General features: G+C 42.3%; 7 protein-coding genes across 14 annotated transcripts in view; 3 read left to right on the top strand and 4 right to left on the bottom strand.

The window, feature by feature from the left end:
• The first annotated feature begins 47971 nt into the window (after positions 1-47971).
• On the top strand, positions 47972-53229 carry rnft1 (ring finger protein, transmembrane 1). The gene is made up of 9 exons (XM_087847029.1): positions 47972-48147; positions 48600-49039; positions 49121-49197; positions 49282-49382; positions 49495-49648; positions 49743-49901; positions 50005-50070; positions 50153-50254; positions 52388-53229. The coding sequence occupies exons 1-9, from the start codon at positions 48122-48124 to the stop codon at positions 52520-52522; spliced, it is 1260 nt and encodes a 419-aa protein (XP_087703155.1). The 5' UTR covers positions 47972-48121; the 3' UTR covers positions 52523-53229.
• A 1142-nt stretch (positions 53230-54371) lies between these two features.
• On the bottom strand, positions 54372-69754 carry rps6kb1a (ribosomal protein S6 kinase B1a). The gene is made up of 15 exons (XM_087847028.1): positions 69544-69754; positions 68511-68554; positions 67666-67786; positions 65186-65254; positions 64516-64663; positions 64366-64423; positions 62487-62587; positions 61047-61137; positions 60866-60956; positions 60643-60750; positions 60476-60538; positions 60318-60395; positions 60125-60232; positions 58146-58258; positions 54372-56869 (listed from the first exon to the last, which is right to left on the bottom strand). Exons 1-15 carry the CDS (start codon positions 69613-69615, stop codon positions 56605-56607), a joined length of 1530 nt encoding a protein of 509 aa, XP_087703154.1. The 5' UTR covers positions 69616-69754; the 3' UTR covers positions 54372-56604.
• Positions 69755-77997: 8243 nt separating this feature from the next.
• LOC102799116 (vacuole membrane protein 1-like) lies at positions 77998-127835 on the bottom strand. Of its 3 annotated transcripts, none has more exons than XM_087847025.1 (12): positions 127135-127835; positions 125590-125689; positions 125354-125495; positions 121782-121872; positions 120679-120789; positions 108767-108991; positions 105209-105340; positions 97320-97400; positions 97072-97188; positions 94148-94209; positions 81607-81709; positions 77998-80626 (listed from the first exon to the last, which is right to left on the bottom strand). In XM_087847025.1, the coding sequence occupies exons 2-12, from the start codon at positions 125666-125668 to the stop codon at positions 80483-80485; spliced, it is 1287 nt and encodes a 428-aa protein (XP_087703151.1). In that variant the 5' UTR covers positions 125669-125689; positions 127135-127835; the 3' UTR covers positions 77998-80482. The 3 variants fall into 3 exon arrangements, with proteins under 3 accessions (XP_087703151.1, XP_087703152.1, XP_087703150.1); XM_087847026.1 differs by having other exon boundaries at positions 125590-125692; positions 127135-127152; XM_087847024.1 differs by lacking the exon at positions 127135-127835 and having other exon boundaries at positions 125590-127111.
• A 6243-nt stretch (positions 127836-134078) lies between these two features.
• On the top strand, positions 134079-135288 carry ptrh2 (peptidyl-tRNA hydrolase 2). 2 transcript variants are annotated; one of them, XM_006788684.3, is made up of 2 exons: positions 134079-134128; positions 134473-135288. In XM_006788684.3, the coding sequence occupies exon 2, from the start codon at positions 134482-134484 to the stop codon at positions 134989-134991; it is 510 nt and encodes a 169-aa protein (XP_006788747.1). In that variant the 5' UTR covers positions 134079-134128; positions 134473-134481; the 3' UTR covers positions 134992-135288. The 2 variants fall into 2 exon arrangements, with proteins under 2 accessions (XP_006788747.1, XP_006788748.1); XM_006788685.3 differs by having other exon boundaries at positions 134082-134124.
• A 1633-nt stretch (positions 135289-136921) lies between these two features.
• Positions 136922-172857, bottom strand: cltca (clathrin, heavy chain a (Hc)). Of its 2 annotated transcripts, XM_087847022.1 has the most exons (31): positions 172541-172857; positions 160343-160550; positions 157113-157381; positions 156794-156955; positions 156599-156712; positions 155910-156083; positions 154148-154345; positions 153851-154051; positions 153079-153231; positions 152807-152929; positions 150007-150144; positions 149756-149920; positions 149461-149641; positions 148193-148356; positions 147028-147153; positions 146801-146943; positions 145188-145422; positions 144962-145084; positions 144734-144879; positions 143501-143684; positions 143218-143410; positions 142866-143023; positions 142505-142777; positions 142055-142372; positions 140769-140900; positions 140559-140669; positions 140306-140476; positions 139998-140219; positions 139798-139818; positions 138445-138520; positions 136922-138186 (listed from the first exon to the last, which is right to left on the bottom strand). In XM_087847022.1, exons 1-31 carry the CDS (start codon positions 172580-172582, stop codon positions 138053-138055), a joined length of 5058 nt encoding a protein of 1685 aa, XP_087703148.1. In that variant the 5' UTR covers positions 172583-172857; the 3' UTR covers positions 136922-138052. The 2 variants fall into 2 exon arrangements, with proteins under 2 accessions (XP_087703148.1, XP_087703149.1); XM_087847023.1 differs by lacking the exon at positions 139798-139818.
• Positions 172858-182980: 10123 nt separating this feature from the next.
• Positions 182981-194192, top strand: nherf4b (NHERF family PDZ scaffold protein 4b). Of its 4 annotated transcripts, none has more exons than XR_015719705.1 (11): positions 182981-183026; positions 184901-184928; positions 189398-189462; positions 189544-189755; positions 189850-190048; positions 190150-190286; positions 190390-190594; positions 190677-190873; positions 191008-191122; positions 191318-191417; positions 191706-194192. XR_015719705.1 is itself a non-coding variant. In XM_087847021.1 (11 exons), the coding sequence occupies exons 1-11, from the start codon at positions 182990-182992 to the stop codon at positions 191717-191719; spliced, it is 1404 nt and encodes a 467-aa protein (XP_087703147.1). In that variant the 5' UTR covers positions 182981-182989; the 3' UTR covers positions 191720-194192. The 4 variants fall into 4 exon arrangements, 2 of the variants coding, with proteins under 2 accessions (XP_087703147.1, XP_087703146.1); XR_015719704.1 differs by having other exon boundaries at positions 191703-194192; XM_087847021.1 differs by having other exon boundaries at positions 191008-191217.
• Positions 194193-203432: 9240 nt separating this feature from the next.
• The window catches only part of c1qbp (complement C1q binding protein), a 3203-nt gene continuing 267 nt past the window's right edge, over positions 203433-206368 (bottom strand). Inside the window, exons 1-6 of the mRNA XM_087847019.1 lie at positions 206244-206368; positions 205678-205828; positions 205518-205608; positions 204345-204440; positions 204142-204267; positions 203433-204051 (exon numbers count right to left, since the gene is read on the bottom strand). The exon at positions 206244-206368 is cut by the window's right edge and continues 267 nt beyond it. Coding sequence (XP_087703145.1) covers positions 203902-204051; positions 204142-204267; positions 204345-204440; positions 205518-205608; positions 205678-205828; positions 206244-206368 — 739 coding nt within the window. The 3' untranslated portion in view covers positions 203433-203901. The remainder of the gene's footprint in view (positions 204052-204141; positions 204268-204344; positions 204441-205517; positions 205609-205677; positions 205829-206243) is intronic.

Here is a 206368-nt window from a genome sequence, read left to right as displayed (position 1 = left end):
GGTGCTGGGCCAAATTAAAAGGATTTCAATTAGTGCTGCAAACAGTATGCAAAATAAACCCAGTTAACTCATTTGTCCCTGTGTTCTGTGTATTGTAGCGTGCATCAAGCTTAAGGTTATCTGTTTTTAGAGAGCCTTTGTTTCTGCATCACTATGTATATTTGTCATCTGCATCTCTACATAATGTTTTTTAACAGTCAATTTTTAATAAATGTATTTAAACCCATATGACTGGTCACCTTAAAAAAATTAAACTCTGCCAGAGTTTGTTTCCTTTTTAATCCTTAAGTCGTCTACTCCTAAGCAGTGTGGGTTCATGGAATACTAATACTGTTTTTTGCAGTTGGCTGTTCCTAATTAGATTACAGTGTAAGCTGTCTTTAGTCATAATTTCTGTAAAGAAATGAATGGCCGATGGTTGGGTAGCCAGCCCCTTTTGTTTCTGTTATACAGAGATTCATCCACAGGGATTTGCAGTTCCTAAGTGCACATTTTGGAATAATCATATATCTCATCATATCACGTATTGTTTCCTTTGATCCCAACATAAGAACATGTCTCTGTTTTTCCAAAATTCCTATGTTTATGACATTATAACAGCATTTGTGGACTTTTGTATAAGCCTGCAATAATGCGCTTACATAATTCAGACCTGAAAGCTGCCTGCAGCAGTTCATTTCCTGTGTGCCCCGGATAAGTATAAGTGACATCTGCTGTTCACGAGACTTACAGTGAGAACAGGGAAACAGAAAAGCGGCGATGATCCTGAGAGCAGAAGCAGCCGGCTGCTGCTGAAACACTGATGGAGTCACAGTGTGGTCGTCTGAAGAGAACATGTGAAGAAAGCGATTTGTTCCCAGACCTTATGAGGAGAAATGTTCACTAAGATCACCTGCAGAACATGAAAACTGTGCACACTCGAAGCAAGTGACATTCTCTTTGATCATTTCTTCTGTTTCCATCTTTCACACTTTGCTCACGTCTGTTTGATTTGTGCCTGAACCAAAATTATATTTGTTCACTGTTTAGACAGAGAGCATTTAACAAAGCTATGTTAATTGTTCATGTTCTTAAATGCATTACAGATGCAACATATATAACAAGAGTTTTAGCTCGCTCTGTGCACTCCCCAAAGCTCTGCAAAATCAGCTTCGTCTTTCATCTGATCCTAAAGGACTGCGTAGCTTCTTAAACCTTAAATCTTCCCATAGGAATGGATGTTAATCTCACTTCCAGAGCTTCCCACACTTTATCATCAGTCCTTGATACGAAAAACAATTGTGGCATGATACCATCTGTATAAGACTGTTTAACAGAAATGGAAAAAAAAAACATCTAATAGTGAAGTCGATGAGCACAGTTGTCATACCAGAGAAACTAATGTGGGTAACAGATTGCGATCATATCTGCCGATAGTTTTCTCTTACTTATCTCCAGCTCCCTCTTATCTGAGCCCCACAGAGACTTTCTGTCACATATATTCTATCCCAGCAGCGCGAAAGCATATTGGGGAAAGGAGAGTTTAGGATAGTCTGAATTTGGCCGACTGCTTCTTTGACATTTGATTTGACATGCTCTGTGGTCCCTGCCAGTCTGCTGTAGGAGCGTTTGTCAAAGTTCCCCTGTGTCTCTAAATCCTGCGTGAAAAAGTGAACATAAAATCTGTTCAATTTAGCCAGAAGAAAAACATTGGCTGGATTTAATGAGGGCCTGCGGTCAGATAAGACAGTAAAATATTACAGTACTGGATGGAAAAATAGCCTGATTATCATTAAACATGCTGAAACGATAAATCATGAAACACAGAGTGCAGAAATGCAACACAAACCTTTGGTATGTTTTCTGCTTTGTGTGTGTTTGCTCTTGTTCTCGAGTATGTCCTGTGGCCTTAGGCATGAGACAAGAAACAAGACAAACAATGCTGCTACTGAAAGATCGTAACAGTCATGTGAAGTATTTGAAAAGCTTTCTGCAAATCAATGAAAGTGACCACCCAGGCAGGAAGAGGTTTTCCCCTCCACGGGCAGACGAGGCACCCGGCAGCTAAGAGCACGACTCCGAGGTCCAGAGTTCAACAGTGTAACTTGTGTTTACGGAGGCTAAGTGGTAATATCCCACTCTTAGCCTCTGCAGAGGTTAGTTATGAAGAGGGTCAACAACTGTGCCACGTTCAAATAAAGCCACCCCCCTCCCAGCCGCCATGTTAATGCACATGGAGATATATGTTGTCTTTGCTCCCCCTGCTTCCTTCCTTCCTTGGCTCCTTCCCTAAGTGCTCATAATTAGCCACCACAAATAGTGAGAATAGCCGCTTACTCTGTTCATTCACTCAAACGATGACATATGGCATCGACTGCAAAGTTATTGACACAGAAGAAGAAAAACGTCAGGCGTGCCGAGGTTGTGTGTGAAATGTAATATTCTGAGACGGTAATCACCCTCTTCATAATCCACACTGAGGGAGAACATAACATCGAGGTGGCTTAAAACATTTGCATGTGTTACTTCATTCATCTGAAAGAATTAGTCATATAAGGAGGAAACAGACAAGTAAATGCATGTAAACTAAAACACTACAACTGTGTGTTGATGAGGCTGACTCACAGACAGAGGGGGATAAATCTAACACGAACATAAAACATAATGATGCAGGCAATGAAAATAAAGACACAAAGCCTGACCTGTGAGGTGGAGGACTCATCATGCACTGCAGCATTTAATTGGCCCTTGTTTGGTTTGTGTCCAGACGTATTTAGAATTCATTATTAAAATTAGTTTTGTTGAACAAGTTTCTGTCAACGGTGAACAGAGTGTGCAGTGTGCAGTCTTTATAAAGGGCTTCACTGTGCGTTTGCTCTTTTAGATCTCTGCAAAGATGCAGAATAAGCCGTGCACCTTTTCAGTGGGGTGAAAGATCCCATAAGGAAAGTGAAAGAATGAAACGAAATACGTGAGACTAATGGTTGGCGGAGAGCTCGAGGCCTGCAGATCAGGTACGTGTGGAACGAGAAAGTACAGCGTGTAACGCACGAGCTGACTGATGGGTGTTCAAGGAAGATTTTCACCCAAATCAGCAAGTTCTGCTTTACTCCACCATCCTGCTGCTACTCAGCTCGACTTAAACTTGGCCTGAGCTTGAATGGGAACTTCCCAGCAGCCCCTCCCACTAACAGAAGAACATAAAGCAAAGCCAATTGAAAGCTTTTTTTGTTTTTTTAATGATAACACGAGCCTTCTTGTTATTAGCTTGAAAGGGCTGCAGAGTGCTGAGGACGCAGAGCAGTTGGCTGCGTGCCCTCAAAGCGGGCAGTAGTGTGTAAAGGCTTGCTGAGTGAGGGCATCATGAATAGCTGATCGTGAACTACAAGTGTTGTAGCTGAGAAAAGTGCATGCTTTTAGACTGTTTGCACAAGAGATGGATAAACTTGTTTTCTGTCAGCTGACACCTGCTCACTTCCAGCTCTGCGCTTTGTAACAGGACCGTGTGATCAACACAGAGTCTCTTCAGAAACAGCGCGACGTCAAACGGCGTTACTCAGAGACAGTTAGGCAGAGAGCTGCCCTTTGTTGAGTCACTTCTGGAGCTAAATAGTGTGAAGTGCTTGTCAGCTCGGTCGCTGCGACAATGCTTGGCTTCTCTATCTGGGGTGAGGTCTGGCTGAGGTTAGCGCCGCGCTCCCTCCCTTGATGGAGCCGAGGGTTAGTTGTTCGGGTGCTGCCCCTGAGCACACAGGAACATTCCAGGCGCACAAATAAAGCCGTGGCTGTGCCTTTGTTGCAGTGCTGACTAGACAAGAGCCTTTCTGCAGGGCTGCTGCCTTTAAAAAGGCGAAGTCGTGCATCCCTGCTGGTAAATGATCTGACACACTTTTTGCCGCTGCAGTCTTTTCACGAGTCCTTGTTGTGAGGCTGTCGTTGTTATTCTGCCTCTCCATTCCCGCCTTCCTTGGCTCCTTTACCCCCCACACCCCTCTTTCATACAGTTTTGTGCACACATTGCAAGCAGATGGAGGAAAAGGTGTCTATATCGAAGATATCCCCCTCCTTTAAGCAGCCTTCGAGCCTGCAGAACCAGCATGGGATTAATAAATTCAATATGAATTGAAAGCTAATGAAATGTGAACCCCCACCTCTCCCTCCTGACTGCCAGCCGCTGGGAAACACAGAGCTCCTCGAGATCAGGCGGAGAGAGGGAGAGAATGAGATCATTGTCACAATTACACCATTAAAAGCAGCAGTCAGCAAAGCCATAAAACTGGCCCGCTGTCAGGAGGCTGACCTGTGCGACTGGCTACAACATGCCCAGCATTCTTCTGTGACACGGCACTTTGTCATCTTTCTCCACAGTGACACTGAGGGACGGGCCGCATCCAGGGAAGAAGCGTTCACGCTACTGTCGTGATTATTCCAGTTTACAAAAGCCACTCCTATAAACAAGCAATAAAAACCTTCAGAAGGACACATGCAAATGATTGCACCCAGATCCGGCTGCAGTGCAATCCTGAACTCCTAGTCTCAGATTATGGAAGGTTATGTGTTAAATAAAGGACACAGCAGCCACAGGAAATACAGTCCATACAGGCTTGCAGACACTGCAGTTTTCCCAACGTCCATCTGGACTACTGCAATTAAAACTGAAAACAGAAGCAGACAGAAAGAGAGAACAGGAGGGTGACAGCAAGACAGAGCGGAGAGTTCAACTCAAGGGCATGCTGAGAGGCGTGGAGTAGGGCGTCTGAAGGACCGTTGATGCAGTGGAGGCTCTTGTGCAGCCATGTTTCCAATTAGAGCAGCCTCATCCCATAATTGTTTAATTGGACGCTGTGTGTGGGATGGAGGAGGCTCCAGAGCCCGTGTGTTTCCTCCTTCTAGTCAGCTGATTGATATAGAGCGCCGTTTACCACCCAGCAGGCTTTTGAGTGCTCGTGATAGGATCCGATCACCCTATCAGCCCCAACACCACCCTCACCACCCCTCACCTTCCCGCACTGAGCTCATTACGTTAGTTGATTGTGCTGGAAAAATGCAACACTGGCAGAAATGGTTAAATTAAAGTGGTGCTGTGATCGATGAGTATCACCGTCCTCCATTTCTAAGAAAAAAAAAAAGCAACCCGTACTTGTTCGAATCACTTGATGTGCTCGTTCCAAGTCTCGATTCATTTTCCAGCTCGTAAATGTCAACGTCTGACAAGTCTGTCAAGTCTCCTCACAAGTAGATTATAAAACAAACGGGATCAAATCCAGTATAAACATGTAGGAATGCCTGTCATTTACACTAGTAACACATTTATGAATACTTTTAAAGTTGTTATTTTTGGTGTCTAATTTGTTATAATGTAACAGATTTTCAGATTTAACAATTAAAAATTAGGATACATAGAAACCTTCCACCAGCAGTTTAACTGAATGTTTAAGAAAGGCAACAACATATCAGTAAACATGATGTTTAAAAACAACCGAGAAGCTTTGGAATCCACATGGTCATAAATAAAGGAAGAAATGATAAATACAATAATTCTGAAAGACTGACGTTCCTCTCCAGATTTGACAGGAAATGACACAACCAAGGTTTTGTCATGCACAAAATTATAGCTACAATTACTGTTATTTTTAAAAACAAATATTTAGGACTTTTTACAGACAACTGTGGCATTCACACAAGTACGTTTCAAACAATTCCACTCCTGCGTGCATCTCCTGTGTCACATGCAACAGTACACAACCTATCCAGCATGTCGGCAACATCTTATAGATGTTCAGGAGCCTGGTTTATGTGAACATACTAGTTACTGATCAATAAGTTTACCAAAAGCAGAAGCCATGGTCTCTGTAAACAGTCTCTGCTGTTCAGTAATCAATAGATGGAGTACACTAAACCTGTTGTAGTTGTTAACAACAGCATAACAATAGTAACAAAAAACCAGCAGCTTATTGTGAGCCCCCTTTTAATACGCTAATAACACTATGTGTGTTTTTGCTTGCTCAGTGGAACCTAAGTGAGTAGTTAGCTGCCAAGAGACAGCTATCTGTGTGTGTGTGTGTGTGTGTGTGTGTGTGTGTGGATGCAAATATGTGCACACATATGTGCGTCTAGGAACATTATTCACGTCGCAATATGTCATAAATACTTTCAACATGGTGCACTCACATTGCAAGTGAGCACTTGCGCGCTCATACATTATGCATGTTTGCATCTGCGTCTTACATTTACTGTGTAGACTGTCTTGTTCTGAGGGGCAATATGCTTGGCATAATGTGTGTGATGAGCTTGCACCACGTCCTGCACTCAGTTTCTCAGCAGAAGCTCTGAATCTCAGCTTGGAATCATTTCTTCATGTTTCTGTTTTACTGGCGACACAGTTTAACGTATTGTTTCAACGCACGGATAAGTCAGTTGTGAAAATTCCATCATGTTTACAGTAATGACACTCTCTGAGGGTTTGCATGTCAAATCACGCATAACTTAGCTTTCTGTCAGTTTATCTGCAGCGTGTAGCTGTAAAAAGTCTGTATACATGATTGTAAGTGACATAAATGCTTTTTAATACACTCTACTTACAAACAACTGAAAGTGGCTGTTTGGCTAAGGCTATTTGCTTTGCAAATCAGATATGCCCTTACATGTTTGAATGCTTTCATGATACCACTTACAAAACTTGGGAAGGGCGCAGCTGGTTGACTTCGATTCATTATCATGACTGCAGCTTTGACTGAACCACGGCCACGCAAAACTGCTCTGCTGCTCCAACGTTGCAAGTTAAAGGTGGAGCAGTCAACAGCAGCATATTTACTGCAGTTTCCATGTAGATGGCAGATGATAAGGTTGCTGTATTCACTTTGTGTCCTTATTAATTAGAAACAGCTGCAGGGACTGTGTGTTGATGTTCTAAAGACAGCTAATAGCCACTGCGCATGTGCACAAGGTACACACCTTCACTTTGGCCTTTTTTCTTGGATCCAAGGTGCCGTGTGACCTGGTGAGCTGGCTCCAGTGACACATGAATGGGAGGTGTGAGTTCAGATACATCACAGGACCTTTACCTTCCTTTGTGAGAGGACGATGCACAGAAGGGTTTCCCCAGGAACTTTGATTGTAAGTCATATCCTGTATGTTTTTATCAAAGCACTGCAAGAAACAAAAGAGCTTCTTCATCTTATGTTTTAGATAAAAGAGCATCCATGCAGCGTGTCACTCAGACCATCCTCTGTTAGGTATTTATGTGGCACGCGGCTCGAAAGACAAGAGTGTCCTCTGCTGACATTAGTTTTAATGTCAGCCAAAGAAACAAAGAAAACATGCTTGCATTGTGTCATGGTTGTGCGGTTGTTGGGGCTTTGTGTATTCATCTTTGAGTTTTGTTTTCTGCCTTGGTTTCATTTTCTTTCAGAGCTGGTTTCTGTGCACGGTTCTTGCTTTTAGTTTTGATTCATGTTTGTAATTTGTTACGTTCAGTTCAGCTAATCTGAAATTTCAGGATCCTTCACAAACAAACACATCTAAATATTGTTGTAACTGCAACAATGTGCCACATTAAAGCACCAACGACCTGCTTTAAGTATCATCTAATTACACTGTTATTACGTATATTTGAAAAGCTTGTGGGATCAGACAAAAGATGCTCTGTGCATTTGTAAAATAATTTTTTATGTTTCTCTCAGCCGTCAGTCACAGAAGCAGCTCGGTGGACGGCCTGAGCTCCCTCTGAGAGTCAGACAGGACCCGACCATGAGACCACACCTCTGTGGCCCCTTTTTGAGATACTGGCAGATTTATTGTAAGTTGCTGTATTTCGCCAAATTCTTCAGAAAAAATATAATTAGATGAAACATATACAACACATCATGTACTAAACAGACCAGACAAGTGCACAGACCATTCCCATATATCCAGGCTTTAAATTAAGACAGGGAAAAGTGAGGAACACTACAGGAGTGTGCGGCTGTAAGCAGAATCAGAAGTGAGAGCCGAGAGCTTTAAATATTTTACAACATGTGTTCCTGGAGCTCTACGAAGGCTTTTCTTTCTTTCTTTCTTTTTTTAGGTCAAGTGGACATTATTCAATTATTTTGCATGTAATCACTTTTAAATGGGTTACACTCAAAATCAATGCAGCACAAAATCAGCTTGCACTTGCAATTTTGTAGCTTAAGAACAATCATTTGGAAATGACACTGCAGCGGCCCCTAAACTGTTAATAACAAACATTTAGTCGGTCAAAGTTTCACCAGGTTGGCCGACTACACACCCTGTAACGCTCTGCACAGATATGAACGTATTAAAGTCAGATTTTGTCAGTTCAATTGATGTCAAACAGCCAGAAAAGCAGAAAAATCTATTATTGTTTTATTATCTATGTACGATTTCTGTACAACAGAAACAACATACAAACAGCTGTACACAAATATAGTGCAGTGGGAAAGATTCTTTTATTTCGAATGATTCCTAATAATAATAATAATCTCATTATTTTTGCATTAATTCATAGTTCAGTAGACGCTGGCATTGCTGTGATGAGGAAAACTTGGCAGTTTTTCTCCCTGTGTCTGCGTGGCTTAAATTGGCTGTAGATGTCATGTTAATCACCGTGTCCTTCTCTCTCTCTGTTAGCCCTCTGATAGGCCAGCTGCCGGGTGAACCCCGCCTCTTGCCCTGTGACAGCTGGGAGAGCCTCCAGTTGCCCCACAGTTTAAACTGTATAAGCAGTTAAGAAAAAAATATGATGATTCTGGTAAGAGAAAAACTCAGTGGGTTCACTTTGAGCACGCATCAGTGATTAAAAACAAGAAGGGTGCAAACCTCCACCAATCAGCTGAGAGGGAGCCTGTGTATGATCTCACTGAAACCTGTGAAGACATAAAACCACGCTCAGATACCTTGCAGCTGTTTATTAAAGTTACTTAAAGAAAAGCAACACGTTTACTGGTTCGATGAAGCAATGTGTCGAAACCTGGTTTTCATAGTTGTGCACTTCTCATTGATGCTGAAATACCCGAGAAGAGACAGATATTAGGAGGAGATTCCCTTTTGCTACTATGAGTTTAAGAAATGAATCGTGAATCATCTTTGCTGTTCTCCAGTCCTCTAACTGTTGTGTTAGTAATTTGTTGTTATTGGCACTGAATGGCACCCGGTGCTTTCCCACTACTTAATGCTGAGTCTCATCGCTCTGACAAAAACCCGTCTGCTCTCTTTGTGCTAGCTTTAGCCTTAAGCAGCAGCACTGACACTCTTCACATGAGATAAGACAGAGATTAGATGTGTCAGTGGCTGGGATTGATTCCTCAGTCTTCTTCCACCTCTCTCCTCACGAGGACCTGAAAGTGAAGATTATTTGCAAACAGGGCGCAGTCAGTAAGGACTGATCGGGGTTAATCATGTGGTATGTAGCATGATTAACCCTTTAAAGCCGGTCAGAGCAGCACGCTCTGTTTTGCATAACTATTTTTAAATCCCTGTAGCTCTGCAACCACGTGAGCTAGCACAATAATGTTTTTTGCATATGAAACCGGAGGAGTTGTACTTACATCTTATGCCATCAGCTTGTCCTCGGTCACAGTTTCCTTCCACATACAGCTTTGCAAAAACTGCATAAAAAGCACTTGCAGCAACAAAAACATAATATTCCAGAAACACGCTTTGCCGATCTATATCGCATGTCCGCCATTAACTGCCCGAAACTGGAAGTGACGTCATTTTCACGGAAATGTAGTTTTTTACCATCAGGGCCTCATGAGCCTATACTGGTGTTTTTAAAAGTTATCTTTGACTTTATGACTTTCTGTGTGGTTTCTGGGATGCTTAGGACTCATATTGCACTGCTGGAAATAGTTTATTTTGATGCATATGCTGCTTTTTTGCAAATTTGCATTATAATATTTATTTTTGTTTTTCCTGCAGTATATAAAAATTGGTGTATTTCAAAAATAAAACTATGAAGACATTCAAAATAAATTTCCTGTGGTGGGAAACTATTTTGTGCAACTTTTTTGTATTTACAGTTTTGAGGGATAAGCCTCTTAAATTTCTCTAACTAGAAATATATGTTAAAAAAACAAAAACGATTTTACATTTTTTTGTAGTTTATTGCACTTTTTTGCAATTTATGTAATTACTATGCACTTAATGCAGACATATTATTAAAATTTAGACTGTAATGGTTGTATTGATGTATAGCAACTTGAAATGCTCCCAAAAATGGCTCCACAGCATGTAAAAATATAATATAAATTCTGGCGGACTTGGTTCTATGGTAGGTCTTAAAGGGTTAAATAAAACAGTTTGTGTGTGATGCCGTTTCTTGATGAGCAGGGATCTCCAGACTCCAACAACTCCCTTTTAACTCGCTCAGTGCGCCCACAAACAGCAGCAGGTAGGAACCCAAGTTACTCTCAGGCAAAGAGTAAAAAGCAACTTAAATGTCACACGCATGCTGCAAAGTGACTTTACTAAACATCGTCTTACTCAGAATGTTGCACACGTGACCACTATCGATCCAGCCTCTTAAATTTCTCTAACTAGAAATATATGTTAAAAAAACAAAAACGATTTTCAATTTTTTTGTAGTTTATTGCACTTTCTTGCAATTTATGTAATTTCAATGCACTTAATGCAGACATATTATTAAAATTTGGGCTGTAAAGGTTGTATTGATGTATAGCAACTTGAAATGCTCCCAAAAATGGCTCCACAGCATGTAAAAATATAATATAAGCTCTGACGGACTTGGTTCTATGGTAGGTCTTAAAGGGTTAAACATCTTTTCTTTTCTTTATGAACCCTTCTGGGTCCAGCTGACCATTCTAGCACTTGTTGGCAAATAAATGTTCCCCTAAAATGAAATATATTTATTTTATGAACAAAAGAAAACAAACTTTTGTATTTTGTAATTCCCCAAAAAGCTGATTTCAACCTGTTGCTGTTTGGTGCAGTTTGAGAGAGCAGCAGAACGAGGATAACAGAGTCGTGCATCTCTTCTAGTTTCTTCCCTCAGGCTTGTGAGAGTGATGCTGGAGGAGATCTTTTTCTCTCTGCATTTTCTCAGGTGTGCTTCGTGTACGTGGTTCTTGAAAACGATGACTCCTGAAAGAGGTTTGAGTTTCTATGGCCTCAGAAATACTGCTGTCAAAATACATAAAAGAACGTCTGTTTGTCAAGACGTGGAGAGCACTTTATTAAAGAACGAAATGACATATTCTGACTGGACCTCAGAGGGTAAATGAACCCACTAAGAGCCTCTAATACACTGACTTTTGAGCACGGCTTTAATTTGAACACTATAATTAGACTCGTGTTTTAATGACAGCGAGCTTTGTGGGCAGTCTCAGCAGTCACCTGTGCTTCACTTACTGAAACAGCACTTTCAGTTTTGCTGTCATGGAAAAGCCGACTGTGTGTGGTTAACAATGCTCTCATTCATATTTCGGGTTTTCAATCGTTTTTTACTTTTTGAATATTTAACATTAACACATCGAATTAGAGCTCCGTTATTGGGATTGTCAGAGTTTCCCCCTCTGGACGGCTTTTTCAAAGCCTCTGCTGCTTATTCCCGTGAAACATGCACTCCCATCTCTTCTTCCCCGTCTGCATGTGTCTAGTGTCTAGCAGCTTGGAGGATTGCAGCTAAATGTCACTTCAGGGAGTGTGTTTAGATGGACTTTCACTAAAGGAAATGCATATTTAATGACAGACCAGCAAATGTGTCTCTCTCAGGCTCGCCGGCTCAGGCAGCCTCATTCGTGCTTCCTTCCCTTCACTGGTGTTTCTTCCTCCACGTCTCTCCAACCTCCAACCAAAGAGATTCATAACAAAAAAATTCAGGGACTTTTCTGTTTCGCAACTAAGCTCTTAGTAGCGGTCAGACGTCAGACATGTGCCTTTATTGATTTATTGATTTATTTACCTTTCAACTAGGGATGCACCGATACCGATACTGGTATTGGGTATCAGGGCCGATACTGTAAAATGTGTGTGTACTCATACTCGTAAAAGTTAACCGATACCATGAACCGATACCAACTTATTTCATTATCAGAGGGTGGCTTGTCATTTCTGTTGTAGTTTTTTAGATTGGCCACTAGGGGGACATCCCCTAGAGACAGTGCCAATAGTTCAGTGATATTTTGTTAAATTACAATGTGGAGACTCTGCAATAATTTAACAGAAGTGCTTATTTTTCACTTGAAATTTTTTTGTGGTCATTTTTATTAAGATTTTATTTATTATCGGCAGAGAATAAAATAAAACCTGTCTTCCAATTCATTGCATGTGTGTGTGTGTGTGTGTGGTAGAAGTATCGGATTTGTACTCTGTATCGGCAAGTACTCAGATCCAAGTATCGGTATCGTATCGGTTTGAAAAAATTGGTATCGTTGCATCCCTACTTTCAACAACTGATTAGTCTCCCATGGCCCCAGAGTTTCATGCTAGACTTGGCATTTTAAATCCACGTACATCGAGATTCATCCTGGAGCCAAATCGGTGTCTGTCTCCGGTGGGAGTTTCAGCCCACAAGAGCGCAACCACTTCTGTGAGCACTAGAGGGGTGGAAGCAAGGAGTGAAGCAAGGATTTGGCGCAGGAAACCCACTGCATGCTCACTCGCAGAGATGAGAAATAAGAATGAGTGATTGCCGTGCAGGGAGCAAGATCTTCTGGTGTAGACGGTAATGCAATTACAGCAGGAAAACTGGACATAATAGCCTTCTCTTCTTTGTGAGCAACGCGCAGCTGGAGAGCCAGCAAGACTCTTCTGTTCTTCTTCCTCCACAGCACGGCCCACGGCAGCAGCAAAGTGACTGAGGAGGGGGTATTTGTAACAGGAAAACACCTTACCAGTACATCTTAATGACAGCTGACAAATGAGCCTCAAGTTTGGTCGGGTTATTCCCTGTTCATAAATCAAGACAAACTGCAGACAGGGGTGTATGTAAGAAGATTGGTTTACTCACTGCTCCAGAACAAACCTAAATGACACCAATGAAGCAAGCAATCTAGATCACAGATGTAGGGAGCGAGGACATCAAATCCTGCCTCTGAGCACTTTGTCACGCCAACAGCAGCTCACCTTTTATAACCCGCAGCGCGCAGGCCCGAGGAACTTACAATACATAAATGTTCCAATCGCAGCGGTAAATGGATCGCTGCCACTGCGATTTCAGGCTTCTATTCAAACTTGTGAAGCGTGACCGCGGGAACTTGTTGGAAAGAAAATGTATTTTCAACCTAAAAGGAATCCCTTCTGAGTCACATTGGAATTCACCTCTTTAATCTCCATGTTTGACACTGTGTCTCGGGTTGTGGGTCAGGAACATCTGGAACACACACCTCTCTAATACACCCAAACTAAAAGGCCTTAAAAAAGAAAAGGGAAAAAGCCCTTCCTCGTGATTTAAAGCCTTTTCGTTTGGTCATCTATCCTCCCAGACTCCCATTTTTACTCTTCCCTTGTCCTCTTCCTGCAGGCGGCGCTGGGAGAGACGGATGCTTTTTTTTGTCAGACTTTTCATTTGCCAGTGAGCCTGGCACAGGAATAATTACCTGTCTCTATGATCAATTACCTGATTACTCACCAGAGATGCACAAGATGTCTGAAGAACAGAGCCGGGGCCGCGCTGTGGTGGAGGACAGGCTTGCTGCACTGACTGCACACAAAAACAGACCTGTGGGTACACTATGCATGCATACACGCTTCCTATAGGCTGTCCTTTGTATTTGTTGTTAAGACCTCACATGACAGACTCACACAGGCGCACACACCAGCGATCCCATTCTCTTTATGTGCTCCAGGCAACTAAGCAGCTGACAAAGTCAAGGACACACTGACTGGCGGGCCATTGAAAACACAAGGAAGTCATTAAGAACAATCCTGACACACATCACGGCTAGAAAGCGTCCCCGTGTGAGGCAAAATAATCCCCCATAAACTGCCTTGTTAGGATGAGAGATGTTCACCCAAGGGAGCTGCACGAGCACAGAATAGCTGTAAAAAAGCCAGCGCTGGACGTTGTTATGTGATATTTACGTATTATCCCCACAGTCTGAATAAACACTTGAGTCAGATTATAATCGTGCCATGCAAGGCCCCCGCGGCACCGCTGCTGATGTGCAGTTTGACCTCTAAATAACGCTTACGTATGAGCTCCGCAGCCTCCTGATCTACAGCGATCTGCAACACGACGCAGACGGAAGCGCCGCAGCATCAGCTCCACGCAGTCCCGCACGCTGAACACGGCAATCGCTCGGTTGCGAAGCAATGTTCGGTGAAGGAGAATATTTGTTCATGCTCTGTGCACATGTTTGTCTCCGAGCGCAGCATGTGACGCACCACGCAGTCTGCTTCTCTTAATCAATGCTACATTCAATCCACCCTGCAGTGCAGAGCACACCAGACTCCACACAGAGACGGGCCAATGTGATGCTGACATTTCCAGGGCTTTAACCTGTAATGTGCGTCTATAGAGGATCAACAAAACACGGTGTTCTTGTAGACTTTATGCAGATTTTTACTATAGCAACAGGTTTTGTATTGTAAGAGGCAGGTTTGCACAGACTCTGTGTGCATATGTTCCTCCTTTATCAAGTTAAAAAATGTCTTTGGAGGAGCACAAATATGTCTCAAAAGTAATCAGCAGGGTTTTAATAGTTTTGCAATTTTCATTAGTTTTTATTTTTATTTAGTTTTGACTTCAGATTTTCAATTTTATATCAGTTTTAATTAGTTTTTACCAATTGTTTGCTAGTTTAGTTTAGTTTTTATTTTTTGAAAATCCTTAGTTTCAGTTTAGTTTTGATTAGTTTCAGTTATAGTTTTAGTCGTGTTTGCAATAATTAAGTGTAACAAAATCCCAGTTTCATCATATCAGTCATTCTGCTCATCCTTGGGTGTGTTGCTATTCCAGCTACCATACTGCACCCTGCACAGGTCGCCTGTCTGTCGCAGGGCTAACACGCAGAGACAGACAACTCACATTCCCACCTATGGGTTCTTTAAATAAATAAATAAAGGCAGATGAACAACCATTGATACCAGGCAACTATAAAATGTATATCTTGGCCCCAATGAGACTATTAACTCTCGCAGCACCGGGTGTTCGTAATTTTGGTTCAAGTGAATTGATAAACTTTTTGAAGGTAATTGACTCACACAGTTGTGTAGATATCCCCGTCCTGTTGTCTCGGGATGCATCACGCTGCCTTGCCTGGGGTTAGCTTCTGTTTTCTGGGGATGAGGGTTGAGTGTGCTCCCTTACCTTCTCAAGCTAAGCTAGGTTAGCCTTCTTGTGTGAGCTTTTCAAGTGCACTTTAAGGTTTGTGGGATTTTTTTCCCTTTAGAAATGTCCCTCATAATTTGTCTGTTTCCACTACAAGACACTTGCTTAATCCAAAACACAGTCATATTCAAAGTAATCCCAAATTGGACTCTGGCTCCCGACTTTTCCTGACATGATTCTGCGCGTGGACGGAGCAGCGACACAGACGACTCGACTAACGTGCTGCCACCTGCTGGCATAATGAGACACAGCAAGAAAAAAATCTGGAAACTAAACTTCATTTTCACCCTTGACTCTTGTATGACACGCACACATCAATGAAAACTAAACACATTTTTGTTATAAATTCAGTTAATTTTAGTTAGTTTTGTGAACACTCATAGTTTTAGTTAGTTTTCCTTTTTTTGTTTTTATTTTTATTTCCGTTAACGAAAATGTTTTTTCACTTCTAGTTTTCGTTATTTCGTTAGTTTTCATTAACGATAATAACCTTGGTAATCAGTAACTAATTACTGATTACTTCCCCAAAAAGTAATCCCGTTACTTTACTGATTACTTATTTTCAAAAGTAATTAATTACTTAGTTACTTAGTTACTTTATAAAAACACGATTTACAACCTGAATAGGTGATAAAGCGATAGATCTTTCAGCCCAATTCTACTTTTTCTGCATAATCATCATACAAAATGTAATCAAATGGAAAAGTCTCTTTTTAAAACTTGTTTTATTAGTTTTAATCTTTTAACTTTATGCATCAAGCAAAAATTAATTATCTGCAACATTCTCTGACTGGAAGAAATTAGTTTAACATTTAAACCTATTTTCTGCACATTCCAGCACATAAAATAAAATATTTTGTGTTTACACTCAGTCTTTCAAATAGATGCAAGTAAAACACAGCAGAAAATAAATAAAGTCAAAGACTAGCGGTCCTGTTGCTCTATTTTCACCTGTAAAGCAGGAGTGGGGTAGGCGGAGGGTTACCCTGGTGCAGGTGTGCAGCGGTCAGTGGAAGAATCCGTGAGTTTCTCTGTGAGTTTCCCATTACGTCGTAGCTACTCGGTGCTTGCTCGGAAGTTTAGGGGTTTTTTTCGCTGTAAAAAGAAGTTTTCTTCCCACGCACAACGGACACTAATGTTTTTGTCACTTTTTATGGAATCAAACTCAAAGTAAGGTCAGTACTTCCACGCTTTAAACGCTGCACGCTCATACTCTCTCTGCACTCGATATATGATCCATTGTTGATCTGCACACAGCTGTTGTCACGAACGTCGCACTCGCTTACGTCACTGTCATGAGACATTCTCGCAGAAAAATCACGGTTTTAGTAACGCAGTAACGCAGCGTTCCTATGGGAAAGTAACAGTAATCTAATTACCGTTTTTGCAATAGTAATCCCTTACTTTACTCGTTACTAGAAAAAAGTAATCGGATTACAGTAACGCGTTGCTCTGGTCCTCACAGGGCTACCAGGGTTATTCAAACAAGGCTACACTGGTTGGTGTCTGCACAAAAAGTCCAGATTATTTTCTTCTGATATGAACCCCGTGGAGGTTTTTATATCCTTCCACCAACAAACATGTGGCTTTTTTACTGTTGCTGTCTCTACGCCTAAAGCTAAACGGTGTAGCAACTGGTTTTATTTCAGAGCTGCTTTATTGCATTGGCCTTTATTCTCAATTGGTCTTATTATTTTATCCACTCTCTGCACATGTGCATGCACAATTACACAATATATACTATATAGACTGAGATCAGTTCCAAGGGAGTAAGCTCTTTCACTCGGAGAAAAATAACAAAATCTTTCCAATCAATTTACTCCATTTCAGCCGGTAATGAAGACTGGCAGGCTCGAAGACAGCTGCTGCCTTCCAGCCGTTGCTGAAAGAACAAAAATTCTGAGGTCTGAGCGGGGAAGGTAGGGCAGCATTCACAAAGAGAGCCTGACTCAGTGGAGCCTGCTGCTTTAAAGGGGCCCTGTTCTGCACAGACTCATCAGCTTAATAGAAAGCTCCCTCTGTCCTGCAGAGTCGCACAAACGTGACTGCAGAAATGCAAAAAATGAAAGAATTAAGATTCTTTAAAAAACCTCAAACGCAGTCAGTCCAACGACGTGGTGCTTGTGGAGTCTGCTAATCAGTCACACAGACAAAGCTGTGCTCAGAGGCGATCAAAGCTGTGGACGGTTCTCGTTAGTGCACGCACAGAAACCCTGAAGCTCACTGCTTTCATACAACGCTGCAGGAAAACACAAATACTACTCAACAGTCTTTTCTTCTGCCTCTCTCCCACCGCATTAACACATTACAGCCAGCTTGGATTCCTTCATCTCCACACAATTACGACACCCCATTTAGACTCGTAAGCTAGTCAATAAATCCACAGAAGCGACTCGCCGCCGCTCTCTATAGCTCATAGATATGCAGGAGTTATGATCCAGAGGTTCGCTTGTTTCTCTCTACGGGAGAAGACGTTGACCTTTTCCAGTCCCGCATGTGTCAACACAAACAACGAAAAAGCACTAGCTTGGCAGCGAGGCAGTGTGACCCAGGAGCCCATCATCATTCAGGTTACATGCTGAAGGAGATCATGGAGGAATTCACTGCACAAGGACAGCAGCACCTTTTAGTAATGTCAAAAGAAGCAGTGAGGTCAAAGTTGTTATTAAAGCATCAGGAAGGCTCAGATAGATGTTCTCTACTGCAGCCTGGGGTTGAGAGAAGAAGCTTCATACAGCAAACAGTCTGCTGATTCAGTTCTGAGGAGCTGCTGTGGTGCATGAATAACGACTCACAGGAAAGGTGCATGAAAGCAGGCCCCCCTCGTGGGGCTGTGACAGAGACTTCCAGGTGAGTCTGATAAACAAAGGCAGCCATGTTACTGACAAATACTGAGCTTGTGAAGCATAACAGGTAGTGTTAGATTTATTTTGTGAAACAAAATCTGCCACTGACCCAAAGCAGGTTTAATTTTCACTTTAGATTCATTCTTTTTTTCCTACTCATGAACTCCTAGTTCATACAAATACTAACGTTAATTTGATGATTAATCATTTTAAGTTTATTGAGCATTTTCTAACTTATACATTAAGTCACTAAAATACTATTTAAAGAGCCTATCTTGCCTGCATGTGTATAGTGATATTAAAAAGAAACAGCGAACTGGCAACATGTCAGTAACATGTGGGCATAAAAAGAGCATCTTTCTCAGATTCACCAATCTGCCAAAAACTGTGTCTACACATTGAGGAATAATGTCAGAATAATGTTTCTCAGTGTAAAGATGTTGAATATCTCATCTTATCTCATATTTTTCCTAAAATGCTACATTTTCTCTTTTTAAACATTTGGTATGTTTCATATCCTCTCCTGTAAATAGAATATGGATAAGAGTGAATATGGATTTCAAATCATTTTATTCTGTGTTTTATTTACATTTTAGTGTCCCAACCTTTTTCAATTCAATTCAATTCAATTCAGTTTTATTTATATAGCACCAAATCACAACAAAGGTCGCCTCAAGGCGCTTCATGATACAGAGAAAAACCCAACAATCATATGACCCCCTATGAGCAGCACTTTGGCGACTGTGGGAAGGAAAAACTCCCTTTTAACAGGAAGAAACCTCCAGCAGAACCAGGCTCAGGGAGGGGCGGGGCCATCTGCTGTGATTGGTTGGGGTGAGAGAAGGAAGACAGGATAAAGACATGCTGTGGAACTTTCAAGTAACGAGTAAAGTAAGGGATTACTATTGCAAAAACGGTAATTAGATTACCGTTACTTTCCCGTAGGAACGCTGCGTTACTGCGTTACTAAAACCGTGATTTTTTGCGAGAATGTCTCATGACAGTGACGTAAGCGAGCGCGACGTTCGTGACAACAGCTGTGTGCAGATCAACAATGGATCATATATCGAGTGCAGAGAGAGTATGAGCGTGCAGCGTTTAAAGCGTGGAAGTACTGACCTTACTTTGAGTTTGATTCCATAAAAAGTGACAAAAACATTAGTGTCCGTTGTGCGTGGGAAGAAAACTTCTTTTTACAGCGAAAAACCCCTAAACTTCCAAACAAGCACCGAGTAGCTACGACGTAATGGGAAACTCACAGAGAAACTCGCGGATTCTTCCACTGACCGCTGCACACCTGCACCAGGGTAACCCTCCGCCTACCCCACTCCTGCTTTACAGGTGAAAATAGAGCAACAGGACCGCTAGTCTTTGACTTTATTTATTTTCTGCTGTGTTTTACTTGCATCTATTTGAAAGACTGAGTGTAAACACACAAAAATATTTTATTTTATGTGCTGGAATGTGCAGAAAATAGGTTTAAATGTTAAACTAATTTCTTCCAGTCAGAGAATGTTGCAGATAATTTAATTTTTGCTTGATGCATAAAGTTAAAAGATTAAAACTAATAAAACAAGTTTTAAAAAGAGACTTTTCCATTTGATTACATTTTGTATGATGATTATGCAGAAAAAGTAGAATTGGGCTGAAAGATCTATCACTTTATCACCTATTCAGGTTGTAAATCGTGTTTTTAAAAAGTAACTAAGTAACTAAGTAATTAATTACTTTTGAAAATAAGTAATCAGTAAAGTAACGGGATTACTTTTTGGGGGAAGTAATCAGTAATTAGTTACTGATTACTTTTTTCAAGTAACTTGACCAACACTGACTGTATGTAACAAGTATACAGAGCTGTAACTGAAGCCATATGCTAGTGCTAGCCACCTCAAGTCTGACTTCACTCTAACACTGAGTTTAAAATGACACAGTTTCTTTCATCTTCAATAAAATGTGTAGCTGCTCTTCCAGGTGTTACAATAAAGTTTAACATCCAGGCAACCGTGATAAACTTTAATGGAGTCTGAAGTCAGCAGGAAGTTAGCTTGCTAGTTTCTATTAAAAGGTGATTTACCATGCTCGACTGAGAGAGTTCCCCCCAAAAAACTGAAGAGTACAGCTCTGCTGTCACTTCATAAATGAAGACAGAACAAATAGACAATATTTGAAGGGTTATAGGCTGGCGGGAACATACCTGGCAGCCATGTACAGACCTGTGATTAGGATAATCTAAACAGAGCGATGATTGAGGATGAACATTAACATTTTTCCCCTTAATGAAAGTTCATGTGAGGGTCCTCGATGTGGCACAGACAAATGCTATCATACGGGAGGAAAAAGATGCTGAAAACAGGGGAAACTTCAGTCGGTGAACCACCTGAGATGACCCTCCACAACATGAGGTTTGTCATTAAAATGCTGCTGCATGGTTTGGATTACTCACTATTAAAAATGTCTGATCCTCATCTTGATGTACCCGTTCAAACCTTAGTTAGCCTCAGAGTAATTCGTTTATGAAGCATTCATTTGGTGTCTGGAAAACTGTGAGCTTGGACTGTCGTTACATTTTAAGGCTTTAAGAACTAAGCATAAAGATGTGATGCACATGAATGTGTTAATAAAAAGTTAAACAAGCTTCTGGCTGTGAAAATATCTGTGGGTCCATGGAAGTCTACAGGAAAACAGCCTTTGGCTCTCTTGATCTAAGACCTCAAGTCTCGAGCTCCTGTTTGAAGTCTCTTGTATTCAACATGATGATCATTTTGTAAATTATAGTCTTCACTGATCAAAAAAGGCTAAAGCAGGGTATAATGTAGAGTGGCCACACTATGTGTCCCTACAGTGTTTCTTGGTTTCCCATGAGGCACTGCTTCCTTGTTATATCCAATTTCAAAACACTAAGATATCAAAAACTCTGAAGGTTAGTGAAGTCCTGCTATGAAGCTTGGTGCTTCATAGCAGGACTTCACTAACCAATCACAGCCATCATGGGCTTCCTTTAAGTTTTATATAGAGTTTATGGTTAAATGTTTCAGCAGGGGTAAAGCAGCAGCCAAAGACACTGCTCATGCATGGTAATCTTTTTTAAAAAAATTATATCAATTATAGTCAATATTCCAGTGGCTGACTGCTGGTTTTCTCAGGCACAATGAAGAGGCATCCCCACGCCACGCTTTTCCAGTGTTCAGCCCACCGATTGTAATTCTTGATTGGGCCGTGCACACGATATCTCACAGCCTATATAGAGCTTGAATCAGAGCGCTATGTTATATAAAGAAATCCGTGTTGCCCAGCTGTCAAAGCCTGGAGAGTGGGCGGTTACCACGACTCTTCACTACACCGTAATTACAGATCTTTCATTACAAAGGCTTACTATATTGCTGTAGGTGTACAGTTCCAGATGACTCTTTTGATCACACAATGCAGACACACTCTTACGGTGTAATTTCTGCATGCGGGCTATGGTATCATTTTAATTCCTGTCCTGTAGCACTGCCTGTTTTCTAAATGTGAGCTGTTCTCTGTAGTTTTGAAGTGGTTGGGGATTTCGCTTTCATGTCAAACTACACTGCACTGTATCTTAGCCAACCCCTCCCATCACTACCACACACACACACACACACCTTCCTGTCTCCACATGCACTTCAATAACATACCTCACTGTGAGAGTAAAGTGTGTGTCTAATAATCATCAGGTGGGTGTTATTCTAATGGATGCTGTATCCTATGAGCTGTGTGAGTCACTGGAGTTCCAGTGAGTAAAGGTGGTGATGCTCAATTAAACTAGAATCCAGGAATGGGTGGTGGTTAGGGAAGTGGAAGCTTGGCGCCTGTTTCACAGCATGCCGTATACCTTCCTGAGGTATACGGCAGCGCCTGCTTTGATTCCTGACGCTGGGAGATGCTGGTGAAAAACCTGCCATCAGAGAGCAGAAAGAGAGGAGGGGTCAGGTGAGAGAAGAGGGGCGGTGGTGGAGAAAATAGGAACACAGAAGTCAGAAGGGATGCAGACAGGGAGAGAAGACACAGAGACAAAAAAGAAATGGAAAAAGCCCATGTCCATGTGTGCCACTAATGAAAGTGATCTAATTATCACAGGTTCATTTGAAACATGACAAACGCCTGTGTTAGTGCTCTAGTCTGAAGGAAAATTCAATCTAATCTAATCCCACTTTCATTTCTGAAGACATTTGATGTTGAACACAGATTCCATCCTTTGCTCATATTTAGCAGTGCTGGTTATATGGCTTAAGGGAGGACAGTGTTGGTTGTTTGGCCCAAGAGAGTCTTAAATGGTTTGCAATAAACTGACTTAACCAGCAGCGCCTTTTTTTTTAGCCATTTTCAAGTCAAGTGGCTTTTTTGTCATTTCAGCCACGTGCAGTGGTAGAGCACAGCGTTGCTCCAAGACAAAGAGCAAAAAACAAAAAGGCAGTGCAGACACACAAGGCAGCGCAGACACACAAGGCAGCGCAGACACACAAGGCAGCGCAGACACACAAGGCAGTGCAGACACACAAGGCAGCGCAGACACACAAGGCAGCGCAGACACACAAGGCGGTGCAGACACACAAGGCGGTGCAGACACAAGGCAGTGCAGACACACAAGGCGGTGCAGACACACAAGGCGGCGCAGACACACAAGGCGGCGCAGACACACAAGGCGGTGCAGACACAAGGCAGTGCAGACACACAAGGCGGTGCAGACACACAAGGCAGTGCAGACACACAAGGCGGTGCAGACACACAAGGCGGTGCAGACACACAAGGCAGCGCAGACACACAAGGCAGCGCAGACACACAAGGCGGTGCAGACACACAAGGCGGTGCAGACACAAGGCAGTGGAGACACACAAGGCGGTGCAGACACACAAGGCAGTGCAGACACACAAGGCGGCGCAGACACACAAGGCAGCGCAGACACAAGGCGGTGCAGACACAAGGCAGTGCAGACACACAAGGCAGTGCAGACACACAAGGCGGTGCAGACACACAAGGAGGTGCAGACACACAAGGCAGTGCAGACACACAAGGCGGTGCAGACACACAAGGCGGCGCAGACACACAAGGCAGTGCAGACACAAGGCGGTGCAGACACACAAGGTGGTGCAGACACACAAGGCGGCGCAGACACACAAGGCAGTGCAGACACAAGGCAGTGCAGACACACAAGGCGGCGCAGACACACAAGGCAGTGCAGACACAAGGCAGTGCAGACACACAAGGCAGTGCAGACACACAAGGTGGTGCAGACACAAAATGCGCAAAATGCGAGAATTTCTGCTTCGATACAGGAATTCTGATGATCTGTGGCTGAGCGCATTTAATTAGCAGCATGTAGCCTCAGTTTTTCACGTTTCTTGCACAGAACATTTCTCTTAGCGTCTCTTAGTGTTGTCAAGCTCAACCTAGACTCTGTCACGGTCATGTGGTGTAGAACAAAACAGAAGGAGGAGGATCCAAATCCAGAGTTTAACCAGATACAAATAGTCGGAAATGGCTGGAAAAAACCAATAGCTTACCACAGCAGGGTGACAACAAAGGCAGCAGACAGTTATGTAAGCAGGGTGTGACACACGGGTGAGTTGGATGCAAAGGAAAAGAAAGTGTAGACATGTAGAGGCTAAATCGAGGAAACACATTACATAAAACAGTGCTCAGAGTAAGCCACGCCCACCTTCAACCCTGAGAACCAATGAAAGCTGGTGTTCAGCTCATTAAAGGCACTTTTAGCAATCTTGTATTGGACGAGTCTAGAACAGGATGTGCCTCAGAGGTGAGCAAACAATCTTGGTTTTGGGGGGGGTGGAGTGGGGGGAAGGAGTAAGTTGAGAACTGATTACACAAGTCAGCGATACAGGCAGCTGCATGTGCATATTTCCCCCTGGCACTTTTGGTTCTGCCTGATTATTTAACAGGAGCAACTGGAAGTGGTTGACATGGTTTCATGGGCTTTGTGCAGTGCACAGTCCTCAATTATGGATGGGAAAAGTGACACTGTGACAGCTGTAGCTCTCAGGGGGTCGGAGAGGGAGGCAAAGTGAGAGACGGAGAGAGAGAGCCAGTGATTCTTTCCTCCTTGAGCAGGAAGATATGAGGGAATCTTCAGCAGATGTGGCACACGCACAAATACACACACACACACAAAACCACATGAGTGCAAACCGCCCTCTTCTTGTTAAATTAAATATGCCCTGAAAATGACGGGAGGGGTGGGGGTAATGAGGAAATTATTCACAATCCTTGACATGCTTTAAATCAGATTATACTCTCCGCCTGCCTCACCAGGGCCCAGTCTAAAGACACAGACCAATCCATTTCTTGCTTAAGGCGCACCGCCTCCTGCACACGCGTGCACACACACACCGAGAGGTACAGAAAGGCTCATCTGCATCCATCTCAGTTAGAGGCAGGGGAGTGAGGAGAGGTGAATTATCCGTAGCTTTTCCAGTGGCCTGATACAAAGAGGAAAGTGGGGCTGGACCTGCTGCTATCACTATGTCCAATCCTGCAGGGAGCCGTGCTGAGAGTGACGACAGAAGCCAAAGGAACATGGAACATGCATATGAACCACTTCAGAGAGAGGGGGGGATAAGGAAAGGAGAGAGGTAGATGAGAGAGACATCACTGGGTCCAGCCCACTCTCACGAGCACTCACCAGCACACATGCCATTACATACGTCCACAGAGGAAACAGAAGGCCTATTGTTTAGCATCAAGGGCTCTTGTGCAAAAAGAAACGTCCTCGCTGCTGTGCCCTGCAATTATATGATAATGAGGTCTATGCACGTCACGTGTCTTGAGCGTTTACAGCAGGCAGCGGGGACAGCGCAGGGATAGTAGCATATAGCGCAGTGCAGTGTCAAATCTCGTTACAGCTCCTGAGATAAACCGGTGATATACTGTTGCAGCTATCAGACATGGGATCATCCGTTCACACAGGGGAGCTTTGCAGCAGTGACCTTGCAAGAAGCCTCAACATGTATGATCCTCGGTAATGTATGTAAATCGAGAGATTGCATAAATTAAAGCTGAGGATGTGTGTGTGCTGCATTTGATGTGTTGGGTCACACAGCTCACAGCAACTTGGGTTAAAGCCCATAGCTGCAGGCGCTGGATGGGCCAGGTCTCAGAGGCAACAACATTCAGTTATACAAACCCAGCCGGGCAAGAAGAATCCTCCACACACATGCATACAAATACACACACGCAGGTGCAGAGACAAATGTGCAGGCACAAGTTCACTGGAATACACACATACCACACACACACACTTAATTTGCTCGATTTTTGCTGTGCGGGCTCATTTGCAAACATATGCACGACCTCGGACTATTTATAAAGCAGTGCAGGAGTGCTGTAGGTGCCTGCATCCTTTTGCACAACAAGTTAATCTGCATGGAGGCATTATCCTCAGTCTTTGGGATGCTTTCCAAATCCATTCCAGTGCATGTGATTCATCTTACAATATAAATACACTAAGTAGTGCTTATCTGAAACAGAGGTAAGCTACACTAACAGGAATGTTAACTATCCTGGTAGCCACTGTTCTCCAGGGCCGGGCTCATCGGTCTGTGTTCGTCCCCGAGGACTGTGGAGGAGAGAGAAAGCTGTTATCTCTGATATCTACCACCACAGCTGAGGCCAAGGGCAATAACAAGCATTCTTACAGAAGTAACGCTATAGCCACAGAGCAGTGGACAGATGTATGATGTGTGGTGCATGTATAATGTTTGATATGTCTGTAAGTGTGCTGAAATAACCACAGACACACAAAAAGATGCTGAGTGTTTTACACAGAAAGATGGATCCAGAGTCCACATAAGGCATCCACGATCCAGAATTTTGTAAACATATTACACACTAGAGGTGGGAATCACCATACATCCCACGATACGATATTATTGCAATTTTTTAAAATATTTTGCGATATTCAGATTCTGTACATAAAGGTAAACTTTATCAATATTCATTTTCTCTAATATCAAAGTCTCACACTCAGTCCTTCTCTCATTTCAGTTTGATTGTTGACAAACTGAACGGTTTGTATTACAGTCTAGTCCAACTTAACTGAATCAACCATCTGGTACAATTATAGCTATTCTGAACTATGCAGTTTATGAAAACTATGCAGCCCCTTCAGCAACTGAAGAATTTGAAAGTAAATTAAAACAAAATATAATTTTACATTAAATAAAAAAGTTTTAAACTTAATTAAAATAAAACATGTCTTAAATTAAAATAAGTAAACTGTCATGTTTATTGCTGCCATAAACAAGTTAAACACATTTGCACAGTGAAGGAATGTCAGGATTCTTGCTCAGAAAAAGGATCAACATGCTCTGAAGTCAGAGCACAAAAACCTTTTTGTAACAAAATATCGATTTCTGCTGTCCCTGTATCCATACATTATTAGCAAACAAAATATCACCATGCTACACAGTATCCATTTTTTCCCCACCCCTATTACACACACAAACACAAAGTGCTCATATGGACTAAAAATGTGTTAATGACCTGTTTTCATTGGGGGGTTTTTTTCACTTTCAAGTTACATTTTGTTGTCCTTAATCCTGAAATCCTTTCTGGGTAAACATGTTTGTTGCCACTACAGTAAGGGTCCAGTGTTATATATGAAATATGTATCAATCAGGATTCAATGCAAATATTTTTTGGAAAGTTTCATAAATACGTGACGTAATAATGTAACCACTGGGTGTTAATGTGTTTGAATGTTTCAGGCTAATCTCATAGACCCGATGTAAAGGCGCTGTGACGTCGCTATGACGACACAGGAGACACGTCACAGCTGATTCTGACTGAAAATGATTTCACCGCGAGATAAATGATTTCCCTCGATGTCACCGATTCTCTCTTTGAAGGATTCACTCTGAGGTGTGTAACTTGAGCACAAAGAACTCATTATTTTCAGTAAGCTGGAAAACCACTAGAAACCTAGCACGATAACAAATTAACTATTCAATCTGAGCAAACGAGTGGAGCGATGGAGAGACGACAGCGAGCGGTGAGTGAGCAGCTATCAAACGATGGATACACTCATAAAGGGATGGTCAGCAAAACGGTCACTGGACCAAGTCAAAGCGCTGAGGACGTGCTGCTCTGCTGTCTGGCATCAACGAGGCATTTTACCCACTCAGATCTCTGTGAACCCCAGAGATGGTTGTGTGGGGAAATTCTAGAAGATCAGCCTGTCAGGCACTGACAACCACGCCACATCCTTTAAATCGCCGTTCCCCCTTCTGATGCTCGGGTCCATCTTTAGGAGGTTGTCTTGACCACGTGCTGAGACGATGCTGTGCGATGTGTGTTAAGCAGCTGGGCAGGTGCACCTAATAAAGTAGCTGCTGTGTGTGCATTGAAAAACCTGTATTTTGACACTGTTATCATGCAGTCCTCAGCTCTACAACACGCAGTTATTTCTAGAGTTTACAACCTCACTGACCTGAATGCTGCTTCACAACCGTTCTTTTTATTCCGTCTCCGTTTCATTTGCAAATGCGAAAGGTCTGCAGAAGCAGCTGCAGGTATGACTGCAGGTCACTCTTAATACTATCATTTTGCAGGCCTGTGAGAACAGTGTGGAGGAACACACTCGGTGCAAGGACAGGATCAGATTTTAAAGCTGACTCGACTTCTTGGGAAGCACAGCGGATCTTTTCCTTTACTGAAGGGTTCAAATCACTCGGCTTTCAGAGTTAAGAGCTGGCAGACGTTTAGAGTGACACAGACGTACTGTACATGTTCAAATCCACATTTAATATATTCAGAGGAATGTGCGCAGCCTCAGTGAAAACGCTGCTTCTGTACTTTATGATGTATGCTTTCAGGAACCAGCAGCTCAGGGTTTTTTCATCTGCACCGCTGTTTTCTTGTATTTCAGGGTCTGTGCGGCACATAAATAGTTGATAATACTGTTGCGTCTGTTTCTTTTTGAAATCTTTCCAGACACGCTGGTCTGCTGGGGTCAGCTCATACATTAGGATGCAAGGTCAGTCGTGTCACCAGTGCTGAGGAGCCGTGAATAAAAGATGCTGTATGATTCCCGCTCTTGCTGGAAACATTAAGTCACCTTTATGAACAATGCCAGAAATATGGAGAGGCAGACAGCTCAGCCTCTTCAGACGTACCTGTGCAGCTGCTTTGTTCAAGACTGCGCGGACGCCTCCAGCATTGGCGAGCGTAATTAGCGTGGGGCAATCAACAGAAGATTATTTGCTTAATGACTTGGGGAAAAAACAAATGGCATCCATCAGGAGCTCGAGCACAATCAAACACGAAGCACCATTAAGAAGTTTGCTTCATACTTCAAATTAGCATGAAACAAATCAAACATAATTAAGCTGAGGTTGAGGTTAGTCCTACTGGAGATTTTGACAAATAATTACACTCTGTTATTAATGAAGCATAAATAAACTGATGTATTTTCCACAACGACAGGATATTGGTGCTTGAGACTCTCTCAGCTAATCGGAGCATTTAAATTCAGATCCAATCAAAGACTCATTTGAAGGTAAGGAGGCGTGGTGTGGTGGTAATGGTCTGTTATCTGTAAGCGGACCCTCCAGCCCTTGAACCAGAAGCACCCCTTGTATCTAATAATCAATAGTGATAAGAACAAAAGGTGCTCTGCATGCTGGGATCCCTGCTTTAAAGAGTCACCTGCAACAAAAACCACAAACTTGATCTTTTAGCAATCAGCATGCTGCAGTGTAACAAAGCCACCGTGAACTGGATGCACGTGTGTGACAGCTGAGTGCATGTTGTTATCGTGATTTAAACAAAGGTGGAGGACGCCGTGCGAGGACCTTGAGATAGACGGGACAAGAAATGGGGAGGGAGAGGGTGATGGTGAGAGTTCGAGTTAGCATCTGGGAGTACACAGAGAGTTTATCAGAGGGAGCGGTCTCATTTGCATTCACTACAGACTGACAGCGGCGGCACACAACAAACCGAGCCCACCGCCGCCCCCGCCGTGCCCCAGGGGAGCCGCCGCCACTGCTGTTGCCCAGAAAGAAGAGATGTCTGGCCTCCTCTGCTGATGAGCAAGCATGATTATATTAAAACATAAACACAGAGATGGGGAGACGAATGAGAGGCAGAGGGAGGGTGACAAGGGTGTTTATTTGTTTTTGCTTTAATCTCTATAATGTTATCATGTGCCCACTGTTGTGTTATAAAGAGAGGCTCCTAACACAACCATCCTAATATAAAAATAAACTCAACGGAGCTTTCAGATTATAAACTGGACCTACAGCACATTTCCAGTTAAAATGTAGCAGAATACAAGTATTAACTGGGTAGTATGGGATCCATTTCACGTCCTTTCTCTTCCTTTTCATTTATAACCAGAGAAGCTGTGTACAGTAGAGCCAACAGAACAAACCCAGCCACAAACATTAGCCCTCGCTAGAGCTGTGAAATGCAGTGATTGGCTATGACACACTGAGGTTGATCCACATGCTGCTTCCTCCCGGCTTGTGTTTCAAAAACACGGATGATAAAACTTGGCGTTGAGAGGTCTTACTCTGAAGAACACTTGTCTTCACCTCAAATTTCGCGTCTGTTCGCATGTCTCTGAACGAGACGCTGGGATGTAAAACAGAGACGAGCAAATGTAGAGCACAGACTCTACAGCTGGAGTCCACAAACAGACCCACGCCGTTTTTACAACATAGTGCAGGAGGTGGCGCTCTCAGTTTCTTTCTAGATCCCGGACAGTGTTGGTCAAGTTACTTTAAAAAAGTAATCAGTAACTAATTACTGATTACTTCCCCAAAAAAGTAATTAGTTTAACATTTAAACCTATTTTCTGCACATTCCAGCACATAAAATAAAATATTTTTTTGTGTTTACACTCAGTCTTTCAAATAGATGCAAGTAAAACACAGCAGAAAATAAATAAAGTCAAAGACTAGCGGTCCTGTTGCTCTATTTTCACCTGTAAAGCAGGAGTGGGGTAGGCGGAGGGTTACCCTGGTGCAGGTGTGCAGCGGTCAGTGGAAGAATCGGCGAGTTTCTCTGTGAGTTTCCCATTACGTCGTAGCTACTCGGTGCTTGTTTGGAAGTTTAGGGGTTTTTTTCGCTGTAAAAAGAAGTTTTCTTCCCACGCACAACGGACACTAATGTTTTTGTCACTTTTTATGGAATCAAACTCAAAGTAAGGTCAGTACTTCCACGCTTTAAACGCTGCACGCTCATACTCTCTCTGCACTCGATATATGATCCATTGTTGATCTGCACACAGCTGTTGTCACGAACGTCGCACTCGCTTACGTCACTGTCATGAGACATTCTCGCAAAAAATCACGGTTTTAGTAACGCAGTAACGCAGCGTTCCTATGGGAAAGTAACAGTAATCTAATTACCGTTTTTGCAATAGTAATCCCTTACTTTACTCGTTACTTGAAAAAAGTAATCGGATTACAGTAACGCGTTACTGCCCATCTCTGATCCCGGACGACAGTTTCTGAAACACATGCACTCCACCAAACATAGGAAGGAAAAGCTTGCATTACGACAAACACAGAGGCAAGCACACTTTACTCCACTATACTTTCACATACCAAAAACGTTTGCTGCAGGATTAATGTTCAAAGGGAACAGCGAACACTTAAAGTAGTAGAGTAGTACCTCGAAATACTCGGTACTTTTTCTCTTTCCCTTTTACTCTGATAAACATGTTACAGATCTTTGGATGCCTGTGAAGTATTGATAGTTTGATCCCTGGCTGCTCGAATCACCAAAGTATCTTCAGGTAAGACACTGAATCCTGAGTTTCAAGATTTAACGCACTTCATTCACCCATAAATGAACGGCTGAACGAGTCTTGTGGAAAAGCTCTTTATCTATCGATCGTTGCCTGCTAAACCAAAATTGCTTGTTTTCAGTCGGTCATGTAGAATTTTCTTATCCCCGAGTTCCTCTGAAAAATCTTTGTTCCTGGATTTTTCAGAGCTCGGTTGACAAGGTCAAACACAGGGATTCGTGGCGCTAATGAAAAGACCTGGCTTCCTCCATCAGACTGGAAGGCATGAAGAGCTGGCACCGATGCGATGTGGGCTGAGGTGTCAGTGGATGCCAACACAGTTGTGGATCTTTCCATTCCTGCAGGATCCTGCTGGGCCACACAGCATCCATCCACTGCAGTAATTAAACACAACCTACAAGTATACACACTCACACACTCACACACATATACTCATGCATTAATTGCAGGCAGGAGGCCTCCCACTCATTATAGGCCAAATTAAAGCAATCAATTGAAACTAGAGACCAGCAGAGAGGAATTCATTCACGGGGCCTGTTCTCCTCTATAAAGGCTGCACGGCTGTGTCAGCTTTCCAAACCTTGCATTGACCAGGTCTGTCGCACAATCAGTCTGTTGATCGCCTTCTCAGCAAGGATGCGCTTAAAGACGTGCAAATACGTTTCACGAATTGCGTGTTTTATTCAAAACCTTCCAAACTCACTCACGGCACAGAGTTACGATCTCCTGGCTGACACAAGCGGCTCCGTTGCTGCACACATCTGCAAGGCATTTTGTAGTCCAATGCCTCTCCTTTTCCCCGTCATCTCTTTCCTTCTTCTGCTTTCTCCAACACAAACAGACACCAGGACGGGGTCAAAGTGTCACGCATCATGGAAAAAAAGGAAAGTGTGGCAGGTAGGCTGATGCGCTCTGTTTGTCTCTGTGTTTGGGACGGCAAATGAACACATCTGCCAAAAATAAGCCTCTGCATCTCTCCAGGCCCACTTAGGGGAGAGTCTGAACATATCCAATTCCAACATTCCCAGTGTTTCACAAACACATCACGCTCTCGTCACCAGGGAGCCCCCTCCTCTCCTCCACTCTCCTCTTCTATCCCTTTCCCTCTATCCCCGCCAGGCAGGCCAACTGTTGCTCCAACACTCCAGGGTAGATTAGGGGAAGTGCTAGCTCCTGAAGAATGCAGGCCTGCTGCTGCCGCCGCCGCTGCTGCTGCTGCTGCCGCCGCCACTCTCAGCTGAGGATTTATTGGGACTGGCGGCTCAGGCTTTTGCCCCCGAGAAAACAGAGAAAGGAGGAGGAGGAGGACCTCTGCTGAGACATTACATGCCATTGATAGAAAACACCACGGTGCCTCTTAAAGGACTGCAGCAGCTTGAGTCTGCGTTGAGCTCGTTGTGATGCCTGCTTCAGGTCACTTTCTTAACTCTGACAGTTTATAAATAGCTGATAAATGTTAGGCCGAAGATAGATGTTAGACAGGGTGTTTACAAAAGCTTAATAAACCCTTTCAGTAAGTACAGCTAAAGACTTTGTAGGAGGATGTTCCAGGATGACATTGAAGAAATGTACCAGGTCGTGAGCGCTAGGCTGTCGGGTGCTATTCGAACATTTAAATGGACAGCGTGCTATAGCCAGTCTGAGCCGCAATAACAAAACAATTACAACACAACGGCAACAAGATGTGAGCAGCGATGTGCATCCGCGGCGAGCGGCCAGGAGCCTCTGCAACTAATGCAGTGGCCTAGATCCGAGCACATCGATCAGATTGACAATTGAGGAGCCGCGTCGCGGCCGATAAGGGCGTTTTATTTATTTATTTATTTTCCTGTAGTCGCTGGGCAGAAGCTCGTCTATTAAGATGAAAGAGGTGCAGAACAGAAAGTGTGCAGCTGTGCCCACAGGGACAAAGCTGTGCCAGTGCCTACCAGACCTAAAGAGGAGGAGGTGGAGGACAGGTGGATGTTCTGATGAAGCAGTGACGCAGAGGTCAGTGTGGAATGACTCTTTAACCTTAGTGGCTGCCAGCGTGGGCTGGAGATGTACTGGGAGCACAGGACTCACTCCAGGTGCTCCGCAAACCAGTAAATCACTCCAAGATGCTTGTTCGAGACAGCTCATCATAATAAGAATCTGCTGTCCTCGCATCAGAAACATGCTCATATTGACCAAACAGCATTACTGTAGTTAATGTTGAGTTTCAATAAGCATGTATGGGATTCATAAACACACACGCTCTCTGAGTATCTACTGTGTGTCTTTGCCTCGTGTTGCATTGTGTTGCAAAAACAGTCATACATCAGCGCTGGGCCCAGGCTTCCTTTCATCGCTTATCATACAGCGCCACCTGCTGGACGTTAAAGAAAACAGTAACGAAACAAACAGAAGCTGTTGTAAGGTAGGAGGGTAGGTCTGTCCTGCAGTGTCTTTGAATGCTCTGCATTTAATATAATATTCACTTTTATGTCCACATGGAAGGATGTAAACGATTACAACTCTCTGGGTAAAGGAATGCACCACTCAGTACTCAGACCCTCGAACTGAAGAAGCTTCTCGGATGAGATGAATCGTCGTCAAGCAACTTAAAGAAGTCCAGACGCCTTTCTTTCCAAGCTCCTACTAGAATAAGTAGTTACAATTTGGTCAGTCACGTTTTATTAAAATGTAGTCTATGTAAGGTGTGTGGCGTAGCAACTACTTTAAAAAAAAAAAAAGAATTTTCCAGTAGTTTAAGGGTAAACTCTATTCACCTTTAAGCTCCACATTTTTATCTTTAGAATAGTTTAACCTCCTAGGACCTGCGTCCACATATGTGGACGTCACATTTTGGGTTATTTAGACCAAAATACTCAATTTTGCTCTACGGGGGCCTGATATCCACTTACGAGGACGTTATACTGCAACTGTTCTATCAAAATTTTAAACGAATATCCTCACATATGGCTTTTTTTTTTTTTCATTTTTCTTAGAAACAAAAATCAGGTAAAAAAAAAAAAAGGTAATTCTTTGTTTTTACATTCATCGGGCCCCAATCAGCCAAATATCAAAGAGAAATTAAAAATGCTGCTGTGGAAGAGTTCGGGTCTTAGGAGGTTAAAGACACCAAAACACAAACAGGTGGGAAACAGTTGGCCACAACAACATGACAGGATTTTAGCAGAGCTTCCTCAATGATTATAATAATAATAATTATTATTATTATTGTTATAATAATAATAATAATAATAATAATAATAATAATAATAATAATAATAATAATAATAATGATTATAATAATAATAATAATAATAATAATAATAAATGGTAAATGGCCTGTATTTGTATAGTGCTTTTACTAGTCCCCCCCTAGGGACCCCAAAGCGCTTTACACACCCAGTCATCCACCCATTCACACACTGGTGGAGGCAGCTACAGTTGTAGCCACAGCTGCCCTGGGGCAAACTGACAGAAGCGAGGCTGCCATATCGCGCCATCGGCTCCTCTGGCCAACACCAGTAGGCGGTAGGTGAAGAGTCTTGCCCAAGGACACAACGACCAGGACAGAGAGCCCGGGGATCAAACCGGCGACCTTCCGATTACAAGGCGAACTCCCAACTCTTGAGCCACGATCACCCTATAATAATAATAATAATAATAATAATAATAATAATAATAATAATAATAATAATAATAATAATAATAATAATAATAATAATAATAATAATAATAATAATAATAGCATCCCGCTGTCATTTAGTCTTAAAAACCTGATAATAATATCCCAGCTGGATGGAAGTTGCCATATGTTTACTGTCAAAGTATTATTTATATATTATTTATTTATTGATCTTTTTTTCTTTACAGACAATAAAATCAACATTTTTGTGTCTCAAATGCCACAAATTCAGGAGTGTGAGTCTCAACCTCAGCATTTAACCATCGAGCCATCAATCAGCCCATTACGCCACGATGTTTTCAGTATGACAGTGGAGTAACGTTCAGTATTATTGATGCATGCAGGCAACAGTTATAACTAAGCTCATCTTTGCTAAAGGGAACAGATATCATCAAGATATCTCACAGTAAATCAATTTGGTGCTTTTCACTCTACAAAATGATCCTTTGCTCTCATAAAATAAAGCAATAATTATGAAAAACAGAAACATTTTTATTTAACAGGTTTATTTGTTGAAAATAATTAATCATTAAGGAAATTATGCTTGGTATGAACTGAATAAAGTACATTTAGTTTGACTGATTCCATTAATTTTAATGTTTTGCATGTGACTTGTGCGAAAAAAAACTATTATTTCATAATATAAAATCCACAGTCACTTCAAGGTGTGCAGGTATGCTGCTGTGCATGCACACATGCATAAATAGCATGCATGGGAGGACTGCACTACCACAGGATCTCTGGCAGCTGCAGTAAGACATCAGAGGAAGCAGCAGCGTGTACAGAGAAAGGAGGGGAGAAAGATGACTGGGGATATACGGAGCCTGTCAGAAGCAATGTCAGGTCACTGCTCTCCTCATCTGCTCTCTGGCGAGCCCCATTCATCTTGGCAGATAGCAATTTATATGTCAAGTTAACCTCCCTCCATAGACTTGGCTCAGATGTCTTGACTGGGGCAGTACAAGTCCGCTGACAATTCTATAGTGCAATAACACAATTACAGAGAGCACGACAGAGCTGGGGAACAGCTCTCACAGCCGCACTACATTAACCTCCTTTTACCACAATGGCTGACTTCATGCTTGTACAGTGTCAAGGCAACGCCAAGGCAGACGTTAGAGGAGACAAAAGCTCTTTAACAGGCGCTGTCTGTGCAGGGCTCGGTGCAGGAACCTCCGTCAGCTCAGTGTGTAGTGTTGTTATTAACAAACAGCTTTATAATGTAAGACTTATCCAATACCCATTAAAATCAAGAATCATGAATCAAGGTTATTTTAATAAATATTCATAGAGTACAAGTGTAACCTTCATCTTTACATAGACTACTTCCTCTTCAGGTTTATGGTCACATTAACACAGAAATATAAAAGCTTACACATTTGTACCACGCATTACTGAAGACGTGTGACTTCCTCGGGCTCAAATACGAAGAACAGATCGTTTATTCTGCAGCGGCATGCTAAGAAGCTAACAAAATGCTAATGGGCCAATAGCACTCAGACAACAAACAAACCTGGAGGTTTCCTATTGCTTACGCACAAAGGATCTGCATTTTCATAACACAAATATCTATAAACATTATTAGCGATCAGGCCCTGACCCAGCAGGAGTCCCTCACAGCATCGTCTTGGTCCTGAATGTCCCCTTTCAGATTACTCTGAATTACTAGCAGCTACACCAAAGGCATTTTAATCTCTGACCCATTTTAATATTTGCTATATTTTTTATTTATTTAGGGCATAAAGAAGCAAAATGAGCCTCTGTGTCACAGCAAACAAGGATCACAACAAAGCTTCTCCCAGCTTTATACTAACAAGCTAAATAACTAAACACACGTAAACACTTCACAAGGAGCCAACCTTGAAGAGGACAGCTGCTAAATTTAATGGTAGATCTTTATGCAAGGACTTTGCTGATGCTAAAAGCAGAACGTGTTCCTCCTGCTGTGTCTGATCACTCCTTGAATCGCTGCTCAATCGAAATAGGTGCATGTGTTGTACTTTTATGGTCCTGACCTTTAATCCTGATATCTGAAGTGAAATCTCAGGCTAAAGAACCGAAGGATGTAAGTGCAGTAAAATCCACTCTGAGAACTTCAGCAGCCTCGTTGGTTTTCCTGATTCATCAAACTGTAGATCATATCTGTTGCCTTAAGCTGCAGGTGAACAGAAGCAGGCGGCGGCCACAGCTGTGAATAAACTAATGGCTGCCCAGCGGCCCCGAAGCACCAGGCAGAAGAACAAGATTAACAGCATATATATTAAAGTTTCTCACTGTAGGCAGGGAATTGCTTTATCAACCTATTATTTCCCCTCAAAAGCCAGATGTACATTGGGGAGTTTGACAGATGTGGGATGATAAAAGCTGCTCTGATAAGAAGGTTACTGTACAGTGTTTTTGGAATTGAGTCATTTCAGACACTAAAAGCTCTGCTTTCATTTCGCCTCTTTCCTCTTCTTTCCTGGGAGTACTTTAAACTAGGCTTTATAATTTAATGGCTGAGATCAGCTCCAAGCCAGCAGCAGAGCAGCAGAGAGAACAGCCACTGATGTCAGGCTGATAACACCTGGCACACAGTTATCCAACCTCACCGTGGTTATTCAACCCGCAGCAGGGTGGACTCAGGTCAGGTCTCTGATGTCCTTCCAGGGCAAAATCATTTTTACACAACTGTTAGCGATTAAGCTCATATTCCTTCATTTCAACAAAGAGTTGTTGCACAAGCCACAAAAAAACAAAACTATTAGCAACAGCTCAAAATGAGTCGTGCACGGCTACAAGTAATGATATTTAGGATGGCTCTGCTGCACACACACACACACACACACACACACACACACACACACACACACACACACACACACACACCATGGTTAACAGTATCTGTATCTCTAAATATTTGGACAATGATACCGTTGGAGCTATTTGTTCTTATTTTTTATTATTTTGAAATTAGTTAAAGTTTGTTGTTAGTTTACTTATATTTTGGGATTTATTTACAAGTTTATTTGTCAGTTAATATTTTGTTTCAATGTTTGTTTGATGTTACTTTGTTAAATTAGTCAGGAAGAGCTGTAGGGCCATTTTGTTTCTATAAATAAAGAGACTGGTATAGGACCAGCATGCACTGGGGTGGGCCTATGGGTTTTTACCAGAGCAGGAGAAGCAGCAGGAGGTAACAAAAAATGGATCTTGTTATTGCCAAACTGGATAAAATAAACCATAAAAACACAACTTTCAAGTTTGGACAGTGGACTTCTTTTGCCTGCGTACGAAATAGTATCTCAGTGCAGCAGTGGCTTGTGGACTTTTAATTGTGGGATGTTTGGTTTGTCAAACAAAAGGAATTGCCACTACAGATACAATTGTCAACATTTTGCTGAAGGAGGGATTCTGCCGGCTACCACAGCAGATATCACATTTACTAATTGTGATGTTATTAAATAAAAAGAACGTTACTGAAACTGAATCATGCAACAAACCCAACTGTTTATACAGTCCTCTGTTTTCAGGAGCTCAACGCAGACAAATGAAATCAGAAATAAAATGCTTCTTTTTTAATACGTGAGAATCCTTTGAGGTCAATACTTGTACCTCATGGACATCACCAAAGGTCCTGCTTCTATCGTTTAGGAAACATCTCTAGATTGAGCCCTGCAGCATCTCATACTGACCTGGAGATTGTTATTCATGCATTCATTTCATCACAATTGGACTACTGTAATTCACTGTTTACATGTCTAAACAAAAACTCCCTGGAGCGTCTGCAGATTGTCCTGCAGCAAGGCTTCTGACTAAAACATCTAAGTACTCTCATGTAACACTGTTGCTTATACAGCTGCACTGGCTCCCTGTTGAGTCCATGTTAAGATGCTGGTTCTGACCTTTAAAGCTCTTCAAGGACAAGCACCAGCCTACATCACTGAACCTTTACAGCCCTATGTAGGAGGTCCCTGAGGTCATGTGATCAGGGCCTAAGGATTCAGCATACAAGGCTGAAAACCAAGGGAGACACAGCGTTTGCCACTGTGGACTCTTCCTCAGAACTTAAGATCTGCAGACTCAGTGGTGACTTTGAAAAAACAACTAAAAACATCTTTTTAGAACTACATTTTGTTAACTTTTGTCTGTTTTTGTTTTATACTTTCTGAAGCACTTTGTGATCTTTTATCTAGAAATGTGCTGTATAAATAAAACTGGACTTACTTACCTTTCCTGTTTGTGGTGTTTCGTCAGGCCTGCTGTTGTCATTTGCTATTTGAAGTTAAAGCTACTAATCAAGACTGGTCAGTATTCACTATACAATTGTAACTTGAATATTTAGTATAGATTTTTTTATTATTGTCCAAATGTGAATGTGCCTACCTGAAGGTTACAACACCAGATCTTCCCAAAAGGTTAATTCTGTTCCTCTGGATGCAGGGTCAAAGGTCATGACAACTGACCTCATAGGCCATTGTTCATTCAGTGGGCGGGTTTCAGTCACTTTCGATTCAATTTGATTTATAAAGCACGAAATCACAACAACAGTCGTCTCCAGGCGCTTTATATTGTAAGATACCTTTTTACACTTCCTCTGTGCCTACACACCACGCTGTTTTTAATTCCACAGTGTGTTTTTTGTCGTGTCGTCCTTCCCTCAGCCCAACTGGTCGCGGGTGCTGCTGCCCCTCCCTGAGACTGGTTCTGCTGGAGGTTTCTTCCTGCTGAAAAGGAGTTTTTCCTTCCCACTGTCACCAAGTGCACAAAGCAGGTCATCTGATTGTTGGGGTGTTCTCTGTATTATTGCAGGGCAGGTTTATCTTACAACACAAAGCACCATGAGATGACTGATTTTGTGCTTCGGTGCTTTAAAATCAAATAAAATTGAATTAGTTAAATGATTTCTTTTCAGGGCCTTTATTTTCCCCGGCATCGAGTGTGGATGTCTTGGTTGCCACAGCAGGTCTTTCCTGATGAATATTTCAGTGTTCAAGTTTCAGATGTATGCATTTGGTTGCTCTGTTTAAAACACATTGTGTCAAATATCACACATTTGAATTGCAGGTAACTTATATACCACTTTTATATCATCCATCCATTCGCTTCTCCTTTTCAGCGTCGCGGGGGTCACTGGAGCCTATCACAGCTGTCATGGGGCGAGAGGCGGGGTACATCCTGGACAGGTCGCCAGTCTGTCGCAGGGCCAACACACAGAGACAGACAATCATTCGCACTCACATTAATTCGCACATTCACACCTATGGGCAATTTGGATTAATCAATTAACTTATCCCCACAAACTTCATGTCTTTGGACGGTGGGAGGAAGCCGGAGTACCCGGGGCAACCCACGCAAACACAGGGAGAACATGCAAACTCCACAGACAGGCTCCAGCCTGATGGTGGGATTGAACTTTGCTGCCCACGGTTATATTTAGCTGAAATTAATTACCATGAAACACAATCAGAAGTGGATTGATTAATGAAATAACAATAATGCTGATTTTTTGTTGTCACAAGTTATTGCTCTTTCCAGCTTTAGCTGCTAAATAAGTTAGTTTAACTGTCTATGTACTGTACAGACACGTGTCACTGTTCAGCTGTGGCTTTCAGTAGAGCTCTCTATTTCTATATCATGCTGCTTTGTGCTTCTACACCACATTTTTCATGCAAACGCCTTAAACATCTTAGCATTTACAGAACGTCTTCTGACATGGACGTTGGTCTCCGGTTCACCCCACAGATGTTCAGTGGGATTCAGGTCAGGTTAGGAGGTCAGGTGTGCACGTGAGAAACATTCCCATTAGTCTTCTGGAGGTAGCTCTTCACCAAGATCGATGTTTGCATGTGTGTAAGTTTTGGATTGTTGTCGTGTTGAAAGACAAATCAGGGCAAGATTTGCTGCCGACTGCTTGAGCTTTTCTTCCACAATCACAGATTCTTTCCACCTCGATGAGTTTCCCAATTCCAGAGACACAGAAGCACCCACCCAGCATAATACTCCCACCACTGAGTTTCACTGTGGGTTGTACTCGACTTCATTTGTTCTCCAAATACAGACAGCGCCTCTATGGCCAAAGAGCACGCTTCCAGTATGCATACTCTTTCTCCAGGTTGCCTTTAGCATACTTCAGCTTGAAGTTGTCTCTTCTGTCATGACTTTGATAACCTTCTATCACCTCGCCCTTCATCACAGTGCCTGATCTCTTGTCTGTATGGGAGAATATGTTCCTTTGGCAACTAAACAACCTCGGCTATTAAAATGGCATGAGAGCAGGATTTGGGGTGTGTGATTCAGGATGACTCTTGGGATAAAATTCTTTACCGGGTCCATGGCTCCTCATTATGTGCCAAACACGGATTGATTCAATGTAAGATTCTGCACCGCGTACACTGGACTAAAGCCAGACTAGCTCAAATATACCCCAACCTTAGCCCTGATTGCGACCGCTGTCATCAAACACCTGCCTCTCTAATACATATGTTTTGGTCATGTCCATCCCTCAAACAATACTGGATTAATATTTTCTGACTTTATCAAAGATCATCCAGCTAACCCTCCAACCTGTGCCCTTAACTGCTTTGTTTGGGGTTCTTCCTGATACAGTTGTCTTGCCGACGCCCCAAGCGGATCTGGTAGCATTTCTCACCTTATTGGCAAGACGCAGAATATTGTTATGTTGGACGTCTCCTTCTCCCCCATCCTGGGAAATCTGGATCAGAGACGCTTTGCATTTTAGCAAACTCGAAAAGATTAAATTCACCCTGCGTGGGTCTATGGCCAAATTTTTTAAGATCTGGCAACCCTTTTTTGACCATGTTCAGACTTTGCGGTCCCGCAACGCTCCCAATTAGTCAGCTCAGACTTTATTCTATTTTATTTTATCTTATGTTTAAGTATATGGACTCTATTGTGTCTGCGCCTTATGATGGCATTTACTTACCTACTTTATATATGTTTCTTTTCTCTTACAGATTTGACTTATCTCTACAACTAAGCTGACCACTCACTATGTTTGTGTTTGTGTTTTTTTTTTTCTTGGTTTGTTTGTTTTGTTTTTTCTGTGTCTGTGTGGGGGTGTGGGCTCTGAAACTCTCCACATCTCTCTTGTACACTCAGGAACTGTTATCTTGTACTCCAGGGTTTACTATTCGTATTATTAGATTGGATCCTTTCTTTTTTCTTTTTGTACAAACTGGTACTCCTATAATTATGAGGTGGGAGTGTATTTTTCATATTGTTTTATGTTCTTCAAAAAGAAAACGGCATATTTTTAAATTTGTCTTTTGTAAAAATGAATGCAGAAAATTTTATAAAAATATTTGAGGAAGTTGTCTCTTCTACGTAAGTGTTTGTCTTTTCTGCAACCTCACAGACCAATCCTGTGCAGGCTTCCAGTGACTGTCTTCTTCGAGACTACAACTCCCAGCATGGCTAAGTCATCACAGTCTTTGAAATCTTCCTACCTCTGCCAGGCTTCTTCTGTCCTGTGTGGCTCTCTTTGAATTTCCTGACGATACTTCTCGCTCCAGTTCTTCATATTTAGAAATGCTTTGATAACTGTGAAGTTTTTTGTTTTGCTTGTTTGTTTTTACTGTGTAGAAATTGGGAGGTAACTTTCAGTTTAACTTTATTTTACAAGTTTTGAGTTTTCCAGAGTTAAAGCACATCGTTGCACAGCAGTGGTTCGTGCTATTGCTCAATAAAAAACTAATTTAGAATATTTTATTTTCAAGAAAACTGGTATGTTTAGAAATGCAATGAAAATCCCTTGCTTTGTTTTAAAAAAAAGCACTTCAGACAAAAACTGTAAATAAATAAATGAACTGCTGTTGCAAAAGAATTTCCCAAATTTTGAAAAACTAAATCTTCATCTTACCTTGCTGTGATGGCAAAGCCACACATGGTAAGCTCCACACCTCATCATTATTAGATTCACTTTACTTTGCAGTCACTACTTTAAATATATCCTACTTATTGTCCAATTGTCTTTTTGTTAAAACAAAACAAAAAAAAAAAAACAACTATTTATTTATTACTTCAAAAAAAATCTTATTTTCACTCGTGTGTGTACATAATTTCGTTCCACCTCATGTTAACATGTGAATGAAGCTCCTTGAATCTTTGAATATTGTTTATTTATTTATTTTTCCATCACACCTTCCAGTGTTTATGCACACATCTTAACACGATCAAAGTTCTGTTTTATGATATATTCATACATCTTTGTTTGAGTTACGGGGGTCTGGCTGTGAGAGCTGAAGTACCACTAACAGCCTGATTGGATGATACCACATGCTTCATTGCCTGGGGGTGTTTCAAGTTTGTTTAATTGTTTTGCATTAGTTGGTCATGTGACACACCTCCTGGTGTGTCATTTGGTTTAGCTAAACCAGTATTTAAGTTCCCCCTGTGTCAGTTTGTCTTATGTTTGTTTGAGGATTTGGTAATTCTTGAGTTTAGTTTATTGAGTTGACCTCTTTTATTGGTCTGTTTTTCTGTCTTTGTTAAATATCTTTTCATACTTTTGAGTCATTCAAATCCCTGTTTTGAATTAAACACCTGTGTCCTTTATGCCTTGCTGCTTGGTCCCTGACACTTACAAAAGTTCCATCTATATCAATTGTTCTGCAGTTTTTACACAGGTATACAGCATCATTTATTTGTATATTTAAACGCGATTTTATCTATTTTTTAAACAATGTTAAAGGTGGAAGACTGTTAATCGAGGTGTGTGCAGGATATTGTGCCTAAATTACTGTCTAAGCACTGGAAAGCAATGTGTTGGTGTTTGTATTCAGCATCACAGTTTATGAGTGTTGGAGAGTTATTCTCCAAACTCAGAGCACTGGGGATAAAACTGGATAAAAAAGGCGAGCCACTTTATGTAGGTTGATGATAACCTTTGAACAGAAGTGTAACAAATACAAATGAGGATCATAACAAACAATCTGACAATAACAAAGAGTGAGACGGGACTGTTTATACACCGAGGGCTTAATGAGAACCACTGGTCATTGTGCCTAAACTGATTTGCATACACGTTTTTTCTTTGTGTCCTTCTGAGCCGCACACAGGTGAAGACGATCACGATAACCACAGAGAAGGAAGTAAAACTGACACTGGACATGAGAGAAAGCCGCCTGTCAAAGTAAGAGAGAAACAAGAATATCACCAGACAAACAGATGAGACACGAGGAATTAAAGTCGTCATTAGAATATCAAATCAGAGATCCAAAGGTTCAAAAACTTTAAACCCTGGCAAAATAAAACCCAAACAGATTACACAAAATGTAAATGCAGAGGATGAAAAATGTGGACTTTTGTGTACACAGAGGATTTCATTGTACAGGGAAAAGTGTTTGTGTGTTGTCCATGTGAAAATAAAAGTTTGAAACTTTGAAACTTTGTGTCTGTTCTGTTACACTTATTTGAGCCAAAAATAAAAAACACACCATTATTAACAGTATCACAATCTGTTTCAGCACATGTTCATGTTTATTATTTATTTATTTCCAAAGCCCTTATATGGCATATTTTGTCCTCTGCATTTAAGCCGTTCACTCAGTGAAGCAGTGGGCAGACATGCATTGGTGCATGCATGCACGTATGCACACACATTCATGTCACATGTGACTTGGGTATAACTATCCAAGACTCATATACTATTTACAGGTAGGTTACATAGCGACTGTTGAGTTCACGTGCTTGTTTTCTAAATCCCCCTTTTTCATTAATGTACTTTCCAATATCTGAAAGACTCTGTCTTTGCCTTATTATCAGGATATGCTAAATACAGATATCGTATAACTGCAACTGGGCAGTTACATATGAGATCATAGAAGATCCTTGTTTTTGTTGATGAGAACCTCTGGGCAGAACGAGACAAAGAGCCTTGTTCACAGTGGGCATCTTACATTAAACTGATTTACATGCACACATTTCCCCTCCTGTGTCTTTATGAGTTCTACACTGCGCCTGGGTTCATCTTCATATGTTACAGGAACCACAAACAGGTGCAGGCAGCTAGAAGGACAGGAGAAAAGATCAACGTGATTTTATTTTGACTATTAGATGAAGGTAGAGGTGGCAAAGGAAGCCAGATGTTGTGGCTGCACTGATGCGTGAGTTAAGATTTAAGAGCCAGTCCTGCGGGTTTTAGATGTGTCCGTGATCCATCACAGCTGATTTAAATGGCTAAACGACCTCCTCAACATGTCCTTAAGTTCTCCAGAGGCCTGGTAATGAACTAATCATGTGATTCAGGTGTGTTGACCCAGGGTGAGATCTAAAACCTGCAGGACACCGGCCCTCGAGGCCTGGAGTTGCCCACCCTTGCTATAAATGCTAACTGTCACTGGTGACGCGTTTAAAGGGCTAATCAGCATTTATCTGAGCAGTGTACACTTCAGAATTCATCTGTTTCTATCAGCAATCCCATCATCACTCAACACTAGTGACCTGGTCTTACTGGCAGCTGTAGAACTGGTTCTACAGTCTGATCTCAGGCCTTGCTGTTCTTGACTGTGGATCACAAACCTTCTGTACTTCATGAAGGTGTCTTTTTTCCTACACGGTCTTTCGGGTGTTTTGGTGTTCCTGAGATAGCCGGTGCATTCATTCTTTTTAAGGATGTACCAGATTGTTGGTTTTGTCATCTCTCTTACTTAGAGCCGCAGTGAACAGCTAGGTCCAACTCCAGATTTTTTTATCTTCTCATGAAACGACTCGTCAGTCAATAGCTCCATTACCTTTCAGCCCCTGAAAATAAAATAGGGGAGACCGGGGATAGTTGTAACACTTCCAATTTCTCCAATCAGGGCTAAGTTTCAAATGATGTGACTCATCCTGTGCATGCCCAATTCATTTCTGCTATCACATGTGAAAAATCAGCACATTTCGTCAAACACAGACAATTTAACACGGAAAAAAGTAATTTGTATGCCAAAAAGTAAGTTTTTCTACTTTATTTCCATTTCAAATAGCATTATCTGCTTTGCAGTTAAACTAATCAAACCTAAATTATGTTATTTGTATGTCTATGGGGATATATTCTGTGTAGGTCTTTAGTGCTAATGTTTTAGCCGTTGGCTGTAATGTTAGCTAGTTCATGGCTATAGGAGTCTGGGTCATTTGCAACAGCAACAGTCTGGGTCAGTTGTAACAATAATGCAGATGTTACAACTTACCACACTGTTACTTTAACTTATATTAAACAAGTTGGGGCAACGACATCAGCAGAGAGAGGTTCACTGGTCGCTTTTGTATATGCGGTTAATGCCATTGGCAACACAATTCCTCCACTGTTTGTGTTCCCACACATACATTATGCAGACCACTGTGTCAGAGATGGACCAGTAGGAAGTACTGGTAGTGGAAATAAATCAGGATGGGTGCAAGAAACAGATTTCCTCATCTTTCTGAAGCACTTTGCAAACCACACCAAGGTAAGCCATGAAAAAAAGTAATGGAATTGCGATGCTGGTGAACAACTACATTTTTTCAGTTTCTTTGTTATGTTCAAAATTGGTGGAGCAGTTGTAGGTTATAATGCCCACTGAGCCAATGAGGCCAAACTCAAGGAAGACCAACCAAAATTAATGAAATATTCAGTTGCAGAAAATTCCATAATTTGTCTTTTTTGGGGGGTTGGAATATGTTCAAAAGCTAGATTTCTGCATTCTGTCACACACACACACACACACACACACACACACACACACACACACACACACACACACACACACACACACACAGCTACATAAATGGCTCTAAGTGCATTCATGTGTTGAATAAACAAAGATTACATGTTAATGTTTTGTTAGTACCCTTATTTCATTGTGTTACATTTCACCCCAGGATATGTTACAACTAACCCAGACTATGGGGTTAATTGTAACATTTCACTCTTTGTGTGTGAGACCATACTATGCAATGGGTAATTGTGCTGCAGAGAAAATAGCTGCACTATTTAATAGCCGAGACATGTAAATACTTTGCATTACATTTTGAATCCACTACCTTAAAAGAGCTCCACTTTACAGACAGAAATGTCAAAAATGTTACAACTATCCCCGGTCTCCCCTACTGTATAAAAATGACAGTGGTTCTGAAACAGTTTAGGCAATACTTTTGTTAAACTCACTGAATTAAAGTTTAATGCCTGCATTTTAGTCACATATTTACTGTTTAAAATCCACTGTAATGACATACAGAGACAAATTGTATCTAAACATATGGACCTAACTGTGTGGGACATTCTTGGGGGATTAAAATACAGTGTACAATTCACAGTTTATGTTCAGTCTATTTATTGTTCGGTGTAATCTTTTTGTGTTGCACTCATCTCACATTTTTGCATTTGCTCCATAATCCTGGAAAAATTGCTTTTCATTCTACTGCATATCTATAAAAATCTCTCTCTCACCCCCTGAAGGGTGTGTGTGTTTTTCAAGTTTGGGGACACTACCAGATGCCTGGGAGTTTTCTGGGAGTGTTCTGCACATTATCTTAGCTGTTCCTAGGATTGAATTCTTCCGGAGAGAGACCTCAGATATTGTGCTTGGAATCTGCTGGATCCACTCTTCCACTTTGTGATCTGAAATCCAGATCATGAGCCAAGGTGAAATGATAAACCTCTATATTGGTCGACTTTCTACTTGTGACTGTGATAAAAATCCGTGATCAGAGCAGTGATGCAGCTGAGATCAGGAAAAGAGTACTGCAACCACTCAGGCTCTAATAACAAAATGCAAAGTGCTTTTAAAGACATCCGATTATGAAGAGATACCAAGGCTACAGCAGCAGAATCAGCAGCAACACTGGAGCTGAGAGGAATGCAGTGTCTCAAAGACACATCAGGGGATAAATCCTCTGGTTCAGCTGCGTTTTATTATTATTATTATTATTCACCATCTCAATTTCTGTGAGCAACTAAAACCTGCTCTGGAAACTGAGCCGCCTACATAACGACACAAATGTGTGTTTTCTCTAAAGCATAGGTGTCAAACTCTGGCCCACGGACCAAATTTGGCCCGCAGCCTAATTGCATTTGGCCTGCGAAGCCATACCAAATTACTATTAGAGCGGGCCTACTGGTATTATACAGCTAATATATATATTGTTTAGTATTAAGCTTTGCTTGTTCCATATTCAGTTTTTCAACAAAACTTCTTTGAGTCCATAAGAAAATATTCATTCTTATATCTAGAGGAAGATTTTTTTTTTCAATAAATATTAACGTTAGCCCGCGACTTTGTTCCAGTTTTGAATTTTGGCCCACTGTGTATTTGAGTTTGACACCCCTGCTCTAAAGGTTTATGCCTGTCATGTGACTGCAGTTCTGGGATATCCCACTAGGTGGAGGTGTTGCGTCATTTTACCAAAACAAAAACAAAGAAAAAACGCCTGAACTAGAAAAAAACGTCGTGACGTGTGCAGTCGTAAAACAACGTCATGTCTGTACAAGCAGCTTATGGCTTAGCCTAAACGCTAACATCTTATTTTTGTTTTTTTTGTTTTTTGTTTTTGTTTCGTTTGGCGGGTCGGCTTTTGTTCTAGATGGAGACCCAGAGCCTACCATGAAACTCCGGCTACAGAATGACAGGTGAGCTGAAGCTTAAACGGGGCCTAAGAAAAAACATGCTAGCTGCTAATGCTAACGGCTAGCTGTGTGTAGGAAACGCTCAGTTTTACCTGTTAGCTGCTTTGGACCTTTTTTAGTACTATTACTTGAAAATGTCTGGGGGGTTTTACCTGACGGTAGTTACGTTGGTATAATGAAATGAGTTATGTGGAAATAATGTCAGAGTAATTCACTTTTGTGAACTTTAGCCAACCTAAAAAAGCAGATCTCCAGTCGCATTCGTGCCCCAAAGTAGCACAATACTGTCAGAGAGGAGTCTCGGCTGTTTTAGCATAAACAGTGCTAAACCCTTCATTACTTCTTAACACTTTATTAACGTCTTTACGTCGGTTGTCTCTGTCAGTTGACACGTAAATATGGCCGTGATCGTAGCTGCAGCGGGACACACTCTGACCGAGGCTCTTGTGTCTTAGGACTGATTCCAGAAGAGTACTGAAGCTGAGGGAGTCTCCTACTGTAATGCAGCCTAATTCAACTGAGCGGGGAGGTCATGCGGGAAATGGTTTATCCCTAACTCTGCAACCAGAGCTTTTCACCAGGGCACCTGTCAGTGGTGCTGCTGCCTCCAGCCCTGAGAGCAGTGAGGTACGAGTACCCATGACCGGAGAGTCCAGTGGAGGTGCGTCATCCAGGAGATGCAGGATCAACTCCCACAGCCACTCGCATTCACACGCACACAATCGGGCGCCCCCTTCCAGTTCAGAGCCCGAGCTTGACCCGCCCGACTCTGATCTGGACTCTGGAGAACCCAGCGCCTCTCTTTCTGAGCTACGCTGTCTCTTCCGCTGGCTCCAAAAGAGTCTTCCTTTCCTGGTCATACTGTGCGCTAAGCTGGTGATCCAACATGCTCTAGGTAAGCAGGAGTGAAGAAAGCAGTGTCACCACAGCTGTGAGCACAAGAACGCATGTCATCGTGTCTCTCTTCCTTTACCAGGTTTAGCAGTTGGGGTTGGCCTCTTCACAACCTTTCTGTATGTGAATAAAAACATTCAAACTCAAGTCTTTCTTCAGGTGAGTCAGCAGCTGAAAAACTGTTGATTTGTGATGCGTTTATGAATATTAATTAAGTCCCTAATACGACATGTCTGTGTGCAGGATCGTCACTCAAAGCTGCAGTGCATATGGCTGCTGCTCTTCCTGATCTCCTCCACCTTACTGCTTTACTACACCTTTCTCACAGAGACACTTTATCATTGGTAAGGCACGATCCATTGTGTCACCTCACTTATCACTAGAAATATAGTGTCCGACCTAAAAGTGGAGTGTGATCTGATTTGTTGAAGAGCATTATGTCACCCTTCCTCATAGCCTCATCCTGCTCAGTCCAACCATCGAGCCGCTGGGTTTCTGGGAGACACTCTGGGCAGTCGGCATCACCAACTTTGTAATAAAGTTCCTCTGCATGGGAATCAAGTGCCTTATTCTGCTGCTGCCCTCTTCACTGGTGTCCTATCGAACTCAGGTTTGATTTGTGGATTTATTCTCGACATTGTTGACTTAATGAACAAAACCAAAGTTGGCAGGGCTGGTTCAGTAGCTTAAGTTTATTTCTCCAGGGCCGGTGGCTCATGTTGACTGAGGAGCTGGGTCAAGTCCACCAGGCTATAGCGCCTGTTCCACTGTGGTTCCGCTACCTAGTCACCTACCAGGAGACCGAAGGCACCCCTGGACTTACACTCGGGGTCCTGTTGGCTTTGCTCTACCTCATACTAAAGGTGTGATCCTACAGCTTATATATTTTCTGTAGTATAAATGCTAAAAGGCTTCTGTTTCCTGTTGACAATTACATCGAAACCTGTTGTTTTCTCTCCCTTTTAGCTTTTAGGATTGTATGGTCAGTGGACGTCTTTAATGAAAACTGGGAGACTGTTCCTACGAGTCGAGGTCAGTGTTAAACAGCTTTATATTTAAATTGTGAATTAAAGGTAAATGCAGATTGTGCTGAAGTGTCCATGTTATTTCTCAGTGCACAGGCACAGCAGCCACGAGGAGTCAGTGTAACGAGGCTGGAGATGTCTGCCCCATCTGTCAGGGCGAGTACAGGGAGCCACGTGCACTTCTCTGTCAGGTAAAACGACACGTGCACACTTCCAGGGCCTGCTGTACGCTGCCACAAAAGTGTTGAGTCCCCCCTCATTTCTTTATGATTTGCTCCAAAGGAGCCAGACTTTTCTTTGGACATTGGCTGCTTTTTACTCATCTTCAGTCCTGTTCTTGTACCTGATCATTTTCAGAGGAATGCTTGTTTTAAATGTCTTTTGTTTATTAAGCAATTTAAGGCTGAACTCTAAGTCATTCAAGCATAAAAACTCAAGGACCAGTGAATCAGTGTTAAGTCTTCACATGACACCCCGACAGTGAACCAGCTTAAACGGTTTCTGTTGCTGGCAGCCTGTTTCAAAACATTTGTTCCCATTTCTTTAGCTGAATCTATACAAAGTTTACCTGTTCATAGAAAATCAAGTAATGAGGGGAGGCTCAGGACTTTAGCACAGTCCTGTATTTGCTGCTACAGTGTTTGATGCTTCTGTAAAACACTTTCAAATGGTGAGGTCAGAGTGTGTACAGATGTTCCCTGTCAGATTTTATATCAGGCACACAGCTCTGACTGTGACGTAGACTGTATATAAACCAGGGGTGGGGAACTCTGTGTCTGTGTCCCAATTCAGGGTCTGCAGCCTCAACGATCCTCAACGGCCGCGTACTCAAAGACCGCTAAGGCCGGAAGTGCGAGGCTTGTGAAATGGGACGGTCTAGCCTCCGTCGCGCTGCCCAGGTTGCCTAGCAACCATGATACTAACAGCTGGAAACGTTTCATACAGCTTTGTTTGACAGAAATGAAGGAGAAAATCTTTTGTTCATTTGTTTGTTTCTACATGAGCTTTGATCATTCTCTGATTAAGCTCAGCTATTGAACGGCGTATATTTTAAAGTAAAGGCTTTAAAACCAAGTTAGTACAAACGTCACTAATGTCACATGACTTTGCCGACATGTGGCCAACAGTAATGTTTTAATGTTCTTCGTTATTAAACATTTGCACATAAATAAGTGACATAATATTCAGTACTTACTTAAAGTTTACTCTTCGGGCGCCCCTCATCCGCCGTTTATTTTCGGCAAAATTATCCACACCCACCGCCGCACTATGCATTCTGGGATATGTTGGGCCACAAAGTCTACATCGCCACGTCCTTAAAATTCAGGGAAATGAAGGACGCATTTGAGGGCCGCATTTCGAGCAGCCTTTGAATTGGGACAGCCTTCGTCGTGTCGCTGTGACGTAATCGGCCTTAAAATGCGGCCTTTAAGGCTGCAGACCCTGAATTGGGATACAGACATAGTCCTGCAGGTTTTAGATCTCACCCTGGGTCAACACACTTGAATCACATGATTAGTTCATTACCAGCCTCTGGAGAACTTAAAGACGTGTTGAGGTCGTTTAGCCGTTTAAATCAGCTGTGATGGATCACGGACACGTCTAAAACCTGCAGGGCCCTCGAGGCCTGGAGTTCCCCACCCCTGATATAAAAGATAAACGCAAACATTTCACTGCTGTGAAGAGCATCCATCATGGTGTTTCAGTGTTTAACTTTAATCTTCACCTGACAAAATAAACTTTCATCATTCAATAAAATTTGAAGGGACTGACTGAGAGCATAAACTCACCAGAGTAGCATCGAGTCAGGTAAAAAAGAAAGGGAGCATTTTCCTCTAGATCAGGGGTGGGCAACTCCAGGCCTCGAGTGCCGGTGTCCTGCAGGTTTTAGACGTGTCCTTGATCCAACGCAGCTGATTTAAATGGTTAAATTTCCTCCTCAACATGTCATGAAGTTCTTCAGAGGCCTGGTAATGAACTAATCATGTGATTCCGGTGTGCTGACCCAGGGTGGGATCTAAAACCTGCAGGACACCGGCACTCGAGGCCTGGAGTTGCCCACCCCTGCGTTAGAGGAATGCAAATTTAGGGTACCTTCATATCGGCTTTATTTATTTACTTTACAACAGCTACAACCGTCTATTTATGAAGTCTTGAGCATAGAAGTGCGCCTCGCCTGCTGTTGGAAAATGTCTGCAAGGGGCAGCCAATCAGGACAAAGCTGGTGTAAAGAGTGACGAAGGCGCTAAAACAAACTTGAAGAAGTTCAGTAGCCCTTTTGAGTGTAAAATGTGTTGATGTGCTTTCACTTCTCCGCTGTGCAGCACATATTCTGTGACGAATGCATCGCTCTGTGGTTCAACCGGGAGAAGAGCTGCCCCCTCTGCCGCACGGTCATCACAGAGAAGGTCTACAAGTGGAGGGATGGAGCCACGTCTCCACACCTGCAGATTTATTAATGGTTCAGGTGTGGGATACTGGTATTATTTTGTATGTGATATGTGACTTTTCATGGCTGTCGAGCCCCATTGACAGATAACGTCGTACACACTGTTTCATTAGTCAGTTCAAGGCCGGGGCCAGTGAAGGTACACGACCAGAGGCACGTTTCTGGCTTCTCTTGTTAAATCTCCAGCAAAGAATTTCTTATTTTCTCACCCTCGAGTATTTTTTTGATTTAAGTCGTTTTGCTTTGTGTTGCTTTTCTTCACCTTTAGTCTTTGAAACTTTCCTCGAATGAAAATTTCATTACTTCCACTTTTTTTTAATGTTTTGTGAATATAGGTGCATAAGAGAATTACACACATCACCTGATCCCCGTCTTGTCTAGTGTTACCTAATTTGTGATCGCAACTATTCGATTCATCCAAACGAATGCGCCAAATAAAAGCATCTGCTTTAGTTGTATCAGTTTAAAATCAGCTTGCAGAGCTGACCTTCTGGAACAACTCATAGGTATAATTACTCATTAATATGTGCACACAGCAAACTTCTGCAGATGATTGTGATACTGATTTACACAAATTATTTTTTTACAGGGCTGACGTTGCCCCGTTTTTGTAAAAACCAAAGACTGGGAGAAACATCTATTTTATGTACAAAAATCATTTCACTGTTATTTTTATCCGCTCTGATCCATAAACTCTGATTAAAGATCTACATTTAAGTTAAGAGTTCTTGGCTTGATTTGTGGCACAAACTGGGAACAGTTCCCTGGTGAACAGCTTCCAGTTTATGGGAAAAAAACTTGGACATTATCACTGAGATTAGGGCTGCCACGATTAGTCGACTAGTCACGATTACGTCGACTATCAAAATCGTCGACGACTGATTTAATAGTCGACGCGTCGTTTGAAGCTTTGTAAGATCACAAAAGACGCAGGAATAAGTAGTAGGATTTAAGAGTGTAATAACGGACTGAAACAGAAGATGGCAGCACTGCATGTACAAGGATGCCAGCTGCCGTTAAACCCCGAAGAAGAAGAAGCTGTGTCCCAGAATTCATAGCGCAGCCCAGCTCAGTTTCCAACAATGGCGGCAGCTAGTTAGTTTTAATATTACTCTTATTATTCTTTCTGGGTCACAAAATAAACGTTTAACATATTTTCAGGCGAGAATGTAGCTGTGTAAACCTCAAATATCTGCTCAGTTTATCAAGACACCACATATTTTCAAAAGCGCTCCGACGTTTTCGGAGACGTCTGTTACCCACTAGCTCGATAGCTAGCCGGGGGCTAGGCTAACTAGAGCCGTGAGAACACCAGACTCCCGGCAAATCGTTTTCAAACCCACCAGCGTCTTTCGCTACTCAGGTTAAACATGATATATAAGTCACTTAGATAACTTAAAAATGTTATTGTTTGGCTTTTTTTTAGTATTTTATTTGTTCCTGAGTAAATCGGTTTGGCTGAGATTAAAGTTATAGTTTTTACACAGCTGAATAAACTTCAAGCAGACAGCTGATTATCAGAAGTGTGAGATGCTCGAGAATTTACTCCGGTGTCCTGTTATATTTTAGATCGCAAGGAGTTTATTAAACTTCACCGAAACAATCTGCAAATTTCATTAAAATTTAATAAACTATCATCTTGTCTTTATTCTTAGTTAGCACATACCTTAAACACTTAAAGCTGTAAGCTAATGATAGTTATATAAGAGCAGATGCTGCACGTTTTAAGTCCAATGGATGATGATCTGGTTAGTCGACTAATCGGTGACTAGTCGACTATCAAAATAATCGTTTGTGGCAGCCCTACCTGAGATACACTGAAACGTTCTCTGTTGCACCAGCAGGACTCAGACAGGCTCTGTTCATTTGTTTTATTTCAACTTCATTATGTACATGATACAGTTCAGGTGAAGGATCGACACAACAGAAATGTCACCAGTGACTAAAATATCCTTTTCAACTCGAGACATGTTATCAAGTAAGCTTGATAAAGTATGGTTCAAACATCTGTGTGTAAAATGCTCCTTAAACATACCTGAACAGAAGCAAAATGCACCACTTTTACATCACCGTGTCGCAGACACGACAGTCACACCGAACCTCCCACTCAGACCACGATCAAAGATATACACATCCTAGAAAGGCGTGACAGGACGTCGGCGTTGGTAATCAATCCCAGCCTTACACGCGCACACGCACTCACACAATTACACTATACAGCAAACTGTACATACATGATGTACTCTGTCAGCAAAGGCACAGTGCCGTTCCCATTGGTTTTTGCATCATAACATCATCTATCTTTCCACTGCAAAAGAAAAACTACACTTCAAGTTTTTGGCAAGGAAAGTCTAAAATGAAGAAAAAAAAAGGTTTCAAAGTGAAACTGCCTCGAGATAAATACTGTAAGACGTTCGGACCTTTGAAACATAAAAAAAGCTGCATCTGAGGTTCTTGTAAGACTTTCTATGGAAATAAAATTACACTGTACACGATTATAATTGCAACAGAAGTCAAATCAACTTTTTACACATTCTGCTGCCCTATGTGAATAATACTACATAATAAATACATAGTTTGCATAGTGTAGACAACGAAGTGGAACCACAATGGCACTTGAAATAAATATAAACAAAGTAAGCGAGTGGAGTGGCGGCTGTTAAACACAGCTGCTTTACAGGAATGATCCAAATACATCAGCTCAGTCAGTAAAACCTAAAACATGACGTATGAACCAAAAGTTTCTACACAGTTAATTTGTAGAAAAAGGCGCAAACTTCCTGTGTTGTTTTCATTTTTATGATTACCAGAAAAATCCCCAAAGCTTCAGCTCGTTTTGGCCGAACGTTACCGTCAGCATTTGTGGATTGCAGGGAACAATTTCAAAAACAACAACAGAAGTCACTCATTTAGCTTTCATTACATCATGGGAATCTGAATCAGACCTTTGGTCATTTTTAGGATGACAGGGTTCAATGGCTTGACTCCAAAGGCTCATCTAGCAGCTTTACGTCGCACAAACACCCCAAACATCCCACTCGTAATAGATGGTCTATTCATACAGGCGTGTGTTAATACGCCCTTACGCTTAAAGCCATGTTACAATGCACAAAAAGCACAGTCACAGTACCTTAGACATGAATGCAGCCGATGTCAGTAAAAAAGGCAGTGATACCAATCTGGCTCAGAGTATTTTGGGTCAACATGCTTGTTGGTTTCCAACCATGCCAGTGGCAATGAGACTGCATGAGTAAAAAAATAAGAGCAGGAGATTTAAGTGACACACAAAGGCTTTTGGAGTCTGTTTACATTCAACACAAAGAAAACGAACAGTGTTTCTGGATCGGCGTCCCACAGGAAGCCTTCCAGTCAGACAGAGCAGTGCCAGCATTTGGTATCGACTGTGGTGGAAGTGATGCACTTGGCTGAAATGTCACTTGTCTTTTTATAGCTGCTTTCCTTCAGGCGCGCTCACCTACACCTGCTCTAAGCTCTAGTGATGAAGGCGATCTGACTCTGCCCTTCAAATATAAAGGACCTAACCCTGTGAAACTATGATCCAATAAATCTACCGACTGACAGCGCGATCAGAAATTTCACAGAGTGACTGTTCAGATGAAATGTCACGATGAGGAAGAAACAAACGCTCCTTATTAGAGATCCTTTTCTCACTGTGATGGAGTAGACTCGCCGTAAACACTACAAGTAACGTTACCCTAGACTCGAAGATAGAAGAGCACCAGTAAATCATACAATAATGCCAGTTGAGTACATCTCAATCACCTGAGCCCACTCGTCAGCTGGCGTCAGCACACGTTCGAACAGTTTGTCGAAGAGCACCCCTCTCACACCGCTCTGCTAATTTATAAACTGCTGATTAGCTGTGGCGAGTTACAAAAAAAAAAAAAGGCCCAGGCTAAGTCAGGAGGTTTCCGGCGGTTAAGGAGGGGAAGGCGCTGCTGGAAGAGCTGGTGATCGGCGTTGACAGCGTCAGTCGAAGTAAAAAAAAAAATCCTACAAGTCTCTTTGAAAGGACAAAAGGAAAAGGAAGGGACACTCAAAGAGGGCCGGCGTTCGTAGGCGAGCCGAGCGTCATAGGTTCATTCGTAGGTGTTCGGGCCGCTTGGAGTTCATGGGGTACGCCTGCTTCTTGTAGGGCCCTACACTGATGCCCGAAGGGTGCCTGATGGGAAGCGGCGCGGAAGCCTCGGTGAAGCTGCTGCCGCTCGTGTCCATTTGCTCCACTGCTGAAACCTCCATGGGTTGGTCCATCGAGCTGCTGGGTGAAAGCAGAGACGGGCTGCCGGTCATCAAAGCTCCCCGGTGCCAGTTGCCCCCCCCTGCAAACTTCACCGGACTGAGGAAGAAGATATGACATACTTTGATTAGGCTCAAAGGCTGTTATGTGCGCCACACGGCTACAGTCGTGAAAAAGTACACCAAAGCACACCATCGTACCAGGACTTAGCAACTTGTTTATTTATTTAAATACAACCTGAGAATAAACAACACGACACAACAACGTTGCTTCAGTTCAGTAAGACTTCCAGACTTTGACCGGGTCATTAAACCACATTTAGTTTTCTTCTTGAGACGTTTGGATGTAGGGTCCCTGATGTGTCCTATGAAAGGACCCATTTAGCTTTAGCTGTCGGATAGGAAGCTGCATATTTGGCTCAAGGAGACTTTGGTACACAGGAGTTCCATAGTTGCTGCAAAACGAGCCCAAATCATTATCCCTCTACCACCATGCTCGGCCGGTGAGTTATGGCGTTGTTGCCAGACGTCTTCATTTTGGAACATTGTTCCAGAGGTTTTGTGGCGTGTACAGATACGACTTTGCAATCTAAGCCGTGCTGCCGTGTTCTTCTTTAGAGAAAAGAGCCTTGTCCTTGCAACCTTTGCCTTTTTCTAATTGTACTATTATGAACTTTCCCTGTCGAGTCTGAGATGTGGCTCTGAGGTAGTGCACGGACTGACGTGGCTTTCCTGGGTACAATGACAGTTGTGCTGAACATTTCCTACTTGGGAATAATCTTTCCCACAGTAGAACGATTCACTTGAAATCATTTGGAAATGGTCTTGTGACCCTCTCAAAACTCATGGGCAGCAGCAACTGTTCCTCCTCAGCACTGTGTTAACACACATTAATGCTCAAGACCAGCAAACTGCCAAAACATCTGCCTTTATGGTGGATCAGCAGCTCAACTGATGATCAGTCAACTGCATTTGATCAGCAGCATCGGGCTAATCACGGTTTTAATGGGAGCAGTAAGGGAGTACCGTCCACTGATTCTGCATTCTGGCTTCAAATTATTTTGTGTTGTTGTTCATCTGAGGTTGTATATAAATCATTTTAAGGTTGTTTTCTAGTTAATGTTCTTATTCATGAAACCTTAGACATGAAAGGATGCGTACAATTACCCCCAAAACTTCCCTCACCTTCCTTATCCATTTTTTTATTCAATTCATTTAAGCTTTAATGACTTTAAATGCTTCACTGTTAGCCAAGCAACTTTAAGCTATTCACAAGGTCAGCAAGTGAGTCATCAGCATGAAGACTTGTTTTGGGAAATTTTTTAAATGACCAGTGGAATTGAACAGATCTGCAGAGAAAAACAACATGCCGTTACCTCACAGGTGTTCTCGGGCTTCCCGGGAACTTTCGCGGCGAGCGGACCTTTGGCTCAAAGGAGAACTTCTCTTTGACGTTTTCAAGCACAGATGGGGCTACATATGTGAAACCCTGGGGAAGGGGTGGAGGACAAAAACAGAAAGAGATCTCAGCCCACTTCAAAGACCATCTTTCCAAAAACAACCCACAGCTGATGATGAGCAATGAAATGCTGAGTAAACCATATCATGCAATGCGGTGGGAAAGTGAGTGAAGCTTCCAGGAAAACCAACAGGATTAAACCAGATGGGACGCATTAACTGGTTCTCGTAAGACCCACTTGTCGAAAAGGGGGGAAAAAAAACAAAACACGAAACAAAAAAAACAGTATGTCCAGAACTAGCTGCTGTTTGCATGTTTTCAGACAACACAGAAACAGTCAGTGCACCGTTTTCTATTAAAAACTCTGCGTCTGCGTAAATTTAGCAACATCAGCTTTGCACCAGATATTTAGCGTTTTCCTACCTTACATCATCCGACCACAAACGATGACCGGACGAAACTCTGCAAAACACTGACACGCATAGATCTTACCCTGCAACAATTTTATACGCTCACCCACCACTCTGTCAGGTATACCTGTCCCAACTGCTAATTAGTGCACATAACTAACCAGCCAATGGCAGGGCAGCAACTCGCTCATACACATGGTCAAGATGGCGTGTGAGGTTCAGAATGGGGCAAAAGGTGATTTAAGCGACTCTGGTCCGAGTATATCTAAGAAACTGCTGATCTGCTGGGATTTTCCCACACTATCACCTCCTGAGTTTACAGAGAGTGGTCCAAAACAGAAAATAATCCAGTAAGCAGCCATTCTCTGCTAATGCCGGAGAGGCTGGCCAGACTCTACCCAACAGAGCACTTTGGATGTGTTGAAACGAGAGTCGCATCATGGACGCAGCAGCTGTGTGATGCTATCCTGTCAATTAGTGCTGCTCAATTAATCGAATTTTAATCTCGATTACGATCTGGGCTTTCAACAATCATTAAAAATGACTGAGCCGATTATTAGCCCCTCCCTCGTGCTTTACTCTCGCGCTGCTCCGTGTGGCAAATCGAGCGCACCTCTCTGCGTTTCGAACACGCGTCACAACAATTAAGAGCAGCGGTCTCCAACCTTTTTTGCGCCACGGACCGGTTTATGCCCGACAATATTTTCACGGACCGGCCTTTAAGGTGTCGCGGATAAATACAACAAAATAAAACTAGTACCTGGTACCGAAAAAAAGAAGATTTATTCATAACACACGTGAAAAGACCCAGGAAAACCGAGTAAACGATAAAAACGATAACAAAATAACGCTGAAAACCGATAAAAACCCTGAAAACTAAACATTTCACACCTGAGCCTCAACTCTCGCGTCCCGGAACCAAACGACTCACGGACCGGTACCGGTCCGAGGCCCGGGGGTTGGGGACCGCTGATTAAGAGGACCCGAGGGAAGCTCGGAAAGCTAAGCAGAAGTTATTTAGAGAGGAGAGTGACTGCTGTTGGTTGAAAAGAGGTAAAAAAAAACTTCAGAGGTGTGGAAACATTATGGGTTCATGAGTCAGACGTGGATCAAGTAGACACAGTGTGTAAACTTTGCTACGGTGTCGTAGCTGCACCACAGAGCATTGTTATTGTTAAATAAATATCGTCAAATAATCGAGATCTCAATTTCAGTGAAAATAATCGTGATTATCATTTTTGCCATAATCGAGCAGCCCTACTGTCGATGTGGGCCGGCACCTTGTTGCGTTACCACAGAGAACTGAGTCGGTTCTGAAGGTTCACTAACACTTGCAAGGTGTAACTAATGAAGTGGCCGGTGAGTGTACTTGCACTGTCAGGTGGTCACATTAAAAGCAAAGCAGTTGTTTGTCCTTTGACTCCAATCACATGAGTGACTTATCACCAACGATTAGTCCACAGAGTAAAAGGCACCAGTTACACACCAGGAAGACTTGATTGGCACTTTCGCTGAGCATGGAGTCGTCGGGGCTGTCCACTGGAGTCTGACTGGTGAACTTGGAATCAAACTGGCTGACATCATCAGCTGATTGCTGTAAAAAAAATACAATAATAATCAGGTTAGTTAATGACCTTCATGGCCACATTACACAGGATGTGTGTGGAAGACAAACTCACCAGAAATGGTTTAAATGGAGGCTCTACTTTGCGAGCAAGGAGTTCGTCCCAATTTATAAGGCGGAAGAACGTGTGGGCCTGGAAACATGACAGCTGTTTGTGTCTGTGTGGTTTTTTAAAACAGATTTTTCAAGCTCCGTCTGAAAAGCGATGCCTACCTGGACTTCAGCTGCATCTCCTGGACCGCCGCCGAGTCGCAACGAGGCATTTCTTTTCAGCAACTAGAAAAAACAAAAGTATTCGTATTTCTGACAGCAGATCAGTGCTTTTTAACGAGACACAACATGGCGTGTGAAGCGTGTGGCGAGGAGCTTTAACAGCTCACCTTTTTCAGAAGGTCCCTGGCTTCTTGCGTGAGGTAAGGTGGAAGGCTGAGTTTACATTTTAAGATTTTGTCTATGGTCTTCTTTCGGTTTTCACCGGTGAACGGAGGCTGAGGAACAGCAGCAGATTGGAAACGTTAGCTGAGCAGCACGATGAGGACGCTGTAACGGTTCCGGTTACTTGCATTAGTTACGGCATTAAGAGGTTGACTGGTTTGTACTTACTGCTCCTGTCAGCATGTCGTACATGAGCGCTCCCAGACTCCACCAGTCCACAGCACGATTATGTCCACTCCTCATCAGGATCTCTGGAGCCCTGAGGAAGAAGAGGCAGAGGAGAAGGCGTGTCAAACAAGAGACATGAATGTGCTGATGTGGATGTAAATCATCAGACTGTTTGCCATACATGTACTCGATAGTGCCGCAGAAGGTGTGGGTGACTGTTCCATCATGGATGGACTCTTTGCATAGGCCGAAGTCCGTCAGCTTCACGTGTCCTAGAAGGTGGATGCGTACAGAGGACACGTTAGAAGGTTCAAAGTTGTGTTTTCATAGTTGAATGTAAAACAAGCAGAAGATATTTGCAAGAAAATCTCAGTTGGTGAAGGACATGTATCTAGGTCGGACATAGGGCTGGGCGATATGGCCTAAAATTCATATCGCGATATAATTTGAAGCACGTGCGGTAACGATATATATCGCGATATATTCTTTTCTTCTGTATAACGTATTTTCCACACTATAAGGACTTTAATTTCCTCAAAAATCGAGAGTGTGCCTTATGTATGAATTCTGGTTGTGCTTACTGACCTTGAACCGATTTTGGCAGAAATCTGTTAAAAAATGTTTTAGTACAACTTTGGTAAGCAGCACTGCTTGATGGATTGTCAGAGCATTACGGCTGCTGTGGTGAGGAGCTTCGCGGAGGAATCTGGGTCCAAAACTCCGTCCACTTCAGGTCCCAAAGTCAAACGAACACTGAGAGTTAAAAACGGTCTAAATTCTTTCATCTTTAATAAAATCATCAGCGTTGCTGCTTTATCGAGTGTAACAATTAAGTTTAACATCCATGAAAACAGAAGTTATTAAATTTAACAGAGTTACAAGTTAGCAGGAAGTTAGCTCGCTAGTTTACACCTAAACATTTCATACCATGTTCTGACAGAGACTATTGAAACTAATTCAAACGTACAGCTCTGCTGTCACTTCCAACATAAATGAAGACAGAAACTAAACAGCAGTGACGTTTGTAGGGTTACTGAAGTTGGACTAGCTGGTATATAATGATGTGCTACGTGATCGCTAGATACACAGCTATGTTAGCATAACATTAGCACAGTGAAGCTGGAGGATGAACGCCAACTTTTTTTCCACTTGATAAAAGTTAACGTGAGGGATTCTGGTGGTCAGGGACAAATGCAATCGCATAGCAGGATGCTGTACACGGGCCAAACTTCAGTCAGGAGAACAACTGAGATCATTCATCCACAATACGAGGTTAGTCATTAATATACTGCAACAACATGGGAACAGAGCAGCTGCGAGAGAATTCAGCATTAATGAATCAATGTTACGGAAGTGGAGGAAGCAGTTTTTGGCTTTCCCCATATTTCAAAAGTGCTTCATCTCTTTGCTGTGACTGTTGCCCGGCATAATTTGCAGATGATAATTGTTGTAGCTGCTGCGATGCTTTCGACCAAAACAGGCGCAGCTTGATGACATCATCAACATGCGCTATCACGATAGAGCGGTATAGTCAAAATCTCTATCGTTGGCCAAATTTATATCGTCTCTATCGCCCACCCCTAGTCGGACGTTTAGTAAGCAGCTCCGAGTGTTTCAGTACCGTTGTTATTGAGCATGATGTTCTCAGGTTTTAAGTCCCTGTAGATGATGCCTTTTTGGTGCAGGTGACCCAGCGCCATTGAGATCTCGGCCAGGTAGAAACTGTCAACAGAAAAAGAAAAACACAACGCAGGTCCCATATTTAGTCGAATGCATTGACATTTCTATCCATTTTCCCTCATTACTCTTCTATGTTTACGCACATTTTTTGCCCACGTTATGATGTAATGTTTACACTCCTGTGCCTTTCTGCACTCAGTGTCTCTTTCATTATTCTAGGAATACTACTAACCCTTATTTGTTCAGCACTTTGGTTCATGGAGTCTCCATCTACAGACTGTGTTTATAAGACAAAAGGACAGTCCTACTGTTCCAGCTCAGTGTCTGAGAAACAGTCACCTATGTGCCTCCCTTCACCTAAGTCAGTTCCTCAAACTTTAAACTCCCCCTTGTGCCAATTTCCTCGATGTAATTTTTTTTCCTTATGATGCTTTTTGGTGCTACAGTTTAAATACGTCCGTCTGCTCCAATCAGAACACAAGCAGCTACTTTTTGTCTCTTTGTTTTATTCCTAGAAATATTTTGGAGAACCTGTTTTTGACCGAATGTGAATCATAAAGTCACATCACTGTTAAGATGCCTCTTCTGTGGTTTAACATCCTAAATGCATGGTGCTGATCATGAAATATGCAAACATGCAAGTTAATGTAAAGATGCAACTACTGTATAAAGCAGCAAATCAACCTGTTCAGCAAGCTGGTAGGAAGGACTGATGTGAAACATCACAGCATTACAGCCACAGGAGTTAGTGTGGAACAAACAAAACAACTTCACACGTCTGGTCAAAAACAACAAATTGTATCAATGTAGATAATGTTCCTCTCAGTTCCTCACTAAGGCTACGTTCACTCTGCAGGTCTTGATGATCAATTCTGATTTTTTGATCAAATCCGATTTTTTTGTCTGCTCGTTCACACTACAAATAAAATGTGACAGCAAACGCGCTCTAGTGTGAACGCTCAAAGCGGCCACATGCACAAAAGAAGACGTCACACACAACGCGCTCTGTTTAGACCCAGAGCAACAGTATGTTTGACTGATGGCTTTAATATAAAGACTTCGGACTTTATGTTTCCCAATTTTTGCTTTAAGTTATTTTGTTATTTACATAATAATGTAAATAACCTAATAATGATCCTTATTGCTGTTTTAGAGGAGCGCTGCTTCAAAGGATAGTTGCAGATTTCTGTCAGAATCTGCAGATTATACAGAACAAATAAAATGTTCACGTTTCTCCAACGTTGTCTTCCCAGCAGTTTCACTGGGTGGTCAGGAAGCGTTCACGATGTCTTCTCCAGCGCTGATAATTGGCGTCTGTCTTGTGTCAGTGACGTAAAAGATGGATTTAATACGACTTGACCATCAAACAGCAGCTTTCTGAAACATCAGATATGTATCAGATTCAGAACCACATACGAAAGTGACCCAGATCGGATTTGAAAATATCGGATTTGTGCCGTTCACACTGTCACACCATGATGGGATATGGGTCGCAGAGGGTCAAAAAAAATCGGATTTGATGCGCTTTCGCCTGCAGTGTGAACGTAGCCTCAGACGGTCATCTCTGTTTTTGGTGAAAGTGGATATTAATAAGTGCTAACTTCCACCTACTCATGTTTGCGTTCAGTGTGTGCATAACATGTCAGATACGTTTGTTTTTATATGTCACACGTGGTACGTAAGGATTTTTAGGGATGATGTTTACATTTGTCCTTGTTTTCATTGGACACTGGCTTTGTTGTGATAATGTAAGCTTGCAGCTGTGCTTACTGTGAGCACAGTAAACTGAACGAGGTTTTACCAGCAACAGACCAACTCACCATGCTGTGTCCTCCATGAAGATTCCCTCTCTTTCCAGCTGCATGAACAGCTCCCCGCCTAGTTACCACATACGAAAACTCATCGTTCAAATGTATTCACACTGGGAATGAGGAGCTGCACTGATAGAATGACTGGGAATTCCTTCTCACCACTCAGATACTCGAGGATGAGGTACAACTTTCCCCCCGTCTGGAAGGCATAGATCAGGTCAACGATGAACGGATGTTTAACCTCCTCCAAAATGTTCCTCTCGGCTTTGGTGTGGGCGGTGTCCTTTGCGTTACGCACAATCATGGCCTGGACAGAAAAGCACAGTGCAGGGGTGTGAAACTATTTGGGCAATAAATCTTACCCCATTAGCTGGCACGAAACCTTTAAAACATCAGCTGCAGAGGCAGAGCGGGAACCGGGACGCCAAGATGGTAGCTACAGCTAAGTCTCATTAAGCTAATAAACAGTCATTAAGCGAAACCTCAGGCTTCAGGGAATATGAGCTGGTTTTTCAAGGAGAGCCAGACATGAGCTCTCTGTCGACAGCAGAGAGGAGGCAAGCTGAACAGAAGCAGCAGCTCTGAGGTGTCATGAGAAAAACGCCTGGTGCCGTTATTTTAGGTTGGTTTGTCCTTAGTTTCTGGCTTCATAGCTCAGCGTAAGAGGATATCATATTCAGATCACCTGCTCCGGACTCGTAGCTATCTCGTGCTTACGTACGGAGAACTCGGACATCAACTCTGCAACACCAGACTGATTGTGTATTCAGACACGGGCCAGTTTCTACGAATGAACCCGACTCGAGCACATGCAAGCAGATTTACTCACCTTCTTTAAAACTTTCATAGCAAATATCTTCCCAGAGGTGGCGCCCGATACCTTCCGAACCTGGAACACCTGCAAAAATAATTTACATTTGTATAAAGTCATTTAAGGAGGGGTGCTACAAGGTTCATCAAATTTTATCTAAGACTAAAGCGCACAAAGAAAGAAATGCATTTCCTGAAAGACAAGCAGCAGTGATACAACACAGATTTCTTAAATGTTACATCAAATATGTGCAGCACTCCCTCGCACTGTGGCATGGAACTAAGGTCATAACGGCCATAATGAAACGCTGCTCTCACTCTGCGCAGTGAGAGCAGGTGAACGTAATGCCAATGCTTAAAATGTATCTATATGTTAGTTTGAATATCTTGAACTTCAGCTGACAGCTTCCAGAGAGATATTAGATGATTTTATAGCTAACATTATTGCTAAGCATGTGACTTTTGTAGCTTATTTAAGACTTTTAAATACCACCTTTTCAAAAACTACGATGAATGTACCGTCACTTATCCTTTGGCTGCGCGTGTTTGCAGCTAGGGCTGCCACAAACTATTATTTTGATAGTCGACTAATCAGATCATCATCCATTGGACGTAAAACGTACAGCTTATTGCACCAGCAGCATCTGCTCTTATATAACTATCATTAGCTTACAGCTTTAAGTGTTTAAGGTATGTGCTAACTAAAAATAAAGATAGTTTGTTAAATTTTAATGAAATTTGCAGATTGTTTCGGTGAAGTTTAATAAACTCCTTGCTATCTAAAATATAACAGGACACCGGAGTAAATTCTCGAGCATCTCACACTTCTGATAATCAGCTGTCTGCTTGACGTTTATTCAGCTGTGTAAAAACTATAACTTTAATCTCAGCCAAACCGATTTACTCAGGAACAAATAAAATACTAAAAAAGACAAACAATAACATTTTTAAGTTATCTAAGTGACTTATATATCATGTTTAACCTGAGTAGTGAAAGACGGCGGTGGGTTTGAAAACGATTTGCCGGGAGTCCGGTGTTCTCACGGCTCTAGTGAGCCTAGCCCCCGGCTAGCTATCGAGCTAGTGGGTAACAGACGTCTCCGAAAACGTCGGAGCGCTTTTGAAAATATGTGGTGTCTTGATAAACTGAGCAGATATTTGAGGTTTACACAGCTACATTCTCGCCTGAAAATATGTTAAACGTTTATTTTGTGACCCAGAAAGAATAATAAGAGTAATATTAAAACTAACTAGCTGCCGCCATTGTTGGAAACTGAGCTGGGCTGCGCTATGAATTCTGGGACACAGTTTCTTCTTCTTCTTCGGGGTTTAACGGCAGCTGGCATCCTTGTACATGCAGTGCTGCCATCTTCTGTTTCAGTCCGTTATTACACTCTTAAATCCTACTACTTATTCCTGCGTCTTTTGTGAGCTTACAGAGCTTCAAACGACGCGTCGACGATTTTGATAGTCGATGTAATCGTGACTAGTCGACTAATCGTGGCAGCCCTAGCTGTGGGGCCCAGATATTTTGAATTGGAAAAATTATACATTTGAGACAAATTCAATCGCTCAGGTATGAATTTCAAAATCATTGTCTTTACTCTTAAAAAATAAGACTAAAATCATCTGTTCTTACTTCGTATAAGGAAAGGCTTGAGTTCTGACCCTCAGTTAAAAATACAGAGAAACTTTTGCCAAATTATGCAACATGACGATGATATCAAAACAGCTGCCAATGTGCTACATTTTCTTCTTTTTTCTTAATACAACTGTGTTATCTCATAACTCTAAGTAAGTCCCAAGTTACGGAAAATGACTTTGTTGTCATCTCAGGCCAAACCACTTCAGACAGAGCGAGTCATGCATCTGCTTGCTAAGTGAAAAATGTTTCCAAAATAACTAATGTGCTCTGTCATTGTCAAGTTTAGCAACGAAGCATCAGGGAAGTTCCAGAGCTCTACATCCACAAAAATAAGGCAGAACCTACAATGTGCACTCATCTTTAAAATCTCCATTTGTCCTAAGATTAGATACAAGGAGCTGCAGACGGATTACTTTGATGCTTTATGTCTATGCAAGGAAAGGCTTCTACTTCTTTGCTTCAAGAGCTTACAGTAAAGGTGAAACAGGATTTCTTTCTTCCTACCACAGGAAAAATATTGCTAGATATTTGTGGGAATTGGAGGGCTGTTGATAAACAACAATGACACTGTAAACTATTGCCAAATTTCCCATTCCACCCACTGGAATTTCAAGACATCTGCAATGCCTCCCACACATACTGACACCAGGTCCCAGGCTAAGAAATATAAGTTGCATTTTACACGATTTTAAAAACAAAGGGTTTTTAAATTAACGCTGCATCAAATGCATGCGAATATAAACATCTAAGTTAAGCCTTTTCAAACCCTAACTTTCAAGTCAAGAGGGGTCAATAAAAGGAGGAGGGAAAACGTGTCAGAGAGAAATGTCGATTTGAGAGTCTTGAGTCCTCACCTTTCCATAGCCACCTTTTCCCAAAACTTTCAGCAGCTCAAAGCATTCGGGCCTGATCTGCTCTGTTCCCTTGTTCACGCTGTTCTCTGAAATTTCAAACTTCTCACAGTCATCCATGTTACTGGCAAAACAAAGCAAAAAAATAAATAAAGAAGATAAGAAAGTAAAGATGAAACACAGGTTCAGAATATTTTGCACAACACTGTTAGCATTTTCCAGGCCATACAGCAGAAGTATGGATGAGTGCCACAGACACGTGAGCACCATGACAACATTGGGTAATGGCTGGACTTTTTCTAATGCTAGTTTTATCTTATTTATTTTTATGTATTTTGTTTGGGGTGGGGGGACTGGCTGAGTGAGATCAGTGCCCACTGCTGAAGCACTTCCACACAAAGATCCCTCAGATATTTCCAAGTGAGAACAAAGAAGCCAAACAGGATTATCACAGATTACATTGATTGTTTTACCTGCTTCACACAGCACCACAGCTCTCCACCTGGATACATGAATGGCTCTCAAAGCTACCAGGTTTCAGTTCACTTTAATGGGCGACCCAGCATTAGAAAACAAAACAACCCTGCTACAGAGGGTTGTTATGGTCTGGCACTACATAACTTTAACTGTTAGTTTTCCATTAGGTTTAGTTGCAAATTTCTTATGGCTCAGAAGTACAATCAAGTTCGCTTAAAATCGGTTAGTTGTTTTACCAATTTAAAAACAGCTATGACGGGATTTCGGTTATTCCCAGATCCTGAAATGTTGACTCCCACGCATCCAATTAAGAAAAAATGTTTTGTTCCCTTTTTCGAAACACAGTGAATCACAATATCGCTTATACTCACAAATCAAAGCTACTGCACTGCTCCATGTACTCACTGAGCTGCCCCTGGAAACAAAGGGGGACACCGGGACACAACATTTAGGCACACGGGAATGCGAGGGAGAACTGCTCTTTACTAGGGAGTCTGAATCAATCGGAGGTACATTACAGACTTTTTCATTTTCTAGCGATACAGTTTTATTAGCCTAGTTCACTCAAAGTTAGGACCGCCTCACGACTAACCAATACAGTTAAGCAGGGACGTGCTGTATCAGTTTTAAACGAAACTGATAACCAGGGAAGCAGCAACGACAGCAGACTCGTAGCCTCGCGTTAACGTTACACCGCGGTGGGAAGGCTAGCAAAAGTGTGATCCTCTTACCTGCAGTGATGCTAGCACCGGTGGCATTTCAGCCTGTTGTTGGTCGGCTGGAGTATAATTTATTTGTATTATTATTATTTTCTAAAAAACGGTCAGAAAGAGATACACTACTGATTAAATTAAAGTAGCTAACAAAAGGCATATATAGCATTCATGTGCAGCTAATGTAGCTAGTTACACGGCAATAAGAGCATCCCTCTAAAAATACCGATTAATAGCGTTGCCGCTCATAGCTCCATTATCGGACAACCCCTTACGCCCTAACTACTACACCGTCAATTGCTATTGTTTAGCTTTCGTTATGCTTTATTTCTAATCTGACATTTTACCTTCTTTTTGATTTCTTTACACTCTGGCGTTGATATCTTCTCTGCTTGTACACTTTCACCTGAAGAATAACCTTACTTGTACTTGAGGGCTGGCTACCTTAACTTAAGCCATCCAACGTCCAAAACTTTAAGTAAAATCCAGAAAATGTAACTGTAATGTTTAATTTCAGTGTAGCTAACGTTGTATGTGAAAGCACATTAATACGCGGGAAAAGAGTGAAAGATGATGTGTCCGATAATGGATACATGGGCACCGGTGTTAGCAATTTAGGCCTCGGAGCTGCTTAGTTCTAGCTAACTGGCTAACAGCAGGGACATTAGCCTTAGCGTTAGCATCAACTCACCCCATCCTCAAATTCTTCGTCAGAGACATTATCATCCGGTTGATCCAAATCGATGTCAAAAACCGCGGCCATGGCCGCGACACCTTACTTGGCGTTAAATGACAAAACACAGGCCCGCTCCGTCACCTCATGTGAGAGCCATTACCGTTACAACCGGCTACAGCAGAAAGCATGGGCTCACCAACCAAAACAACACAGGAATCGAACAGCAGCAACAAAAAGAGCCTCTAGCGTCGGCCGGCGGCACTACTCTGCTCAGGCTGGACGAAAACACCAGGAAAGAGTTCCAGTAACGACAGATCAGGAAAATAAATCCAGTAACTGAAAGAGGGAAAGTGGTCAGATGTGCCAACATAAACAAACAAACACACACTAATAAGAAAAAAAAATAAATGAACGAATAAATATAGGTGGATGATTTATTTCCCAGTCTGTGCAAATTACATTTGAATTGTATTTAAAGATTTGCATAAAAACGTATTTATAGTACATGTTTATGAGAGAATGTATTTCATTTCCTGTTTTTTTTTTCTAAAAATATAGATGATAGTTTTAGACTTGGGGTGGCTTTTTTTTAATCAGAAATTGTGTCATGTGACACAGTAGTGCTCCATGCCATAATCTAACACTAACTTTACATATTCATCAAACAAAGGTCAGATGTATAATGTAAGCTCCTTTTTTATTTTAGCCTACTCACAACAGCAGATTGTAAGACTTAGCAGAGCTTCCTTTCGCTGCTTTCCAAACTTGCAGTACAGACAGTCATATTCATCATAATCTGATCATGTAGGTGAGTCATGCAGTCCAGTGACACTGGACTTCTCTGAGAAATCAGAAATTGACCAAACATAAAATTCAACCACTAAAACTAGTGGTGGTTGACCACCAGGTGGTGTAGCTCAGCTGGTGACATCGCTCAGGGGGTAGAGCAGGTCATCGACGGTCTGTGGGTCGATCCCTGTGTGCTCCCAGCTCCAGTCTGCCAACTGACCCCAAGCTGCCCTCCAATGCATCCATCAGAGTATGAATGCATGTGAATGTTAGACAGAAAGCACTTAAATAGACTGACACAGGGAAAAGGGCTTTAAAACCAGCTTTTGTGTATAACAGTAAATTTAAACGTTCACAGGTAACAGATAAAAATATCATTTAGATTAATGAGTTTGCACAAACTCCTGGATTAACCAATACAGAAATATTTAAAAAAATCATTTTGTTAATTATTCTTAATTAAGGACAGCTGGGGCATGAAGCATCCATTGGGCTGTGGTTTAATAAACTTGCTCAGCACGGCGTGTTTAGCCTGCACAGGTTTTTGGGCAGGGGTGTGAATAATAATAATGATGATGATGATGATGATGATGATGATGATGATGACTTCCATCCAGACGATTCAGTATCATTCTGTCGGACTGCCACACTTGTTTTTTACATGAGTCATCATTGCTCGTCTGAGTCCAAATATCTGCTGTTATAAAGGCTCCAAAGTATAAGACGCTCATTTTCTGCTCTTTGCGACTTCTTCAGGTATTTCACATCAGGGTTTGTATACAATCCCCCTTTTTTTCTTACCAGTAGGTGGCAGCAAGAAAAAGGCAATCCTTTTTCTTCTCTCCTCATTCATTCATCCTGAAAAATGCCTGTTTATTCATGCTGTATTGCCTTTGCGCTTTCGTCCAATCCAAAACCATTACAAAATGCACCAAATGCTAATATATATTTGAATTTCTTTGTATCGTACTGATGCGGAAACATGCTGTGCCGCCTTTGGCTTAGAGCTTTAGGATGTCCTCTAGAATTTGTCTGCACTGATACCGAGATATCAAAGCAGTACAGGTAAGTGTACCTTCCTGTTGTGAGTACACAGACAGGAAACCCTGTGGTGTTTCAGCTCACACAGCACACGAGCATCTGTGCCTGAGGCCGTTTATGGCCACGCTGTCGACACTATATTGAGAGAAGCTTGCATGCTACCCTGTGATGTCTGCGGTACCTGTAGAAAGAAGCGGAATGAGAACTTGTTGCTATTTCCTCACATTGTATTTCGAAGCTTACTACACTTCTGCTTTTTGTCCTTTTGTTGAGAAGTGTCACACTGTTCCATGTCTTCATCGTGAGTCATCATCATGTTGTCCTTGAAAGGATTTTGTGTGTGTGTGTGTGTGTTTGTGTGTGTGTTGGGGAAGCGGTTAAAAAAAGAAATTTAATGTCGACAACATCTTTGGAAGCAAAGGCTAACAGTGCGTAGCGGTTTATTCAGCCCTGTCTGATCTGTCACAGTAAATATTCAGTAACATCCATAAATATATGGTGTGTTTATCTTCACCTGTTTCAGTGTGAGCGAGGTATCAAAACTAAAGCTCACTCAATAAATCCATAATGATCAGATTTACTGAGGCACAGATTCACTCTTAAAGAGACAGTTCGTCTGTTGTGTTTTCACCCTGGCTGTCTATGAGAAATACTTTGGTGTGAACAACCTGGTTTGGGAGATATCAGCTGTAGAGATGTCTTCCTTTTCTGGGATATGACAGAACCACATGAATAGGAAAAGAAAAACACAAACTTTGTGAGAAGTATTATGTGGGAACTATTTTCTTTCTCCTTTTTACACTGGCCAACCAACAGGTGCCTTCAGCCAGCTGAGAGGAACAATAGCAGAGTTTGCACCGTCACAGGTAGATGCACACTTCCTCCTTTGTGGTAATGTGGTTGACAGGTGTAGTTTGGTTTAAAAAAACAGTTCCTGCCTAAAAGGGCTCAGAAAAAAATCATTTTTATGAGCAGAAAGAGACCCTGCTGCTGAGTTTTGGGTGATTTGAACAGCGTAAGGAAAGAGCCATTTGCTTTGAGTTTAGTCAAGAGACGTTCTACAACCAGTAGCTCTACAACTGGGAAACCCACACCACAACAGTCTAATAGAATAATTAGCACCACAGGGTAGAGGAAAACATCTGCCTCTTTAATGTATGTTCTGTATCCTGTATTGGCTCATAATTACTTTCCCAGTGTTAAATATGAGGTGGAGACAGGAAAAAGTCGCTCCAGTGTCAAACGGTGCACTTACGGCTTTCTGCACAATAAGAAAGGGAACACATGCATCTGCTGTGACAGCAAAACTATTAGGAATTAAACAGTGGATTGTAAAAGTGGATTTTCAACCTATTTCTCTGCTAAAGGGCTAAAAATATACACTTTATATCAGTCGGTCACTTTTGCTCAAAGTGAAAGCAGTTATCATAAATGTGCTCCCTCTTGCAAGACGGTGCGTCTTTGAACGCTTCAACTATGCGTGACCTCCTGCAGAGTACAGGAAAAGTGACAATGATTACAGACGAAACTCCCAGCACGTCTTTCACTTTAGGAGCCACGAGGTCAGCCTTCTTTTATTTGCCGGAGCGGTTTGCGGGGTTGAGGAAATGCCCCTCGCAGGGTAGCGTTACTCTGAGCGCTGCCTCAAATCCATCTGATAGTTTGTTTTGCTTTACCCGGTGATCAAAACCAGCTGCACCGCGTAACAAAATAGGATTTGTGTGTGTGTGTGTTCTCTCTATTGTTTAGCTTTGTTTATGTTTACAAAAGAACAGAAGAGACACTGGTAGAAAGTCACGGCGCTCTGTTGTGGGTCTGCGTGATGACTTGAGGTCGGGATTGTGTTTGTTCAAAATCACTTTGCATATCAACTGACTGGGTTGTGCTCTCGTGTTTGGACCTGGTCAATATGGAAGGCCATTCATTTAAAAACTGAAGGTTAAAGCTGTCAGCGTCTTCATTTTTCTTTTTCTGCTGAATGCATACACCTGTGGTTTACGGAGAAACTCGAGGGGGGGCGGGGGCTCTACTGCAGCCTGAATGTGTTTTATGTGAACAATAAACGGCTGTAACACGAGAAAACTGTGTAATTTTTATGATTCTCGTTTAAAAGGCAGGTGTTCCCCTATAACCAGGCAGTAGTCCTGTCATTGACGCCAATTTTTCATATTGTGACTAAGCTGTGTGAAAAGGTGACAGCAAAAGCGACACGCTGACGCACAAAAGAGGGTGGGGAAGTTTATTTTCCAAAAGAAAGTACAGACTGAAAAGTGAACGTTGAAAAGTCAGCTATCTATGCATCTGCACACCTGCAGCAAAGCAAAGGGCCACCAGGCACCAGTGTGGGTTCAAGCACAGTGTTTGCGTCAGGTTAGCGCTGATGAAAGTCAGAGTCATAGAAGCCAAAAACACCAGTGCAATACTAATTTAACAAACACAGTTGTCCTTTAAAGACTTCTTATTATAATGGCAGGCATTCCCCTGTAACTGTATCGTACCTGCTGATAACTGCAACCAAACTGGGGCTTTTTTTGTTCCTTCCTTGGAATTAAAATCAAGATAAACAATATTTAAATGTTATTCTGACTTTGTGACATGAAAACAAACAAAAAAGCAATTTAGAGATGGCTAATTTGAAATATTAGCATTTTTATTATAAACAAATAGGTTTTTATTGCAAATATGGAGGCTTTATGCAAGATTATTTCTACCCTCCCAAAAAAATAAAACCCAACCAAAAATTTGGGATTTTGTAATCAGAAGTGTTTTTCCTAACAATGGGCTCCCACAGACCAAATATTTGGTGCAACATGCAAAAAGAAGTCAGACAATAAATGTTTAATTTCCTTGAAGAAATGTAATTTCCCCCAAGATACTGATTGTATTACAAGATAGACTACAGTCAAACACTGGTGTAAGCAAATAATTGAGAACTTCCTGTCAAATTTATTAACTAGACGCCTAAAGTTTAGCTTCGTGGTCCTTGTTCAGAGATAAAGGGGAGTTATGGTGATAAATACTGCGGGGCTCAGTGTTGAAACCAAGAGGAAAGCATCTGGAGGTGAGACAAAGCTATTTCTGTGGAATATCTCTGAGAGATCGACATGAACGTGGGCACACGGCACATTGGAGTGGTGGAGTCTGGCATGTGTGTGTCCGGTTTAGTTTGCTGTGTGGTTGATTGCAGCACGGGCACGATTCATACAACCACATCGCATGAGTAAAGAGGCCACATACAGAGAATGAGGGCAAGACTAAAATTAGCTCTGAGCAGAATGGCACAAAAGATGAGAGTTTACGTTTTTAGAGAGTAATATCAGGATTTTAATGTCAAAATCTGCGGTGTCACACATATGTACATGTTTTTAATGTTTTTGGCTCCTGACATCAACAGAAGCTCCTTTTTAAATTGCTAACAGTAGCTGGTGTGTAACATGTTAAACCAATCTTTAGATTTGAACAAAAGCCTCTGACAGAGCAGTCTGTCACAGCAGCCTGCACACAGCAGCGCCATAGTGAGGAGGTCATCCTGCTAACATCCAGCACTGTTGACCTCCTCTGTAGCGCCACCAGTAAAGGTGCTTCTGATAAACCCATCCAGGATCGTTACCTGTCGCCCCAGTAAGTGAACGTGTCGCCTCACGTCCGCAGCGTACCCAACAGCACTTTCTTCAAAATCAGCTACTGGCGGTTTTTCTGGTTCTTTTCTAGCGTTGCCTAATTTGAAACTAAAAAAGGATAAAGGACAGCATGAATGGCATGCTCGGAAGGCACTGTGAGGCATTCCTGTGATGTTCCTCAGATGGCATCATGTCATCACAGACACCTGCACGTACGCGTAAAGCTGAGCTTAAGCAGCCACGGCCTGAGGATCAACCCGTGCGGAGGAGAGTCCGTGCCGTCAGACTTCAGGCATTCCGAAGGTTGACTCAGTGATACTCACATCAAAGGGGGGGTGCAGTTTCGAACAGTGTGTGCTGGGCTACGCGGTGCAATTCGGCGATTTTACGCCCATTCTACTCTCAGGCATGCTCTGCCTTATTGTGTTTCCTAATCTTAACACGGCGCGCACGTCCGCTTTGTACGTATGCCACACCTGAATGACGCAGTTTCCTTGGCAGGATTCCTGGGACATGCAGGTAGGACAAACTGTGAAAAACGTGACGAGCCATTCATGCAGGTTTACTACGAGTCCTCTGCCCTGTTTCCACAGGAGGCACATCTGAGAGCAGCCTGGCACAGTGGCACACAAAAGACTGATCAGTGACCAACTGCTCTGAAGATCCTTTAACAGAGTAATAAAAACAAACTTTATTCTTTACTTTTCACTTGCATATAAGTAGAGAGCGCGCGCAATGAAATTCACCGATCAATAAGTTCAGATCATTTTAAAACGTTGCCCTGACTTGAAGTCAGTCCTGAAGTTTGAAAGGTTTGAGGAAAAGCAGGCGGAAGAGCAGAGGATGTGTTTCGTCACGCTGCCCCGACACGGCCACCTGGCGTCAGCCATTAGGCTGTCTGCTCCGCTGGCACCGTGTGGGCAGGAAAAGCAGACGCTTCTGCCAAATTATGCTGTTAAAATACCCACGCGTGATTTAGGTTCAGCTCGGGGCACGGAGATGCGTTTGTTCCATCTGAGAAACAATACATCATCACGTGGTAATTGTTTGAGCCGTTTTATTTAGGTGATTGTAAATCATTAACACCAGGAGCCGAGCAAGTGTTGATGCTTCAGCCAGACGCTCCGCTCGACCAGCCGAGGCCCACATCTCTGCTCTGAGTTATGAGGAGTCTGAAGCTGCTGATAAGCCCGTTTGATCCGGACATACCAAAGCACAACAAAGGCCTTTAAAACTGGGGCTACCACGGTTATGACGTGTGCGCGCGTGGAAACGTGTACGGCAGGGTTAAGGAGACTATGCTGGTGCAGTCAGACCACCGAGGCTTCTGAATGCAACAAGTTGGAAAATGAAAACGTTTGGTTGTTTGCTGTGTGTCTTTTGTTTCTATATTCGCATTTATGTATGTGTGTGTGTGTGTGTGTGTGTGAGAGAGCAGGTACAAGGTCTGCAAATGAGTCCTGTACACGTCCATGACACCAGCTGCATTTTATTAAATGTAGCTGTATTAATATGCTAATATTTATTTATTTACTTCATATATCCAACACGAACCTGTTTATTATTTACGCTCCTCATAGTAACATTTATATTTTTGTAATCTAATATTGCCAAACATCATCATGCTTATCTGTGAGCTGTAAAATACTCTGCACTGAATAATTTATGTCCATAAAAAAGAAAAATCATCTCAATTATTAAAAGTATTAAATTAAAACTTAACTATCTGACACAGGATGTCTCCTAATTCCTGACAGGAAGGGCACATCTTCTCCAGGTCTAAGTTTGACATCACATTGTGTATATAAACGGCATATTGTAGCACAGCTGTCGTCCTAAACAGGCCATTATGTCACTAAATCCTTCTCTGCGATCTGATGATGGGGTTTGGAGCTCGTTCGGCTTTTCCATGTTTTAACGGGGTGACTTTTCTTTGCAAGGCATCTTTGTACCATTTGGTGCGCCTGCTCACTCCACTGTGCTCTGACACGATGCCGTGACGGCTGCTGACAAAAACGAAGGACCTTAATGTGATTCTGAATTAGAAAAGAAAGAAAAGAAATCCACATCGTCAGCATAATGTAATGAGACAGAATGTGAAAGGAACTAAGTGGATAACCAAATGCAGAGTGGGCTCGCGGGTGGGCGGGTGTGGGATGAAGTCAGTGATGTTCAGCATCCCTGGGTGTTTAGTGCTGAAAGGAGGGGCACAGACTGGAGAGGGAGGGGGTGGCGAGCCATAGGCAGGCAGGAGGGTGCTAAAAGAAGCAGCGCCGCCAGATTTAACTGTAATATCGTTTATACAGCATATGCAGAGACCAGCCAGAGGACAAAAGCAGTGTCACTGCTTAACTATCAGTCCCCCAACCTGTTTAGACAGGCAGCATTTGCATGTTCGGTTTTCAGCCAGAGCCCAGGGGAAGGGTGGGGTGGGTGGAAAGAGTCATCTTCATGGTGCTGTGGGTGTGGCTGCTGTGGGAACGGGACAGGACTCGGCACAGGTCACACGCCTGACCTCAGGACACAAGATCACGCTGTTCAAACACGCCCACCAACACTGGGCTTATTTTTCATAACCACACAGAAGTCATGTGACGTTTCATAAACATTAAAGTATTTATCGCTTTAAAATACTGCAGCTGTCTGTTCCAAAGCACAGGGTGTAATGTATTTAATATGCAGTATAGTGTTAATGATCATTTAAAACTGATGCAGTATTATTTTACTACTTCACGGAGACGCTGCTCAGATTAAGTCGACTTAATTTGTGACGAGAGCCCAAACTCAGCAGAAGCTTCGCTTGGAATCTGAAATGGAGATGATGTCAGTGCAGAGGGCGAATCAGTAACGTGATAACTGTTTGGATCTGAAACATCAGACGTGGAGATCGGAGTTGTGATGGACTCTGTATCCTCACAGTCCCAGTTTCTTGGCTGACACGTGAGATTCTTCGGAGGCCTGAAGGTAAACGCCACCCTGGGTAGTCGAGACTTCTCGAATAATGACCAGAACACAAATCCTCCTTTTAATAGACTTTATTTAGAAGAAGTAGAATAAAAAAAAACAGTGTGTACACCTTTAAAAATAGCACAGGTACAGACATATTAAACAACAAATACACTTACACGTAAAATATAAACAGAATTTGTAGACAAACATGCGCACACACAGACACACACTGTATTTGCCAAACGGGGGCTCCCTCATGGAACAGGACGTGCCGAATGTGCCAAGAAAAGCACTTTTTAAGCCAGCGAGCCATTCCAGCGTGAGTCTGCTTCAGCGGGACGTTTGCAGCTTTTGCTCTATTCTCGAAAAAGACCTAAAATAAAACGTGTCTGTGCAGCACAAGCATTCGCTGGTCAAGCAATGATTTTCAGCTTTGTGTAATTACCGATGTGTGGCTGTTGGAAAAAACAAAACAAAAAAAACACCCCCTCGAAGAGCTGCTCCAATAAAATGCAGCAAAAGTACATATTGAGCAAGAGAAGAAAGTTCTCAGTAAAGCAGAACAGGGAAGTGTGAAAGGGAAGGAGAGCTGGGGAAGCACTGCATGTACCGTACCGACACAGAGTGTCACAACATGATGTGTTGCAATAAGGTGTGCGCTGTCTGGATTCTCTGGAAATTCAGGAGGAAAGAGCCAACTCTCACACGGACGTGCACGTAGAAGTACATCGCTGACATCATTACGTGTGCATTTGCAAACATGTGAATTCACAGTTCCTCACAGAAAAACCCTCACAGACGTCAGCGCGGAGGAAATAAATAACAGACCCGTATCGCCGGCGTTTCACAAGCGGTTGGGATAAAGGGAAGTGACATCGTGGCACACACCTCTAAATGGGAACTGATGCTAACTGAAACAATGACAATAACAGAAGGAGGACAAAACAGGATGCTGGTCAGATGAAAGAGCCCGAAATGTCAGACAGCCTACAGACTGTTGTCGCCTTGCAATCTTAACAGCCAACACCAGTCTGATAAGCTATCTGACAGGCCGAGAGTGTGACGGACATGCCTGAGACGTATGCGTGTACAGAACGACAACAATGAAAGGGGGGGAGAGAAAAAAGGAAAAGAGAAAGAGCCCTAATCCTACTTACCACGACAGGAGAGAGGAGGAGACGTGAATGTTCTGCTGGAGCCGGTGCAGGGCGCAGGCTTCAGCTCAACAGTGCCCCTCTGTTTCGAATCTACTCGAGTGATTCGTCTCCTGGCTCCGTGACTCGGGCAGTGCAGCGAGTTCATTCGAGGGTTCAGCTGAGGTAACGGCACAGACGCTTTTCACTGTGCACTTGAGGGTTTTTTTCCCCCCGCTGCTCTAGCACCCGCTGCGCTCAGTCCAGCGTAGCACGACAGCGGCACAGAGAAGAAATAGCACATTTCACTGGCAATTACTGAAAAAAGGAAGATAGCGCGGACGCCGAGAGCCAACTGTCGTTATCCAGGCAGCAAAAAAAAGAAAGCGCTTTTGCTTTAAGAGCCGCTCGCGTAATATCAAACACGAGCCTGGCGTCCTCGTGCGGGAGAAGAGGGCTTTAAAAAAAGAAGACAAAGAAGAACATCTGACATCATAACAGAGATCGTCTCTAAGTGTGAGGGATCGGCGGCTATCGCTCCGACTCGCAGGCTGAGTGAGCGCCGTCTGCTTTAATCCATAAAAGACAAAAACAAAAAAGGAGAGCAACAAATGTGGCGGCCGTGCCGACACGACCTACTATCTCCGTCTTGCTCTCGCACACAGGCACGCGCACAGTTGTAGATCTGATTCAATATACGGCTGCATCTGGTAAAGTAGCCCCGGGCTGAGTCATGCGCTCTCTTCCTGGAAGCAGAACAATAAGGGCAGACAAAGGGACCAGCGGGTGATTCATGGCTGATTTATCATTTCTCTCCAAAAGTACTACAGAGCGCTTTACTGTACACACAAAAGAAGCAGTTGTCTAAAGCACCAGTTACAACTGGAACCATCTATTAACATCTCTACTACAATTAACGTGGAGCTCAACAATATTTAGAAATAAGAGGAGTGACAGCGAGCTCCAGTCCAGCATAAACACAGGCTTCCTACGAGATACACAATAAGTCTTTGTTTCTTAACCAAATCAAAAAACAACAAACTCTGTGCTGGTTTTATCAGATACGACTCCAACGATGCTTCTTCAGATTACACAAATCCAGTGGAATAAACACCAGTGGAATAAACAGTGCAGCTTAAGGCCTACTGTGGAGAATTATCACGTGGAGCTCCTAAAAGCACCAACATTAATGCAGTTTCCACGCACTCACATGCAGCCCAGCACCTACCTTACACACAACTATCACAGAAATCACTACCAAATGCAAAACAAGCAGATAGAGTCCAAGTCGCTAATACCACGAGAGAGAAACCAGATGGGGCTCATGTTTCCCTAAATGCACAGCGGGGGATGAGCCGGGAGGAAGAGCAGATAGGAGGAAAGGAAGCAGCCTGGAGGTGATGGACCGATTCGAGCCGGCCTTCACTCCGCCTTGCTCTCCGAATGCTTCTCCTGCCGTTTGCGCTTGGCGTAGCTCTGAGCCATGGAGTTGACAATGGAGCAGACAAAGAAGCATACCATGATGACCACAAGCTTCTCAAAGAGCCAGGACAGCCAGCTCTCCTCCTGCCAGGAACCACAGAGAACAGAGGAGAGGAGCTCCGTCAGTGAGCCCCACAACAAGCCCCACACTCTCCCCTCTGCTGATGCTGTAGGCTAGGTGGGGATCCAGCTCCATGTGCAGGACAGATAGAGATCAGGGGTAATAAAACACGCGGCAGCCCCCACCGTCCTCCCTCTTAACGCCCCCGCTGACCCCAGCCTGCAGCCTGCCTCCACCGAGCTAAATTGCCTCGTTTCTAGCCTGTAACTGCTGAAGGCTCAAGTTACAAGAAAAAAGGAACATTGTTCTAGAAATGCCTTAATCTGTCCTTGTGCAACTCAGTCGATCCTTTTCTGCTTCCTGAATTCAAAGGAAACATATTTTCACTCAGTCACTTGAATCGCACAGAACGGGAGAAAAGTGGGAATAAAGAGCCCGAGGAACAAAGTTTTCAAAGACAAATAAGCTACAACTGGCTCTTTTTCCCCCCAGATGGGGGTTTTGATGGATTGTCACTAGCGGAGGGGGTGGGCGCCGCGCTCCACAGTCAGTGCCGGGTTCAGGCGGGGCACCGAGTGCAAGTGTTTGTGTGTGACACATAGGGGAGTGACCACGCTCGGACGCACTCTCCCAATTGGTAAGATGGAGCATGAGTCAGCAGTGCTACAGTAGTACACTTCAATACAGCGAGCGAAGCCAGACCCCACACTGGCCCCTCTCCCCCCTCTTTCTCCTCCCTGAACTCGAGCCCGCCCAGCCCGCCCTCAGCTACTTTGTCATTCTAGCCCTAAACAGGCCCGTGTCATTTCCACAGATCACACACAACTTTGGATTATGAAATAATCATTTTTAAATGAATAAAAGTTAAACAGGTGCGCCCGTTATAGAAAACGGGTTAGGCATAACAAAGTGGAGGGAACAAAAACAGTGAAAGTGGGGTGCGCTCCACTTTTTGTTGCAAACATGAATGAATAGCGCCGGGCACCGAGGCCCCCGTACTTACAGCTGGGATCCCCTCTCCGCTGAGATGGTGCAGCTTGGCCTTCTGGGCCTCCAAGTACTCCCTGAAGGGCTTCTGCAGTGCCGCACCCAGCAGTGGAACAGCTCTGTTTCCACCAACAGGGGTGTGGGGGTTGGTGGTGTTGGTGGTGGAGGAGGAGGAGGAAAAAGAGTGGGGGGAGGGGGGTGCAGAGAGAGAAAGACAGAGGTAGAGGGTGGAGGGGGGATGCATTGGGGAAAGAACAGGGAGGGGGTGGGGTTGCGGGGCACAAATCACATCACATCATTGTTACTCACCAGCCCAAGGGCAGCAACAAAGGGAGGCACGCCGTCCTGTCTCCTGTACAGTGTCGGCCTCGCCTGCTTCCTCTCTCCGAGGAGAGAGAGACGGAGAGCAGCGAGTGCGATCCCTTCATTGCTCATCCCCACACACACACACACACACACACACACAGAGAAACACACTACCACAGCTGTAAAAACAAAAGAAAAAAACAGCAGCACTCTGAAACAAACTGAACATTTTAAAAATCAAAACAAAAGAAAAAAAAACAGATTAAAACAGCTGAAGTAAAGTTGGCCGGCTCGCAGTCGACAGCTGCAGTAGTCACCCACATTCTCCCACTCCGCTGTGTCTCACACTCCCCTCCCTCTCGCTCACACACATCGGTGAACTCGTTCAACTCCCCTGCAGTGCCTCCTCTGCCGCTGCAGCGAGGAGAAATGAATGACTTCTCAGAACTCTCACATTTATCACAGGCGGTTCCTGTAAGAACTGGTTTCAGCCAATTAATGAGGAAGTGAGTCGTACCCACGCTGTGTCATCACTGGCTGAGACCTGGGGGATGGCCCACAGGGGGAGGGGACTCCAGTAAGACGGCCCATATTAGGAAAACCCTTTACAAGGTTTAGCCACCAACTACAAGATACTACTGAACCCCCCCTCTCTCTCTCTGTCACACACACACACACACACACACACACACACACACTGCAGAGAATGCCCTAGAATAGCAAATCAGTGGCCCATCCCTTGGCTGGAGTTAGTGATTAATCACTGAACAAATACATACTAAAGACCTGAACTTCTTCTGTTTTGTAGCGCTGCACCGTCAGCTACATCCTCTGAGCTTTTGTTTCCCTCGGCTCCACGTCTGTGTCTTTTGTTCGTACTGGGACGGCATCTTCAAAGCTCAGAGACCCATCAAAGATTTTCAGACAGGTTTGCGTGGGCAGTCGTGTCACATACGGTTGAGTTTATAGCCGATAACTTTCTCTTGTCATTTCCGTCCCTCCCTACCTCCACGCACGTACAAATGCACACAATCTACACACACCTATCTGCTATCTGAGGGTGAGAAAAAAAGATTGTGTTAAATGATTGAGTTAAGAACGAGGAAGCCTTTTAGTAATGATTAACTTTATAACAGGTAATGGATATCCTACACGTGAATGGTTACAAAGCAGACAGGAAGTCTAACAGATGGATCACGCTTTGAATTACACAATAGAAAATGCAAAGGACACACTATCAAAAATCTTTTTGGAGGGAAACAAAGCCTCTGCTATTCCCATCCCCCATGTCACAAAATTCCTCTTACATTCTCACTCTCTCACACACACACACACACACACACACACACACACACACACACACACACACACACACACACACACACACACACACACTCTTACCAAACTTATTTAAAATATAAAACCTGACTCTGAGCACAACAACTAGAAAACACACGAGTTAAAAGCAAATAAAAGTAAACACGCAAGAACAAAGAAGGGAAGAAAGCGTTTTCAGAAATGGCGGGCGAATCATCTCCTACACGATGAGCAACACTGAGTCATGAGCAGGGCAAATCCACCAACAAAGAAGCTCAAAGCTGGAGTCTAACACAAGAATTTAATGGCAGAGTGAGGACGCTCTCCTGGTCTTCACATTAAATGTGACTTTGTGTTTTTTGGGGAATATATTTTCACTTTGCGACACAAGGTGCTGAGAAATTGTTGGATTTAAGAATTCCTACTGTAAGTGTGTTTGTAATTTACCTGTGAGTGTGTGTGTGTGAAGATTAATGACTTTCTGATACCTAAAATAAATGAAAGATTTGTGTCACCTGTGCATGAATTATCTACATGTTAGCCAAAGTTGTGAAAGCTGCATTTAGAGATGTTTCAGAGTTAAAGTGGCGAAAAACAGCAAAAGGATTAAATGTGACAAAGAATGAGCCTGAAAAACTTTAACAGCAGCTTTGCTGAAATTCTGTGTGAGCAGTGAAGAGAAACTCAGAAGCTCTGAGGCCTCGAACAATCAGCAAATAATGTGATTAAAAAAACAAACTACCTAATACACTTTTTTATGCACAGAGTCTCAGTTTTACATTAAAAGCTCCTGTTAATTTATTATATCAAGTAGAAAATGCTCATTAAAAAACTGTTGGCCATGTCTAAATTTTCTGGTTTTCCTTTATTTAGTAAAAATATTAGTAAAACTGCATGTCAGCAATAATTTAGCTCATTACCTCAACTTGAGGTATAAAATACCTCAAGTTGTTGTATTTTATTCAAATAATCAGCTTCAACATGAACAATAAAATGACAGATTTGTCCATCAGCTTGTCCTCGTGTAATGATAAAAACTGGAGCAAAGCTTTGTGTATTTCACATGAAAATCATCTGTGTTCACATTCAGAGACATCAAACAGCAGAGACACATTTATAAAAGGAACAAAACAAAAATGAAACAGAAGAACACTTTTGTTACTTTATTCTTCTAAAGACAAATTTGTGTATTATTGTTAAGTCCTAAAATGTAGCTGCTGTTTCAGTCATAGAAGGCTCCGTGCATGAACACATCAACAATAATTAGAATTAAATTGTTACCTTCAAAAGAAAAAAAATAAAGCCTTTAAATTTAAAGCACAAATTAGTGAAAGTTTGTTTTGTGTGTTATGTGGATATGTTCACACAGCAGCACAAATGAAGTGTTCTTATATCTAAATCATCAGCTTATTAATAATCACCATCAAACAGTTTCCATTTAGTCAACTGAGTAAATACATCCTGTCATAAATTATTATAATACAGCAGCCAACACTAAATATGTAAAAGAATTAAATTCATTTATTATCATCTGTGTTGTGAACTGTTGACAATAAGAGGCGCAGCAGGAGGAAGGCATGAAAGCTGTACAATATTTTATTCATCATCTGAAAGAAAATCCACATTTGGAAACGTCTTGTATGTGATGAGAGTTCAAGACTTAAATGTTTGGAGCTCTTTTATATGATACAAGTTTAAACAAAATTACTTTGCTGCCTTTTTTCCAAGAATGCTTTTAATCAAGCTGATCAGCATTTCTGAACGTGAGGAGCTCGTCCAGAGATACAGGAGAAACCAGGCCATCCTCTTACTAAACCACTAAACCAAATCACTTTTTCCATTTTTCCAAATACTTGTGAGTGCGGTCACACTGTGCATCTGTGTAAAATAAACACACGGACAAAAGGCAAAACACTGACAATCAGAGTGTTTAGTAAAATCCAACATTGCTCAGTTTTAGGTCAGAACATCAAACCCCAGTCGAGGTACCAATTTCATCCTGGGGGAAAGCCACTGCCATCACCGTCCACACCTCTTCATCTGCTTCAATTATTTAAAAATTCAACGACTTCAAAAGAACATTTTTATAATTCTGCTGAAGCAGGTAAAATTATATTAATGTTAAATGTTAGAAAAATAATGTTGAGTAAATGAAAACAAACATTTTCTGTCTCTGAAGTGCATCAAGAAAATCTTTATTTAATCCTCACACCTGGAAAAACGAGCAAAGAAAACGTGTTTGCTGGATTACGTGAACGTTGTGAAATTATTCATTGCATCAAACATGCAAATTAAAAAAAACCTGATGTGTGCTCAACTTGTCATCACTTTCAGTTGCACTAAACCTGTAACAACCTGCGACGTGTCTGTTCTTTAACTGTGAACAAGGTGCAACCTGATCAATAATCAGGAAAGAAAGGATGGGGGGGGGGGGGGGGGGGGGGGGAAGCTCTGAGAGAACAAGGAAACCCCCCCCATCTCTCAAGCTTCCTGCAGCCGATTCTTTCTGCTGGGTTAATTTTAGCAGCTCAATCTTTTTTAAAATCATCTTTAATAAACTATCGTTTACTCAAAGAGCAATATGTTGCAATGCTGCAAAGGGAAAAGAGACAAAAACAGACAAAAGAAAGAGAAACAACCCCCCTCCCCACACCCACACACACAAATTCCACTGGCAGTGAGTCACAGGTGACCTTTGACATGTATGCCCCTTCCATAGGCCGCCACCTCCAAAGGCACTTGAACACAGATCCTCTTAAAATGTACAATTTGTGTTCTTAATGCTGATTTAAATCCAGCACACACAATGACAAGCAGGCACACACGTGCCCGACGTCCAGGAAGAGGAAAGAGAACAAGGGCTCACATGACAGCCAAACCCTGGCCAGGTCCGACGGGTTACAACACCATCACAACAACTGGCTTAGGCAATCGCTGGTGTTACCCAATGCTGCACAGGGCCACAGTTCACACCTAACACAACAGCGCCGACGCCGCGAGGAGCACGGTGTGGATAGGTGCTGCACTAACCTGAGGCACTCTGACCTCTTCGTCTGTCCTCGAAACACTGACGCTGCACATTTCTCTTTAAACGGGCTTTCGTGGCTTACACGCCTCGGTAACTTGCTACTGTTCCAACTGAACTTTATTAAGTGTTGGAATAACGGAATAATGGAATTAGGGGAGGAGTGCGACTCAGTTTATAGTCGGGAAAATTTTGATTCACGTGCAAATGTTGTAAGGTAATCTGTGTGTGCCTGTGGGTGCGTGTCTATTCCTCCTCCAGTTCGACCGGGCTTTTTCCCAATGACTTCACCACTAAAGCATGGAGCCCACTCCTGGACGGAGATCCCCCTGCCCAGGGTGTTTATCACAGCCCTGCTCTGCAGCCATCTGTGTCAGCCAGCACACATACGTACACCTACATGTACAGAAGCATACACTCGTGTTCTCCTCTCCGCAGAGCTGCCAGGAAATTAGGGGCACCAGTTATAGCTTTCTATTATTCCTCTCAAATGAAACACTGCTGTCCCTGTGACCACCCACACCCCCAGGTTAGGTCAGCGTGACTACACAAACCCTCCTGGTGTTGGGATGTATGCAGTTGCTGGGGCAGCGGGTAACCAGGCCTGGACCGCGGGGTTATTCAGTGAGTCACACTTGACTGAGACGCATCCAGACAAGTCAAACTGTTCAGGCTACAGCAGCAGATGAACGAGAAGATGAGAGATGTAGGTGTCTCCATCTAACCTGTGATGTCGGGTTTGTGGGGATCTATAATGACATGATTTCCTATGAGACGACACCTAGCTCTTACAAGCGAGTTACAAATGGGAAACTCTGTTTAAGAAAACCCTCAAAAATACCAGAGTGGGGAAATGAATCTGTCACACCGCGCTGGGTACATGTGAAGAACAGAAACTCTCCAAGCTCACATATTTATGAGACAAGCATCAGTCAAAGCAGTCGCTGAGTAACAAGCTATATGTGTGTACAGTACACTGGGGAACTATACAGTGCCTCTGTGGTGTGTCATACATGTGAAATGCTAGTAGTTTGTAACCACACAGGTTAGTAGCTACCTGCTAAAAGCCACAGGATGCTGTATAGCTTCCGCTTCAAAACTATACGTTGCGAGAGTGAAAGTTTTAGCAAATGAGATGTAGTGTTGTCATCCAGGTGAGGAAATCCCAAAAAGTTTGAGAAGATGGAGTGTTTTTGTAACAATGTTTCATTCCATTTACTTATAAAGAACATTTAATAACAACAGAACTAAACAATAACATTAGCAACATCGAAGAGGTGAGAAAGTTCAAATAAAAAGTTGGTAACTCTCGTACATTCACTCTCATTCTAACATACCATAATAGACCCATTTCTGTAATATACTTACATATCTATATTATTGCTAATATATATTGTAATATATCTATATCATGACTAAAGCACTTCTGGATCGATGCAAACTGCATTTCGTTGCCCTGTACCTGTGCAATGACAATAAAGTTGAATTCTATTCTATTCTATTCTATTCTATACAGTATAGAAAGAGAAAAATGTGTTTGAAGATGGGATTTAAAAAGAGGGACAGTTGGGTTTTATTCTAACGTGGAGAGGTGGGTCGCTCTATGAACCATTCCTGACATGTTAGTTAAGGAGACAATGATGTTTGCACAAGACAAAGACGTCACCAGCAAAACAGGAAAAAGCTCTGAAAGCATCCAGATCGTTACTTTCTGACGATGCGCCCTCGAGGTTGTGGTCAGAGACGGAAAGTGAAGCTTTTCTATTCTTGAACAAACACACACACACTACATTAATGTTGAATGTGACTAATTTAGTCCTCAGATTTGCAAAAATGACACTGAACAAGTGCATTTTTGTTTACTTGAAATCTGATTGTAGATAGTTAAAATGAGTCGTTTCCCTGCTTTTCAGTCTGAGGCCTTAAAAAATCCAAACCTGGACAATAAAACTACTAGCGATGATCGTTCAGACAGAACTATCAGAAACTCCACAGTCCGTCCTCCCCTCCCATTACTTAGGCTGATGTGGGATGATGCGTCTGTTTTGACTGAGGTGTGACGGATGAGCGGCTGGGAGTAAGACGGGCCCGGACGCCTGCTCAGCTGGCCTCTGACTCAGGTCCTGTCTGGGATGACTCCTCTCACAGAACAGACACATCCTCATGACAACTGGTGAAATTACAGCACGCATTAAAATGTTTATGGGATTTACAAAACAATACACTTCACAGTGGACGATGCTGATTAAGAGCTGGAGGTCACGTCGTGTTCCCCTGATAAATGAGCCGCTCTAAAAGTGAATCAATGGCGTTCTGTTTCCTAAAACAACATGCGGGCCATTTGCCACCCTGATGAATACATTAGTAATAGTAGGAATGATTTGATGAGTGTGGAGCATCTGCGGTGAACGAGTCGCGATCAAAAGAATCAGTCGAACGGAGCAGGAAGTCCTGGCTCACACACGAGGCCTCAGAGGCACAGAATATGACACCAGACCTGCAGCACATATGACCTCTCCCTTTCTTTGTGTCATTCTACTTTCCTCACACACACACACACACACACACAGTATCTCAGTGTGTCATTAATGGCAGAAACAGGCCTGCAGGTCGTGAGCGACAGATTGTTATTTTACAGGCTGTACTAAGACCTTTGCACTTCTCTGCTCCTGTCAGGTGGAAATCTGGGTAATCAGAAGTGAAGATAAAAAAGTCCACTCTGCTGAGCCTCACATTAAATTTAACGATGGCGTATAAAAGGACAGTTGCCACCACACCGCTGCTCAGTCTCACCGTCTCGCCCCAGCCGATCGCATCATGAATGCGTTGGGGTGAATCGGCCTGGCAGTGGAACGACTGATCAATGCCATCTTTGTCGGTTCTCAGGTGACCAGCAGAGCCGGTGACTAATAGTATTGAAAACACTCCCTTCCTGCACTTTGGGTTAACAGGAAGACTTTGCTCATATGCTCAATAAAGGCTATTTATAGGTGCAGTGAGGTGAGATGACAGGTCACTGTTTTCAAAAACGTTCAAGGTACAAAACATCGCAGCAAAACATGCAGTTCGACGCGCTCTTCTTTCTAAAATTGCAAGAAATCTCACTGCCACAATTGGATACCTTCTGCTTCAATCAGACTAATGCGGTGCCCGATCATTCAATCCCTTCCTGCCTGCGAGTGCACCATCGCTACCATCACGCCGTCATTCAGTATGAAACCACACAAAGCTAGTTTCTATATGAACGAGGCGTGAGTGTTCAACGCAAGTGAAATTCAGTGGAAACGAGCAGTGACAGACCTTAAACACCAGACGCTGAGTACGTGTGCATAAATAACTGCCCTTCTGTGAACACCCAGAATAGTTTGACTTCTCCAGCAGACACAGCTCGGTTGTTTTATAGCTAACGTCCACAGGAAGCTGCGCTGACCCTGCACTCGAGAGGAAACAGAACAAAGCAAACTGAATCTAAACGGTTCCTCACGTCCATCACTTTGCATTTTCAAATTGGTCGTGTTTGCTTAGAAGGATTTTTTTTGTCACAAAACAAAAAGTAAATGCTGAAAATAATCTGAGACATAATCCAGCTGAGTTTACGACTCATTGTTATTCCACCAAGAGGACCTGATACATTACAATCGTAGCACAACACTGCATGTAAATGCAAAGCCTAACTTGAAACGCTCCTCTATGATTCAACGATGCTTCACACCGGCCTGCTCTGACCTGTGTCTCCTCCTCCCGAGCAGGGCTGCATGCTGGGATCTCCTAATGCCTCATGCAGCAGAAGCAGCCATCTGGAGGCCCTTTGTGCTGGTAATTGACTCGTGTCTTAGAGATGGACTCGCATGGAAATAGGTGCATTCTTATGAAGACGTGCTGGGGTTCCCCGTGGCTCAGCACACCGGTTTCTACAGCACAACCTATTCAGGTCTCGACTCCTCTCTGCATGTCAATGGTTTTCTCTCAGAGTCTGACAAAGACTACCCTTCATCCACGGCTATGAAGCTCCATACAAAACAACTACTGCTGACTTAGTGAAGAACAGGGTGTGATGTCAGAAGATGAGATAATATGAAACAAATTTCTCATCTGGCGTTTAGACAAAGTTCATCCAGTTCTGCCACAGAGACCAGTGATGAGCATAAACACAACTGGATCCCTGCAGTTTGTCTTACAATCAGAGAAAGCGTCTGTTATGTCCTGTTCAGTTATCGGTTACAAATGGTTGATGAAGAAATGGCACGAATCAGAGTAAACTGTTCACCCGAACACTTACGAAAGATCAACGAGAGGATGGAAAACTTGGAAAGCTCCCTGTTCCACTGCCACATGTGGTGGGTGGTGCTGAGATAAGAGAACGGAGAAAAGGGAGGAACAGATAGAGTCCAGGTGTTACACGAAGCCTAGAATCAGGGTGTTTCCCACTCTGTCAGAAAGTCACTGCTAGCAAGTTTAAAAAAAACCAAACAAAAAACTCTTGAATTAGGAAAATTCTGACATCAGAAAATCTGCAAAAAATGTGCAAGGATATGAAAAATGAGCCTTTTAACTAAGAACAGGAGCAGTATGTACAGAAAGCCTTACTTAACGTGAGTCTGCAGAATTTCCTGACCTACACGACCGTCCACACGGCTCCTCGTGCAGAGCAGACGTCTGAACATTAGTCACAGGACGAAAGAAACCCAACAAGTCTGATCAGACCCTCAGCCTGTCTGACCTGGTTATCTGTTTCTTTTATCAGCCCTGAAGGCATCTGAGGAGGCTTTTATTGGGACTTTGTTGCACTTCAAAGCAAAACTATCTCCATCATTACCCTGCTGCTACTGACAGAAACCTGAAGATGTAGCCTTGAATGCTCGGCTCAGCAGGATAAGAGTGAAAACGATCTGCCAGAAAACTGTTTCAACAATCATGAAGGAGTAATAACCAGGTTTGACCTGTCTGACGTTTTCTTTTCCCCAAACGGCAGAAAAAGAGAAACGGCTGAAAAAGAAAGAAACTCACTGAAAAGTTGAAATGAAAAATTATTTTTCCAACAAACCTAAATACTGAAAAGGAACAGCAGAGAACGTATAATGGCATTTTAATCATTTAGATTTTGTGCACATTCTTAAAAATAAATAGAGAAATACATAAATTAATAAATAAAAAATAAACAGATAAATAAATAAATAAATAGATAGATAAAAAAATAAAAAAATAAATAGATAAATAAATAAATAAATAAATAAATAAAAATAAATAAATAAATAAAGGCACATTTTATTTCTAGCTGGTAGATAAATGAAGGAAAAACTGAAGTTGGTCATTTTTTGGTTGAGAGGTAATAAAAATTCCTGTTGACAGTTTTAGAGCCTCGTGATCCTCTTATGAAACTGAATTTCAGTCAATGAATTTCAACACTTTCCATTTGTCATTCACAGAAAAACGACTTCCCCGTTTTAAACCGATCACAGACGACCGACAACTAAAACATCTTTAAGAAGAAGCTCAATCAAAACTCGACGGTCAGCAGAGAGCACGCCAAAACTCTCGTCTTCAAACACATTTTACAAACAAAAAGAGGCACACACACACACACACACACACACACTTTTGTTCTTATCACCAAAAATGCACACTCTGACTGGTGTGAAACTGGAGGCTTTTTCTCACTGCAGTAAATGTTTCAGGGAATTCACCCGCTTCATTATTATTTTAATAACAGCCGTGCTCGGATTCACTGAAAAATGTTCCACTCTGTCAGGAAGCTAAATACTGGAGTTGAACCTTTATCAACTTCAGCATAAATCCAAAAAAAGCGGTCAAACAAAAACACTGTGTGTGCGTCGTAATAAAATTAATTTACCAGGTGTAAAAATAAAATAAGTCATGTGTACAGAAAGGCTCGAGGTGCTGCACCCAGAGAGGCTGCGTCGTCTGTGTGCGCGTGCCAGCGAGCTCACCTAGAGCAGGAAATGACTTGTATTGTATTATGTCACGTGAGGATGAAATCACTAGAGCCAAAGTCCAACGGTCAGTTCATTCACCCACTAAGGCAAAACAAAGACACATATCAAGAACCCAAAATCACGACACAAACGACGGCGAACCCCACGGCCAGAGTGCGTTTCACTAAAAGTATTTTGAAGTCTGATCATGTCAAGTCAGAATTTCACTGTTTACATGAACAGAAAAGAAATGTAAGAAATCAGCTTTCAGAGCAACAGGTCAGATTAAAAGATCCAATATTAGCAGGTGGGAGGAAATTTTGGAGAACAGAACAGAATAGAATAGAATAGAATAGAATAGAATAGAATAGAATAGAATAGGATGCTATTATTGTCACTATACAGTTGTACAATGAGATCCAGAGCATCTCCAACCCAGTGCAAATAAAATGTCTAAATATACAACCTGGTGTAAAAAAGTAAGTAAATAGTTTCATGTATCAGCTCAGGTGTGTCTGCCGACCACCACATACACAACGTGACACATGTGTGTGACTCTTTTGTTCTGTTTTGAGGAAAAGGGCATCCAGAGGATAAATGGTGTGAGTGTGTGCGCACCGTGCAAGCGCACAGCAGGTGGGGGCGACGGCAGATTCGGTGCGTGGAAAGGTGCACATTTATGTGAAAGCACCTCCACAGTGAACGTGGCAGAGCGCTGGTGCAGAGCGCTGGTGCAGAAAGGGTTAAATTAAAACGCTGTCACCCATTCATAAGGTGATGTGTGACTGAGAGCGAGAGCGGCATAGAGAGTCAGAGGTGAGGATAGAAAGAGCTCAGAGAGGAAGCAAGCCGACGGTTGACAAGTTGTAATGAGTGAAACTTCCTTTAGAGAAGAAGCGAGTCAGACTGAAACTGTCAGTAACCAATGATCTGCTGCCTCGAGTCTGCAGCTCAATGAACAGTGACTGCTAGTGCACATGTCTTTCACAATTCACACACACACACACACACACACTACAACAGAATGTAATTTCTCTGTATAAAAACTAAACACAGTGAAAAAAGAAAAACTGTTTCTGACACTCTGACTGCAGACGTCCAAACTCAGCGCCGACACAAAGTGACACTAACAGTGAGGAAGAGCTGATGCAATCTGACCTCCTTCTGTCAGCATGTGTGTGAGTGCACCTACGAGTGTGCGTGTGATATAAATGCCACTCCCACCAGCAGGTGTGTCGGTTTCCAGCTGCAGGCCCCCGTATCGCTACAAGGACACCCATCACGGCCCCCGTCAGCACCCACTCCCAACTCCAAGCATCTCCCAGCTTCATCGTGGCTTCAAGAAGCCCGTATTTACTGTGTGCTTTGCTTTTACAGGATGTCCACTACACAGATAAAACCTGTCTCTCCAACCTTCTCCAGAAACTCAGCGTTTCCTCCACACAGGCTTGCAGGTTAACCGGCACCGTCAGCTCACACATGAAAGCCTCCTCGTACCAGCAGCAGCTCTGTGATCACTTACGCAGACACACGGGAAACAAAGCAGCAAGCTAAACAAAAAACATGATAAAGCAGGGACGAGGATTCTGCCACAGTCAGGAGCTCATTTTGGATTGTGAAGAGTCAGAATGTTCATGCTCATAGTCATCATCCAGTGGAAACATCCAGGCTCTTAATCAGAACACAGACTGTCAGAGCAGAGCGAGGAGCGAGGGGCGAGGAGCGAGCTAGATGTGACAAAAACCTTGTTTTGAGCTCTGCACAACGAATCTCAGAGTAAACAAACCCCTCAGAGCCTCTGTGCACAGCGTCTGCAGGAGGCCCGGTGACACAGCGGGGCCTAAACGCCCCACCGCCACCCAAAAAGTCCCTCATTCATCACGTTCACTCTTTGGTGCGTAGTAGGTGCTGCTCAGGGTACTTTTGGTGACCAAACAGGCGCGCACACACACACACACACGGTGAGGGTTACTCACCCGATCAGGGAGACCATCTGCTCCACTATGTGCTTACTGAAGGTGATGATCACAAACAGTTTCTGTGTGACAAAGAAGCACACGGAGGAAGAACACGTTAGTCGTTGAAGCGTGAGGTCAGTAATAGCAGGAAAACATTAAAGTTTGACCGGTAATCCTTTAATAGCTGCTTTCTCACACAAACACTCACACAAACACGACTCAGTTTCCCCGATCACGTGTGACACAACCAACAAGGTTTGGTGTGAAAGCAGAAACAAAGGCAAGAAATCAGAGACTGTGACACACGTCAGCGTATCAGCTCGCTGCCATTAGAACAGCCGGTGTGTAACGTATGACCGAGACATGAAGGGTCAGAGATGTGTCACGGCTTCGGGGGGGGGGTGCCTGGATCCGGCTCCTGTCCAGATTCCTGCTGAGTCACCAGTACAGACAAACAGGCGACTGCCGGTCAGTCCAGCTTTTATCTGCCTGCTGCAGGTTTGGTGGGGGGGGGGGGCATGCAGACAATAATTGACCACTAATTTTTCAAGGTCCTTCAGTTATTGTCTGTTAGTGTGTTCTTCTAAGAGAGCACGTGTTTGTTCCATCCACTGACCTCTCGCCTTGAGGAAGACTACAGCAGCCGAGCCGTCATTACAAACTCGTGTTTGTTGTTCAAACACACAGAAACTGAGACACTAAATATAAACTGAAGATTATCAGGGAAAGAGATGCACCAGCATTTCCTATATCAGGTAATGACGGAGAGCAGCGCCGTCAACTTAAATAAGAACTATTTAAAAACAGAGTCACAACTTGCAGTGATGCTGACCAACACAACAAATCGCACTATTCACCTCCAACACCATTTGGAAAATATAAATGTGCTGACAAAACCATGGCAAATACACAAAGATCAATCATGTGATAGGTGGAAACAATTTTTTTAAAGCGCTCGGCCACGCTGTGAACGTGATCAGCTGATCAGCTGTTTGACTTAACCTCAGTGTTCATCCTCAGAGCATCACAGGAGGAGAAACTGAACCACTGACAGGCTCGCAGTCAAAATGTTACATGTTACAAAATAAATACAGAAATATAAATAACTGTCACAACTTTAGAAGAAAATCTGAAACTTTGTATCTGACACACAACAAACAGCAAAAACTCCAAATCTCACCAAGTAAATGTGTCTCATTTCTCAGCTACAGAGTTTCACTCAGATACATCCACTCGTGTTTTTTCCACGCTGCAGCTTCGATCACTCGTTTCATTTGACTAGAAATGAGACAAATAGACTTGGTAAGATTTTAGGGGTGGGGGAAAATCTATACTAAGTTTAAAACTTTTTTATTTAATGTAAAATTATATTTTGTTTTAATTTACTTTCAAATTCTTCTTCAGTTGCTGAAGGGGCTGCATAGTTTTCATAAACTGCATAGTTCAGAATAGCTATAATTGTACCAGATGGTTGATTCAGTTAAGTTGGACTAGACTGTAATACAAACCGTTCAGTTTGTCAACAATCAAACTGAAATGAGAGAAAGACTGAGTGTGAGACTTTGATATTAGAGAAAATGAATATTGATAAAGTTTACCTTTATGTACAGAATCTGAATATCGCAAAATATTTTAAAAAATTGCAATAATATCGTATCGTGGGATGTATGGTGATTCCCACCTCTAGAAGATTTGGAGTTTGTGACAGTTACAGTAATTATTTAACCTGAAACGAGGAGTTTGTGCCCCACAGCACACACACACACACACACACACACACACACACACACACACACACACACACACACACACTGAGTAATGCTCTCACACGCCTGAAACGCTGAGCTCTGCACAGTGCAGATTAACCTCACAGACACACAAACATGGAACAGCAGCTCATCATTGGTCTGATGGGAAGCTGACAACATGTTCTCACAACTGTTTCCAGAATATTTTAATATTTGTCATGTGACCATCACAAACACAGACACGTGTTCCTCCACGACGAGAACCTGAAGCTCAACGAGCTCTAAAAGCAGGAAGCAGAGCAGGAATAAGAATGAAGAGAACACACCTGAGCGCACACACACACACACACACACACACACACACACAGCCTTAAACCCCCCTTTGTCCCCCCCTTTGGGACGGTGTCACCTGCTCCTCCAACACTTCTTGTTTTCTGCACAAAGACGTTAAACTCGGGTCATTTGCATGAGAAACAAACTCTCAGAACAATTAAAGCGAGCAGCTCCAGGGGAGCCTGCAGAGGGGGGGGTCTTCTTTACGTGACACAGAGGGCCACACCTCTGTCAGCGGGGGCCCTGGGAGCACTTTGTGTGTGATTGTTCCTGCCGTGCAGCCACCACCTCCACGTCCTCCTTCACCCCCCCCACATGTTTATCTGCTGCTGCTCAGCGAGTCACGCAGCTGCTGTGGAAATGCTTCCCGTGTTTTTAACCCGTCTGTGTCACAGCGAGCAGATTCCTGCGTTTGGTTAGAAAACAAGTCGATCCCCCGACGGTGATCGCACACATACCACAAATTCCTGGACGCAAATTGAGGATTTTCCAGGATTAGAACAAGTATTTGGGAAGTCTCCTACCTACAGCTCCTTATCCAACAATGCAGGATGAAGCTGTATAGCTCTGGACCATCTACACACTGCAGGCTCTGTGCTGCTGCAGCTGCACTCACAAAATGGTCGACTCCCCCCTGCTTGGCTGCACAAAATGGCCTCCTCACTGCGGAGCTGACTCCAGAGCAGTCACTGCATCAGTGCCACTCTCTCGTGCATCTGTCCCCATTAAAGATGCTCGTGCATCTCAAACTCTGCTTCGTCTCAGCACAGAATCGAACGTTTCACACACACTGTGCGTTCACACAGCTCTCTTCTATTATTCTATTTCTATGAGCCACAGACATCCATGGGGCTTTTTTACCTGAATGTGCATTTTGATGAGCGCCTTCCCGATCAGTGTCGCACCAAAAAAAGTCCAGAACGGGACCAAAAAGTGTCCGCATGTGATTCCTGCCAGGTCGAACAGCGGGTTGGGAATCTGAGGGGAAATCAGCAGCTCGATCAAAGAAATGCATCGTGTGTGTTCAGTGTGGACGTCTGCAGAAGAAGAAGAATTATTTTATGGTTTTTATGACAGAAAGAATCGAAACAAGCTTGTGTGGGACTCACAGAGGCGCAGGCTAAAATCCCGAAGAATCCCACTTTCTGGATCAGTTTCTGTACGGAGACTTTCGCCCGCGAGGAGAAGTCCTGAAAATAAAAATAAGAGAGAGAAATGTGGAAATAAATCACCTCCACAGATTTGTTCGTTTACACGCTGTTAATAAACTGAAGGCTGATGTCAGACTTACAGGTAAAAGAGTCAAATTAAATCATTTGCTAATGATCAGCGTTGATTTTAAAAATCAGATCTCAGCATGTCTTTAAAAAATAAATGATAATCGTCCTGATCTCTGCGGCTTTCTTCATTTTACTTGCTGCTAAAATTCGTTTGTTTGAAATGAAAAGAAGACGTTTGTGTTTCAGGGGATTTGTTTTTGCAGCAGAACAAATTTCACGGTCGTGAGAAACAATCGTCTGCAGCGCCGCATCCAAACGTGCTTTTTAACAACTGCTCGGAAAACTGTTCAAATGTCATGTTTAAAAAAACACATTTAGACATTAAAATCAGAGCTTTACTTTAGTCCTTTCTGCTCTTTATAATTCAGTGCTGGTGAAGCAGAGACCAACCTTCTGCCTTTTTTAAATCTAAAAACACAAACGGCGTCCGGCGGAACGAAAAACGAGAGAATTCCTGATTTTTCTCGTCTCTGCTGATTTCTACACGAGTTCAAACTGCAGCTGCGACACGAACATTTTCTACAGAAACACAGCAAATCCTCCAGAATCAGGATTGTTAGCAGTGCAGACTCTCTGCTCTGAGCTTCTTTACCTCTCAAATCAGCTTTTAGTTTCCAAACACTCAAAAATCTCCGCGCCGTCTACAAACCTGCACTTAGGATGGTTTTATATTTAATATTTGCACGAGCATAATTCTAACTCAACACTTTCATCAAAATAAAAGTAAAAACTCTACAAAGGTGGAGAGAATTTTGTTGTCTTGCTTATTGAAAAGCTTGACTGGGAAAAGGTTTAAAGACTTCGATGAGCTTTGGCTGCTGTAAATATGGATTAATTAAATTTAATTACTAAACTGGTCTGCAGAGGAAGAATAAACTGGTTTGGCGTGCCTGCACTTTACCTACAGCACAACTTATTAATTCCTTTGTGAAAATGTGAGCAGACGTGTTATTGCAGTGACTAATGTCTCACTCGTCCCTCTGACATCTCCACAAAAGCCTCTTTTCACAGCAATGAGACAGATTTGACCTCAATATGTTTTCTGGGAAGAGAAGTTTGGATTTTACTTGAACTACTTCTGGGAAAATTTAAGAGGGAACCTGAGATGCAGGGACGGCACAATAATATGTAGGTAAACGTTTCTACAACATCTGTGAGAATTTAAATTTACAAAAGAAAGTGTGACAGAGCCAAACAAACAGCAAAATAAGAGCTGGTAAAATGACTGCTTTTAAGTTGATTTTTAATATTTTCATTTGATCTTTTGGTTTTAGAAAATAAACTCTGCTTTCTGTCTTTATTATTTCCACATTTTCTCAGCTTCTCAAACTCGTTGCACCAAAATAATATTAGTTTATAAATTAATGTAATTGTTGTCATAGACGGGGAATGTAAACATGTAACACTTACAGGCTCTACATGTATTAATTATTAGGGGGAAAAATGGATACTGTGTAGCATGGTGATATTTTGTTTCTAATAATGTATGGATACAGGGACAGCAGAAATCGATATTTTGTTACAAAAAGGTTTTTGTGCTCTGACTTCAGAGCATGTTGATCCTTTTTCTGAGCAAGAATCCTGACATTCCTTCACTGTCCAAATGTGTTTCACTTGTTTTTGGCAGCAATAAACATGACAGTTTACTTATTTTAATTTAAGACATGTTTTATTTTAATTAAGTTTAAAACTTTTTTATTTAATGTAAAATTATATTTTGTTTTAATTGACTTTCAAATTCTTCAGTTGCTGAAGGGGCTGCATAGTTTTCATAAACTGCATAGTTCAGAATAGCTATAATTGTACCAGATGGTTGATTCAGTTAAGTTGGACTAGACTGTAATACAAACCGTTCAGTTTGTCAACAATCAAACTGAAATGAGAGAAAGACTGAGTGTGAGACTTTGATATTAGAGAAATGAATATTGATAAAGTTTACCTTTATGTACAGAATCTGAATATCGCAAAATATTTTATAAAATTGCAATAATATCGTATCGTGGGATGTATGGTGATTCCCACCTCTACTAATTATGTAAATTATTGGCTGAGACTGACATGGATCTAAATAGATATTTTTTCTAAGAGTATTTCTCTGAAATAAGACAGATTCGTTTGAAATATCAGGCTGCTGTGCAACAGTGTTGTATATAAATGTGTGTGTGTGTCACAGAGGTTGTCTTTGGAGTTGAATCTAAAAATCACAAACTCTTTGATATCTGTGGGAATATTTTCATTAAAAAATTAAAAACACTCTTCTTTACAGCGAGCCCTCGATCTGCTCGTATGGACAAAATTATTTTGGTAATTCCTGTAAAGACAAATAATTCCTGAACAAAACAAACGACACATTTAGAACCTTCCTCAGGTTATTAAATGCATATTTCACAGTAAAATATTCATTCGATCTGTGTTAAATGTTCGTGAACTTTATTTTCTTTTAGCAAAAACATTTTTTCCTCACCTGAAAAAAACAACAAAACAAAAATCAACCAAATTTAACTGAAAACAGGATTTTTATCAGATAAAAAGGCTAAAAATTGGGTTTATTTTTTGAAAGCAAGGCCTCAGTTTGTGAAACACAGCAGCTCCAACACTGAGGGGTGGGGGTGGGGGGGCCTGCAATAGATGATCATACCTAATATGGTCAACAAAACCAGTACAGTGCTGATGACATTCTTTACTGGGTGCAACCCAACAGACGGGAAATTTGAGAGACACGGGAGGTCGCCTAATAAGGTGGTGGAGGGGGGAGCGAGCGGACGCACGATCTGATTGGTTCACCGTTTGAATTTCTGCCTCTGCTGATGTCCAATCATGAACCCTGGAGTTTTAATTCTAGCCTGTGTGTGTGTGTGTGTGTGTGTGTGTGTGTGTGTGTGTGTGTGTGTGTGTGTGTGTGTGTGTGTGTGTGTGTGTCAGCTGGTGGGAGACGGGGAAGGAAGGAATGTGTACGGCTGGTTTATGGCTGAACTGCTGACGACCGTGTCTGGATACCTGACATCTGTGGCTGTTAGTGCGTCCTTCGGTGCTGCCGGGCGCCGCACACGCGCAGCCTCGAGTCCCATTCATTCACCGTATCTTGACGCACGCATTGTTTACATTATGTGCTGGGTGAGCTTTTGGCGTGCGCACTAACAGAGAATGAAAACATGAACAGAGGGTCCCTCAGGAGAGGCTGTGAAGTGTGTCTGTGTGTTAACTCGTGACACTGATTTACTGTCGCACAACTATGGACACAACTCTGTTTCTGGAGCAGGGAAACATCTGTCTTTGTTGTTGGCAGCTTATTAACGACAGCGTCCTCCGACCTGCCGGGCTGGGCTTGGCAGCGGTGACATCTGCTAAGATGGTGTCAGGGTGCAGCGTCATGAAAGGATGGAGCTCCAGGTTTGGCTGCTCAGCACAAATCTTTACTCAGCAACCTTCAGTCACCACACAAGCACACAAAACCACGTTTGATTTGTTACTCAAGATGATCGGACCATCAAGTCCTCGTTTAAGAACCAAAGTATAGCGAGTCAGACGCCTCTTTCACAGGTTTCATCTGTAATGTTTTATGAACATTTACAGCCTTGAGATGATTTGACCAGTGAATATTGTGGATGATTTGCTGGTTACAAGATCAATTAATTCAAGCAGGTGGCCAAATAAGAAGAAACTCCTCAAACATAAAGACTCAGCTGGTTTGAATCTGTTTACTTTTTTGAATTAGATATCAAAAGGAAATAATAATAATAATAATAATATAATATACTGCAAAAACCGGATTGGTTCCATTTCTTTATTGAACATTCGTTGTGGAAAAGTCGACAAAGCGACCACTTTGTTGTGACTTTGAGGGTTCAAATGGACAAAAGCAGGCAGTGACACGGCGATCTGCTCCATGTGGAAAATCAAAGTGTCACACAAGGAAAAATCTATGCATAGCCTATACACAAGTCAACACCCACGCACATTTTTTTCTTCTACACAGAAGACATCTCCAGAGCGCTCGCGAGCCCCCCGACACGAAGACGGCTAAAGTTCATCTCATTAACTCCTGACAAGCCTGCGCCCGCTCTGTCTGGCACAGGAAGTGAAGTGATTAAGGACTCTTGACGCAATCGAAGCTATAGTCGCCTTTCAAAAAAACCAAGAGGTACAAATTCAAATCTGTCCAATGGCACAACACACACACGCGCGCACACACACACACCCTGAGTCCACGTTGACAAATTCTTTAACAAGCTGTGGTTAAAGGGAAGCTGGTTTTACTCTGACTCACCCCCCTCCTTTCAAACAGTTTACTGGAAATAAAGAGGGAGGAGGAGGGAGGGGGCACTTTCAGAGAAGTCACGTGACAAGGCTGGGCAAACCACAGCACAGAGAGCCTTTGAGTGCAGTAGGCCAGGGGGGAAGGCAGGCATACGCCCAGCGCAGATGGCCCTGATTTGAGTTACAGGAGATAGGATCCTGGGAGTTGGCAATCAAGAATTCGCAGCCTGTTAACGCTTTCAATGCCAGACGAAGGAAAAAACAAAAAGCCTTCAACAGGAAGTCATTTCTAATGAAGTTATAAGAGATCCAATCCGAGCAGGATGTTCGGCTATGGTCCGTGTCCGTGTGAGGATTCCTCTGTGGTGCTCTCACTCACAGATTTAAGCAGGAAAAAACTGATGTTCATGACATCAGCGTCTGGAGCCGTTAGAAAAGGCATGACTTCATTATTCTTGAATAGTTCTGTTGAATGAATGAGGAAAAAACCCAGAGTGCTTTGTTGCTGCGCGTCACGTGCACTTGTGGCAGGAAGTTGGCACGTGCAGGGTGGGAGAAATACCAGCGGCTTTAAGGCGAAATGCTAAGAAACCTCTTACTGATGGAGGGTACAAAGCATCTTAGTCCAACATGCTGCCACAGGGGGGAGTGTGTGCTATTGTGTGTGTTTGGGGTTTTTGGGAGGCGGGTGGGGGGGTACGTGTGTGGAACGGGGTAAGGGTTAGACGGGGTCACTTCCTTCACGAAAAATTTAACCACTTCCTGTCTCATAAACAATCCAGTGATAGTTCGTCCATTCCAGTCGCAGAGGAGTTTCCACCGCTGCCGTTAAAGCTCAGCTGTTCATATAGCATTAAAAAGCAGATGAATGCTAACGTCCACAATAAAACGACGTCAGTTAATAAAAGGCTAAATGGTGGACGAGGAAAAAAGAAAAGGAGACGTGTGGTGGGACGTCCGTGAGCCAAAGAGGGAATCCCAGGAACATCGGAGCAACAGTAAAAGCCCTGGTGAGAGAAAACGTTTCCGTATGCAGCAGGTCTGTGCTGGTGCGAGAACCTGCCTCCAGATGCTATCAAAGTACACAAGTGCACGTTACATGTATACACACAAACACACAGTTACCACATATCACAGAACAGAGCGAGAGAGGAGGGGAGAGAGAGTTGGTGAGAACGAACAGCACAGGAAGGCAGCACGCCGCTCCTGCGTTCGTTTATCAAACAACAAGCAGGAGATCGTAGACGCTCACAAAACTCGACTCAGCTGCCTTTTGTTTGATTCTTCTTTTAAAGTCGGAGGCGCCGCTTCATGAGGGCTGCATGCACGTGTGAACAGAAACCACGCGCAGTCCACATCGTCACACAATGATTGTAAATCCAGAACTGACGTGAACGTGCGCCCACCTCGTGCACACCTGACGTGGTTCAAAAGGAAACTCCTGAGGTCATATTAAGCTAACGAGTGCATCCACATGCAGACTGAATACTTTCATGACTGAACAGATTTCATTTTAATATCAAAATATTTTGAAGTTGCTGTTTTGCTTTTCTCTGTTTTAACGGCAAAATTCAGCATTCGCTCAAACGAGCTGCTGCGCTGATGTTCCACTGACAACAAACTTTGGTGTAAACATTGATTTATATACTAAATGACTCCAGCAAAAGTGTAAATATATTTATGCCTAAGGAAAAGCACATGTAGGATTTAACACTGAGTTCATAAAAACCACAAATCTGAATGATAAAGCTCATAAAAAGAAAGCGCACGTACATATCTGTAAATATTCAAAGTTTGATGTCTGTGTGAGCGCAGCCCTCGTCCACGTTGAAGTTGCTGATAATGGAAACAGCGGCTCGTCTCAGGAAACACACGTCTTTAAAATATGTCGTAATTATTGACTTCAAAGTTCATTTGTGACAACTAATCACCGATTATTACTTCAGCCAACTAAAGGCGTAACAGTTACAACGCGGTTTAAGAAAAGAAAGATCAAAGTTCAAACCTGCGTAACTCCTCTGTGTTACAATAGCGCTGAAAGCTGCAACTTGTTACTTATTAAATTGATATAAAAGAAAAAATTAAATTTTTAAATTGCTCATTTAAAAAAAAAAAACAACTACAACAAATTGGCCCTGATTTAAATTCAATAAGGTGGACATAACAATTTCTAACCTCCTGTAGGACCTGTGTCCACATATGTGGACGTCACACTTTGGGTCATTTAGACCAAAATACTGAATTTTGCTCTACAAGGGCCTGATGTCCACTTACGAGGACATTATCCTGCTACTGTTCTACTGAAATTTTAAATGAATATCCTCAGATGTGGTTCTGATTTTTCTTAGAAACAAAAATGAGATTACATTCATTTTTTTTCATTCATGTTTTTACGTTCAATCAGTCCAAATATCAGAGAGAAATTAAAAATGCTGCTGTGGAAGAGTTCAGGTCTTAGGAGGTTAACCTTTTATTTTAAAACAATTATTCTATACCTTAAAAAAATATGGTGACATTTGAAAATGTATTTTTGTAAATATAGATGAAAATAATTCATTAAAATGTGTAAAAATAAGATAAAAATATAAAATAATAATAATAATAATAAAATAATATAAAAGATAAGCACCAATTGTTTCTCAATTTTTATGCTAGACATACAAAAAGTGCTAAAAAGCATTTTGTCAGTTATGGCCAGAGGTCCGGATGTCGGCCATGTTTCCCCATTACAATTATTTAATTACCCAGAATGCAACTGTGGCTGAACAAGTTACAGAGCCACACGCACGCTTCAAAAGATGAAACGGACACTGAACACGTAGCAGTCCTTTAATACCTCAGATACCCTCATTAAAAAATAAAGTTATTGCTCGCAGCTCAAAGCTGTAGCTCGCTGCAGCAGCTGGTCGTTTTCTCCACCTGACCTACCGCAGCCTTCGACTGACGATGGACGTACACATGACAAGCCTTTGCAAACCCACATGCATGTTTCTGTTCATTCCTCTCCCTCTATTCATAATCGCGAGAGGGTGGAAAAATAAATATTTAGACAGAGTTGTTAGGCATTGTTGAAACATTTGCAGAGACGTTAGACATGAGAACCCAAAAAACCCAAAGTCAAACAGGAAATTACTCAACGAGGGCCCGGATATCGCGGGAACATTTTACTCTAGTGCATCATTGCTGTTCCCTTAGTCACAGCGTTGTGAAAGCGCTGCAGTCTTGAGACACCGAGGGGAGGTTCAAACAAACACGCAGGTTACAAAAGCAAATTTGCCACATCAGATGAGACTTTTGGTATAGAGCAAAAAAATGTGATGAAGGCAAACGAGCGGAGAGGAAACGACAGGAAAAAGACGTTTTATACTGAAAAGATGTGCGATGCAGGAAAGAAGGTGGTAGGAGAGGGGAAGGATGATTACAGAGAATGATGATGATGAAGATGATGAGTAGCGTGTCACCTGCGTGGCCTCTGCCTGGTCCAGCATTTCCTCAAACTCCTGGTAATCCTCATCATCGGGTTCAGCGCCGGACAGCCGAGCCGCTCGCGCCATGAAGTACGGAGGCAGCTCTCCGATGGCTGTGCCCACACCCTGTTCACACGTTTCATTCATGTTTATACTCATCATGTGATTTCATATATAACACACACTTCATGTCAAGCCATTAAATCTGCACTCGACAGAGCTTCTGGACAGAGCGCAGTTATTAAAAATGGATACTGTGTAGCATGGTGATATTTTGTTTGCTAATAATGTATGGATACAGGGACAGCAGAAATCGATATTTTGTTACAAAAAGGTTTTTGTGCTCTGACTTCAGAGCATGTTGATCCTTTTTCTGAGCAAGAATCCTGACATTCCTTCACTGTCCAAATGGGTTTAACTTTTTAATGGCAGCAATAAACATGACAGTTTACTTATTTTAATTTAAGACATGTTTTATTTTAATTAAGTTTAAAACTTTTTTATTTAATGTAAAATTATATTTTGTTTTAATTTACTTTCAAATTCTTCAGTTGCTGAAGGGGCTGCATAGTTTTCATAAACTGCATAGTTCAGAATAGCTATAATTGTACCAGATGGTTGATTCAGTTAAGTTGGACTAGACTGTAATACAAACCGTTCAGTTTGTCAACAATCAAACTGAAATGAGAGAAAGACTGAGTGTGAGACTTTGATATTAGAGAAAATGAATATTGATAAAGTTTACCTTTATGTACAGAATCTGAATATCGCAACATATTTAAAAAATTGCAATAATATCGTATCGTGCGTTAAGTATTGTGATAATATCGTATCGTGGGATGTATGGTGATTCCCACCTCTATTAAAAACACTTATACTGTATTCAAGATCTGCGGTTAAGTGGTGCCACAGCTTTAAATATTAATTATGCCTCAAGACATAATTAATATTATTATTATGGCTGTGAAATGACTTTTTGTTACGCTAAATCACTTCATGTTTTTCTTGCCTTCAGACGGTTAATAAACATGAAATATCAATATCCACAATCCAAAGCAGCTTGCGATGCTTGACGTCTGGGATTTGAGATCAGTGTGCTTAATGGGAATAAAACGGAAAAGATTTACAAGAAATAAATCCGGCAGATTATTAAACAATCATGGATACGTTAAACACGGGTCCAGGGTGTGTGAAACTCCTGCACAGGCTCCTCCTCTCCAATCTGCAACCAAGAAAATTTAAGATGTGCTGACAAATTTGGGGGAGAGGGAGCTCGTCCAAGCAACCAGAATATCCGACGGCGACAACGAGCTTGTAGCCATATGATTGTGTGATTGTAGGGGGCTTAACGGGAAGAAAGCGGAAGTGATTTGGGGGGGAAATAAATCCTCAGCACTTCAGTCGGTTCACCAAGTTCATCCACCAAAACATGAGAACAGGGTAGGAGTTCGGAGGGGGGAGAGAGCGGGTGAGGGTTACAGACTTAATTAACACAATGAAAACAGCCGCCAAGAAATGCTGCGTTTTTGGAGTTGCTCACTGCTCATTACTTTAATGTTTCCAGGCACAAAGGAAAAGTATGCACAAAGCCGGGGACAAGAAGATACAGTGAGTTTCAGTTACAGATACAAATGGGTGATTTGGAGATTTACCACATCGCGACACCCTTCGATGCACCAACAGCAACGAAAAAAGGAAAAAATCCTTTTGCACTTGAGTCGTCTCGTTGGAGCACAAAACAACTTCTCCCCCAGAAGGATATAACTGACTAATCGCAGGCACATTACTTGTATGTTGCTGGATGGCTGGAGCCAGAAGATGATTAGTAGGTAGTTAGCAACCATGGCAGCAACAACAAGCCCAAACAATCATTCTCAGGAGGCGGTGCTATCCCCAAACCTGGCAAACGCAGTCTTTAATCTGGACACCCTGTTCTCTTGTTAACACTGGAGTCTTTGATGAAATGTGCCAGTTTTTTTCCTCATAATGGAGATGTGTCTTAATCTCCCTGGCAGCTGCTCCATTCAGCAGCTCTGCCTCTGTGTGTGAGCATTGTGGCCGCGTGGGTTTGTGTAGCGGGCAGCGAAACGCGTCTACCTGCACGGCGCCGCTCTTAAAGCGGAGCTTCTCTGTCCACTGAGACAAGAAGAGACAAAAAAGAGGACAGAGGAGGTAGGAGGGGAATCACATGTGTCTCATCACAAGGTGGGAGAAGGAGGGGAAATGTTGGCGTGGGCGCTTTGAAGCCGTGGGTGCGACAGGTGTTTCCAACTGAATCGCCGACGAGCCGGCCGAGGTCGTGCCAGGCTGAGGTTACAAAGGGGCAGTGGTTGGTTGGTAGTGGGTGGTTATGAATCCGAGGGGATTGGATAGCACCCCCCCCCCACCCGCCAACACACACTTGGATATCGCTGCTCGTAACACGATGCTGCAGCTCGACTGGGAGCAAAATGCGACTCCATTTTGAAAGCAGAGAAACGAGCGTGTTGCACCAATTAATAAAACATGCACACTCGGTGTGATGGTAACAGGAAGTGGAAGGTTGGACGTTTAATGTGAAAACATTAAATAAAGGTCAAGTCAAAGGACCGTAAATGCATACTTATATAAAATAAAGTTACATAATGAAAGGCGGTCTGAGCAGCGCGCAGTTCCAGTAAAGTAACTGATAACATGCATTTCCCCTCATCTCTGAACATTAAGAGGAAAAGGGAAACGGACAACAATGATCAAAGTCATCTAATGTGTCAGACGCCAAGTTCTCTATTCTCCGAATGTTCAGCAGCTCCACGCGTCACCGATAAAACGTAAACACAAGCGCACATAATCGAGCGTGACTGTTTTTGTGTTATCGTCAGTGATTTCATAAAGCAGACCCACGCGCTCTGCAAGTGGACTCCTGCTAATACGAGACTTCCAAGTGTTTGAAAAGCAGCTGTTTTCATATGAAGAGTTAAAAATGTTTCTGATGCACGTCTGAAAAAAACCTCGCAGATTGAAACAAAGATGTTGGTCTTTGCAGCCACAGGGTTGGTTAGAGGTGTGAAACCATCGATGCCGGTTAGGGGAAATTCACAGGAAGGAGCGGGGGTTTTCCACGCAGACGAGTTATCAATGAATGCATTTGCACCCGGTTTTAATGCACCTTTGTGTCGTTTCTGCTTTGAGTGTGAAAGGTAAAAAAAAAAGCAAGTTAATTAGCATAAATTAGCATAACCTTTGATATGGTCAGAATGGCGCCAAAGAGTTTAAAGAGTCTGTATTAGGATACAGTTTTGAGCGTGCTGTCCTTCAGGTTCTGGTGCGATTCTGCGTAACGACACCCACAGAATACAAAGATGGTTTTTCTTAGTTCCTGAGAAACTGACATTTAGCAGACGTGAGATATCCACCTGTTAGCATCACAAACACTGAACACTGCTGCGAGCTGTGGCTAATATGAAAGGTTGCTGCAAACTGTGACTGAAACTGAACGAAAGGAGCCGAACTTTTTAAAAATGTTCTCATCTCTAACGTCCACAGCTGATGGTGCCTGACGTGTAACACACTCACCCACATACAAGCCTCCAGACGGACTTTCGAGAGGATGGTCCACAGTGAGACTTTTCCCTGGAGCGTCTCTGACCCCACAGCTTCCACACCCACCTGCTCAGCACCAGAATCTGATGCTGCTGCTTCCTGTTGGGGACAAACTAGTTGTTCTGGATACGGTGGCTCGGGGAAGTCCACAGAGCCGCACTCGTAGGCCGCCAGGGTCACCGATGCTATGTGTGGTCCCTGGAAAAAGAGAAAGACAGAGATAGAGGCGGAGAAGAAATGAAGATAGAGTGAAAAGGGAAAAAAGAGTGGGAGTAAGTCTACCTGTTGGAAGGATATGAGTCAGAGAGGAAGACCCCTTTGTTATAAGCATAGACACTGATTGAGTCAAATACTGAGGAACAGAAAGGCCGTTATCCGTGGGCCAGTATCGCTCCTGTGTTTTATAAAGATGGGGAACGTTTGACTGAAAATTAGCATGACGAGCGACTCTTCCTTCTTTCCTTCTGTGTGAATTAAAAATGGCAGCAGGAAATGTTGAAAAGCAAAGCTGTGATCACGTTTGAGGTGCCCTTTCAAACTAAAAGTGTCAGCAGCAGAGTGGAGGGCCCCACATGGAAACGATCAAAGCTGAGAAAGCGTTTGGTGTGCACACTCGACATCTCTGTACTTGCTCACCCACCAAGTTTGGCAGCAAAAAGATGAACGATTTTGGGAAGAGTTCAGGGTGACGTGTAAAAAACCCCGAGGGTGTGAAAGGCGAGGCCTGGGTCAGCCCGACTCGTCCAATCGACTCATTTTGCTCTTTAACTGTATTTTCATCATTTTTACAGCTTTTCCGATAAAGAGCTCGTTCATACCAAACCACAGGAAGTAGATAATAGACGAACAATTAAAAGTTTTTACTGGGTGAATGATTTTTAATAAAAAACTTTCAGTTTCATAATTATTTCTGACAGTCTGTATGTAAACATGTCTGCAGCTTCACACATTTCTTACAGTGTATGAACTACAGCAGTATTTCTCTGCCGTGTACAGAAACAGTCTTTTTCTAATATTAAAATATCTTCGGTATTAAATGTGCAAATAAACGTCTGTACAGTGAAAGAAAGATGATTTTCACTGGTCTGCCCACTAGAGATTAACGTGGGCTGTATGTGGCCCACAATATGAGTTTGGTGGTGCACGGCTTCAACTTTGGATCCAGGAAAACACAAAAATGAAAAAACGACAATAAGATCAAAGTATTGCTTTGGGAAAAAAAAAAACAAACAAAAACAGCTCATTGGACGAAATAAACATTTTTTTTTAAAAATTTACTTTTTTATTTACTTGTTCCAGTAACTTTTACGGGGTTTGCTTTGTGATATTCAAAGAAACAAAAAGAAAGCAGCTCTGGTGTGTTTCATTAACACAACAGTTTCTAAGCTGGTGACCAGCGTTTCCCACTGACAAGCAGATCAATACATCCAGTAACATGTAGCCACACCTGTACACGCGCAATTACAATAATTAAGTAATAATAATGAAAGAAAGAGCAGCGAAAAAGAAAATCGTCCCACGTTCTGGATGTGCTCAGTTTGTGATGCTGCTGCCCGACAGGAGCGACGCTAAAGACCTGCCTGGTTTCCATTTCTGCCTCAGTGAGGCTTCCAGGAGTATAGAGACGTGTGCATGCTCCTGCCCCCAGCACCCACAATGCTCCTGTGGAGACTGAGGCTACGTCCACACGTACACGGGTATTTTTGAAAACGGAGATTTTCCGTTTTCGTTTTAAAAAATAATCCCGTCCACACGTAAAGGCAGAAATGAAGGTGGCGCAACAGGCGGCGCTATATTCCTAACCGTGTAGAAATGTTGGCCAATCAGAAGTCTAGAAGCCTCGGTGGGAAAAAGTAAACAAAGCTGGGGCATAGAAGCAGAACCGAGTCGTATGTGTGGAGGGACAGTAACTGTGTGTGTATATGTAAGCATTTAAACACTGCAGAGACAATTAACAGTAACAGAATTGTAGAAATTCATTTCACCGAAACAATAACGTGGTTTCGCGTCAAAAAATGCGCACACCTTTGTGCTGCGTTTTCTCGTTTTTCTCGTCCACACGTAAATGCAAAAACTGAGTTTTAGAAAATATCCACCCTGGCCGGAGTTTTTAAAAATCTCCGTTTTCAATGACCGAAAACGCCGTTTACGTGTGGACGAAAGGTGCAAACGCATAGAAAAATCTGTGTTTTCAAAAATACCCGGGTACGTGTGGACGTAGCCTGAGAATTAAACTCAGTAATATCAAAACAAACATTCACCACATTTCTGTCATCATGACATTTAATTTAAACAGAAGCAATTTAAGGCCAAGAGCTCTTAATGAAAATGATTAATTTGACTTCGCTAATCACTGTTTGAATCGGAGTGCTGTTCTGCCGAGGGTCTGCTGGCTGAAGACAAAAAGTGTGAAAGAAATCCGGTTTTTAAAGTTTGCTATCTGAAAATGACACAGAAACCAATGGTTGGTGGTTATTCTGTATAGGATGAGAAGATCATCTTGATCCAGTTTTCTACAAACAGGAGAGGACGGCTAACTTTAAAAATGCAGTCAGTTACTTTGTAGGTCACTAAGTGAACTTAAAAAAAATATTCCCACTAATATATGCACATGTAATAAAGCAAAACTTTTGCATTACCAGTTACTACCCAACCGTCTCTGTAATACAAATAAAGACAAGCCCACGAGTAGGACGGTGTGACAAAGCAGCGTGTATTTACAATGTGTGTGTGTGTAGGAAGGGTGCTCCCAGTGACGCACAGGGGCAGTTTGGCATCACGCAATGCAGCACAAAAGCAATCTGGCAAGCCCAGGGTGGGGGAGGAACTTCCGGAGCTGCATGGGACAAGGCAGGACAGGACAGAGTGGAACGTGGGAGGGCAGGAGAGCGATGTGAGGCAACAGGAAGCTGCCATGTCTTCTCCAGGAACTGTGGCCTCCTCTTAGATGACACAGATTACCTCCTGAAACAAAATGTTAGTCACACTAACACTTCATATCAGCCTCCCAGGACCTGGAGGGAAAATGGATGCTCATGCACTGGTTACCAAAGCAGAAGACAAATGAGGAAGATCTTTAGTGACCCAGAAAGAGAAGCCTAGAAACTCCCAGCTCTGACCCAGTCAGACTGGATCCTCCCCTGGCTCATTTCCTGCCTCACTGACTCTCCAGTGGGATCACTCTGCCCTCAGATACTTAACACAACTAATGTGTGCAGACAAAGTCATCAAGCAAAGTATTTTTGTGGACAGGAAAGAAAAATTCCTCTTGTTCACACCTCCCTGCTCTATCTTGGGTAACGTTTGTTTACCAAACACACACAGAAAGCCTGCCAGCGGAGTGGCTGCGAGCGCTGCGTGACTCCGACAAGTCTCTCGCTCTCAGCCGCTGCTGTGTCACCGCTTCTCAGCTTACACAAAAGTCCAGTCCTCTCATGTTGTCCAGGTGATTCAATATTAATCTGCGGCCCAACCCACGACTGTCAGGGAGCTGCTCTCCGTCTCATTTGGCCTCTGACTCGATGACACATGTGAACAAATATGCCGATAGTAGCAAATACACGGGAATTTTCCCAAGAAAGCGTTCTTCTGTGCCGATCGCTATTCACCTCCTAGGACCTGGCGTCCACATTTTGGGTTGTTCAGACCAAAATACTACATTTTGCTCTACAAGCTGATATCCACTAATGAGGACGTTATCCTGATACTGTGCTATCAAAAGATAAAGTGAATGTATGTGGATCTCGTTTTTCTCAGAAACAAAAATCAAGTTAAAAAAAAGAAATCAGGTAATTCTTAGTTTTTATATGAATCAGGCCCCAATCAGCTCAAACAGCAAAGAGAAAGTAAAAATGCACGAAAGAGTTCAGGTCGTTAACAATGATAACACTAAACAAATAAATATTTCTACCCAAGTCACTCTTCTACCTGCATGTTTGCTTTGACATCTGCCCAATGCTGAAGATGTTTGCAGCCACCGTATTACACATCGGCTCTGACAAAGCTCCTTTCTGACACAATGGGATCCATACTGGAACATTGCTGGCATTCCTGTGGTGACGTGCAGAAACCAGTGCCTGGGATCCCCACTCCTGGGTACGAGACTGTGGACTCGCTTTGGATCTGGGGTGTGTGTCTGAATGCGTGGTGACCATATCATAAATATAGAGGGAGTGCACGGTCCAAACATAGAGCAAGTGTCGAATGAAACAAAATATATCGGTGTGGGATTTTTAACATCTAAAGTCAGTATGAGCCGCAGACCCTTTTTACCCCTGATGCTGGTAACAAAGACACAAACATCATTCTAAGTAGAGACTTGGATATTTTAGGAGCTCTTTGTCTGTTTTAATTGAATTGAACTGAAAGTCTTTATTGTCATTACAATAATATAACTGTACAAATAACAAACAGACAGAGAATGATGACACAGACACGAGTTCTCTTACTGTAACTCAGCTTAGTGTCATTTTTTGTGGAATTAAGAGCATCAAACTCTGAGCCTGCCTGGAAACCAAACTGCACAGGTGTGTCGTTCAGTTTGCCTCCTGCTATGTTACACCTAAATATTTCTGGAGTTAGAAAAACAAAATGTAGGCAGCAAAGTGTAGCATCCCATAAACAATGGCTGATATCTGTTATATAAAGTCTGTGGTTCACAGATATATATAGAAGAATGTAAGCAAAGAGCCCAACCATGATGACTTCATGTGAGAATGTAGTGGACTCTACATTTTATTCATTCATAAATGAACGATTCATTATTATAAGTTTCATTATTTGTCACAGTGAATGACAACACTGTGTATTCCCATTTGCACGCAGCGACACAAGACAAGCACATTTGCAGATCATATATAAACACATTATTCTCCTTCTCCTCCATACTTTTTTTAGTAGTGGCATCTCATGCTGATGCCACTACTAAAAAAAGTTCAACAAAGACTGTTCTTTTTAAGGAAAATGAGATCTTTTAATGTGTCATCTGAGATGTTGTCCTTGTTTTATAGAAGTTTTATTGAATCTGTGACGTCTTTTTGTATCGCTGCCTGGTTTGGTAACCTGACGGTGAAGAATAAGAATCGGTTGGGACTTCTGGTAAAAACTGCTAGCAAAATTTCAGGGCGCTGGCAAGATGGACTTTTGGCCATTTACAATAGAAATGTGCTTAGAAAGGCTCATTCTATTATTAATTGTGTGAACCATCCACTTCACAGTGAGTTTGAGTTGTTTTAGAGTTCCTGTGAGGACTAAAGGACTCCAGGTCTCTTTTATCCCCACTGCGTCTTGTCTCCCTAATGGCAAATAACTGTCCTTGAACTTTCCATCATTATTATTGTTATTATTATTTTATAGTATTGTTCTGTTTATTTTTATCCTGCTGCTAAACTAAATTTCCCCTTGTGGGACAATAAAGAAATTGAATTGAATTTTTGGTATTTTTGTCCTAATTTTAAAATTGTTCACTAATAAAAATCGCAGTGACATCAGATTCTTCTTTTCTTCTCACAAATCAAATGTCAAATCCCTGTTCCAGTCACAGAGTGGACTCCTTGTTGGTCTACAGTGGCAAATGCAGACGCTTTCGTGGCCCAAACAAGACATTAATGGGTGACCATAAACTGAGCACTTTTCAGTGACCACGACCGCACGATAGTCCAGTTATTAACAGGTCACTGTGGTTGTTAAGGGCCATTTAAGAACATTAGACATGGTCCAGCCAGCGTAACCTGCTCACCACTTCTTACAGTGGAGACTGCTGGAGGCAGCGCAGGACAAACATTAGAGGTTAGTTCGTTCTGAAGAAGCCGTGGTCGGGATCTGTGAGGGAGGCGAGAGAGCTCGGGAGGGAGGCCAGTGATGGAGCAGGGAGGGGGGGGGAGTACACACACACATCCAACCACAGGACGTTGTGTTGAGAAACACTCTGACTTTAAATGTTCACTGAAATAAAGTTTAAACAGAATCAGCTTCAATCAATTCAAATGATTTTAGACTAAATTTATAGTTAAATATTTTTACCAGGATCCATGTTTGTTGTTTTACATCGATCACGGTTGAATGAGTTTTTTCTTCTAACGTCTGAGCAGCAAAACAAATGTTCCGAATGAAAAACGAGTTTGGTGCATTTTTGCTTTTGCACTTGAAATTAAATCACATTAAAATTGATTAAATTAAATATTAAATTTGACCTAAAGTAACCAAGTTTAGAGTCCAATGACAGCGTTTTTAATTTGGAAAGATTTTAATTGGCCCATAAGAATCATTGATAGTGGAGAAATTGTAATTATTTGTTTATATTATCCAGTGTTGGGAAGGTTACTTTTAAAATGTATCCCACTACAGATTACAGAGTACATGCCCCAAAATGTATTTTGTAACTATTCCGAATACTTTGGATTTCTTAATATATTATCATGCTGTTTACAGCTACATGAATGAACTATTGCTGTGATTTATTACTGTTACTGAAGGTTACTCTCCACAACACCAACTAAAATGTATCTTTCATTCTCGTTTATAAATAAAGCACGATGTACAAATATCACTAACGCAGGAAAACAGACTCCTGGTACCCAGAGAGAGTCCTTATCTGCAGAACATGGAGTACGAGTGAGCGCCGGCCCAACAGATCCACCTGAGGGTGCACGAATGAAAAGCACCGAGTGACCTTTATGAAAGAATTTCATAACAAAACTATGCTTGAAAAAAGCTCAACAACCAGTCTGCCAGCAGAGCTCTGGTTTGGTCTGGTCAGGTTTGGCTTGTTCTGGGGTTTGTTGGTGCCATTCCAGACTGGCTACACACTAAGCCCACTTTGGCCCGGGATTTGCTTCCTGTGGCTGTGTGTGTGTGTGTGTGTGTGTGTGTGTGTGTGTGTGTGTGTGTGTGTGTGTGTGTGTGTGCGTTTCAGAACGAATAGTTGTTGTACTTAGTATTACCAGGACTCCTGGGGCCTCTAAGACACAGAGAGACGCATGCTTTAGATAGCTGAGGTGAGACAGTTAAGACGGAGAAGCCATTAGAAATACCACACACACACACACACACACACACACACACACACACACACACACACACACACACACACACACACCTCTCTGGTATTCATTTTTGAAAAACTTTGGTGAAGATGAGTAAGTCACAAGATGTTTGGGCATATTTATGTCTCCAAACTAATGAAGGAAACGAATTACTTAAAAGTCATGAATGAAAGCAGTTGTGCTGCGTACTTTTCACAAATATTTCCCATTTTTTCCCCACAGGAAGTAAAAGTCTTGTTTGCAGTTATATTCCAGTTTCAGTCATTTCTGTAACAGCTGCAGTGTTACGTAGTAATCCTGCCTCTTCATCAGCGAGAGCATCAGAACCACGCCATAAAAGTTCTGACACACTATCGAGTAGTTAAAAATGAATGGCTTTAAACTGAATTTAAGAGGCGTTGCAATTAAAGGGAGAGATCCATTACTTCAGAGCAGCAGTGAGTCAACAACCTATTCAAGAAACTGAACTCGATCCTGATGTGTCACCCATGTTCTGGTTCATGAGTATGCAACGTATCCGTCGTCTCTTTGGCGAGCAGAGAAATAATGTGGCGTCATGTTTGAACATGCGTGGGTGACTTCTACATGCAAATTAAACCCCACGAATTAGAAGGTTACCTGTGCAGCTTTCCCAGGAGCTCCCTCAGCTAATCAGTTCTCAAACAGCTTCACTGGTGAAGTGACACAGCAACACACACACACACACACACACACACACACACACACACACACACACACACACACACACACTAAGGGGAAAAAACAAGCAGTGGAAAATTGAGACCGGGTCCGACTGCCGAGCAGCGTGAATCACAGCTCAAACAAAGCACCCAGGTTTCTGTCTCGGTGAAGGTGAAGGTTTCCTATTGTTTGCTTCTGGGATGACAGCAGGACTCACATCATGTACCAGCCCACAGTGGGCAGGAGAGCGAGCGCTACGGTATCTCACAGTTATTAGCTCAGCACACTGACACGGCTTTATTAGCCCGAATTAGCGGACAGCACTTAACTATACAACAGCAGCTGATCCATAAAAGTGTGCGACAGTGGCAGCGACGACAACTCGATGCCCGTGTGTGGAAGCCACGCTCGCAGACCTGCTCAGCGCTTAGTGATAGTTGGCACTAATTAGAGCTGTGCTCCTGGTAATTGCCCACAGACAAAACTTAATTTTAGGAGGGTTGCTGGGGAGACTCTGTATATTCTGCACAAACCTCCTGTGCAACCTATAATTTAGCAATCCTAGAAGAATCTCAATATAGAAAACTACACAATGTTCATTTATTTAGACGATCCGCTGCTTTTATTTATTCACATTGTTTGAAAAACAAATGATAAGTCGTATACAAACACGTATTTTTTGTTGTTGACTCGTTTCTCCTCCTAACTGCTTGAATGTGTGCGCGTGTTTGCACCTCTCAGTCAAAGTAAAGACAGAAGCTGCAAAAAAAGACGACCTGAGTTGTTATTATGTAAACAGAAATGTGCTTCGATTATAATGACTTTAATTCAGTGTTTCTGTTGACTTAACATCGAGCGCAATCATCTTCATGCTGCCCATAATGACTTAATGGCAACAGTCATTACTGAAAGTAATTTAATGGTGGATGACTCAGATGAGCTCTCTTCTAAAGTATTTACGACGTTCAGCTTTCTATGTGAACCCGTCTCAGTCAGAACGCACACAGCAGTGACGAGACTCGTCACTCGTAACTTTAAAAAGTGAGCCGGGACGAAAGCCGGTCCCGCTCATCACAGCGATCGCCACAGTCGTTTCGCTGGACGTGTGCACAGGTGCAGGACTTAAAGTGTACACACACACTTTTGTAACGCCTTTGCGGCCGCTTTCATAGTCTGTATTGTGAGCACCCACGACCTCCTTTCTCAGAGCAGCTGGATAAAGTACACTTGATGATGTGCCAAGTGTGCCTTTTCCCCCTTTTCTACGGCTGAGTTGCAGCTTTTTATCTTTCTCCATTAACCAGTGCTGAACCACGCACAATGATCTCCCACAGTCTCAGCAGGATGCAAACACAGAGCGGAGACACGGGGTAGCAATTGGCCATGTCAGAGAACAGAGGAGCTGCCACTTCTGTTCTGCTTTCATTGACTGGGTTGGTTTGCCTATACAGGCTCAGTAGCCCCCCCTGCTGGAGCCTCTGTGCTGTTTTCACAACGTTGACTGCTTCCCGCCAATTTCGAAGGAAGTAGCCTAATGATATATGATGTGGTGTCATTTATTTCCAGCTAATCTATTAGCAGTATAGGACCAGCATATCAACCGAAAGCTCGCCTCTTCGACTTCCTACATCAGAGAAAACACTGTGGCTGATGGGAAAAATGTAACAGTTACTGCAGGAGAAATACTTTTATAGAAACCACAGTGTCATGTGTGAGGTCACATGAACCAGTGCTGAAAGGGACCTCGGTGGTATTTAAACTTTGAAGGAGTCACATTTTTCTACAACTTCACATAAAGATACTAAATGATGCACTTTTACATCTACACACGACACTGTTAAACATTTGTTAAGTAAATAAATAGATCAGTGTCCAGTTTATTCTTTACAGAGACCATTTTTTACATTCTTACACTTTTCATCATTCATGTGAATATGTGAGGAAGCTACAATGTTTTACAATCTGTTCTTTTAAAACCACAAAACTGGATACAAAGTTACAACTCTATTCTGAATCTGTGTTTTCCTGCATCATAGACATGTGAAGGCCGCTGGCACCACCTACTGACACTTAATAAAAACAAAGTCGTACCGCATTTCCCCCAGCGCTGTTTTGAAACAGCAGGAAAGTATGTTTGTAAAAAAATTTGAATTTCAATGTTTGGATTTAAATTTGAACTAAAATAATCTCAGCTCTCAGGCAGAGCTGCTGGCATACGATTACTTTGATCATCTGCATCTAACAACGATTTAATTACTGAATCATTTTAATCTATAAAAGGACAGAAAATATCTAAAAACGTCTAAAACTCCTTAAGTGGCATCATCCTTGATTTCGTCTTTTTAAACAACAATTTAAATGTGTCAGAGAAGCACTCGAGTAAACATCACACTTTTTACAAGCTGAATACATATTTGTCATTGTTTTTCTTTAAGGTTACGTTTAATATCCATCAATATCCTTTCATAAAATCGTTGATCTATCAGCTCGTCACAGTCACAGGAAGCACCTCTGTTACAAGCGGTGGCGTCTTTCCCAAATGTTGGTTGGTAGTGATCAACACTGAGCTCAGATGAACTTCAGTTCTGCCTTTTCAAATTGTCGTTCCAGCTTATGAACACAATGGAAACTGGGCCCAGAAAGGTCAAGCAGCATGTGTTGGACTTAAAAGTTTGTGGAGGCATCTTAGCGAGTGCTTTGCACTTGACCCACTTACTAACACTGACCCAGTTCCTAAAAACAGAACAAGAAGCCTGCTAGCTTTCTCCAGTGCTCACTTACCACTTGTCAAAAAGATTTTTTCAGGACCCAGAAATCTAGAAAATCACAGAGTAATCGATGCGGCTCATTTAGCAGCGCTTCTACAGAAAAGAAGACGCACAATTATAATTCTCCAAGGCCACTTTTGTACTTTTTGGATTGGCCAACACCAATTAAAATTTGGACAGGAGCCAATGACACAAATGCGACATGAAATAAGTAATAAGTCATCTTTTGGCAAATCTCTGTTTGTGTTGGTTTGAATATTCTTGCCTGATCACGATGTTTTTGTCAGTGTTGGAGTCGTATCACAAACTGCAGGTTTGTCAGTAAGGAGCACTTCCTTCCTACAGTGAAACACTAAATGCTTAAAAGTATTTCTGTTCAAACTATTTTTATTGGAAATTCTGCACATTTTCTTTTAAGTCATGAAATTCTTTGGTTAAAAATCACACTATCAGCTCTCGACAACAGTACGAGTCAAATCTCTATAAAAATGCACAAGAGCCGCTCCAGCAAGGATCATCAAGTTCTGTCATGAACCCGGTGACACCACCGCCTGCAGTAACGACCACGCTCACTAGATGGTGACATCTTACTGGCAAAGAAAGTGAGCCGGACCGCTATTGGACTAAAAGAAACCAAAGGAACGCCTCTCAAATTACATTTCAGAGCACCAGAGTTGGCTTTTAAAAACAGCAGCATGGAGGACACGCACTTCAAAGTTTCCAGTTCAGCTCCACTGGGTCAGGGCACAAGAGTGTGACGGTGGACTCCCTGATGACAGATGGACTGAGAGCAGTCAAACAAGCAGATGTTTGGGGACCCTGCGCTCGTCAGCGCTAGAGACGCAAAAGCCAACACGCCTGGCACTAGATTCAAAAGAGAGATGAAGAGAAAACGGGGAGTGTGCGGCGAGGAGAGGCACAAAAAAGAAAGTAAGAAGAGGGAGTGACAGAGAAAGTGAGAGTGAGCGGCACGGCAGGGAGCAGGAAAGTGGGGAGAAAGGAAAGAGAAAGAGCTCAGATCGGGGGAGGGAGTGTTTTTATCCTCATGTGCACTCAGTCAGAGGGTCACTGAGTGCGATTGTTCCTGGACTGCCTGTCAAAACAGCGTGGCGACCAAAGCGCCTATTCACTGTGAAACACAGACGCACACAAACACACATTAGCACTCTCACGCATGCATGTACACGCAAGTGCACGTGGAGCCTCCAAAAACTCTTTATCAGTGCTCTTATTAAAAACAACTACTTGACAGCAGCATCAAACCCAGCTTTTTTAATACCTGCGTCACAGCACCACCATCATCCAGCGGCTCTGAGCCCTGTCACAGGCGTGCACAGACAAGTGAATAACTGCAGCGTGAACGAGTGAACACTCACAAAAAATGCCGTCTTACCAGATAAAGGAGGAAAGTGTGCAAGCCAGTGCCAAGACCCACAGAGGAGAGGATGCCCAGACCGACCCAGTAGGCGCACCACAGCGTCTTCTTCTCCATGTAGCACACATACTGCAGAGGCCAGAGAGAGGGACGGTCAACCACATGGCAGAGACACATGCAGAGTGTGAAGAAAACAAGAAAAGGGGAAGGGGAGGGAGGGGGTGTGCACAGTGTGAGCAAGGAAGGGACAGAGTGAGAGGAGGTGAGAGTGTGTGAAACAGAGGGTCCTCTAAAGGCTGCGAGAAAGAAAGAGGGAGAGGAAGGAGAGTGAGGGAGAAAGCTGAGGTTGTTGAGTTTACAGGACAGAGCTGTAGGGTAGGAGTGTTCAGCACAGAGCACCATTATTCTTTCCTGGTGGCAGCCAGCTCTTACACAACAAGCAAACAGAAGAAAGCCAAGATCTCTCCTCCTCTGTTCATCCCCCACTATCACTCCATCTATCGCTGCTGTTTACACCTCCTCCTGGAAGCCGGGCAGGTTGTTTTCAGGGGGAAGCATGGAGTGTGTAGATTACGGGAAGAGGGGAGAAGGTGGGGTGGGGGAAACCCAGGAACACAACAACAGCACATACACTCTCCGGCTTTACTGGCAGGATTCTGGGAAGCGCAGTGCCAGCCAAGGGAGATTGTTACGTGTAGTTACTGAGAAGTGATTACACAACTGTATGACTGTAAATAACGCTGATTTTCTTTCCCCGTATTCCAGGGGGCGTTAAAAACAGCAAAAATGTGAACCGTGAAACGGCATGCTGCATTGAGAAGTATATTTATAAGAAACTGGCAGATACAACTAAGCACGTTTATGCAAATATCAGCTGTCAGACAACAACATACTACTGTCAGATGAAACCACAGATTTCAGGCTACAGCTGATGTGGATGCACGGGCAGGACAACCCTGCAGCAAATATACATATTGCATTCAGTGCTGCGGTGGGCTAAAGGTCAGGAAATATAATCACCAAAAAAGTGACTGCCACAGGACCAACTACATTAATAACCTCCTTGCATATGAATATTTAGGATACGCCAAGAAATGCAATATGTGCAGAGTTTTAGTCACCTGGGTGTGTGCTCCTTCAATACGATAGGCAATGGAGAGGAGGATCAGCAGGATCAGCAGGCCAAACACAGTCTGTCTCTGCTGCCAGAGCCTGGATGAAGAAGCAGCGAGTGAAGGTAGACAAACATGAGACGGAAGTTGGTGTAAAAAGCAGAAAGACGATGTTTAGTAGGGGAATGAAAGTTTGACGCCAGAGGGATCGTCAACAAGGAAGTGTTAGTGAAAGAGAAGGATTTCAACTTTGGACAAGAGAGACATCTGTTGGAAGCTAATCAAATCACCGCAGGTCTTCACCCATACGAGGCCGTGCTTCCAGATGGTGATCCGAGTAATATACAGCCTATAAAAGCACGTGCTCGGCCATAAGGGCCGTTACTGGCACCTCGTTAACATGTGTGGAGAAAGTATGAGAGCAACTTTATACAGGGCAGAATAAATCCAAAGCAGAAACTCTCGCGATAGTAGCAAAGACATTTATAGACTTTGAAAAATAAGTTATTGTACAGACGTTCACTCACCGTAAAAAGATAATGCTCACGTATTTATTTTGAATGTTAGAATTAAACGTTTTATGAAAAAACAAAAAGACAGAAGCTAACTATGCTATCATCAGATTTATGGTTGATGCTAAGCTAACCTTGTTTAGCGTCTGTGCGTTTGTTAAAACCGTTTCTTTCACATATTTACTGTCCAAACTGACACGGAGACACTGTCTGTATCCCAATTCAGGGTCTGCAGCCTTAAAGTACGCAGCCTCAACGATCCTCAAGGGCCGCGTACTCAAAGACCGCTAAGGCCAGAAGTGCGAGGCTTGTAAATGGGACGGTGTAGCCTCCGTTGCGCTGCCCAGGTTGCCTAGCAACCATGATACTAACGGCTGGAAACGTTTCATACAGCTTTGTTTGACAGAAATGAAGGAGAAAATCTTTTGTTCATTTGTTTGTTTGTTTCTACATGAGCTTTGATCATTATCTGATTAAGCTCAGCTATTGAACGGCGTATATTTTAAAGTAAAGGCTTTAAAACCAAGTTAGTACAAACGTCACTAATGTCACATAACTTTGCCGACATGTGGCCAACAGTAATGTTTTAATGTTCTTCGTTATTAAACATTTGCACATAAATAAGTGACATAATATTCAGTACTTACTTAAAGTTTACTCTTCAGGCGCCCCTCATCCACCTTTTTTTTTCGGCAAAATTATCCACACCCACCGCTGCGCTATGCATTCTGGGATATGTTGGGCCACGAAGTCTACACCGCCACGTCCTTAAAATTCAGGGAAATGAAGGGCGCATTTGAGGGCCGCATTTCGAGCAGCCTTTGAATTGGGACAGCCTTCGTCGCGTCGCGGTGACGTAATCGGCCTTAAAATGCGGCCTTTAAGGCTGCAGACCCTGAATTGGGATACAGCCACTGTCGAGGTGAACAGAAGCGCATGCGCGTTGGTCCCAGGTGCAAATAATTAGGGTTGATTAAAGGAAAAGTTAGAGTAGCATGAAATTAGCCCCCAGTGAGAAGGTCAGAGCAAACAGTTGCCTCCATGTGCTGTCGGCTTCACTCACTTATTTCAGGTACTGGAGCACCACAGTAGCACTGACATGGAAAACTGGCTCTTGTAGCTAATTAGAGGTTAGCTAATAGAATAGAATAGAACTGGAAGCATCCTAATAAACTCAGAATTAATCCATTAAAAATACCTAGGAGCAGCTGCCTGTTTGTGGAAGCCATACCTCTCCAACTTCAATACAGTGGTCAGAGATGGATGTCGCTGTTTTACGTATGTTACTAAAGACCGGCTACATTTATAGCCATTTAACATTTGTGCATGTATATTTTCACATCTTTTTCTTATGTTTTTCTTCTCCCTCATTTTCAGACTCACCTCCAGCCTCATCTCTTTAACTCGAGGCTCTGACAGTGAGCTGGCTAAACAACAACAGCTGGTCACAAGCTAACATTAGGCCAGTTAATGTCCAAGTCCAACTGTGTTACACCCACTTCAAAGAGCAGCTAATTGAGACTAACAGTAGCTAATGCGAAGCTAACAGCAGCTAACGCGAAGCTAACAGCAGCTAACGCAAAGCTAACAGCAGCATTTACTGAAAAGCTCAGAATAGCTGCAACACCTCAACTCCATATCACATCAGTAGTAAGTAAGGTTCACTGACACCGGTACTGGATTCATTTGACAAAGTTTAAAGCCTCCTTCACAGTAAATAAACATACTGACAGTTGAGGTAAACAGTGAACTGACAGCCTACACTTACTGCAGATGAACAGTGATTGTTTGTCTTGCACCTGGTACAAAACAGAATTCAGTGATCTGCAATTTGGTGACATCTAATGATGAGATTAGGATTTAGTCCAGGTTTTAGTCTTGGGCTGTGTTAGAGTATCTTTGCATGATTTAATTTGCCTTGAGGTTTAAACCGTAGGTGGGTGGGGCTTGACAGTATTGAGGATCTCCCCTGTCTTTGAAATCACACACATCCAAGAATAGAAAAAAACACTGCAAATGTCTTTTTATTAAAACCAGAATTTCCATTCGTTTGACCGTAATGATTTCTCACCACATGCCCTCCCCTATCCTAATCCTCCATTGTTTCACAAGCTACCTACATATTAAGAACAACAAGTGCATAGCCACAAGACAGGACAGTCTGTTGCCTTGAGGACTCCCACATGTTGTAAATTACAAACCGCTTTTAACAACATCCAGGATAAACCTCTCTGCATGCGAGTGCACTAAAGCCCTAATGTGTTTGCATGTGTGCTGGGGAGCAGCAGCTTCTCTCAGTCACAGCGCTGCTCGTGGTGCTTGCGGCTCGCCACATCCTCTTGTAGTTTTAGAAAATAAACACGTTGTCCTGACACGCTTAACCGCAAAGGCCCCCCTGAGAGTACACTCTGACCTTCTTCTGGGTTCTTTGTTATTAGTTGTACAAAGACATGTTCTCCAGCACAGGGAACATGCTGTCAAGACAAATGCTGACGGAGTCTGAGCTGATGTTGTTGTTTTGTTGGTGGGATCATGCCGGTGTGTGTGGCGGAAAGACTTTCTTGGTAGGAAGGAAGAGGAGTGCAAAGTGAAAATATATATATATATGTAAACAGATCCTGTGGTGTTTTTGTTGCACTGTGCTGACGACTGAAGATAAAACAACGGTTAACAGTACTGAGACAATCAACATCTGATCTGGTGGTGTTTATATCCTTCGTGTGAGGACTGCATAGTGCTGCCTCTTCCTCTTTTTGTGCAATGAAAGCAGCAACTGTCACTATAAATAATACTGAAAAAACTACTGCTTACATATGACAAATCTATGTGCTGATTACAAACTCACAGGACATAAATGTTTCAAGTGTTTCCTTTTATTCGTCATTAACAGCTGAGCAGATGCAAAGAAGCAGTTTGTGCATCGTATCTTACTAACTCACCAAAAGTCTCCTGTTACCACATTGCCTGTTTTAACATTATCATTAATGTTAAAGCTCTTATTGCCTGAGAGCGCTCGCTCATGATGCCACAGGCAGAAACAGAAACAGTGCAGGCTCCCCTGTTTCTCACCTCCACGTCCAGCCTTTAAGGGTGATCAGCAGTTCCAGAGTGAAGTAGTGAAGCGTGAGCAGAGGTTTCTTCCATAACACGAGGGCTTCGCGCTCCTCCGAGTCCGTCTGTCTCCCGCCATCCGCAGGGAGCCCCGAGGCTTCTATTGTTCAAGAACACAAACAAATGTGGGCGCACAGCAAAACCATTTATATACTGCTTCACTTACAGAATCATTAAGCATTTTTAGACTTTACCTCCCAGCTCCCCATTCTGCTGCTCCTTTACACCCAGTCGCCTCTGAACTAGTTCACCTTCAGCCCCACGCTTTGCCATCTCATTCACCTGGAAGACGTCCTGCTGAGACAAGAGACGGCGCTTGACCGCAGCGTCACGCATGCTGATCTGCTCGCCAGATCTGAAAGCGCTACTGGTCCCAAACAAACACAGAGTCGCTTTCAATAACACGGAGAACCCCCGAATATTTTCCACTCTCAAGCACGTCTCCATACACACTTGCACATGAGGTAAACAGCTGCTGTTTCTGCTACTCCTGCATCCTGCAGAGCGCCAGTAACCCAGTCAGGCCTGTGCACGACCTAATAAGTACTTTAATTAGTGCTGATACTGGGAGCGCATGCAAATCCTGTTTGTTTTTCTGTGCGGACAACTTTTGAGAAGTTTCTCCCAGTAATCAAAAAACTGTTCCCATCTTCAATATGTTTAAATAATAGATTTAACGGTGTAAGACGGTGTTATGCTTCATGCTTCCTCCCTTCGTTTGTTCACAGGAGATCCACGCAGCATGTAAGTGTGTCACTACAGAGCCTCGTGTCTCTCAGGAATCCGTGAGCATCAAGACGGGGACTCTGACACTGAGGTGTGCAGCTCACCATCTGCTGGAATTGCCAGTTCCTCTTGCAGACACACACACACTCTCAGAGCTTAATCCCTCTCTCTGTGCCCTCGCTGTGCACCTCTGGCTGTTTAAAATCTGCAAAAATAAAATTGCACAGCACGTGCATCCCAGATGAATGTGAAGTACTTCAGTTCAGTGCTTGCTGAAGGTTCAAGGACATGAACACAAATGTATGTTCAGCATGTTTCAATGAAAACACCTCACACTGGCAGCTGTGAATAGTTTGCAGGCTGTTTTGTGCTACTGAGATGTTGCACACCAAAAAATGATGTTCTTCTTATACATAAAGAACTGCACATAGACTCAGTGGCAAATTGCAAACCTTCAGGACATGTGCTCACTCAGTGTTACAACAAGTCATTTGCTCGTTTGCACATGAAAACAGAGCTTTGTCCAAAACCATGCATCATATCCTGTGAACAATCCCGACGATAGAAATCGGTGCCAAACCGGTCTGTTTGTGCAAAACGTGAACTTCTGCTGCCACAGATGTGTGCTTTATTCTGCAGAACAGCTATTTTGTTCAGGAGTTAAACTGCAAACTGTGCGTCACAGCCAGCACGCAGTGAACAGTTTCATAACGACACTTCTGCTTATGTGAGGCTCAGCAGCGCAGCTCCAGCGCCTGATTGCGCAATCGCTTCTACCAAAACAACTCAGACCTGTTGAGTAACTGCGAGGCACAATGAGAAATTCAAGACAGAGCGCACACACTTCCAGATGAGAAATCCAATACGGCGTAATCGATTCACACTTTTGTTAAACACAAACGAGAGCTGCACACTGGAGACAGGTTATGAGCTGAGTGCACAACAAAAACAAAGGCCTTAAATGTGACACCAACGTCTGTTCTAGAAATGCAGGATGCACACAGCAAACTCACCGTTCAGCTGGAGTCTCGCTGCAAGGAGCTCTGAGCTTTAAAAAACGAACCCTGTGGTGGAGCCCCGGTTCAATGTAGGGCAAGAGCACGCGGCCCCACGAATTGCATCATAACTCGAGTGCAGGGTGTGGTGATGAAGGGGGCCAGTGAGGGATAGAGCAGTGATGCTGGGTTTCTTGGGGGGGCTCACAGAAGAAAGACACACAAACACAGAAAGAGGGAGAGATTTCATCTTTTGCCTGGTCACACCTCCAGAGAGGCAGTCTAATTAAAACTCTATAAATAAGTGGATCACTTTCCTGGAGCGCACTTCTAACACGTCTCAGTCCTCTGCAGGTTTCACATGGAGGCTGCATGAACGGCATCAAATTAGAAAAAAACAACTCCAAAACTAAACGTTGCAGTTTTCAGGTCATAAGTAGAGCCCTCAGCTGTCTGCTGTTTGACTTCCTGTCTCGTCTCATTTGCCAGAGTTAAAAAAAGAAGTTGTCCAGCGGCTCGATCTCTCCCACAGGTGGAAGGTGTTTCTGCGAGGGCTCGGACAGTCCGGCTTTACGGTCTCCTGGGATCTTGTTAAGAAAGCGGGATGATGGGAAGATTCCAGAGCAGGTGTCATTTACCAGCTGACCGCACGACATGTGAAGTACAGCCTCTGCTCAGCATCTGCCTGCACGTGGTAGCTCTGAAATCAGTTCAGTTCATGTCAGAGGTCGTTTAGTTCATATTTTCAAAAAAGCACGAAAACATTATAAAAGTTTCAAATGAAAAGTTTTTCCACAGAAATAAAAAAGATTTTATTTGTACATGTAGACCTCCGATCAAACATATGTGTGTGTTCTTTATTTGTCTTTGAGTTTAAATCACAATCTTCTGTTTTAAAAAGGTCTGATGGGAAATATCAACCTGTGATATTTTGCTCCTTAGCGCTCATCAACGAGCCAGATTAAAGGCTTATAGTTACACAATCCTTCGTAACACAACGCTGTCACGTCTCAGCTTGCAGTCTGATTTCAGTGATGTGGGCAAGCGGACGGGATGTAATCTGATTACTCTCAGATCATGTACAGCTGCTTGTAACAGAAACGAGCTGTTTTGTCCAATAGGGGGCAGTGTTACCTTGAAGTTTAAAAACCTCGCTGGGCTTATTAGTCCCAGGATTATGTCTGTATTCGCTGTGCAGCAGTTAATGTCACTTAGAAAGTTTGATTAGCTCTCCGTGGGAAAGCAGAGACATGTTTGTTTGTTAAACGACATTTGAACCTGTTAAACCTCCAGCATTAAAAAAGCTGATACCTGGAGATGCAGCAGGATGATGCAGGAGCTCTTCAGGAGTGATGGAGAGAAGCAGGAAAGCATGCGGGTGCTAAAACAGGGCGAAAAAATTTGCACTTGTTTCACAGTTTATGGCACCTGTTGGTATAACAGGTCCTGGTGTGTAGTGAAGTGGATGCGATCAGGAGAAGACTTTCCAGTGTTGTAAGCAACTAGAGAGAGAAGAAGGAGCTCTGTGAGCAGCTGCTGGAGGACGAGAGAAGATAACGGCACTGAAGGCAGAAAAAGAGCTCGTTATATTAAACCTTAGCAGCTAAACTAGACTTTTATATACACACTGTTCATGGGCTGTAGTCTCACAAACTGGAATAACGCCGTGCACGTCACTCCTCTGTGGAACATTTCAAAATAAGTTACGGCACCGCTATGATGACATCGTTGATGATTGACTGTGTTACAGGTTACAGCAACAGATGAAGCAAAGAGAAAACTCTGGAAGGAGGAATATGAAAAAAGCGGCGCTTTGGTCTCAGAAACATTAATAAGAGACATGGTGAGCAGCACAAGTGTGTCCTTTTATGACTTCAGCCAAAAGACATCGGGACAAACGCTGTTTCTCAGCCGAACGCATCATTCAATCAGAGCTCCCTGACCTGCTGTCCATCTACACCAAGCGGTGCAAGTCCAAAGCTAGGAAGGTTATGATGGACCTCTCCCATCCCAACAATGGACTCTTCTCACTGTTGGGAAGGTCTGGGAAGCGCTTCCGCTCCCTTAAGGCCAAAACAGAGAATGAGGAGGAGCTTCTTCCCCCAGGCTATTCAGGCCCTGAACCAGGTGTAGGACTGGACTCTCCCACACATCACATCACCACACGCACCACCACACATTTCCTATAATTTATAATCTTGATAATCTCTTTCTGCTATTTGCACATTTTTACTGTAAATTTCTAAGTTAATTTGTAAATTTTGTAGTAACCTGTAAATACTGTAAAACTTTTTTTCTGTCATTTAATGGCCGGGCATTGTACAGCTACAAGCATTTCACCCCCATGTCATACTGTGTATGGTTGTGTGTGTGTCAAATAAAATTTGAATTTGAATTTGTTTCATCTTCAGGCCTGGTCACGACCCTGCGACCAGCTGCCACTGTTAACGTCGCAGATTTCATTGATGTCAAAAGCAAATCACTGGTGTTGATTTCATGTCCTGATTGGAGGCAGAGAATCAGCAGCTGAGGCACAACAATGAACATCTGCCTGCTGAGGCGACGTCTGGGTCTCCAAGTATACTTGTAACGATTTAACACCACATTTTGCCTCCAATGGCTGGGAGTGTAAAAGCTGAAAGAATTTCCAGCTGAATCAGGAACAGTCACGCTCTGCTCCTCTTTCAGCTGAATTATCTCAGGGGGAAAGGTCAGAAACTGAAGGTCATTTTTGTTTCAAATTGATAGCTGTAGCAAAGATTTTCTGTGTCCTGCACCACAAGCTGGAGGAGATAGTCTTACATAGTAAGGATGAAGAAACACTGAAGCTTCATCATCTTTCGGATGTCATGTCTGCTACGAGTCTTTTTGCTGTCAGAGACGAGTTGATTGGAAAGTCAGTCAGAGACTTAAATATGAATAAAGTTTGCCGACTGCGCTCAAACGTTTCATCTTTTGTCTGCAGGATCTAAGAAAGGAGCAACGAGAGTTATAGGAGCAGCTGGATACCCGACAGGAAAACGAACCTCTGCAAGCAACGTGATCATTTATGCTGGTTTAAAGAAAAGTCTCAGTTGCTCAGTGACACCTTTAACCAGTAACTGACATGAACTGAAACTACTCGCAGCACGCTCCAGTCTGTGATGAGCAAATCTCAGTTTCTATATTACACTGACTTTTCTCCCATCTGTCCGTTCTTCACTTTCACAGAGCTGCACTGCAAATCCAAGAGGAGTCCAGGAGAAACACAAACTGTGGTAAACACAGCACAGCATCATTGTTTAGCATCTTTATGGGAAATATATTTAAAAGCAGCTTCACCGCGAGCTCTTCCTCACCGTCCACTCTTTGGGAAGTGCTTCCCTGTGGTTGAGTGAGTCCACTTTAATGACTGTTTGGAAACAGAGGGCTTTACAGTCCTTAGTTTTGCAATAAAACTCACATTTTAACACTAATGAATTAACATTTCATGCCTGGGACTATTTCATAACGAGACATTCCTGAGCAACCATAACACGTGTCGCCACAAGCTGCTGATTTTGTGCGTTTGTCTTTGCACAGATGCCACAAATAAGATACAACATCACAACATTCGGGCACAAAATGAAAAGACAAAGATGAGGTACTTAACCGCACATCACACTAAAACAGGTCCCTTGTGCTCTGCTGAGTATTATGTGTTTGTGCTTAGTTGGTGATGTAACTGTGTCAAGGTCGTGTGAGAAGGAGTAAAGTTAGGAGGCTTCCTCCTCCGCCTCCGACCTGCAGGAATCCGACTGTACAGCACAGCGTCCATCCTGTTTGTCAACAACTAACTGAACTCATATGAGTCTCCACCTAGTGCAGTAGCATTAACATCAGCAGTAACGGGGTCTCTCATCTGTGGCTCTGTGCAGCGCTGTGTCGTTGCTTTCAAGTTAAATAAAAGAGTAAATAATTGGAAAACTTAGACTTTGAAGGTTTCATTTATTTATTTTGTAGAAGTATGTTGAACCTGAGCCTGAACGCAGCACTGAGATCCTGATCGAGGAGGCTCCCCGGCTGAGTTTTCTCTATTACATGATGTTTGAAGGATTTTTAAACGGCACTTTCATACTTTGTAACTTTGTCTGTAATTTTTTTGTTTCCTTTCATTTTGTTAATCAGTTCGATTTTCAATTCAATTCAGTTTTATTTATATGGCACCACATCACAAAACTGTTTCCTCCAGGCGATTTATATTGTAATGTAAAGACCCTACGATGATACGGCGAACACAGAAAACAGAAAAACCCAACAATAAGATGACCCTCGAGTGTTACTCCAAACACTGAAAACTACTGGATTCCACTTGGCGACAACAGGAAGGAAATTTATTTGATGCAAAGGATGTTGAAGATGGAGCTGCCAGGCAGGCAGAAAGAGGAAGACCACAGAGAAAGCTCATGGATGAGGTGGAGGAGGACATGCAGAGGGTGGGGGTAAGACGGTTGGAGGGATAGGGTGAGATAGAGGCAAAGGATCTACTATGGTGGCCCATAATGGGAGCAACTATAAAAAGAAGAAGAGCCCTCTCCTTAATAACATCCTAACTCTCAACCATTCAAACCATGTTAGGAAACTCTTCCATATTTATATTGTCATGTATTTGTTCCATGCTAGCTTTCACAACACTGATTTGAACTAACGAGGATAATAACTAACAAAGCTTTAGACTGAAGCATTTATATCTGCCTCAGCTGAAATAAGATGTTATTTCCAGTGTTGGGAAGGTTACTTTTAAATTGTATTCCATTACAGATTACAGATTACATGCCCCAAAATGTATTCTGTAACGTATTCTGTTACGTTACTCAATGAGAGTAACGTATTCTGAATACTTTGGATTACTTAATATATTATCATGCTGTTTACAACTACATGAATGTACTATTGCTGTGATTTATTACTGTTACTGAAGGTCCGTGGCTCTGAACCGTAGTAAAGGGACCTCTGGCTAATACGGTGGGTTCTGTGTCGGCTTGTAGCTGAAAACTAGCTTTACTTTGTTGTCTGGGTCAACTTTGCTAGCAGAGACAGAGAGAGGCGTTGAAAGGCTGCTCCAACAGAACTTATTGTTTCAGAGGAAAACACGAACACGGTGTACAGTCGAGTCTTAATAGCTTACTTACAGCTGGGCTCGTCAGGCTCTCTTCTTGGCTGCAGTGGTTATTATTATATTTACATGCTTCCAGCTCCCGTTTCTGCTCGATGACAGCTCGTACTTTTCCTTTTTCTCCCTCCCTCGCTCACAGACACATAACGTGTATGGCAGTCCATTCTCCCTGCAGCACGGACTACACTGCCCATGATGCTACATTCTTTAGAGCTATACCTGTAGCATTCTGCCTGTTAGCTTAGCACAACAACAACAAAAGGCGCTCTCTCACCCAGGAAACACGCAGAGAGAGAGAGCGTCACCCTGTAACCATGGCAACCGTAACGCTGCCTGGAACAACAGAACGTAGCTGTCAAACAAAACCCAAACAGTCCTGACCCGCCACAATATGAAACAGGGAAGTACCGCCGTGTAATCCATTTATTTCAACAAAGTAACTGTATTCTAAATACCACCTTTTTAAACGGTAACTGTAACGGAATACAGTTACTCATATTTTGTATTTTAAATACGTAACGGCGGTACATGTATTCCGTTACTCCCCAACACTGGTTATTTCTGAGGAACACATGAGAACATTTGGTGATTTCAGTCTTTAATAAAATATCAAATATTTACAAAGTATTATCTGTGACACACCCTTCAGTTGGGTATGTTTCATGGTGTGCTTCCTCCCTCATCTGTGTGGCGTCATTGAATCAAAGACCTGTGCAAACTATCACACAATGTTTTTGGTGATGACATAACAAATTGGATTTTTGCACATTAAGCTCCTCCTCCTGTACATCCATCGACATCTGTATACCTCACTTGTCTTCACTTACTTATTTTTGTACTTATTTATTTATCTTTCGTTATTTTTATCTTTATTTATCTTGTTCCTTCAACCTAACTTGGCGTTTGTGTTTGGACAGCAGAGGAAGAATTTCATTGCACAGAGAAATTCTATTTCTTCTGTACACATGACGATAAACACTTTTACACACATTTACAAACACATCTTTGAATCTTGAACCATTTGAACTGTCATATTATTTCTTATATGGATCATCTTTGGGTGTCTCAGACATTATTAACATCATCATGGGTAAAAATCATATCCGTTGTGCTAAATCGAGGAACTCGAAGCCTTCTTTGTTTTATTAATGATTTAAAGTTATTTTTTTCTTTGCTTAAAAAGACTAAGAGCAAATATGCCAAAAATATTTATCAGGGTCTCCTGCTATTCTAAATTTTGACTTATCTTATTTTTTCATTGCTCTCCTTTAAAATTGAAATGCCTGCCATATGAATCTTTTCTGTTTTGTTTTTAAATTGTATTTTTTTCTATTATTCATAATTCCTCTCATTCTATATGTCTTGTACTTTTGTACTGTTCGCTGTCATTTGTATTATTGTCACTGTTATCCTCTTTGAGCGTTTGTATTTTCAATTGCTCAATAAATTAAAAAAACAAAACAAAAACAAAAACCTGTGCAAACGAAACCGCTTCCTGTTGGCTCAACGACGTCAGCGGATGTGTTTCTGAAGAACATGCCGGAGTATGTTTTTTTTAAAATTGGTTTTCGTGATTTTTTCGGTTATTGATTAAAGAAGCAGCACAAGTTTACTTCAGACTAGATAAGAAATACCTGGGGAAATGTTTGGTTACGGTAGTTAAAATAAATTTTTTTAATAAAAATTACTAATAAATGAAATATAACAAAGAGATTGAATAGGTACAGAGTATAGTTTAAACGAGATTACGATGGATAAAGCTGGTACATTTCATGCAAATTCGGAGCATCGTTCACAAAGACGAAACAGCTGTTGTGTGACGTCATCACCAAGCGACGGGAAGTGAGGCAGAAGACGCTTCTTCTTGCCGAGCAGTAGGTATGAAATGTGACCGGTGTGATTCTGCTGTTTCCTCCTTTCTTCTGCCGTCTGTTCGTGTCACTCTGAAGTCCTGCTTTTCAAACGTGTTTGTAACCAGGAGTTAGCGAGTGTAGCACGTGAACAGCACGTGAACCAGTGAGACAGAAAAACCCACTTTGAAGCAAAGTTCCCGAATTACAGCGCAAAATGGAAATTTGAATATGGACATTTTTTATGTTAAGATGGGAAGACTTATTTATTCAGAGACCTCCTCTGGAGCGGTTACAGTGTATTTCCTGTTTGTGTGTGTGTGTGTGTGTGTGTGTGTGTGTGTAGCCCTAACCTGTTTCTGATTTTTCCAGGTTTAAAGTATGGACTTGTCATATGGCCCGTTGGTCTTGGGTGTAGCAGCTGGCCTCGGCTGTGGGCTCCTTCTTGGTTGGCGCCTCGGGGCCCGCTTTGGTGCAACATCCAAAAGTCTGTTGAAAGGGAATGGCTCTGGAGAAGCAAGTGTGATGGGAGAAGGAGGCGAGTTCAAAATGATTCTGGTGGTCAGGAACGACCTAAAGATGGGCAAAGGGAAAGTTGCTGCCCAGTGTTCCCATGCTGCTGTGTCGGCTTACAAGCAGGTCCAACGCAGGAACCCTGAGCTGCTCAGACAGTGGGAATACTGCGGCCAGCCCAAAGTGGTGGTGAAGGCGCCTGACGAGGACACCCTGATTGATCTGCTAGGCCGCGCCAAGGAAGTGGGACTTCCCGTTAGTTTGATCCAGGATGCAGGAAGGACACAGATCGCACCAGGCTCACGCACCGTGCTGGGCATTGGCCCGGGCCTGGCCGATCTGATCGACAGTGTCACTGGAGACTTGAAGCTCTACTAGAGATCCAGCTTTCAGCTGAGCTACCAGGAGTTTTATTACAGGGCTTAGCTCAGTAATGACACATTTGTACTTTTACTGTGATAGCTCAGTGACTCAGAGCAGTTCTTCACATCAACGGGACGCTCAGACATGATGATTTAATAACCTTTGTCCAAGTTATGTACTGCTAATGAGAAGATTGATTTGTAGGCACTCATACTGTGATGTTGCCCTGAAGCAGCAGAGCAGCTTAAATGAATGTAACATCACAAATGTGCTGACACTCAATGGCATTTATTTTTTTCTATAAAATAATGTTTTGGGGTTTTTTAAATTTGTGTGGTCGCAAATGATTTTTTACACGTGTAACTAGAAAACTAATTCATGGGGTGCTGCTGATAAAAGCCACAGTTACACAGCAGAGGTGGAGGTTTTACAGAACAGCAGTTCAGCAAATCACCAGCTTATTTTTGTCTACACGTCAGTCATCATGAGCCGGTCAAATTCTCTAGAAGGTAAAGAAAGATGCACTGACTGGAAAGGAGATGATGTCACGCTATTAGTGTTCGTAACGCTGCCGTATTAAAATCTGCTTCGTGAAGCCGTTTCAGTGTGAAACACTTGAAATGTGAGTTTAGAAAAGTGCCAAATAAATAAAGACAATTGGATAGATTCATGTAACTGAATTTAAGGCTACAGATCAGAGCCACGAGTTTAAATACAACCAATGTTTCACTGTTGTACTACGTATTTTAAAATTCCAGCCCTGATAACGTTTTGCGTCTGCCTGCCCACTTTTATGAAACACAGTAACATCTGCTGCCACATTATTAGGGAGTCTAACGTAAGTGCAGTCATCTCGTCTGAGCACCACGACTCTTTGCTTGACCTCATGTTTTCCGGGTTGGGAAAAGACATTCACATCATTGTTTTAATCATAATGTTTCTACACTGTAAAAAATGAAGGCGACACTTTATCATCGCACTAAATCGAGGTCAGTTAAATGCAGAGCTCCACAAAATCCCCTTCAGCAGCCTACTTGTGCACGTTTCTGACTGAACTGCTGGACACACTCATTGCGTGACATCCTGACATAGCGTGGGATGACCTCACGGCCCAGTGCATCTGGCGTTCACCTGATAACAGGTCCTCCACTTTACAGATGACTGCAGGTTCACACCTGTAACAGACAAAGTCTGGAGATTTCATGGTGAACGGTTATGCCAGCAGCAATAATATCCAACATGGCAGAAGGTCATTGATGGTCTGGAGAGGTTTATCCTTGGATGGCCAAACAGACCAGACTTGCTGGCCAGCGGTACCCCGACTGCTGTTGGCTACAGGCACGTACCTCTCAGACCGCCTGCCAGACCTTTAGATGGTGCAGTGGGATCCTGCTGGTATGGACAAAGCTCGGCCTTGTGGCCAGAGCGCTCCTCTGACATGAATCCAATTAAAACCTGTGGAACAGCTATTTGTGCATCTGATGACAGCATAGGATTCAAATTGAATGTTATTAATCGGGAGCTGATTTGTAATTTAAGCGGTCCCTTAGTATTTTTTAAGCAGTGCCAGTTTTAGTGTATAATAGCTGTAATGACTTGTATAGAGCTTTATTTTACTATAGCACCCCCTAGAGGCAAAACATGACAATATATTCGTGGCTGGGTGGAATATTGAACATTTATAGCAGTACAAACCGAGCACGCACACAAGCGCTTGTTAGCCACAGAAAACGAAATGTCTCAAAACAAACAAGAACATTCAGGGTCGTCCAGTAACGTGTGCCGACTCTGTTCCTTCTTCAACAAAGGTTTAGTCCTGCACCTGCATCAAGTTTGGGACGTCAGATTACTGTTGTAGTAGAGACAAATATATATATGTCACTCTGTTCTCAGCCCCATCAGAACTGTGAGAGTTTGTTGCAGCACATGCACGACACGGTCACACTTTTCTTGACAAACAAGAAGCCTTTATTTTATTTTTTAAGTGGAAAACAAAACCGCTGTTTCATTCATTATGATCCTGATTATGCACAATCAAGTATCTTAAGTGCACAATTTTAATCTAAGGTAATTGAGATAAGAATATAAGTTCAAAGGAGTTAATGATTGATTTCCTGTATACACACACAAGCCTTAAAAAAAACCTTCACAATCCCACAAGTGTTGTGATATTGTTTCTGATTTAGAGGAGTTCAACTTAATAACATTCGATCTAATCAAACAGGAGAATAAAGTTTGAAAAATCTCTCCTGCAGAAACAAACCACAGCAGAAAGGGAGGGGGGGGGGGGGGGGGGTGTTAGTCGAGCACAAACGGGTCTGCAGCCCCTCCTAAGCTGGAATCGTCCCACATTAAAGCCGTGTGTAAAGCACATAGACGCGTCATCTGGAAGTAAATGTTTTCTGCATAGGCTTTGCTGGAAAGAACCAAACTTTCCTGGAAATTGTACGTAAAATACTCTTCTGGGATTTTCTTCATCAAACCAGCCCTGAAGTTTGAGTTTGGGGCATTAATGGGACGACGTAGTGTTTCAGGATTGTGGGGACGGAAGCAGCGGCCATGTGTCTGAATATACAATAATTAAATGCATTTTACAGTCTGAAAGAAGAAGCTGCTCACGCACATCAAAAGGAAGAGGTTCTACATTAATTTCTTCTCACTACAGAGTGCAAACCAGATGCTTCACAACAGACCTTTGTGTGTTTGTGTGGTTTTCTTTTTCTTTTGGAGAAGACCAGCTCTTCCCACAAACCAACCCTCCCATTGTACATAAACCATTTCCCATTCAAATAAAATAAACATAAGAAAAATTAATGTAGTCAATACGGAATGTGAGGAAATTAAATCTTTGTGATTCAAACCTTTCGTTTGACAACAGAAATAAAACTGAGTCCTTCATGGCAGTTTAAGGGGGTAAAGAAAAGTTTAAAAAACAAGAGAAAGATGAAGACGAGTTTGTTGCTGTTCTCCTCTCCCTGCTGAAGGCAGAGCGAGAGGGCAATGGTGTGGTGAAGGACTGTTGGGGATGGATGGATGGAAGCTCCACCCTGTAAGTGGAGATAAGGAGCCGGGGTCTTTACATGCCGTAGCCGAAGCCTGGCTGAGCTGCTGGTTGACCGTATCCTGCGGGCGCCTGGTAGCCGTAGCCATACGCTTGCTGAGGGGCCACAGGGACGCTTGGGCCTGCTGTCAGCATCAGCTGGGGGGTTCCTGCGAGCCGACAGAGGAAACAGTTCACACATTTGTTTTGGTTTTCTGATTTAAAAGCTTAGACTGGAAGTTGGTTTGTTTTTATGTCATCAGACGTATAATAAGAAGTTAAAGACAGGTTTTCAGGACCTTTCATGACTTAAAGAATTCACGGTGATTAAACTGAGTGACTACAGAAGACCCTGGAAGCACAAAGTGAAAGATGAGAAAGCAAAGCGTTCCTGGATACTGATCACGATAAGTGGACGTTGATGTTACCGTAGACGATGGGTTGCGTCTCTGTTGCCTGCTCCTCCTCTTTCCTTAGAGACTCTGAGGTTTCAAGTTTATCTACCTGCAAACAGAATACATGAATACATTTAGCGAAACGCTGAAACCCTTAAAAATGAAGCTTACATGGTTCAAGGTTAGGAAAAAAAACTCTGGGTCAACACACGATCTCTAAGCAACAATAACAGACTCTTGCAGCAGATGCGAGCCCTCAGAGCGCCGAGCTCAACGATACGTGTCAATGTGGGATCACATGACCCCACAGAGGCAACTGAGAACTTCCAACTGCAATAAAAACGTTAATAAAGCGCCATATTTTGCACGATTTTAAAAATACAACCATTTATGACATCCTCAGTTACGTTTAGTAGCAAAAGCAGTCGCCCTTTATTTCTTAATAGTCAACTAACGAAACGTGTGAATGATCAGTAACGGCTTCTGCAGTCGGAAACAGCAGTTGTTGTTTTAACATCTGTTTTGGGCATAAATGCTGAGACTACGGTTGCTATGATGGTCCAATGTTTGCCTGCTTCTGCCTCACAGAGGTTCCTGTCAACCAGCAACATACATGAATACAGGTGAGAGCAGGAGGAACCTTTTTGAGCAGTGAGTCAGGTAACTGCTAGCAGCAATATGCAGAATGGACTTCTAAGGTGAAAGGGGAAAGCAGCAGCAGCTGGATGCATGTTGTTTTTAAAACAGTAATAAAGGCTCAGCAGTTTGCTTCCACACCCCGTGTGCACATTCAGTTTGTCCATGCAGTGTAACAAACAGCAGCCCTTTAATTAAATGCAGTGAGACAAAGCTGCTGAGTGTCCCATGCTGTATGTGTCACGCTGCTGCAGCAGTAAGACGCAGCTTAGAGGCGGAGCCAGGTTACTTCAGGTGCTTCCTATCGTTCAAAGCCTTGTGCATGAAGCCGGGCAAACCAACAGCCTGCAGGTATGTATGAGCAAGACTTTGTTTTTGGTTAACACACATGCATCAAGTCCCAAGCATCAGGATGCAACAGTGTTACACAGCTGGAGGTAAATGCACTTTAGATATGCAGTATATCATTTTTTATAATTGTTGATGCGCCCAACTTCACAGGAACGCTTCAAATCACTGCGTCGACGCCACTGAACAACATACTGAATAATAAAACTTACATGCTACGGTTATACCAAGTTTAAGCATTTTGTATTACATCCTATAGGAATAGTTGCCCAACAATTACAAAACCAGTTTGACCGACTGATCAGTTTCTGAGTGAGTGAGCATTACAGCTGAAACATGCACACTCCAGGCTGCAGTCTCCTACACTGAATGCTGATCAAACACAGAGCTTTAAACTTTCACCTGTTCCTTAACTGCATCGACCTGAAAGAGAAGAGGAGCAGCACAGGAGATGAACGTTTAAAACAAACTGGCAGAGGCGGCTGGAGATGCAAAGTAATCAGACAAAATTGTGCAAGTTTTATTTCACTGAGGATTCCTCGTGTGCCAACGTGATCTTTTGAGCGACCATCTAACAGGAAACCCGAGAAGAGCCGACTCACCTTGCTGAGGTACTCCCTCATGACCTGAATGAAGTACGGCATAGAAAAGTCCATGATGTTGTTCCTCCAGGAGGTCTCCAGCACCACGTCAGGTCGTAGCAGATCGTAGCAAGTGAACAGGCAGGCGGCGAAACACTCCTTCTTGTTCTCCTGCAGGAACCAGGACAGCAGCTCCTCTGCCAGCTCTGTGTCTTTGGATTCTGAAGCATACTGCATGGCATCCTGCAGAGCGAGAGGCAGCACAGAGGGTCAGGACCAGTGCAGCACACCTGCTTACCTTAACCCGAGCACTCAAACGGACGGGGCACCTTATAAAGCTTGTCCTTCTTGCAGAGCTCCACGCTCTGTTTCCAGCGGTTGTTGCCCTTAAACAGGTAGGCAGCGATTCTCCTGAACTCAATCAGCTCGTGCTTCTCCAAGCGCTGGGCCAGCGAGATGTTGTCAAAGTTATCGTAGGCATCTATTGATGTTCTCAGTGCCTGGCAGGAGTACGCAGAAAAAAAGAGTGAGGTGGGTGTTTTTGAAATAACAGAACATTGAACTGAATCCACAGCTACTCACCTGATAGTCCTCCTCTGTGATGAAGAGGTTGTTAAGTGCTTCGTTGACCGATTTGTTGTTGTGGTTCTGTACTGACCGTAGGTACGGTTTGACCAGAGGCAGCTGTTTCACCTGTTAACATACGAGTGCGCTCAGTGCTCAGCCCAGTTTGACCCACAGAGGAAAGCAGCCTGATGCATGTGAATCATTATGACATGGAGCAACATGTACCTTGGTGAAGAAGTTGACGGCACGCGAGTGGTCCAGTCTGGGGGAAAGCACTATGAGCAAATCGTTCAGTAACAATGGTTTGAACTCCAGATAGAACTGGATGGCTTTGTAATACAGCTCCACGTTGGCCACCTACAGCAAAGAAGGAAAGAAATGATTTCATGCTTCTAAATCTGTTTAATAAAAACAAAACGCTGCATTAGGAGATAAACGTATCGTCTTCTGTTTTTTGCCGACTGCTGGAAAATTGTAATTAGCTTGACTCGTACCAGACCATCCAAGATTTTACTGCTTTACCCTTTAAGACCTACCATAGAACCAAGTCCGCCAGAGCTTATATTATATTTTTACATGCTGTGGAGCCATTTTTGGGAGCATTTCAAGTTGCTATACATCAATACAACCATTACAGCCCAGATTTTAATAATATGTCTGCATTAAGTGCATAGTAATTACATAAATTGCAAAAAAGTGCAATAAACTACAAAAAAATTGAAAATCGTTTTTGTTTTTTTAACATATATTTCTAGTTAGAGAAATTTAAGAGGCTTATCCCTCAAAACTGTAAATACAAAAAAGTTGCACAAAATAGTTTCCCACCACAGGAAATTTATTTTGAGTGTCTTCATAGTTTTATTTTTGAAATACACCAATTTTTATACACTGCAGGAAAAACGAAAATAAATATTATAATGCAAATTTGCAAAAAAGCAGCATATGCATCAAAATAAACTATTTCCAGCAGCAATATGAGTCCTAAGCATCCCAGAAACCACACAGAAAGTCATAAAGTCAAAGATAACTTTTAAAAACACCAGTATAGGCTCATGAGGCCCTGATGGTAAAAAACTACATTTCCGCGAAAATGACGTCACTTCTGGTTTCGGGCAGGTCATGGCGGACATGCAATAGTTCGTGCTGATGGACGTAGGAAGTGTTACAAACAGCTGATCGGATCGGCAAAGCGTGTTTCTGGAATATTATGTTTTTGTTGCTGCAAGTGCTTTTTATGCAGTTTTTGCAAAGTTATATGTGGAAGGAAACTGTGACCGAGGACAAGCTGATGGCATAAGATGTAAGTACAACTCCTCCGGTTTCATATGCAAAAAACATTATTGCGCTAGCTCACGTGGTTGCAGAGCTACCGGGATTTAAAAATAGTTACGCAAAACAGAGCGTGCTGCTCCGACCGGTTTTAAAGGGTTAATGTAAGACAAACGGTCACGTTGTGCATCCTTGTTGGGAAGAAAAACAAGTCGTGATTGTGATATCCAATTAAACGGTACCTTGGTGATGATGTCTTTGAACTGGCCCTCCTTCCAGGCATCTGTCGGGTGGTTCATCATGGTGATGATGGCGTTGTCGTACTCCTCGTATTTGTCATACAGGAAGACAAGTTCGGCCCACAGGTGAGCCTGCTCCGCTGCTCTCAGGACCTTTGGGATGTTAACTCTTGACCAGAAGAGCTCCAGATGCTCCCTCATCTTCTGGGGCTTGAACTTGGAATAGAGAATGGCCAGCTCTGTGAACATCCCCATGTGAGCGCGCTCCAGGCCCAGGGCGGCCTCCAGCATGGTAATCAACTCCTCAAAGTAACCACGGTCCTGAGAGAGAACAACAACGATGGGTCGTCAAATGTTTGCTCGTTTTTGGGCTGAACTACGAGAGCTGCACACCTCAAAATCAAACTTCTGGATTTATTTTAAGGACAATAAAGCTTCTCATCGATCTCTTACTTGGTAGTAGTTAATCAGCTCCTCCAGCTCATCGGCGTGCACGACGATATGGAGACCGCACATCTGCGCCAGTCTGAACTCCTGTCCGTCCACACAGGCGAAGCACACCTCTTTCCAGGTGCGGGTGCTGTTGGCCTTACGGGCGCCATCCACGGCAGCCTGGTACTCTCCGAGGTGCACCAGGGTCGAAGCCAGACGGCCAAAGTTGGAAACGTTGTTGTACAACAGTTTAGCGGCCTCATACATTTTCTCATCATAGCAGCGGTCACCAACCTGAAACAAATAAAGTACAATAAACACGTTATTTCATCGATGACCCGTCGGCTCGTCAGAGGCAAAGCTGCGTGAGAGTGAGCTCAACCTGTTGAATGTGAGCATTATTGGGCCCGTTGATGAACTCCTCGAGTTCAGCAAGGCGATTGGTTTTGGCCAAAGCAAAGATCAGCTCGGTCTCCACGTAGGATTCGCGGGCCTTCTTACGAGCCATCTGCAGGAATTTGACCAAGTCCTCCCAGTTACCTGCAACACATTTACATTAACGAGGCTGTTGCTCTGTTTTCACAGTAATCCTTCGATATCTGCTGCACAAGCAAAGCTACTGCACAGGCTGCCATCTAAGACCCGATAACAGTCGATGTAATTGATTGATTAATTGCTTTCGATTAAAGTGGCACTAGCACACAACTTTAATTGAGTGAGATCGTTCTCCGTACCACTCGTATCAGCAGCCTGCACCACCTCCATGTATGCAGAGGGGTCATCAGCCTTGATGTAGGAATCAATGGCTTCCTTAACGAGGCCCTTCTGCAGCTGAGCCTTGGCCAGCTGGCTCCACACAGCGGGCTCATTGCAGCGCTCTGCAAACTCATAGGCTCGGTCCAAGTTGCCAATATGCTCTATCAGCACCTGTGTGGCAGGAGGCAGACAGGAAGTATTATCAAACCTTCTTCAGGTAATGCGATCATTTGTCCAAGTGTCGAGAAAATAAGAACAGACCTGCACAGCAGAGGTGTTGACATCGAACTTCTTAAAGATGGCAAAGGCCTCCTCAAAGAGCTCATTGCTGATGGCAATGTTTGCAATGTCAGGGGCGTCATAGTTATCTAGCCTGCTGATATATTCCATCACTCGAGTACGGTCAGCCTTGATGGCCGTCAAGATCAACAGGTTCTGCAGATTTCTGTGGGAGAAAGAAAAAGAGGATCTCAGGTAGGGCTGGGCGATATGACCCAAAATTCATATCTCGATATTTTTTTAAAGCCATAAGTTAAGAACAAAAAGAGAGTTCTTAGTCACACTGTGTCCCAGATGTCACACAGGCATTTTTATTTACATACAGCATAATTTACATGAAGAAATTACTCAAAAATAAATGATCAGCATTTATTAAATAATAATGCTCCGTAAATAAAAGAAAACAATGTTGTTTTTGTGCATAACAAAAAGCTCATAATTGTGCAGTCAAAATGTAAACTAACACACGCTGAGCATAATAACAAAGACAGATTTCCCAGCTGCTCTGTTCCCAAGTTCGTGACTGACAGCCTTGAGTTTGAAATCCTCTTTATGGTCCTTATACACACACAATACGGTAATATTACCTTGAAGCACGGTACGTATCACTCCGCGAGGCTCCAGACTACGGTAGCCGTAATGCTCCGACAATCCATCAAGCGGTGTCGTACTAAAACATTTTTTTGACAGATTGCTGAGCGCCGTGTACCACATTAAATCGGTTCGCGGTCAGTAAGAACAACCAGAATTCATACATAAGGCGCGCTGTCAACTTTTGAGAAAATGAAGGGATTTTAGGCTGTGCAGCCCCTGTGGGCTGCATGTTGTTAGCGTGGTTAGCTCGTTAGCGTGGTTAGCTCGCTAACACGTTGACGCCGTCCAGCCCCACAACTCGCTAACGGAGATTTGCCGTGTCCATCTTGTCGCTGCCTGCAGGTGAAGCTATGGGGGAGGAGGGGGAGTTGTGTTCAGGGAAGGAGAGGCGAGGCCGAGTAACGTTGCGCAGAGACAAAAGTGGACGAAAGAGAGGCAAACTTGTGGCTCCACAACTATAATTATAACGTAACATAGACTATATTGATATAAAAGATATTGTCACATCTTATATCTCGTATGAAAATATATCGATATTTTTTTAAAACTCGATATATCGCCCAGCCCTAATCTCAGGATTTCTGTGCACTTTTAAAATAACAGTACAGCACTGGTAAGTACCTGTGTTCACTGAAGACTGAGTTATCCAACACAATCTTCTCCAGCAGCTCAATGAGCTCGTTGGGCAAGTCAGCAGTCATGAAAGCCTTGACTGTGACCGAAACCTCCTCTGGGTCCTGGGTTTCTGACAGTGCCGTCTGCACCACCTGACAGCACAAAGTAAGAAAGCTTAGAGAAGCAGTGCTGGCGGGCAGGGGGATTAAAAACCCACAAAACTTGTGTGCGTACCTGATCAATAAGTGGTCGCCTGAAGGGATTGGTCTCCAGCAGCACGCTGGCCCACAGATCAGGGTCTCTGCGTCGTACAAGGTAGCGAGACAAGCTTTTGAAGAGGGAGTTCTCATTGCAGACCTGACGGAAGAAAGACAGAATTACAGCGCTTTGTGCTGCAGTTAAGTTCACAACAACAGAACTGGATAGGCTGAAACTTGTGGCATCAAATCATCTTGCTCACATTGATCAGCTCCTGGTCACACTGTCCTCTCTCATAAGCTACACATGCCAAATGGGGGTCTCTCTTCTCACAGTACTTTCCCACCACGCGGCTGTCATAGTAAGGGTTTTCCCTCAGGAAGCGTTCAGGGTTGTTGTTGCTGTCAATGTAGATCTTGGCCAGAGCATTGTGGGTTGCTGGCTCTTCACAGCCTTCATGGATACGAGACTCGAGCCAGGGCAGGAGCAGCTTCAGCCTGTAAGGACAGCAGATGTCAGAACTACCCCTGGCTACGTTTACAGCTTTGACGCTTGGGTCAAATCTAGTTTCAGTAAGCTGTAAATGATGAGTAATACAATTATACAAATATAAATCATATATATGTATATTAGGGGTGCAACGATACTCGTATCGATATTGAACCGTTCGATACAGTGCTTTCGGTTCGGTACGCATATGTATCGAACAATACAGCAATAAATTTATTTTATCAACTTTTCTTCTGACGATGCTGTCTGTGTTGAGAGCTCAGTGGATCTGCGTTCGACTACTCCGCCTAGGCTGCACTGTCGAGCGCAGATCCACTGAGCGCAGTGACAGAAGCTAAGCTCTCGTTGCAACATGGCAAATTGAACCTCCCCCACCCTCATTCAGATCTGGCGTTTGGAACTATTTTGGTCTTCATGTGACGTATGACCCTGAAGGTAAGCGCCATGGACTAAAGTAAAACAGTATGTTGGATGTGCCAGCAATGCTCAATTACATGGGTGGGAACTAGTGCGTTAGCGCAGTTAGCTCGTTAGCGCAGTTAGCTCGTTAACGTTTTGACGCCGTCCAGCCCCACACACGGGGCGATCCGCGGTAGCTCGTTAACAGAGATTTGCCGTGTTGTGGCGTTAACGTCATTTCAGATTAACGCTGACAGCACTAGTGGGAACACAACGAATGTGACTGCACATTTACTCCGACATCATCCTCGTGCAAAGACAAGTGGAAGCAGACAAAAACAACAAGCACGCATGCTACAAACTTTACCCGAGTCATTTAGACAGCCGTTAGCACATGATTCTCCTTATGGGGACCTGATATGTTTAATATGCTGCTGAGAATATAGCCCAGAAGAAGCGTATAGTAGAGCTTTTATTTTGGAAAGAGACATTTCTCTGTAATAAACTCTCTTTTCCAAAGATGAGTGATTTCTCCATCAGATAGATTTATTTTTTTATTACTTTGTTGTTTCAGCAACATTAAATTTAAAAACTGTATGTTTGAGTTCAAATATATATTTATAATTTTAATAAATGACAAATTAAAAAAGCATGAACATTTTTTTTGTATCGAAAAAATATCGAACCGTGACACCAAAGTATCGAACCGAACCGTGAATTTTGTGTATCGTTGCACCCCTAATATATAAATTTTTATTTCAAATGATTAAAAAAAGTTTTTGGACAAAAGGGTTAGGGGGTTAGGGTTAGCTCCAAAAGAAGCCGTAAACACATCTGCATCACAGTTTCCCTCCTGATATTCACTTGTTTACGTCCATACAGCTCCCTGAATTACACTGAAGAATACGTGTCAGGTAAAAATTAATTATGTTTTAGAAAATAACATAAGTTGAATGTGTGCAGCACCTGTTCCTCTTTTCCACCTCAGCGACCAGTTCATCCGTGGAAAACTGTCCTCTGACAACCAGGATCAGACTCTTGATGACATCCTCAGAGCAGTCCACATCTAAGAGGCCACCAACCACCACAGGCAGACGGCTCGGGTTTACCTAAGCAAAGGTTTCACAATAAATCTCCTGGATCTGTGAATGAACGGTGCTCTGAAAACTAAATGTCTCTGTGTTGACTCTTACCTTCTGAACATAGATCTCAATGTATTTCTGCAGGTTGTTGCGGTACAGGTAGAGGACCAGGTCGTGGACAAAGTCGAAACGGTCACAGACGATGATGAGTGGGAGCTGGTCGGTTAGTTTGGCTTCCTGTGCATCACAGAGTAATGGGAAGAGAGTGTAGTCAGTGAATCTGTACACAGTCGAAAGTTTAGATTGGTTTGGTTTCTGCCCTCTATAATTATAATCACTAAAAGTGAAACTGTTATTTAAAAGTATCAGGACAGTTAAAAAACCACATCGAAACTAAATCAAGCGTCTTTGTTAGCTAGGGAGGCTAGCTGTGTTTCGCACTAAAGAACAATAAACTTCCTTCATACTAATAAGCAGAGATGCCAGTTCTCACTAAGCAGTACTGAAACACTGCTGCCATCCACAGGATTTAAAAAACAAAACTGGGATTGTGCATCTTGACACGACTATCCAACAACATGCTGCACTGGGAAAAAAGCTCCTTACAAGATTACACACAACACAAACTGTGTTTAAATGTGAAGTAAAGGAGCCTAACACGGTCACCGTTACCTGCACACACAGGAGCCAATGAATGACTACGACTATGTAAAGTTAATAGATCACTGGCTATACATAGATACACCCCAGTAGGTGTATGGACTGTGGTGTATAAACATATACGCCTCCATACAAATCCCAGTTTCAATCATGTGTCTGAAAATAATGGGAAAGGGGTGAAAGAAAAGCAGGGAATGAATCCTGCACTGTGGGGAGGAATAGATTTACCTGATACATGTCCTGCCATTCCAAAGAAAAGAGGAAAAGGACAAAAGATAATTGACTGCCATCAGCACTGCTGGGTGAACAATTTGCAACAAATACAGGTAAAGCTTGGCTTTTCTATCAAATATAAAGACAGACTAAGCACTGTAAGCAACGTCTGATTGTAAAATAGAGATTTCAGGAGAGTTTAAACTTTTGATCAACCCAACATTAAATTCATAAAACTACTGATGAAGTTCTGACAGCGTTACAGTTTACAAACAAGCACCAGTAGGAACCAACTGAGAAATAACGGGCGAGGGTCAAAGAATAACAAAAATTAAAAAAAGAGTCAAAGTCATAAAAGCTGCTTGTGTCAGTGTTCGATGGCTCCAGTCATCCCTGTCACTACCTTGAGGAAGTTCTTGACACGCTCAGGATCGTAGCAGTTGCTCTCTCTGCAGATCCTTTCCACCTCTTTGATCTGGCCCGTCTTGCAGGCAGCTTGGATGTATTTGAAGTGAACTTCAGGATCCTGACTGAAGTTTACAATAGAGCCCAGGAAATAGAACAAACCTGAGGGGAACACACAGTTACAATTAAGCTTCAAATGGGATCCATAGGGACATTCCTGACATTAAAATATTGTTCTTCCCCAATCAGTTTACCGCACCTTTCTGCTCTATTACTCCAGTCACTACAGATGAGCTGCACTAGTTCACCTCCAGAGCATCCTGCCTCTGTTCTGGCCTACGTATCTGACTGATAGCTGAGCAACATCTATCCGAGTACAGGGTTAGGAGGTGATAGCAACAGTAACGAAACAGAGACGAGCCAAATGCTTTTCCAGCAGCTCGTCTTATTACAGAAATATTTCAGTCAAACTGATGCAGTTCTATAAAACAAATCACGACTATTTCAATGACTTTTCAATACTTCCTCATTAACTGAACTGGGTTTTCCATCAGTTTCATTACAGCCCTTTTCTATTAGTACCTACTCAGGTCGACACGTCTTCCCTGATAATCGAGCACCATCTAAAATGCTTGTCCCTCATTACTGGGTTTCAAAAATGGCAATTTTGATTTTGGTGAAGGAGATTCTTTCATGACTCATTGTGTAATGCCACTGACTAGCCAAGCAGTGGCATGTAGTCTGCTGACGTCACACATTCAGATTGCTTGGAACCCCGGTCGAGTAGGTATTAAAGAAGTAGCAGGTACTACCATCTAATGGAAAACCCTAAAAACCATGTTGAGCAGTAGGTACAAGTGAGAAAGAGCTATTTGTATTGGCTGGATTATGGATTACTGATATAATAAAGAATAATCATAATAATAATAATGGATTGGATTTATATAGCGGTTTTCAAGGCACCCAAAGCGCTTTACAATGCCACTATTCATTCACTCTCACATTCACACACTGGTGGAGGCAGCTACAGTTGTAGCCACAGCTGCCCTGGGGCAGACTGACAGAAGCGAGGCTGCCATATCGCGCCATCAGCCCCTCTGGCCATCACCAGTAGGCGGTAGGGTAAAGTGTCTTGCCCAAGGACACAAGACCAGGTCAGAGAGCCCAGGAATTGAACCGGCGACCTTCCGGTTACAGATACGCTTCCCAACCCCCTGAGCCACGGTCGCCGCATCAGAATGTTAAGTATGAATTTTTATGTCTCACCTTCAAAGCTCTTGAAAGACTCAAAGAGTTCAGTGAGAGCCTGTGTGGTGAGCTGTTCATGGTACTTGGACGCCACCTGGACGCAGATCTGCAGGTTCTGGCGGATGTTCGCTGAGAGCATGGCCCTGAGGCACTCCAGAGAATCTTCCACTGACAATGAGCCAAAGTAGTTCACCAACCACTGGAGGTTGTGTGGGGAAAAAATGTTAATTCAGAGGCTGTACAATCTACAACAAGCAATGACACATTTGCCAGATGGGAAAACACTTTGACTGTGTAGGTAAGTGAAGCCTACCTCTGGGTTGAGCAGGTGTGTGTGCACCACAGCACGCTTGATGTCATACAGGTCAGTGTAGTGCTCTAGTGCTCTCTGCAGGAGTCCAGCTTTCTCACACAGCTGGGCAATGTGGGCACGATCATAGTTGGTGAACATCTGGTTGCCCAGGATTGCATCAGCAACCTACACCATGAGACGAATCATTAGAAAACAGTGATTCACGCTTAACAAATGGATTCATTTATTCAAGTGTGTGCATATTGGTCTACCTGTGGTGCATGCATGAGGTTCATCTCCAGCAGGCGAGTCTGGAGAGGTCCTTCTGAGGGTCTGTTGTTCTTCAGGGCATCCAGAAGGAATGATGTGCACTGCTGAATCAGGTTGTACTCCATAAACACGTCCACAATCTGGACAAAAACAGAACCACGGGTAAGAAATAAACCAAAAATTAGACTACACTTGTACAGCTGAGAAGTATTATCAAATATGGCAGCACTTATTTACTGTAGCTTTTACCTTTGATATAAACCCAACATTCTTGTCAGCAGTCTAATGTTCGGCACCACTTAAAGGATTAAATGTGAGGAATGCAGCCCACACAGTTCTCTAAAGCTTTTAGACAAGTTGCAAAGACAAGTGAAAGTTGTCTGAATACAGTAACTGTTTAAAAATAAAAGCCTGCCTGTGATGCAATGGTTTGTGTTCCTATCACCTGCTCTGTTGCACTTTAGGAACACGAGCTGTGTCAGCGGTTGACACTTGCAGCACGGAGGTTATGCACAGGCAGGAAGTAAAGGAAGAGGTGAATTTCCTTTATACCATGTGAAAGGCAAGATTTAGAAACATAAACGTGTGCTCAATAAACTTGTTCAGTGTTTTCCACCATTATAAACTAGTATATTATTACTTATTAGGGATGGACCGATCGATATTACATATCAGTATCGCTCCGATACTGACCTAAATTACTGGATCGGATATCGGAGAGAAATAAAAAATGTAATCCGATCCATTAAATATCACAAAAGCACCTCACAAAACATGCGACACGGCGTAACTCAGCTCATAACCGTAGCACGTTGCAGCAGTACGCGTCACGTGATAGAGCGGCTGTGGCGTGCGAGACCGGTCGGTGGTCTGGCTGAGCATCTGGAGCCTCGCTACCAAACCAGCATTTCATCTCCGAGGAAGTTTTCCCAGAGAGAAGTAAAGCAAGTGTGTAAGTTCATCTCTGAATGTTTGTAAAGCATTCCAGCGTTGAGCTTAACAACCGATATATGGAGCGACTCCCTTCTTGCTGCTGCTTCAATCATGAAACTGATCAATGATCAGCTGATCGTCTCTCTTCTTTGTTTTTGTCTCACTTTGCACCAGAAAGAGGAAACCAGCGGCTGAACAACAGCAGCACGTTTAAGCTTGATAAGCTGTTGTTAGAATTTATTTAATATAACTTTCTACACCAGGATCTTTTTCTACAGCTGACGTAACTGTGCAGGGGCGGATCTAGCAAAGTTTAGCCAGGGGGGCCGATAGGGCATTAACAGGGAAAAGGGGGCACAAAGACATACTTTTCTTTCTTATTCTTATTTAAAATGTCGAGCTTTCATTAAATAATTATCTGAATCTTACACCCAAAGTTTTAATCTGATGTAAATATATAGAAGTCCATTACTGTATATAGTAACTGTTAAGCCTAATATACCCTAGTAAGCTATAGTACTTTTTCCTTTGGGAAGATACCATCTGTGCAGTCTGCAGTTCTGTTGAAGAAAGATGTTGAATCTATTTAATTATTCTTGGAAAATAATTTATTTCTGTGCATTTTTGTTTTTAAACACGTGCATTAAATTATGGTTGATTACGTCGATTAAGTATCACGAGGTGGAGGTGGGGGGTGGTTTCCTGTTATTTTTGCTGGGAGTTTGCAACCCTATTAGTTTGGTTGCTTAATATTTCTGCTAAATACTCTTTAAAATGCCAGAATAGGGAGGATGGAGCAGGTTTAAGTTTATTAGATTGATCAGTTTTGCTGAACTATGAAATATTTTGGGTGCAGTGTGTTTTTTGCATACAGGTTTAACAGAATAGCTTTAGTGGGGGGGTTTTAAACTTGAGTATGAAAAAGATTTTAAAAAAAAACCAGTTTTATTGATTAAAAAAAACCACTATATCAGAGTCATATCGGTTTCGGACATAAAAAAGTGGTATCGTGCCATCTCTAATACTTCTGCTCAATAAACTTATTCAGTGTTTTCCACACTGAAGTAGGCAGGCATAAGTATATGACACAATAATAAACACCAAATAGTATTTTGTTTTTAGTTGTCATTTCTGCCTAACAGAATGATGACATCCTTTTCAATTTACTACTGAACCACCCGTGCCTTTATTTTGAAAGTTCGGCTAATGCTACCCAGCTACCCTTCTTGTCCTGCACTCCTTGCTGTGTGGCCGGGTTGTTGTTGTAGTGGTCCTCAATGTCTTTCTCAGGCCATCCCAGAGAGGCTCTGGTTCTGTGGCCAAATACAGCTAACTCCACCTCCTTGAACTGCAGCTGGTGACAGCAGTCCTTGTTGCTCTGTTGCTAGCTAGAGAAACACTGACCGGAACCTGCGGCAGCCAGAGAACTGCTTAATGTGCCTCTACACTGAGATCACGGAGGCTCCAGAGCACAACAACAACTATTGTCCTTTGTATTGGTCAGTTGTTTATTTGTTACCAAGTACTTGACGAATAAACATGAAAACAACATGAAGCGTGTTTTATTCATTCACTCACTTAAGAAAGCACATGCTTCTCTAACTTCACACATATACGGTTTGCAACCATGCCTACTGCAAATAAAGTCTGCATTGTAATTGTTGTAACTGTAAACTCATTCTGCATTTAAAAATTCTATTTGTTTAGATTCTGTGACAATTTCAGGCTGACTGGTTAATCACAGAGAAAGTGATAATTAAGTGACCTCAAGGTCACATAACACAATTTCAAAATAAAATAATAACTCTGTTGAACTACTGTATCAAAAATAAAAACATGCTGCATCACTGCATATCCTTCATATCCTACCTGTGTAATGTCAGCCAGTGGCTCTTCATCTTGGACTAGCATCTGTGCGAACTGCAGGCCCTGTTCTGGATTGATCCGCATCACATTCCTGAGCAGAAAGATCCAGTCTGGTGTGTAGCCGACCTGGAACAAAGAAAGAAAATGCTACAATAACCAACAAGCTCTCTCCACTCAATGGTCAGAACCAATTTCATTAAACTAGATTAAAAAAATAAATAAAATCCAGAGTACAGATAATCAAAAGTAATGGCCAAATGCAATCTTAGACATACCTTTTTGGCGTACAGGACAATCTTAGGAAACTGACCAGTCTCTGCAAAGCACTGAATGACCTTGTTGGGAACGTTGGCCCTCAGGTACACACTGAGAGCCAAGGTAGGATCCACCGCCTTCACCAAGTCACCCAGTTCTTCAGAACACTCCAACTGGAATACACAAGAAGCATCAGACGTTTAAGAGAGACAATTATGAGAAAACAACAACAACCAAAAAAAACATTGTTTAAATGCAAATAATAAATGTATGACAATAAAAAAATCTTAACACCGTTTCAGTAAAAAGACTAGATGTTACAATCCCTGACAATGCACTGCTTCAAATAAAGTCTTGAGGGATGGCTGAGGAAAGGCAGAAACTTTACCAGCGGGACACATTGTTGTTTTATCACAAGCTGTTCTGCCAGATTTTAGTTTCTTTTTACCTTCCTTGGTTAGGTTTAGGGATTAGAGATCTGATCTAGATTATAGTATTAACACTTTGATGGTCTCTTGATGGACTTCTCTAAGACTGTTGGGATTGGTTCTCCACTGATATAGAAAATATAGCAAATATTAAGTGAATGAAAATCAACTCAAATGCATAATTCACTTTTTTCTTAACCATGGAGAATTTGTAGATTCAAAGTTTCTGAAGGGGACTTCCTAAATTCCTTGCATATCACGTGATCCTGCTTGATCCAAGATAACAGGCAAGTTGTGTAAACATAACAGGCAACTCAGGAAGAGCGACTTCCTGCGAGCTGGCGCTTAGATGGATGTACAGTACCTTGTCTTCCTTCAACCACTTTTCCAAAAGCTGCTTTCGCCCCTGCTGGAGGACAGGCCTGCAAAGCTCCAGGGACTCAAACTTATTGAGCTGGCCCTGGTCTAACAGGATACCAAAGTACTGCAGCAAGGGGGAGGTTTGGCCAGGCTGAGTGGGAACACTCTGGAAACGACGGATGGTATCTGGAGTGCGCAGGATGCCCTGAGTGAAGAAATGTCAGCAGAATATGAGAAAAGCCATAAAGCAATGATAAAAGACAAAATGGGCAGTAAAAGACCATGAAAGTCACTAATGTACCTTTGGTGCGTTAGCAGCAACCTTGGCGGCCTCGGAGTAGTTGCCAGCAGCAAACAGGTTGTTGAACTTGCGTGCAAACAGCTCTTCGGCTCCCGTGAGGTTGTTGCGGACAGCTAAGCGGAGAGCCAGATCTGGATTCTGCAGCACGTTGGTGATGTAGGGAATGATGTTTTCCTCTTCCACACAGACAGACAGAACCTGTGCCACAGGAAAAGACATTTTTAAAGTCCAAGTCAATCTGTGAAGGTCAGGCATGTGGAGCAGATTATATACACTATAATGTTACTGGACTAAATGGAAGTAATGTGGAAATGTAAATACATGAAAATAAACAAAAAAGGAGTTTAACAAAAGGTTTCCTAGTGTTCATCCTGTGTTCTGCTCAGTGCGCACTGCATGTGTCCAGAGGAGAGTATGCTTGTAGAGGCTGATATTAAAGTCAGATAATTACTATCATGAGGGAGACCAGCTGCACACTAACCCCAGGGTGGCCTAACATTTTGTTCCTAAATGCTAGGAAAACATATCAAATATGAAGTGATAAACCTAGCTGAGACAGATCCACCAAGAACAAATAGCAAAACTCATTTCAGGCAGACACTACCGAGAGGATCTACACTGACAGACAGCACCAGGATGTGCTTCCCACTCTGCATCACACGCTGATGGGACATGGGCCTTTTTCCACCCGTGCTCTGTCATTTAAATTCTCCATGTTACCTCCTCCACCCCTGTCAGGTTTCTGTGCAGCAGTTCAGTGCTGCACCTATAATCAATGCATGTCACTGACAGGCCAGGATAGAGCATGCACTCACTGATTTTACATTCATGAGCTCAATATCTTAGCACTGTATGATAATGTGATGTTTTCCCACCTGAAATGTTTACGAGGTAATAATGATGTGCTGTTTTTCTACTCCAACATTTCCATAAAAATATGGTTATGTTGATTTAACCGCCCCGCCCCCGGTAAACATTAGTCTCAACTAGACTAGCAGCATAATTTTCCTTTCACCTGGCTACTTGATGGAAGTATATAGCACTGGAGTAATTTATTACTCAGTATCCAATTACTAATTTTGCTGGTAACCAACCCAGTTAACCAGAATCAGTAAGTGGCGCAGACAGTGGCCTATTCTCTCTCAGATCACTGTCTCTGTGTGCTTGTGATGCGCGCACACACACACACACGCACACGCACACACACGTGCGCACACACACACACACACACACACACACACAGAAAGGCAATGCTCTGGCAGACTGTGAGATCTGTCACAGTCTGAGATCAGCTTTCCTCTCTGCGCTCAATTATTCATGTGGTGTGTGGCCTGGCTGGATCATTATTCATCAGCTGGCTGTATCCAGTTCTCTTCTCTGGTTCTGCTTCAGAAAAGCAGTAAGACGCAACAGTCGCTGCTTTCTGTATGTGAAACACTACACCTTGGATTATTTATAATGACTCCTGGCAAAGTGAACCTGCCTGATGACAACAGACAAGCAAAGAGATGCTGCTGTCAGCTGATGTTTGTTGTTGCCCAGCGTCATATTTGCTGATTACTAGGACTAGAGATGAAACAAGATTTAAATAGTAAAATTGAACTATAAATGAAGATATTATGATAAATTATATACAGATGTTTAGGAAACTGAGTGGAAAATATACGGTTTCACCTTCTGTTTCGACATGAACAAGACAGCAACTCCAGCATCACTTTAATTTCCGTGAGCAGTTAGAATTAGCACATCATGACATCCTTACCTGCCCCTTCCTGTTGACCCCAATGATGCCTGAGGTGGCCTCATGTGGAGCGGTGACAAAGATGGTCTCTCCACTGATGCGGTTCATGTAGATGCAGGTGCCAGTCTCCAAGTCATAGAGATGGATGTAGCCATATTTGGTAATGAGGAAAACCACATTGTGCTTGGAGCTTATCTGTCAAAAACCAATTTAGTGACGTTACATAAAGCTGTGCATTGCTATCTGAAACATCACCAAAACAGCACCTACTCAAAATGTATTTCTGAGTTCAGCGAGAGGTCAGGGACGTCTACAGAAATCAAACTTGCTTTTGAAAGTGTGGGTTTCATGTGTGTAACATACACGGATGACCAGCCATGATGGAAAATACGGGCCTACCAGCAAATAAGATGACATTTAGCAACCATAGTGGCTGATGCTTGTTGTACATCACTATTTGGTGGACAAATGGTCTGGTGGTTAAGCACCCGGAGACAACTGTTATTGTGATTTGGCGCTCTATAAAGAAAGTTATTCTAACAGTGATTTCCTTGTCAGTAAGAGAAATGATGAACAATTAAAAAAACAAAAACATCAGCCAAACTGGTCTTTTAAAACACTGATAAACTACAGTTTTGCCAACCTAGCACTACCTTTCATGCTACTGATTTCAGTCTGTTAAAGCCAGCTGCTCAGTCACACAAACATACCTGCATGGCTACAGGGAAGTCATTCTGGGCTTCTGGAGGGAAGAAGACATCCACTGCTTTCTTAGGAAACGGCTGGTTACCAGTTGGTGGGGTTCCCACTTCAATGATGTGCAACTATGATGAGGACAAAACATTTGTAACAAAACCATACGAGAGAAATCACTTTTCACAGTTATGTTTGTAAGAACCAGTCACCTTCCCTCCAGCCTGGCCTCTGACAGCGAAGCAGAACAGAGTTGACTCTTCTGCATTGCCTTCTATCTTAAACTGGGCGAAGCTGGCAGCGTGGCCTTCAATGGGCTGAGAAACCTTTCTCTCAACAGAGTACAGCTGCATGGCTCCCACCACTCGATTTTGCTGAAAGAAAAAACAAACCCCCCCACCAGAATGATAGATATAAACATGCATAAGGTAATTATGAATGCATATTCCTTGTGACTGACGTGCTTCGGCCATAGATTACGAACCTTGGCTTTGTTTTTTGTTAAACCAGAACACATGCAGAACAAACTACCTGAGCTGAGATGCCGATGAGCAGGAGCCACTTCTGCTTGGCATCAGTGCGGTAGTTGATGATCTGGCAGCCTGCCAGGCTAGAGTGCCGGTCAAAGACTTTCACAGGCTGTGAGTCACCCTCCATGCTCCAATGGTAGACGGCATTGTCAGTCACAAGTGCAACTGTGTTAAGAGAGATCCACTTCCAAAAGGTAACATCGTCGGTCATGGTGTGCGCCTTCATCTTGCTCTTCATCTCAATGTTAAAGATCTGAAGAGTTTTGGCAGCTACAAGGGAGAGAAACAGGGCAGGAACCAGGCCACAGGAGAATGTTACAGCTCATGATAAGAGCGAGTCTGTGCACACAGAGACGCACACAAAAACCTCCCGTAGGAAAATAAGCACACCGTTTTTCTTTTTTAAAGAGACAAGAAATTTGAAATGTTGTTTTGATGGCACAGAGGTCATCAAGCAACAATGCCACAACTGATAAGATGAAAAACATCGAACAAGCTGCATTTTGCAATTTTTGTCATATGAAGTATAGTGAGAGAAAAAAAGGAGAAAGTGAATTTATATCCAGAATACAAAAGGTGCGATAGGCTCAACGTGAACTTAAGTGCATAATAATTTATATTATAAACCAAATGGTGCATCAATGGAAGCCAATAAAAACTCTTCTGCTTACTGCCACTGACTGCATGAAGAATTATCAACATGAATACAATTATTGAGAAAGGTCATTTTCCACGTGTGACAAAATTAATGAAGGATTAGAGGTGCCGACCGTCACCGAATGGTTCGATACATGCCTACCTCTTTCTAGATTAGAGAACACAGACTAGAGAGTACGGTGTTTTGAATATTAAATAGTGTGCTAAAAAATAATAAATATTTGGAATGTTTCAAACATATTTGAAACAATTAGAAGAAAGTTCACTCACCTGCATTTTCTGTATTATTAGTTAGGGTTAATTTGAGAAGCTAAAGCTTTACTAAGAAGCAGTGGCACTTCTTCACTTTTTACCTTGTGTCAGAAAAGCGAAGACCAATGCATCAGCCAAACCGTGAAGATTATTTTGCCATTACTAAGCCAAAGTACAATAAGCAGATTGGTAAATGGACCACTTGCAGCAGTAGCAGCCAAATTTCAAAGAGCATGCAATATTTGAAATTCAATCATGATTAGCGTCTGGCGGTGTGTGTGTACGTGTGTGTTTTGTGGTCAACCTTCACAATAGGTTACATGGAGGAGTTAACGCTCAAACTGCGTCACAAGACGAGGTCAACTAAGCATCATCACTATGGGACTGAACAAGAAAGAGCTACACTGACCTTACACTGCAAAAACACAAGGCAACAGTTTGCATCTGCTGCTCTCTATATACTGTTGTGCTTCCTGTTCCTTTACATATACAGCTCCTGTTTGCTGTGATAAGGTACTTTTTTTAAGCATTTTTATGAACTGCCTTAAAAAAAACGGACACCATTTCCCTCAATAAATAAATCACTGATACCGTGTGTTTTCCACACATGAATAGTGGACAATGTGGAGGGACTCATGTTGACACATTGTCCACAGGTGCACCATCACACATGCAACACAACAGGAGAAAATCTGAGTCATACATGTTATCCCTACTGGAGATTCACTTGATTTAGACAAGACTATTGCCTGGACCTGCGTCAGCAAGAGGCAGGACCCAAAACACCCACATGCTCATTGTGCAATCACCAAACAAGTACCTGTTTCATGATATGGGCGCAGGCAGCTGTCTAAGCTGAGTGAGTGAGACACTCACATTCTTACAAGCAGCTCCATCAGGCATGAACCTGAACAAAACCAGGGCTGCAGCATGTGTGTGTGAAATGACCAAGTCGTGACATAATATCACTGAGAACACAGGGACAAAGCTTTGCCCCCAAAAAAACAAAAACAAAATTGCTTTGCTCATAAAATCTTTAAAAAGGTGCATAAGTAAAAGCTCATGGGCTAAACACGTGAGGATACTCAAGGTTTCTGAGCTCTAGGATAAGCTACCACAGTCAACTTTCATCATTCTTAATAGCAATCACATATAAGTATAATTTTATCATTTCCACACCCTGACAAGCAAGCCTTACAGATTACTATTCATTCTATGTTTTGACCCAATTCAATCCTCACCGGGCACTACACGTGACAGAGTAAAGTCCCATTAGGACCATGTGAAGTGAAGTCAGTGCTGATGACAGGTGGCATTAGACTTCTCGCACAGATTACAAGATAAATTCCTGAGCTCTCTGGTCTTGTAACAAACTGTAATATTTAGTTCTTATTACAGTGAACAATTAATAAAAATTATTAAGCATAGCTTTGAGACAAATGAAGAAAGTTAATTACAACATAACACAGATGGAAGAGGACATGGATTTCAAACGGAAACCAAGAAATGCAAATTAAAATGAAATCATTTTACCCACAGTATTATCACACTTGCAACAGGTTCTAAATCACTTGTACATAAAACAAAAATGATGAAATGCCAGCAAGCTGTAAGACTGTGAAAGCTAAATCCTGTTTATAGAATATTGGCTGAGATGTGGAAAGGAATTTCAAGAATGCACTAAAACTTGGTTAAACATATGTGTGAAGAATACTTAAACCTAGCCCATTAGTGCTGAAGCTCTAAGAGCAAACAAACTCTACAGTAGTCTCTATGCTTCAAATGGATATTCAGCTTATAAATGTTGCTTTAAACAGGATTTTACTTCCACAATGAAGTAGTTAAATTTCAACTCACCGTCTGCAAACACATAAGAAAGCAGTAAAGGAAAAAAAAATAAGAGAAGACAAAAACAAAAACAACAAAAAAAGTCAAAGCAATCATGGATGCTGGACAAAAAGAATAAAAATATCCCATTCTGAGTATTTACAGGACAAATGTTTGGAGGAAGAAAAAAAACAAAAACATACATGTTGGCCATTAAAAACTAACCACAATGGAAAACTAAAGTAGCTGGATGTGTATGGACATAAATAAATGAAAATAATTCATAATATTCTTAAAATTTTAAATGGATAACATGTTGCTATATAGAAGAAAAACATGTCCTAATGAAATGCTGTAAGTCCCTTACAAGTGGTTAGTTAACGTTTGTGTTAAACCCTGATATTTAACACACAGGATTGAACACATTTTCCTCTCTGTGGTAATGCACTGCACTCAGAGACATGCAGCCTTTGAAATGTAAATAGACTGCCATACCTTTAAGTGCAATGACCTTGCTGGCTGGATTCATGATGGCGCTGTCAGCTGAGATGGGCCTGCGGATAGGTGTGTTGGGGTCGGCCAAGTCGATGATCACCACCTGAGTCTGCTCACCCACCTTCTCACGCACACAGATGAACTTATCAGACTCCATGGTTAGGGTGCTGAAGCCTATGTTGGCCGGATTGATCCCTAAGTTTTGGAGCTAAAAGAAACGAGGGGAAAAAAGCAGAACCATGTGAGCCTGAACAGAACTGGGCAGCAAAAGGTTCGTTAGGTAAATATGAAGATCATCTCGGGAAACAATATGTCACATTGTTCCTGTCACAATTTCAACCTAAGCCTTTGACAAATCTATAGTCAAATTAATGCCAGGAGTTGACCAAACAACAGGGTCCACTAAGAATGTTGGGACTTTAAACTCAGCTACTGTGCACTACCACAGAGAGCGGATGAGTTTGCCATACTGGAGCTAGGCAGCAGTTCTTTGGACACCCGTAGTTTTATACTGGATGTAACAGTTATTGCCTGGCCTGGGTGGAGAGCTAATGCACAGCCAAGTTCTCAAAGTATGGGCCAAAGAGGAAACTGCAACATCATTACATAACACTCAAGTGTCTCTTTAGTCTGACTAACAGTAACTATTCAAAGTCTGACTTCTCAGAAATTATTATGTTTCACAGGAGCTGGTTTACCAACACAATATATACCAATATCAGTGCATGAAGATGATTCTGTCACGTCATATAGACAGCCACTGGTGCTTTATTTTGTCCAAGTTTTACCTAAATTAACACCAATTTGAATCCCTGAGAGAAACTCAAGTACATTAGAGCACGCCTTAGCTTTAGCTTCAATTACTTGTAGGTGTTCCATGAAAAGAGAGACAGGACACGTGAAAAAATTAACCTGCATAAAAATAAAGCCTCGGGCTGTGTGTGAAACAATTTGCCGCATGTAACACCAGCAAGTTCTGCAGATCTGCTTACTGACAAAGGCTGGAAACAGGGTATCCTGCCTGCCTTACACAAACCCTGACACAGCAGTGCTTGCTGAGGACAGTCAGAGGAGCAATGGGCAAAGCCAGCTCTGAGTGGAGCATCAAGAACAAGCAGTTTTCATTGCTTAACTATACGAATAATACTGAACATGAAAAATTAGAAAAAGGCAATAATCAACCACATACAGCCAACACTGGTGTAACGTAAATTTAAAGGAAATGAAACTACAAAAACCATCCCATGCACCATGTTTTGCTGTTGCAACTTCCTCCAATTTTTGGCTGTCAATGAGTAATACACCACAGTTGTACAACTGCTGAATAATCACAACTATTTAGAACATGGTTTTGTGTTTAAACCCAAGACCGTTATCGTGTATATACATTTTTATTTATGGCCAAGTATTTGCATCTTTGATCAGACATAACTGCTATATCATGCACAGCAATCATTTACAAATAATAAACATATATCCTATTGCAGTAATGTGAATAAAGCTGGGAATGGTTGTATAATGCTTTGCTTTCAGGAAAAATGGCCTCAGAAATGTTACAATGCTTTCTCATTTTATTCAAAATAAATCCATGGGTGCAAATGACATAACATATCTTTTGTGTCTTTTTAGTAGACAGCTGTTACTATACTTATAATAACGCTTAATAAATCTTAATCTGTGTGTTAAAGGCGCAAACTATTACTGCCTGCTTAAATCAACCAGCCATAAAATTTTACACATTCACTTGTAGTGCTGAAATGTTTTATGTTGGAGGGTTTTTTAAGCATATTGGATCACTCTCATCTTTGTTGGCAAATGTTCATTTCTAAGACTCTAGAGATAAAAATGTGACCCCCTTCTAAAGATTTTGCCTAGTTCAATTCTAATCAGCAAACACACTCAGTTCTGAAAACTGCTCAACGAAAGAGCCCTTTTATCAATGACAGGACACACCCTCTCCACAACCCTGCCCCAACCACACAGTGTGTAACCTGGTTCCCTCTCAATGACAAACAACTGTACAGAACAAGTCTTACTACAAGCTATGAGGAAAGAACTGAAAACTGATCTGAACATTTTTTTTTTTGAACAGTGGAGAGGTGACATCATACAGTAACGTCACTGCAGCTTCCATGCCTCTCATCGTTGCCATTGTCCAGTATGGAAGCCTTGTTTACTAAGACAACATTTATTCAAACATGGGACAAACGGCCTATGTGGAGAATCCTTCTGACCCTGAACACATCAGCTTTCACTAATATCTAGCAACAGTTTGTTTCATGAAAACACAGCAAGAGATACTACATAGCTTAAATTAATTTAAATAGATGTTCAGCATAACCAAGAACTCACTATTCAGTTATGGCAACATCCGATGCAGCTGCTGTGCAAATGAACTACTAGTTTGCTTTCAAATGAGTGCTCATTAATTCAAACAGATGTATTTCTACATTTTAAAAACACAAGAAGAAGCTATTATTACACAATATTTCTAAACAGGTTTATGCGTTTCGCTTCCCTCTCATCTATTCTTGGATCAGCAGGAAGCCCTTTCATTCACACATGAAAAGCATTTCTAAAACAGGAAAGACCAGCATGGCCTTATCACAATGAATGCTACCCCTCTTGCATGGAATAAAGAAAAGCAAACACAGACTGATTGACCACACCACAGTTTGGTTTGGGAGACTGTTTTGCTATGGAAACATTAGAGTAAAACACTGCTACAACATCACTGAGCAGGAATTTGGCTGAAAGCAGGTCAGCCCAAAGGAGCTACAAACAATGTGGAAAATCATTTAACCATTCAGTCTAGCACTGCTCTGCATAGCTGTTAACACATCAACCAACCAACTAGAGCCACACAATTATGTCCAAAGTGACGTTGTTCAATAGTAAAGTCATCATTATTCATTTGTTGAATTCCCTGCACTCTGATGTAAACAGAACATTGCTTTGTATAAAACGTTGTACTGAAACTTAGCAAAATTAATTAACAGACCACTGATTTCACATTGACACTGTGCTGCACTGACACACTGCACAAGCTCATTTTTACTGATATCCAAGTTGACAATTTGAACGATTCACATAAGCAACGTTGTGTTTCTTGGTCTTTACGCATTAACTATACCGCAGACTGTCGTGTGTTTTCAGGGTAAAGGTTAGTTAGATTAGTTCTGTTGCTCTGCAAACAGACAGTACTCTTTGAATCTGATATGCCAATATGATGAGCATGCATTTTTAATATTGTATGATCATGTTCTTTTAATTCTGATACGCCAAAATCAAAATTAAAAATTTGTTTGTGCTGCCCTCCACAGTTGATCAATAATAGGATAACAAAGGAAGAGCCCCCAAGAGACTTGCATGAAGCAAGAGTGAAAATCAAACCAATCTGTATTTAGAAAGTGTTGACAAAGAGAATAAAGAATGCATACAACTACGAAGGGTAGGCAAAGTACCTGGTAAAACACTTTTTAATGAAGAAGAAGAAAAAAAACACATTTAAGAAAGATAATTACAGAATCGATCACCTAGAGCACGTAAATGCTGATGTAGCAGAGACTACCGCATTTTCCACACTATAAGGCACACTTAAAATCCTTTAATTTTCTCAAAAATTGGCAGAGCGCCTTATAATCTGGTGCGCCTTATCTATGAATTCTGGCTGTGTTTACTGACCTCAAACCAATTTTATGTGGTACACGACACTCAAAAATCTGTCAAAAAATGTTTTAGTACGCTACGAAGCCGCACCGCTTGATGGATTGTCTAAGCGTTATGGCTACCGTAGTCAGGAGCCTCGCGACTCATAGTAATCTGGGTCCAAAACTCCGTCCACGTAAGGTCCCACAGTCAAACGAACACTGTGTAAATTCTTTCATCTTTAATAAAATGATCAGCGTTGCTGCTTTACAAAGTGTAACAATTACGTTTAACAGCCAGGCATCCATGAAAATAGAATTTATTAAATTTAATGGAGTTAGAAGTTAGCAGGAAGTTAGCTCGCTGGTTTCGCTAGTTACCTAAACATGATATAGCATGTTCTGACTGAGAGATTTCTGGAAAAAAATAAAACGTACAGCTCTGCTATCACTTCCAACATGAATGAAGACAGAAAACTACACAATAGTGACGTTTGTAGGGTTACTGAAGTAGGGCTAGATGGTATATAATGCTGTGCTAGTGATCGCTAGCGACACAACTATGTTAGCATAACAAAGCATAACACAGTGAACCTGAACGCTAACTTTTTTCCACTTGATAAAAGTTCCCGATATTTTTTTGATAAATGCAATCGCATGGAAAATTGCTGTAAACGGACCAAACTTCTGTAGGGGAGAACAACTGAGATAATCCAGCCACAATATGAGGTTAGTCATTAATGTAAGATAAGATAACCTTTATTAGTCCCACACGTGGGAAATTTGTTTTGTTACAGCAAAAAGTGGACAGTGCAAAGTTACATAGCAAAAATTAGAAAAACACTGGAACAACATATACTGGTGCGTCTCATCTATGAAAACCGACCCGTTTGTCGACAGCGCGCCTTATAATCCGAAAAATACGGTAGTTCAGCAAGCATTTGCAATGGCAGCAACAAAATGCCAGCAAGAGACATGAATTATGATTACACTATTACCATCATTCATCTCTTTACAAACCATTAGCTCAAGCCCAGCCTTATTTTTTTCCAATGACAGATTATAATGTTCTAGTTATTTTTTCCATGATCAATCATTTTTTCCTTTACTGACCAAAATTGCTATGCTATATAAGCTAAGGAAGATACCTGGCCATGTGCCCTGTAGTGGTGCAACGGATCACGGTTGATCCGTAATCCGAACCGATCCCACTCCACGGTTCGGCACACATGTGATCCGAAGATTCGAAAAAGAAGAAAAAAAAGTATGTGTATGGTGGCGTGGTGGGTCTGTCAAGCAATAGTTATGGCCAGCGCTAGCAATCCAAGTGGAGGAGCAGAGGAGTTTGCGGTATTTAAGCAGCCCATTGCTGCCCAATCCGACCGGGTTAAAGCTATTACAAAAGCTATTGGGCTGTTTAGCTGCAGACGTATTCCTTTGTGCAAAACAAGGGGTTTAAACTATGATGAACGTGCCACGCTATGATATCCCGTTGCGCGTCCACTTTAGTGGCAAGATCGTTCCAAGCATGTATGAGCAGGAAAAGATTTAAGTTATGGCTGAAATGTCCCAGGCATCTTCTGTTGCCCTAACTACTACAAATGGGTGGACCTCCGGGACACAACGGAAAGCTACGTGACCGTGACAGTAGGGCTGGGCGATATGGCCTAAAATTCATATCGCGATATAATTTGAAGCATGTACGGTAACGATATATATCACAATATATTCTTTTCTTCTGTATAACGTATTTTCCACACTATAAGGCGCACTTACAATCCTTTAATTTTCTCAAAAATCGAGAGTGTGCCTTACGTATGAATTCTGGTTGTGCTTACTGACCTCGAAACAATTTGGGCGTGCAGAAATTTGTTTAAAAAATGTTTTTAGGGACAAATGCAATCGCATAGCAGGATGCTATACACGGGCCAAACTTCAGTCAGGAGAACAACTGAGATTATTCATCCACAATACGAGGTTAGTTATTAATATACTGCAACAACATGGGAACAGAGCAGCTGCGAGAGAATTCAGCATTAATGAATCAATGTTACGGAAGTGGAGGAAGCAGTTTTTGGCTTTACCCATATTTCAAAAGTGCTTCATCTCTTTGCTGTGACTGTCGCCCGGCATAATTTGCAGATTATAATGGTTGTAGCCGCTGCGATGCTTTTGACCAAAACAGGCGCAGCTTAACGACATCATCAACATGCGCTATCGCGATAGAGCGATATAGTCAAAATCTCTTACGTTGGCCAAATTTATATCGTTTATATTGTATATCGTTTATATCGCCCACCCCTACGTGACAGCTCATTATATCACAGCAGAGTGCGATATAATGAGCGGTATGTATTATTGTAGGGTCTACCTTACAATATAAAGTACCTTGAGGCGACTGTTGTTGTGATTTGGTGCTTTATAAATAAAATTGAATTGAGTGGTAGATACAAAGCCCTGTACTGCCCTATATTGTACCATAATTTGTTTTTTAATAATTGCGTGGAATGAGTCTAGAGTTGAATGTTTTTAACAGGCAAAAAAATACTTCAATAAGTAAATAAGTAAATGTTCAATTTGTCTTTTTTCACTGATCCGAAAATTGATCCGATCCGAACCGTGTGATTTTTCATCCGTTGCACCACTATATAAGCTAAGGATAATCTTATCAGTGGCAGAAAGTGCCCATCCACATGCTTTATTGACAATTTACTGCAGTTATACACCAATTAGTCAAGTTAGCATAATTATGTATTTCTCAACAGCACAAGGGACAAACGTGACATTCAGAACAAAAAGCCTAATAAAAAGATCCCCATTTGAAACTTTGAGACAAAAAAAAGTCAAAGCAGATGCAGATTGCCTTTTTATCTACTGGGAAACAAAAGCACATTAGCCAAGGTTTATAGACACTCATGACCTCGATTTATGTCATAAATGGACTAACTCCAATACCTTCAATGTGAGGTTGCAACAGGAACTGAGATCACAGTACAGGAAATTATCAGTTTTAATCACAGTGACAACAACTGAACTTCAGAGAAGGAAGGACAGATAACTCAAGTCTAAGCAAATCATATCCTGGGAATGAGAACTAACTAGATAAAAATATAATTAACGCCCCATATCCAAAATAGGTCAAATTTTAAGCAACTCCTCTATAAACAAATATATAAGCCTAGTAAGAATGGAGTTTAACCGACTCCAAGAAAGTCAAGTCAAACACATTTAGTAAAGGCCCAACAACTGAGCACATGGCTGCTGCCAATCTTACACTGACAATAAATCCACAGAAAGAGTTGAACTATTCTCCAACAACCTGTCAGTCCTGTCAGTAGATTTAACCTGTATGCTCTTCCCTTAAAGGAAAGCAGCATCTTGTTCAGCAGAAAATAAACTTTGCACATGTAAAGTTCAAGGCAGGGTAGGGAAGGATGTGCTATGTAATGTGCTGAGGCTAGCAGGACTTGTTTGCAATACTCCACAACAGGAAGCCAGGGAGTCATTGTCTACCAGGACTGAAACAACAGGCCTGCCGAATCCTGCCTTCTCTGCTATCATGGGCCACTGGAGGGGGACATGGGATCATGGGTGAGGCATAAAAAGTGCTGCCTTTACAATTATAGTATTAGAAAGGAAAAAAGATGGAAGGGGTTCTGAACATCATCTGTCTCCAGTTCAGGTCATTTCTTGCTGAGGTGGTTGTGAGACTACAGTTTCCTTCTTTCCCTAAATGAGAGCTTTATCTTACATTTAGAGGCTGCTGCAGAATGTCAAGTGTTCAGCAAATCTGTATCCTTGCCAGCCTGTCACGAGGTATCAGGTGGTCATTTACTAGCACAGGTCAAAGTGTGACATGCAAACCTTTGTAAAAAGCATCAAACAGCCTGCCCCTCCTCAACAGGCAAACAGAAGGGATGTACAAGTATTTGCTTTGAACTAAATCAATTTGCTATTAAAAACTATTGTGAGTGCATTTAACTATAGATACAAAGCGTCAGGTTTTCAGGGAACTAAATCCTTTCTCAGACTACAAACACCTAATTTAAAGCTATCCACAACACTTATTTGAAAGATCACCACTAATAATCACATCCTCTTCTTTCTTGCACCCTGTGTAAATTTGTATATTTAACTCAAGGTCTTCCTATGTAGGGCAAAATTTATCTAAATGACTATTTTTTGTGAATATCAAACTCTATTTCAAAGGAAAAGAAGCTAGTACAACTGTAAAAGACAGCCAAGTCCAGTAATATAATGACACTGAGCTATAATTAGTATTCTAATTAGACTAGTACAAGTAAGAAACTTTTTGAAATGTTCACTATATTGTGGGCCTGCTGTCATGCATTTGTTACTAATAAAGCCCAATTACGGAAATGTATACATTTTCTGTCATAGTGTATTTTAATGCAGTGTTTTCAGTATATACCAAAAGACAATAGAAAAAGCTCGAGTACAATTCAAAATCTTAACCAAGGGAGATAAATGAAGACATCTTTTGCAAATGTAACAAATTACTGTGTACATCAAGACAAAAAAAAAACTGTGTACACCAAAAGTAGATAAGAGTAACATGCAATTATGGACTTATGCATGTGAAATATTGTATTTACGCAACACACAATCTATGGTTTTCCCTACAAATCCTCAGATTATCTTTGGGCACTGGATAGGAAGCCTGCCTTGTCAAACCCTGCTTACTAAATGCAAAATGGAAGTCTTCATCAACAGAGAATGATACCATGTTGCCATTACGCAAACTGGAGCCATTTTTGAAGATTACACTCCCATGCTTACTTTGAGACTGGTTTCTGTCAGAACAATCACACCACTAAAACCTAAATGACAATTATCTCTTTTTCTGAATGGCAAACTGAAGGTTATACCACGTGAGGGAAAGATGTGACTGTCACTTATGCTATCGTGTCTGTTTGACTGGAGTCAACACTACACTATATAAATGGATGATATATAAAAATGCAAGATGTGCAAGTAGACCGGATGACACACAGATGGATAGTGTGGGGGAGACCAAGGGAGGGAGGAAACTGCAAAGACTGAGACTACCAAGTTTAACATGTATTGCTAGCTCAGTGCCTCAGCTCTCCAATTCAGATCCAGTAAAATCGACATGATTAATGCAACAATCCTATTTCGACATGTTTTACATCTATAAAAGTTCAGATTCAAAAGTATAGAACCAAATTTATGTGGTTTCAAGTATAATGTTTAGTTACTGATTAATCTAAAGCTTTTATTCAAGCTTTGTGCTGATTAATTGATTAACCAGCATACCTTTAAATATCCATTTAAGCACAACATCAGCAAACATCCAGTTTGTTCGTGACATTTATGTCAGTTTGGTCAGAATATGAATAATGAGCAAAATAATTAAGCTATCACCCAACACTGGTGACACCCAGCAGCCTTGAAGGGTGATCCACAATCACTTTTAGGCTTTAAAAAAAACTGAACATGGCATTGAAAACAATATCCCTGCATACATCATGATGCAAAACTGTGTGAGTGATTGAAATTGGGTTTGACTTTGACTTAACACTAAAGCAAATCTTAAAGTCTGTGCGTATTTGAACTCGCAAGGTTGAGAATTCAAGGGTGAAAAACAAAAGCATAAACCATGACCTGACATCAGGACGGTCTCACCGTGGACATTTGAGTATAAATAAAGCAGTAGAGCTAGATGTGAAGGAGTTATAATGGTGCATAACTGAGATATGCATATTTGCACAAAGAATGTTTTATGATACATCCAATTTTTCAGCCTAAGACATTAAACAAACAAAAAAGAGATACCTGAGGTGATTTCAAGTCTGTCTAACAGGCTCTGAATCCATTGTTAATCACAGCTAAGCACACAGTGGGGTAGACTCAAACAGTGCCTATACGGTGATTTACTACTAACTAGTACCTAAAAGGAATGCAACAATATAAGCTGAACACTGGTAGGCAGCTTTGTGGACTTAGATTAGCCTATTGGAAAATGAGATGTGATGATGATTCATATGTTATGTAACAATATAGAAGCTTTTTTTTTTTTTATTCTTGTATTCATGGCACAATTTATATTTTATTTATCCATAAAATAAAAGTATAAATGGTTTTGGCACTGGCTAGTGATCACAATAGTACTAATTATAAAATATCACCATTGGGCCACAATCTTATATTGGATGGATTCCTGCCAACTAGCTTAAGAAATAAAACACTGCTAGCAGCACTATGTAAATATTTCTGCTCCACATGAACAAAGCAAAAAGAACATCAACCATAAGGTGAAACGACACGCTTTGCATCCAGGCACTGACAGTTACTCATTTGATCAAACAAGTTCAGCTTCATCTGGTTTTTTAGTAATTGGACTAAGAAAGACATAAGATGTTTCTCACAGATAATCCAAGCTTAAACACACTCATAATAGTGGTAACCATTAGCTGGTATAATTAGAAAAAAAAAGATTACTTCATGAGCATAATTAAACGGACAGCTAAAGAGTTAGTAAGTAAAAGAAATTCTTGCAGTGATTCTAACATGCATTTGTTCAGAAACTCCATATGCATCATGAATGAAACAGCATATGCAGGTCATGCATTAGTGATATGTGCTGAAGATCCCTTTGTGTTTGTCACATAACATAACCTGATGAGTCTGAGAATTACAGTACAGTACATTAATTAAAAGCTATGGCGTCAGTTTTTAAAGATGGACTGAAGAACAAGCACAAAAAATACATTCACCTTGCAGCTGACTGTGAAATTTGTGAGTTCAATGAATTAAATGTTCAACACATTTGAAAGAGAAAGATGCACTGTTAGGGGATGACAGCACTTTCCCCCCTCACTAAAGATAAAATACTAGTCAAGTCACAATGCAATTTGCCAATTTTGTATTGCTCTGTTTGCTTCTACAACCAAAAGGACTTAATAAGCAAGTCAAAAATCATTCAATAATAATTTCATTGTAACTCTAGGCACAAAAGGTCTTTGCATAGCTTTGTGAAGCTCAGCCTCCATACAACCCCATGTGATAGGCCTACATATTAACTCATCAATGTCTGTGACATGAATTAACTTCTTTATAAATTAAGAATGTAGTAACAGGGAATGCTGCGCTGTACTGAAAATGTTATTCATCTTTGGTTTGACAGATTTATCAGACACAAATTACAGTCTGACCCATAGCAGTTACCTGCTATGTACAAGAATAGCAGTACCATACTACTACATTGCTAATCTCTTAAGACATGCCATTAGGATCAGAAAAAGTAACATCAGGAACCTGGTGTTCAAATATCCACTCAGCTAACCTGTGACTGAGCAAATGACTTAATGTTACAATAACCCCCAAAGCCAATGAACATAACATCTGACCCCCTTTTTACAACTCAGTTCTACTGATCAAAGCTTAAAATGTCTTTCTTGACACCAAATTATTAGTCTCATGTGACACCCAAAGCCTTTAGTCATTGGATAACAGAGATAATTGTTTAATAAAGACCAAATGCAGACTTGGGTGGATCAGAGTTCCCATTTGAAACTTGATTTAGACACGAAAAGTCTATGTTTTATTCATTACATCTTGAAAGTCGGGAGCACTTTAGACTCCCGACTTTCAGTTTCCTCCACCTAACCTGAAAGCAGTTTTATTGGCATTATAGTAAAGGTGTGGCCATTTAAAGCATGAAGTACGTACAATCCAGGTAATACGTGGGGGTGCACAAAAAGGAAGAACTTACTAATAGTATAAAAATCTTTAATAGCAGCTCCGTTGCGATCAAGGTGTGCCTCGGAGATAAAAAGAAAGAGTACTGAATAGAAAAGGAGGCTCCGTGAATTCTTGAGTCACAGTTAACTTTGGCAAAGTCATTCAGCACGGGCGGTGGATTGCTATCTAACATACCACATGATCATTTGTACAACCAGCCAACGTGATATCCCCTTGAGGTCAAATAATCACTTTCAAATTAACACGACGGTACATATAATCAGGACGCAGACAAATAAGGCGGGTGTAGAAGTTTTAATATTTTTTTGCGCCGTATGGTGATTTGAAGAAATCGATTGAGCGGTGTCGCAACAGGCGACAATAAGGATAACTATTTCATTTCTGAATCAGACGATTACAAGGCACTGATAGTGACGATTAATACCAACGACAGCAATAGCCACTCCGAGAAAATGAACACTTTTGCTGTGAATGGGGCAAATACTTATGAGAAACGGTAAACACATATTTCCGTTCATCACTACGACCTATTAGTATTATTTATATGCTGTATTTCTGTACTTCAGACTTAAAGAAGCGAACAAGGGTGGGTAAGCAAAGTGTTAGCAAGAATGCTTGATGCTACTAGCCAAGACAAACGTCATCCACCCTGTCAAGCTAGTTAGCGTAGCACCAAACGCTAACTTAGCTTGCTAGCAATCTCAAACTTGTGTTGAGAGTCTCTGAAGCGACAGCCAGTCTGGCAGTTATTGCGACCGAAAGATGAACTTGATCAAACAATTTAACCATTCATTGATTCACATACCTGCAGGTGCTCCTGAAAGCGAATAGGCAGGATCTGAGCCATGGCGGTTCCTCTCTCACTCTCCTCCGGTCTCGTCTAATGCTAACAAACTACGGCTGCTTCTCTCAGATCCTAGCCGGACAGCCAGGAAGTCTCTAGTCTAAAGTCCAATTGTAAGCGAATTCTACGCCTTATTTAAAACGCGCTGTCGGTGTGACTGTACTTTATTTGTTTTTTATTCCTTCCCTTAACTGTTTACTTGCGGTCTTCCCCGGCTAACGACTGTCACTACACCGACTCCCTGGACCTGCAATGGCGGTGGAGGTTGGTCAGCAGAGAAAACATCCCGGAAATGGAAGTGCACTCAATAAGGCGGATGGATACGTATTTCGACTTTTAAAAAGTGAACTGTGCTTAGTATGTTGCCGTTTGTTTGAAACATTTATAACATTTTAATTGTTCTTTAAAATATCAAAATAAGACAATGAACTTCAGCATAAAAATATATGAGAACAAACGTAAATGTGGGACTACTTCTTTCTGTTCGCCCTTTGATTTTTGCCACATCATTCGTCTTTCTAAATTAACGTCATTCCTACGCGGTGTATTGTAGCTGTACACTTGTTCCTCTCAGCCAATCCGATCACTCGGTACTCAAACGAGTAATTCAACTTTATTCTAATTACGGGACAGCGCTAAATTACTTTAAATTGCTATTTAAATGCTCAGAGGAGATTCTTTCCTTATCATAATATATATTTTCTTGATCCTTAACAAGAACTTACTGGTCAGTACGCAGTGTACACAGCATGGTTCACATTAAAGGACTAACTTTTCACTACGGTGCCTATTGATACAGGCCATTGTGTTTGTGTTGTTTAATTTAAGCCTTGGGGTTTGGGGGGACTTGTTCTGGTGAATTTTTGAAATCGCCCCTGCATTAATTTATCAAGAAAATGTCTTTAATTGTAAAAGTATACTTAACACGTCAACACATTCCTCAGTAGTTTTACAGCTTTTTATTTATTTATTTATTAACTTTGTGTGTCCTACATATTTGTAAGGCTGTGTCCCCTTGTGTTCTTCTGAAATCTATACCTATGAATTCACATGACGACTAGAATCTATTTTCTATAATTTGGCAGTCAAAGGAATTATAATGCGTGAAATATTATGGTTAGAAAGTCTAATAGCAGAAATTTTCTGTTTTGTTCAGATGCATGCAATACGTGTTGGGTGGAGTGTGCATGCATTTTAGTGAGTATTCATTTCCCTTTTTTACATCCACAATTTCTGTTGGCAGAGGATGTAACCTTATTGCTCAACATAAAACTGAATTATGGGAAAGCCATCTCTTAAGTGAGCTGACCTTTCAGCAGAAATGTTATTCTGTCGAGCCAGCAATTACAGCTTCTGAGGAAACAGACATCGCAAGAAAACGACTAGATCTGCATGTATTAGTCAATCATGTGTCAAGATGCCTAGCTGTGGTACCATCCTCCAAGATTACTGTGCATAAAGTGTGTTATAGGGGGATTAAATTTGAGGTGGTGAACATCTGATCAGATTATTGTTGTTCTTCCCTGCAGATGGGAACTGAACAACAACAGAGACTAAGCCAGTTCTGCACATTAAAAAACAAACAAACAGGATTCAATGTTTATACAAAAGATGATAATTCAGCACGGTGGCACGGTGGTTAGCACTGTTGCCGCACAGCAAGAAGGTCCTGAGTTCAATTCCAACATCAGGCCGGGGTCTTTCTGTGTGGAGTTTGCATGTTCTCCCCGTGTTTGTGTGGGTTCCCTCCGGGTACTCCGGCTTCCTCCCACCGTCCAAAGACATGCAGCTTGTGGGGATAGGTTAATTGGATAACCCAAATTGTCACTAGGTGTGAATGTGCGAATGAATGTGAGTGCGAATGGTTGTCTGTCCCTGTGTGTTGGCCCTGCGACAGACTGGCGACCTGTCCAGGGTGTACCCCGCCTCTCGCCCTATGACAGCTGGGATAGGCTCCAGCGCCCCCCGCGACCCTGAAAAGGATAGGCGGAAGCGAATGGATGGATGGATGGATGATAATTCATAGCATGACTAACGGATATCTATCCATCCATCCATCCAGCTTCACCTTTTCAGGGTCGCAGGGCGAGAGGCAGGGTACACCCTGGACAGGTCACCAGTCTGTCACAGGGCTAACAGACACAGACAACCATTCGCACTCACACACTCACACCTATGGGAAATTTGGATTAATCAATTAACCTATCCCCACAAACTGCATGTCTTTGGATGGTGGGAGGAAGCCGGAGTACCCGGAAGGAACCCACGCAAACACGGGGAGAACATGCAAACTCTACACAGAAAGACCTGATGGTGGAATTGAACTCTGGACCTTCTTGCTGTGTGGCAGCAGTGCTAACCACCGTGCTGTCGTGCTGCCGTGTTCAATTCAATTCAGTTTTATTTCTATGGCACCCAGTGTTGGTTGTGTTGGTTACTTGAAAAAAGTAATCAGTAACTAATTACTGATTACTTCCCCAAAAAAGTAATCCCATTACTTTACTGATTACTTATTTTCAAAAGTAATTAATTACTTAATTACTTAGTTACTTTTTAAAAACACGATTTACAACCTGAATAGGTGATAAAGCGATAGATCTTTCAGCCCAATTCTACTTTTTCTGCATAATCATCATACAAAATGTAATCAAATGGAAAAGTCTCTTTTTAAAACTTGTTTTATTAGTTTTAATCTTTTAACTTTATGCATCAAGCAAAAATTTAATTATATGCAACATTCTCTGACTGGAAGAAATTAGTTTAACATTTAAACCTATTTTCTGCACATTCCAGCACATAAAATAATATTTTTTGTGTTTACACTCAGTCTTTCAAATAGATGCAAGTAAAACACAGCAGAAAATAAATAAAGTCAAAGACTAGCGGTCCTGTTGCTCTATTTTCACCTGTAAAGCAGGAGTGGGTAGGCGGAGGTTTACCCTGGTGCAGGTGTGCAGCGGTCAGTGGAAGAATCCGTGAGTTTCTCTGTGAGTTTCCCATTACGTCGTAGCTACTCGGTGCTTGTTTGGAAGTTTAGGGGTTTTTTCGCTGTAAAAAGAAGTTTTCTTCCCACGCACAACGGACACTAATGTTTTTGTCACTTTTTATGGAATCAAACTCAAAGTAAGGTCAGTACTTCCACGCTTTAAACGCTGCACGCTCATACTCTCTCTGCACTCGATATATGATCCATTGTTGATCTGCACACAGCTGTTGTCACGAACGTCGCACTCGCTTACGTCACTGTCATGAGACATTCTCGCAAAAAAATCACGGTTTTAGTAACGCAGTAACGCAGCGTTCCTACGGAAAGTAACGGTAATCTAATTACCGTTTTTGCAATAGTAATCCCTTACTTTACTCGTTACTTGAAAAAGTAATCGGATTACAGTAACGCATTACAAGTAACGCGTTACTGCCCATCTCTGATGGCACCACATCACAAAACTGTTTCCTCCAGGTGATTTATATTGTAATGTAAAGACCCTACGATGATACGGCGAACACAGAAAACAAAAAAACCCAACAATAAGATGACCCTCGAGTGTTACTCCAAACACTGAAAACCACTGGATTCCACTTGGCAACAACAGGAAGGAAATTTATTTTATGCAAAGGACGTTGAAGATGGAGCTGCCAGGCAGGTCTAACCACCGTGCTGCCCTGACTAATGGATATCTAATAAAATAAAGATAACTGAGTCAGAATAGTCAACTCTTCTTACATGTTCTTATGTAACGACACCCTTCATTGGTTAGATCCCACCCATCGAAGCTCCTTTACTTTTATCTTATCTGATCACATTTGTTCTTTACTACAACATAGATGGATATAGATTTTATTAATCTCACACTTGTTAGATGCACTGTATTAGACATACAGTAGAAAACAATAAATGAATGAGGAAAAAGTAAAACTGCCAAAAATGTGCTAAAATACACAAAAAATACACAGAAATGTCACAAAGACTTCATTTTGCATCAAGGGCATTTTGACCCATATTTATTTTTTTAGCTGTTTCAACACTGATTTATCCTCTGTGCATATTGTACAGTCTGGCTGCTGTTGGGATGAAGGTTTTTGGCCACAAACATAAACACATCTGCACAAATGCACACAGTGTGAAAACCAGCCTGACTGTCACTCTTGACTCAGATGAAGCAAGTTCAGTGGAGGCTGCTGAGATGCAGAGGACAACGAGATTTTTAAATTTAAGTTTTTCTGGAAATGAACTGATGAATTTTGTTTGTCCAAGTCTTATAAAAAGAACTAATCTACTTATAACGTGTGCCTGTATCTGGAACAGACCGACTATGGCGTTTGTTTACTTCTCTATAGTTTCAGGGGAGAGCGTAGTAGAGAGTGTCCTGAATAGACCATTCAGGCTGCTGTTGCCATGGATTCACAGGGCGAGGAAACCCAAGACAGAGACACCATGTGTGTTACGATGAAAGAGTGGCTTTGGGACTATCAGCACGTCACACTGGCCTGCTGACACTGAAAGTATAGCTGCAGATTTCATGCAAAATGAGGGGCAGCACTGGTAGTTATGCCACGCTTGCCCTGGTCTTTCATTCTGATTGTCTTATAACAGAAGCGTCTTCCATGTAGCTCAGTGAAAGGAGCAGCCATGCTTGCACTCAGGGATATGTGTAAGTGGAAGCAACTTACAAAAAGGTGACTGTCTCCTTTACCCATTTCTTGACCGATAGTACACCCCAGTGCTTTGGCAAGCATTTAGCCACAGATGGGCGCTCCATGTCTTCCTGTGGCTGGGAGGATCCCATCAGGAATGACTGAGAGGGACTGACACTGGGATCCGGAACTGACATTGAAAAGCTCCTCTTCTGTTTCTTTCCCCTTTTCCTTCATCTGCCTGTGTCATTAAAACAGCCAGCGGTTAAGGGACACATGCCACGCTGTTTTTGTGTTTATAATTTAGCCGTTTCTAGTTTATTCCACACACACACACACACACACACACACACACACGCTAAATAATGCACGACCATCTTGACCCTTTACATTTCTGCTCATGCACCTCAGTCACATGTACATTGTAGCCTAACCTTTGAACAACAGTTCAAGGGGAAGTTACTAATTGACTGTGTGAGGGCCTTTGCTCCTTTCAAACAGGCAGCAGTATACTGTGTCACAAGCCACAGATGACAGTCTAAATCAGCACCAGCATTGTCACAACGTTTTTGCATGAGGTGAAAAATAACGAGCCTTTTATTGACTATTTTTGAGATAATTGAATTACAATAACATGTTTTTCTGCATTTCAATAAAACCTTAAAGAACTGGTTTCACTGGAGGCAGTTATTTGGATTTTGATGCCACCTAGTGGAGCGAGGCTCTAATTAGACCTCTGTGAATGTAAAATTTGAATTGATGGAAGAGTTTTGTCCCAGTTCTCATACTGAAACGAGGCGTATCTTTAAGCATAAGCATATGATCTCTGAACAATCAAAATGCTAAAGTACTCAATAAAAAGGCAGTGAGAAGGACTGGAAGTGGAAAATGATTTAAACAGCAGAAAGGTCCGAAGAAACACTTCCATTCTCTGGTTCCTGGATAGCTCAGTGGGTTAGCGTGTATATGAAATGGCATTCATGCATATAATACATGGCTTGCAGCATTATAATATTTTCCATGTTTAAAGTTGTTACTGGTAGTTTTGCTCTGTCCTGGTGTGTCTTGTTTATCCTGAATTGCAACATACTCTCTGCTAAAAATGAAATAACTCATCATCCTTGTGAGAGTCTCTCCCAGATCACACACCCTGTGGCTACTTTGACTTTGCTTTTTGTTGTGGAAAAAGGCTTTTCACTCCCCTACCAGCTGTATTTCTTTTACAAGGAAAAAACTTTGACTCTTTAAATGTTCCACATAGAGTGCATGTCTCTGAACAACGTATAAAAAGTAACCTAACATCTCTCTCGTGTTCCTTCTTCCTGATGTTGCTGTCATTCAGTATCGCCACATCTATCACTACGGCCGTCTCCTTCTGTTTGTCTACCACCACTACAGTGACTTGCCAAAGTATTCGGCCCCCTTGAACTTTCCCACATTTTGTCACATTACAGCCACAAACATGAATCAATGTTATTGGACTTCCACGTGAAAGACCAACACAAAGTGGTGAACACGTGAGAAGTGGAACAAAAATCCTACATGAATCCAAACATTTCTTACAAATAAATAACTGCAAAGTGGGGTGTGCGTAATTATTCAGCCCCTTTGGTCTGAGTGCAGTCAGTTGCACATAGACGTTGCCTGATGAGTGCTAATGACTAAATAGAGAGCACCTGTGTGTGATCTAATGTCAGTATAAATACAGCTGCTCTGTGACGGCCTCAGAGGTTGTCTAAGAGAATATTGGGAGCAACAACACCATGAAGTCCAAAGAACACAGCAGACAGTAGTGATGGGCAGATGAAGCTTCATGAAGCACTGAAGCTTTTCATCCAATTGGTTCACCCCAGCGTAAAGCGTCTTGAAGCTTCATTTGCTCTAGTAGGACACCTACTGGACGTAAAAATATTAGTTGGCATGAATTTGAAGAGTGTGGCCTTTTGCACACAGCCTGTAAATGTCAACAACAAAACGAGTGTGTAAAACATGTATATTGTAGTGATGCAGTATACTGTGTATATTTATACTGGCAGTATGGAAAATGATTATTTGGAAATGCTTAAAATGGAAATGATCATTTACTGTGAGGTGAGGTGTGGTTGGGGTGCGGACAGTGGTTGTGCTTTTGTAACGTTGAGGTACGGACAGCTACACACTGAGGCCTCAGTCCTGCCTGTTCACATTTTATTCTGTAAAAACTAAATTTTCACTGCTTTTATGGCCTTTTCAGTGGGGAGAACATAGCTAGGATTTAATGATTTAACAAATCTTTTAAATCCTTTGTCCTCCACAATGCTAAATGGCTGGGAGTCCTCAATCACCATGGTAACCAGGTCTTCATCTATTTGAGATTGTTGTCCTGAGGAAAGACAACAAAAACAAAGCACAAATATAAATATCACACACGTAGCTTATTACAGCTGTATAATATTGTTATATCATTTAGTAACATTACTGCATGCTATATTATCATGGCATTTGATGGCTCACCTGGTCCTGCTCCACAATCGGTGTTAATCTTATTCTCATGCAAAACTCTGTAGTGCCTCAGCATGGATGAGGTGTTGTTGTTATATCCCAGCTCCCTGGCACATAGCAAACACTTCACCTTGTACAAAAGTAAAGACAGCTTAACCTAAGTTTTATTGCACCATCAGTATTATGAAAATACATCTTCTGTAGAAATTTACACACCTTGTTGGGAGGAATAAGATCAAAATGTTCCCACACAGGGAGGACATCCTCCTCTTCTTAGCTGGCTCCATTCTCTCCTGACTTTCTCTCCTCACTCTCATAAACCTCCAAACTGTCTCTAACTCTCACTAACCGCAACTCTCCATCAAACACTCACATTTTGAATGAAGTCTGAGGGGTTTATATCGCTGTCGTAGCTCGCGGCAAAGTTCGAACCACTTCCTGAACCAGTCACGTGGTACAGTCGGGCAGCGAGGCTTCGGACGTCATCATTTTCAGCTCCTCCCATAAATGAAGCAAGCCTCGATACGCGCGTCGCGGAAATGCCCCCTAAATTACTCGACACAAGCTTTGAAGCCTCGATACAGAACGTCACATCACTAGGAGACAGGTCAGGGATAAAGTTATTGAGACATTTAAAGCAGGCTTCGGCTACACAAAGATTTCCCAATTCTTGAACATCCCACGGAGCACTGTTCAAGCCATCATTCAGAAATGGAAGGAGTATGGCACAACTGTAAACCTACCAAGACAAGGACGTCCACCTAAACTCACAGGCCGAACAAGGAGAGCGCTGATCAGAAATGCAGCCAAGAGGCCCATGGTGACTCTGGACGAGCTGCAGAGATCTACAGCTCAGGTGGGGAATCTGTCCATAGGACAACTATTAGTCGTGCACTGCACAAAGTTGGCCTTTATGGAAGAGTGGCAAGAAGAAAGCCATTGTTAACAGAAACCATAAGAAGTCCCGTTTGCAGTTTGCCACAAGCCATGTGGGGACACAGCAAACATGTGGGGGACACAGCAAACATGTGGGGGACACAGCAAACGTGGGGGACACAGCAAACATGTGGGGGACGCAGCAAACGTGTGGGGGACGCAGCAAACATGTGGGGGACGCAGCAAACATGTGGGGGACGCAGCAAACATGTGGGGGACGCAGCAAACATGTGGGGGACACAGCAAACATGTGGAAGAAGCTGCTCTGGTCAGATGAGACCAACATGCAAAACGCTGTGTGTGGAAAACTAACACTGCACATCACTCTGAACACACCATCCCCACTGTCAGATATGGTGGTGGCAGCATCATGCTCTGGGGGGGCTTCTCTTCAGCAGGGACAGGGAAGCTGGTCAGAGTTGATGGGAAGATGGATGGAGCCAAATACAGGACAATCTTGGAAGAAAACCTCTTGGAGTCTGCAAAAGACTTGAGACTGGGGCGGAGGTTCAGCTTCCAGCAGGACAACGACCCTAAACATAAAGCCAGGGCAACAATGGTTTAAAACAAAACATATCCATGTGTTAGAACGGCCCAGTCAAAGTCCAGATCTAAATCCAATCGAGAATCTGTGGCAAGATCTGAAAACTGCTGTTCACAAACGCTGTCCATCTAATCTGACTGAGCTGGAGCTGTTTCAAAGAAGAATGGGCAAAGATTTCAGTCTGCAGATGCAAAGCTGGTAGAGACAGACCCTAAAAGACTGGCAGCTGCAACTGCAGCAAAAGCTGGTTCTACAAAGTATTGACTCAGGGGGCTGAATAATTACGCACACCCCACTTTGCAGTTATTTGTAAAAAATGTTTGGAATCATGAATGATTTTCCTTCCACTTCTCTTTATTTTTATTTTATTTTATTTTTCCTGTCCCGTTTGGTTCTTTTGCATCAGAATTATTGTCTAAAGGCGAGGAAAGATGCCCAACAGATTTACTTTACCAAATTGACCATCCCAGCCTTGCCATAATGGCCTATTTGATTCACCTTTTATGGTTTATTTTATTTTTTATTTTCACTTGATAGATACGGGACAGACTTGAATGAGGAAAAGAAAAGGGAGAAAGGAAGAGGGGGGGAAACAGTGGAGAAGAGGGACGGAGATAAAGGGCAAAAAAACAAAAAACAACTAAATAAGCAGACAAAAAAAATCCATATATCGATCACCTGGATCACCTGTTGAGAAAGAAAAAAGAAAACAAGCAGAAGAAAACGAGAGCAATACAATAAACAACATCACGATGATATATGGGAATATAACAGTAAATACTAAATATTGTGCAGCACGTCAGATCGACAGTAGGATTTTCGTTCCACTCCTCACGTGTTCACCACTTTGTGTTGGTCTTTCACGTGGAATCCCAATAACATTGATTCATGTTTGTGGCTGTAATGTGACAAAATGTGGGAAAGTTCAAGGGGGCCGAATACTTTTGCAACCGACTGTATATGGGGTTGGTTAGCATCACTATTTAGTCCGTCTGTATCTGGATCCCACAGGATCTTAGCTCAGTCATTCTCCACCACTCGTGGGGGCGTCTCCCATTTTGACCTCGGGGCTCCCAGGACACACTCGGCACAGATGTTTCTGTACACTACGCCGGCCACTTGGTTATGGCGTTCCATGTATGCACTGCTGTTATGCACTGCAAAAACTCAAAATCTTAGCAAGTATATTTGTCTTGTTTCTAGTCAAAATAATCTTATCACACTTAAGACAAGACAAATTGAACTAAAGGGTAACATCCCAGTAAGATATATTAACTTGTTTTTAGACTGTGGATCTTGAAACTAGAAACTTTTCACTTCCATTGATCAATGATCAGGGCTGCTAGTATCAGTTATTGAGCAGACAGGCTCGGGTTGCCTATCTAACATTTTTACTGCCAGGTCATTTGATCATTAAAGTTTTCAGCTGAATAGATGACTGACTTGTGATTGCTTCTCTTCCATCTTCCTTTTGTCTTTATTTCCAGTCAGTTCAACTTTAAACCGAGTTTCTGTAGCTCAGGCTTTGACAGCCTATCGCTCTTGTAAGCAGGCACACATCAGTTTTAATTAAAACCCGTTGTAACTAAAAGTCATGTGTTGAGACAGAACAAGAAGTCTTTGTACTTTCAGTCCACAGAACTTGGCAGCACAGACATTACCCACAGGAAGAGGGTGTAAGCTGAAATTATTACACACAGATTAAACATTTACCGCAGTTTATCTGAAGGGGAGGAGCGTGGGAGGAGTCTCTCCATGGAATCAAAATAAATATTTGGACAGACAGTACTCACTCTGTGGCCAAACCGTGGCACATGATGGGGAAGAAACACACCATGAAGTCAAGCAGAGGTAAAACATTCAAACTTCAAGCGTTGTCTTTGTTTTTTAATCAGTTGAATCTTTGTTGTCCTTTTGTTCTGGATATTTTAACCTTATGTTTGCTTTATTTTTCTGTTTCCTTATATCAAAACGTGTATCACATTTTTGTTTTCTACTGTAAAGCATTTGGGATTTATTTTAACAGAAAGTTGCAGTTGAACAGTGTTGAATTGATTAAAGAGTTAAAGTTAATGAATTATAGATTTAAAATGTTTCAAAACTGGATACTTCTAGTAAAAAAGTAGGAAAGATTAATCAGTTTATCATTCATACTTTGAATAGCTCGTTCTAGTTTTCCCCGGACTGAGCTGAGCGCCAGGACTTTGTTTTTGAGAGTCTGCAGCATCAACGTGTCCTAGGTCATTAAAAAAAAGGTTTATCAGTGACCCATTAGCTGCACTCGAGTACCTGTATACGCTGTTGTGCCCATATGTTCATGAGAGCTGCGTAGATTCGCTCTGAAATCTGGATTTCTCTGGGAGTAAATGGCTTACGCATGCCATTTCTTTTTAATGTTTGTATTCACTGTGACAGAGAAACAAGGACTCCACGTAGCTGGCATATTCGACCACAGATAAGGAGTGTTGTAGATTAGAGGAGGGCGACACTTTGCAAACAAATCTCTGACTTTTCAAGTTATTATTGTGGAGCACGTCAGCTGAGTGTGTTCTTGTTCTTCTGTCAGGACTATTGTAATATGAGAAAAGTCTGATAATTATAGAACATCAATAAGTATGTCTCGGGCCTTAAGGCTGTACATGCACTATATGGAAAAGGGTATTTTTCCACACCTCTTCGGTCCTAATGCCACAGGTGTGTAAACTCAAGCATCTAAGCTCTTTACAAACACTGGGGGTCGTTTTAGAGAGTTCACCGGGGTCGCCGAATGTTGAGGCTCATAAAACCCATAAAAGTCTCTCCACCGCTCTGCTGGCTCGATACAGCGGAGCTCCAACATCAGCACAAACACTTTAGTCCACAGAGTGTTTGTTCTTACGTAGGAAAGGCACTGCTAAAGTTTACACTGTTTCTTTTCACATTTAAAGTGGTTGAAACCAAAAAGAATTCAGATAAAATAGACATTTTTATTTATTCATTTATTTATTGTTTAGTTAAATTAGCCCTGGAACAGACCTGGTGACAATGAAGCCTGCCTCTTGCCCAACATCAGCTGGGCCGTGCTCCTGGCTGTCTAAACTGGATAAGAGAAAATGGATGGAAAAGGATTTAAGACAGCCTTTCATTGGCTGTATCCCAATTCAGGGTCTGCAGCCTTAAAGTACGCACCCTTTAAGGCTGACAGTCACCAGTCACATCCAGCTCTGACTGCTGAGCTGATGCCTCACCGTGTGACAAACAGAACATTGCAGACTTTCACAGAGCCGCATGTTCAAATTAATAATGCTATTTTGTGTTTTTAATATTAGTATGCTTTAATGTGCCAACAGCAACTGATAATTGATTTCTTTTCAAACTATTATACAACTTATTAATCAATGCTATTTATTTTCTTGGTTAAGGATTTGATTATTTCTATGGGGGTAAGGGATAGGATAAGTATAAGCCACAAGGCTTCAGCCTATTCCTTTTTCGGTTACTGTTTGAGTACTTTATGTAAAATTATAATCTGTTGTTGTTGACTGAAATAAAAAAATTTCAATTTCAATTTAAAAAAAAATAAAGAATAAGCTCAATAAAAATTCAAAAATGGGTAATCTTACATATTGTGTGTGTGTGTGTATATATATATATATATATATATATATATATATATATATATATATGAAATAAATGTACTGTTTAAATGTCATACATACAGTTACTTTGATATTCAATTTCTGCAGGTTTGGTGGCTGACGGTGGTGTGAGAGAGTAAGTCTGCATTTCATTTCATTTCTTGCATTAATGTGTTTGACTTATTTCAGTGGTCATTCCAATTTCACTGTAACGGCTATGACCATTCAAATGAATGACCACACATACATCCTCTCAGCACTATTTCTAACTATACTATACAGTATTATAACTATACAGTTTGACAGGATTGTGTTTGACTGTGTGAGCGACACGGCACCGTTTCAGATCCTCAAAACAAACCAAGAATCTTTTTAAAAACTCAAGTTATAATTGTGCACCTTTAAAAACAACTAAGCTGACGTTATAATGGCAACATAAGTGACACATCAAACTACAGTTTGTATTTACTTTTGTATTTTCTAATTATTATTTTATTTTTTAATTCATTTTGAACTTTACTTAGTGTCCAGGATGGATTTTCTTCTTTCAGATTAGTTTTTAAAGTTTTTGAAAATGTTTAATTTTAGTTTAGTTTTCATTCGTTTCAGTGTTTATTATTCTAATGAGGAAATAAGTCATCAGCGCAGGCATTACAATGAAAACTAACTAAAGTAAAGTATTTTTTTTTTTATTATTATTTTATTCCATTTTCCAAGTTCCAAATTTAGTTTTTATTTTTAGGTAAATATAAAACAAACAGATGCAAACTCAATCTGAACAAACCGACAATAACCAAAATTGACCCGACAGCCTCGAGACACACAAGGGGAAACATAAAACATCAAATGACCTAATAGCAAAAAACATTAGAAACCTTTTAATCGCTTCTTTAACTTAACAGTAAACAAATACAAAATAACAAAGCATATAACTCAAGAATCAGAGAAGATTACTTTTGTATTTTTGACTAGTCATTTAGCAAAATGTGGCATGCACCAATCAGCACTTCCTGTAATATTCTAGGGCCCATCCCAGGCTCACTTGATGCCAGCAGACATACCGACCTCCCAAGAGGGAAAATAAAACACAAGATAAATTTAACAATTCAGTATGAGGAATAAAAGTGAACTACATAGAGTGCACTATACAGGTCATCGGATGTTCAAGATGGGCTTTACGTCTACCAACAACTGCTCACACTGTCAGGCAAATACACCGGACAATTATATCCACGCTCTTTGGTTCTGTCCACCAGTGCAGAAGTTTTGGCGCGAGATATGTGAAGACTTATCAAAGTGTCTGAAATGTAACATTCCAACTTCCCCTTTAGTGTGTTTGTTGGGCAGCTTAGATAAGGTCACTACAGAAAATAATATAGCCCATATGGTTTTCACTGGATAGCCAAGAAAACAGTCCTCATGAACTGGAAAAATAAAAACAATCTTAATTCTAACCAATATAGAAATTATCTATTAGATCACATTAGTCTTGATACAGCCTCTGCCACCACATCAGATCAATCGCTCTGGGCTCCTTTGATCAGCTCCATCACCTAGTGGGGGTGGGGGGTCATAGTTTGGTCCCAGCTTCACTGTTGTGATTGGTGTGGGGGTAGGGACAGGCTTGGGGCGTTGGGGGGTTCCCCAGGAGCATCTTCCTTGGAGGGCTCAACCCGGGGTTGCGGTCATGGCCAATTAGGGGCTCTGTTGGCTTTTAGGTGACGGTTTCCTCGTGGCTGCGTGCAGCGGGGCTAGGGGAGGGTCTGTGCTGACGGACGGGGGTTACTGACCTGGTAGCCTGGCTGCCCCTGGGTGGGTCCAGGACGGGCGTGGGGTTCTGGGGCGCTCCATCTCCGGGCTGGGGCCCTTGCTGGGCCTTGGGGGCTTTGGTCCTGGTTGGTGTGTCGCCAGTGCATCGAGCCACCTGGGGGGCTCTTCAACTGGTGGGGGAGGTTGTTACACCTTGCAGGAGCTCTCCTCTCTTCAGGAGCTCACTCTGCAGGAGGGGGAGATACAGGAGAGGTGGAGGAAGATCTCAGCCTGGGCGTCTATTGTCTTGTGTAGTCTGGAAGATGAGTGGATGACGGGGTGGGTGCAGTTTTCTCTGTGGTGGGGTCAGGTGGGCTGTCCCGGGCTCTGTGGGGCCGGGCGGCGCTGCTGTTCTGGGTCCTGGTCCAGATGTGCCTGGGCCCCCTTTCCTTGGTGGGTTGCAGAGTATGGGGGTGCCTACTTGGGTCAGCGGGGGAGCTGGCCCCAGGGAGGGGCCACTTGCCCCTCCCTCCCTTCCCTCCCCATCTACAGCTGCCTCCCTCTTCCCGCTCCACCACAATCACCCACACATGCAGGGCCTTGGGGTAAAGGTGTGTCACCAGGGTGCAGGGGAGGCATCCCCCCCTCTGTCCCCTTCTGGCTGCCTGTGCCTCAATTTTATCTCACAACTTAGACATTCACATTACTCACACTCTCATAAGTAGGGATGGGTATTGATAAGATTTTCACGATTCCGATTCCAGTTTTGATTCTGTTTAACGATTCGATTCTTTTTAAAAAGGAGAACACTAAGGTCGATTAGCTCAGAACTTTGTTTTATATCTTCTCTTTGAACAAGATAGAAATTTAGGAGTAACATGGCCTTACAAACCCAACAGTGAGATCTTAAGAGATCCACAGCCTACGGCTCTTCAATGGGGTGTCACAGGGTCCCCAGGAAAAAAAACTGTAAATGTAAAATAATAAAATAAATATTCATCTGTAGCAACAACAAAGTATAACATCAATTATTCTGTAGCAATTACACAAGAATATCCAGTAATGTCCCTGCCTACAATTAAACACATTCACTTACTGAAAATCATCTGCTGTGGCAAACGGCTGCAAGCCTTTGACCACAAACTGAGTCACTGCTCGGTGACATTCGTCTATCCTGCCTGAAAGGAGACGCTACCGGTAGACTGCAGCGAGAACTGCCAGCATCTGAGCCAGACTCTGTCTGTCTCTCTCATCATGGTCACCTAAACGCACAGTAATGGCAGGTTTGTAATAAGGCAGATCGCGCTAACATAATCTGCACTGTTAGTTGATTATTTACCTGCCGCATTAACGGGAGAGGACGTGCAAACGTTACCACTGCTGCTGGGTTGAGATTCACGAGTCCAGAATTAAAAAGACGACATTCATTTAAGGTCATCGTGTGTTTTGTGAGCAAATGCTTTTGCATATTCGTAGTGTTTCCTCCCTTAAATGAGGGCTATCAGGAGGGGCTATGCGCTTACCTGCTGCTCTCTGGCAGGTAGCTCCATGCCCTCCTGGGTTTTAAAGGCACCTTAGAACACACATGCATCAACACTACATATGAGCGTTCTCTGTTGCCTGTTGGGGTGGGGGGGCTGGGAGGAGGAGTTGGCCACCCCCTGGCTTCTGCTCCGTGGCTGCTGAGTGACCCCTCATCTGGGACTCTCCTCAGCTCTTTCTGGGACAGTGGTGCGGCTGCCCCTCTGTTGGTCTTCCTTGGTCTCTTCTGTTCTGGGGGCCTCTGGATGTCTGGAGTTTTGATCTCCTCCATACCTGCTTCATGCCCTGGAGGACGGGGCTGTGGCCCCCCCACACCCTCTAGCAGATCATTACATGAAGGAACCTTTTAAAAACAAGCGCGTCCATGCTCACAGGTGTACACACGGGTGCTCACACACACAAACTACACCCTTTTTGGCTCCTACCTCAAAGCACACTGTGCTGTCGATCTTACGTGCTGCACAATAATGTTTAACACTTAGTATTTACTGTCATATTCCCATAGATCATCGTGATGTTGTTTATTCTATTGCTCTCTTTTTTTGCTTGTTTTCTCTTTTTTCTTTCTCAACAGGTGATCCAGGTGATTGATAGATGGATTTTTTGTCTGTTTGTTTTGTTGCTTTTTGTTTTTTGCCCTTTATCCCCGTCCCTCTTCCCCGCTGTTTTTCTTTCTCCCAGTCACGTCTGTCCCGTGTGTAGCAAGTGAAAATAAAATAAAATAAACAGTAAAAGCAAAGGTGAATCAAATAGACCATTACGGCGAGGCTGGGATGGTCCATTTGGTAAAGTAAATCCGTTGGGCATCTTTCTTCGCCTTTAGACAATAATCCCGATGGCAAAAGAGCCAAACGGGAAAACGGGACAGGCGGGGGGAAAAGAAAAAAGAAAGAACTAAATGTGAACGCAGCAAGAAGATTATGGTTCAACATTTTTGTTTTCTTTATGTTCATGTATGTCGTGATGTGCAATGTGTATCAAAACAAACACAACACCAGTGTGTTACATGACCTCTAGATGCACGGGGTTACCAACTGTCAGTGAATCTACCACCGTTTGAATGGTTTAGCATGCTGACTTTTAAAACCGTGTAATCTTTAAAACTCTCGATACAAGATCAGACCAATTATTAAGTATGTAAAGTGCAATTAAAGTTCACTTTGCATAAACTTTACTGCATTAAATGTAGAAAGACACAAAACTAGAAACAACACCGTGATTACTGCACACACTGTATCGCACACAGAGCGAGAATTACTTCAATCATTTCCGTTACTATGAAGTTGTAATTAAAGTACGTGTCTCTCTTTTAAGGAAATTTACATTTAATCCTAAAGAGGGAATAGACAACCCAGGGATGGTCATCACAGATGATGCAGGTACCCCGCTCGCCTGTGTAGCAGCCATTGGGGAAAGCCTGCTTGCTTTATGACAGCTCTCTTGTGTCTCGTCTGGTTCAGACTCTGTGTGGACGCCCATCCCACGCTCGTGTATCCTTAAACGCGAGGATGGCGAGTTCTACGGCTTCCATCTGCGTGTGGAGACGGGCCGTCAGGGACACATAATTGGAAATGTGGTGTCAGGCGGGGTCGCAGAGCGTAGCGGCCTTCGAGACGGAGACAGACTGCTAGAAGTTAACAACTGCTATATTGATGATGTTCCTCACCCTGAGGTAAGACAAGCTTCCTTCATAGTTAAATAGAAACCAGAGAAGCAACACAAAGCTGTCTAACTGGGTCTGTCACGTTTCCAAATGTATAAATCAGGTGGCTAGGAAGATAAAGGTAAGCGGACACCAGCTGTGTTTATTAGTGCTGGATGGAGAGGACTATGAACGGGCTGTGGCCCGAGGTCAGGACCTGCAACGTCTGGCCCACATGGATGAGAGCTGCAAACCACCCAGGCTTTGTCACATCAGCAGGGATCCTGTCTCGGGTCTGGGCATCACCGTTACTCCTTTGGAAGGTAAAACGTCTCTCTGTAATCACGAGAAGCCTAAGATTTGAGATCAGATGTCCGGGTCGAAGTCTGTGCAGTGTTATTCAGATGCTGCTCCTGTTTCGTAGGACAGAAAGGTCGCTTTGTGGTGAACCTAGTGGCAGGAGGTGCAGCTGAAAAGGCAGCGGTGTGTCAGGGAGATCGGCTGGTGTGGATAAATGGAGCGATGGCGTCTGATCTCACACACGCCGCACTCAGCAAAATGGTTTGTGGACTTTTTCATAGATTTTTGCCTCGGAGCGATGCAACAGATAATACATCAGCTTATCTTTGGTCTAACAATAATATCTCCATATGTTTTATTGTAGATGAAGAAATGTGGTGATCACATCACCATCTTAGTGATCGACAGCGAGAGTGAAAAGAAGTACACGCAAAGGCGGGTCCCCGTCCTGCCCACCATGGCTACCCCTCATCAGCTACCTTACAGAGCCCGAACACTCCACCTGATCTCCGTGTCTGAGAGCTTTGGCTTTCTTCTACGGCTGGAGAAAGTGCCATCAGGACGCACATGTGAGATGATGAAAAACTGCTGAAAACTGAATCATTTTCACTGTTTTGCTGTTAAATAAACTGGGAACATATTAACCAACAGATCACGTCCTGCGTGGAATGACCAGAGGCAGCCCTGCAGAGAGGGGAGGGGTGAGGGACGGAGAGCTGCTGCTGGAGGTCAACGACGAGTCGGTGGAGTCACTGAAGCACGAGGAGGTTGTGGACAGAGTGAAGCTGAGCGGACGAGAGGTCCATCTCACCACCATCACTCCCAAGGGGCTGGAGTTTTATACACAGGTGGCCATCACTTACCACATACATGCACTGGTTTCCAGTTGATTCAAGTGTACATCGAGGGTGGTGCACCCATTTGGAGGCCACACCTGATACCGGGATATTGTTACGTCTTTCCTTTGTTTTCTCTCCTGCAGCTGGGTCTGTCTCCCCTTCTTTTCTGTGAGGATGATGCAGCTGATGAAGGGAAGGAGAGTAGTGTGCTGACTTCTGTGGAGGAGAACTCACCACCAGAGGAAACGCATGTCTCAAGTAATCTTAGACTCTGCTCTCCCCAGAAAGGCCCTTTGGGATTCGGCTTTAAATTAGGCTGTGAGCCACAGAGTCCTGGGACTTTCATCAGTCAGGTTTTAGTGTTTTTGTTGCATAAACACACACACACAGAAAAGTCATAAGCTTCAGTTTTGTGTCAAATCTTGTAAACTTTCATTTTACTCGGCCTCGTAGGTTGCTTCTGGGGGTCCTGGGCAGAGTGCTGGACTGCTTGTGGGTGACATAGTGATGGAAGGAAAACCTCTGGAAGATGTGACTATGCCTGTGGAAGAAGGTGGGCATATTCCTTCATTGCTAGTCACACATACAACACGCTACAACAAGATGTTAAAGACTGAAACACCCAGCAAAGATGTCACTCGCACAGAGGTGGCAAAACAACTAAACAAATATCTCCAAAAGTTGATTCTGTTCATCTGGACGTAGAGTTTTCTGGGAGAAACGTTTCGTCACTCATCCAAGTGACTTCTTCAGTCTCAGCTCAACTAAACAAATAGGAAAAAATGTATTTCTGAATTCATCAGCAAGCACAGTTTTTAACTTTGTGTTTGTATCTCAGCAGGAGGAGGAAGATAACGAGATATCAGCTTTGGGAGCGGAACAGATATAAATCTCAAAGGCATTTCCCAGCACGATGCTCCCACTCAAGAATTCCAGATTTTAATCCTTGCCAACATTTTCAACACACAACTTCACTTAGATAGGATGCAATCCAACTAGAAACAAAATGCTTCACGGCTTAAATGACTCTCTGGTTAAACAACAACAAATGGCCCTCCCCCCTCCCATATCATGGTGGACTTGAAGCTCTTTCCCCCCACGTCCACAGCTTAAACAGTTTTTTTGTGTTTAATGCTACTTTATTAAAAAACACGTGACTGATCAAATTCTCCCATCACAAGAAAGATTTTTGAAAGCCTGAAAACAGACCAGATGCAAGTACTAGAACTCTCTCAGACGACAGAACCCTTTAAAGGCATTTGTATGATATTTGATACATTTAATAGTTTTTGGGACTTTGTGTGATCTTTTCCCCTGAAAAAGCAAAATGAATTACACAAAACATTCTTGAGCAAAAATTAAAAAAACAAAAAGATGTAGCAAATATTGTGCAATTAAATCAATTTCGTCAACACTCCAATAAAAAAAATAATGATGTTCAGGCTTTATTAATAACACTGAGTGTTGCAGGCAGGATTGGACCCAAACGCAGGACTCGTGGAGGCAGAGGTGAACTTAAGAAACTCGGTTTATTACAGGAAAATAAGAAGAACAAAAAACTAACTGAACTGGGAAAAACAAATAAACAGGCAGGCAAACAGAAGAGAGAACGAGGGTGAGCAGACATTAACAATACGACAGAGAACAAAGGAAACACAGAGTAATCAGGGAATGGACAACAGGAGAGAGACACAGCTGGGAGGGATTGGACTAACGAGGCAGGTAAAACTGAACAGACGTGTGTCCAAATTCATGGGCTGCTTCCTCCTGAGGCCGCATTTGTAGACCGATTACGTCACAGCGACGCGCCGAAGGCTGTCCAAATTCATAGACTCCTCCGAATGCAGCCGACAAATGCGTCCTCCGAATTTGAAGGATGAGTCGGGTGTGTCCTTCGTGGCCTACCATATCCCAGAATTCATAGCGCGGCCCAGCCAAGCTCCAGTTTCCAATAATGGCGGCTGCTACTAAGTTTTAAAATTACTCTTACTAATCTTTCTGGGTCACAAAATAAACTTTTAACATATTTTCAGGCGAGAAAGTAGCTGTGTAAACATCAAATATCTGCTCGGTTTATCAAGATATCGCATATTTGCAAAAGTGCTTCGACGTTTTCGGAGACGTCTGTTACCCACCAGCTCGACAGCTCGCCGGGAGCTCGAGGGTTACTGATGCGGCCGAGAACGGCACAACTCCCGGCACATCATTTTCAGATCACCGCGGACTTTCACTGCTCAGGTTAAACGTAATATATAAGTGACTTAGACAACCTAAAATGTTATTGTTGGGCTTTTTTCAGTGTTTTGTTTGTTCGTGAGTAAATCGGTTTGGCTGAGATTAAAGTTATTCGATTAGATCAAATAAAACTTTATTAATCCCCCGGGTGGGTTCCTCCTTGGTTTTCACACAGCTTAATAAAAGTCAGACAGAAAACTGATTAAACAGAAGTGTGAGACGGTCGAGAATTAACGGCAGTGTCCTGTTATATTTTAAATAGCAAGGAGCAGACGGCGAGTTTATTAAACTCCACCGAGACAGCGGTGACGCTAATCAAAAGGCTAGACCGTCCAATTTCCCCAGCCGTTTACTTCCGGCCTACCCGACCTTCTGAATATGCAGCCCATGAATTTGGACACGAACCTTCAAATAAAACAGGAAACAAGAAACAATTTACAAGGACGCAGAGTGACGCTGATCTAAATCTAGAATAATAATCAAAATAGCACAACTAAAGAACCAAAACATAAATCATGATACAGAAATATACCAAAATATAAGAAACTGACCCAGAACCGCGACAATGAGAAGAAGAAATCACACTTTTGTTGTGTGGCTTTTCATAACAGGTGAATTCCCCAGAACAGTCTCACATGTACGATACACATAAAAGTAGAAACACAATTCAAACTACAGTAATATGAAAACAACGTTTATCTGAAAATGTAATTTACATCAGTGAAAACACACGTGGAGTGCAGAGGATGCTTTATAGTGCCTGTAATGAACAGTGTTGGTCAAGTTACTTGAAAAAAGTAATCAGTAACTAATTACTGATTATTTCCCCCAAAAAGTAATCCTGTTACTTTAATGATTACTTATTTTCAAAAGTAATTAATTACTTAGTTACTTAGTTACTTTTTAAAAACACGATTTACAACCTGAATAGGTGATAAAGCGATAGATCTTTCAGCCCAATTCTACTTTTTCTACATAATCATCATACAAAATGTAATCAAATGGAAAAGTCTCTTTTTAAAACTTGTTTTATTAGTTTTAATCTTTTAACTTTATGCATCAAGCAAACATTTAATTATCTGCAACATTCTCTGACTGGAAGAAATTTGTTTAACATTTAAACCTATTTTCTGCACATTCCAGCACATAAAATAAAATATTTTTTGTGTTTACACTCAGTCTTTCAAATAGATGCAAGTAAAACACAGCAGAAAATAAATAAAGTCAGAGACTAGCGGTCCTGTTGCTCTATTTTCACCTGTAAAGCAGGAGTGGGGTAGGCGGAGGGTTACCCTGGTGCAGGTGTGCAGCGGTCAGTGGAAGAATCCGCGAGTTTCTCTGTGAGTTTCCCATTACGTCGTAGCTACTCGGTGCTTGTTTGGAAGTTTAGGGGTTTTTTTCGCTGTAAAAAGAAGTTTTCTTCCCACGCACAACGGACACTAATGTTTTTGTCACTTTTTATGGAATCAAACTCAAAGTAAGGTCAGTACTTCCACGCTTTAAACGCTGCACGCTCATACTCTCTCTGCACTCGATATATGATCCATTGTTGATCTGCACACAGCTGTTGTCACGAACGTCGCACTCGCTTACGTCACTGTCATGAGACATTCTCGCAAAAAAATCACGGTTTTAGTAACGCAGTAACGCAGCGTTCCTACGGGAAAGTAACGGTAATCTAATTACCGTTTTTGCAATAGTAATCCCTTACTTTACTCGTTACTTGAAAAAAGTAATCGGATTACGCGTTACTGCCCATCTCTGGTAATGAATTGCACAGACAAAGACACAAAACAAAGAAAATGAAAATAATAATGAAGTTTCCAGTGATTGTCTCCTTTGAGACTATAATTCCCAACTTTGTACATCTACAAAAGTTCTTTAGTGTAGATTTTCAGCTTTTCTCCTTCCAGCTCACTCATCCTCCTAACGTTTGATGATGTAGTTTTGTTGTTTTTTTTTAAAGAAAATAAAATCCTGGAGACTTTGTTTTGCAGCAAAACAAAACAGTAATCATTGTTTAACAAAATATGAACATTTTATTGGGCAAAATGAGCTACAAGGTGAAAAAAATCAAAAAGGAATATGAGGAGCCGAATATGGCAATGCAGTTATTCATATATACATGTGTGTATATGTGCTTCAAGAAAACAGAGGATTAACTATACAAAGAAACAATATGTTCTATGTTTTTCTTTAAACAGGACAAAATTATTAGTGAAACTAAAATATAACAGCTGGTCCCTTTTAACAGGAGAAACCTGTAAGAACCAGGCTCAGAGAGGAGCAGCCAGCTCACCCCCAGCTCCAGCTGGGGGTGAGCTGTGAGGGGAAATGAGAAACAGAACGAGAGTAGAGAAAAACAGGACAAAACACACACGACAAGTGTTGATGACAATCAGCAGTGATGTCAAACACACTGTGAGTGAGACTGAAGCGGAGAAGAAACACTGAGCATCGTCCCATGATGCACTGAGACAAGTGATCCAACCATCAAAGAGAAAAGTTTAGAGTCTAATCTGCATCTGCATGTCTCAGGATGTTGTCACCAGGATAAAAAAATACTATTAAAAAATTGAGTTGGCCTGTTCCAAAAGCCAGTGTCAGCCTCTCCCTGACAGCTTATTAATCTGTCACACCATCAGTGGCTCGTGGTCACATAAAGCCTTAAATGTCTGTACCTTACTGCAGAGGCAGAGCAGCATTCAGTCCTAGCTGCCTTTCTTGGCAGATCTCTGCTTTCTCTGCAGCGAGACTGCTCACAACCTTTTATCAGTCTTTCCTGACCTGCTGCTCCGATATAATCTGCTATGATGGGAAAAGCTTGATTTAGATTAAAAACATCTTGTTGTCTAAATACCCTGAAATTTGGTGTTATATTGAGTCAGAAATGTAAAGAATTATAAATGCTGCATCGTATCGTTCTTAGTCATGAATGGCTTTCACTGGAATACGTCCATTCTGTACATACAAAGGGAAGAACAGCTTTAAGACAACATTGTCTTATCTAATGTATGTTTATCATGTTAAAAGTCTGACTTATAATTCAAATGACCGTTTTTTCAAAGACAGAAAAAAGATAAAAAGTTGATTCTAATGATCCTTTCAACATTTATTTCTGTACTGTTTAATTTAATGTTTAACGTTAATGTTTAACTTGTGTTTTATGGTTAAATAAAAATCACATTAAGATTATGTGGTGCTACAAGAAAAAGCTTTTGAGAATCTCATATGATTACAGCACGTCCAATCTCACCTGTTATTTGGAAAAATAATGCTGGGAAAGTCCTTTTAGTCCTTGCCCAGCTCAATGCAGGAAGTAAAAACAGTCTCTCCAGAGGTGGAAGAAGATCTCTCCCACATGTTTCAGCAGATATTACTGAGTATCAGAAGCCATCTCGTCTAACCCCCCTGGTGCCTGTCCTAGCCTGTGCAACACGCGCTTCCTCCGTCTGTAGAGTTGCAGTGATAACTAATGCTTGCTTCGCCTTTGCATCATCCTCTTATCACAAAAACGAGTGACTTTGTCTCATTTTTGCAAACATAAACTGAGCACAAAAATTGAGGCAGTTTGTGTTTGTTTAGTCTTTTCTTTGTTGTAACTATGCTTCATGACAATAAAGGTCTTACTGCTGGAAAGTCTGTTTGTTTCCCCTTCAATGGTGTCACATTTGTAAGGAAATGTGGGCTGAGCAGCAGAGTTGAGTATGTGGGCTGTGGCCATGAAAAACTCGTCGAATGTTCTCTGCCAATGCCAGACAGCTTATTCTGCTGCTGACACTTGTTGGGTGTCATTTACTGAATTCTGAAGAATATCTGCAATTAAACAGTTTATTCTTTTAACAAATAGGAAGAACCGTACACAGCCACAACAGCCTGGCAACTCCTGGTCACGCACTGCAACTCAGCTAGTGTGACCAAGGTGGTGTTGGATTTTAGTTTATTCCCAAAATAAAAATTAAAAGATATTCTGTAGAAAACATCCAAGATGTTGGGCCTAAATACCTCCATCATGAAGTTTTGCACTCAAGCTTGTATCTTCTTCTGACTTCTACAAGTTCATTTTTAGTTGAAGCTCAAGCCCCAAACAGTCATTTTATCCTGTTTTCCTACAACAGAAATATTTCTACACTTACACGACACATTTTGACACTCACACTGTTCAATGCTTTTATTTTGAAATTTGTCAATCCAGGAAGCCAAATGGAAAACATGAAGTACAGATTTTATTTGAAGAACAGAGTCAGCAGGTTTTTAGCCCATGAAACAGTTCAGCAAACAAAGCAACAAAAATGCGCTTTAGGAAGCAAAGTCTTTCATCAGCTAATTACTGATGAAAGACTTTCCTTAATTTAATTTAATTTGGCCAGAAAGGAAACAGAAATCATGAGGCTGAGAAATGCTTTATGTAAAACACTCGTGGAGGGGTGTGAACAGAAACCAAACAGCCAACAAACGGTATCCACTACGTGAAGAATGTCTTTCTGTCACTACACCTTCAAAGATTTGTGAAAAATGCTTCACCTGTAAAAGTTTCAAAGTGACGTTTTTTCACCAGCAGAGCAGCTTCAGTCGATGACGTCACTTAAGAGCCAGAAAACTACCAAGTTAAACTGTGACATCATCATCATCATCATTATATTTGGATAGTTGGTGGAGAAAGATCAGTCAACAGTTGGCAGCGTTCCTCGCAGCGTTCAGTAGCGATTAGTCTACGTTTACTCCGCGTTTTTAAAGAGCTGAAAGACTTCACAGCATTTTAAGGACTTTGTCATCACTCTGGACAAGTTTGAAACCAGTCAGCTAAAGTCTGAGAGCTGCGCTGCTTTAGTTTCTGACTGTTTTCATCCCAGAAGAATGGACAGAGGAGACGAAGAGACAACCCGATTCAAAGTAAGAGCGTGACAGGTTGGAAGGCTGCTGTTATTCCCCATAGGCAGCATCAAACAGCTCCATACAGCTGTTATTCATGGGGTTCACAACAAAGCAAAGGTGCATACAGTTAATACTAATTCATATTAGGTGCCATAAGCATAAAAACGATGTAAATGCGATAAGAAAATTGTTATTATTTTACACGTTGCATTAATGGTTGTCATCTTATTCAAGAGACCCGCGATCTGTACATTACTCATCGGCTAGTAAGCCTTCTCTGGGATCGACTGGTAGTGACTGCACCCTCCACCAGGGGGCGTTCACGCGTTCTCCTCTTTGCATTAAACTACTGCATGACAGAGACAACTAAATATCACTCCGTGATTCTTCCCCCTGTTTTCAGGGCTGTGACAGGAGTGTGGTCTCTCTTTGCAGTTTTTCTCGTGGATTATCTGACAGTTTGTTTCTACACATGAACGTTTCTGAAGTTTTAAGGCCTCAGTCACACAAGAGGCTGCTCTGAGCCCTGAAAACATCCGTGTGGTCCTGTGTATTTCCTGGTGCACTGGGAATACACGTCTCTTTATAAAAATGATTCAGACTTTGCACTTAATTGTAACAAAATCCTAATAATTTAGTTTAATAGTGCATTACAGCAGTGAGTGAGGGCTGAGGAAAACAGACATGAGGACGTTTACACGTTGCTGCTCATCGACTGAAGCCTTTTTTATTTGAAGGAGCAATCACACTGTAATAAGTGTAGTGGGCGTATGTTTGTATGTTCCCTCTGTAGTTATTTTGCATAAATTGGAATTTGTGGACAGTTTTCTCATCATATGAATGATAACAATATATTTCTGTTTGTTGTTGTCGGGGTACCAGCTGATGAACTGGTTTTTGAACGGCAACAGCGTCCAGATTTTGAAGAGATTCACTCGATGGTCTGCTGGTTTCAATTCGGTCTGCTGCGCGGCCTCTTAACTGAAGAAAACCTCCGTGTTCTGGGCCAAGTTATTCATCAACTGCAACAACATGATGAGGAGGAGGACAATCTTCAGAATGATGAGGAAGATGCTGATGTTCCAGCAGCAGGCACAGACATAAATCCACCTCAGGAAGTAGAAGGACCCTGGGTCAATAACAGAGCAGAGATCCCAGCAGGAGAAATGGAAATAAACGCGGCCCAGCAAGCAGAAGATCCCATAGCTGAAGAAATGAGGTGGTTCTGGGATGATGAGGAGGCTGACAGTGACCCTGATAACAATGACAGTGATGATGATGGAGTCAGGATTGTGTTATTGCCCCCCAGCACAGTACTGGGAGGTTCAAGGAGGAGACCAAGGGAGGAGGGGGAGGATGAAGAGGAAGATGGGAGACCCAGAAAACAATCCAAACACTGAATTTTGCTCCTGGACACTCAGTGTTGCACCATCCTCCAAACCCACTGTCCCCCATCCTAACAAACTGAATCTCGGCTTTCCCCCCTCTGACGCACTGACTTAGTTTCCTGCCTCCAGCGACCTGTTCACCTGACTGCCACGTACCACCTGTGGATATCTGTTCAGCCTGTGACCCACTATGATTGTGCATACAAGTGGAATACAACAAGTGTGTGTTTCATACCACTGCTACCTTGTTAGGTGGTGATGATCGTGTTCTTACTGGTCGCAGTTATGGAGGGAGTGGTCCTATTGGTTGGCTCCCACATTAGGACGGCGGGGTTGGGGCCTTCCTATCATCATTCATATGGTTTGTCTGTCTTCCTCCCCTCAACCCTGACCGGTCGTGGCAGACAGCTGCCTCCCTGAGCCTGGTTCTGTGGAGGTTACTTCCTGTTTAAAGTGAGGTTTTCCTTCCTACTGTCACCAAATCCTTGCTCATAGGGCTCATCTGATTGTTGGGGGTTCTTTGTAATATTGATGGGGAGATGAAGACAGTGAAAGAAAAGGAAAAAACCGGAAGATATGCTCAGGAAGGAAGTCAGCAGGCTCCAAGAAGAGGTCCTACAAATGGACGAGCTTTTCAAAGGTGCCTTAGAAAACTGGACCTGGGCTTGTTGCAGTAACTGAAGTAACTAAACATGTTGTGAGTGTGACTCACACTTAGGACCATATGATAATGAATATGTGCGTGATGACAGTGGGGCAGCACGTCCTTACTCCACTCAGTGCTTGTGTGGGTCTGACCCTTTCACTCCTTTGATTGGTTCCTCGTACTTTTTGTTGCCTTTTCGTCACGTCTGTCTTAAAACCCAAATGGGGATTAAAACCGCAGAATTACTGATTACCGGTGCTGGAAATGCTAGCGCTTGATGCAGTGTTTTGATTTTGTTGCCACTGGTACCCACAATGCAATGTGCGAAAGTCACGTGGTCTGCGGTGGCTAGCTACACAGCTATGGTTAGCATTAGGGGTGGGCGATCGTGGCTCAAGAGTTGGGAGTTCGTCTTGTAATTGGAAGGTTGCCGGTTCGAGCCCTGGCTCGGACAGTCTCGGTCGTTGTGTCCTTGGGCAAGACACTTCACCTACCGCCTACTGGTGTTGGTCAGAAGGGCCGATGGCGCGATATGGCAGCCTCGCTTCTGTCAGTCTGCCCCAGGGCAGCTGTGGCTACAACTGTAGCTTGCCTCCACCAGTGTGTGAATGTGAGAGTGAATGGGTGGATGACTGGACGTGTAAAGCGCTTTGGGGTCCCTAGGCGGGACTAGTAAAAGCGCTATACAAATACAGGCCATTTACCATTTACAATCGATTTATCGATTAAAATCAATTCTGGCTTGGATAACGTAAAATCGATTCATTAAAATCCTGAATCGATTTTTTTAATATAAATTTATTTTGCCCGAAATGCCAGAATCTCTGAAATCTCACAAAATTTCAACAACCTCCAAACAGCTAAGACAGTAAATGAGAGCAGGAACACGGATTCTGCACAAAGACTTAAACACACAGCGCGACCCGCGGATCAGAATCAGTGAGATGTCGCCTTTCTCACGGTCGGGGCTGAAAGCCGACAGCTCGCTGATTCTGATCTGTCGGTGGTCCGCGCTTTGTGTTCACGCCCTTTATGCGCTGATTCTAAAGCTGTTAGTTTGATCTCTCTCCAGACAATATTGACCAAACCAGCAGCAAAAGAAGATAAAACTACGCTTCACATAAACATCCTCATGTATTCACTCTGACTTTTACTGTTTTGCTTCAACCACGATGCACAGCTCTCTCTCTCTCTCTCTCTCTCTCTCTCCGTCTGTCTGTTTTCTGGATTATTTGTTTGCTTGTTACACAGCGCTGTCGGCCGACGTTTTTTCTTTTTCGTTTTGCATTCTTCCGAAAAGAAAACCTAATTTCTGCCGTTCAATACTGAACAAATTTAAACTTTTTAAAATTATGCAAAATGCAAAACGCTCAGCCATGTCTCTAATAAAACCGCTGTAGCTTCAGAGGTAATTTTCATATGTTGATTAATGGTTTTCTTTCGTTTTTGATCTACTGCAGAATATTTTTATAAAATCCCAGAACAGGAAAATCGCCTTCATGTTTTTCTGTGTTTTATCTTCAGCTACTTTGACACAAAGGCCTCTGCTGTGATGCTCACACCTTTGATAAAGTCTTGCGTGTGTCAGCTTCCTTTTTATAGATACAAAAATATGTAAATGCACTGATCTGAATTATAATATTTCTGACTGTCAAAATTTCCCAGATTCAAATCGAAGTGAATCGAATCAAATCGAATTAAATTGAATCGTGGATCGAATCGATTCGGGACCTTGTGAATCGGAATTGAATCGATTCTAGAAATCAGTGACGATACCCAGCCCTAGTTAGCATACCACAAACTAGTGATGGTAAATTTGATTCTTTTTACTGAATCGAGTTTTAATGAGTCACTCACCAAAGTGAATCGGGTTTTTGAGTCATTTGATTCACTGAGTCAGTTGACCAGAGAGTGCAAAAAATTTTCATTTTTACATTTCATGTAAATCCCACTGCTAAGATGAATGATTCTAAAAAAACAAACAAAAAAAAACTATTTTATAGAGCAAAAAAGAGCAAAAACATTTCTAAAATTAAGCAATTTCCTATCAAAATTGCTTAATAAACATTTATTTTGTTTATTTGTATTTTATTAGTATTTTCCTTAAATGTGTTAAATATATATTTTCTCATCTAAATGTCCACTGAGCTGTGAGCCAGGGGGCGGTAATGCGCCTTAACATTGGTTGCCAACCAAGAAGAAGAAGAAGCTGTGCGCCAGGAGGGAGGGGGTGAGCGAGTCCTGAGTGATTCGCTTACGCTTACGATTCAGCACAGGAGGGAGGGGGTGAGCGAGTCCTGAGTGATTCATTCACTCTATGATTCAGCACAGGAGGGAGGGGGTTAGTGAGTCCTGAGTGATTCGTTCGCTCGCGCTATGATTCAGCACAGGAGGGAGGGGGTGAGTGAGTGAGTGATTCGTTCGCTCTATGATTCAGCACAGGAGGGAGGGGGTGAGTAGCTCAAATGTGCTGTTAGCATGTTAGCAGAGCGATGCTACTGTGAACAGAGGAGCTATTTTCTTGATGTGAGCTTCTACTCAGGGTGTTTTCTTCCAGTTCAGAGCAGAAATGCTTTTGTTAAGAAACTGGCTACTGGCTACTAATGGAATTCGTTTGCTAACAGCAACAGGGATGAGTCAGTTGGGCTTGTGAATCATGATTCACGAGTCAGTAAAGTGATTCTCGAGTATTGAACGATTCGTTCACGAATCAGACATCACTACCACAAACATAAAGAAGCTGGAGGATGAACGGTAACTTTTCCCTTCAACCTGCACCTGTGGAGTTTTAGACACAACACCAGCTCGTTAACGCTCAGAGTTTTAATAAATACAGCTCAGCTGCGAGCATTAAACAATCTGCCGTGTGTGGTTGCAGCAAAAGACTATCATTTAAATATTTAATCACGACTGATAACACTGTATCAACCATCAGCTCAGCCACTTTGTCTTTTATTAGCTGCAGAAAATGTTTCCATCGAAATCCCTCCAACCCAGAGCCTTTGGTTGTTCACTGGTGCCTCACAGACGTGATTCTTTAGACTTGTGTGTGCGACTGTTTACTAAAATGAAAGAAGGCATCACAGCAGGAAAATGCAGCCTGTTCTCTTCCTTCTTCTTAAGATTTAAAAGACATTTTAAGCAACAACTTAACTGACTTCAAACTTGGATTACTTTCTGTTCCATAAGTAACGACTTTTTAAAAATGTCTAGAAACAAATATCTGCATCTGAATATGTGTGAAGCTGCAGGCGATCGACACATTTCTATTACTTTGTAACCAGAACGCTGCTGACCAAGCAAGAGGTCAAAATATCAGGTGCCTGCTGGTGTCAAAAACTAGTTTATGAATTTAAATTACTTTTTAGTGCATGAAATGAAGCCACACTGTGTGATCACATGTAAAAATGAAAATAGACAAACGTTCTGTATTAAACCGTTTTATTGAGCAGCGCCGTTCCTTCCTCTGACCAACATGATTCACAGTAAGGCCACACTCTGCTCAGCCAGCCACACTTTAGACTCAAAGTGAGGTGGTCACGCTTTAAAATCAGAGGCCGTCACATTTACACAAGAGATGATTTTTATTGAAATGTTCAACGTCTCACTTTGACAAATTGTCCCATTACTGGCTTGAGAACTGTTAGAATATTTAAATATTGACTAACAAAGCAGATTATACACATGACCACTTGTTTTCATACATTTGTGTCTGAACCTCAAGCTACAGAAAAATAGCGTCACAAAAAGCACATCTGCAGCCGCGTGACAGCTGCTGGCCGATGGCATCATCAGTCTTTTAGGGTCATCAAACATATCGATGGACCACCGAGTGCTTTCGTCTTACTGTCCCTCTCACCTCCAACTCCCCCAGAATGTGCACTGAAGTAAGGTTAATTACATTTGACAAAGCCTTGGAGGTCTTCCAGGAACTTGATGTACTCTTGATGCTCGATGGCCGTGCTCAGCTCCGTGAGCTCATCGGCGAAGGTGTTGTCGACCCCACGGTCAGCCAGGAAGTCCATCAGATGGTCATACAGGGCCTGAGAAACAGTACAAGAAAGTGAGCAACCTTGAACACAGCGGCGGTTTCAGTGACTGTTATAATTGAACTGTTGCTGTGTGACTCTCACCCAGTCCAAAGAGTCTGTGTTGAGGTTGTAGCTCGTCTCCTTCCACTCTGAGTCTCCCTGTGGCTGAAAACTGACCTCTCGAATGGCAAAGATGTCGCTCTCCTCTTCTCCCTCACCGTGACTCATCTACAAAATACAAATGTTTCACTGTTGAGCGCTGTACTGCTCCTACTGGCAATATCAGACATTTTATTTGACTTTACCTCATCTTCAGGGAAATGGCAGTCGAACACCAGGGAATGTTTTGCAGCCTGCTTCGTCACTTCAACAACAAAGTTGGGTGTTGATACAATCTCCGGCTGCAAAAAGGGGGAAAAAAGCTTAATACGTGAAACGTTAAGGTTAAAAATGTCAGCGTGTAAGGCAGCAGCCGCCTACGGTGCTGTGCAAGCGTTTGGTTAAGTGTTTAACGAGTGCAGACATGAAAACACAGTAAACAAATATGAGAAGACAAACTTACGAGTTCATACAATTCTAATGAGCCTGAAAGTCAATATTTCGTCTTTATTCTTCAACTCAGCTTTTATTGTGTTTGACGAGCGCTAACAGACATTTTCCATCTCTTGGACTAACAAAAGGCCATCTTATCTAATATTAGCACTGCTGGCTGAAATGCAGCCTCCACTCTGTTTTCCCTCTCCTGACCTTTTCTGCACCGACTATGATTTGAAAGAAAACTTTCACATTTAGATTCCTCACTAATGTTCAGCAGCTTCTTGAGAGCCAGCCTTTCACTTCATTTCTGATGAGGTCTCAGTAGATAAACGAGCATCTCTCATGTTCTCTGTCAAATCTTTGCTGTATTTTTTCATCCATTTCTTAAGGACGCAGCTTTCAGATACTCTTCATCTGCTGCAGATAGTTTAGGGCGGGGGTGTCAAACTCCAGGCATCAAGGCCGGTGATCCAACACAGCTGATTTAAACGCTAAATGACCTCCTCAACGTGTCTTGAGGTTCTCCAGAGGCCTGGTAACAAACTGATCATTTGATGCAGGCCGATATCTAAGACCTGCAGGACACCGGCCCCCGAGGCCTGGAGTTGGACACCCCTGGTTCAGGCCTATCACTTGTTGGCCAGTTTCCTCAGATGTTTTTAAAAGGCCATATTGCACAACAAGCTGCAATGACAGCTCTTTGGGAATCATCTTGTTGTTGCAGAAATACGATGTTTAACCTGTCAGACTGCGTCCAACCATCGCTGGCGTGTTGGACGCAGTTTCTACTAAAGAAATGGGAATAAATGTTTTCGTGACCGGCTGCTAGCAACAAAGTGCTTAAAGATCTGTTATCTGTCTGTTATGTTTGGTTATGTTTGAGTGACACACAGGTCAGTGTTAAAAAGCTGAACCTCTTCAAACCACTAGCTGCGCCTCACCTCCTCTTCTGCTGGTTTCTGCTGTGTCTGTTCTCCTTCCTCCTCAAAGTTGGGAGGAATGCTGTTGTTGACGTTGAATGTGACCGTGACTCTGTGAAGAGCAGACATACGGTGAGCTCGTCTGTCACGCCACGCTGCCCACCCATTTTAGCAGACTTACTTTTCTCCAGAAACACTTCTTGTGAGTTTAGCCTCTGTGCCATTCATCTCCAGCTCCCATCCTCCAGACACCTTAGGAAGACTTTTGTTTTTCTGGATCTTCTTCTCTTCTTTGATTTCATCAGACAGGAAGTCGCCAAAAGCTTTGTCACCTGAACAAAGAGTTTATGGTTTCATCATGTGATGCAGTTTGTTTAAAGGTTTCATTTTGACCACAGAGGCTGATTCTAACATTTTACACAACACGTGGGTGCTGGTAAGACTGCTGAAAATCAAACATCTGCTTTGTGGCTGTCCCAAAACTCGTTTGACATTATGAACAGTTCTACACGTGTCACGTGTGCTGAATGATCAAAGACTATTGGCAGGTTCAGAGCCTTTTTCAGTGACAACCACTAATCACAGTTAAAGGTGAAAGACTCCTTACATCAGAAGATACTGATCTCAGTCTATAACGATCGTTAAACAATCTTTTTATCCCTTTAAATTGTAAAGGACGTGTTGATCCATCTAACGTTACGTTTATTGGCAGCCTGCTTGTATAAAGCAGTTTAAAGCAAACGTCACCTTCTGTGTGCAGTCCTCCACAGCCACACGACACCGACGGACTCAACACCTTGGAGCTGAAGAGTTTGGGCCTGTATCCAGACGAGGCTCCGTTATTACTTAACATCCAGAGAGACCGGGTGAAG

The sequence above is a fragment of the Neolamprologus brichardi genome, chromosome 10 (genome assembly GCF_056152115.1).
Source record: "Neolamprologus brichardi isolate AB-2024 chromosome 10, ASM5615211v1, whole genome shotgun sequence".
In the NCBI taxonomy this organism is placed as follows: Eukaryota; Metazoa; Chordata; class Actinopteri; order Cichliformes; family Cichlidae; genus Neolamprologus; species Neolamprologus brichardi.
The sequence above is the reverse complement of the archived record's forward strand: the minus strand, read 5'-3'. Positions and strand labels throughout refer to the sequence as shown.

Bases quoted from the DNA above. Each gene is read 5' to 3' on its own strand.
- rnft1 (XM_087847029.1), top strand. From the start codon at position 48,122: ATGAAACTCCGGCTACAGAATGACAG. The intron at 49,040-49,120 runs GTAAGCAGGAGT...TTCCTTTACCAG, and splicing joins GGTGATCCAACATGCTCTAG to GTTTAGCAGTTGGGGTTGGC. The intron at 49,383-49,494 runs GTAAGGCACGAT...CCTTCCTCATAG, and splicing joins ACAGAGACACTTTATCATTG to CCTCATCCTGCTCAGTCCAA.
- LOC102799116 (XM_087847024.1), bottom strand. From the start codon at position 125,842: ATGGAGACGTGCTTGAGAGTGGAAAATATTCGGGGGTTCTCCGTGTTA. The intron at 97,401-105,208 runs GTGACACGCTAC...TTTTATTTTCAG, and splicing joins ACCAGGCAGAGGCCACGCAG to GACTTCTCCTCGCGGGCGAA. The intron at 94,210-97,071 runs GTAAAAAAGCCC...TTTGTCACACAG, and splicing joins TCATCAAAATGCACATTCAG to AAACTGTTTGTGATCATCAC.
- nherf4b (XM_087847020.1), top strand. From the start codon at position 182,990: ATGATGGGGAAGAAACACACCATGAAGTCAAGCAGAG. The intron at 190,049-190,149 runs GTAAAACGTCTC...CCTGTTTCGTAG, and splicing joins CACCGTTACTCCTTTGGAAG to GACAGAAAGGTCGCTTTGTG. The intron at 190,287-190,389 runs GTTTGTGGACTT...GTTTTATTGTAG, and splicing joins ACGCCGCACTCAGCAAAATG to ATGAAGAAATGTGGTGATCA.
- cltca (XM_087847022.1), bottom strand. From the start codon at position 172,582: ATGGCTCAGATCCTGCCTATTCGCTTTCAGGAGCACCTGCAG. The intron at 150,145-152,806 runs GTAGGATATGAA...GTTTTTGTCCAG, and splicing joins CACTGGCTGACATTACACAG to ATTGTGGACGTGTTTATGGA. The intron at 140,477-140,558 runs GTGAGTAGCTGT...TACTCCTGCCAG, and splicing joins TCACAGAGGAGGACTATCAG to GCACTGAGAACATCAATAGA.
- rps6kb1a (XM_087847028.1), bottom strand. From the start codon at position 69,615: ATGGCCGCGGTTTTTGACATCGATTTGGATCAACCGGATGATAATGTC. The intron at 68,555-69,543 runs GTGAGTTGATGC...CTTTGTTTCCAG, and splicing joins ACGAAGAATTTGAGGATGGG to GGGCAGCTCAGTGAGTACAT. The intron at 56,870-58,145 runs GTAACGGCATGT...CTTCTTCCTCAG, and splicing joins AGCCCGAGAACACCTGTGAG to TCCGGTGAAGTTTGCAGGGG.
- ptrh2 (XM_006788684.3), top strand. From the start codon at position 134,482: ATGGACTTGTCATATGGCCCGTTGGTCTTGGGTGTAGCAGCTGGCCTC.